Below are 283,892 nucleotides of genomic sequence, written 5' to 3' on the forward strand. Positions count from 1 at the left end.
GCCACCAAAAAACTGCAATTCCAATTTATTGTGTTGTTGACTCTGGCAGCAAAACCCTCAGCATCACTCAAGCTCTGGTAACCACCCCAAATCTGAAAATTTAACGTTAATCATTTATTTCAGGTTGGTTTGGGGTTTGTTGGAGTTGTTTTGCTGTTCTCTAATTGGTCTCTCAACTTCCAGCAGATAATGATGATTGCTTTGATGGTGACTGGTTAACCCAAGGAGTGTGAGATCAAAGGAGTGCTGTTGGCTTGTACTCTGTGCAGTTCAGAGATTTTTAGCCTGGGTTGACTCATAATTACAAGAATTCCCCACTGGCTGGAAGAAGATCTTGCACAGGAAACTTGCTGCAGAGCACTGGGATAAAGAACAGTGTGTAAAGTCCTGCCTGGACAACGAGACACTAAAGCAGGAGCAGTAAAGGGTAGAGCAGAGCAGCAAGGAATTCACAGAGCTGCCCACTTTTAGCCAGTTGTCCTGATTTCCCTCTCATCATAATTTCTGTGTTCAACTCCCTTGTCTTGGGTAAATCTGCCACTCATTTGACAGGCTGAGAGAGCTGCCTGGAGAAGAGAAGGCTCCAGGGAGACCTTTGAGCCCCTTCCAGTGCCTAAAGAGGCTCCAAGAGAGCTGGAGAGGGACTTTGAATAAGGGCAGGACAAAAGAAAATGTCTCTAAGCTGAAGGAGGACAGATTTAAATTGGATATCAGGAAGAAATTCCTCTCTGTGAGGGTGGGGAGGCCCTGGCACAGGTTGGGCAGAGAAGCTGTGATGATGTTTCACTTCTCTGCCAATGCACGGAGCAGGTGATGCCTCTGTCCCCCTGTTCCTGACCAGCCTTGCATCCTCCAGCTCCACTTCCAACTTCGTCTTTCCCTACCTGCCCTGTGCAACATGCCCTGTCTCATCCATAATTGGGAATTGCTGCTGTTTGGATGCTGAAAACATGGAATCCTGGCCGGATAAGCACCATTCCCAATGAGCTGTTGCAAACCAGGAGAGTTGTTTTACTCCCCATGTGAAACAAGACTGGGAGAGAAAGTCCTGGAATGCATCAGGAAGGGAGAGAGAACAATCAATCAAAGCCTTGATTCAGTTCCACTCCTGCCCTTTAAGGGTCTTTTCCCTCTACTATCATGTGTGATCCTTTCTTGATTCATTAACGTCAGCTGAGCAGAAAATGTTGCAGCTGTTGGCTCGCTCTGAGCTGCTGGACCCCAGCCATGGCTCTTTCCTCTTCCCTTTTAGGAAGAAGTGGCAGAATGCAGCTGCTTGGGAGGCTTTATTTTGGGTTGGAAAAACTCCAGAGAGGGGGAAAAAATCTGAACATGCTGTAAATCAGAGATGGCCTTGAACCAACCCCACCCTAGTTCCCAAATATCAACAGACAGGGAAATATTGCAGAGCAAGGAGGGATGTGGATTTTCCATCCTACACCTAAATCTCAGACACATGGGTGGGTCTGAGAACCACCCAAAGATGGGAATACCACCCCTTTAAATTCTGCATTGTTCCCCAAAGTGGAGCTAATACACTCTCCAACCACCCTAAAGAGTTCCCCCAAGGCTTAACATCTCCCTCTATGGATCCTGCTTCAAAAGGGGCTTGAAAACGAGACACTTTTCCCTTTGGGATATTTTTAAGTCAATAACAAGGTCCCCAAGAAAACTCTCCAGGGATGCTGAGAGGATTCATTTTAACTTTTTACAAATCTCAATAAAACATTTCCAATATTGGTCTTGCAAAAATAATGAAGGCAGAACTGTATTATTAAAGTCAATTTTTTATGGACACTTTCCCAGCTATTTTCCTTATAGGAAGGCCTGCCAATTTTTTGATCCAAATCCAATTCTGGCAGTTTTTTTCTGACTCAAAGAAAATTTAGATTGGTCCTAGTGAAGACCATTTCCACCCCTAAAGCAGATGCTGCAGTTTCCAGGGATAAAACAAACACATGAGATGGACACAGGAGTGAGAAAGATGCTGGAACTCCTGATTTTGCCAGGTCTGTGGCATGAAGACATCTGACTTCAAGGATAGGGCAGATATTTTTTATTGGATTTCTAGGATGGGATAAAAAGTGCCTTATCCCTTCATTCATAAATTCATTTTTAGGACCACCTGTTCTGTTCTCTTTATGTACCTTTTATGTCCTTCACGAAGTTTGCAGCCACTTATTCACACATTCTGATAACTTACTTTTTGTCAGTAGAGATTGTTCTATTCTTCCTTTAGATGGAGACAGGCTGGATGGGTGTGCTGGTTTAAAGATAAACCGGCAGGAGAAATGGACCCACCACAAGAGAGATGATAAGTCAGAGTTACAATTTAGTGAAAGATGTTACCATAAATACACTGACACAAAGAGAAATTGCTTTCAGCTCACAAACCCCAGCAGTATAACCCAGTGTCCTGGGGCACAAACCCAAAGGGGTTTGTTTGCCCTTGTGCTGAGACCCGCGTGGTTCCCCCAAGTCCAAAAGAAGTGAGAAACCTGTTGGTGCAGGTGATGGCCATAGTCTGGTCGAGAGTGGTGGTCTCCTCCTGTTGAGGTCCTGCTACTCCTCTGGATCCAACAAACCCCTCCCAAGGTCTCACCCACCACTTATGTACCCTCAGGGAGCACCCAGTCCCTCCCCCATGGTGGGGACTCACACAATGGGTGATTAACTCTGGAGCCAGAGGGTATTGTTGAACCGTTGATGGCCCATTGGCAGCTCCACCCTCCCCAGGCTGGGTGTGAAGGTGCCATGACTCCCTGGGCAGCTGCTGCAAATGGTCCATTGTCCTTGGGGAATGATTAGAGGGGGTAGAACACACAGCTTTGATCACCCCCACACAGTGATAGCTGGTCCCACCTGCTGAACTAGGACACTGGGGCTCTGAGCAAGCTGGTCTGGGGGAAGGTGTCCCTTCCCATGGCTGGGGAGTGGAGTGAGATGACTTTTAAGATTCCAACTCAAACTGTTCTGGGATTTTATGATTTATGAACACAGAGATGAAGAATCTCAGCCAGGGTCTGAGAGAGCTTTCCAAGCAGCAGAGATCCACTCCAGCAGCTGTGCTTTCCAGGCTGCTTCAATCACTGAACCACAGATATAATTTTAAGGTTACAAAGACTGACTCTCACATAATCACATTAATGATCTTTCTTTAATCTGTGCAGGCATTTTCACAAGCTTGGATCCAAAGCAAGGCAACTGTTGGCACAATCTACAGGCCATAATCAGACTACAAAGCTCCAGTGTTGTGCAAGCTGTAATTTCAAGCAACCAAGATGTATCCATGCAACTGTCATTGCAGAATGTTCTGCAGCACAGCCACAAAGTCAACAGGATACTTAAATACAGAATTTATGCAGGATAGCACTCAATCCAAAGAACAAACACAGTAAATAAAATACACTGGAGAAACATAGGACATAAATACAAAAAATTTAAAGGGAAAAAAATCAAGTTAACTATATTTAACACTGATATTTAGCCATGCATAGTTTATTCCAGATGTTTCTCTTGGCATGTGGCTTGTTTTAACACCAGCTGGTTCTACTTTTCAGTCGTAGAATGGGAAAAAGTTGTTCCAAAAGTTTTAATAAAAGCTTTAATTGTTGCAGGAGTTATTCCCAGAAAGAGAAAGAAAGGGAAAAGCAGAATGTGAGAGGAAAAGGGAAAGAGGGAAAGAAGAGAAAGTTAAGGAGAGAAAAGAGAGAAAGAAACAGAGAAAAAGATTGAGAGAAGAAGAAATATTTTCAGAGCAGAGTATCTGCAGCGAGCTCACTTTTGACTTTCACACTCTATTTAAAAATACAAAATTGGGAGCATTGAAAAAGAGTTCCCAAATTAGCTTTTTAATAGAGATTGGAAGTTAAAAGGGGCCGAGTCATGGGGGAAAAACGATTTGGAATCACAGGCAGGGCAGCACCAGCAGAGAGTGAGGCCAGAGCGTGCCCCAGTGAGAGAAGAGTCAGGGAGTTTTATGAAGTGATGACACCAGAAATCACAGAAAAATCTCTTAGACCAGCAAAAGCCAAATGACATTTCTGATTTTGCTTTCTTCTGAGCATCTGCAAGAGGGAAAGAGCAAGTGGAGATATAGGGAGGGTTTAGAAGTGGAAAGCAGTTCTGAAGACGTCTAATAAAGATGGATTCAGGGTGCTTTGATATGTTTAAATTCTTACAGCTACTGAAAGTTTCTCATAGAAGTTTTAGGATTCACTTTGCACACAACTCTTCATGTGTCCAGCACACAACTCTTCATATCCATAATCTGAAGATAACACATTGCATTTGCATAACCTCATTAACTAGTCTGCAGACACTGTAATGCAGCTTACAAATATTATTGGGGAAGATTGGTTTGGGAAAGGATTACCCAGGATCTGACACTCAAATTAGTATTGTTTTATAATAATTGCATTGAATTAGAAATTAGACAACACTGAGATCCTGAATTGGACTGATCAAGTCAAGCTTCTTTTGGATACCAGGAAAATTTTTTCACTGAGAGAGTAGTCAAGCTTTGGAATGGTCTCCCCGTGGAAGTGGTGGAGTCACCATCCCTGGAAGTGTTCAAAAAATGAGTTGATGAGGCACTTGATGATTTGGTTTAGTGGGCATGGTGGGATTCAGTCAAAGTTTGGACTTGATGATCTTGGAGGCCTTTTCCAATCTTAATGTTTCTATGATTCTGTAATGGTATCAGAGTTTTCCAGATCACACTTTCCAAACCAGTCAATTTGAGTGTTCAAATGTTGAGGATTTTAAGGGGGTTTTCTTAGGTTTTTTTCTCTCAGAGAAGGTCTTGGGTTAAGAGCTCTGGGAAGAAAGGCATAGTATAACAGAGGCACACAAATCACAGGGAAAATGACCCCTGCTAAGCACTGGCTGTGCCAAGTCCCTGTTTCTCTATTTTAAATCACCACAGGCACACCAGAGCCCCCCACCACACACCCCTCACCAGCAGTGATGTAGCTGGAGAAGCATCTGCACCCTCATCCCCCCTGCCCAGCACACCCCTTAGCCTGGGGGTTTCATACCCACCAACACCCCTGCCCAGCTCACCTTTCCATTTCAAGTGGTCCCTCACCTACCGACACCCTGCCCAAGGCATCCTTCTTGCCCAGGGACCCCACACTGCTGCCCACCCTGCCCAGCTCATCCCTCAGCCCCGTGGGTCCGGCACTCCTGACCCCTCCACCAAGCTCATCCCTTCACCCTGGGGGTCCCATACCCACCAAACCACCTTCCAGGGCACTTCTTCACCTCGGGTCAGGTCGGCAGGTGCGGAACTCCTGTTTTCAGGGGTGCTGCACGGGCCCTGCACCCACAACCCTGCCCCTCCACCCCGGGTGTCCCGCAGGCGCGACCCCCCTGTCCAGCACATCCCTCCGCACGAAGGTCCCGAACCCATCGACCCTCTGGCTCAGCGCATCACTCCACCCCGGGAATCCCGCACTCCCGACCCCCCTGGCCAGCGCACCCCTCCATCCTGGGAATCCCGCACCCCCGACCCCCTTGCCCTGCACACCCCTCCGCTCGGGGAACCTGCACCCTCACCCCCACCCCTGCCCAGCGCACCCCTCCATCCCTGGTGTCCCGCATCCTCAAGCCCCGTGCCCAGCGCATCCCTCCGCCCCTTGGTGTGCCGCGCACGGGCCGCGAGCTCGCTCCGGGTGACACCTGCCGGCGGCTCTGCGGGCGGGCGGGCGGGGACGCGGCCGTGTGCGGGAGAGCCCCCGCCGCCCCGCGCCCCCGCGCCGCGCTCCGGAGCTCCCCCCGCACACCCCTGGCCGCCGCCCCTCCGCCCGGAGCTCTCCGCGGGCGCGGTGCTGATCGCCGCTCTCCGGCGCTCTCCGCCCCGCGCCCGCGCATTCCGCGCATCCCCGCGCTCCGCTCCCGGCAGCCGCATGGCCGCGGAGGTTCTGGGCGGGCGGCCGCGGCCGGGAGCGCCCTGCGGAGGTGAGGAGGGTCCGCAGGGAGGGCGGCGGGGGAGAAAGGCACCGTCCCCGGGGGATGCGAGGGACATCAGTCCGGAGGGATGCGGGGGGCACCATTCCCGGGGGATGCAGGGAGCAGCGGCTCCGAGGGATGTGGGGACATCGTTCCCGAGGGATGCGGGGCACCGGTTCGGAGGGATGCGGGGGACATCGGCCCCGGGGCGGGGGCGCGGCGGCAGCCGGCGGAGGGGAGCGAGGGGCAGGCGCGGTGCCCCCGGCTGGCTCCCACCCCCGCGCCCCTCTCTGCCTCCCGCCCCTCGCCTCTGCCGCGATCCCGCCGCGTGGCCGCACCGCTCGCTCCAGCCCCTCGCTGCCGGCGATAAAGTGCGGTGTTGGGCTATGGGAGGAGGCGAGGCAATGGCGAGGCAGCAGAGCTCCGCTCGCTCGTGTATGTATTTGTCTTACTTTATGGAAGTCACCAACTATCGCTGCGGTGCATCAGTCAGCGCCGGGAGCTGCCCGGCAGAGCAGGGCAAGGCTGGCTCGCTCTGATTCGGGCTTAGAGTTATTTACTTAATGGAGAGTCGCCGGCAAACAGATAAATGAGAGAGGCTGCCAGGTGTCTGAGCGTGCCGAGTCCAACTTCTGACCGTGGATGAAAGAGGGATGCTGAGGTGGTGTGGAGACAGGACTGGTAAGAGCTGCCAAGGAGCAGGGCAAGCCAGAACAGCAGGACGAGGGGGAAAGGGGAAGGTGGTGGGAAGGCAGAGGGGACAAGCAGGAAAGGAGAGATCGGTTTAAATCTGAATTATTTCTTTTTGTTCCCGGATCTCCTGCCCTGGCTAGGGTGTTGGTTGTAGGTTTGTGATGCTGGAGGAATAGCTCATTTTCTTGTCCTGAAGGAACCTCTCCTGCATTGTCCGAGAGCCAGGGACACACAGGATGCTCCGGGAGGGACCCGTGAAGTTCATGCCATACTTTTCCCCCTTCATGCCCCCCTTGCCACTGCTGGCACATTAGCATGCAGGGTAGGCTCTGGTGTGTATTTAATGACTCCATTTGCCAGTGACTCTGTTAGCTCACACCGCCCTTCTCCAGCCGCGCTCCACAACCTGCCTCCCTGGACCAGCGGGTCCATTTCCCTGCCGCCGCCACCCCGGCGGACTCTCCGGGACCCGAGTGCCATTCCCAGCTGGATCAGGCAGCGAGGGCAAAGCTCCGAGAGGTCCTGGAAGGGGAGGGCGCAAAGCGAAGCGAGCTCAGGCGAGAGAGGCAGGGAGAGCCTCCGTCTCGGCAGTAATGAGGGAGAAGCTGTTTAGTCATCTCTCTATATATACTTTCACAATGATGATCACATTTACTGATTGCTTCTGACTGCATTTAGAGAGGGAGTCAAGAGGCAGGCAGCACAGTTCACCTTTTCTCCTGAGGAGTGACTGCTCCCCCTTCCTTCCAGTTCCCCAGATTTAGCCCTACTTTTGGGCGTCGAGTGGCTCTCCTTGCCAGGTAAGGCAGCGCTGCGAGCCGGCAAGATGGGGCTCTCCGGGCTCACGGGGAGGGAGGGAGGGGAGAAGTTTGCATGCATTTCTCCTAAGCCTGTTGCTTTTGCTCCTAAATCTCTCCGACAGGCTGAGGGAGTGAGTGTTTTGCAGAAAGTTTTATTTTCTGATGTGGTTGCAAAGAGAGAGGATGTGGGACTGACTGAGGATATCGAGTCTTGGCTGACATATTTTGCTTTAAAGCAAATGTCTCTTTGCTGCCTGAGCCTGACCCAGCAAGGACGGGAGAGGGAAGAAGGAATGATGTCAAGGCTCCTCACTCCCATTAGCAGTGTCTCATCAAAAAACTCACAGTATGTTTATAGGGCAGATTTCAAATCATCCCTGTTTGCTTCTAGAAAGGGAAACACTGAGATTTTTGGTTTGTTTCTGCTTTCCTGAGATGATAAAGAGAAAATTATTGCGTGGCATTTCCGTGGGAGCTACTGGGGTAAGAATCCACCCTCGATTTCTTGACCCTTTAGGTGAACAGACATAGCTGTTCTCTGAAGTTTTTCTCCAGAGCTTTCCTGACCTGCCATGCCTGTCAGGTTTTTGTTTCAATCTGGGATGAAGCCACAGTGCCCACCGAGTGGCTGCAGCACGGACGAACCGCAGGAGCCAGCGGTGCTCGGGAGGGACCCAGATGAGGTTGGAAGTCCTGGGAGGGGGACAGTTGGCTCAAACCTCAGCCTTTTCTATCAAATTGACTTGACCATTTCACTGTCCTCATAATTATCTCTAAAGAAAACAGATTCTTTCCCCTACAAATGCTGACTTGTTTAAATCAGGAGGCAAATTATTTTATTTCATCTACCCGGTCTTCTAAATGTCATCAGCAGGGTGCCAGTCTGCTGTTAACTAGTTCCTTTCAAATTACATGCAGAAATCATGGTAATTAAAATTAGAAATATGGGTAATAGCTAAATATAGGCTTGTTAGAATTAAAGTGTGTCTGTTTTCTATGTTAGCTGAAGAGACTCTGTGGACAGTAGAGTAGATTTTGAGTCCAGCCAATTTCTTTCCAGCCTAAACAGACAGGAGAGCAGTTACAAAACCCAGGCAGGCAGAAAAGGAGGATTCTTCCAACATTCTGTAGGTAAACTTGTTTCATCTTTTTTTTTTTAATTTAACTTAGAATGACAAATCCAGTCCTATCTCTCTCCTAGTTTTCTGTCTCACATTTTGGGGATGGGTGAAGTTCCAAGGACTCACAGACAAGGAAAAGGAAAATGTTTGTGATAGGAGATTTCATTACTGTCCTCCTTCTCACTCTTCAGAAAACTTACAGCCAAATAAGACTCTTTTTATTTTGGGGATTTTTTTTCATTTTATGGATTTAATGGGACTAATTCACTGCAACTTAGAAAACTAAGCTGTGTGTGCTCTGTTTTCCTAAGCAGCTGCATCTCTTGGTCCCAGAGAAATGGGAATTAAACCTTCACAGAAGAATTCCTTTCTCTTTGGCTTTAATATCCCCTCCATTTCATAGCCCAGATATTTATAGCTCCCCTACACATACTTCCAGCATAGAAGGACCCATTTTATCTTTAAAAATTGATTTAAAAATGTGTAAGTCACTTATGAGTTGCCATTGCTTTATTAGAACAATTATATGTGAAGTATTTATAGTGCCTGAGCAGCTAATGTAGGTAACCTGGAATCTACTACCAAAGTTATAAAAGTACAGGAGAGGTTTCTAATGCAGTTCCCTGGAGAAATCCAGGGAGATGAGGAGCCAGTGTGATGAAGCTGGTCAGGTCAGGTCACCCTACACCACCAAACAGTCTTGGTAGAAGGACTCTGTTGGTGTTAATTGAAATTAAAGAGCAGAAAAGACAAATTACCAGCAGGGAAAGGAGGAACAAGATACTTTATCTTGGTTTCTTGGTTATTTACCTGTATCTGGTGATAAATGAACAAAATAGCTCTTATTTTGCTGCCTCCTATTCTCAAGTGTTTCATAAGATTAAAAGATCCACCACTTCTGATAGAAGGCACCGGTCTGAGCCCACTGAGCCCTTGGGGATGCCCTTTCAGCTGAGGATGGGGCATCTTTTCAAAGTCAAGCAGAGAAAGTTTGTGGTGCTGTAAGAACCTGGTCCCCAGGGCTGCCAGTCTGGCACTGTTAATGCACTAAATTCCCTCTTTAGAGGAAAAGCAGTGCTTTGTAACACTGAACAATTCTTTAGGGGGAAATACTGTGGGATTCTTGCTCCAGTGCCACGTAGATAAGCAAAGTGTCTCCTCAGGATAAGAATCACTCTGGATTATTGTATGTTCCATAATTACAAAACCTCTTGCTCACACGAGGGATTGCAATTGTCCTTTAGACAGTAAAATTGCACAGAAAGATGCTCCCCATTAAGGTGATGAATGTTAATTTGCCCTAAAGAGGACGAGCATTTCTGTGAGCAGTTCAGTCATTTTCACCACAGATTGGTTCCATCATTTTTTATTCAGGGTTCTGATGGCCTGTTGAAATCAATAATGCTGCAGCCTTAGTGGCTGGAGTGGCAGCTTTCATATGATTTAAAAACTTTAGAGTAAAACTGTCTACAAAGATACAATTAAGCTTTGAGGGCCTGAGTCAGTGGAATCAATGGAATTTCCATTGATAAATTGACTTTTGATGGGCCTCCTAATGCATCTTACATGATAATGGCACCTTTCTTCAGACAATTTCATGGTAGAAATAGGAAAACATTAGGGAAATGAAAGTAAATGCAAGTTAAAACAAAAGTTAAAGACTGTTAAGAACTCTGACCAAAGATCAAAAAGGTAAAGAAAATACCTGGCCAGATCAGAACCACAAAAACCACTTGAACTTCAAAGGGATATTGGTTTCCAATGGCTGAGGGTCTGGACCACCTGGGGTATATTTCAGCTAAAAATCCAAGAGATCAGTGAGCATATTTAGTTTTAAACTAATAGTCATTCAGTTCTTCAGCTGAAGGATTTCTACCTCCATTAATCAGGAAAAAAGGAGGAGTTCCTGCTGGAAGGAAATTCTCCAGCTCTGGAGGCTTTCCTCGTTCCCATGTTCTTGTTACTCAGTGGCTTAATCCAGTTTTCACACCTGGGACTGCTGTTTGCTGTTGCTCAGGTGTTCTGAGCGATGTTTACCACAGAGCCAGAATTTTCCTCTTAGTGGAGGGTTCCAAACTCCCCAAGAGCAAAACCCCCCTCTAAATCAAAGAGAGCATCACAAAACTGCTGCTGAGGCCAGGCCTTGCATTAAAGGTGGAAGAAAAACCAGTGAAAAGGAGAGATTTTTCCCATTTCTTTTGACTGGAGGTGTTCTTAGTGCAAGATTCAGAACATTCTGAACTTGTTTGAGACAGGAAACACAGCTGAGCCCAGTCGAGGGTTTTCGTGGCACACAATTTCACGGGGTGAGCTGCAAGCTGATTCCACTGGAGTTCCCAGCTCTTTCTTGACAGCTGTAGTTAAACTGATGAGCACATGAGTCTTACACCTGGGGAATTATGGATTAGTCTTGTTTGTGAGGAAGCAAATATAAATTACCGTGTTTATGCTACTTTTAAAATGCTTTTAATGAGGAATCATTTGCTATTCAAAATTTCAGTCTGTAATAATGCCATAACCTCGCTGAGCTGATTATCATGTGCCTTGTTTAACATCCTTCTTCAACTGGGAGGTGAAGGGGAGCCAGTTATTTTCAATTCCTGTGTCTGTGCTGATACCAAACTCTTGAATACAACAGGGCAAGACACCCCCTGCTTGACTGTGTGCTGTGTTCTGTTTTGCTCTGTGTTTTAGATGGGACTGATCTGACTTCCAGCAGGTCTCAGGAGCATCCTAATTACCCTCTCCAGTGACAAGGCCTGGGGTCATCATGGCAGCAGGAGTAGCAGCGTGGTTGCCCTTTGCCAGGGCGGCTGCCATAGGATGGATGCCAGTGGCCAACTGCCCTATGCCACTGGCTCCAACAGAGAAAAACAAGAGGCAGGATGAGCTGATCATTCTCAATGTGAGTGGCAGGCGATTCCAGACCTGGAGGACTACACTGGAGAGATACCCGGACACTCTCCTGGGCAGCACCGAGAAGGAGTTCTTCTTCAACGAGGACACCAAGGAGTACTTCTTTGACCGGGACCCCGAGGTCTTCAGGTGCATCTTAAATTTTTATAGAACTGGCAAGCTGCACTACCCCAGGTATGAGTGCATCTCTGCCTACGACGAAGAGCTCGCCTTCTACGGGATCCTGCCTGAAATCATCGGGGACTGCTGCTACGAAGAGTACAAGGACAGGAAGCGGGAAAACGCCGAGCGGCTGATGGACGACAATGACTCGGAGAACAACCAGGAAGGCTCCATGCCATCCCTGAGCTTCCGGCAGACCATGTGGCGAGCCTTCGAGAACCCCCACACCAGCACCTTAGCCTTAGTCTTTTACTACGTCACCGGTTTCTTTATCGCCGTCTCTGTGATCACCAACGTGGTGGAAACTGTCCCCTGTGGCACAGTGCCCGGGAACAAGGAGCTCCCGTGTGGGGAGAGATATGCCGTGGCTTTCTTTTGCCTGGACACGGCTTGTGTGATGATTTTCACCGTCGAGTACCTGTTGAGACTCTTTGCCGCGCCGAGTCGCTACAGGTTCATCCGCAGCGTCATGAGCATCATCGACGTGGTGGCCATCATGCCCTACTACATCGGCCTGGTGATGACCAACAACGAGGATGTCAGCGGGGCCTTCGTGACGCTGAGGGTTTTTAGGGTTTTCAGGATTTTCAAGTTCTCCCGCCATTCCCAAGGCCTGAGAATCTTGGGCTACACTTTGAAGAGCTGTGCCTCCGAGCTTGGCTTTCTCCTCTTTTCCCTCACTATGGCAATCATCATCTTTGCAACTGTGATGTTTTATGCAGAGAAAGGGTCCTCGGCGAGCAAATTCACCAGTATTCCTGCTTCCTTTTGGTACACTATTGTAACCATGACAACACTGGGGTGAGTAGTACTTTTCCTTTCCCTGAGCAGCAGGCGGGCATGTACGGGGAGCTCGACTTCAGCTACTCCTCAGCATTTTCCTGGGTGCCTGTTTGCAAAGAGGATGGAAGTGTTGAGGGCTTGATTGTTCTTTGCCTTACAACTTCTGCAATTTCTGTGAAGTTGTACAAAACAGAAAAAGCGCTTCCACCCACCTGACAAATGCTTGGCACGACAGTAAATGAGTGCAGGAGGAGCAAGGCGGTGGAGTAGCAGGTCCTGATTGGCACTCCTTCTGCAGGAGAGAAAAGTTGACTCGAGTGCAAGGGAGCTGGCAGAGAGAGCTGCTGGTTGTTTCCTGACACTCACTCGAGCCATAGGTTTGGTTTTACACAAAGCTGCTGATGTGTATGTTGTGTCTCTCTGCGATGCTGGTCGATGTGTCTTCTCTTGGCATGTCAGGAACTCCAGATCTGCTGAATTCAAGTGGAGGTTGTGGGTCAGAGTGCTGAAAACATGCAGAGAGTGCCAGGGCATGATCTGTTTTCTGCTTCATTGAGCAGGATGTGGGTTTCTTGTGTTGTGTGTGCAGTTGTGAGTTTGAAAACTGGGTGTGCTGTGGTTGTTGCAGGAGGATTCCAAACATTCCCATGGGCAGGTACAAAGATAATGAAATCAAAGCAAGGGGAATGTAGCCTGGAGGGCACATTTCCCCCTTATATTTCATTTCTGTCTTACAGATGTTTCTACTGAGATTATAGATTTGTGCTTCTGCTGCTCTGAACTAAAACCTTTGTAAGCAGAAAGGCCAAGCCTTCACCCTGGCCACGTTATGTAAAAAAAAGTGGGCATTGCAGGCTGCTGCTTTGGGCAGTCACAAAGCTGTGATCAAGTGCAGTCTCTTCAATATACTCACTTTAGAGTTACTTTGCAAAGAGTTTTCCCACTGGAGGGTTCACACAGTTTTAATATTCAGATGTAGACAATTCTTGTTCTTGTAATACAGTGACCACTTTTTCTCTAAACTGCTTTTGATTTTAAACACTTCTCTGTGCCTATTACACATGAGCAGGCTCACTGTAGCACTTTTAAATTATTAAAATCATAATTCAGCTGTCAGAAAGGCACCAAATCTGGGCATGTGACAACTGAAAGTCTGAATCTGTTCATTAAGTGCAAATGTAGAACCTGTTTGTCATAGTCACCTAAAAACCTCTTATTTCTCCTTTTTAATATCCAAGCAAAATTTGCAAGTTTATGGCAAAAGCTGCTCTTCATTCTGGGAAATTCAGCACTTAGAAATCAAAGATGGGCTTTGCAGCCCAGCACTCCCCACCCTCTGGTTCGGCTTTCCATATTCTCACTGGTCCATACTGGTCAGTTCTCACCCCTTTGAGCAGCTTCAGAGGGACACCTGCCCTGGATGGTTTCTTCATGAGTCCTCTGCACAAGGGGAAATGCATGAAAATACAGTTCTATTCTTGGGTTTCTATTTAATAATGATCACACCCACCTTTCTATCCACACATGCCTGTGCCCATTCACACTTTTCCTGTTATATCTTTGTGACAGGAGGGCTGAGGTCAAGGGGACACTCTGTGTTGGTTGGGAACAAACCCAACACATGCAGAATGTGCTGGACTGCAGCTGAATCTCTGCTCCTGTCAGGGCAGTGGCTCAGTTTTGTTCTCTTTCCCTCCCTTTCTGAATGTGCAGATAGACAAACCAAAGTGCTCCCAAGGACCTTAAAGTGCTCTCAATCTGTTGTAATCACAGAAATTATAGATAAATGAGTGCTTTAAATGAGTTGACATGGATTTAAGAAATCAGACATTCAAACACAGCTTGGTAAAAATTCATTGGGAAGGGACTTATAAGATGCTGTCGAAGTCTTACAGCTTAATTCTCTGGTATTTGAGATTTTTTTTCAGGATTTTAATTCAAATATGTGTCTGTAGCAAATAGTCCATTAGCTGAACTTAGTGTTGTATCACAGATTTACAAGAAACTGAGAAACCTCCTTAAGAGCAGCCCCTGAGGAGCCTCTGTGCACATGGACAACACCCATCTGCCCACGACCACACTCAGCAGCCCCCTGTGCTTCTTTATCCAGGCACCCAAAGCAAAATACCCTCCCAAAACCTGGGCTAGAAAGAGGATTTGAAACTATGAGCCACAGAAACCTGATTGCTGCCAGACCAGCTCCACAGAGCCCCATCTGGACCTCCCTGAAGAGGCATTTTTGGAGCTGGTCAGGACTACGGTGGGGTCCCAGCACTGGTGGAACGAGGCACTGGCTGTGCCACAACTCTCACCCACCGTTGGGTATCGCAGGACTGAAATTCATGACCTCTGGAAGCAAAACCTTTGTCATTTCCACCTCCCTTAGTCCCACCATGTGGGGTGGGTGGTTGACCCTCCTGAAGGAATTAACCCCCCACCAGGGTTAACCCTCCTGACCCCTTCATTTCCCCAAAAATCCTTTCAGTTTCAAAACCTTTGTCATTTCCACCTCCCTTAGTCCCACCATGTGGGGTGGGTGGTTGACTCTCCTGAAGGAATTAACCCCCCACCAGGGTTAACCCTCCTGACCCCTTCATTTCCCCCAAAATCCTTTCAGTTTCAACAAACTGGCACTTTTAGGCAATATTTCATATACATCTCTCTTCAGAAGTCATTTCAATATGTTTGGAAGGATCTTGTTACTAATGAGAGTCCTGGCAATTCCTATTGCACAGATGTTGCCAAAAATGCAGCCAAGGTCTCTAACGTGTTCCTAATCCTTCAGACTTTGCCTGCTTAGTGCTTGTCAGTTCAGTGCTTGCATTTCAGCAACACTCAGAGCTTTTATCACTATCTTAAATATCTTCTGCCTTTTGCCTTTAATAATTCAACCAGCATTTGAAACAAGATATTATAAAGCACAAAGGTTTTTAACTCAAAACTCTGCATACATATATTTATTTTTTATTGTCAACACAGATACATTTAAGCCCAAATAGGTGAATATTTCCCTGACAGTGGAATCCAACCATTCCTTTGACAAAGTGATTTGGAATATACAGGATATCTTTTCCTATGCTATTAAGACATTTAAAAATTAGCTGCATTTATGTAAAATGGAAAGTTTAGTTGCAACAAATACACAAGGTTAGGAGGAGGAAACCAATAACTCTCCCACTCTGCACCAGCTACTGCTCCAGTTTCCTAAGTATCTTTAGGATACAATCGAATTTCCAGACTGACCCATAAATAAGGAGCAATAACAATGCATTTCTTCTGGGAGGTGAAGCACTGCATCAATAAATAACTGCTGGTTTGGGTGGAGTCACTATGCAAATCAGTTTAGAGAAATCCAGGGTGTTGTGCAAGCTCCTTAGGAAGTTAACAACCCAAGGAGACAGGTACAAGGCTCTTTCTGGAATGGGAAACAAAGCAGAGGAATTAAATTATACTGACCCTGCATCTCTGATCCCTCTGCTGTGCTCATGCTTTAACAGAGGCTGGTTTTAATTTAGCACGATTTAAATTTTGCTCAGGAGGTTTTATAATGAAAGCCTTATTCTTGGGTGCATCTTAAATCAATCTGAATTACTGAAACAACTATTCGAAATTAATTCAAAACCAGCTCTCCAATTCATGCAGAAACATTTCCCTCAAGAGGCCAACAGCTGTCCATCCTCTCCAAAGCACCAGGACAATAACAGCACTGGCTTTGCCAGGTCCCCACTGTGTCCTGCAGGAGGGTTTGACCCCCAGGATCCCCATCTCAGGGGGAAGGGCACAGTGCTGGTCCCATCCCTCCATTCATGGCCCTGCCCTGGGTTTTAGTCAACTTGATAGTTTTACATCTGTATAGAAATGGTTTAATTATAGTAAATCTGGTTACCTTGTTACCAGCATGTTGGTTTTCATAGAATCACAGAATGGTTTGGGTTGGAAGGGATCTTAAAGATGACCTTGTTCCAGCCTCTGCCGTGGGCAGAGACACATTCCACTAGCCCAGGTTGCTCAAATCCCCATTCAATATTCAGTTTTATTGACTTTTAAAGAGTGACATGGATGGGGCAGCCTCGTGTCCCACTGCTGCCCCTCTGTGTGCCCCCAAACACAGCGGTGGGACAAGACCTCTCCCACACCACTAAGCCCCGTGCCAGTTTTGCCCAGAACACATGTTTTTCTAAGCTTTTTATAGCTGTTTTCATTTCACCTGACAGGAGCAGTACGTTTCAGACTCCTGGGCAGTGTCTGTGCAGCATAGGCAGCAAATTGTAGCTGTGAAAACCTGAGTGCCACGTCTACCTGCACATCCCTGGGCATGGAGAGGCTCCTGGGGGCCCCTCTGGGCATCACAGCCTGGGCATCACTGTGCCCCAGGCAGGGGTGTAGAAGCCCAGAAGGGTTTGGGTTGGAAGGGACATTAAAACTCATCCCATTCCATGGGCAGGGGCACCTTCCACCAGCCCAGGTTGCTCCAAGCTCTGTCCAGCCCGGCCTTGGACACTTCCAGGGATGGGGCAGCCACAGCTTCTCTGGGAAAACTGTGCCAGGGCCTGCCCACCCTCGCAGGGAAGAATTTCTTCCTAATATCTCACCTAAATCTACTCTCTGTCAGTTTGAAGCCATCCCCCCTTGTCCTGTCTCTCCAGGCCCTGGTAAAAAGTCCCTCTCCAGCTCTCTGGGAGCCTCTTTGGCTACTGAAAGGTGGTATAAGGAGGGAATATCCATGGAGGGAATCATTACTGAGATCTTTTTGATCATTTGTGTCAAGAAACCAGCAAAAATGCAGAGCAAGAGACAGAGATTGATGATGGATTTTGTTCTGGTTTGAGCTTTGGGATACACTGTGTGGTTTTCTGTTGCCTATTGAAGGCTGAGCTCCCACAGCTCAGCGCCCTCAGGGTGGTCCTTGGAGAATCCATCTCTGTCTCCCTCACCATTTGCAAGAACACAATGGTTTGGAGAACACCACCCCCCTTTCAGAGCCAGCTGCACTGGTCAATGAGTTTGAAAGACACACATCAGTGCACTTGGACAACACAGTCCTATCTGTATAATTCATTTAAGGAACCAGGTTAATGGTAGAAAGTCAATAAAACAGCCATGCTGGCCTGGTTCTGTCAACAGCCTGATCTGGAGCAAGAGCTGAAATTTCTTAGAGGTTTCATTAGCTGAGTGTGTAGAGCAGGGATTTGGGGGTAGGGTCTGGTTTGGTTTGTCTTGGCTCAATCTCCTTCTGTAAAATGCATATCAGAGAGAACACGAGCCTGAGCAACCCCTCTGAGAGAAACCCTGTGCTCTGTTTGGCTTATTTCTGGGCTTTTTTTTTTTTTCTTGGTGTTCAGTCACAAACAAGGGGATGAAATTTAAGCAGCAAAACAGCACGTGAGAGCCTCTCTGGCAAAGTGCTGACAGCTGGGCTGGCACCAACGCGCCCAACCCTGGGCACGTTTCAGCAAACGCTGCCAGGTGCTGTGCCAACAGAGCCGATTCCTCCACAGCAGAACCACTCAGGCTGGTAGTAACCTTCATTCACCCTCCTCCATGCAAACTCAGAGGAGCTTGGAGAGTAAGGAACATCATAAATCATCTCTGGAGCGCTGCCATTCCCAGCTCCTGTGGAAAGATTGTTGTTTGGCCCTGGAATCATATTGTGCTCGTCAGTACTTCTGTTACTGGTACTAAAGTGAATCAGGAAAACTGCTGGAGGAGAAAGGCTGCTTTGCATATTTAACTTGGATGGGAAGGAAGATGGATGAGAGGTGGGATGTTTCCTTTGTGGAGCAGGGAGCTGGGATTTCATCACTCTCACCATTTCCCACACAGTCAACAATTCTCATATCCACAGGCCAAGGAACTGCTTGAGTTCAATACACAGAAAGTCCAATCAAACAAGGAATTGATGGAGCTCCACAAAGAAACCATTTCCTTGAGCTTTCACTCTCTTGACTCCAGCTTCATCTTGTATGGAACGTGTATCAATTTTCTTCTCTAATGGATTTACAGATATTGTGTGCAAAATGTCTTTGTATCAGAAACTACAGATGGAACCTTTTCCCTTCACAATCTCGATATAAATCTCAGACAAGCATCTCATTTTGGAGCTATTTGTATTCACCAGAATCCCAGATGTATTAAAATACCTTTATTCATTCTCAGAGCAAGTTGAATTTACTGTTTAGGTTTTTTTTTATTCTCTTTAAAAAAAAAATAATCCATCCTTATGCTTTTTGTGGCTTTGGGTATTTGCAACGATTGCACGTATGTGCAAACACACCATTTTTAATGTGCAAGACAAAATAAGTTGCCTTTAGGGTAACTCGTTGTGTGAGGAGTGAATGATTTTGAATAAGGCCAAGAAATGGTGCTGACTAAAATTGTAACGTGACTGCTAAATTTACCAGTGGAATTCTTGGCAGAGACACATCTATAGCAACTGATGTACAGATTTTTTCCGAGCTCCTCTTTCTTTTTTTTCCCCCTTTTCTTTCTAGCCTGCAACACAGTAAGTGCCTGAGCAATACAGATTAAAGATAACATTGTATTTTCATTGGAGATGAAGGGAAGTGATTGGCGTGCTGGATCTGAGCTATTTTTAGGCTCATAAAATGATAATTTCATAACAGTGCTGACCCAGTAAAAGTAATCAGTTTACAGACATCAGCTGAAAATAAGGGACAGAGTAGCCACTGCCAGTCGGAAAGCAGGGATGGAAGAAGAGAAGTTAAAGGCCCTGCAACAAATTAGGCAAAACTAATTACATCTCTTAGCTGATTACAGCCCAGCAGTGGTAAAGGGAGAGGAGCATGGGGAGTTTCTGAGGGATCTGAGTCTCTGCAGCCCCTCTGGCCAGAGCTTCATCCTGCCAACACCCATCCTCATCCTCACAGTGACATCTGTGCATCACATCCAGATCTGCTCACTTGGATTTAGCTCGGGGCACCCACCATGACATCAAACTCCCACTCCATTGTGATATTAGGGAAATAACAGGAGACATTTTTATTGCCATTTCTTAAGGGATCTGTGCATTCAGGAGCGTGTAGTGACAGGACAAGGGCGACTGACTTCAGAATGCAGGACAGACAGTTTAGATTGGATATTGGGAAGAAATCCTTCCCTGTGCTGGTGGGCAGGCACTGGCATGGGTTGCCCAGAGAAGCTGTGGCTGCCCCATCCCTGGGAGTGTCCGTGGTCAGGTTGGACAGGGCTCTGAACAACCTGGGCTGGTGGGAGGTGTCCCTGCCCACGGCAGGGGGTGGAAGGGGATGAGCTTTAAGGTCCCTTCCAATCCAAACCATCCTGAGCAGCTGAGGCCAGAATGTCAGAACACCAGTGACCAAACCCAGGCTGTGTCCCAGGCACGGTAATGCAAACACCTTATTGAGAATAAAAGCTACAAAACAGTGTTAGATAAGCAGAGAAACTTTATCTCAGCACCAACCAGCGTTTTCCCTGCCACCCACCACACTCTGCCCTCGGGTACCAAAGCACCCCTGAGCCTGTGCTTCCAGGGGAAGTGATGCCCAGTCTGTGTTTAACACAGGGAGTGCCTCCCTGCCCTTCACCCCTGTCCTGCAGAGCTCACAGGGATGGCACTGCCAGGGGGAGTTACCAGAGGAGCAGCAGATTTATGTATTTTTAATGCAGCACAAGTCTCAGCAACGGCGATATCTGGATGAGCAGCTGGTTTTTGCACTGCTCATGGACTTGCCCTGGCAAAGTGCAGGCAGAGGACCTGTGGTCACCCCCAAGCACCTCTCAAGGCTCACCCAAGGGTGCTGGCAGAGATACCCCCAGTGAGCATCACGACTCAGTGAAGTCAAAAAAGAAAAGAGCTGCAATTCGGTCATTTACCCGTCGCCTCCCACTCTCTCTGCTTCAACACCCAGCACAGACATTCTTTTCTGTCAAATTCCATCACAACTACTGTGAAGTTCTTAATATTTTCCTTCAGAGATGGCAGATTAATGACTGTTTTTCCTGCAGACCAGAAGACAGGCAGGTTTCAGCTGAGCTCTGCCTTCTCCTGGACAGGCAGCGCCTGCAGAAACAGATTGTGCCCATTTAACTATTTACCACTGCTACATTAGAACACATTCAAGGGCTGTAATTCACCCCTTAAAATTACAAGTAAAGTGTGGAAGAGTTATTTTAAAATCAATATCTAACAGAATGCCATTGTTCCAACATTAAAACCTGCTGGGAAATTACTAGGAGGCATGTGGCAAGTCAAATCACTGCCTGCCAGAGGAGGAAACAATTCATTACTCCTTTAAAAGGTGCAAGTCTTTGCTGGCTTTTCATTCCTCTTTACAGCCTCAGAAATGACGCTGGAGCATCTGGCTCTTTCTTTCCCTCATTCTTTCATGATTTCACCCTTTTGTTCTGCTTTTACATTGTGGACTTTTTCTCCCTTCCCACACGGGGCCGTGAGGGGTGTTTGGGGCTGGGGGCAAGCGAGGGCATTGCCAGTGCTGTCACTCCTGATGCAGAGTGGCAATGGCGTGGATGAATTCTCTCTCACCTCTAAAAGCATCTGCAGCCACCAAGAGCCAGAGAAGAGCGATGGGCAGCCCCTCAAAGCCCCTTCCCCGCCCGGCTCCGAGAGCCACGGCCCGGGGCAGCCCTGCTGCTTTCATCTCAGCCTGCCATCTGCAGCAAAATTAAAACACAGAGCAGCTTTAGCTTTTTGCCTCCAGGACTCGGTGAAATTTGGCTGATGTGCATCCCCAGAAAGCCCTTGAGGAGGGTTTCTAAAGAGAATAGTCCTGTGCAGTGAGGCTGCGAGCCCCTGAAAGCTGAGCTTGCAGAGGTCTCAGTGGATCTGTACTGTGGAGCCTCCTAATAAAAAGGCCAAATAATTCAAATAATAAAGGCCAAATAAAAATAACAAAGGCCAAATAATTCAAGGCCAAATACTCATGTAGGGAAGCAGCTGCTTGTACTGAATATGCACCACCCTGGGGTTTGCTGAACCCCCCTATGGCAGCAGGAACACCCTGGCACTCCCAAACCTCCCCAGCCCACCCCATCAAATCTGCTGGGTTCACTTTTGACAGCTCCTGTTAATCCAGTAACATATTCACAACCCTGTCAAGCACTCTGAGCTTTTTAATATGGGTAATTATTTGTCATGTAGTCATTGCTTTATTCTTTCTGTCCATGTGACTCCACTTTGCCATCTAAAAGTCACAAACTGCTGCTGGTTTTCTCATCTTGCCTGTAGAACCCAGGGTTTCACATCAGATGTGAAAACAGCAGATGATAAAATCTTGAGTCACTTTCAGCCTTTAATATGCAAATGCAAATCCTTGATAACAACATTTCACCCCACACCAACACAGCCTCTTTTCTTCTCTGTACTAAGGAGAACAATCCTTACTATTATTTAATTCTGCTTATTTTCTCACGTAGGTAGAATCCTAGAATTACAGAAAGGTTTGGGTTGGAAGGGAGCTTAAAGATCACACAATGCCACCCCCTGCCATGGGCAGGGACAACTCCCACCAGCCCAGGTTGCTCCAAGCCCTGTCCAACCTGGCCTGGGACACTTCCAGGGATGGGGCCACAATCCTCAATTCCATGTCTGTGTGCTCCACACACATTTTGGGGTGTAATTTGGAGACATGTGCACACTCTTCTCTTTATTTGTATGATCAGGAGCACAAGGGAACCATCCTCCTTAAACATTAATTACAGTCACTATGGTAAGAACAAAAATAGCACTTTATTTTTCAATGGAAAAGGATAATACAAGCCAGCTCTTCCCACAGCCTAATGCTGGGCAGAAGTAAGCTGTCTTCAAAAGGAAAGCTAAAGGCAGAGAAAGCTGCTCTGAGCTGCTTTCTCCTGCAGTCCATCGACTTAGGTGGGAGCAGGAATGCTCTGTGGAAGCAAACTCAGCCATCCTGTCCCTGCTGCAGTTTGCCTCACAGTGCAGAGAGGCTGCAGAGCATGTGGGCTGAATCCCTCCTGCCTCAAACACCACTTCAGGAATACATTTCAATACATTTCCAATCACTGTCCAGACCAGGACCAGTCTGAAATGAGCCCCTCCAAGGTTTGTGCAGTGGGTGCCTGTCCTCTGCTCCAGCTGAGCTGCACCACCTGCCAGTGCAGACACAAACTTCTCCTTTCCCTGTGACTGATTTCAAAACCCATTCTCAATTATAACCCTGGCTTAGTGGATTTTTGATGTTTACATCATTTCTTGAGCTCTGTCATCAATATTAATCTGAGGAAAGCTCCAGTTGTTTCTCTCTGCCTCTTCTGAGGGAAGATGAGAACAGGCTGTTGTCAACGTAACAGGCTCTGACACCTCCGTTACTCCACTGCATGAGAGCCTTTTTCTAGTAATCAGTGTCTGAAATGAGTAGAAACAAGGCTTAAATTTACCACTTTGAGCATGAATCAATGAAGCATTATTGCCAACACACATCCTTCACTGTCACACATCTCAGTTGTGCTCTTGGTTCAGGAAGATTTAAAACCCCGTCTCCCACCCCGTCTTTGCACCTGAGACACCCTTTTCATCAACCTCACTCTCTGATCTCTGCATAATTAACCAAAATACCAAATTCCCAGCTTCTGCCATGCCTGTGTGTGCTTTAAACCTTCCCCCAAGACCCCACTAGATTGTGTACAGATGGGCAATCACGGTCAGCTCGCAGGAGGCAATCACAACTTCTACTTGGTGCCTCTTTCGTTTTCCTGCCTACTTACATCTGCCCAACCGTCTGTTCATCAATCCAGGGAGCATCCAGCACGGAATGGGAGGAGCCCTACTGAGTCAGACACTCTGCTTCAGTTCATGAAATGAGCTGGCATGATATTCAAGCCTTGGCAAGCTCAATGCAAAAGACTTCAGCATTTTGGGGGGTATTTTTCTGCTCCAGAGGAATAGCAGGGTAGATTAAAGAACAGAAACAGCCATTCAGCAGAACAGCTGTTGAATGAAAACATGTAAAATAGATGAAATTAGGGAGAAGTCATCCCTCTTGCTGAGGGTCAGAACGAGCAGTAAGCTGGGCTGGAGGGATACAAGATTCTGGGCTGCAGAGGGCTGAGCAGGATGAATTCCACAACTAATGAGCTTAGTGAATAAGCTCATTACCTAATGAGCTCTATTGAACAAGCTTGAATTTCTGCCTAGGGAGAGCCCTTGGAGTAGATCAAACACAGGTAAACAGCCCCATCAGTTTACACACAGAAGAGACAGCTGAAGCTTAGGAGAGACCTCAGGGTCATGGACAGATGCTTTCCCCAAGGTGTGGATGTCAGGATGGAGCAGGAGAGCAACAAAGAGCAGAGGCTCTTCTCCAGTTTTGTCCTTTCTTCACAAATTCTGATTCAAAGGAAGATGCACCAACATGACTTGTCAACACAGACATGTCCTGATAACTTTCCTTTACCATTAACAACTGACTGTTCTCCACCTACAACACCACAGAGCTGGAGCAGGAAACCTCCAGAGGCCCTTTCTGACCACAATTATTCTCTGATTGTATCAACAAATGCTCCTGAAATGGTTCCTCTCTGTGAATCTCCATCTGAAACCCCAACCTTGCGTTGGTGCCTGGGAAGGTTTGTCAGAGCAGATGCCAAGTTAGAGGGTTTGGAAAAGTCCCAAAGGAAATCTCACATCCACACTTTCTTGTGGATCATTTATTACCCAGAAAGGTGGGAGTCTTGAAGAAAGTCCACAAGGAATGGTCCATCATACCCACGTGCTGTTTAGCCCAGTTTCCAATTCTCTTGGCTTGGAAGTGAAAGGAGAAAATGAGATTTCAGAAGAGGAGAATAGATCTACAGATAAAGTCTTAATTTTGACTCCTACATAGCAACATTTGCATTTATTTTTACCATTTTTTTTCTTGGATTTTCAGCAGATACTGAAGTATTTTCTTAAACTATTCAGTTCCTATAGTTGTACCCCTCTAAAACACTGGCAGTGTCCATGATTTGTCTCTTATCTAAGCAGAGCTAAAAAGCACTGGAAGAAGAAAAGAGAAGGAAAATATCTGAACTTTATGGTAAAATAGAACAGCTAATTTGGTGAGAGATAAAGACTCTCAGTAGCAAACTGGTGTTCAGCCTTTAAAAATATATAGATTGAAACCTCAAGTGCACATCCCAGGGTAAACAAACACGCAGGCAGCTCTCTTGTATGTGTCAGGATATATTCACATGATTGCAGCAGGAAAGTCTGGCACCAAATGTACTGTGAACTGAAACTGAATTTCAGCAGCTTTTATGATTCATTTTTTTGTCAGAAACAAAGGCTGCACTGGAGCTGCCTCGTTAGTCCTGTCCTGGGGTGGGGGCAGTAAACCCCTCTGCTCAGGCAAGGCTGTGGCTGTGGATGCCCTTCCAGGATGGATTTACTGGCAGCTTGGGCACCCCCCCTTGCAATTTCATTATGTAAATAATTTTTAATGGTTCTGCCCACTCTGATCACAGTGTGGATGGGGAGTAACTCCATTACAGCCAGTGAGTCACACCAGTGAAAAACAAGTGTTGCTGGCAGCTAAACTGGGCTCTGTGGGATGGAAGAGGTCGGGGTGGAATTTGGGAGACTCATTATGCACTATTTGTACGGGAAAGTTGTTGTGGCAAGAGATGCCTCCTGGTGTGAGGTCCTCCACAGAGCCCATCTCACCATTCCTGGGTACCCTTGGACCCCTGGGGGGACTGTTGATCTCCAGCTCTCTGGATCAGCTGCACTGTAGTTAAGGCACTGAAGCAAAGTGTTGGATGGAATTTCTGTGCCATTGATAACTGCTTCCCTGGCAATATCCAAACAGAGTGGGCAGGCAGCACTGAACTGTACAATAAATGAAATCCACCCATTAAATCATCACAAAGGGAGGGAAATGGCATTTATCTGAACATCCCTGGATGTCAGGGTGCTTTGTTTGCAAGGTGGAATGCTCATGATGAAAACAAGGGGTGACTAAAAGCGAGTCAGACAAGGGGTTTAGAGAATCACAGAATCCTGAGTTGGAGGAGACCCACAAGGATCATCAAGTTCAACTCCTAGCCCTGTACAGGACACCCCAAGAATCCCCCCATGTGTGATTTCTGGGATTTGGTAGGAAATGAGCAGAGATAATGCACCCTGCACTTGGAGCAGCGATTTCAGAGGATGTGCAAGCAAAGAGACAAATGAAACCAGCCCCGTGGAGACAGACACATGGACACTGCACAGCTGCTGGGCAGCAACAGCACCTTGGCTGAGCTTGGGTTACAGCATCAGACAGCTACACACAAGTGAGTGCCAACAGTATTAGTGCAGCCGAGGAAGAAAAAGGAGCTATCTGACAGTGCTAGTGGAGGATCTCCAAAAAGCAGTGGGCAGGCAGCTTCCCTATGCCTTGATGTGTCCCATTTGACTGATTGCTCTCAGCCTGTGCTCCAGCTTATTGCTGGATTGCACAGAGAGATCCACCTCTTTCTCCAAAGGTTGGCATCACATTTGACAGAGAATACCATAAAACATGTTGTAGAAGAAGGATGTCTTGTGTCCTGCATTTCTGGACAGAGTTTCTCCCTCATGAGCTGTCACAGTGGCTTAGTGTAATGGGCTTCTGAAGGCCAGCCCTGACTGCCAAGGTGAAGGGGTTTCACACAGCTCTGACCATTTCCCTCACCCAGTCTTACCATCTAGGAAAGAGATAAATTCAGATGCAACAACATCTTTGCTTCTGTGCCAGCTCTGGCTGTGACTCAGGACACAGAAACTCCATGTGAACAAGGCAGAGTGATGAGAACTTTGTGCTTCCCACAGCAACCTTTGGCAGGGGTTTGGGAAGGGCCTGAAGAACATTTAGGAAGAAATTCTTCTCTGTGAGACCCTGGCACAGGTTGCCCAGAGAAGCTGTGGCTGCTCCATCCCTGGAAGTGTCCAAGGCCAGGCTGGACAGGGCTTGGAGCAACCCGGGCTAGGGGAAGGTGTCCCTGCCTGTGGCAGAAGAATCAGAATGAGATGATGTTTAAGGCCACTTCCAACCAAAACCATTCTATGAATCTCCAGCTCTCTGGAATTTAATCAAGTAAATATGCACAGATATCCCTCCCATCCCACCCTTGGATTGCTCCAGTGCTGCCAGACAGACACTGTGTCCACCAACCAGGTCAAAGAGAGGTCCAGAGAGAGGTGACCTGACAGTGCTCACAGGCTGAGTGTACCATCTCAAATGGTTTCCTTCCAAATGTGCCATACAATCTAAATAACACATCAGAGAACTCCCTCTCCTCTCACAGATAAAAGGAGAGAGTAGTGACAAAAATCACACAGCATTTCAGATGGCAAAATCAAAGACATTCCTCAGGTCTGAGTTTTCCTGTTTCCCAGGGAAAGACCCAACATGATTTAGCAAAACGCAAATGGGAGTCGTTTCCTTCCCAGACGCTGATTTATTATTTAATACTAAAACACTATAAATAACCAATCTGCAGAATCATCTAGCCAAGAAACGTAGGGATGCATGTAAAGAGCCCCACACACTCTCAGCAGGCTCTGCCAGAAGGTTGTCATCCAGCACAGCCTGTGATGGGCTGTTGCTGTCACTGCTGGGACTCAGCAAAGTGCTTTTGTCTGTTCCACACCTTCCCATTATTCCTGTCATTGCACTTCCCTCTCCTCGTATTAAACTTTGCCTATAAATTATCAGTTTTAATACATCCCATCCAGGAGAAAAACAAGTGCACCAGACCCTATTTTGAATTAAAGTCAGCCCAGGCAGTTAGACATTCCTCAAAATTTTATCCAGCAACTTACTAAAGTGGAATTTATGTCCTTGGTGACCAGTGCTGCCACACAGTATGGAAAATGTTAAATAACAGCAAAATCACCTTGTTTAAGTTACAATGTAATGTATGGTTGGAGCTTTTACTGTATAATCCATTTTAAAGTACTCTTGGATATGCTGTTGTGTGGTAAAATTGGATTTTTAGCAAAAATATAGCCCGAATACTCAGCATAACAGAATGTAATCACAGCAGTCAGTTTGCCATCCAAGATGTGATGCATCCTGTAGATCTTTTTTTGCCACTTATCTTTTAAATGCAATTTTCAGTCCCACTCTGTTGAAGACACAGTTAAATCAATGGAATAAAAATAAGCTTCTAATATTATATCCTGTGGCAAAAGAGTAACGTTGCTTCTACTCAGTGGCTGTGAAAGTGAGAAACCCAAAGCAGATTTCATGTAACCAGGTAGGTCTTTGATTGTCTTTATTCGTGTCTCTGCTTGTCTGTGGAACAAGGCACTGAACCCCCCTGACACCACACCCCAACTTTCAGTGGTTCCAGATCTCACACACCTTCTTTCCACAGAGAAAAATCCCTTTATCAAGAGCAATCACGTCTCCCAGCACAGAATAATGTTTTCAAGCCTTTTAAATTGCATTTTAATCCATTTCAGAAGAGTTTCTTGGTTTTCTTAAATAATTTGACCTTTCACAGAACAGACCATCTGTCTCCCCTTCAGCTGCAAACCAGAGTTCACACACATGGCAAGGTGTTCCCACTCACAGGTGAGCAGAGAAAAGCCACTTCAAACCAGGGATAAATAGGAATTATTAATATGCAGTTCTGAAGCCCCACAAACACAGGGAGGGTACCCTTAGCCACAACCACACATGCATCCAGCTGAGAGTAAATCAGATTGAGTGGGTATGAAAAAGCTTCTGGAGGATTATGTGTAAGATGTGAAAAGCAATCACATAGCCATAAAATAAACACCTGAAAGTCTCAATGATTTGGCATTGATGTAAAGTGGTTTTTTAATGTATGGTAGAAAATTATATCTCTCTTGAAAAAAACAAAACAAAAAAAAACAAGTACTGAGTGGCAGGATAAAAACACTGTGGGAAAAACAGCCCTGAGGAAAGACATGGCAGGGACATGGATCTCTCTCCTCTGCCTAGCCCATAATTTCCAAATTATTTCCCTTTCTTCATATTCCAACTTGTACATAATTCAGGAGGAGCTCATTATGTGCTGTTAGCAGAGGGGATACAACAGGACTCACATATTTTGCTCCTCATTCATTTTTCAAAAGTGGACTTTCCAATCATAGAATCACAGAATCATAGAATGGATTGGGTTGGAAAAGACCTCCAAGATCATCAAGTCCAACCCTTGGGCCAACTCCAGTCCCTTTACCGGATCATGGCACTCAGTGCCACGGCCAATCCGCGTTTAAAAGCCTCCAGGGATGGGGAATCCACCCCCTCTCTGGGCAGCCCATTCCAATGCCTGAGCACTCTCTCTGGAGAGAATTTCTTTCTGATCTCCAACTTCAATTTCCCCTGGCAGAGCTTGAGCCCATCGTGCCCCCTTGTCCTATTGCTGAGTGCCTGGGAGAAGAGACCAACCCCCACCTGGCCAGAACTTCCCTTCAGGGAGTTCCAGACAGTGCTGAGGTCACCTCTGAGCCTCCTCTTCTCCAGGCTGAACACCCCCAGCTCCCTCAGCCTGTCCTCACAGCACTTGTGCTCCAGATCAAATCACAATTCTTTTAGGGCATAGACAAAAAAATGATCTTCATCTGCCGATATGCCCAGAGCTGCCCTGAGACTCACCAACTTGTGACACCCTTTTGGACTCACTTGTGTTCTGGTCTGTGTATGGCCTGATGTGAACTGAACATTCTGAATTCCTGTCTAACAACACACATGAAACACATCGACCCTCGCAGAAAGCGGTGGGAAATGAAGTGTAGCTTTTCAGAGGTTTGGTTGATGAAGAGATTACCTGAAGCTGTCAATAAACAGCCTTTTCCTTCTCACCACGTGCCCCCGTGGTCACAGATCGCTCACAGCAGCGTGGCAGGGAGGATTCTCTGAGCAGAAGGGATATTGGCTTTATGCCCACTGTGAATAATGGGCTTTGTCAGGAATGATCTATTTGAAAACTAAGCACTGCTCAGGGTTGTCTCTCAGACAGGCACAGCCACTTATGAGGCATCACATTAGCAGGGCTGAGGGCTGGAGATCCCAGCGAGGTTGTGGTCCCACTCAGGGCCAGTTGGGTCTGCCCTTGGCTTGTGTCCCTGGCCAGCCTGGGGACAGCGACAGAGCCAGGGCCAGGACATGCCAGCCCAGCCATGGATCTTCATGGCCAAACCTGCACATGGGGGCAGGACATGCCAGCCCAGCCATGGATCTTCATGGCCAAACCTGCACATGGGGGCAGGACATGCCAGCCCAGCCATGGATCTTCATGGCCAAACCTGCACATGGGGGCAGGACATGCCAGCCCAGCCATGGATCTTCATGGTCAAACCTGCACATGGGGGCAGGACATGCCAGCCCAGCCATGGATCTTCATGGTCAAACCTGCACATGGGGGCAGGACATGCCAGCCCAGCCATGGATCTTCATGGCCAAACCTGCACATGGGGGCAGGACATGCCAGCCCAGCCATGGATCTTCATGGCCAAACCTGCACATGCCCATACTGTCACCAGCTTTCCCATGGACACAGAGAAAGAGGACACAGTAAGTGGTTAAATTGCTTATTTCCTTCCCCAAATCTTTTCTCTACGGGGAGAACAACTCCCATTCTCAGTCCTCATCCATCCTGTCCTTGAGCTGCCCAGCAGGGAGGGCAGAAGAGCATAGTTTAATCCCACTTGTCTTCTGCCCCACTTAGGTGTTGGTTCGTGCCAGTGCAAGCTCAGGGGGTTAATTACTCAGCTTAAAAGACTCTTTTGTAGGGGCTAAAGGAAAAAAAGAGCTTCTTAAGGAAGAAAAGAGCTGCTAAGGGAAGAAAAGAGCTTCCAAGGGGCTCTTAGTCCTGCTGCCTGTCCTGCTGCTTTTTGTCATAATACACATCCTCCCAGCTCCACCTCAGTCACACACTCCTTCAGCCACAGGGATGCTGTGGTTGTTTAGGGGCTGGTTCAGGAGTCGGGAACATGCCCGTGCTGAGCCACAGGGGGTGCCCCGAGCCTGGAGCCTCCTCCCCACAGCTCCTGAATGCCAACCCCGTGCCAGCTCTGCAGAGCCAACAGCTGGTGTCTGGGACGAGGTCAGGGACGTGTGATGATTGCAGAGACTGATGTTCTCCCAGCTCGCTATTGACACATGGGATGGGGAAATGAGATTTACTTTGGCATCTCATTCACTTCTCCATCCATCTTCCCCAGTGCTTTTCTGCCCTCCAGCCTGTACATGCAAAGGTCAATCAGTTTAATTACAGATGTTAGACACACACATGCCATTTGCAGCTCAAATTACGTTCACACAACTGAACTCTGTTGCACACTCCTATGGCTTTTGCACCAAATGTAACAGCAACAGGCTTCTTTTGCAGTAAAGAAATCTCCCTACATCTCAATGGACTGATAACAAAAGGAATAAATAGCTCAGGAGAAGTGAATTCGGTGATATTTCTGTACCAAGACTGTCAGACTATGCTATAACTATTGTTCAAGTTCACTGCCTTCCTAGATGAACACTGACATCTCTATTTTGCAGATGTAAAACCCAAGAAAGAGAAAACTGAACCTCTCCTACACAAACTATACAATAAAATTCCCTGCTCCTGTTTTGGGGCAGAAACACATTTCTCAGGGGAACCTGTGCAATCCTTCAGCCCATCACCTGTACCAGAACCTGAATCTGAGGCAGCTTTGATCAAATCCTTCTCTCTTGCTATAAAAACTTGACATCCACAGGAGGTGACCAGAATGGGTCATCTCCTGCAAGGGCTGGCACTGAGATTTTCTGCTGGTCAGAGAGTCTGCCTGACACTTTTCCACTAGCAGTTTTCTTGTTAATCACTGTAATATCATCCCAGGATAAAATTCTGCTGATGGCACAGGTAGTTTTGATGCTGCTCATTTCAGTTCCGTTCAGTTTTCCCACACTGAAGACCATTTGAAAAGCACAAATTCGAGGCACAAATCCATCAAGGAACTAGAAATGGTCAACTGAGACTGGCATGTTGTTTCCATCCCTTTGGAGAAACCCACAGAATCCTACAGGGGTCAAACCAAACACACAAGTGCACAAACAGCAGCTGCCTCAGCCTTTGGAAAAGGTTCTGTAGCGTGTTCCAGGAACTCTCACTGCAGTATAAACTTCACTTTGAAATAAAGGACACTTTGTAATTTTTAATTGCCTCCTAACCTTTCATTAATTGGGCTTTATGCAGTGAGCAACATCACAATAATAGGTCTGCAACCTCTGTGCAGAATGTAAATGGGCCACAATCAGGGGAAGGCACCTGAGCATGCCAGTCCAGGAGCTCATGGTTCATCCACCACAGGAGAGACTTCCCAATTATCCAGTGGCCTTTATTTCACTGGAATTACTTTCAAAACAAGCAACATCTGAAAAGCATTCCCCACACACCACAAACTTTGGCATTTGCTCCTCAGAGAGGCACAGAATAGCTCTACAAAGTGATGGCTTTCACAGCCCTGAAAAGTCACATTTTAAATTTATTTCCATAATAACGAGTCCAGTGAACAGTTTTGTCAGAGAGATTTATTTGCATGCCTCACATTTATGTTTTCATGTTTCTGAACTTCCCATAAGCAACGGACTTTATGGTTAATAAAAGTAATAATCCCAAGGGCAGGAACTTTGTTTATGGTCTTGGCTGTATTTGTGGCACGACACTCCAGGGACTGGGCAGGATGCTCAGCATGGCCCTGGCCATGGCTGGAGCTCACCCATCTCCACCTGCAATGCCCAGAACCAGCAGGATGAGGCCATAACATGTGAATTAAGGGCTTAAAAATCACAGGTTCTATTTTGGGTGAGAGAAGGGAGAGTCCAGAGCACAGGGATGAGGGGGCTGTGTCTCAGAAGGGCCTTTGCAGCTAAGAGAAACAGCTAAGCACAGTCTCAAAGCCAGAACTCATCTCTTTTGCTTCTCTTTTGCTCTGTTTTGCTTCTCAACCCCAGGGGAGGTTTTGGTTGGATCTCAGGAGAAGGTTCTTCCCCCAGAGGGTGGTGGGCACTGAACAGGCTCCCCAGGGCAGTGGGCACAGCCCCAAAGCTGCCAGAGCTCAAGGAGAGTTTGGACAACACTCTCAGGGACAGGGTGGGATTTTGGGTTTGTCCTGTGAGGGGCCAGGAGTTGGACTGGATGATCCTGTGGGTCCCTTCCAGCTCAGGACATTCTATGACTCTCTTCTAAAATTCCATGAGCCACGTGTGGCTTTAGGAGCAAAATTTCTCTCTTCCATCTCAGTTCTGTTTCTCCTGCCTCCCTATTTGCAGCCCCACCACAAACGCCAATGCTGCACTGGAGCAGCTGTTTTCTGGATCCAAGCACAGCTGCAGGAGTCACTCGGGGCCCAGGAGCCCCTGGCACAGCCCCTGGCACAGCCAGAGCACAGGACCCTGCCCGCTGCCAGAGCCCCCACCACCCACCTGCTCTGCAGCACCACGAGGGGTGGCAGAAAATCCAGCCCCTCTGAGCGTGTCCTGTGCACAGCAATGGGCTTGGCTCCCAAATTTTAAAGGTGAGGTGTCATGAGGACTGATCTCCACAGGCACAGCTCTCAGTTGAGCCTCTTAGGGCCTTTCCAGGGGCTTCAACCCCTGTCATTAAATAAATCACTTGACTGCATCTGATTTTATGAGGTTTTACTCTTTTTGGTGTTTTATTTCTCAGTCCTCTTCATCATGGGTTACAGTAGCTGTGGAGAGAAGGGGAGAGGAGCAGAAGGGAAAAGGGGAAAAGGACTCAACTACATTTACATTAACAATATTTAAACTATTCTTGTGCAAGAATATTTAAGTTTCAGGAGGGACTATATTCAGAACTACTTTTTCACACAGTTACAATCTTAAAACTTATACACACTATCTGACATCACACAGCTATAGCTAATTATTAATATATATTTCCTAAAAATTGCTAGATCTAAACAGTCTTAATGCAACTTTATAAAAGATCTCTATTAATGTTACTCTGTGGGGCTCCTGGAGGCTTCTTTTCTTGCTTCTGCACAAGTTCAAGGGCTCTAGACAAGTTCTATTCTTATCTTAGAAGCTGACACCTGCAAATTTGTCTTTGGTTTGCCAGCCTGAAAATGGGTGAATTCTCACAGTGAGGGTCTCAAAGCTTCCAGGAGAGCCCAGCTGGAACTTCCCAAAGTGGGGCTCCAGATTGGTGAGGGCTCTGGCACTGACCCTGCCCAGAGGAGGCAGCAGCACCTGAGCCCTCTCCCTGCTCTGCCCACACTGGAAACACTTCCCAGCACAAACTTGTTGTCTCTTGGGGCTTGCAGTGCCATTTGTTCTAATTCCTGTTGACATTTCATTTCACACGCTATTAAATGACCCCCTTCAGAAGGATGAAACACAGATTTGCTTTAGAAGAGGGAAGAAGGAAAAAAAAATAGCATGTGCTTTAGGACAAAACAAGCTCCTGATTTATTTTTCTGATAAAGTTACCATAGCTGGTGGAGAGCAGCCAGTCAGCCTTAACCAGAGCTGCTGTGTTGGCCATAATTCTGTATTTAGTGACTGTGGCAGCAAAGTCACTGATGTCACACCACACACTCCTGTGATTATTGCCATTTTTAAAGCAGCCCTGCTGTTTCCACCTAAACTAATCTCTCCTTTTGTTTGGAAGTGGAGTTGAAAAGCAGCCTGTAAACAGCCTGCTTGGGACCTGCAATTAGACCTTACTGGATAATGGAAGGACAAGTGTAAGGGGACTGAAATGAATCATTTTTTATGTGAGCAATTTAGCAATGACATATTCTATCAATCACTTCTGTACTGGGGCTGTGGAGTTCAGGAGAGCTCCTGACACACTTTATGCCTTTCTTTGAGCAGTAGAAAATGACCTCAGGAGGTGGAACAAGGTTCTAAAGGAGGCTGAGAATCAATCCCTGGGGCAAGGACAGAGAGGGAGGTCCTGGTGTATTCCAGTTTGGGGTGAAGGACACGAGGGGACAGTGGCTCCCAGAGCTCCACAGGCAGAGAAAACCCCACAAATTGATGTGCCCAGAGCTGGAAAACACAGTGAGAAGGGCAGCTATAAAAACACAACTTCCTCAGCCTTTCCATGGGCTTTAACTCCCAACGTGTATATTTATCTTTTATGGTGATTAAAGCTCAGCAAAGTCATTAATACTGAGACTTCCCTCCCTCTATCACGTCAAGGAAAAGAGTTTTTTACTTGTTTAAAGAAAAATAACCCCCTTTTCCCCTTCTAAACCTGGTTTCATAGGGGAAATGCAATACTGAAAATGCTGTGAAGGAGTCCATTTGTCTCTGGCTAATCAAGAGTTTAATGAGTACTGTAAAAATACCCTTCATGGGGATGAACAGAGGCAGAAACCCCACAAGTTCATGCTGGAAGGATGGAAGTGGCTGGAAGGGGGTGTCCCACAGCATCATCCTGGGGTCTGCAAGTGTGGGCATGAAGGGAGTGGTATTTTCCCCATCCACACCTGGGCAAAGGCAGGGACAGAGGGACACAGGACAGCCTGACTGGCTGAGCCCATTTCCTGACCCCAGCTGCCAAAAACACCCTAAAAACTGCCCTGGGGAAAAATTCTTTTGAAACCCTGAAGTATTTTGAGGATGATGTGAACTTCTACTTTCTCAATTTTTAAACTAGGATTATGTCATATAATATCCTTAAAGATATTCCCCAGGGCCAGTCACTTTTGCAGTGAATAATATCTAATCACCCATTTCTTCTCATATAATATACTACTGCCTTCTAAATTTGTCCATCTAATTAGCTCTTTCCCCTAACACTCAGTATGATTAAATCTGTATTAAAACTTTCTGTGCAGCACAAGAGCAGACACACCTGAGCATTTTCTAAATTTAGCAGAGGACAATATTTAATGGGTTATTTTTAATGGATGCTGGAACTGCTGCATAAATGAATTCTGATTTGAAGTTCCTCAGCCTCCTTATTTCTTCCTCAACTCCCTCAAATTGTATATCAAGCAGATTAGAAAGAATAATGGGGAAACCTACCTGGTACCATCCATCAAGGATCTTTCAGAACTAAATTAACAATGAGCACTTTATGCAAAAAGAGGAGGAGGAAACTGGGTCTCTTTATACTTCAGCTTCATCATTTTACCAGACGTGTCAGACTGGAGACATTTGGACTCATCTCACAGTTTCCATGTGCTTTAAACAGGGCAAACATAAGGACTGGGAGCAATTCCTGAGGATTCTCCTGACTTACACATAACTCTGCTCTGAATTTTAGGGAGATTTGCATGTCTTTGGGGTAGTTCAGCTGCCTGGTTGTGTGTTGTGGAGCAGTGACCCGATCCCAGGAGATGCTGCAGTTTCCTCCAGGCTCAGGAAGCAGAACTCAGGAGTACCAGAGTGGTGGAGAAGCACAGCAGATGTTCCCCACGAGGAGATCTCCTGTTAAAGCCACAGCTGGGCTGTCTCAGCCCCAGAGAGCAGCAGTGACTCAGGGCTGGTTCCTGAGCTCAGCAGGGAATTTCAATTGCTCAGCACAACTGGCTGCTAAAGAGGCGAAGCAGGAAGGATGGGAGACCCAACAACATCAGCTCCAAGTTAAAAAGAAGGCTGAAAATCTGTAATGGGATCTCTTCCAAATCCTTTCACTGTCATTCATGAATTAGGTAGCTGGGAAACCATCAGGTGCTGCTGGGGGCTCTGACTGCCTTCAGAAAGCCCCACCAAAGCTTTTGTGTGCCTCTAATCTGAATATTTGCTGCTGCCACTGCAGGAATTGATCTGAATTGTGTTGGGAGGATTGAAAGTTGGTTCTTGGCCCATTTAACTCTGCAGCCACCTCTTCCATTAGAGTCCACTGGCAGAAAGATAACTAATGTATCTCCATAATGACAGAGGCAGCCACAGCAGGAGACAATGAGGTTGTTTCTTATGGAGGATTTGAATTACTTCAATTATTGTGTCTGAAGCCTCCCATTCAGGGGAGGGTGAGAGTTGGGATTACTTTAGAGCAATCAATTGTGCCTGATTGGTTATATTCAATAAAACTAGATGGGAAAATCTCTTTTTTTTGTTCCCTTCAGGCTATACAAGCTCAAAGACTTGTAAAATCTCCATGCCCCCTTCAGGGCTGTCACTTGAACAAAACAAAGGCACAAGCTGGAAAAAAAAGAAACTAATATTCTTGGGTGTATTTAGGCTGCCTGTTCCTGAAAGAACAGTTTATCCTCCCGTGTCAGCTGCTGATTCAAGGAGCAGTGCAAGGGAGGTCACTGCTCTCAGCCTCCCTTTGCAGGAGAAGGAATTGAGGCTCAGGATCCAGGAGAGGGAATCACTTCTGCTCATGTTATAAAGGCAAAAGAAAGGATGCTCAAGGCCAGGCTGGAGGGGGGAATCACTTCTGCTCATGTCACAAAAGCAGAAGAAAAGCTGTTCAGGGCCAGGCTGGATGGGCTTGGAGCAACCTGGGCTGGTGGGAGGTGTCCCTGCCCATGGCAGAGGTGGAATGGGATGAGCTTTAAGGTCCCTTCCCACCCAAACCACCCCATGATTTTATGATTCTGTTGCTGTACAAGACCAAGTCAGGCTCCCAGTCAAGTGCAGAAGTGCAGCAGGAAGATGCCATGAGCCCACCCCTGAGCAAGGGACAGATCCATTCCCAGGGGGGATTCACTCTGCAAGCAAAACCCAGCCAAGCTGAGGTTTGACCTCCAAACGAATGGAGTTCCATCACTAATTAAAATGCACTTTTTCAGTCTCTTCTCTCTGCTAGTCAATAAGATAAACAAGGCCAGTGGAACACAAAGAATGGGCTTTGTGCATTGTGGAGCCCCAAAGATGCTTTACAGCATTAGATAGAAAACACAAAAGCTGAGCTGAGGCTTTTTTATTTCTGAATAAATATGTGTCCCTCTGGTGTTACTTCTGGCATGGAAGAAAAGAAACATGTTTCTGCCTAAACAGAATGGCCAGAGGATTTAAAGCAGATCCTCATTAAAAGATTTGTAATCCTGTCCTTGGAAGGCAGGCACAAAAATGGCAATGCTTCAAAAAACTACAATACATTAATTTTTTTTACATAATCCACTCCTGTTTAGCCAGACCTCCAACTTATATTTAATTTGAAGCATAGATATGAGTTCAGACTGGTTTAAAACTCTACCTTGAATAAAAACTCTTTGGTGACTTGAGGCCACAGCTATGAGCTTACTCTCATCTCCAGGACTTGTGGCTGACATTAAGAACTCCTCCAAATCTCTGAGCCTCTTACTGGCTTCAAGCTTATTAAACTTCCTAAAAGTTTTCCCTAAGAAAATAAAATTTTTCTTTTCCTTTTCACCCCTGATCAAACTTGTAACACCTGGGGCAGAACATCCCTTTATGCTAAAACCAGACAATATTTTCAGGTGTGTTTCTTCATTATCCCTAAAATCTATTTGGGGCAGGCAGGAGAATTGTTCTTTTGGAGTGAAACATGGACTTGTGGAAGTTGTGGTTGCTCTGTTTGTGAGAACAAGGCACCAGCTCACTCCAGGCTGAATCACCAAGCACTTAAGCACATCACTTAGGTGGGTGTTTAAGTCCTGCTGCCTTTAGCACTGCTCCTCCCAAACAGGTTGTGCTGCAGGCTGGTTTCAGCAGCAGCTTTGCTGTGCTCTGCTCTCCAGCTCAGCCCTTCCCTGCTAAACTGCCTGAGACACCACCAAGGCCTCTTTCAAGAGAAAGTTGCAGAAGGTAATACTGGGGACTCCCCAAGGAAATTAAAGTGGGCATGTTGGAGGCAGTTTCTGCAATGGAGAATGAAAGATGCTGCACTGGCAGTGAAGTAGAAGATATTGTGAAATAAGGCTGTGCTTTTGCAGCTCATCCCAAGCTGAGGCTCTGTCACATCTCGGGGTAACCTCCCAACCTGTTCCTACCTTTGCTTTGCAAAGAAAAGAGGACACCAAAAAAAATAATGAAAAAAAGCCTTTTTTCCCCTCTTTACTTAAGTGTCACCTGAAGGTTTAAATTTAGTAATTAAAAGTCCCTTTATGCTTCTGCATGGATTTTTAAATATAGGCATTAAAAATAAAATAAACCCTTAGCATGATCCACCTTACATAACTTCCTCCACAATTTAAAAATAACTTGTACAACTTTCTAGTACTCCGAGTGCATCACAGCAATTAGAGAGAGGCAGGTAATGCAGAGCTCATGTCTCATCCCATCCCTCACCCACATCTCCCTTTCCAAGAGCTTTAGCCTTGGAGTACAAGATCCCCCCAGTGGAAGGGCCAACTCAGCTTTCTGTGAGACACCCAAACCTTCTGCACCCCAAAATCCTCCCCCCTCACCTCAGCTGGGCACATGGAGCTCAGGTTGCTCCTCATGCCATCCCCTGACAGCCCCCAGGGCTCTGGGCTTGGCCAGGAGGCAGCTGCAGCTGCACATCTGGATTGTGGGGATCTGCTTGTCCTCCTGCACGAGGGATTTCCCAACTTCCTGCAGCACATTCGTGTTTTAAGGAGCTGTTCATGTCTGGAGCTAAAAGAAGCAGAGCTCTGCATCACAGCCTGGCTCCTGACTAACTGCATTACTGGAGAATCCTAAAGCTTATGTTATTCTGGTCCAATAAATATTAAAGTCAGGGAAAAAGCTCATTAAAAGCCCCAAGAGTATAAATACAAAACGGAGCTTTGTGTTTGTGCTGAAATCACACCACGCATTAACAGCACTTCATAAAACCCTCTGTGTCTCCATCTCTCCAACCTTCCAATCCTCTGCTGTGAACCACCCTCTGAGTGCTCTTCTGTTCCAGATAAAGTTCCTCAGAGATTCTCAGGAGCAGCCAAAAAAACTGGAAGCCGCCAAGAGTTGCAGAGTGGAAAGAAATGACCGTGTGAGAATGATAAATGCATTGGAAAATAAGGAGAGTGAGGATATACATCAACACAGGTCCATAAATCATGGCCATGCATGATGAATTTGTTGTGCCAGCTCTGCCTGCTGGACTGGTAAAGAAATGCTAAAATATGATTGAGGCACATGTGAGAAACTCCAGGCAAGTCTCCCAGGCCTCCATCCCTGTCTGAGTAAAGGATTACAGCTGCTCTCACCTGAGTTTACATTAAATTAGGATGTAGCCAGTTTTAGCCACAGAGAGAATTATTACTGAGCATACATCAGGCAGGGCATCATTAGGGACTCAGGCATGCATTGATTCTGTTTCCCAATTGCTTTCCATCCCAACTTTACCCACTACTTCAACCTTCCTTCTTCACACACACACCCCTGCTGTGGGTGTGCAGGAAAAATCCAGGTGAACTTCATCCCAGTGAAGCAAACGGGGCAGGAGCAGGAAAGGAGGGTGGCAGGGCACAAGTAAAAGGGGCCAGGACCTTGAGATCCCCCCAGGGGTCAGGAACAGCATCCCTTGGCAACCCCACTGCCCTGCTCCAGCTGCTGGGGGATCCTCATGTTTTCCCATGAGGATCCAGGTGGGATAATTCCCCTGACCCCAATCCACCTTGAGCAGCCCCACTGCCCTACTCCAGCTGCTGGGGGATCCTCATGTTTCCCCATGAGGATCCAGGTGGGATGAGCCCCTGACCCCAATCCACCTTGAGCAGCCCCACTACCCTACTCCAGCTGCTGGGGGTGACTCCATTCATGTTTTCCCAGGAGGATCCAGGTGGGATGAATCCCCTGACCCCAATCCACCTTGAGCAGCCCCACTGCCCTACTCCAGCTGCTGGCAGTGACTCCATGTGTGCTTTCCCATGAGGATCCAGGTGGGATAAATCCCCTGACCCCAATCCACCTTGAGCAGCCCCACTACCCTACTCCAGCTGCTGGGGGTGACTCCATTCATGTTTTCCCAGGAGGATCCAGGTGGGATGAATCCCCTGACCCCAATCCACCTTGAGCAGCCCCACTGCCCTACTCCAGCTGCTGGCAGTGACTCCATGTGTGCTTTCCCATGAGGATCCAGGTGGGATGAATCCCCTCACCGCAATCCACCTTGAGCAGCCCCACTGCCCTACTCCAGCTGCTGGGGGATCCTCATGTTTCCCCATGAGGATCCAGGTGGGATGAGCCCCTGACCCCAATCCATCTTGAGCAGCCCCACTGCCCTACTCCAGCTGCTGGCAGTGACTCCATGTGTGCTTTCCCATGAGGATCCAGGTGGGATGAGCCCAGTGTTTCTGCCTCCCATCCCCATGCCAGTTTGCTGTGTCACTGCAGAGCTATTTATAGGCTCACAGTTGTATCCAGGGAACTGGAGGATGTTGACTAGTATTCATCTATGAATAAAACATGGATATTTTCCTGGCTTGAGGAGCTAAGAGCAGCTTTGGATTTAATGTTTTACTCTCTGATCAGACTCAGCTGCTGAGCCCGTTATTGGACTTCAGAAGAGAGAGAGTTGAGACTTGGACTGAGAGAAAACGTTGCAAACACTTTGTCAGTATGTCCTTTACTGTGACAAAATGGCATATTTTTAACCAATATTGTGAGGGGAAAATGATAAATCTTCAGGAAATGTACTTTTTATGCAAGTATTTTCCTTTTCTCCAGTTTTTCTCTCCCCTGAAGTCAAAAGATACTCTTCCTTCTCAACTGAGCAACAGACATTTCACTCTGAAATTTCTTTGCATGATACAGGCCATGGCAATTTTTTCCTAGCACTGTAAATGGAATTTTAACAGAAGGCCATGCCCATGTTTTTTCCACATATTAAATTGCACAAGATGAGATGTTGCTCTCTTCCTTTTCCTGATGCCCAAGCACAAGCTGGGGCTGCCCACTCTGCCCTGAGTTTGTAGCCCTTGGGTGGAATCCAACATCACCAAAAGCCCTCAGGAGCTGTGAAAGTCCAGTGGGGGCCAGATCTGAGGAACACCAAAGGCAGACAGGACATCAACCCCCTTGCACAGGCTGAGAGAGACTCCTCTTTTAGAAACATATTCCTGGGAAAAGGGCAAGACTTGCTCTTACTGATGTGTCTTTACACTCTGTAGAGGAAAGAAGGAGTCTCAAAGCACATGATTTATTCCCACCTCCCACCTTTCCCCCATCAGCTGAGTGAAGGGAAGGGAGGAAGGGGACTGGATTTTTTGCCTTAATCCCCCAAGCTCAGGCATCCAGAGCAGGGAAGGCTCTGCAGCACAGCACAGCACAGCACGTGGCTGCTCAGTGGGTTGAATGGATCTAAACTGAGCTCTGGGCTGTTGCACAGAATATTCCTGGGGCACCAAACCTGCTCAGGGATCTCTGCACTGCAAGGAATTCACCACAGGGCAGTCCACAACTCCTGTAAGGGAGAGGTCTGGAGTGTAGCCAGTTACACATGGAATGGGCCAAATATTTCACCCTCTCCTGGGTAAAACACTGAGTGGTGTTTGTCTTATGTTTAAATCACCATTTCTTGCCTCTCCTTATAGTCACATGTTAGGAAGCATCAGACCTGGCAGACACTGAGTTTTTGTAGATTTAAATCAGATATATGGAAGAAATTCTCCCCTGTGAGGGTGGGCAGGCCCTGGCACAGGTTGCCCAGAGAAGCTGTGGCTGCCCCAGCACTGGAAGTGTCCAAGGCCAGGTTGGGCAGGGCTTGGAGCAACCTGGGCTGGTGGGAGGTGTCCCTGCCCATGGCAGGGGGTGGGATGAGTTGAGCTTTAAGGTCCCTTCATACCCAAAGCACTCTGTGATTCTATAGAATTAAGGGCATTAAACCAATAGTTTATCAAGGACTTCTACACCAGCTCCATGGACAGACAGACTGAGAGAACCAGCAGGAGATTCACCACCTCTCAGGCACAACCTCTCCTTTTGCTGATCAATACAAACACTCATCCTGTTACCTGCAAATGACCATGTCTGACCCAATCCCTCTCCCTCTGCCTGTTGAAAAATTAATGCCAAGTTTTCTACAGTGACATCTGAGATGTGAAATGACAAAAGGAAGGTCAGTGTGCTGGATATATTTCTCCATACGGTTTTGAAGTAGGTCAGGTAATATAGGACTTGGCATCACTCTCAAAGTCATCATAACTGCAATTAAATTTAGATTGCAATAACGAAGGTGCTCGAAAAAGTCAAAACTCCAGGCCTGGTTTTGTGGCCCCTCTTTGCTTCCTGCAAGAGCCACCTCATGGCTCCAGAGTCCCCTCAAAGGATTGATAACACACAGATATTCACCCAAGAGAGTTTTTTACCTGCTGCCAGTACTTGTGTCAGCCTCCTTGGACAAACCACCCCGTGGCTGTGCACAAGACTTTCATGGCAACTTTCACTGTCAAATTGCAGTTTATTTATCACCAACACAACCTTCCAGCTGCCTCTGCAAGGTGAATAAACACCATCAGGCTCTGCTGTTGCAGCTGAGGATGTGCAGAATGGAAAGATGAGATGAACCACCTGGGTGTGCTCCACAGAGGCCCAACCAAGACAGGGAGAGCTCAGGTTCTCCTGATCTTTGAATGTGCATCACTCAGAAAACTCTCTTTTCAGGTTCAGAAAGGCTTGGGTTTAATGTATCCCTGTCATGGCCCACAGAATTGCTCAGTTTGAGTTGGATTCACAAGAAAAATAGCAAAACAGTGCAAGAAGTTTATTTCTCAACATTTCAACCCATCTTACATCAGAAACCCTGCAAGAAGAAAGCCTGACCTAATGAGATTACCCTGGTTACTATTTTTAAGGCCAACTACATTGAGGAAGAACAGAAAGAAAAGCCCATTACCGACTGATAAATAAAATAAAACTCATTTTCCAAAGTATTCTGTAAATCAAGACGCTAAAAGAACCTCTAAGGCTGTACTAAAGCCGAGAAAAACGTAACATGAAATCAATGTTAAAGGCCATCTCAGCATCCTTTTATCTAACCAAAATTGTAAACACACTGCTGCATTCCCAAAGCACAAAATCCATTTACACTTTGCATACTTGAAAAGAAGTCTAATGCATTTTGAAAACCGCAGACTTAACTGCCTGTTCCTCCCATTTAATACAACGTGGCTTAATAAGATTTGCAGGAGGTACAAAAGGCAAATTGAGCCCTGTAGTTGAACACACAATTTCAGGTTCCCAGCAGAGAGGCAAACCTAGTGAGGGGGAAAATGTAACCCCAGGAGGGATCAAAGCAGGATAAGGGATGACCAGAAAATACAGGGAAATTCAGACTCAGCACTCAACTTCTTGCAATACTTCTCTGAGCATTTAGCAGATGATTTGTAGCAGTGACAGAGTCAGTTTTCAAACCCAGTTCCCAGAAGGATTTTATTTCTTGTGCATTACTGAATTCCAGGGCTACCCATACTGTGTTAGATTAGGTAAGACAACTAGACAGAGAAACTCTGCAGGAAGGGAGGCTTTGGCTGCACAAATTTGTGCTGTTCTGGTCAGAAACACCAGCACAGCCCCCCTGGAGAAGCTGCTCCATCCTCAGGGAGATTTAATCTCTCCATCCTGCTCTGGTCACCATCTAAGAGCAGGTCAGCACTTCTACCTGAGAAGTGCATGTATAAATTTCTGACTACAACAAGAGAAAACTCTGAAACCACCCAGACAGGAGCTTAGAAAGATGGGTCTGAAGACATCTAAGACGTGTAGCTGTTTGAAGTCATCCCTATAACCAGCCCATCCACCAGCCATGGCCATACCCCTCCCAGTTACCCACTGGGGTTTGATCTCTTCACTGCCATCTGGGTGTCCTGCAAAGGCTGCACAGCACAGTGAGTTTGTCATCTTAAAACCCTCCTTAAACTCTCTGCCCTGGTCCCAGCACTGACACTCCCACAGCCTCCTGAAGCCCACAATGCTGAAGCATAAATTGAGATAATATTTTTCCCTCTGCTTAAAATTAGAGAGACAGACATCAAGCTTAGTTTAAAGTGGAGTGTACACAGCAGAAAGCTGAGAGCTTATCCACAAGTGGCCCAAGGCATGGCACAAACTCAAATGACTCAACACAACAGATGCTCTTTATACCTGTGTGACTTACTGCACAGCGCGTGCTTTGATCCAAAAGCTTTTATGGCAACGCTCAAGAGCCAAAGATCACTGGGGAAAACAGAGTCCTGTTGACTCCAGAAGGCCCTGGATCAGGCTGTCAGATGAAGGAAAGGAGCATCAGGTCTGGAGTCAGGAATGTAAAATGTGCACACTCAAAATTAAAAAGACTCTTCCTGAACAGTCACCCTGATAACTTCTGTTAGTTCTCCCCTCCAAAAAAAATGCCTTTGGCAATGGTGAGGGAACACAGGACCACCCTTGGGAATCCCTGCACGTGGCTTTGACCTGCTCTGGACCTCACATGTTGCCAAGACAACTCACAAGGAAGGGGAAGAGGTCAAGCAGACTGGGAGCAGATTTCCATGGAAAAATCAAACAGTGACTCTGGAGGGGTGATGAAATAACCAAGGATACTATTTATCCTTTTTTTCCATTATTGCAACATGTCAAACTCCCTGTTTCTGACACACAGTTCTGAACTGTGCAAATGAATCCAGGAAGAACTGGGTTCCCTGCTGCAAACTGCCCTGCTGAGGAGAGAAACCCGGTGGGGCTCCTGCACCTTTGCTTTCAGTTCTCTGGAGCATTTCCTCCTCTCCCTCATCTCCATCCCGTACCCAGCAGATGTTTCCATGGCAACGCCGTGTAAAGCCATCCCTTCCCTCTGACATGGGAGAAATGCTGAATGGCTGAAAAGAATTGGCTTGGGCAAACCTGGAAATTCAAATAAAAATAGGCGAGGCAATAACGGGAGGTGATGGTGGAAAGCTGCCCGAGGGCTTCAAACCCTTCTGGGGACAGCTGAGGGCAATTTGTTGTTTCTCTTTCACTCTCATGAGAGGAAAGAAAGGTCTTTGTTTTCTTGTAAGATGTGGAGCATCCCTGGCAGTGTTGTCCCTTCACTCAAGCCTACTCTTAGCAGTAATTCTCCTAATTCTCTTTTATGAGAGGATTCTGAGAGACCCAGAGAGAAGGAATGAGCAGCAGAGCCCCAGACTCTCCCCTAAGGAATGGCTTCTCTTGAAAGCAAATAACTCTTACAGTAAATCAGCGTAATTTGTGCTCTGATGTCCTGCACGACTTTACAACAAGTGACAAATCAATCATTACCCAAACATCCTTTGATAATCAGTGTGGTTCCATTAATTATGATAAATGCTTTCAGCAGCTGCAGTATGTGCACGTAATGCATAATTGCTTGGGAATCATATTACCCTACTTGCCTCTTCACTTCATCAAGTACAAAGTCTCTCCAAAACTGCCACACTCCAGCAGCTGAACGCAGAGTTTACACAATCCACTCCTCCAAGTGTTTAATTGGAGCAAATGCAGAGTCCATTAGCATTGCTGCTATTAAATATTAAGTAATATTCCTTGAAAAAAGGCCCATTACAGATCACAAACACACAGGAGGACTCTCTGAGTTCCCTGCCCCAGGGGATTAATTGGAGCAGTTGCTGCACAGCAACGAGGTGCAGGAGAGGAGGACCTCACCTAATGAGCAGCACTGCATCCAATTGGAATTCCAAGGAAATTTAGCTGGGCAGAATGCAATTACTGGATCCCACCTCTGCTTGGAGCACAGCCTTGCTGAGTTCCTTAAAAGTAAGGAGTGGTGAGGAGGAATGGGTGAGGAAAGTGTAATTCCCACTGGTCTCAAAAGCATGAGAGGGGTAGGAGCTGAGAGGCCTCGATGCAAAGGGACAAATTCAACAAACAGATCAATGGATGGACCTTCACGGGATTAACCTCAGGGATTGAGGGCCAAAACTCATCCCTGGGAGGAAGAGCTCAGCTGTCCCTTTGGAAAAAAAAAAACATTTGTACCAAACCCAGGAATTGCTGTCAAAATAAGACAACGTGAATTTAGAAAAGGTTATAATTCTTTTGAGTTCATAGAGAAATGGCCTTGGTGGCATTTTTTTCCCCCTTGTTCAGGGTCTCTGTTTTCCAGGAGCAATTCCCATTTATCACTGTGAGTGACAGGAGGCTAAACTGGATAGAGTTTTGGAGCAACTGCTCACAAGAGTGCCTGTGTTTTTATTCCCCTCATCCCAGTGATCTCCAGGAGCCAGACCTTGGGTTTATATCCATCATCACAGAGCTTTCAGGGAGTTTTCCAGGGGATTTTGGCAAAGCAAACCAGCTCCATTAATTGTGTAGGGCACCAAAAGCACATGTTTCAGTGCTTGCTGCAACTCTCGTGTCATTCCTGCAGCAATTATTTCTGGGAGAGGCATTTTAAGGTCACTTTGGGGCTGGGAAGATCTTAGTTGTTTGAAAAGTTAAAAAAGTGGGCCTGGAAACAATATCTGGGTAGATCAAAGCAGCACAAAGAGAGGAAGGAAAGGGTTCCAGCTGCCATTCCTCATCTGGCATGGCCAGGGAAGCAGAGATGATGGAGCAGCTTGACAAGAGCCTTGAAATTTTGGCATCATGGGAGACCAGGGGAAAAAAACGTGCAGGAAGCCTTGAATGAAACGAAGGGTTCAGCTGAATTGCACCCAAAAGAGGAAGGAATTGGGATGCACACCCCAAACCAGCCAGGTCTGAGCAGGAGCCTCCACAAGGAAATTCCTGTTGTGCTGAGTCCAGCTGGGAGTGAGCAAAACACCCTCCTTGGGGCATCCTGGTGTCCTGGGAGGAAGGACAGCCATGGTCACCCAAAGAGCAATATGGAAAGCATAAAGATAAGCAGAAATTCTGCTTAAAGGAATACTGAAAACCAATTTTCCTTCAGAATTTGACTTTTTTAAGACAGAATTTTCATAAAAATAATGAGGTCTGTATAAATTCTGAGTCTAGACATTCTGTTCCAAATGCTCTACACTTTGAGACATCCCTTTTACAGGTAAAGGGATCTTTGTTATTGGAAAAAAACCCTCAAACACTTCAGGATAAAGGAGACAGAGTAGGCACAAACCTGAGGAGACTCCTGAAGGACCACCATGAAATTATTTCTGCTGCTTTTTACCACATTATTCTTTAGGCTTTAACCAGAGTTGTCTCTTCTCATATACATGAGTTCTCCTGAGGAATCTGCATCCTCAGGGATCCACCAGTCCCACTGGTCTGTCCCCACCTGTCCCTTTCCTGCTTTCAGGGATGTACATCAGCCCAGGTTCAGGAGTTGTGTTGCTTTTTAGCAAAGAGGGGTTTAACCCCTGTATTTTCATCAATGTTCCCTAAACCTTTTAGCATTTAATGATCTGAAAATAAACCCTCTTTTATATTTGGTGTGGTTTTGGAGTCTAATTTAGAAATGGTTTGAGAAGAGCTTTTTTTTTTTCCTTTTTAGCCTTTATATCAGTCATTTTATCTGATATATGGTAAGCTCAGATGAGTTTAAACTGATTCATCCTATTTTGTAATGTTTAAATGTACTTTGCTGAAGCTCCATCATAATGTCACACACTTTTAAAATGAATAATTCATCCTGCCCACCTTTTCTGAAATGCCAAAAGGATACTGAGCCTTACCAGAGAGAAGCAAATACCTTTACTAAAAAGTACACAAGGAAACAATTTAATTTAAGAACAAATACCAACCCCAGCTGCACCACTGCAAATCTCCTCACTGGGACCTCACGTGGGAGGACACGTTGGAGCCCTGAAGGGAGGGAGAAGGTGCTTTTCCAAGGAAAAGCTCTGCATTAGGCACTGATGGCTCTGTGCTTTCCAAAGGGAATCAAGAAGTATCTGAAAATCAGTGACAGGCCCAGATAAGACTCTTGGAGCAAATGCCTGTCGAGGAGCTGTGTAAGAAATGACATTGATTTTATCCCCATGCTGGCACTCTTGCAGGGAGAGCTCTGTCAGTTCTATATTTAGCTGCTGGATTATGTACCTTACTAATAGTCAGGTAGAGTTTTGTCAATTTTGAACCCAGCAGGGATCAGGTTAAGACTCTGGAATGAAAGCCAGTGTGTGAAACCGGTGTTTGCCAACCAGAATAAAACTCAGGGATAAGGAAAGAAACCTGGAGAACCTCAAAGAACAGGCAGCAGAACTTCCCCCAGCTTTGGAGCACAGTGGGCTCCTGTGGCCATGGAGAAAGGGCTGGGCTCAGCAGGTGAGACCAACCTCCCACCCAGCAGCACCAGGGCAGGGGGAGGTGGTCCATGGGAGGTTCATCACTCCCAGAAACACAGCACTGAGCTCCCTGGGAACACCACCAGGAATTCCCCAGCCACAGGGATGGAGGAAGATGAAGGTGGCAGAAATCCCATGGGTCTTTGGGGAAAGAGGGTGTGCTGGAAGAACGGGCACAAAGATGCTGAGAGTGATGGAGAAACTCTCCTGTGAGGAAAGACTGGGAGAGTTGGGATTGTTCAGCCTGGAGAATGGAAGGCTCTGACATGACATCAGACCCCATTCCAGAGCCTTAAGGGGGCTGCAAGAGAGCTGGAGAGGGACTTTGGACAAGGACATGGAGTAACAGGACCAGGACAAGGGCTTCCCACTGCAGGAGAGCAGCATTAGATGGGATATTGGGAAGGAATTCTGCCCTGTGAGGGTGGTCAGGCCCTGGCACAGGTTGCCCAGAGAAGCTGTGGCTGCCCCATCCCTGGGAGTGTCCCAGGCCAGGTTGGACAGGGCTTGGAGCAACCTGGGCTGGTGGGAGGTGTCTCTGCCCATGGCAGGGGATGGACTAAGATGAACTTTAAGGTCTTTTCCAGTCAAACTGTCTGTGATTTCATGATAAGAAATAGGGGTCCTAAACCCACATTCATTTGGATTACACAATTTGCCTTAATTCCAGAGTAGAAAGAAGCATCTCTTTCCTTCCCCCCTGGCTGGAGTCACTGCAGAACCAGCCCCTGCTTTGGCCACAGCCACTCACCTGCCCAGCAGGAACCAAGGAGGAATGTTCTGAAAATGTCCAATGAATCCACTTTGCCCTGTTAGCTCTGAGGGAAAGGCAGGAGGCTGCACTCAGGGACAGGCAGGAGAGTGAGCAGGGCAGTGCCAGGACTGCCAGGCCTCCACCAGCCCCCTGTGCCTCGTACCAGCACATTTCCAGCCCAGCAGAGCCCTCCCCAGTGCCCACAAACCCATCGTTACACAGCCCGATATCTCAGCGCCTAAATCTTAATTTGTGTTCCATAAATATTTGATGCAAGGGTATTTTCACTGAATCATGGGGAGGGTGTGAGATGAACCCTCCACTGGAGATACTGGAGGCATCTGAGCCCTTTTGCTGAGCGTTTGCAGCTCTACTGGGAGGGCTGGGTGCCATCACTCACCTCCTCTGGCACTGCCAGGAAGAGCAGGGCAAGGACAGGCTTGTCTCATCATCTTGCTTTCATGGAGACAGGTTTTCAGCAAGCCCAGAGCAGCTCTCCAAACACCTCGTGAGTGTGGAATAAATACAAATTAAAGCAAACTAAAAAACCCCTCTAAAACTCCACAGTCATTTTCCATCAAGAGCCCCGTGCTGCTCATCAAACATTGAAGAGCAGGCTGTGAATATCTGAAAAAATGACCTCATTGTCATTCTTCAAATCTTCCCTTCAAGCCTCAGAGCTCAGCAATTCTTGCAAAAGTGCACGAGATGAGTCTGGAGTCCTGTGGCCACATGTTTGCACATCCACCAGCAGTTTTTCACTCCCAACTATCTCCTTTTATATGGTTGAGAAACGGAGCAAATTCACTGACAGAGCCCCTGTAAATTCCCCAAGGCTCTTGGTGAATGTACCAATGGTTTTAGTAACCTGCTGCAAATCTCCCAGTTACAAATCTCCCAGAGTTTTTGGGTTTGTGATCCAGGGAGAGAAAGCAAAAAAACCATTGTGGACATGCCATGGACACTTCCCAGACAGACCTAATTGTCAGCACTTTGGGGCAGGACTAAGTGAGAAGTTCTAGACTAAGTTTAGACCCCAGCTGAGGAATCTGTCAGAAATGCCTTTGAAATTATTGAAATAAAATGACTGAACCTTCATAATTAATCTCAGAGGGACAATTGTGAGCACTTTGAACCCTGATGAGCAATTAATGGGTGTGGGCTCCCTTAAAATGTAGGGTAGAAAAAAACCAAACCATAAACCAGAAGATGTGGCCTGATACTGGGCAGGGAGAGCTGGGGAGGGTGCAGAGGCATGACCAGAAGATGCTGGTTGCAGACAGCTCTGGGCAGGGACTCCTGGGGTGACTCCCAGGGGGTTGTGTTGTTTCTGAGGTGGTACCTGTGCAGTGTTCAGCTCCTGCCCAGCCTGAGCTCAGGCTTCACACCACAGGGGAGGGGAGTGAGCTGGTTGCTGAGGATTCACCAGGTTTTATGGGGTGTGAGCACACCTGGGAGAGCTGCTGCAGAAACACATGCAGTGGTAGCACTGGCTTAAGTGAAGGCAAGTCTGGCAAACCCCTTCCTCCAGTGCCCACTGCCGTGGGCAGAGTGTGTCTCTGCTGCACAGAGGGAATTGTGGAATTTCAGAGGGGTTTGGGTTGGAAAGGACCTTAAAGATCATCTCATCCCACCCCCTGCCATGGGCAAGGACACCTTCCACTAGCCCAGGTTGCTCCAAGCCCTGTCCCACCTTGGACACCTCCAGGGGTGGGGAGTCCACAACCTCTCCAGGCAATGAAGGTGCAGGAGTGGGATCTTTCTGGGAGGCAGAAATATCTGTGCAGCAAATGAGACACTCAGAGCTCTGCATGATGCTGCTCCAGGTGGCATGTCTGGTGCCAGCCCTGCTCTAAGTGACAAACGAGCCTGTCTCATCCCTCCCAGGGCCCAGACACACCCTTGGGAGGCAAATTAAATCTCCTGCAGCTCCTTTGGGACTCAGCCCTGCCTCCTCCACAGCATCCTGTCAGCCCCATGCTCGTCTGGAGGAAGCACTGGGGACCTGACTTCGGGCCAGAAGTCAAATGCAAACACCATATGGTGTAGGTTTAAGCATTTGGCTACTGTTTGAGCTTGGGAAGAGGGTACAGCAGCTCAGGGAAAGCTCAAGGTCCAGCCACAGAAAGTCCATTCCTGGAAGATGACACTTATTTAATGTAACTTCCATGGATTCCCATTCATTGGAGGAAATTGTGTGTGATATTTATCTCTATGTCTGTCTATATGATTGCACGATGTTCTTATAAAGACTAAGCAACAGATCCATGGGGAGATGTCCCTTCCCTATAAAATCCACCCCTCACAGGCCAGCAGGGCCATTTATAGCTGGATATAAGAGAAAGTGATTCATTGCAGGTGTCTTGCCAAGGGCTGGGCACCTCAATGCCCGGTGGGAGAAGCAAGGCAGAATGCCCTGTAAACAAACAGAAGGTGGACCATGGGAGAGCAGGAATTCATTAACAGCTTTTAAGGCCAGAAGGAGAATTGTCATCACCCTGGGACTGGCTGAGCAGCAGCAAAAGGCCAAACACCCACAGACCTGTAGATATGCCATAGCTAGAACGGGCTCATGACTAATTTGCTTAGTTTTGACAATCAATTGTGTTTTCTGTCAAGTTCAGCCCCTCTTTTTACCAACATTATTTATTGGGTGACTCAATATATTCCTTTTCTCCACATCAGGCTGCTGGGGGTGTTTTAATAGTTTCCAAGAAATATTCTCTGCTCCAACCCCACCTCTGTTTAAGAGGAGAGGATTTAAAAGGAGAAGTGACCCCCTGTGCAGATGAGAACCAGGGGCACCCAGGCTGACTCCTGCACTACACTGAAATCTGTGCCCGACTCAGCAAAGCAAATCAGCATTGATTTAAGCAGAGCTTACAGTAAAGCAGGTGCTTAAGTGCTTTCCTGAATGATGACTGGGCCACTGAGGGCCTTGATGGATCCAGCCCAGCATTTCCCTGTGGCAGTTAAGTCACTTTTCTTACCTTTTGCTATAATTCTGTCACTTTATGAAGAATGTCAAGCATTGTCTCTTAGCAGCCATCTGCAAAAAGAAGCCAAATGAAACTCTGTAATGAGGTCTCACTGCAGAAATCTTTCCCACCATCCACGTTTTGGGCCCCTTTGATCTCACATCCCCATAGAAGATGACCTTTCCTGCACCTCATGGCTATGCTCTGTTACCACCACATTTTACATTGCATTTTTATTCCCTGTGACATGACTTACAGCTGAAGCAAGACAAGGGCAAAAGGTCTAAAAAAATCCAGTTAGAGCTTCTTCATGAACGATGATTCCATTTAAGGACTAGAAAGTACTATTCAAGAGAGGATAAAAGATACCTTGCACAGGAACACATAAATTTAGAAAGGGCCACATGGCTTTTGTGACTCACAGGTGGATTTACTACCTATATTGCCTCTTATCACTGCAGTTTAAACCTCATCTGTTGCAAATGATTTCAAATTAAGGTTTTGGGGTACAAATATGCAGAAAATGAGGCCCAGGGGTTTGGCTGTGTGGGCTCAAGGCTCGTGTGCTCTGGAGCCTACGTGACCACAGCCTCTCTGTGCCTCAGCAAAGGTTGTGAGTCATCCAGCTGCTGCTCAAGTAAGTTAATAAAAGAGAGAGGGCAAACATCCTGTTTTGTTCTTAATTCCTATCATTGACTAAGATGTAGCTTAATTAACCAACCTTCTCTCCCTGTAGGACAGTCTATCACCACTTTTATTCGTAAAACACTACACAGAATATCAGAATAGCCTGAGCTGGAAGGGACCCACAAGGATCATCCAGTCCAACTCCTGGCCCTGCACAGACACCCCAAAGTCCCACCATGTCCCCAAGAATGTTGTCCAAATGCTCCTTGAGCTCTGTCAGGTTTGGGGCTGTGCCCACTGCCCTGGAGAGTCTGTTCAGTGCCCACCACCCTGTGGGGGAAGAACCTTTTTCTGAGATCCAACCTGACCCTCCCTGACACCACTTCAGGCCATTCCCTGGGTCCTGTCCCTGCTCACACAGAGCAGAGCTCAGTGCCTGCCTCTCCTCTTCCTCAGTGTCATTAAATACTGTTCTTTATAGTAAAAAGCCACATCACAGCATCACCACAGTAACTGAACCAGCTGCCAGTGGTGCAGATAGAAATGCCAGAGATGTAACGGGGCAGAGAGGCTGAAATACCCTCTCAGCTCTGGACTTGATGTCTTTCTCCCTCATAAGTGGTATCAAAACCGTGTGTGGAGCAGAGCTAATTCTTGCTGAATCATTCCAAGGCCTTTTTCCTGCTTCTAAATTATCCTTAACCCAGTTGCTCTCCTGCCACACTCATTGACACACCACATTTCTCAACTCAAACATAAAGCAGGCAACTGCTCAGCTGTGAACTGCTGTCAGGCTCTTCCCTGGTAATATTCCTCTTGTCTGTCAGCCTGTGGCTCTGGTGGGATGCCTGGCACCCCCAGCTGCAGGGGAACAGCTCTGCCTGCTGGGATTCTGAGCACCCACTTGCCTTCCAACAGACTGCTGGCAGATGTTTTATAGAACCCCAGAGTGGTTTGGGTTGGAAGGGACCTGAAAAATCACCCAGCTCCACATGGCAAGGACACTGTTCACTAGAGCAAGACCTGTCCAACCAGAGCTGTCCAACCTGGCCCTGGACACTTCCAAGGATGGGGAGTCCACAATTTACAGAATTTATCTCTAACACTCCTCTCAGCACCTGGGTACAAGTGGAAGCACCTCAAAAGATGTTGTAAGTCAAGGAGAACATCTCAGCTGTCACTGCAGAGTGTCAAATGCTTCATCTGCTTCCCTCATCCTCCTGTTCCCAGTGGGAAGTGGGTGATGGGAGCCAGGGCTGGGCACTTGGGCTGGGCACCCACCAGACCCACCCTGCCAGTCACACAAGGGAAAGCAGGGAGGGGAGGCAAAGCCTCCCAGCAACCAAAGTAATAGAGAACAGGAGATTTTTGTGATAACAACGAGATGAATAATCATCCCAAATTCCCTGCTTGGCCCTAATCCCCCACTGAGTCACTGGGTCCCTGTTGGTACCCTGGGCTGGGTGACTCCTCTCTCAGAGGCTGCCAGGGAATTTTGCCATATGGCAACAAGGAGATTTGATTAGTTGACTGTTTCCTATTTATTTTAATTAGTAGTTTATTAGCCATATGTTAAATTGCACATTTCAACCACTCAGCAGTGTTATTGGAAGTCAGAAAGTATCTGGATGGGGCTTCTGTTGTCTCCTGAGCCACGTGGGGATTTGCTTTGGGGGTAGTGTCACCTGGTGGGAGGGCAGGAGTGCTGTCCCCTGTCTCACACTGTCCCATCTCATCTCATTTCATCTCTTCTTGTTGTGTTTAATCTCATCTGCCAGCTCTGCCAGCAGCAGGCATGGGAGCAGGTCAGACCTCTGGCTGCCTCCCAGAGCCACTTGTCACACTGGAGGATGCCCATGGCATTCCCAGGGACCTCCAGGGAGAACCTCTCTCCCAGATGAGTGATTTGGTGCTTCTTTATCTGAATAGCACATTAACAGGAGCTTGCTAATCACACTGCAGTGTTTGCACCTCTTTGTTTCTGCATTCCCATCAATCAGCCATATAAAAGTTAATGGGAAATAGATAAAGAAGGTCATAAACAGCAACAGCAGAGATTCATTTTAAACCTCACTACAATATCCACAAGGGCCTGAGAGCAGTTTTCCCTCAGCACAGGCTTTTATTGCAGATGGATTCTGGCACCAAGGGCTGCTGCTGCCACGGATTTCAGCAGCTCTCCTAAGAGCAGCTACCCAGCTATTAAACAAGCCCCAAACACCATCCCACCTCTTGTCAGGAAACCACCGGGAAGGTACTTGCAGCAGGTGACTGAAAACACCACTGGAAAGTACTATTGCCTTTCACCACTCTCACACTGGATGTCAAAGCATTGCACAGAATGAAACACCAAATTCTGCTTTACAGGCCAGGCTAATTTCTTTAAGTTTGTTTTCTTTATTTTTCTTTTTTTTTTCTCTGACAGAACTGTGAACATCACTTTATATGATGCTTTCAGAGGGCTCTCCTTGACTCGTTCCCTCCTCCACAGAAACATTAAACATTTTGTTTCACATTTGCACTGTCTCTTGGAAAACATCTTTACATGAGGTTTTCTTGATTCCCATGCAGCTTAGAAATTCAGATTCCTCAATGATGGGGTTGATTTTATATCCCATTTCCCCCTAACAGTTCAGGGACTAAAATGCAGTAACTTCACTCTTTCAAATACTGTCTTTAATCAACACGTTGCTCTGCTCTGCTCTCCTGCACTTGCTCCTTGTGTGGGCTCAGATCAATTTTTAGATTCCAGTGACTGACACATTTTTAAAATACATTTCAGTTGCAGGTTTACAATAGATCCAGGTACAGATTTGCAAGTGCAGGGGGTGACAGCCCCAAACCATTGTCACTGGTGCTGTGGAGGCCACGCAGTGGGTGGGAGTGAAGTGCTCACCCCCATGCTGTGATGGGAGCAGGGAGGACACTCCACCACCCCTGCAGCAGCTCCTGCTCCTGGCCAGTGCAGCTGCCTCTTCACCAGCAAGTCTTAGGATCATAGAACAGAATCATTCAGGTTGGAAAAGTCCTCCAAGATCATCAAGAGCACCCTTTGCCCACCAAACCACGTGGCAAAGAAACCACACCACTCCCTCCAGCCCATCAGATCCACAGGTGCTTTCCAAGAGCTCAGCGTTGAGAACAGAGCCCTGACTTTACTAAATAACCCTGAGCAAAGCAGTAATGCTGCTTTTCATAGCTCAATAAGAGGGTTTCTTGAGGAATCATGGACCACTGGACTCAGAGCAATTAGTACCTCAGCCTGTTAGTGCTCCACACCCTCTCCCCAGCCTGGGGAGCTCTGCTCCCCCTAATATTGTCCCCAGGAGGGAGCAGGTGGAAATGGAGGCTCCTCAGCTCTCCAGGTAATCAAAGCCAGCAGCAGCAGCAGCAGCAGCAGCAGCAGCAGCAGCAGCAGCAGCAGCAGCAGCAGCAGCAGCAGCAGCAGCAGCAGCAGCAGCAGCAGCAGCAGCAGCAGCAGCAGCAGCAGCAGCAGCAGCAGCAGCAGCAGCAGCAACATCCTCCCCCCACCTCGTGCCAAGCCCTGGAACACTTTGCCATCTCTGCTGTGACAAACCATAGGTGTGCACCACAGAAGTGTTACAAAGCATTGCTAATGGAAGGAGATTTTGATTAGCACGCCCTGGAGAGGGAATTACACCCAACAGTGAACCCTGGAGCTTGTTCCCACTGCTCTTGCCTTGCTCACACCAATCCAGCAAGCCCAAGCCTGGCTGCACTGACACACAGGCAGCTCCTTTTCTCCGGGAACCAGCTCCCTGCTGGCCTTCAAACATGGCTCAGCTCAGGCACATCCCTGACCCCTTCCCAGCTCCCCTGTTCTCCCAGGCTGCACTGAGGCACTGGAAAAGCAGACCTTGAATGTGCCACCAGGGGCAGTGAGCAGTGCCAGGCTGGGGTGGGAGGGTGACTCCAGTGACTGTGCCACACTGCACAGCACAACACGCCTCTGGCTGCTGAAATGCTCAGTGTTTGGAGGAGGAGGCTCCCCCAAACCCCACTCTGCTTATGGGCTTTTCCCCCAGAATGAATCCCACCCATCCCACTCATCTGCTCTGTGATGCAGAGGAAGCAGCAACACTCCTCCTGCAGCACAAGATGCTCAGTTGTGTACAGAGGCAGTGAGAGAAAACTCCCTCCAAGAAGGGATGAGGAGCTCCATGTTTACTCAGCCTGGTATATGAGATGATAATGTCACTGGTCATGTTTGTAAACACTGGCAAATGTGACAGAACGTGGAGTTAATCCTCGGGGCCTGCTGAAACCAAATATTCTGTCTGATCTGGTAGCAAGTACAGATGGAAACCTGCTCTGTGGCCTCTGTGTAGTCATATTAAATATTTAAAGTTACTTACTGAGTACACACAGGCTCTGCACTTCCAGCTGATCACTGGAACATGCAGGGTCTGGGGGAGAATATGGGAAGGAGCCATGCCAGCAGCTCCAACTGGGTGGGAACCACTGGAAGCTGTCCTTCAGCTAGAAAGTAAGACAAATGAGCCTGTATTAAAGCATCAGATAAGAAAAGATGTTCCCTTTATTAAAAAATAGCAGTACATTCTTTACATTTAGCATAAAATCTGCTGTAATTACCTAGCAGTTGGAAAGCAATTTGCAACAGGCTTTATTGTTCAGCATCTGTACCGAATTCTCAGGGAAACATCCACCAGGGAATAAAGGAAAATGAGATGTGCCACAGTAACTACAACATTTAAACACTTGCACAATGGAAATTTCAGGGAGCCTTAAACGAGCTCCAATGCAATTCTACTTCTGTGTTGCTGTTTTTGTTTTGTTACTTAAAGGGCTCTGGGTTTGACTCCAGCTTCTTTTTCTCCTGTGTACACACACCCACCAGGAATGCCACAATCCACACACAACTAGTAGGGTTGTGTTACAAAAGAAATATAATTGTCAAAAGAAAAATTGAGTCTATTGAAGCCACAGAATAAGAAACATTCGGGCAGGTGCCACCACCAGGACTTCACTATTGATCAAGCCTGTACCTCTTTGGGTTTAATCACTACAATAAAGGGGAAATGTAATTACTAATGGCTTGGAAATTCCCCACAGCATCCCAGAGCAACTGTTTCAACCAGTGGAGAAAACTGGGGCTCACATAAGGCTTTGTGGGTGAAGGCAGGTACATTTTACTCCTGCTTAGCCTGGTATAAATCTGTTCTCACTTCACCACGAGCGAGACAGGCAGTAGAGCTGTGATGGGAATAAATCACTTCAAATTTGTACCAGGTTTGGGGGTTTTTTAAAAGACAGAAAGAGTTCTAGTTCAGGAGGGCACACAGGAGGCCATTCAGGAATTCTGTCTCAGGAGGTGAAACCTGTGCCATGCAGGGAGAGAACTCAGCCCTGATGCTCTCCAAGCCGTTCCCACCTTCCCAGGGGACCTCACACACTGAGAACCAGGAATTTATCGGATGCCTGTTTATTCCTCTCTTCTTTCTTTGTTCCTCTGATTAAATAACATTCCTCCTGATTTAATTTCAGACCATCAAATAAAATAGGGATGCATCCTTGCAAGGAAACACATCTTCCATTCTGTTCCAGCCCGAAGCCAAGCAGCACAAACAAACCCATCCCTTTTGGCAGTGAGGACGTGTCTGCCCGAGTGCTTGGAATTCAGGAACATGAACGAATTCCTTATGTTTTCCTCCCAGTGCAGAATGAAGTTGCAGAACTCTGCGCCTTGGCTCCCCTGCCCAACGAGGCCGTGTGCCCTCGAGCCTGCAGGCAGATGATTAGTCTGACAAGATGCACAGGATTAGGAGCACGTCTTTAAGCTCCACGGGCTGAGTCGTGCCCAGTGTGATTGTGGGATAAAATGAGAGCAGAGCCTGAGTCGGGGTGTTTACAGCCCCATGCAATCTGCCTGAACACGCTGCCCTCTGATGGGAGGCGAGTTCCACGCTGAGGAAGGTGATGGCTGTGTCCTCTCTCAGCTCAGAGCAAGGCACTCTCCAAGAGGGAAAATCAAAGCTGTATTATCAGGCAAAATAATTCCCTCGTTTGAGAGGAAAAGGCAAAATTCAACCAATGTTTAAAGAAAGGGAATGATCTGCGAGTGAAAGGAGGTGATGGAGCTGAGATGACAAGAGGGATGGGACTGTGCTTGGTAGGGAAGGCAGGAATAATAGAGAGCAAGGAGAATCAGACAGACATTTACAAAAATCCTAGACTTTATTCAATGAATTATTTAAAGTCTATTTCTGATCTGGCACAGGAGGTCACTCGATCTCCAGACAGGAGCAATGGGAGCCCCATCACTGCTGCTGCTCCAGACTCCAGAGAACAAAGGGATGGGAAACACACAGCCCAACCCCATCACCCTGTGGCTCCAGGGAAAGGGCTATTCGACCTCAGGAGACTTCTTTTCTTTCTAGGATCACAGAATCAGAGAATCACAGAATGGTTTGGGTTGGAAGGGACCTTAACATCATCTTGTTCCATTTCCTGCCATGGGCAGGGACACCTTCCACCAGCCCAGGTTGCTCCAAGCCCTGTCCAACCTGGCCTTGGACACTCCCAGGGATGGGGCAACCTGTGCCAGGGCCTGCCCACCCTCACAGGGAAGAATTTCTTTCTAATGGCCAATCTGAACCCACTCTGTGTCACTTTGAAGCCAATCTCCCTTGTCCTGTCACTCCAGGTCCTTGTAAATAGTCTCTCTCCATCTTCCTTGCAGGCTCGCTTCAGATACTGGCAGGCCAAAATTAGGTTACCCTGAAGCTTTCTCCTCTCCAGGCTGAACAATCCCAGTTCTTTGTCTTAGCTGTGCCAGGACCAACTGAAAGCATCGAGCTGGATGAGGCTCTTCAGACTCACCAAAATAACCACTTGGTCTTGAAAGACTCATTTTAAAATGGCAACACTAAATATTGCAGTGGAAGGTGAGATGTTATCCAAAACCTTGGGAGTTTATCCCCAGCATATGAACATTGGGACAGACAAACTTTGTCTTTATTACAGCCTTGTCAAAGAGTTGCATAAAAGGATGGAAATGGGAGCTAAAAGTGATGTACTAAATCACATGAAGGTTAATGGCTTTAATGACTTAGCCAAGGACTCACACAGTGTAGCACAGCAGTAATTTGGGAAAGCTGGTGTCCCAACCCAGTTCTCCAGTCATAAGATCATCCTTCCTACTTTGCTTCACCGAGCACAGACAGATTAATGGAAGACACATCTCCCCCCACACACACCCTGAGAGCTCCTGCAGACCTGACAGCTCCAGCAGGAGCCTCGTTCCCAGGGTCTGAGGGAGTGCACTTGTAGGAAATGGAAAACATATTTTAGGACCAAGGTTAATGCCAACAGCCCAGTTTGCCAGGTCTGCTGGTTGAGGAGGGGCTGAAGTCGTTCCTCATTGGCCAAACAGCCTCTCTAGTCCCCCACCCTTCTCAAAGTCATGGAGGTGTTTATTCATTCTCTCTCCAGACTCTTCTTGCTTTCCTGTCCTCCAAACATCCTTGACCATGGAGCTTGTTGTCAGAGAGGAATCTAAAAACATCCCCTTGGTTTACCTTGTTCAGCACATTCTCAGGGACTGGGTCTGCCCATAAATAACCAAAGTGCTAAAGGTGCACATGGACAACCTGAGATGGGAGACACACAGAGAAACAACCAGTCCTGGGCAAAGCTGAGGCACAGCTGCTCTCACTCGTATTCAATCACAGCAATTTTACCTCTCTGGGAAGAAGGGGAAAAGCTTCAAGCATGAGATTATTACATTTTGTACATTACACCCTGATAGAAGCTAAAAATAGGCTCTGACGGTTGCTAAGTGCGTTTCAAATGGCTTTCCTTAGAGGTAAAAATGGGATTTTGCTTGAAAAAGCAGAAGGTGGGATTTATAACGTCTTGGGAAAGAGCTGAACAGAAAATCTCCAGTTGTCAGAATGGAAGGTCAGGGAGTTTGCTGTTTCTTTTCTTCTCGGGAGAGAAGGCAAGAGGTGTTTACTGAGAGACTTCCAGTGCACCAGGTGAGGAACACACGTGCAAACTCATGGCACTTCTCAGCCCCTTCCTTTACACAGACCCAGTGTTCCTGCAGGTCCTACCACACCATGGGGCACATCTTGAGGAACAGAACAAAAATACCTGTACAGCCTCCAGGAATTTCACTTAGGAAAGTGAAAGGGAAGCAGAGAGCCCCACATGAGGTGATTTCACTTCTTCACAGGGATAGTCCTTGGCTCTGGGACGAGAAAACCTTCAATCTAAGCCCAGTAATCATGGTGGGAGCTCAGGTGAGGCTGAACCCTCTGCTCCACTGCCAGGAAACCTTCAACACCCCAAGGTGTGAACAGCCCTGAGGCTTCCACACAGACTAACTCCACTTTGGAATTGCTTTCTGTTCAACCACTTGCCATCACAAGAGGGGCACATGGAAAACAAACCCACTGAACTGGGACAGCTTGCTCGAGGTGAAGCCTCCATGCCTTTCTTCAGGGGTCTGAAATACTCAAGTGTTTCAGAACACTGCCATTCTCATTAGGAGCACCGTGGTTATCATTCCATAATTAAGAAAATGAACTGTTATTATAAAGATTAAGAGTCGTAATTGAACAACCTCTGATGTCAGAACAATTTTTGAGACACACTCCAGGTATTAGGAGAGCATTTCCTGCAGTAGGCACTTGTTAACAAACATACTTGGAGGAAAATAGCCTGGAGATAATCAGGATTATGGCCATTCAAATAGCATGAACACGCTCCTCAAAGTGTTCAGGTGCTGTTTAAGCTCATGTAGGAACAGTCACGAGCAGACAGGGGGAGATGAGGTGGGGAAGGAGAGGAACCAGGAGCTGGAGCATCCCAGGCACCCTTTGGAGCATCAGCTTTCTCTGAGACCTCACAGCTCTCCAGAAATGACAATTACTATCCAAGGGGGACATTAAAATGAGGAGAAAAGTCAAATAATGGTTTAAAGAAGACAGGTGTTAATGCACTGGTGTGGAAGCACATGTACTGAAAGGGGAAAATAAAAGATTAGGAACCTCATTTATTTCCTTGAATAACTTTTTCATTATAAACTCACTGTGTCTTTATCAAGACGACATGAAAAAAAAATCATTATCCTGCCTGAGAAAGAAAGGCTATTTTTTAACAATTCTGTACAGGGAGATAAACTTAGATTCATTTTTTGAATGCATTGTCAGGCCACAGGTCTGGACTGGACTCCCCTGGTTGTATCATGATAGATCAGGGTCCTGGACTGACTCAAACACTCAGTTTGCTTTCTCTGTTCCACCTTTCAAACTGTGTCTGTTGGTGGAGTGTTGATATTCAGAGTGGCACCTGTGTCTGATAGGAAAGTATTTTAGACTTTGTAAGAATTTTATAGAAAAACAATGTACATGTGTGGTAGTTTTGGCACTGAGTTCCCTTTTCAGTGCCCAACATGCTCACTGTGAGTTCAGCTCAATCCCCTCCTGCTGGATCCATAACACAATGGAAAAAGATAAAGAAAAATCTACCACAACAAAATGAATTTGCCTCTAAATCTTCCATTATCAGATCAGGTTTGTAAAAGCAAAGCAGGCAATTAAACCCAACTGAATATTTCACAAACAAAATCACCCACAGGTTCAGAATCTGCATTAAAATGACAAAACCCAGGAAATTATGAACTTCTGACTGATGATTTATCCCGACCACCTCTGCACAAAGGCCTCAGAATGTCGTTAATGACCCACTTTGTCTGCAACTTCCTTAACTTTAACACACTTTTCCTCTTTCACTGTAGAATTTGGGACATTTTTTATCAAGTACTTGATAAGTCTTAATCGTGATGAAGGTTATAACGTTTAACATGAGTCTGGTGTGCTGGTTAATAACCTGCTGACAGGTCCTTCTCCACTGTGCTCAAAAGACACAATGAAAACCTCATTACAGCAGAGCCCAGGTAGCTGGAGAAATGTCTGCTTTTATTTTTTTTTTTTTATTTAAAAGGAAAAGCACTGTTCCTTTTCACTCCTGACAGAATCTTCCATTTCCTATGCAAGTCAGCCTATGATAAAATAGCAGAATATTCACCAGTGTCAAAGAGAGAGTTTCAGCAAGAAGCTTCAGTGCAATGTGAAATATTGTAACAATTACTCCTCGTGATCAGGATGTTAGTCTTCCTTTTTCAAATAAAATCAGAGGTTATCTGTAGGATCTTGCTAGAGCTTCTCAAAAAAAATCCTATTTTGTATTTTCCTGGGTTCACTAAAATCAAAAATCACTGATGTGATTTAACTCAGAGCTCCCATTTCCACTCTGTGCAGCTTTTTGACTGAACAAAATCTGAATTTGTGGGTGTTTAAAGATACTCTCAGTAACATATATATGGCTGGGCACAGAGTGGCTGGAGAGCAGCCAGGCAGAGGGACCTGGGGGGACTGAGGGACAGGAAGCTCAACATGAGCCAACAGTGTGCCCAGGTGGCCAAGAAGGCCAATGGGATCCTGGCCTGGATCCAAACTAGCATGGCCAGCAGGCCCAGGGCAGTGACCCTTCCCCTGGACTCTGCCTTGGGGAGGCCACAACTTGAGTGTTGTGTTCAGTTCTGGGCCCCTCAGTTCAGGAAAGAGATTGAGGTCCTGGAGCAAGTCCAGAGAAGAGCAACGAGGCTGGAGAAGGGACTGGATGTGGCACTGAGTGTCCTCTGAAACACCTCCAGGGGCAGAGAATCCACCACATCTTGATCCAACCTCACTGTGATCACCAGCCCAGGGCACGGAGTGCCCTGGGCTGGTGATCACAGTGAGGTTGGATCAAGGGTTGGACTTGATGATCTCAGAGGTCTCTTTCAACCCAACTGAGAAGAGAAAAGCAACGAGGCTGGAGAAGGGACTGGAGCACAAGTGCTGTGGGGAGAGGCTGAAGGAGCTGGGGGTGTTTAGCCTGGAGAAGAGGAGGCTCAGAGGTGACCTCAGCACTGTCTGGAACTCCCTGAAGGGAAGTTCTGGCCAGGTGGGGGTTGGTGTCTTCTCCCAGGCACTCAGCAATAGGACAAGGGGGCACAATGGGCTCAAGCTCTGCCAGGGGAAACTGAAGTTGGAGATCAGGTAGAAATTCTTTTCAGAGAGAGTGCTCAGGCATTGGAATGGGATGCCCAGAGAGGGGGTGGATTCCCCATCCCTGGAGGTTTTTCAGCTGAGCTTGGCCGTGGCACTGAGTGCCATGATCTGGTAAAGGGACTGGAGTTGGCCCAAGGGTTGGACTCGATGATCTTGGAGGTCTTTTCCAACCCAATCCATTCTATGATTCTGTGATTCTATGTATATGTATTTATGGCTGCATGAATATGTACATTCTTACATATAGAATGGTTTGGGTTGGAAGGCACTTTAAAATCCATCTCATTCCACACCCTGCCATGGGCAGGGACACCTCCCACTGGACCATATATATGTGAACTTCATTTAAAAGTATGGAAAACATCCCCAGCTCTAGTTACTTACACTGCAGATACAGGAGAGACAATGAAAAGCCTCCTGAGGATGCCCAAAGCAGTAAGAAGAATCAAAATGTTTAAAACATGTCCAGAAATAAGCACAGATGAAGAACATTTTTGCTGATAACACCCTGTGTATCTGGATTTAAGAGTCTGAATAATGTGATGAATTATTAACACGGATGTAAATGTAATCAAATCTCATGACTCAAGTGTACAGGGATCACCACAGGGAAATAAATAATGAAATATTTCATTTTCCCTGCTCTCAAGTACCCATTCTGCTGATGGCAGAGTGGATCAGGTGGGACGGGCACGAGACGTTTCTGCCACGGCACAGGGTGGGATATGAAGAAACATAAGGAGAAATCAGTGTGGGTTTCCACACTAAATACATTTTTCAGCCCTGTGCAGAGGAAGGAAAACAATAGGGTGTCATCAGCCCCTGGACCCACCCTACTACACACATCAGATCTCACCATCCCTTCAGAATGTGATGAGCTGATTTGTGTTTCATCTCCACCTGATAACAACCTGCCCTGACTTTCTGCCAATAACTCCTTCCAATGGCTAAAAAACCCCCCTGGCCAAAGATTTGATTTGTGGAGCCTTTTACAATCCCTTTCACTCCACTTCAAATGTTTTGGTGCAGAAATAGCATCAAGGAGCTAAACAGAACTTGTTACTCATAATAAGCCTTTAATCTTATAAACAGCGTTCAGCAGATCCCCATCTCGGCAGCACTGGAAGATTAATGGCCAGGGAAAACTGTGCTGGGGGAGCAGCTCTGTGGAGCACAGCACATTCCTCAAGGTGACATGACCCCACAGGAACACTTGTCAGTGCATGCTGTGCATATTGAGAGCTAGAGAGACACCCTGAGCACAGAAACACTGCTCAGTGCAGCAAAGGCAAGGAAAACTGTGCTGGTGGAAAAACCATGGGGGTGTTTTTTCCCTGAACTTTGAGCACTGCCAGACATGGGTGACTGTGGTGCATTGTGGGGCTACAGAGGACTCATGTCATGGTCCTGACCTCAGAAAGATTTATTCATGTGTTCTGTTTTGTATCAGAGCACTGGGTCTGTCCTCATCACCCAGACAATGGATTGGGGAAGGAGGGAGTTGGAGGAAACCCAAGAGATTTCACATCTCTCAGTAAATCCCTGCATGAAGCAGCAACATCCATCCAGCTCCTGTGTCTTTCTCCATCCTGTCAGCAGTTTGTGGTGCTTGCCAGGCATGGGAGGGAGCAAGCCCAGAGCAGCTGAGCTTCCCCCAGCCCCACCAGTCCAGAGTTAACTGGTGACCACCATTCCTGACCACAGGAAGCACCAGGCAAGGAGTGGGAAGCAGAGACTCAACCCCCAGCCCTCACACAGGGCACTGGAGTGTTTTTCTGTACCCCCTTCCAAGCAGAAGCTTTCTCAGCCATATGATGCTGATCAGAGCCAGCATTTTCTCACCTCAGACAGGGACTATGAGACTAATGTGACTAATGTCTGCAAAGAGCTTTGAGGCAGCTGGATGGGAGTGCTGGCATTATGATTAATTCCATAGACTCATGTGGATTATAATAAGCATGAAACTAAACTATAGCACAGAGGACATATGATATTATACTGCAGTTATCTTGGTGGAGTGTGAGCCTTTCAGCTCATAACCAGCCAGACAGGGCTACATTTCACCTGTCTGGGACACTCAGCAGCTCTTCCATGGGAAATGTATTAACAGGAGCTAATAGGAAACATCAGAGAAGCCAAAAGTGCAACTCCCTACAAAGCCTGACCAGGGCAAGAGTCCAAATCACATTAGGGGGACTGTAACAGCATTCACAGGGAAATAACTCCTCTTGCTGGGATGAGAAGTGTCCCACAAGTGAGAAACCCTCCCCACATGCACCAGCTCACCTGTGCTCTGCTGGGTTCAGGCTCCTCCTGCCATGGCCAGGAGGGTTCAGGCTCCTGCTTCCATGGCCAGGAGAGTTCAGGCTCCTTCTCCCATGGCCAGGAGGGTTCAGGCTCCTTCTCCCGTGACCAGGAGGGTTCAGGCTCCTTCTCCCATGGCCAGGATGGTTCAGGCTCCTGCTCCCGTGGCCAGGAGGGTTCAGGCTCCTGCTTCCATGGCCAGGAGAGTTCAGGCTCCTTCTCCCGTGGCCAGGAGGGTTCAGGCTCCTTCTCCCATGGCCGGGAGGGTTCAGGCTCCTTCTCCCATGGCCAGGAGGGTTCAGGCTCCTTCTCCCATGGCCAGGATGGTTCAGGCTCCTTCTCCTGTGGCCAGGAGGGTTCAGGCTCCAGCTGCCAGGCTGCTGGCAGGGGCCAAGTGGGAATTCTTCCTTCCCTAAGCCCACATTTCTGCTGGGACAACCTCTATGTCTTCCAGCTACAGCCAGACCACACAGCATCCTTAGGCAGAAAGGGTCACCAGCTCCATCCCACCAGGACAAAAACACAGGAAAGTCTCTTCTGCCCTGTTGCTTGGCAGAGAAAGATATGGATTTGCCCAAGGTCACACAACAAGTAAGAGTTTCCAGTAAAATGCAAGAAACACAGGCACCAACCTCACTCCCCATCAGGGCTGACTCTCCCAAGCAGCACTTGAGAGCATCAAAAGGATGGCACAACACACAGTGTGAATCAGGGAAGGGAATCTCAGGCAGGATGATCTCAGTCTGGGCTGTTTCTATCACAGAGGGATCTCCAGGACCTGGGAAACTGTTCTTTGAAAAGAATATGTTACAGTGAGCTGTCAGCTTTCCTCTGACATGGAGCAAAACATGTTTCTTCTGCTCACATCTAACCCTCCTCATGGAAGGACACAATAAGAGTTCACTAAGAAATTTGGGGTTGTTTTTTCATGAAAAAAGAATGTTCAGAGACAGGTTGGATGGGGCTTGGAGCAACCTGAGCTAGTGCAAGGTGTCCCTACCCATGGCAGGGGTGGAATGAGATGAGATTGAAGGTTCCTTCCAGCCCAAACCATTCTGTGATTCTGTTATGTGAGATTATTTTCATATACAATCAAACTCTGACTGAGAAACAGTTTGTCTACAACCACCCTCATGGTCACAGGTACTGCTGCAAAATCAAATTGCAACGATCATAAAGATTAGAAGATTATGAAAACACACACAGAGAGACAAAAATACAGTATTTTCAACCTCCCCAAGTAATCCCACACTCCTGCCTGGCTACAAACTCAGTGAGACGTAGCCAGAACACACATTCTCCTCAGAATTGCTTCCTCCCTGGGAAGGACAGAGATTTGGTACACCTCACAAGGGAGGTGCAACAGAGCCTTAAATAACCACTTACAAACTCTCCTTCCAAAGAAAATTACAAGTCACTTAATGCCAAGAAATCCCAGGCTAAGACTGAGAAAATAGGACTGCCTTCTGCATTTGTGTGAAAAGAATTGAGGAGTCATGGGAAAGTTTTTGGCACAGCAACCAGGAGAGGGAATTCTCACTTCTGCCTTTACTGAGACTGTGTCTAAAGCAAGAGATGGGGTTGGCTCCTAAGATAACACATGCATGGCTTGCTTAGGGTCAAAGGAGCTGCAGCCATGTGCAACAGGAGGAATTTAGCACAGAAACTTTAGTGCTAAAGGCTTCGCCTGAAGTCCTGCATGAAGTAATTTCTCCTGCTGGATTCCAGCAAGGCTGGAGGCAGCAGGACATCAGGGTTCAACTCAGGTATCCACAGGCTGGTAAGACATTTCACCTCTCTTTGGCCAGTTAATTTAAAACAGGATTAATAATTCCTGCATGATGAGAATTTTATGAAGCTTAATTAATTAAAGGTCATAAAATGCAATGAGACCCAAGAATGACAGAGCCCGGATAAATTCAGACCCTTGGCATGGAAGTCACTCAGTGTTTGAGATGTACAAGCAGCTGTTCAGGGCTGGGATGAGGTGTGGGGCTCAACCAGAGGCACAGAACCCCCAAAATAATCAAGAGAGGTGTGGGGCTCAACCAGAGGCACAGAACCCCCAAAATAATCAAGAAACCCCTAAAGGCAAAATGTGAATTCCCAGTGGGAATGAGCACAAAGCTCCCAGTGACCACTCTGACTCCTGAGGACTCGCCCAGTGTACACAGCACTTGGGGACAGGATTTAGGGTGAACATTGCACTGCTGGGTTAATGGTTGGATTTGATGATCTTAGAGGGCTTTTCCAACCTTAATGAATCCATGATTCTCTGAGTGTTTGGGCACAAAGAGCTGTGCACACCCAGGCCAGATCGTGGGCACATATTCTGTTCAAAAGAGCTCACTGTTCTCCAGGACCTTTAATTGCTAAAAATGCAGCAAATCCCCTTAAATATGCCAAATTGGGGTGGGCAGAAGGGGCTGTTGGGGATTGAAGGAGGATAAAGAGAATAAAATGCAAATCTCCCTGCAGTTTATACTTATGACTAATACCTATCACAACAGATTCATTTGGAAACACGCTTGTGACGTTCAACTTGTCAATCCTCCCCACCTCGCAAAGCCTCTGCTGGTGACGTGGCTGTGCAGCCTCTCCAGGTCTGCCCAGCTCAGAAAGTGCTGCATCTCCCAACAGCTTTGGGTCCAGCTGTTGGGAGTCATAGAATCAGAATAGAATCGTTCAGGTTGGAAAAGGCCTTGAAGAGCAACAAATCCAACCATCAACCACCATGGTGGCCACTAAACCACGTCCTCAAGTGCCACATCCACGTGTTTTATGAGCACTTGCAGGGCTGGTGACTCCACCTCTGCCCAAGGCAGCCTGTCCCAATGCTTTGCAACCCTTTCTGTCAAGAAATTTTTCCTGATATCCAATTCAAACTTCTCCCAGTGCAGCTTGAGGCCTTTTCCTCTTGTCCATCACTTAAAAAGCAGCACCTACAGCCAGAGACCAGTTTTTGGTGTTGGAGTTGGTGACATCCTGAGAAACAAAAATCCAAGCCATGCAAGGGTTTATGGATAAGCACAAGGCACCTGAAAACTGCAAGGTACATTCAGGAATCTGAGGGAACCACATTGGAGCTCCCACCACCAGGGCTGTGGGACATCAGTGCTGCACAAAGCACTGGATGTCCACCCTGGCACTATGTCAGTCCTGCTGGTAGGAATGAACACTTGGAAATGGCTCCAAAATGGCCAAAAATAGAGAAGAAACTGTCTGAAACTGGTCTGATGGGCCATGGCACAGAGCTGGATAACCCCAGAGCATGGGGAACTGGGGAAACCAACCCCCTGGAGAAGGTGGATTATTCACAGAGAAAGGTTAAAGCTGCAGACATGAACAGAGGAGCTGTCCATTTGCAGTTCTTAAAGAATGAGGCAAGCAAATGAAAAAAGAAAGTGCTCTACAAGGAGCTGAAGGACCTCAGCATCGTCCCAAACTGCCCTCAGAGGCTGCTCATTTGGTTGAGCTTTTAGGAGACCCTGCACCTTCCTCTGAACATCCAACAGTGGGAGGCAGGTGATAGCCTGGTTAGGGCTGTGCAAGACACTTGAGTTAAATTAAGCTCCTTTGAGGAGAAATTACAATGACCTAAGAAAACTTTCTGCCCTGAAGGAGCAGCCAGAAGATCCTTCTCCCATTTTGGGGTCAGGATGGTGAATGGCTCTCCTGGGGTCAAGGGAACTGGCTGGAGCCAGGGAGTGCTAATCTGTCCTTCCTTCTCTGAGGATCCAGCCCACGATTCCCAGCAGTCACACTAAATGACTGAGATCTGCCAGCCTATGGATTTTTCACTGGGAATTAGAATCCTAAACCCAGTGTGTAACACCAGCAGCCATCCCACCTGGTGATGGACACACAACAGCACGAGGTCCTGCTCTGCCTCCGCCTCCACCTCCACAGAGGAGCTCCAACTCTGGCTCTGCTTGTATCCTCTTTAAAGAAGCTGGTTGGTTGGGAAAGGCTCCAAACCTCTTAACAGACCACTTCTGAAATTATCAGGAAGGTTTAGAGTGCAATTTATAACTATAAAAAACCCCTGGCCTGTGTTTGAGTAAAGCCAAGCCAAATCCCTGGATGTCTGGATTCACATCCCCAGGCTGGGTAGCAATGGGCATTTAGGCATCCTGCTGCACTAAGAACCCCCTCCAAAAAAGCTTAGATCCTTTGAATCTATATAAATGCATTAGACAGAGAATGAAAACCGCATTGAGATTAGATTTCCATCTCTTAACATCAATGTACACGACAGATGGGATTAGTAAATGAACAGACCACTGAAGGAAGGAGGGAGGATTAACAATGGGAAATAAAAAAGGTCGATAATCAGTGGCAGCTCTTTGGGAGAGAGACTTAGGACAAATGGCACAGGCAGCTTCAATTTATTTACTTGGGCAAATGAGAGCTGCAGAATATGAAAATGGAAGAACAATCTTCCCTTAATCTGGGGGGGAAGGGACAGCCCAGGCAGGACATCATCGCCACTAACGAGGAGAGAGTTCTCCGGGAACATGCTCTGACAACTCTAATCATCCCATGGCCCAGGAAGCTTAGAATGCAATTTCAGCTCCAGCTATTATTGCAGAAGTTTTAATCTCCATTCTTATGCAAACAATTGGAGGGAATGATGGATAGATAAATAAACGAACAAATGAATAAAAATCAGGCTGGGCCCCTGACGCAAAGGAACAGTTTCTCATTGAGATGAGCATCACATGCCTGTGTGAGGCAGGGAGTGACAGTCATATGGAGAGCAACATGACAGGCAGAGGTTGTCCTCCTGCTCCTGCTGGCTGCAGATCAACTCCACATTTCATATTCCAGACACAGCCACACAGAAGAAGTGACTGCTGTAACGCTGAGCACAAATGCAAAAAAATCCACCCCAAAGAGCTCTTCATTTATGGGCAGACAAAGAAGAGCTGAGCTATGAACTCAAAATTGATGAGTGAAAGAGAGGAGCTGGTGGAGGCTGATTCGACTAGACCAGGCAATGTACAATAAACCCCCACTTGCTGTGGAGAATTACATGATCATTGAGGTTGGAAAAGCCCTACAAAATCATTGAGCCCAACCTGTGGCCCATCCCCACCTTGTCACCCAGCCCAGGGCACTGAGTGTTGGACACCTCCAGGGGTGGGCACTCCAAACCTCCCTAGGCAGCCCCTTCCAATGCTTGACCACGTTTTCCAGGAAGAAATTCTTTCAGAACTTCACCCAAGCACCTGTCTGGGCTCCAGCACTAGAATAGGAGTTACTTGGTTTGCAAAGCCACAAGGAAGGTGCTTCCAAGGCTGTCACACTGGTGCCTTTCCTGATATTAAATCATTTAACTGCACCTAAAGGAATTTAAAGATTATTTTATGCTATTAGCTTGTAGTCCATTTACAACTTTCTGCATTAATATTAAGATATACAATGTCATTTTTGTGCAGGCTGTAAAACCCACATGAATACAAGATACTTGAAAATTATTTAAGACTTGTGCCCTCTGAGCAGCTCCCTCAGAAGGTGAACCAGGAGGTCGTGGCCTCCCATTTGGATCCTACTCTAAAACATATTTGCTGCTTGTTAGCAGATTAACAGATGAGGCAGAGGGGAGTTAAACCCAGCCAAGGTGTGAAAACTAATTATAGGCTGGGAATAAGAAAAGCCAGTGTTAAGTGTGTGCCCTGAGAGGTGATTATCTATCTTTGCTGGAAGTAGAACATGGTGTAGCTGAACCTGTTTTGTTTCCAAAGGAGCTGATCTGAATCTCGTGGTGTATCTCCAAGCCAGCAGTGCTCAGACTGTCTGCACTCAGATAAACTTCACTGTCCTTAAAATCTCTCTTTTTGGAGTCAGAATCCACTGCTGGCTCCAGCAAGAGGCACTGCTGGACACGAGGGCTGCATCCCAAGTCTGGGAAAAGCAGCAGGAAGGGAATGGAACCTTCATGGAGGAAATCAGGGGGTGGTTTAGGTTCTTTGTTTTTTTAAATAGTGAACAAACATGCACAGTTGCTTTGCTTGGGAAGGACCAATATTCTCCCAAATTTGTGTCTGTGACAGTCAGCTGATGTGTTCAACTTGACAATATATATAACAAATATGAACTATTTGATATATAGTTGGTATAGAAATATAATTTTATTATATAAGTTGATATGATAAATAACGAACCCCTTCCAATTTTCAATCCAAGAATGTTTCCCCACTCTCTAAGTGATAGGAAGCCAAAAATCATATTAATCTGAAGCTTTGAAGCTTTAGAGCAGTTATTAAAGAGGAGGGAGCCCTTGGCTGTTGCACATTCAAGAACAGGCCAGCAGGATTTTATTGTTAATCTTGAAAAAATCCCTTGTAGGAATCAGGCTCAGCCCACCCTGAGCCATATTTTAATCCCAACTGTCCCAGTGCTGTTTCTTCCTTCTCATATTGTATCCCTGGTTCTATTTTGCTTATACTGTGGTTGTAAACTCTTTGAGGTGGCATTTATAGACCTGTATGAGTGAAATCCAGGTGTCATCACAGTCAGGGCTGATTTGTCACTTCCATCAACAGAGGCAGCTTTTCATCCCCTGTGATTGTACAGTGTCCATCACACCCAAGCCAGAGCACCCAACTCTGCTCTGTCACAAATAACAGGCAGAGATGGAATATTATGTGTCCTCGTGCTGTTATTGTCTCTATTACTCACTGATTGGGTCCAAATTTTGTTGTTGTGATCCTTATACATCTTGGTGCAAATTCATGTCTAGAGTGGGAGCGAGGCTGTATCAGAAAGTAACATTTTACACACATTTTCCATCTATTTTAAACCTGTATAAATAACTGCACAAATTGCAGGGTAATGGAATATCATTCCCTCTGTGGTTGTGTTTCTCTAAGCCACTCCTCGGGTCCCTCAGAGGCAAAGCTCTAAAGTGGGAACTGTATAGCAAAGATTAGAAACACAAGAAAATGATCCTTTTTAACATCCAAACCTCAGCAGCCTCCCAATGACCAGATACCAACTCCTGCAATGGCAGTGAGTAGTTTAGCACCAGGCAGAGGGTTTGACTCTTGCATTTTTGGAGTTCCTGGCTGATTCTTTATGCATGCACAGGAGCTAATTGTATCCAGGAGAGCTCTGTGCCTGTTGGTCTGGAGGTGTATTGCCATATGTTTGGCATATACTTAATTAACACGGTGCAGCTGCACTGCTTTCCATCTGGATTATAGATTAGATTTCTATTACACATCTAGGCAGGAGTCCCACAATTCATATTTATTAAAATAATTACCCCAAGATTTAGATGGTTGGAAGTATTCAGTGAGGCAGCCCAGCATGGGGAATATCACCCAGCCTGGCAGCAAACCTGAGTAGCACGAGGAGTTCAGAGGCAGAACATCAGCCTTGAAGGCAGAGGTTAAACCAGAGCCTGCTGAGCATTTCTTCCAGGGACTGGTTCTTAAGCTCTGAAGTTTATTGAAGCTCTGAAGCTCATTGAAGTGTGACTTGCCACTTTATTCGTATTCACCATCAGATCCAGAGCTTTTTTTTTTAGCTTCCTGCAATTTTTTTTCTCCAGGCATGGGGAATTTAATTGTGAAATTCGCTTTGTGTGAGGCGCCCATTGGTCTTTAGTACCTGTTTCTGAAGCACCTGTGGTTTCAAACTCAAGTGCCTGTGCAAATTGCTACAGGTGTAGAGGCTGAGTAAAGGTGCAAACATGTGGATTTCAGGCAGGTTTCACTGGCAGTGTCTCTTTTCCTGCTGCACAAACCCAACTTGCACACAAATACACTGAGGTACAAGAACAGAACAACTGCAGAACACAAACACACAAATTAAGGGTGACTTAATTGCAATCCAGGATCTAATTCCAACCTCAAAGACCATTCATGAGACAAATACAGGGACCCAGAGCCGTGCTTTGGGTTTGATAAGAAGAGGACATTGAGCTTTTTATGTGAATGTTATTGTCTTGTCCTCCTCTGCAGCGAGGAAGCAACGTGGCTAATTAAAGTCCAAATCTGTGCAATTATAGGCAGCAACGCATGGCTGAGAAATAATCAAATTTACTTTTCTCAGCCATTCATAAAGTCACCAATATAATTTTGTAAGCTGGTTAAGACCTGCACGTAGGAAAGTGAAGATTTCCAATTACCTGGAGAGCACAGAGGGCACTGCCCAGCAGCTGAAGCTGCTCCCACACCACCCCCCCTCGAGGTCCTGTGTGCCCCAAAACAGTGTCCCCACCCCATGGCTGTGCTCTGGTGAAGCAGAACAGAGATTTCCAACCCCTTCAGCCAGGCTGATGACCAGAAATCAGCTGGCACCTGGCAAGTATTGTGGCAAAAGGCACTAATGGGAAAGACCTTATGGGTTAAGTTGCTCAGTGATCTTTATGCATTTGCTTTATTCAAGAAAGCTGGATTTTCAGGTCACTTAAATTTTGGACTTCAAAAGTGCTCTGTACAGGCTTTTGGACACAAAAAAATGTGAATCATAGAAAGGGGATCATAGAATACCCTGAGTTGGAAGGGATCTCCAGGGATCACTGAGTCCAACTCCTGGCAATGAAAAAGCCAGAGATAAAGGGGTAAGAGAGTGGTGAGGCCCTGGCACAGGTGCCCAGAGAAGCTGTGGCTGCCCCATCCCTGGGAGTGTCCAAGGCCAGGTTGGACAGGGCTTGGAGCAGCCTGGGCTGGTGGGAGGTGTCCCTGCCCGTGAGGTTGGAACATGATGAGGTTAAAGCCCCTCCCAACCCAAATAATTCTGTACTCTGTGATTCCAAGGATTTTAATGGCATGATTTAGGGTAAGTGCAGGGTTTCTGTTGTTAGTCAGGGTATTGATTCCCCAACAAAGAACAGGCAGCAGAAAATGACCATTTCTAGTTTTCCTGTGCACCATCCGTGATGCCCCTGCAATGTTAAAAGAATGCCAAGATCTTGAGGTCTCTGAATATTGCAACAGGTCCCCAAAGGGGAAAGTGTTGACATGTCTAGACAGTCTCCAAACAAGATCAATAACATCCATTGCCATTCCTGTGTTCAGAACAGACAAGTGACCTCCTTGGCTTGGCACTCCTCGTGTGGCTGTACCTGCCTGGGAAACAGGGAGAGATAAAACACAGGCTGGGGGGATTTGCTTTGGGGTTTGTCTTAACCAAGAACACACTTTGGGGGGAGACAAACTCGTGTGTCACTTGAGCAGCACATGATATGTTAGAACAAAAGTTAATAGGGCTGTAAATCTGGGAAACTGGGGGGGGGGGAATAATGGGTCACTTTGAATCAGCTGCTGCCACAGCCCTTCTGTTGGGCTTATTAGCATAGAAATTTCCAACTTTCCAGCTGAAGAATTTTGGCTGGTTTATGTTTAGATTTGAATTATAATAGACTTGCTGTAACTGGAGGGCAGAGATAGGGAGAGGTCTAGGAAATGTGCTTAAAGAGCTTGGTGCTTCTTTGTCTTACGGATTTTTGCCCCCTTTATGGGGACTGTTGTCTGAAAACAACAGTGAGAGCAACAAGAGTATTATTAAATATTAAATAGAAATTCCAAGAGAGGATGCAAGAAAGGGAACATGGCAGATTTTGCTGGAGAAGTTAAATGCAGTTTCATTGATCCATCCAGCAGCTCAGAGGCTGCTTTGTGCATTTGAGCTTTCCAAAAATCTCCAAATCCTGCAGAGGAGGCTTAAGGGACTTGATCCATGTGTCAAATCCCCAAACTGAAGCGACACACTGATAGGCCTCAGTTACCCTAAACAGCACAGAGGGTGGTAACTGGCACCCCAGAGGGTAAAAACACTTTCAAGGAATAACTTTAAAGTTTTTCTCCTGCTTTGCCTGCCCTCCATAACAACATCTGCCCCAGCAGCACCATGATTTTGGGGTGCCTGAGTGACTGCTGCTCTCCAGACAGTGGTGTGGCCAAGGCTGTGCTGCTGGGCACATCCAGAGCAGCTCATCCCTCAGTGCTGGGCAGCACATCAGTCCAAATCAAGCTCTGAAATCTCTCCAGGAGATCATCTCATACACTCCAGCAGCCAGAGTGCTTTTAGGCTCCCTGTCACTAAGCCTCTTGGTCCTTTGAAGTGCCTGTCTGGGGGTGTTTTGGGGGGGTTTTATTTTGTTTTCACCAAAGGCCACATCCCTGAGTGCACAGCAGCAGCAGCAGCAGAGCAGGAGAGGCCACGAGTGGGGTGTGCCAAAGCAACCTGAGTAATTTAAAGTGCCAAGTTAAACCCTCCCCTTTGGTGCAAATCTCTGCTCTCAGGTGTCCCACAGACAAGCAAACAGCACAGGCTGTTTTACACTTGTCTTTTCCCTCCTTAACTTCCCATTTTAATTAACTTTTCCATCTTCAGCCACAGTAGTGCCTGTGACTTGTGGATGAGCAGAAGTGGAATCACAGCTCATAGAAGCAAAGAGTGTTTTGCAAATGAACTCAATCCTTTCAGGGCTTTCACATGAACACACATTTCCTTGCTGGTTCATTTTTATACCTGAATTCTCAGAATTTCACGCTGCACAAAGCTGCTTATCAGCATCAAAAGAAATGAATTGAGATGGTTGGGAGAAGGGGGGGGGGGAAAAAGAGATTTTTCAAGCAATGCTTATGTTCCACTAAAAAAGCACAGAAGGTGGGTTTGCTTTTTAATTCCAGGAGAAACTGTTCCCCATTTTCTTGTCCCTTTGAAGTGCATCTGACTCTCAAAAGCTGTTCAAGAATCACTGGGTGTTTGTACATAAAGAACTGACAGGGAAACTTTATAGCAGTAATCACCAGCTCTCCATCCTGCAGCCTCCTCAGCAAAGGAACATTAATAAACATTAAAGAGGAGTGTAAGCTTGGCATCTTTCTAATTAAGAGTGGAACAGGCTGCCAGATGAGGTCAGTCCCCAGATGGGGTTGAAGGGCAGTGTAAGCATGAGAGAATAAATTCAACGTAAAGGTCATCTATATGGATTAAATGATCTGAACAGTCAATTCCAGAGCCATCTCCTGCAATTAATATTTAATTAAAAATAGAAACACTATAAAGTTTAGCTTTTAACCAGCAAAATTATTTCATGTCCCATAAAACCTTTAAATACAAGCCCATGCATCCTTTCTCTCTCCCTGTACAAAGCAGGCTCGTGTGGTTGTGAGTCACCCAAGAAAGGGCATTTCAAGGGCAGGAAGCCTTTGCCCCTTAAAAACCCACTTGAAATCTGTTTCCAGTGACCAGAGGCAGCATTTAACAGCTGAAGAGGCTTTTTTCCTTTTCATTCAATTGGGAATTAAATGCAATTTCTAGTCAAATATTCATCCAAATACATAATGACTTTAAAGAACTGCTTTAACCCTCGGTCAGCAGTAACGCCAGAGTAGAAGGTGATGGAGAAAAGGTCCTTGAGGATGATTCAAGTGCAACCTGCTGCTCTCCAGACCCAGAGTGAGCCTTCCTGGCACATCCTGACCCTGCTGCCCTCAGCTCCTCTGCTCCAGGGACCTGTTAAACCCTTCAGAACCAGCAGTTCCTACAGAACTAATAGCAGCCTTTCACTTTTCTTTGCACATCTCCCTGGACCTCTCCTAAAAGTGCCTCCAGCATTTGTTTGGTGTGATTTGCAATGTTCTGTCTCCTCTGACTTTGCTGCCCAAGAACTAGGCCACCAGCAAGTCACCAGAGGAATATTTGCTCTTCAGAACTCGAGTCCTTTGTAACCTACTTCCAAGTTTTTAACCTGCACCATCAGGAAGAAGTTGGAAAAGGAGGTTCAGACTCATCGTGTCAGTTCTCATGTTTGGAAAATGCAACAAAAAGTCACTTTGTTTCTACAATGTGGGCTGGAGTTTGAGAAATGTAGGTCTGGTTCCCAACCCCTTTACTCTCTGACTTCCCCAAGGCTCACACTCTCCAAGCTTCAGTGCTCTGGGAGTGAGGATAATACTCCCGTGTTTTCATAGGAGCTGGAGTTATTTTCCACAGTGCTGTGAAAATGGGAAGGAATCTTAGTTCAAAGACTTGTTTTTGCTTCCCTCAAAGTCAATCATAAAATTCCCTTCCCTTCAAGAGTGCAGGACCAAGATTTCTTTCTTGAAATGCTTGATAGAACTTCCTCACTCTCTTCTTGGAACTTGGGGTCTTACTGTTTGTTTTTACTTATCACATGAGATTTGTCATTGTTTTCAAGGTTAGGAGATATTTAAGTCAAAATCTCTGTCTGATTTCTTGGAGCTGTTTGCTTTTCTCCTTGGTTTTAAACAGCATTTTGGGGAGTCATGACCTCCCCCAATCAGTTTTTCTGCTTCTCCCATATCTTTGCTGAGGGAAATTTCTCAGGAGAGTCTTTCCCACTCCACTAGTTATCTCCTTGCTGTGGAAAGATGCTGTTCAGCCTCCCTAAACCTGCAGCAGAGCTTGCAGGAACAGCCTGGCTAATCCTCCATGGAAAGAGGTGGAATTCTCAACGTTCACCAGGGCATTCATCCATCAGGAAGTGAGGACAGGCAAGGAAAGACAATCAGCTTTTCCAGGATTGTAATAAGGAGGCACAATTAATCTCTTCACTTCTTACTCAACTGCTGCTGCATATATAAATTAAATTAGCAGCCATATATATATTTATATATATACACACATATACACACACACACATATATGTACACATACATATATATATATATTTATATATGCACACAAAAATATGGAACATCCTCTGATTTAAATGGCATTTCTAACTTGGAAGTAGAAGGCAGGAGGTAAAACTGTTGAAGATATCAAAAGGCAACCCATGCACCATCATTTCTCCCATGCCCCACGAGGCCCAGGGATGATTCTCATATAATTACATATGCAAAAAAACCACCTCTTTCGAAGTATCTCACATTATTTGTTACTAATTCTGCTTTGCAAACAGCTGCCTGGTGTTACTGTTGAAATATGTCAGAGCTGTTAAATGCTTGTATAAATAATAAATGAGAAGGGCATGTACTAAGACTAAGGTCTCTCTGCATCAAGACATAGACAGTGTTATGTTTTATTAATAACAATTTGAAAACCACAATGAAGTAGGAAAATGGCTCTTGTGCCAAGACTTTAAATCCCTAATTCACAACCAAGCACAGCCCAGGGGGTACCAGTTCTAATTCCACCCTCGTGACTTAAACAGAACCTTTGGAGTGGTACATGTGGATTTGAGAGCTGGAATTGTCTTTGGCAGTGCAGGTTCTTGTTCAGTTCCACGTGTGTATTGAACAGGCCTGGGGGGCAATGCAACATTGCTGAGGGGAGCAGAGCCATTTGCTCTCTCTAACCACTGGCTGTAACACCCAGAACACCTTCTAATGCATTTCTAGACATGAAAATAATATTTCTATGAACCAGAGAAGCAAAGGATTGTTGAGGTTGGAAAAGACTTCCCAGAACATCATCGAGCCCACCCTCTGCCCAATGCCCACCCTGTCCCCCAGTCCAGAGCACTGAGTTCCTTAGACAACTCCAGGAGTGGGGACTCCAAACTTCCCTCAGCAGCCCCTTCCAAAGCCTGACCACCCTTTCCATGAGGAAACTCCTCCTGATGTCCAACCTGACCCTCTCCTGGCACAATTTGAGGCTGTTTCCACTTGTTCCCTGGGAGCAGAACCTGAACCCCACCTGGCTCCACCTCCCTGTCAGGTGTTTGTAGAGAGAGATAAAGTCTCCCCTGAGGTGCTATCACAGTTTACTGGCCCCTTAAAAAAGGAAAAGGGGAAAAGGTTTCTTGACAACACCTTTTCCATGTCTAACTTTGTTCCTTTGCTTTGTGTTCTCTGTCATACCTTGAAACCCCTTCCCTGGGGTCCTCTCCTTCAGCAGATGGTGTGACCCCTACCTGGGAAGCATCATTGTGCCAATGGCCACTCTACTTTGCTGGGCTTTTGCCACCTTGACCATGTCATTGCCCAGAGCTGGCATGTTCATTGCCAAGTTCATACTCTATGTGAAGTTAAACACTTCAGAACTGCCTTTAAAATACAAACCATTCCGGGATACCTTTGGGACAGCTGTAAAAATCTTCCTCTGATTTCCATCCACGAGTGATTGTGCAACAATTACGGAAAAAAAAACCATGTCAGGGATGTGCTTACGCCAGTTATTTCAGCAGAAATAGCCTCGTGCATCCCTAAAAAAGCCCATTTTCCAACCCCCTTTACGTACAATAGGCAGTGACAGACGGAGCCCAATTTACATAAAATGACACAAGCCTCGAGTTCTTTTCAAGTCACTCAAAGCTTCCAAAATAGCATTCCGAGCTGCTCCCCGCCTCGGGATGCCTGTGCTTCACACTTGCCAAATCTCTGCCGATGCTTGGGATTCTTTCTGCTTTTTGCACTTCAAAAGTGGCTTGTTGTTAGAGCAGAAAGCCCCTTGCAGATGGTTTGGAAGAACAATCAAGTTCTTTAAAATAAGAAGTGGGGGATAATGAGTTAAAACACCAGGACTTGAGTAGAGACCTTGTGGGGTTTGTTTTGCAGCTTCACAATTCAAAGATTCCCTCGGATATAACGAGAATCTGCAGCACAGCAGCTGAAAGAACAGATTTTACAGCTCCTTTATTTCATGGAATTGTTCTCTGTTTTCATATATGAAGAGTTCCAGAAGGGTTTATCTCCTGCTTGGAAGCCCAAACAATGCCTGGAACAGGGATTGGGAGAGTGCAACCAAAGGGTGGGTTTCACCTCCCTGTGCTGCCCACACCAGTGTCCATGGCAGACAAAGCAAAAAAAAAAGCACAGTATTAAGGAGAAAATCCTTGATCTGACAGAGGAATTTTCCCCACTAACTGCTCATTTCTTCACCTACAACTGTCTCATCCTGATCCTGTTCCCATAAAAGAGAAAGAAACACAACCTGTTGTCTGTGCTGAGCAACAGACACGCAGCATGAATTTGCATTTCAGTATCTCACACACAGAAATTCCCCTCTGTGAGGGTAGGGAGACACTGGCACAGGTTGCCCAGAGAAGATGCCCCTGCCCATGTCAGGGGGTGGAACTGGGTGAGCTTTAAGGTCCCTTCCAACCCAAACCATTCTGTGAAAGTTCAGTCAACATACAGGCCAAGAACTTCAAATGTTTAGTGGAAAAGCTTTTGGGAAGGTGTGGGATCTGCTGGGCACAGCACTGGGTTCAACACAGCACAGCTGACTGCAAAGGGAAAATGGGGAACTCTCCATTTTAACTAATTAATATCTTAAATCTGTAGTAATTGAGGTTAACTTTATAGATGCCAAAAGAAAAAAACAACCTACCTTACAACTGGAAAGGGCATTTTAGCTGGGAAATTATACTTTTGAAAAGAAAAGCTGCTCCTAAAATCACCTTTATGACATGAGGCCAAATCCCAGTTTGGGGGCAGCTTTCAGAAGTCTCAAGCACTGCCCTTCCATCCTGCACTGCACACGCTGAGGTTCTGCCCAGAAGTGCCTCTTCCCATTCCATGCCCAAAGTGCTGGAAAGCCACAAGGATGGAGCTGTAGCAGAGTGAGCTCCAGAGTGTTCACAGCCAGGCACAACAACTCAACAAGTAACTCCAAGGCACAAAACACCCCAAGGATTCACTGCACAGAAATATGACTTATAAGAACACTGAGGCCAGAAACTTGAGCACAGCTCCAGATAAGTTCCTTCTTTTTATAAATCTAAACACCAGCCTGTGGTTTTGAAATAGTGACTGCTGGATAACTCATGAATATAAATGCATTTTTAAAATTACCCAGCTGAAGGCCAACCTTTACTTATCTACAGGGTTTGTTATGTATGAAAAATCACTGAAAGTCAAACTAGTCCATTTGCTTGCCCAGAGGACCTTAAAGGAACCTACATCTGGAACAGCAGTGAACTAATACCTTATGAATATTAAAGAATTCCCCAAGCAACTTTTTCTGCCCCTGGTGTAAATTGGAGAAGTGAAACATCAAAGCAGTCTCCAAGGAATGAAATCTGTTGACATTTTCCCTGGATGAAAAACTGATCTTTGTTAAGCCACACCTAATGTTGAAATACCAGCAAGTCCAGAGGCAGAGAATGTGACACTGGCATGCAAAAAAAAAAAAAAAGTTACTGGGAAAGTATCACAGAGCTTTAAGCTTGATTTAGCATCCCACCACACTGCCCTGCACTGGAGCTCACTCTCAGGAAGGCCACACTCCTCCAAGGCAGGAAGCAGAGCCTGAAACATGGAAGACACAAGGGAAGGGTTTATTTCATGACAGGGCAGTGAGGTTGGTGTTAGCCCTCTCCATATGATAGTGCAGGAAAATTCCCACATCCCAGCTCAGGAGTCCTTGGCATCTGCAAAGAGGAGTCCCTGACTGAGGGAGGAGGAATCCCAGTGCTCCTGCTTTGTTTGGCTCTCCCACTCAAATCATAGAATCTCAGAATGGTTTGGGTTGGAGGGGACCTTAAAGATTATCCAGTGCCACCCCCTGCCATGGGGGCTGTAGAAAACATGAAGGTTAAAAATCTTACTTTGGGTCACAGCAAGAAATTCAAGATGAAGGACTCGCTGGGCTGCAAAGCTGTTATTTCATAGAGTCACTGAATGGTTTGGGTTGGAAGGACCTTAAAGCTCATCTTGATCCACCCTTGCCATGGGCAGGGACACCTCCCACCAGCCCAGGGTGCTCCAAGCCCTGTCCAGTCTGGCCTGGGACACTCCCAGGGATGGGGCAGCCACAACTTCTCTGCCCAACCTGTGCCAGGGCCTGCCCACCCTCCCAGGGAAGACCCTTTCCCTTATATCCAATCTAATTCTACTCTCTTTCAAACTCAGCAGGTGCCTCCAACAATCTCAGGAGGAAATACTTTGCATGAGTAGGAACCCCAGACCCCTGAGGAGTCGAGGTCAGTCTCTCTCTGGCTCCAGCAGCTGCCGAGCTCAGTCACTGAGCCACCGAGGTGTTGACAAGCTCATCATTCAACACAGACTTTTCCTGCCTCTCTGGATTATCCAAAGGGCCTTCCAGGGAAGCCAATAACAGATTTTTGCTGTGGGGTGAAGGACTTTTTTTAGGCTCCAGCTGCCCCGTGGGGTCACAGGGCAAACTGGTGTGCTCTGAGCTCTTGGCACCTCCAAAGCTTCCACAATAAATCCACCAAAGGTACACATTTGTTTTGCATCTCAGCCAAACAGATGGCTCGGGGCAACTGAGGGGATATTACATTAGGCTGAGGTGAACCTTCTGGGGAAATTCAAAGGAACTTAATTGTGTAGTATTAACTTTTACCTATTCCTACCTTTTTATTTGGCAAATACTTGCAAGCAAACTCCGTGTTTAATGAGAAAGAAAGCTCTGATGAAAGGATAGATTTTTAAAAAAAATCTTTAATCTGAATTCCTGCTGCTGCTGCATATTTCCCCACTACATTTCTTACAGGTGATAAGGTTACCCTGCAATTTTTTGCTGATTACACCTCAGACTAGATTATATACAAGATATATATATTATAGAATCACAGAATCACAGAATCATAGAATGGATTGGGTTGGAAAAGACCTCCGAGATCATCAAGTCCAACCCTTGGGCCAACTCCAGTCCCTTTACCAGATCATGGCACTCAGTGCCATGGCCAAGCTCAGTTGAAAAACCTCCAGGGATGGGGAATCCACCCCCTCTCTGGGCAGCCCATTCCAATGCCTGAGCACTCTCTCTGCAAAGGATTTTTTCCTGTTCTCCAACTTCAATTTCCCCTGGCAGAGCTTGAGCCCATCGTGCCCCCTTGTCCTATTGCTGAGTGCCTGGGAGAAGAGACCAACCCCCACCTGGCCAGAACTTCCCTTCAGGCAGTTCCAGACAGTGCTGAGGTCACCTCTGAGCCTCCTCTTCTCCAGGCTGAACACCCCCAGCTCCCTCAGCCTCTCCCCACAGCACTTGTGCTCCAGTCCCTTCTCCAGCCTTGTTGCTCTTCTCTTCTCAGTTGGGTTGGAAGAGACCTCTGAGATCATCAAGTCCAACCCTTGATCCAACCTCACTGTGATCACCAGCCCAGGGCACTCTGTGCCCTGGGCTGGTGATCACAGTGAGGTTGGATCAAGACATAGTGGATTCTCTGTCCCTGGAGGTGTTTCAGAGGACACTCAGTGCCACATCCAGTCCCTTCTCCAGCCTCGTTGCTCTTCTCTGGCCCTGCTCCAGCCCCTCAATCTCTTTCCTGAACTGAGGGGCCCAGAACTGAACACAACATTCAAGGTGTGGCCTCCCCCAGGCAGGGTCCAGGGGAAGGGTCACTGCCCTGGGCCTGCTGGCCACGCTATTCTTGATACAGGACATATGTATGTATAAAAACTTCAAGATAAACACAGTATTTTAAGTTCAGCAAACAGAGCCTTAACCCCTCTGCAGTTTCAAAGGGCAAATTTTATGCATCATATGTAACATACACAGATTTATTCCAGGACAAAGAGAGATGCACAGAGAGCTTTGTTTCCCATGGCATCGATCCCTTGACATCTGAGCTCCGGCTCTAAATTTGTCCAGGATACACTGAGGTGTCATTTCCAGCAGGAGAAGTCACCTCAGCACTGGGAATAGAATCCAGGCTCTCTCCCTGACCCAGCTCTGGCTAACAGATCAGTTATATTCTGAACAGACCCAGTCCAGCAGGGAATTGCTCAGTCACCTTGAGCCGTGTTGGACTGAGGAGGAACAACCCCTTCTGGTTACCAGAGTGTCCTGTGCAGGGGCTGAAGGTGAATGACAAAGAAATTCTGTTTGTGGGAGATGGAGCCTTTCATCTCTTCTGTTTTATATCTCCATAGAAATTCATTTAAATCTTGGGGCAGACTAAAAGTCACCCACTCCTGACAGGTAACTGGTTGCCCCTGAGAAACACATCCCACAATTCTGTCCAAGCCATGAACAGACAGGTAACCACAGCTTGTATCAGCATTGATAAATATAGATATTCTTATATAAGAAGGGACGTTCCGGTCACTGATTTTTTGGGAAGATGTTCTCATTGATTTCCAATAGAAAATTCTGATCTTAAATAGTGTATAAAATGGCATTTTGATATTATTAATGCCATCCACTGAATAATATGAATGCTCAATCTAAGTGTAAATAATGATTATGAAAATACCTACTGGACACTGTCAGTGCAAAGGGCAAAGCTCCTTATATAAAGAGCAAGAGAAAACAGTGGGGATTAGAAGGAAGGAAATAGTAGTTCCTCACTTTTAGGAGGAGAAAAGGCTCTCCAGGGTCACACAAAGAGCCAAAAGTCACATTCCTTAGAGCCTCTTGCTTTAACATCCTGCAGGTGACACCTCTGGGTCTCCTGCACCACCAAATCTCCAGGCTAAAGGAAACTTGGAGAGGCAGAAGGAATGGGAAGCTGGCTTTGGGCTAAATCTCTTGTTAGAAATGACAACTGAAGGACAAACATGTGAAGTTTATCATCTAAATAAATCTTAAAATAAAAGGATTTGGGAGCACTGTCATGATCTCTGTGCTTACATCAAGCACAAGCTGTGCATCTCTTCGTACCGGAGTCACTGTTACGAAAACAGAAAGTGGATTACAAGGCTTAGTGCCTAAGCAGTCTGTGCCTCCAGGAAGGCAAGGAGCTGCTGGGGTAGTGCAGATGAGGTTTAGACAGGACAGAGAAAAGACAAGGACCTGGAAGTTTCCCTGCTCAAAGCACAACGATTATACTAAACAAATAAAATTAAAATCACAAAGCCTTAGCAGCTCGTGCACATCAGAACTGAGCAGGCTCATCCCTGAAGGTGTGTGTGAGCTCTGGGAAGTCATTTAGGGTTTTAACATCATTTTTCTGACGTGACAAAAAGCCTGCCACACTCTCAGTGATGTGAAGGGAAGTTTCACCACTGTTTTCAGGGCACGGTGTTACTATGTGAGGTACAATTATTAAGTGTCATGATGGAGAATAAAGCTCATCTTACCAGAAAAACTCTGGTTCCACTGAAATCTAAAACCCTCCATTCTTTTCAACAGCAAAATGGTTTAATTTTGAAAATAAAAAACCAAAAAATAGCAAGAAAAATTGCCTTCCACCAGAGCAGCAAGCGGGGGCAGTTGGGATGCACTGGGGGCACCTGCACAGCCAGAACTGAGCACAGAGAATCATAAAAGCTGGAAAAGATCTCAGAGATCATCAAATCCAGCCTTGTCAGAACAAACAGCTGTAGCTGCTCAAACTCTTGGTCCAGCCCACCTCTAGAGTTGAGGTGACATCAAACAAGGGCAGGATAAATGCCACTGTCCCCCTCCCAGGACACAGAGGCTGCACCCAGAGACCAAACCCACCCAGAGCTGGCACCAGCAAAGCTCTCCAAGGAAAGGTGAACACTGGGAGTCCCTCCAGGTTGAAAACACAAGTGCTGGGGACTCAAGGACTTAGAGTGGAAGGCTCTGCAGCAGTGCACAAATGCAAAACTTAAACACTGATTCCTTCAGATTTATACCCAGATTTACTCCTTATTAGGCTGATCCCACCCACATCTCCTCTCAGCCAGGCTGTGCAGCCCCACTTTATTTGCAGAGCTTTAGCTCAGCTGCTCTTCTGTTTCCTCCCCTGGATCTAAAGCATTGCTAAGAATCACATGCCATGTGCCTCAGCTATGGCTGGATGGGGCTTGCAGCAACCTGGGATGGTGGGAGGTGTCCCTGCCATGGAAGGCTGGAATGAGATGGCCTTTTAGGTCCCTTCCCACCCAAACCATTCTGTGATTCCATGATTGTATCCTGAACTTCTTTAGCTCCACAGTGTGAAGGATGCTTTCCATTCCTCTTGCCTGTCTTCCCCAACACAAAGCAAAGTGATGCCCCTTAAGAGCTGCTCAAATGCAAGATATTTTTAGAAAGTATTTTGCATCTAGCACTGGATAGAAGAAGGGTGAAATCTCACTGCTGCTGGTTTGGATTTGCAGGGGCTTAACTGCCCTGGACACACAAAAGGAGCAAAATGTGCAGAAGCCAAAGGAAATCCATGTGCTGAATCCAGCCAGCTTAAAGGTCAGCCACTGATTTTCCCACAGCAGGAGCACTGAGAAATCTGAGTTGTTTCCTGTTTATTCCCATTAATTTCTTCTCCCAGGTAACAAGTAATAAGGCAAGAGGAAATTACCTCAAGTTGCACCAGGGGAGAGTGAGGTTGGATTTTAGGGCAGATTTTATCACAGAAAGGGTTATAAAGCACTGGCACAGCTGCCCAGGGCAGTGGTTGGGTCACCATCCCTGGAGGGATTTGAAACATGTGCAGAGGTGGCACTTGGGGACATGTTTAGTGCTGAGCAGGGTAGTGGATGACAGTTGGACTTGAGCTTAGATCTCTTTTCGAACTTTAATGATTCCATGATTCTATTCAAGATCTAGAATAATAATTTAAAAAAAATCTGAAGAAACAAAGATGTGGCACAAAGCTCTCCCTCACCTGGTTCCCTGCCCAGCCTGTAGGGACTGTCTGTGCCTTGCTCCATCTTTAGGGCTCCTCCAGCTGCTCCTCTAATCTGCAGGGAGAAGGGCCAGGAGCCTCCAAGCCCATCACAACATAAATCCTTGAGAGATCCAAATGCTGAAGCTGCCCAGGCATCTGAATCCTGACATCCCTCCTTTCTCCAAGGGAAAGACAAGAATAAAACCTCCTGCTGCAGGCCTGGTTGGTGTTTGAGGGGGTTTTATGTTTTGTTTTGGCTGGGGTTTTGTTGGCTTGTTTATTCCAAACTCACCTTGGGAAACGAGGCTGCTGCACTTCACTCCCAGAGATAAATTCCAATATAATGTTATTTATCTGTGGTGGTTGGGACCTGGAGGATGGATTGGGAATCAGGAATGGCAAGAGAATGAATTTGTAGCCAGGTGTTTTATGAAGTCAGACTCAGCATTCCAAGTGTTGTATCTACAGGGAAAACTCAGCTTTTCAAGGTGCATAAATAGCAACAGGAAGGAAAAAATATCACAGGAATTCTCAGCTTTTCTCCTGTGAGATCTGAGAGAAAATAAAGAGTGAGGGGAGAAAGGGGAAATTCTTCACAGCAGACATGGGAATGAAGTAAGAGATGATGGTTTAAACCTCAGATCATGCAAGTAATGATGAAAAATCTTCTCAGACAGAAAGGGAATTAGAAAATAAGATCTGCTGACAGGGAAGCTGTGAATTCCCCAACTGTACCAACAGTGATGGGAAGGGCTAGAAAGAGGATTTAGGGCTAGACAAAAGATTTACTGGTGGAAACTGTGAAAGGGTAATTTCACTGTGTAGTTGTGATCCCAGAAAATACACCAGATAACCAAGGGGTTTGGGTTTTTTCTGAAGTGCTTGTGAATGTGTATAAAGATCTGGCTGCTCAAATGCAAAGATAGAAGGAGCTCAGGTATCCAGAGACAAGAACCATCATTCAGCTTGGCCTCGAGGTGCAGATCACAAGTGATTTATTCTTATAATCTGTTCCTATCCATGCAATACTTAAACACACTTTGGGAAACAAAGCAGGGTTTGATTTTGGTGATTGTCCCTTTGTGTGCTAATTATTTTTATTAGCAAGTTAATTTTCATCACAAGCTGTCTGCTTTCTCATCTGGGAGAAACACATTTGTGAGGCCAAAAGTTCAAACCCAACTTTCTGAGTGTTACCAGAGAAAAGGAATATTGGGCACATGATATAAACCTGCAGTGAATACATTAGAACACAACTCTGGAGCTCAAAGCTGAACCAGATCAGCCAAATCAGACCATGAGATGCTCCAGGACTGGAGCTCCTCTGCTCTGGAGCCAGGCTGGGAGAGCTGGGAGGGGTCACCTGGAGGAGAGGAGGCTCCAGGGACACCTGAGAGCCCATTCCTGTGCCTAAAGGGGCTCCAGGAGAGCTGCAGAGGGACTTGGGACAAGGGATGGAGGGACAGGACAAGAAGAATGGCTTCACACTGACAGAGGCAGGGTTGGATGGGATGTTGGGAAGGAATTCCTCCCTGCTGGGAGAGCTGGGACTGTTCAGCCAGAGAAGGCTTTGGGATGGCCTCATTGTGACCCCCCAGGACCTGCAGGGATCCTTCAGGAAAGATGGAGAGAGACGTTTTACAAGGGCCTGGAGGAAGAGGACAAGGGAAATGGCTTCCCACTGACATAGGGCAGGGTTGGATGGGATATTGGGAAGGAATTCCCCCCTGTGAGGGTGGTGAGACCCTGGCACAGGTGCCCAGGGAAGCTGTGGCTGCCCCATCCCTGGGAGTGTCCAAGGCCAGGCTGGAGAGGGCTTGGAGCAACCTGGGCTGGTGGGAGGTGTCCCTGCCCATGGCAGGGGATGGGATGAGATGAGCTTTAAGGTCCCTTCCAACCCAAACCATTCTGAGATTGTCTCTCCACCACTGACCAGAGCTGTCCTGCAGCTCCAGGCACACATGGCCAGTGGTTCTGGCTGACCAACATCCTTCAGCACCTTCACAGGGAAACAGAGGAGATTTTATTCCCTTCTCTGTCCCTCACCCCAGCCCCTGCCCTGCCCTCCCCTGCCCTGCTCCCCTGCCCTGCCCTGCCCTGCCCTGCCCAGCCCTGCCCTCCCCTGCCCAGCCCTGCCCTGCCCTGCCCAGCCCTGCCCTGCCCAGCCCTGCCCTGTCCTGCCCTGCCCTGCCCTGCTCCCCTGCCCTGCCCTGCCCTGCCCAGCCCTGCCCTCCCCTGCCCTGCCCTGCCCTGCCCTGCCCTGCCCTGCCCAGCCCTGCCTTGCCCTGCCCAGCCCTGCCCTGCCCTGCCCTGCCCAGCCCTGCCCTGCCCAGCCCTGCCTTGCCCTGCCCAGCCCTGCCCTGACCTGCCCAGCCCTGCCCTGCCCTGCCCTGCCCTGCCCTGCCCTGCCTTGCCCTGCCCAGCCCTGCCCTGCCCTGCCCAGCCCTGCCCTGCCCTGCCCAGCCCTGCCCTGCCCTGCCCTGCCCTGCCCTGCCCTGCTCCCCTGCCCTGCCCTGCCCTGCCCAGCCCTGCCCTGCCCTGCCCTGCTCCTCTGCCCTGCCCAGCCCTGCCCTGCCCTGCCCTGCTCCTCTGCCCTGCCCTGCCCTGCCCAGCCCTGCCCTGCCCTGCTCCTCTGCCCTGCCCAGCCCTGCCCTGCCCTGCCCTGCCCAGCCCTGCCCTGCCCTGCCCTGCCCTGCCCTGCCCTGCTCCCCTGCCCTGCCCTGCCCAGCCCTGCCCTGCCCTGCTCTGCCCAGCCCTGCCCTGCCCTGCTCCCCTGCCCTGCCCTGCCCTGCCCTGCCCAGCCCTGCCTTGCCCTGCTCCCCTGCCCTGCCCTGCCCTGCCCTGCCCTGCCCTGCCCTGCCCTGCCCTGCCCAGCCCTGCCCAGCCCTGCCCTGCCCTGCCCTGCCAGGACACTCTCAGAGCTCTGGGACTCAGTTCCTGGGCTGGGACACTCGTCCCTGTTCCCTGCCCTGGTGTTTGCAGGGAGAGCACAGCCAGTGCTGCTGACTTTTCAAATTGCACCAGAGGGAATTTTACACTCTGGCAAACTGCCTACCTGAGTTGTGGAGGAGTGAAAAAAGGAGAAAATAAGTTTTGACTCCTAACATTTAAGGTGACACAATCAATCACTGGCAAACTTCGACAACTCTGGTTAATTTTTGCTGGGAATGATAAAATACTCCACTGGAGAAGAAAATAACAGGGACTTTCATGCAGGGCTATTTTTCTTCTTGTTTTTCTTTCTATTTGAAAAAAAAAATCATGTTAAATCCGCAGTGGCTTTAATCAAATTCAGACAAAGCAAATTGAACTGTGCACAAACCGGCCTAAATTTTCAATTGGCTTTTGTTCCTTTCACTTTAAAAGTTTGTGGTTCAGATTATTTTGTTTCCTAATAAAAATCCAAAGCATTTCCAGAGAAAATGGGACTCGTGAGCATGCTCCTTTAGTCCATCTTGGAAGAAAAAGAAGTCTGAAATAGAATATTCAAGCAGCTCCAGGCTCAGAGCACTTCCCTGGAGGCGTCGATCTGGCAGCGTGTAGGTGAATTTGATTTCTTACTCAGAAAAATTATCTGTGTGTTATTAATATTAACTCAGGCTTAGAAGAACAAATGGAGAAGGTATTCTAAAATATAGATAAAAGTGGGTCCCAGAGCCTGAACTCCAGGCACTGCAAGGAGAAAGGGCCAAGCCTCAGGGGGCAATGAAGGGTAGAGTGGTCAGAGAGTTTGTGACTTCCAGGAGGTCACTTTGAAGCTCCTGGTGATTTCCATGGGAAGGGATGGATGTGGCATTTCCTCACATCCCACCTGGGCCCTGGAAAGTACCTGAGTCTGCTCCATCCTGTGACCACACAGAGAGTTCCAGAATGGTTTAGGTTGGAAGGGACCTTAAAGCTCATCCCATCCCACCCCCTGCCATGGGCAGGGACACCTCCCACCAGCCCAGGTTGCTCCAAGCCCTGTCCAACCTGGCCTGGGACACTCCCAGAGATGGGGCAGCCACAGCTTCTCTGCCCATCCTGTGCCAGGGCCTGCCCACCCTCACAGGGAGCAAATTTAACCTGATCCATGATCCATAAGGTGCTTTGGAACCTTCAACAGACACATCCACACGTGTGTGACACAATCCACAACACAATCCCTGTCCACAATCCTCTGAACCCCCTCAGATGGTGTGAAAGAAGCTTTTTGTGCCTTTGTGCTGCTGTTCTCAAGGGAAACAGAATAAAATCAAGAAACCAGTCAGAGCAGGAAAAATAACCATGTAAGAAATAAAGATCCTCTGATTTGTCTGCCGTGCAATTATTAGAATAAATTTTGCATGGCAGGGTGGTGTTTAAAGCTCACCTTTTTTTTTTAATGAAGCACTGTTAAAAAAGAGAGAAGATAAAAGAGCAGAAAGCAGAAGAAAAAGCTATTTGTTTTCACTGTCATCTGTGACAACTTTGCTGCCCTGCACTAAGCAGGTTCCCAGAGGGGCACATGTATTTCTTGGGGGTTATTATTTATTTTTATATTCTGCTACACATGAATTGGGAGGGGGGAGGATTCATTTCAAGGCTTCCAAAACCTCGAATTTTATTCATAGAAAAGAAAGAAGAAGGAGCACAGCTCTGAACAAGGAATGCTGAAGTCATCCAGCTTGGAATAAAGTCCATAGCTGAGTAGCCACAGGTGCTCCTTCCATCCCAGGAGCACATGGGAATGAGATTTATAGGGCTGGTATAATGGCTCTGTGATAACACAGCCTTCCTGGAGCACAGCTTTGCATCTGCTCAAAGACAAGGCATTAATATTCATTTAAACAAGACCATTAAAAAGCAGGGGGGCCCAGAGAAGGAATCCTTAAGGATCTAACCCAAGGTAGAACAAAGCAAGCCCACGCCACCAGAGGCTTCTGCATTGCAGAGGGAACAGCCTGGGCTGGGGAGCAGAGTTTGACACCTCCTGGGGGTTTAACACCTCTTGGGGGTTTAACACCTCCTGGGTGCCACCTCCCAGTTTTTCAGGGTGTCAGATGCTCAGCCTGTGCCTCTGCTGCCGCAGAAACCTGTGTCTGCTGGCTGGGCTGGCTCAGCTACACCCTGAGTGCATTTTGGAGTTCTATGTAGTGCCTGTGGCCGGATTTGCAAAATTATTTAGGTGTGGAGAGATGTAAATAGCATTAGACCTGCACCAGTGCTCCAGTGATCCCTCTGAGGAGCTCAATTAACCTGGTAAATCGAAGCCTGAGTCAGTTCTAATTCTGCTCACACACAAGGGGAGAGCTGAGCCATGAGGAGCTGGGCAGTGCCAGGCTGGGAAGGCAGAACCCAGCACTGTGTACCTGAGGGAAGACAAGGAGGATGGAGAGAGACTTCTTAAAACACCACGGAGTGACAGGACAAGAGGGAAGGGCTTCACACTGACAGTGGGTTTGAATTGGATGTAAGGAAGAAATTCTTCCCTGTGAGGGTGGGCAGGCCCTGGCACAGGTTGCCCAGAGAAGCTGTGGCTGCCCCATCCCTGGGAGTGTCCAAGGCCAGGTTGGACAGGGCTTGGAGCAACCTGGGCTGGTGGGAGGTGTCCCTGCCCATGGCAGGGGGTGGGATGAGCTGAGGTTTAAGGTCCCACCCAAACCATTCTGGGATTCTGCCCATGAATTCACTGACACACATTGACCAGTCCAAGGTTCTGCTTTGCTCCAAGTAAAGGCTGAAACTCTGCACACAAACCCTCTCCTCCCAGTTCAGAGGTTCCCATCAGAGCTCCTGCTCTCCAGGTGAGGGATCCAGAAGCCTGTGCTGCTTTCCCACATCCCAACAGCCCCCAGAACATTTGCAATATTATTTGTGATTTTACTGAAGGGCAAAGCTGCAAACTCTTTTCAAATCTTTCTGCTTTCAGTAACATCCTGTGTGCACAAAGTCATCCCTCAAGGACTGACTCCACATTTGAATTTCCAAATTGCCTTTCAACCCATTATTAGAAGGACTTGGGCTTTACATTTCCAGGACTTGAGTAGTCTGCACTCAAATAGTTCTGCAGAGCCTGTAAGTACCCTCTGCAACTCGAGCACTTGGATGCTCATGCAATTCCTCCTGTCACTGGATTATCTTTCATTTACAATCTATGCCTGATCCAAGTAAATCCTCAATTCCTTTCAAGGCACTCTTTGATGTCAAATGTCACATTATTAGATCACTTGCCCTTGGAAGGGAGAGAAATACATATTTAGGGAATATCAAGCCCTGAAATTTCAGGAAAGGGAAGCTTTGGTCAGATCTGCCCCAAACTAACTGAAATTTGCTTGCAACTGTTCATTGCCTTGAATGAAGTGAGTTTCCAACATCATCTATAACTCCCTGAAGGGAAGTTCTGGCCAGGTGGGGGTTGGTCTCTTCTCCCAGGCACTCAGCAATAGGACAAGGGGGCACGATGGGCTCAAGCTCTGACAGGGGAAACTGAAGTTGGAGATCAGAAAAAACTTCTTTGCAGAGAGAGTGCTCAGGCATTGGAATGGGCTGCCCAGAGAGGGGGTGGATTCCCCATCCCTGGAGGTTTTTCAACTGAGCTTGGCCGTGGCACTGAGTGCCATGATCTGGTAAAGGGACTGGAGTTGGCCCAAGGGTTGGACTTGATGATCTTGGAGGTCTTTTCCAACCCAATCAATTCTATGATTCTATTCTATGATTATTTAAAATAATTCTGGTGGAGGGAACTGATCAGGGACAGAGAGATGATTTTTGTCCCTCAGAAAGGCTACAGAAACCTGACACAGGATTCAGGGACTGCAGGGCATGGCATTCTGCATAACAATGGCATTTATTCCATATATACCCACATTTCTGACCAGTACAGAGATGCCTGGGGTGTGTAATTCTCCATCACAACTCACTCCCTTTCCCTCTACTCACTCACTTCTTCAACTTCTTTGGAACTGCTTCCAACCTCTCCAGAACTTGAGACTTTCAAAAAGCCAATTCTTAAAAAGCTAATTAGTTCCCCATAGGCTGGGTTGTTTTTTTTTTTGTCCTTTTTTTTTTTTTTTGACTCAGTAAATATTTCTGAGATTGCTTTTTGTATAATCAGTGTTAGCAGCTCATTAAAATGCACAGTGTGGGGATCATTTGGAATGTGACATGGCTCAGCATGGACACTCAAGCTGCTTAAAAAGACAGAAAAGAAAAAGCTGAGGATAAAATGAAAGCGAAAACCCAGCACTTCCTTTAAGCTGACACCACAGTTAAGGATTTAAGACAGGGCAGGGAGCCTTCAACCCTGCTATTAGATGAAAAGTCTAATTGCTCAATGCACTCACTGCCCTCTCCAGCCTGTATGTTTTCCAAAAAGATTCCTTTTACAGAGAACTTTAAGATGCTCAAAAAAAAAAATGGACTATGAGCAGGTAATTGTGTAAGGTTTTCACTCTGAGTAATATGAGGATTCTTCTTGAATTAATAATGAATGAAGTAATTTAAAAGGCCTTTAGTGTATGCAGCCAGAAATAAATAATACCTTAATCTGGGACATTTTATTTTCCATTAAAACAAACACTTTTTAAAAAGTGAGTATTACTGAGGAGAGCAGCACTCAGCTGCTCCCATGCCAGATGCCTCTATCAGATGATAGTCAAATGGGCAATAACACTCAGGACTTCTTCCTAATGTTCCCTGAATATTCTTCACATTTAATGGCTGTAGAAAACATGAAGGTTAAAAATCCTACTTTGGGTCACAGCAAGAAATTCAAGATGAAGAACTCGCTGGGCTGCAAAGCTGTTATTTCATAGAGTCACTGAATGGTTTGGGTTGGAAGGACCTTAAAGCTCATCTTGATCCACCCTTGCCATGGGCAGGGACATCTTTCACCAGCCCAGGTTGCTCCAAGCCCTGTCCAACCTGGCCTTGGACACTGCCAGGGATGGGGCAGCCACAGCTTCTCTGGGCAACCTGTGCCAGGGCCTGCCCACCCTCACAGCCAAGAATTCCTTCCCAATATCCCATCCAACCCTTCCCTGTGTCAGTGAGAAGCCATTTCCCTTGTCCTGTCCCTCCTGGCCCTTGTTAAAAGTTTCTCCCCATCTTTCCTGCAGGATCCCTGCAGGTCTTGGGGGATCACAATGAGGTCACCCCAAAGCCTTCTCTGGCTGAGCAGTCCCAATTCTCTCAGCCTTTCCTCCCAGCAGAGCTGCTCCATCCTCTGATCATCTTGGTGCCTCCTCTGGACTCTCTCCAGCAGCTCCATGTCCTTCCTGTGCTGTTGGACCCAGAGCTGGAGCAGCCCTGCAGGTGGGGTCTCACCTGGGGTGGCAGAGGGGCAGAATCCTCTCCCTTTCCCCTGTCATTGCTGAGTGTTCTGCCTTGGATAAAACGCCCACAGACAAACGAGGAGGGCTGACATCCTGGCAAAATGATCACAATGCTAAATCATAAATGAATTAAAAACTGTGTGTACAGTAACTTCTTCAGGCGTGTTCTCCTCACAAGCTGTTGGGCAGGACACCTCCGAGCAGCAGAGCTCTCTCTGTGGGCTTGGCCTCACTCAGCTGAAATAAAACAGATAAATAAACACCAAGATCAGCCCCTGATGCCTCATTAGAGCTCCTGCTCGTGCCACAACTCTGCTCTGAAGGCCAAAGAGGAGCCACAGGTGGTGACTGCCCTGAACCACCACCAGGGCTAATTCTTCTAAAAGGATTTGAGCCTCAGTGCCCACAGCAGAATTTAAATGAAATTAAATATTGACTGAGAAGGACTTGCTGTCGGGTTCAGGGTGCAAAGCTTCAGTTACCAAGGAAGCAGGAGGCCTTGAAAATAATATCCCACTTTCACCTTTATGGGGGAAAAAAACATCATCTGGAGAGACTCAGCCAGGGTGGGCTTTTTGTCAGCAGAGAGAGAAAGAAGCAAATAGATTTTTTTGCTGCTTTCTGACAATAACTCCCCACTGTTATGGTAAAGCAGTGAGATTTTTCTCAAGGGATAATGGTGGGTTGAAGGGCTAAACAGGAACTTGTTGGGAACATTTATGCATTTTTTAATTCTGCTGACAATAATTTCCCTTTGAGCAAGAGGCTGCCACAGAGAGCCCCAGGGCCCCACGCTGCCAGCAGCAGAAATCTGGGAATTAACAGCTTAGAATAAGAAAAAAAAAGTAAATTTTCCTCATTCAGGGAACCAAAGACCTTTACAATTTGCCAAGTTTAAGCGTCTAGAGAAGTTCAAGGCCACGTTGGAGCAACTTGGTCCAGCAGGAGCTGTCCCTGCCATGGCAGAGGGTGGAATGAGATGAGCTTTAAGGTCTCTCCCGACACAAAATATTCTGGGATTCTCAGTGCAGGAAATGGATTCTGCCTCTTTTCTTGCTCTGCATTATTCTGCAACACACACAGAATTCCAGCAGGTGATCACTGGTGCTGGAGGTCTGAGGAGCATCCTCGTGGAGCAGCTGCTCTTCCCTTGAAATTCTGCAGTGCAGAGAACTCAGAATGGCTTGAAATTTTCCCCCTCCTACTTGTCCTGGAGTCCATTGAAATGCTTCCTCTTCACAGTCATCTTCTGGTCAGAAAAATCACAGCCCAGAGAGCAGGAAACACCAAAAACGTGAAGTTTCCTCAACAAAGTTCAAATCACATCTAATCCAAACTGCCGTCAAGTTCAGCAGGAAACCAAAACAAACACCAAGACTTAAAGTGCTTTTTCTGATACATCTATCACAGCCAAAGCTGAGATCTGAGGCTCAAAATCTTAGATGGCATGAAGCAAAACCCCCCCTGAGATTAGTTTTTGCTGGATGTATCAGCTTTGCAAGAACTAAAAGGAATAGAACTTCCTCTGAGGGGCTGAATGAATAAACAACAGGAATAAAAGGTTGAGACTGGAGGTATTTCCTCCAAAGTGAAATAAATATTTTCTTATATTGATTCTACATCGAACTAAATTCCACTTTTTCTCTGAAAAACTGTTAAAACAACAGTTTAGATTTTCCTATTTTTTTTCCCCCAATAAAAAAGCAGTCAATGCTTTAATGAGTAGTCATGGAAAAACCTGAGATCTCATAAAAGAAAGACACCATCTATTTCCCTTTTGTGAGATGTGTGTGACACAGTAAACTGCTATTTCTGGTGAGCAGCAAATTGCCCTGAGTTATTCAAATCAATGGGATGTTCCAGCTCCCAGTGCCTGCTTTTGTTACCTGCCACAGTGACAGTGATGGCTGAGCATCAAGGCAGATGGTCAACATCTCCCATTAAGGGAGAGCAAGCAGGACATCTCTGACATTATCTCTGAAAATGCATTTGCTGGCAGGGCTGAAATGGCAGCAATTCTCCCTTCAGAGCAGTGTCATTTCTAGCAGTTGTTGGAGGGGAAAGGGGGAGGAATAATGACAGTGCATCAGTTTGGCTTTGCCAAATGCAAAGAATAAACAGTCACCTTGGTACCATTTGAAAAAAATCTTTCAATAAGCACGTTCTGCTCTTGCCAGGGAGCAGGAATTAGGAATGTGCTGCTAATCAAGGGCTGAAACAATGAGCTGGTACAGGTTCCCCATTTGCTTTGAACAATTCCTGTCACCTCCAAGGAAGAAAGCCTTTAGCAGCTGGCACACGTTGGAAAATGATGGAGAGCAAAGAAAGCACTGCCTGAAAGCCCCAGCTCTGGGGCAAGGCACAATTTGCAGAGGCAACAAAATGCCAGAACCTGAGTCAGGGGTTTGACAGCAGCAGCGTGGAAGGGATGATTAGTGGGAGAGTATTAATAGATGTGCAAAGAGCCTCCTCTCAGCACTCCTGTGACTGAAGCAGAAGAGAAAGTTGCTTGTGGTTCCTGTGAAGAAAACCATCCCCATCCTGCTGGGGCTCCAGCCCAGCCTGGAGGACTTGAGGAATTCAACATTGCTGTGGTCTCCCACCACACCAGGTCTGGGAGAGCACAGAGCTCCTTGCAGGAAGGAGGATGCTCCTCATCCCACCGTAATCCCTTTTGCAAAGGGCTCTAATAGCATTTCTTCCCCTGCTCTGTTTAATGAATGGTAATAGGGGAGACTTGATTAGAAGCCTTTCATCATTTTAGGACTAGGGGCTTTAGCTTTCTGACCTACTTTCCTTGCCAATGAAATTCCGTTTTTAGCTCCAACTCAAGGTCTGAATGTTACCCAAATTCAGACCATCTGTTTTAACTGCCTACAGGCTGAGAAGTTTATCCAAGCCAGGAAGAATAAATGGAACCAGTGTGTTCATTTATTAAGTATTCTCCACCCTCTGTGTATTAAATAACCTACTCAGTTTATTCCCAAGTCTACATAAACATTCCTATTTCTTTGGGCAGTACCTGCTGTTGTTGTAAGGAATATTTATGCTACCAGTTGCTCTCAGAGACCTTCAGAGACCTTTTCTGTTCAAGCTGCAGCTGACCCCAAACCCATCTCATCCCTTGATGTGCTTTGGTGAGGGTTGGTACAGGTTATGCAGTTCACATCCACCCTGGGAAGGTCTTTAGGGAATAATCTGCCTCTCAAATCTCTCTGTTAGAGAAGCAACAGAATTTGCATCTCCTCAGAAGAGGACAATTTTAGATACATCTCTCAGTCCTTTTGTTACACAACACTCAATAATAAAGATGGATTTATAAACCAAAACAAAATCAAAAAGGCATCTTTACCTGGAAAATCCCTACTAAGTAACTGCTTGGTCACAGCTTTACAAAAATCAAAATGAATCCAAGTACTGAAGATAAGCTGCTGCTGCTGCTAAAGCTGATCTGCATCTCCAGCCCTCATCCCTCCCAGCTTGGCTGATGGATGGAATTTCAGCTGAATATCCAGAGCATCCATGAAAACATTACCAAACAAAATATGCCAGGGAAAAAAAAAGAAAACAGTAGTGTGAAAAGGAGCCAGATCTGGCTGAAGTTGAATCCCCAGCTGGGGAGCTGCCCAGCTCAAAACAAGGCAGAAAATAAGTATATTTAATGTAAAAGAATCCTAGCATGAAATAGGCTCTGTGCTTCCCCAGCCACAGCTGATTTGCTGTTCAGGGCTGTCATTTGACAGCCTGTTTATAGATTCTCCTGCCTCAAAGCCATCATGGCTCTGTTTGCAGCTCGTGCTTGGAGGAGGCACCACGAGCCTCCTCACGTGTTGGGCTCCTCACATCCTGCTCCTTCTGGGATTAGCTGATTCCACAAGCTGACATTCACATCCCAGACCATCCTTATGGACATGGATTACAGAGGCTGGGCTGCAAAACACTGCCAAAAAAGCCTCTCTGCATTTTCAAAATACTGAGCCAGTGTTGACTGATTCACCCTCACAACACTCATCCAGGACAGCTCTGGAAATATCTTGATCTCTTGTGGACAAGAAAAAAAGCAGAGAGTGGATCTGTCTTTCCTGAGGCCATGGCAAGGTTTGTTTCAGACTGCAGAAGTGCCCTATCACTGATTCTGTGTCACCTGCAATCCATCAGATGGTGTCACTGCCCAAGCAGCTCCAGAGCCTTCTCCCACCTCCCCAGTGCAGAGGAATTCATGACATCACACCTGAATGTTTGCACTATTCTGCTGAAAAAGGCAACAGCAGCTTTGCACACTTGGAGGAGTGAGCAGGTGACAGGATTAGGTGATTTGGATTAGATACTACAAAGAAATCCTTCCCTGTGAGGGTGGGCAGGCCCTGGCACAGGTGCCCAGAGAAGCTGTGGCTGCTCCATCCCTGGAGTGTCCCAGGCCAGGTTGGACGGGGCTTGGAGCAACCTGGGACAGTGGAAGGTGTCCCTGCCCATGGATGAGCTTTAAGGTCCCTTCCAACCCAAACCATTCAATGATTCCATGGACAGGACAGCAGGTGAGCAGCAGTTCCCTGAGCTTCAGAGAGCTGTGGGGTTTGAGGGCTGATTCCAGCAAGGAGGATGTCACAGGAAATGTGACAGTGATGAATTCAACCCTAAACAAAAGATCTAAGCACCTCCAGCCCTCTGACCATAGCTGGGAATTCCCTGCTCATTCCTCATGTGCAAAGCCAAGAAAGGAAGGAGTAATACTTGGGTTTGTTTCCACTGGACCATTACAAGTGATACAATCATTATCTCATTAAGGGTTCAAAGCACCATTAGCAAGATTGCATTGGACTTGCCCATATGAAATGGAGGGACAGGAGCTCCTCTGAGCTGTCAAATGCAACATGCACAGTCTGCCAATACAACTGAAACATTCCTGAGGAATTTCAGCCTCTTTTTCCTCTCCTTTGTGCAAATCTCAACATTGCCCAGTGAATTACTTACAGGATAAAAAAGGCTCTTTGCACCTGGAAAGCTACATGCTAATTCCATGCTTTATTCCAGCCCTTTCATGCAAAAGGCTTTCAAAATCACCATCTATTGTACAGCACATTATGTTAATACTCTGTCCTTTATTGTCCTAAAAGCAGAATTTACAGGCTGGAGTGAAATCTTCTTTTGACTCCCCTGTGCTGGGCAAAAGGTTAGAGAGATAAGGGGGCTCTCCCAGAGCTGGCAATGGCAGAGTGAGGCAGAAATACTGAATCAGGGGAAGCAGCACTGGTTGTGTTTGCAGCTCCATGAGCCATTTCAGCTTTCACAGGCTGGGTGTGAAAACCACACAGGCTGGCACTGCTGGGCAGGTGATGATCTTGGAGCAGTTAAACAGAGTGACAAGGAAAGCACAGCCCTGGCACAGGGTACCCAGAGAAGTTGTGGCTGCCCCATCCCTGGCAGTGTCCAAGACCAGGCTGGACAAGGCTTGGAGCAACCTGGGCTGGTGGGAGGTGTCCCTGCCCATGGCAGGGGGTGGGATGGGATGAGCTTTAAGGTCCTTTCCAACCCAGATTAATCTAGATTTTTATACAGGCTTAGCCATTTTCAGTTGCACTGTTGTCTCCTCTGCATCCAGTGAACCCCATGGAGATAAGGGGTCATTTATGGTCCAGAAGCCCCTGCCCAGCTCTGTGCCTTAGCCAGGCTGAAAGGTTGGTACATTAAAAGGCTGCTGGCAAAGAGTATCCTCTCTAAAGCTGTTTGTCATTGCCATTCCACCTTCCAGTGTCCCTGTACCACGGGATATTCCAGCTTTTTTCCTACAGTTCCCAGTTTCTGGGGCTGTGAATGTTGCACAGAGACACAGGATCATCAGAGATGCTGCGAGAGGCTATTTTTAGAGTGAGTCATTTGATGAGCTGTTCAGCACCTTATTTATTGCTGTCTCCAGCTGGGGACCTAAGCAGTGGCCAGACACCTCTGTGGCTAAAACCAGGACTCACAAGCAGTGACCTCTATTTGATAACACTTTCTCCACTGACAGAGAGAAAAACAACAGCACATTATGTTGTCAAGACTAATAGCTGCTAATTGGGGTGAGTGACATATGACCCCCTTTTCTATCCAAAGGACATAGAAGGCAAACTACAAATAAAATAAAAAAATGCTGAAGTTCTGCATCCAGTGTTTTCCAGTCCAAAGACTGAACACTGAAAAGTGGTTTCTTTTTTTGACACCTTCCAACAGCCCAGTGCTGTCTGGCAGCAGGTGCATCTCACCTGGCCCAGCCAGAGAGCAGAGCTAAGAATCCTGAGATGGTTTGGGTTGCAAAGGACCTTAAAGATCATCTCATTCCACCCCCTGCCATGGGCAAGGAACCTTCCACTAGATGAACCTGCCACCGAATCCAGCAACTGAGAACCAGCTCAGTGTGTTGCCATCTAAGTGGATTCCTGGCACAATAAACAGTGAATATGTTTGTCTCCAGGCACGTTGCACATCTGAGCTGCTGCTCAGCTCCAGCTGATGCTCTGGACCCTCAGCCTGTCCAGAAGAACAGGCCACGTGTGTTTACCCCAGATTTCTGTCCAACTGCTTTGCATTGTTAATATTTGCAAAGCAGCAGCACTGAGGACTCACTCTGGGTACATTCAGATTATGGGGCAGCTCCTGCTCTGGAAAGCCCAGCACCTACTTAACCAAGCAGGCAAAGAATAACTAATTAATTGCCATTTCTTAATGGGGAACCAAGGTGCAGAAAGTTGAAATGATTTACTAGAGGTCACGTAAAAAGTCTACTGAATTTGCAGCCTCCTGTTGTTTTCTTGTGGGCTCAAACATCCCTTTAGACCCTCTGAATGTTAATCATTACCCAGCTCTTCTATCTTCTGGCTGCTCTAATGAGATTATTGATGAATTACTTAAAATGCACTTTCTGCAGAAGTTTTTTAGATGACAAGTTGCCTTTTACTAAACAAATTAACTGGAAAGTTGAGTTCTCTCGTTCCAGTCTGGGGGAAAGAAGTTTGGGGTTTGAAATGCCTAATTAGTACTAACTGAAATCCAATATTTGAGTTTATTTGGCACTGTACCTGTTATAAATATGCCATTAGTAGCTTGTGGTGCCATCAGGATAAAAATAGTCACTCCAGGAACTAATATTGCAGGAGCTCTGTGTGTCAGGAGAGGAGCAGGACAATTGCAGCTTTAGAGGTTCATTCCAGACCTTGTCAAAGTCAAAGGGATTCCTCTCATGAAGTGCAAGGGGTTACAGATCAAGCTCCAGCTGGGTTTTCCTGGGATATCCCTAAACATTCCAGCTCACCAGGTCAGCCCAGTAAGAGCAGAGAATAAACCCCAAGTGCCTGGTGTGCCACTCCAGCCCAGGGGGAAGGATCCTGCAGAGTCCTCTCCATGGAGAACTCTGTGGTAAATCCACAAGTCAGTGCCACAGATTTTAGGCCTTGTTTTTGGGCAGTCTGCTCCAGACAGAGCCAAGTTCCTCATTCTGGTATCTCTCATAACAGTTTTGCAAATGAAGTTCTCCATCCCCCCAGCAAAACCCTCCCTTCTCCAAGACTTTCTCTCTCCTGGTGGTGTTTGAAAGCTCCTTCCCTGAAGTCCCAAGTAATGAGATAACTCTCAGTCTGCATGTAAGAACAAAACTCCCTGAGACAGACTGTGAGCCAGACACTTATTATTATCCTTTCTCCAAATGCACAGAAGGGCTTTCTCTCAGTGCTCTGGGTCACTGAGCTCATGTTTGAGGCATATGATTAATTTTCAGCCTTATTGTGTTAAGGGCCGGCAGGAGAAAAGTAGGACTTTTTTTTTTCAGGCCACTGTTAAATGAGGTAGAAGACCTTGTCACTTAGCAAGAGCTTTGGAACTATCTCTGTATAAAGCAGCAGCTAAAAAGTTAATGGACATGAAGAGCAATTATTGATTTGAGGGATTCTGAAGGGTGAAGGTGGAGCAGGATTTTGCTTGGGCTAAAGAAGCCTTAGTTAATGAAGCCTGGAGCACTTAACATGTAATGATTTCTGCTTTTATTCAGACCATCATACCAACAAGTTCTTGGAGGAGGGCAAGAAGTTCAGCTGATAAGAAAAGGTATTTTGAAATACTTGGGTTTCCCCTTGGATGTAAATTACTCTCAGCTGAACTCTGTTCCCATCAAAGCTCTTTGTTGGCCATATGCTGACATCAAAGGTAAAGATAAAGCCTTAACTGTAAAAAATCATTTTGCTTTTCAATATTTGCTGTATTAAACACTGGAACATCTCAGACAAGACCACAGAAATCCCAAACATCATCTGACAGCAACAAGGGGCTTCTCCAGATTTCAGTTTTCAGACTTTCTCCATAGCAGAGGGGCTCCAGCCCCCTGAGCATCTCTGTGGCCTCCTCTGGTCCTGCTTCAGCAGGTCCAGGTCCTCCCCATGGAATACAAATTACAGTTGAATATTTTGGGGTCAAACCCAGTGCAGAGGGTTTTTCTGAGTGTTTATCAGCTGGTCTCATAGCCCTGAGAATTCCCCTTTTACTCGACACAGACTCAGCAACCCCTAAATTTCTGACTGTGCAGATGGCCAGGAAACTGCTGGGCTTTGAAATGGGAGTGTAGATCAGTCTTCATTTGCACCTGGATATGAGGGAATGAAAATATATGAACCTGCTCCCAAGCAGACAGAGTTTGAAGTTTGCTAGAGCTCATCTAAGAGGTGGGTACAGAATGAGTGAGGAATTCAAATACTCAGCAGCTGCCTGAACAGGCAACAAAAGTGCTTTTCTTGAGTTCAGCTCAATCCACAGCCCAAGAGTGGTGTCAGTGGTCACTCAGCTTCATTCCCAGCCCAGGTGTGGTGTCAGTGGTCACCTCAGGATGCCACCACCACCAACTGGCACTTGGCATGGTGGATGTCCAAGCTGAGGTGTCCAAGCTGGACACACAGGTCTCTGTGGGCTCAGGGCAACCTGGCAAGGTGCTTTGTCTCAAGGAGGGGCTTCCCTTTGTGTTTCTCCCTGTAGTTATGGTGACATGGTGCCCAAGACAATCGCTGGGAAGATCTTTGGCTCCATTTGCTCTCTCAGTGGGGTGCTGGTCATTGCTCTGCCGGTTCCAGTCATTGTGTCCAACTTCAGCCGCATTTACCACCAGAACCAGCGAGCCGACAAGAGGAGGGCACAGAAGGTAAGTCCTCCCTGGAGAGCTCAGCCCCTGAGTGTCCCCACGGGCTGGGGGGTCACAGGGAACAGTCCTGGGCACTGCATGCACCCCCCACACCCCGAGGGCTCACCTTCCCACCCTCCTGTACAGACACAACCTCCCTCCTGGTGTTTTCCAGCTTCCAAAGCGCTGGGGTTATTATTGCTCACCTTTCCTACATACCTGTCTGAAATGAATATATATAATTATGTACACATAAAGCCTTAAATCATCACCAGGAGCTGTTTGTCCTTCTGGCTGCTTTGTTCCTGTGGTTTTGAAAACACCCATCCAACAACATGCAAACATGGACTTATCAGTGCACACACCCCTCAAAGCTGCAACTGTGACACTGAGAATACACAAAAGCCTCTGGAAGTGTGAGGGGATTACTGAATATTCCAAAATCTGAACAGTTTCTATCAGTATAAGCTTCTGAGTCGCTTAGAGATTTATTATATCTCTATTTCAATCTGCTAAATTACACCCAAACCAGAATCAGGGTTTTTACAACAACTGCAAACTAAAAGCCTGAGGTTCTTTTTCTCCCCATGGAATGATCTCTGCCAGAAATCCACGACTCAGGGGACCTGCTGGGGAACAGTAGTAGAAAGATGTGCTATTTCTGCTCCAGGCAAAGCATCTGGGCCATGCCTACTCCTCACATCTCAGGGAGTTGACAGCAAAGAGCTGAGATACAAGACCTACAAAACCACAAAATTTGGCAGTCAAAACACAACAGGAGAGTAGCAGAGAGACAGAGTCGTGCAGGAATCAGATGCAGCCTCTGGAAGTCACTGCTGGGTTTTACACATCCCTGCCTGAGGTTTGTCATCAAGCCTGTGAAACATGGGAGGTGTTTTTGAGGGGGAATTTGCTTTTTTGATCAGTCATACAATGTAACAGATTAAAAAAATGTAAAGATATCACCATGAAAGTCCACTCTGTGCCAGTGGGAAACCAATATGGGTCATTACATTCATTTAATGAATTGATTTGCAGAGTGAGCTGCCCAATGGGAGGCTGCACTCAGGCATAAGGAATTGAGATTCAACTTGAAACAGGAACATGGGACTTGTCAAGGCGTGGGAAGGACTGGGGAGCTCAGGCAGAGGTTCAAGGGGACGCTGTGCAATAGCCCATTTCAAGAACTGGAGACAGAGAAAGCACTTGTTCTACTGAAGCAGCACAGAGAGAGAAGCTGCTCCACAGCCCAGGCAGCAAAGAAGGGGGCAAGACTCCAACAAGGTTTGTGCCTGACCACGGAGCACATCAAAGAAGCTCCAGAAGTGACTCCAGGTCTGTGATTGTGGGTGAGGAAGTCTCTCTCCCTCTCCAGGCAGCAAACCAACCTTTCTTCTCCTGATTAACCTTTTTCTTTATTCACTGGCCTGTGATCCACTTGGTGACAGGGAAAAGTACCAGCACCTTTGATGCCAATGTGATTGATTGCAGCTTTTATAAGGTTTGCTGTATTGACACACACAGTGTATAATTTCTCCCCCATTTGAATTTCTAATTCCTTTGATATTGGTTGAATTTCTCAGCTGAGAAAGTTTTCTCAAGTCAGAAGTGTGAGTAATTTTCACATGATCATCACTGCATGAATACTAAAGAGAAGGAAAGAGAGAAGCACATTAATGACAGTCCCTCTGAGGATGGTCAGGACCTACACAGGGATCAGGGATCTCCTTGGACAGCAGACTTGTTCCAGCATCATCCCCAGTGAATCCCATCCTCAAAACCAGTTAAAACTCTGTCACCATCTAATTAAAGACACAAAGACTTCTCCAGGGCTTTTTCAAGCAGGTTTGGAAAAAGCTCTTTGCACTCTGAGTCCTTAAGTATAAAGAATCCACCAGTAGAAGCTCCTTGTGGACAGAATTTAGGAGACACAGCTCTGAAATAACACAGATGTCTCTCTAGAACTTAGTAAATGATTTTTCTTGTTTAACTGGAGAGTAGTTTGTTGGGTGTGTATTAGGACAAATGCTTTAGAATTTCTGTAACTCTTATAATGCCCTAACTTTGTCTCTTGACTGTTGAGGAGACTTCCTGGTCTGGCAGGAAGAGGTATTTAAATAGCAAAAATAAAGTACTGGGAGGTGGCTGTTACTCATCAGCATCTATTCTTCATCTAACTGAGAGGAAATGTTCCTCAAAAAGGAAAAGAAAGAACCCAAACCAAACTACCAGTGATTTAATAACTTTGTAGATAAATTATTCTTTGCCAAACCTGCACTGCAAGACAATTAATTACAAGAAGATCTGGCAATCTTAATTTATTGTGCCATGTCAACAGATTCTGTCCTCTGGCATGTAGCAAGGACCAGGCCAATCTGAATGGAAGATGAATTGATCATTTCTGACAAGGTTCATTCTGGTGAAGTTGTTATAGGTTTTTTTCTTCCAAAGACCTTTTTTTCCCCTTTTTTGACTGATGTGCTAAGAATAGACCTTCCTGACTTTGAAATGATGCTGTTCTTTAGTGAATGTCACAGCCTTGGTGTTTGAAAGAGAATGTGACACTTCAAGGCTTGACAATAGAATGATTTTGTAATTCAGATGATGCTGGAGCCTCTTTCACTGTGTTCAGTTTATAGCAAAGCTGCAAAGGAGAAGGAGAAAAGTGTGTGGTGCTGCTCTGGGGGCTCCACCTCCCACACCCACCTTTCCACCCTGGCAAGAAAGAGCAGAGGCAGCTGCTGACAGCTACTGAAATGCTGCTGTCCAAGCTGGCCTTGGGCACTGCCAGGGATGGGGCAGCCACAGCATCTCTGGGCAACCTGTGCCAGGATCTCCCCACCCTCACAGGGAAGTTTCTTCCCAACATCCAGTCTAAAACTGCTTTTTCACTTTGAGTCCCTCCCCCCTGTCCTGTCTCTGCAGTTCCTGATGAAATCACAGGTTAAGCCCCTGTGACTCTCAGCCCCAACTCCCTCCCATGTGAACACACATGTGCAGGTGAAGACACCAAGTCCTCCAAAGCACATTTAAAGCAGTTTTGGGCAGGCTCAGAAAGCACTCAGAGATAGAGGGGCTGCTGAAGTGCCTGGAAATACCAACAACAGTCTAAAGTCTCTAGAGCAGCCCCACAATGGGCTGGAATTTTGTCCAGTTGTTCTGGATCTGAGTTTGGAGGAAAACAAATGTTCAAAGAGGGGCCCCTTACAAAATGAGGTATGGACAGCAGGAGGAGAGTGTAAATGCTCAGATGCTGCAAGGAAAAAAGAAAAGCCCTGTTTGAAGTGCTGTTTATCCTTTAAGAGCTAGATTTGCTAAATGAGCTGAGATCCTGGGCTGGCTGACAGTCTCAGGAGGATTGGCACTGGTTTCAGTGGTGCATTTCACAAGGACTAAACTGGATCTGTCTGCAAATACCAAACTTCAGCCATCACAGCACTTGGGTTCATGTCTGCAGTAAATATACTTTTGACAACTGCAGCCTCTTAGTCTGTTCAATTCATTTCATTTATTATCTGGTGGCCTTTGACTCTCTGAGAACGAGCAATGTGCTGCAAAAGCCTTGAGACACTTCTCATTTCATCCTTCAGGCTGTAAGTTTCCAGAAAAGAACCAAACACAGATTTAGGTAAGGACTACACAGGACAAAATCATTTTGTAGAGCTGCTCTCACTCAGAACTGTAATATTGAAGTGAAAACTGTATCACAGGCTCTCAAAAAGCAGATGGTATAAATCAGGTGAGGCAGAGAAGTGGCCACATTGGCTGGGGGCTGATTAAAGCACTCAATCACAGAGCCAATCCCAGCAGAGGAGAGGGAGGATGGATGAGGGAGAAACTGGATCTATTCAGATGGAAGTGGATAAGAAGTAGACGGAGGGAGGTTATTGCAGACAACGAGAGCTCCTCGTGAGATGGTTCCACACAGGCAGCTCTGACTCTGCAGCCTGAGCAAGAGGTAACTATGGAGATGCTTAAAAGGGGCTTAAGCCAAAAGGAAGGACACAAATGTGTGATTGTTCTGAATGAGACATGTTAGAAACAGGCTGTTCCAGACCCATCCATCCCTCCTGGAGGCACAGAGAGCAGGGCTGGAGTGAGCAGGGGGGATGCAGAGGGGAGATGGGGCCAGGAGGACACTCAGCTTGGGGCTGTGTCATTTCCCATTCCCAGGAGAAGGGCAGCCCACACACCTGCCAATAACCAATAATTGATTTGCTGCAGAGCAGGGGAGTCAGCTTGGAAATGCTGTTTTCCAGCTGACACCTGAAATTTGGGAGGTGGGTTAGTGAACTCTAGAGCGTGGAGAACAGAAGGGCCAGAAAAAGCGAGAGGAGCAGAGCTGTGAGCTGTCTAAGGAGAGCTCACAGCAGAACATGACTCAGTTCCCAGCAGGGGATGGGGTTGGGAACTTAAGGAGAGGCAGAAACAATAAGGTTAAAACTGGAGCTGGCTGACATTTAAAAAACATGGTTTTTTCAACCACAATGAATCTGAGTGGAATATGTTGTTGTTGTTGTTGTTGTTGTTGTTGATATTTAACAGTCTTTGACAGGGGGAAAAAAGGTTTTTATCTTTTTTTTTAAAGCTATTTCATTTTTGCTGGGGTAGGTACCTCTTTCTCTTCCTCCTCTGTTTGCTGTTTGTCACATCCCTTACTAGAATTCAGGGGAGAGGGAAAGAAACCCAAAGAGACAAATAAGGCAACCAGGAATCCTGCCTCTTTTCTTTCATATCATCGAGGAAAGCAAAATGACATTTTCCATCAGTTCAACTAGTTCAAATTCCCAAAATCTCAAACTGCCTATGACAAGTAGATGTCTCCTCTGAAAGGAAGGGCTGCAATCAGTGTGCTCCAGCTTAGAGGTTCAGCCTCCAAAGCCAGCCCATATCTCCAAACATCAAAGCCTGTTGTCAACAGTGGCCCAGTGCCCAGCTGAAATTATTTCCACACATACCCAAAAGCTGCTCTACATTTATTTCACGCCTTGAGGCATCACATCTCTGTCATAACAAGGTTACAGCCCACAACGTACAAGAACTCAACTAATCCACCCTCAGGGTCTGCCCGTGGTCACCTGAGCAAGAGGGTGGCCCTTTCCCCAGCAGTTGGAAGGCCAGGTTTATGTGGCAGCCTCTGTCCAGATGGCTCCATTATGTAGCACAGTTGGTAGGATTTGTTATGGATAATGTTGCCCACTCCATCCCAGATGTCTAAATAAATGCAAGCTGAAATCGCCTCATCAAGGAGACCTGGATGCAAAACATGCAGCCAAAAAACCTTGGGAAGCCCTATCCTGCTTTGGAATTGGCTTCTGGTGATCAGATTCTCTGCTGTTACCTTTATTATCTACTTAACACTTTACCACTCTGCCTCAATAACCAGAATTGAGTGGGCTGGGCACAGTTTAGCCCCCAAGAGTTCCCAGGCTCCATAATGAACAGAGCTCACACCCCTGTCTGGATTGATGGATATGGATATACCCACTGGGTCAGGAAAAATCATAACTGAAGTGGGTGTAAATGGTAGTAGAGCTTGTTGTGGTTACTAATTTGTTCCATGGCAGTGATAAGCAAACATAGGATGACATTTGGGGCTGACATGAGTGTCTCAGACCTTTAATCTCCTGCCAGGTCGATGGGAACACTCTGCAGTCACCCAGCACATCTGCAAGGGCCACTGCAGACCTTTCCTGCTCACACACTGCCCACCTCGAGGAGTTCTGGGCTCCCAGTCCTGCACTCCTCCCACTCCACCCAGCAGCAAAGGCTGACTCAGAACAAGCCTTTGTAGTCTGAAGGTCCTGAAAACCCATCAAACAGTAACTGCTGGTAACTTCTGCAGCGCACCAGGCTTTACTCCAGCACTAGACAGGTGCTCTCCAGGCATAAGCAGGAGCCTGCCCTTCTCTTTCATCTCCCCATTGTCAAACTCTGACACCACAGCAGCCTTACCCTCCCATATTTCCCTCTGTGACTCCTTTATTCATGCCTTAAACTGGGATAAATCCACTTCTTTCCCTGGCTCGGTGGATTCTTGCAGAGTAAAGCCACAGACACACAGAAGGCCATAAAGTGAAACCATCTTATGTCAATAATTGTCCTACCCAGGGTTTTTAATTTGTCCAGCAGAGCTTTCTGTGCTCGCAATTCTCATTCCCTCACCTCACAAGGCAGCAGAAGCCACAGCACGAGCCCAGTCACAGAGAACAGCAAAGGCTGTCAGACAGTGGTTAATGAGCAGGCAAGGGAATCAAGAGTGTGCATAAAACGTACAGATAATATCCCAAAAAATATCTGTATGGGGAAATCAGAGCCTGCCTGTGAGCACTGCAGGAAAAGGGAGAGCAGTTCAACCCACGGGACAAACTGCTCCATAGGAAACATTCCTCATTCCTCCTCTGCCTCAGCCCAGCAGAACTCCTGTTTAGGATGTAAACCAAAGAATTCCAGCCGCCTGTTCCCCATGGAAGTGCAGCCCTTCGGCCCCAACTCAGCCCCATCTCCAGCAAAGACAATAACAAAGAGCGACTCCCGGCGCGTTCGTGTCCCACGCGGAGCATCCCCCGAGTGAGGACCACCAGGAGCCGCTCCAGCAGGAGCGGGCAGGGATGCTGGAATGCCGGAATGCCCACACCCGGGCCAGGACAGCGTGGAGCCGGGACGGCCCCGGCAGAGCTTCAGCACCCAGGACAGAGCCAGCCGGGCTCCTCCCGCCGCATCTGCCAGGGCGGGCACACGGCCAGCGCCTTGGCACTGCCAGCCTGAGGATGTGAGCCCAGACACGCGTTCTCCCAGAGCCTTCACTCCAACAGCAACCACGGCATGGCTTTGGGATGGGTTTCGGATGGGTTTGGAATGGGTATTTTCCCTGCTAATGTACGAGATTTGTGCCCAGAACCTCCAGGAGCAGCTTCAGTAAGAAAGGAATTGCACCACGAGTTTGTTGGTGTGTGATGAGTTCTGGGCAGTTTTGGTTGCCAGCAGGAGGCACTTTTCTCATTAATGCTGGAAACTCGTAGCACAGGGAAGAGGGATGGAGGACAGAACCCCCTGACTCCTGTCAGGTACCTGTCCCACAGAGGTGGCACACACTGTAACCAAGTGCTGGAGCATGTCCAGAGAAGGGAATGGAGCTGGGAAGGAGCTGGAGCAGCAGGAGCAGCTGAGGGAGCTGGGGGAGATCATTCTGGAGAAAAGGAGGCTCAGGGGGACCTTCTTGCTTTCTGCAACTCCTTGAAGTAGGATGTAGCCAGGGAGGATCTGCTAGCAGGGAGCAGGGACAGGATGAGAGGGAATAGCCTCAAGCTGTGACAGGGGTTAGGCTGGACATCAGGAGGAATTTCCTGATGGAAAGAGTGGTCAGGCTTTGGAAGGGGCTGCCCAGGGAGGTTTGGAGTCCTCATCTCTGGAGGTGTCCAAGGAACGACTGGATCTGGCATTCAGTGCTGTGGGCTGGGGGACAAGGTGGGCATCAGGTACAAGTTGGACTCAGATCTTGGAGATCTTTTCCAACCTCAATAACTCTTTGACTGCCAGGGAGCAAGACAAGAGCCCCACCATTATCTCTTCCCTAGACTTCATTCCATGGGGGAGAATGAAGGGCAGAGATTTTACAGACTTATTTTTTTCTCACATTTCAAGCCCTTGTGGTCACTGTCCCCATCCCACCCACCCACGTTTTCACCACCTTCCAGGGCAGGTGTGAGCAGCACTGTGTGAGCAATTCCCTTCCTTTCCTGTAGCTACCCCAGGCCTCCACATCATTAATTAGCTCCATCTATCAGAGCGAGTGAGTTGACATGTGACACCAGATCAAATTCTGTTAATTCTTCCATCCCCTGAATACTTTATAGCCTTTAATTAGGGGTGTGAGCTCCGTGAAAGATGTTACAAGTGTGAGATCTGGAAACACAGATAAAAAAAGACAGACAGATAAATCACAGGCAGACAGATGCTCATCACACTTGGCTTGCAGTGAAACACAGAACCTTAGTTCAGGCTAATGGAGAGCAGCAACATCTCTGGTAATGATGCAGAAAAACATGAGGGAGTTTTCTTGAGATTTGTATTAAGTAACACAATTCTACACGGATTTCAACACCCTGAACAACTCAAACTACACCAGATTATTCCCACCAGATCTGAGCACCTATTTAACCACCCATCCTTGGAGCAATTTTCACCCAAGCTCTAAAATCTGTTATAGCACTAAAAATGTAAGACATCTAAGTAGGAAATTCTTGTGTTATTGTTTCAGGAAGGGAAAGAGTAGGGAAGAGAGCTGGCTTTGGCAGTCAGCTGGACTGGTGGAGTGGGAACTTCAGCACAGAGGAAGCTTTGACTTTCAGCCAAGGTGCAGCAACTGTGTAAAAGATAATTCAGTCAAGGAAAAACTGTCCATCGGGTCAGTTCTTACAGAGATCAAGGTCTGACTGTAGCTCTTGTTGGGTGGATGAATACGGAGATAACTTGGAAAAGGTATTAAAAATAAGCAGGGCATCTTCAGGGGATAAAAATATGAAAAGGCCTCCAAAAAATGTCAAGCAAAGGGATAAAGTGAGAATTGTCAAGCTCTACACACACACACACACAAAGTGAAGTTTAGTTTAGTTTAGTTTTCTTTATTTTTCTCAGGAGAATGCAGGAAACACCAGAAATGGGATAGTCTGTGTGGAAAAAAAATGACAATACAATGGCAGCCAAATAAAATGGCAATGAATAAACAGAGGCTGGGAATCAAAAGAGGTTTTGTAAACAGAAAAATTAAATTTTAAAATAAATGCCCTGTAGGAGGAAGAGCTTCACTAAGTTTGAGCCAGAGCTTGTAAATCTCAAGATGAAAATGTACAAAAAGAAGTTTACAATAGGAAGGGACCAGTCCAAGTGCTCTAAGGGCTTCCTGCCCATCCTGCTTTTCTCTGTGAATTTTGCATATAATGATAATTTCAAAATTCTGTGTTTAATCAGCCAGGATATCTGTGACTGGTAGAGAAACCCAGGTCCATTAAACTCCATATTCTGTGCATTGTTCTATAAATAGGTTGAACATCATGTTCTTCAGTGTTGGAAAAGATTAAACGATAAAGTTCATTGGAAATGATGTTCTGTTGCTTTAATGGTGCCAAGGGTAAGGTAGGATTAAAAGGAAAGGCACAGAGGAGGAGAGGGGAATCTTTCATCTCTGGAAAGTAATGAAGAGGCCCAAAATAAGATCAAGGTCTGACTGTAAGTGGTTCTATCAAATTATATAGGAATATAATGAGTTTTACACTATCTAATTTCCATATGCAGCTCTATAACATCTCCCCCAAAGCAAAAGTGACAGAATATTTAAACTTGGCTCAAAAGCTGTTTAATGTAAAGATTGGAGAGGAAGGAAAATTTAAATGTGCATACTTTGTTTCTTAGGGGGAAAATGTTAAAAAGAGAAAAAAAAGAGGTAGTTTGTAGATCATGTAGTGCTGCTGCCCCTCCAGTGCCTGCCCATTCCACAGCCAGATGGGCCATGGATAGCAGGATAACAACTGGTACTTATTATATGGACCATTTGCTTTTTAAACAGCCGTGATTTCACTCGCCATCCAAACCCGTGTAACAACCCCCAGCCCTGATCTGGCTCTCCAGCCTGCTCTGTCAGGGATGGCAAAGCTGCTTCCCAGTGTCCTAATCAGGACAGATGAGCAGTGGCACCTCATTATACTGAGCAAAGCACTCCACGGACAGTAGATCCATTCAATGTCTTGTCCACAGCATTATTTTCCAATGCTTTTTAAAAATGAAGGATTTTCCATGTTCTGCTTGGCCAGGAGGAAGGACCACGACAGCCTGAGGAGCTGGGCTGGGTTCCACCAGATGGAGGTTCCATCCACTCCCTCTCCAGGTTACATTTGTGCACTGAGTTCCCACTCAGAAGTACAAACTGAAGCCTCTGCTGAATTCCTTTCTGAGTTTTATGCTAAAAATGAGTCAAAGGTACCACAGACAAGACCATTTTAGGGAGGTGAGAACACAACTACGAGAAGATGCTTTTTTTGCCATTCCACACTCCAAGCCTTGGTGTTAAGGCTGCACAAACTCCTGTTTAACTCTACAATCTGCTTGTTACCTTTTCCATAGCCTAAAATCAACCACGTTCTTTCCATCAGGAATTTAAGCCCCAACCCCAAACTAGCAACAGATACAGACAAAAGCAAGAAAATCAAGATTTGCTGAATGGCTGCAGTATTTCACCTTGAGAATAAAATTCAGATATTCTGGTGATCACTTTTGAAAGCAGCTTCATTTCAGCCTTAAAGGACCAGTGGGGGACTTGAACTGCAGCAGTCACCGATAGGTCTATTCAAATTCAAACTACTAATTGTTTAGGAATTAGCACTGTTAATTATCTTGTGTAGCTGCACTTTCTGCCAGGAATCCTCTTAGTGTGGGTTTAAGGATAAATGTAGATGGGATATGGATGGAGCACCTCTGACATGAGGAAAGGCTGAGGGAGCTGGGACTTCTTAGATTACAAAAGGAAGGCTCAGGGGGATCTCATTGATGTATATAAATATATTCGGGTTTCCATCTTTGGAGATATTCAAAAGCCACCCCTGGGCAACTGGGTGTAGGTGGACCTGTTTGAGCAGGGAAGCTGGACCAGATGAGCCATGATATGACTTCCAGAGGTCCCTCCCAAGCTCAACCATCCTGTGAAGGTTAATGCTGACAACAGCTCCACTCCCAAAAGGGAGAAGTGGATGCAGGACCTGTGCACGTAGCACTGACACACTCCAGCCACTCCTTGCTCAAGTACAGAAGGACTGGAGGGCTGAAGTTGTCTGGCAAACACAAAACTGTGTCATAGGCTGTAGCTTAATAGTTTATTAGACCACATAAATCAAGAGTGAGCGTTATTTCCATAAGAACTAGATGAAAATCATTAATAAATAATAATTAGCTGTTTCCTGAGCCTGCCATCTGGTAAGCAGTTTCCCCAGCCAGCAGCTCCTGCTCCTTGCACTTCTCCAAAAAGCTAAAAGATGAACCCAGGCTAGTTTTCCTCCTGGGCCAGTCCCTTTGGAAAGTGCAGACACCAAGATGCTAACATGCTCCCCACTGCACCTCAGCTCTCCTCCTGGACAGGTCTTTTCTGCTTATTCCAAGTCTCCAGTCTCTTGAAAAACAGTAAAACCCAGAAGTTCTCGAGCCCTGCCTTCCATCCTGCCCTCAGAAACACGTGGGCTCCGAGATAACCAAATTAATCATTCTAACCTGTAAGTGGCTGTCATTAGTATTATTATTTTCATCATATAAATTATCTTCCAGATTAGGTCATATGCATTTTGAGATCCTGTGGTTTCCTAGCAACTCCTCTCCCCACTCTCCATGCAGACACCGTGTGCTGCTTTCTTTTCCTTTTTTAGACTCTGTGCAGGGGTTATATTCAGTAACAGTGATCTCAGGCCTGGCCCTGATGACCTTTAGTCTGTCACATTTGGGGGGATAAGATGAGGAAGACAGCTATGCCCCCCTCTCCAAAAAAGACATTTGCAGTAGTAAAAGAGAAAGCCACAATCCTCCACTTGTCCATCTTCTGTCCTCAGAACAGAAGCACTGAGCTCTGCAGGACAGGGATGGCAAAAACATCCCCACCTGTGGTGAAAACAGGCAGAAATTGGAAGATCTTAAATCCCTTTGTTACTGTCAGGCTCGATCAAAGCATCACATCCCACACAAACAGACGACAGGTACTTAAATATCACACAGAGCTTGTGGCACCTGGGAGAGACGCTTTCCAAATAATTCCCATTTCCACACAGACTCTCCCAGAAAAACCTGAACTGTTGCTTTAGAGTTGTTTCCAGCCCAATGTAGGAAACTGTCTGGAGGGCCAAACCAATTTTAGGCACCAATTTTAATTAACTTCCCTAGCTGAGTTAATCAAGATATCTACCAAATTTAATCACGATGGGGACACGGCGTTGGGCGACGTGATGATCCAGACAGTCTTTTGTGTAAGAATGGGATTAACTTCTGTCCTGCCCCACTGACATTTTTTAAAATAACAACGTCTGCTCTAAACTACAAAAGCTGTGGGGCTTAATTATTTAGATAACTGGTGGCCCTGTTTCAAAAAGAAAAGGGAACAGACCTCAGAAATGAACCATCTCCAGTCCACATGGAGTACAGCTATTAATATTTGATCCCCTCCTAGCCTGGAGGCAAAGGGAATAATGTTCATTACAACAGCCTGAGACTGAAGCCACTTGAACAATTGACTGAACTGGGGGTGAGGAGGAAACCTTTCCTGCTACAGGTGAGCTGAGTCGGGGCACTCTGGCAATTGCTGCAGCAAGGGAGGAATTTTGGGAAGCACAGAAAGAAATGGGAGTCCTCAGTGGTGGAGCCTCCCTGCAAAGACCATCCCTGCACCCCAAATCCAGCCCTGATGACAGAAGATAAGATCACTGGGAAAAGGAACAGAGGCACAAAGGCATATATTTGCATATAGAAGAAATAATTTAATGGCAGTGTAATTATCAGGAACAGAGGAACAATGGAACTGGAAAAGGGAATATCCTTTAGTCCCGTGTTCCCTGCTCACCCCCTGACTCATATTCACTAGCAGGAGTCCCTGTGGATTTTTGGATTACAGCCTCAGGTCCTAAAACAACAGAGCAGTTTGGGAAAGTTTTCAGAAAAAACTGAAGATCCAATTTCACTATTTTTTCTTGTCTTCTCAGTCTAATTCTTGCAAATCCAACTCGTGCCCCTTTCTCAGGGTGACCAGATTGGACCTTGGCCCCAGCACAGGGATTTCACTCTCATATGCTGATTAGGAGCCCCAGCACTAAAATGGGACAGTGAAATTTAGGTGAAGTATAGAAAATAAAGTCAATTTTGGATGTCCCCATTTTGGGGGGGTGTCCAAAGACGACCTATTTTTCAGCCTGGTCATAGTCTAAGTCACCCAGTTAAAGCTGCAAACTTGTACCTTGTCCATGTCTTTGCCTGGGAAATGGTCTGTTTGAGCAGAAGGTCTTGAGGTTAAACAAATCTTTCAAACACTGAAGGCCAGAGTCACTCACACCCTTCCAGAACTCCTGGAGTGACTCTTCTCCTGGACCCACTGCAGATACTTTATTCTTCCTACAGTGTCTACCCATTAGCACCTCTAATTAGAAGGGAAAATCACGAGCTCCATGTTATTTAAAGGATTATGCAGCATTTTAAACTACACCACAATGTAATTATTTTTTAATAGCCGCAGCTATTTCATGTATTTACTTTTAATGGTGTTTGAGTCATAAATTAACTGTAGAAAAAGGCAAATCAGCTCTTGACAGAGGAGCAGGCAGCAAATGAAAAGAAAAACTAAAATGCTAAAAGGAACCATCCAAAACTATCAGAAAGGAAGAGGGCATTACTTTTTCTTGTTTGCTTTCTTCTGGACTGCTTTTTATCATCTAACTTGTCCCCCTGGAGATCCAGAAGGCCAGGGATGAATAAACATGAGAAGACTTGAATGCCTGTGTTGTTGCACAGAGTGACTTCTGCCAGTTGTTAAGAGATGTGGATTTTGGGGCAGTCTTATATTATCAGGTCCCAAAGTTAATAAACTAAACACTGAGGGCCAACCATTCCTGTACTGCAGCAGCACAAGCAGAGCAAGTGACAACAGAGAGGTAAGAGCACAGAGCTGAAAGAAAGAGGATTAAACAACCAAGCCCATCAGAGGGAAGGTGAGCCATGACAGCAACCCAAGTGCAGAGCACACAACACCAAATCACACAAAGTCATCCTGGGCCAAGAGCAGCCTCTCATTGCTGTGCATCTCTCCCCAGAAAATTCCTATAACTTCTGAAGGCCCAAAGAGATCTGCAGCACCCTGGTTGTTGTCTCTGGAAAGGTTTTTAATGCTTTGTGGGTCCTGCAGACAAAACTGTGCTGGCTGCTCTCGGCAGCACCTCATCCCCCCTGCCCACCCCTTGCATTTCACCCTCAGGGCAGAGCGAGAACCTGAAATTTCCTTGCTCCTGGTATTGTCAGGCAGGATTGGTCCCTCAGCATTCCCATTCCTAACCACATTTGTTTCCCTGCTGCACAGAAAGCTCGACTCGCCAGGATCCGCGTGGCCAAGACGGGCAGCTCCAACGCGTACCTGCACAGCAAGCGCAACGGCCTCCTCAACGAAGCCCTGGAGCTCACGGTGAGTGGGGGGACCCCACGCCCTGCCACAGCCTTCCCCCAGCTCCCCACTCCCACTCCTTCCCCTGGGCTCCCTCCCTTTCTCTCTGGCTGCCACTTCATTGCTTGTTATGCAGCGTGGCAAGGTGTTATCGCGGTGTGGAGGCACAGCTGGAATCCAGCTGCACATCTGGATGGGAGCACAGAGCTCCTGGGGGCTCCTCCTTGAGCTCACCTGGAGAAGAGGAGGCTCAGGGGAGACCTTCTCACTCCCTACAACTACTGAAAGGACGTTGTAGCCAGGTGGGGATTGGTTTCTTCTCTCAGGCAACAAACAGTGGGACAAGAGGGCACAGCCTGAGCTCTGCCAGGGGAGGTTTAGGTTGGATATCAGAAAGAAATTCTTTACAGAGAGAGTGGTCAGGCACTGGAATGGGTTGCCCAGAGAGGGGGTGGATTCTCCATCCCTGGGAGGTTTTTCAGCTGAGGCTGGACATGACACTGAGTGCCATGATCTGGTAATCACAGTGGGGTTGGACCAAGGGTTGGATTTGATGATCTCAGAGGTCTCTTCCAACCCAACTGATTCCATGATTCTAGAAAAGGTTCTGGCTTTCCAGCAATGAGCACAGTTCCCTCTAATCCCTCTGTTTGGAGCTGGACTGATTTACACAGCCCAAAGTCTGCCCACACTATAAATATCCACTCCCTTCCAACACACAGTCATTTATTCTTTAAGAGCTATCTGATCATCTCCAACAGGACAGGAAAATATTCCCTAGCTCCTGATTCAGGCAGCTTGGTGGTGGGTTTATTTTTAAAGGCCTGTGGCTGTTCAGGAGGAGGGAAGTTGTGAGTGCATCACATTGCTCAGCAGAATCGGTGAACACGAGAGGAGGTTATTACATTAATCCTGGTCAACACCAGAGCAGGTATTAGCACATCTCAGGGATTTCATTTCAAATAAATCAGCCTTTCATGCACTTGGGGAGCAAAGAGGAGCTGGAGAATGTTCAACTGAGCCATCAGAGCCACCTAGCACTCCTTCAGGCATCCCTACTTGGGGTCTAATCCTTCAAATACATGATTTTTTCTTTGGACATCCTTGAATTTGTGTCCAGAGAAGGACAATGGAGCAGAGGAAGGGTCTGGTAAGTTCTATGAGGAATGGCTGAGGGGGCTCAGCCTGGAGAAAAGGAGGCTCAGGGGGGGCCTTCTCCTTCTTTGCAACTCCTGAAATAGGTTGAAGCCAAATGGGAGTTGGGCTCTGCTCCAGGGAACAGGGACAGGAGGAGAGGGAATAGCCTCGGGCTGGGCCAGGGGAGGGTCAGGTTGAACATCAGCAGGAATTTCTTCCTAGAAAGGGTGGTCAGGGAGGTTTGGAGTCCCCATCCCTGGATGTGTCCAAGGAATGACTGGACATGGCACTCAGTGCTCTGGGCTGGTGAACAAGAAGGTGATGGGTCAAATATTGGACTCAGTCTTGAAGGTCCTTTCCAGCCTTCATGATTCCATAAAATCAAAGCTGAAAACCCCTTTCAGCCCCTGGTGAAAGCTGCTGCCCAGGGCCTGAGCCCAGCCCTGCCCAGCTCAGTGGGCACAGCTCAGGGAAGTCGTGCAGCACCTTCTTTTGCCCGTGGGAAGCTGCTCAGCTCAGCCTGAGAAGGAGAAACCTGGCCCTTTACAACTGGAATAGAATTTAAATGACTTTACAGAAGCACTTCACACCAAGTACAGCTTTGGAAGGTGAGGTGCCCAGAGCAGTTTCTCTTCTCCCCTCCAAAACAAGTTTTATCCTTCTGACTACACATCCAGCTGTTGTCTTCTGCTCTGTGAATGGCAACAACACTCAAAAATCTGTTGCTTGAACCATCTGTTGCTGTTGAACAGTTCAAGAGAAGTTTCTTTATCAAGCAAAAGATCAGCCAGACTGGTCACACCTATTCCAGAACCTTCTCCCCATCCAGGACAGGCTCAGGGAAGTCAACCCTGCTGGGATTTTGCTTTTTCATTACCCAGGAACAAGCAAAAATTTGACTAAAAATTTAAAATTTCCTTCTAAGCCTTAAATTTCTGGGTTTCAAAAATGCCAGAAGAGCTTAGCAGGGACACTCAATTTGCACTTGATCTTCCAACCTGTCATCCCAACAAGAATCTCCTCACTTCTCTTGTCAACCAAAGCTCCCTGCCAGGACCACTCAGGGAAGAGCAGCTGACACACCAATGCTGAGAGTCCAAAATGCACGAGGTTGAGAGAAATATTTGGCTGAATTGGGCTCATTTCTTGGCACCTGCCCCAAAAAAAAAGTGGAAAAAGGGATCATTTTGTTGGCTCTAAAGCTACTGTAGGCACAGGAATGAAAACAAAAACGCTTTAAAGAGGTTCTAGATTTTTTTTTACCCATTAATAACTAAATTCAGATTTATAGTAACACCTAGAGCAGGTTTTTTGCAGAGTTTTCTGAGTGCAACTTGCTTTCTGGTGGGTTTATAACTGAATCATAGAATCACAGAATGGTTTGAGTTGGAAGGGACCTTAAAGATCATCTTGTTCCACTCCCCTGCACTGGGCAGGGAGCCTTTCACTAGAAGAAAGGTGGAAGTGCTGACATGACTCCCCCACAGCCCAGAAAGATGCACAAATCCCACTTGGAAAAGCACTAAATCCTGTGTGAATTTGTATTAACACTCTGTAAAAAAAAATATCCCCACTGAAGGAACTTTCTGTTGCAATAGTCAAAGAATTACCATCCACCTGTGACTTGTGGGAATATATTTATTTTAATTTGCTACATTCCTGAATTTTTAATATTTTACTAAAACAAGAAACTTGCCAAAGCCATGCCTGGCACCTGCATGAGCACCAAGAAATGATCTTGAACTACCTGAGGACCAGCCACATACCTGAACCAAGACCCAACACATTTCTCTCCATCCCCGGGTAGTGGCATTAATTAATTACAGAACTGCAGAATATTCTTTCTTTACATGACCATTTTCACTCCACGAGGCAAGATTTTATGCCCTTTCATTTTATGGCAGGAGAACAAACCATTCTGAAGGGTACAAAATGTGAATGACAGCATAGTCTAGACAGCCAAATTTTTGAAGCTGTAAAAATATGAAGGGATGTGACTTCTGCCATTGCTATATTAGGCACCAAAATATTATCCACATACTGTATTTGTCAGTCAAATTAGGCTGAAACTGCTTCAGTGGTCAGGGGCACATCCCCTTTGGACACCTTGGCCAGGATTGATGCTCAGAGGAATGGACTGCACGTGGCTGCTTTGTCACCCAGCAGTGATTCCAACTGCAATCACTCCATGGCCAGGACCAGATATTATCCCTTCCATCAGCAGCAATCCCACATGTGGTGGTGTTTGACCAGTGCCCAGCACACTGCCTGGCAGACTGGCACTGGTGGGTCACTGCCCCACAGCATATCCTGGCTGTGGCTCTGCAGTCAGAGCAATAAATTGGAAAATAAGGACTGCTCAGGATTCCAGAACGTGTGCCAGAATGTCCTTTCCTTAGCACTGACACCATCTTCCAAGGGAACAGCATGTCTTCAGCCTGCATCAAAGGGAAGGAAAAGGGAAGAGAAGGATTCATCCAAGGACAGCAGCAGGAAGGGGATCTGCTTCCAGCAAGAATACAGGCTCTTGCTTCACAAACATGTGGATTTGTGGCATTTGCCATCTAGACACCAAGTACTCAGACTGTTTTCTTCTCATTTAGAGAAATTTTTTTAGTGGGCTTTATGTCAAAAGTGCTCAAGGGTTGGTGAGCTCCTTCCCATGGCAGCAGCCTACATATCCTCTTAGCACTAATCTCCTTGTACAGCCAGCTGAAATTCCCTTTTAGCTGCAGTGCTGGGAGCTGGATATCCCAGGAACAGGAGGTTGGGAGGTCTTGTGCCTTTTCACAAGCAGAACCTGCTTAACCACAGATAAGCTTTGTAGCTGCTCCCCTGAGCTGGGACAGTCCAACCCCTGAACCAGCTCATCTTGGTTCATCAATTCAGTGAGATGCAACACTCACAAAGAGGTAAAGTGCAGATATTTTGGATTCCAGTGTGTTTCAGCCTCCCTCCAAGCAAGCAGCAGTTCACTGAATGTCTTCCAAGAACAAACTGAATGGCAGCTGGCAGCAAATCCTTGCAGAACAGGCAGCCCAGCTCAAAGAGCAAACCATGCCCTCTCTTCCCCCCACCAGCACTTCCATTACACCCAGACTCTTCTAATGAACACACAGATTTTGTTTGCCTGCAGTGCCACTAATGCACCCTCTATAGGTTCACTTCCTCAACAGGCCTGTCAAAATGCCCAGTTTCTGGGATGTTGGCACTGGCACTGTCCTAGGGCAGGACTTCCTGCAGATCTCATGCCTCATTTCCACTGAGGATGGTCTCAGTGGTTGCCTCCTCTTTGTTTCTGGAAACACTGAGCTGACTGAAAAAATCCAAAAGGAAGATAAGGTACAAGCCACAGTGCCTGATATTCCAGGTTATTCCTGGTCACTGCCATCCCTTGAGCTCTTCCCTCAGTGACAAACCCAGATTTGTGATAGAAGGTCCAGGGAGAGACTGGGCTGTGCTGCCAACACTCAACAATTGGCTTGAGTCTCCTGCCAGAGGTTTCAAAGCTCTATCTTTGCTCTCAGATCCCATTTAGATTTCCTCCCAAGCAAATCCTCATAAAAAGATACTGTTTGCAATATTTGCTCTTCCTTTCTCCTTTTCTAGTGTTTTAGTGCAGCGTCATATCTGCTTTAAGGCATCCAAGGACCTCCATGGGAATTATTCCAGCCCAGACTTCAGTGATCCCAGCAGGGACCAACAGGACCTGCTGGATGTGTCACCTCACCAGGAGGATTGTTAATAAGAAATATGGAACTGATTTGGGGTTTTTTTTAGGCCACTTCTAAAAATACTTCTGGGAATGCTCATCTTCCAAAACAACAGCAACAAAAAAAATCCATAACCTGCCTAAGATGCATTCCCACAGGAATCTATTAATTCTGGGTAAGGCAGCTTTCCTAATGCACCACTTCAGCTGCGTTTTGGCATCTGTCAGGGACAGAGTTATTCCTTCACTTAAGGATCACAGCACCAGCCTGGAAATGGCATCCAGAAGAGGCATTTGCAGTGAATCACTGGGACACAGGAGTGTGTTTAAATGCAATGCTTCAACCATAGATGGATTTGACCCCCTTGAGAGCAACAGGCAATGTCTTGGCACTTCTTACAAGATGTTCTGCCGTGTCTCCCATCCCACCCATTTCCTCTTTGGAACAGTCAGATATTGCTGGTTTGTGCTTAAGCAGAGATTCAAGCCATGCACACCCATTTTTGACTTTCAGATTCAGGCATTGCACAAGACACCAGGCACCCCTTGCTTGTGGAAAGCATTTTCCAACCTCTAATTGCTATGGCATGTGATTGCCTTTGAAAATGCTCATCCTCAAAACCACACAGAGATTAAGGTGTCATGAAATCACAGTGAGGTTCAAGACTTAAGTAGCAGTAGTAAGAGAATATCCTTAAAAACCCAAATCTTAAATCTGCCACCACACAACAGAGAAAGGGTCCCCTCCAGCTCAGGATGATTCTAAGTATGTTTGAACAGGATAATTTATATATATTAACTTTTTCATTCATAGCGTCTGCCAGTCCCTCCTTTCTCCCTCCCTTTCAAAGAAGGCTTGGCCACACATTCAGGGGTTACACACACTCAGTTTGCACCAACTCTCATCCTCAGGACCTCCTATAACCCCCTAAAAAGAACCAGACAAGTTGAGGGAGGGAAAAATCGGGCTTTCAGCTCAGAGGAGGCAGCACAGCTTGTGCTTTGACTCCTAACACAGCCCAGAGTTCAGAGGACATCTGTTGGCATTCAAAGGTCACGTCAGGCTTAGAAGTCTTAATGCATTTTGGAGAAATAGGACAGCACAGGTTCTTTTTCTCTTTACATTGTGGCTCCTGAGACTTGACATCCTAAGTCAGTTCTCCCCACGTTTCCTCCCCAGCTATGAAACACCTTGAAGCACACAGGTCTGGAATCAAAGCTGAGCTCCTCACCCTGATTTAAAAGGCAAATAGTTAAGAAAATATTGATGAAACTACACATGAGCCAGGAGAAAAATGCTGAAATTGTGATCTTTACCCTGGTGAAAGCTCATGCTGGTATTGATAATTCTGTTTGTTGTCCTGATTTTACACCTCGTTTGGGTTTTGTTTCCCTCTCTCTTTTTGTGGCCGTTCAGGGATCCACCGAAGAGGAACAGCACATGACTAAAGGCACCTCCTTAATCGAAAGCCAACACCACCATCTGCTGCACTGCCTGGAAAAAACAACCGTAAGTACCAACCCAGTCCTTTGCCACCGACCAGCTCCGTGTGCCTGGCCCGGGTTTCCCATGGACAAGGGGTGCCCACGGAATGCCCTGAGGTGGCCCTTGGTCAGACACATCCAGGACACCCACACCTGTGCCAGGGGGGTGACACCAAAGCTCCTGATGCTCTGCAATGGGTGAACTCCTATTTCATTATCTTCTTAAAATAATAAAAATCACCCCTGTGCAAAGGGATAAAGATGTGATTGCTCCTCCTCAGCCACCTCCACCTGTGCAAAGGCAGCAGCAGGTGGCTCAAAGTCACCTGAAGGCAAGGAAGTTTTCAGCATGGGATTAGAGAGATCACAGAAACAACAAGTTTAATTTCTTCAGTGCTTCTGAAAGAGAATTAAATTTCATTTATCCTGTGTTGTCAGTCACACATCATCATATACACCCATCACTAATTAGCAATAAAGGACAGCTCTGCTGCCTTAAGAGGAAGAAGATGCTGGTGGTGACTCCAAGCAAAAACCTGGTCACCAGTGCCAACAGGCTGGAAAAAAAAATCACCTTTAGCCCTTGAGATGGCTCAGAGCAGACGAACTGTATCCATGGGCTTAAAGGTTGCACAAATCTTTTCTCATTTCAGTCTGGTTACAAGGGCAGGTAATTTATCTCAACGCCAGCCAAGCAGTTTCTACAGCGTGACTTTTCTGTTTGCATCGTGCAAGGTGTTGGGAGTGAGAGTTTTGTTTTTTATTATTAAGTGATTGTGTGTGCAGAAGCCTCTGGGAACATTTCAGATGTTTATTTGATACATATGTTTTGCTTCCAGGTTTCTATAAAAGGTTCTGCAGTAAAGGAACACATTATCTATACCATGATTCATTCTAGAAAGAATGAAGCGAGGTTAACACTTGAAATATTCATGCCTTTTTCTATCTGCATCCATCATCAAATGTGCTTTTGATTTCTGACTTGCAAGAGTTTTCTTTTAGACAAATCACCTTCACTTCCATAGTTTGGTTCATGCTGGAGTAACACCCCTTAGCCCTCAGCGACACACTGGAAGAAGATGCTGATTAATTAGTGACCTCTGAGCCCAATGAGCTCTGAAGGTCACCAGGCCAAGGACAGTGAAATGATTCTTCCTGTATCAATGACAATTGAATTTGTTCTATAAGAGTCATCTTGTGTTTATTTCAGCCAGTTTTGGATGTTACATAATCAGCAGATATTTCACAACCTGACTCTTCAGTTTAGAACTTTGTGCTTAAAACCTTCACTAGTACAACCCATATTGCACAAAAATACTTCCATTGGAGAGCTTGCCCAGAGTGGGTGAAGCAAAGCAAAGCTGACAGCCCTGCCTGCAGGCTCTGCCCTTGCAAGGCCTGATTTTAGAGAGGTTTACAGAAATTGTGACCTCTGTCCAGGGCAGGTGAACATCTCCAGGCTGCTCCTTACTAATGAGCTGCTGAAGCACCTTGGCCAAAGTGGGCCCTACTTTGTGGGTGTAGTACCCTCATACCTGGCTAAATCAGCCCACCAAAGGTTGATTGCCTCCAGCACACAAACCTGCTCACACAGTGAGCCTCAGGCATTGAAAATGTTCCAAATGTTGCTCTTTGCAGCAGAGAATGGCACTAACAGTGATACTTGGATTTTCATTAAAACCCAGAGAGAGAATCTGCACAATATTTAATGTGTTTTCCCCTGCCATTTTTCAGCCAGTTATTACTGTGATGTGGCACCAAATCACACAGCAGGTTTGGATTCTGGCCTGGAATTAGCAATGCAAATAGTCCAATGGGTTTGTGTGGAAGTTCTGTAGTTCACATGATCTGTTAAAATGCTGTGCAACAGTTCTCCTCCCCAAAATTTACATCGTAGCAACAGCATTTTTAAACACTGAAGAGTCATTTTGTGAGCAAGTCGCAGGAATGGAATGAGGAATGTACCATGGTTGCAAACTTGTTTCAATGGGCAATTCACCTTTCCTTAAACCAGAGAGGACTCTCCAAGTGGATTATTTATGGACATGGTGTCTGGGTTGTCACTGGCACAGACTTACAGCCCAATGGCTGTGAATGGCTCACAAATCTGCTGTGTCAGATGACAAAGTGACCCTGGAGTACTTGTAGCTGCCACAACAGAGATTACTTTGTCATATTAGCACAACAGATGGAGTTTTGTTCAAACAAGAGGAGGTTTTTCCTCTCATTCCAACTCTCAGATTGAGTATGAACATTCACATGCCATGTTTTCTCCAAGTGCTGAGTGCATCAAATCCAGCCCATCAACCCAAACCTTTCTTCTGTGTTTTCACAGAGGATGATCAAACCCCACACCCACTGGCAAAACAATCCCAATCTGTGGCTTGTGAAACAGCAGCTGAAACTTTGGCTCTCAAAAGATCAAAGTTATAAAGTTCTGATGGGTCTTGTTCTGTTTCCAAGAAAATAACATTCAGAAGCTTAAGAAGGAAGGAACAAAGGGGTCTGATTCAGGCAAGGTTTGGTGAAGAGAAGGTCCTGTTGCCCATTCAAACTTGAGTGAGCTGGAATGCTGAGGCAAGAGATGCAGTGCTGAGACTAAAGATCTGAATGCTGGAATGGACAATCAATTGTGTTTTTATCTTCTGTTGGCATGTTGTCCCGTAGGGATTGTCCTATCTTGTGGATGATCCCCTGTTATCTGTACGAACTTCCACCATCAAGGTATTTCCTTTTTAATTCGATCTGTTTTCTCTATGGTCTCTGTGACATGTCTGGAGAGTGTTTGCTGATTTTCTCGTTCTTGGTCTTGTACTTGGGAGTTTGTGCACGTGGCTCCCTTTGGTTATCCAGTGCTCTTGTTTCCTGTGAGACTTGTTGGTTGTTCTGATGGAATCTGATGGCTGCCTTCAGCATGGTTGCTTTTGTTTCCCATCCTTTTTAGGGACTGGATAAAGTCTGTTCATTAGAACTACCTGGGTGTTCTTTCTTTCAGGATTTCTTGTTTCTTAGCAAAATAACTCTTTCCAGATTCAGCTTTCTGAATTTCCTTGCCCTACACACTTGCCACTCTCACCTGCCATGTTTCTTCCATTCATCTAAGGCACTGCAGGGATGCTTTGAACCCAACAGCCAATGCAAGACACATCCTGCAATTAAGTTTTATGTCCAGGTGGGCATCCAAATAAAATACAATCCTGTCCCTAGGCCGAGAGGAAAAGGAGCATAAGCTTCTCTTGGGGATTCATAACCATGTGGCATTCCAGACTTTTTGAAGCCACTTCTGGAATCCACACACAAAAATGAAAGGAAATTTGACCAAAAGAGATCAATCACCTCAGTGAGCAAGGCAGCATGAACAGACTCTCCTGCTTTTCTCACTGCTCCCCTACTGACACAGGAGAGCAAAATCTCCTCATAGTTGTAGTGAGGGCAGACTCACTTCTTTTTAGGGTATTTAGGACAAGTGCAGATATTTTCAGGCACAGGGGAGAGAGCATCTCACACAGAGCAGGGGCTGCCACTCCCCACCAGCCCAGCCAAAGGTGCCGCTGAACACAAACTGCTGCTGGGCCAAAGCTGTCGGTGCCACCAGAGAGTGACATCCCTGTTTTGTCCCCTGGCAGAACCACGAGTTCATAGACGAGCAGCTGTTCGAGCAGAACTGCATGGAGAGCTCTCTGCAGAACTACCCCTCGTCCAGGAGCCCCTCCCTGTCCAGCCACCACGGGCTCAGCACCTCGTGCTGCTCCCGCCGCAGCAAGAAGACCACACACCTGCCCAACTCCAGCGTCCCTGCCACCCGGCTCCGGAGCATGCAGGAGCTCAGCACCATCCACATCCAGTGCAGTGAGCAGCCCTCCCTCACCACAAGGTACAGTGCCAGCCTCTGAGGTGCATTGTGCCACTGGTGGGGTCCTGAAGGGCTCTTCTCCCAGCAGGGAGAGGGGTCTGGTGATGGAAGAATCTTTGCTTCCCTCCTTCTAGGGATAACCCAAGGATAAAGGCTGCAAGCTCTTCCTGGGAGAACCAGGTCAAAGCCAGACTCTAGTGCAGCTCTTAGGTTGGATCTCAGGAGAAGGTTCTTTCCCCAGAGGGTGGTGGGCACTGAACAGGCTCACCAGGGCAGTGGGCACGGCCCCAAGACTGCCAGAGCTCAAGGAGTGTTTGGACAAGACTCTCAAGGACAGGGTGGGATTTTGGGGTGTCTGTGCAGAGCCAGGAGTTGGGCTGGATGGTCCTTGTGGGTCCCTTCTAGCTTAGGATATTCTGTGATTCTTCCCTGGCCAGACTGGATTTAGAAGTAAGAATTCCAAGTGACACCTGCCTGGGAAGTGCTCACCAAACAGGCAGGAGCCAGCAACTGTGTGCCACTCCCAAAGCTGGCACAGGACCAGTTCACAGCCCAGCTCCCAGACAGCCCAGCACTTCCAAACCTTTCCTGTCAGCAAATGCTGTTACAGAGGTGCACACACTGACATGGTCCCCCAGGGACACTCACTCCACTGATTTTCATTGTCCAAACATCTAAATTGCAACTCCAAGCATCACTGGGAAACGAGGAATTTCTTAGTAGCCCCCACCTACAAAGCCATAAATGGCACAGGTGAATTGTCCCTGAATAGAGAACTTTGAAAATTTCATTTTATGCATAACTTGCTGGGAAAAAATCATTTATTCACTGTATCATTCTTGCAAGTATTAAATTACTTTGCAAATCCCCCTCAGCCCATTAAGTTTCTCATGCACCAGGGCTGGTTTTGAACTTCCCATTCTTCTTCTCCCCACTCCTATCAAAGGGATGTAGAAACTGAAACAAAGCTGCCTTTAGGGCAGCAAGCGATTACTTTGTGCCAGAAGGGCATTTCAGAGCATGAATTATGAATGAATAAGCACAAAACAAGTCTCCAGCTATTTCACTTTCAATATGACAATATTTTAAACCAGCACCTGAAGCAGTAATTTAGTGGAATGTCAACTATTCTGCCTATTTCAGTCGGTGCTAAATCAGATGCCTGTGATATTTTAAATGTCAACACTTATTTCACTTGCTTACCAAACTGTGGAAGAATGGAGAGAGAAAAAAAGCTTTTCAGTTGTTTTTTTCATGTGGAATTCAACTACCTGGGTGTGCTGGTTATCACTGGCAGAACCACCCGGGCCCTAAGACTGCCCCACTCTCTGCTTGTGCCCAGGGAGCAGGATGGGTTCTGCTGTTCTTGGGATGCTTGAGAGATCAAAAACCATCCTCTTGGTGAGTCAGGCTGAGGTAACCACAGCAATGGCTTTCCAGCTGGGAGCTTTACATTGTGAGAGACCTTGTGTTTCAAATGAACATGTTGGGCTGGTAATAGCAGAGTCCTGCAGCTGTGCAGATGCACAGAAATCAACCTATCATTTTCCCTCTGTAATTAATTATAGGGTGCAATTGATGCAGATCTAATAAGAATGCTCCCAGCTGCCAGATCCTTGAAACTGCTGCAGAGAGAGAGGAAAAAAAAATAGAAAAGATCAAGGGATAGTGAATTTGAAAGAGGTATTTGAAATGCAAGGAAGGCAACATCTTCCTCGGAAAGAACTACCTGTGCTCTGAAAAGATGCAGTACACAGGACAGTCTATTTAGATGTCCTTTTAAATAAGCTACAATTATGCCAGAATGGAATGGAAACACAACAATTTGCCCTGTGAAAAGCTGTATCCTAACCAGGGGGAGTATTAGCAAAGCTTAGTGTAATCTGGGTAGACATAAATGATGCCTTGCAGGAACGGGGCGGGGGGACCCATTTAATCGGAGTCTTTGGAATATTTCAGAGCCCTTAATAGAGAGAAATACACTGATTAAACCCCACAACCATCCCCAGCCTTTTGCACAATCTCGCTTGGAGAAAACCCAAACCCAAGCGCTAAATTTGGTTTTTTTCTAGTCGTTCCAGCCTCAACATGAAATCAGATGATGGGCTGAGACCGAACTGCAAAGCCGCTCAGATCACCACAGCCATCATCAGCATCCCCACGCCGCCCGCGCTCACGCCCGAGGGCGAGAGCAGACCCGCGCCCGGCAGCCCCGGCCACTCCACGAACATTCCCAGCACCACCACAGCCAACATCGTCAAGGTCTCCGCCTTGTAAGACGCGTCGTGCCCAGGAGGAGGCTGGAAAAGCGGCCCCTCTCCCTCCCTCCGCACCTCCGCGTTCTTGTCTCGCCGCAACTCGTGCCTGGATGGACCAACCCGGCGTGGCGCGCTCGGCTCGGCGGCGCGGACGCGGCGGGGCAGAGCATCCTTCAGCCGAGGACTGAGCAAGGAGGAGGGAAGGAGGAGGGTGGAGGAAGGTAAAAAACCCGCATGGAGAGCGTGTTGTGCCGTGAGAAAGGGGCAAAACCCACCTGTGGAGGCTGGAGGGGAAGAAGCATCGTGGCAACAGGAGAGTCAATAAAGCAAATGGAAATATAACACTGTGTATCGCAGCACCTTTTTAAAGGTTTTTAATGGATAATATTTATTCATGAGGAAATGACTGAAAAGGTGAAAAACAATGGATTTTGTGAATTTTTCTTTTTTTTTTCTTCATGGAGCAGAACCTTTAAACCAACCAAAATTTCGCATTTTTTTTTCTTTTATAGGAAAAATTTAGACAAAAAGAAGCCACCTGTCACAGAAATCTTTCTCCATTCCTCTGTGTGTGTGTGTGTGAGTGTGTGAGTGTGCAGCAGGAAAACACTGAAATCCAAAGGGCAGAACACGTTCCCAGGATTGGGTGCACAGCAGGAAAACACAGGGATTGGCAGCACACACATGTGCACACACACACACACCCCTCTCACCCTGGATGGCATTTCTTTCTTTAGACAATTTTGTACCCACCTTTTAAGTCAATACAGTGCAATTGCAAACAGTGTGTTTGTCTGCTAATTATTGTCTGTGAAAACATATTTGTGAAGAAAAACAACAACAAAAAAAGAGAGGCTTTAGTAGAGTTTTAGTCCCACATGGGTATCTGCTTTCTATTTTTGTTATCACTTACTTGTAAGAGTGTGACTAGACTACCAGTTCTGTATTTTTAAAAAGGAAAAAAAAAAAAGGTAGGATTCTTTTTTAATACTGTACACACAAATGGCAAAGAATGAAAGCACTGAACTCAACTGCATCAAGCATTCCTAAGTCTAACAGAAGTTTCTCGTAATGTATGCCCATGCTTTTTAAGTTTTGGTTTCTATATATCAAATTCTTTGCTAGCACTGGACGTACAACCCATTGTAAATAGTAGCCAAATAATGTCTGGATTTATACTTGATAATAATTAACCCCAGAGCCAAATATCTTGCATGGACAGAGAGGTATTTGGCTTTTTCAGAGTCTTAGGGCTCCAGTTGTCTCATCAATGGCTTCTGGGTTGCATTAATTTTGGGGACAGACTAGATCAGCAATTTTAGTTCTCCAGGCCCAGCACAGGATCTGCTTGAGGAAGGGGAGCAGTTCTGGAGTGTGGGGAACATTGGATAACATGTGGTACAGACAGCAATTTCATTTTCACAGTCCTACACTTAGTTTGGGAAAAGCCTGATCTTGTACTTGTAAATCAACCAAAAACTGCAGGACACTGGGTGGTACTGCCAAGTAGCTCATACTTCTAACCAAGCTGTGATCAGGCCTAGCACCTCTTCCTGAGATCTTTCTAGGAATGATTTATTGTGAGGAAACACATGGACCTGAAGCATAACTGATTTCCCCCCGTATGAGTAACTTTTCTCTCCCATTTCCAGAAGGATCCCCTTTTACAGGTGTGATCCATGAAGGGCAGAGTGAGGAATATCATCACCCACCTTCCCCCTTGTCACACCGTGTTTGATTACTGTGGTCATGCACAAACCTCTTCTATGACCCCATGAAGGGGGATGCACCACCTCCCACCAGCTTGGAGATAAGGAGAGACATCAAGTGTCCTGTCCTGATCAGTGATTTTACCAACATCACAGTTAAAAGAACGACTCAAAGCACGTCTGAGGCTGATTCAGCAAAGGGATGACTTTTTTTTAGCATCTGTCATAACCTCTCCTGATGTAATATTTATATCCACGTATACACACACATATAAATACCTACAGACACAGACATGTATAGATAATTAATAGACCTACATGCTGACTTACACATAGGAGCTGACAACCTGCTTTGGTAGCACTGCTGCTTGTCTGTAGAGTGGACTTGATGGCTGATGCATTAACCCAATACCCTCCTTAGAATCCTACAACATCCTAGGAAATATCAGAACTATGGCTAAGCCTCCAGTAGCTGCACCAGCTTCTACTCATTTATCCCAGTGCTGCAATATGTTCCCCAAAACTATGGTTAGCCCTGTTTTAAATGATTAAAATGCTCTGCCTTTTGCTGCTTCCTGTAGGAGGTTATACTGCAGTTAATCTTGCCATTATTGAGTTTTTTCTTGATGTTTTAATTTAATCTTTGCTTTCATTTCATTAACTGTCATTATCTGCTCCTCATCTGAGCACCCTCACCCCTGTAGATCAGAGGCCTTGCTCTCCACCACCTCCCACCTTGCAGCCTCATTGCCACTGGCACAGAGTGAGGGTGAAATGCCACTGTGCTGACAGGGGGCAGGAACAAAAACCCACAAAGAATCAGGGATTCAACAGGGATTCTTGGTGCTGCCTTTCTTATTCCTGATTCACCAGGGAGTGCAAACAAGCCACTTCATCTCTTTACACCCGTTTCTTTATCTGTAAATAGCAATTGTAGCAGCCCTTGCCCAAAGCACTATTGGTGCTTTTAATTGCTATCAATCAAAAGGCTTTTTGAAAAAAAAAAAAAAAGAAATAAAAATTCAGCATTTTTAAGAGGGAAAGGTAAAGTAAGGAGGAAAGGCAGCCCTAAGGGCTCTGGGTGGCTGCTTGGGCTGTTTGTGAAGGAAGCCACAGCCTCTGCTTGTTCCATGGAAGAGGAATGGTTATCTTTGCTCAGAAATACGTGGTTTGCCCCTTCTGCCATTCCCTGAGCAGGTGCTGCCCCACACAGTCAGTTCCTCAGCACAGACCCTCAGAGGATAAAACCAGACAAAATTAAGGGAGTCTGAGCCCAGAGGGACAGGGCTAAAAGTATTTTTAATGGAGGCATTAGCTGCCTTTATCCCCCAAACTGAAGCTGCCCCAGTAATGCTTCCCAAAGCACCAGGAAATGTTTTCATGGACTTTCAGCATATTCTGTTCACAGATTTCCTCTCTTCTCACCTGGCATTGGGCTGCAAACAGGAGTCACACCCAGCTGGCAGAGAATGATGAGAAATCCCTTTCACATGAAGGCTTTGACTTCCATCTACTCTTTCCAAAATCCACCCTTTACTTTCAGTTTCCTTGAAAATCTTAAGGACACCCATAAAGGCCACAGAAAACACATCTGGGTACACAAAAGTTAAAGAATTGTAAAATTTAATCTATCCTCTGTTAGCACAGGATCCTTCACTGATATGTGGCACTATTCTAGATTCAGAATAGATTTCAAATTCTCCAAGGACTTCCTCTACTTCCCTGGAGAGCCTATTCCAGAGTGACAGACCTCAGTGTCAAGGATTATTCTCCAGCTGTTCACCCATAATTCTCTCCTTATTTTTCTCTCTTGCTGCCATTTCTGCTCTGTTGCACCATTTAAATTATTCTCCTTTCCATAAGAGGAATGTAAAACTTTCTACAACAAATTCTTATCCCAGAGACTACTTTTATCTGTTAAAGAATTTTCAGTTAGAAGTGAACAGCTAAAAGATAACCTAAATAACACACGTGGCTTCAGTGTGGGATAAATTTAATGGATAATTCAAAATACAAATCCTTCTTTATTTGGCCAGAAAGACTAAATTTAATCAATGCCACTTGTTTAACCAAAAACTATTGATGATACACGTGTACTGCAACCCAGAATTTATCTAGACATGAAAATCAGATTAATACCAGCTAAAGAAAGTGAAGTTTCTTCTAATATTTTGCTTTTTTAAGTAAAGAGGTTGCAAATGTGTTGTATCTTACCTGTATTATAAAGAAAATTCAGTCAATTTAAACCCACATTTATTTTATGTGTTGCAACATCCCTTGGATCCTGTAATGTTTTTTTATGTTGGACTAATGCAGTTATAAAATCAGCACTCATGGATGGCTGTGAATATCAGCAGCTTTGAACTGAAAACTTAATTCTACTTTTGAAGTCAGATGAATAATACATTTTTCCCACATAATTTGCCCATCTGGTGTATCTTAATTGATTTTGTTTTCAATCACTTATTTCTCTCCAACACTCCAAGCCAACTGCAGTAGATACAAGGCTTTAAAGGCCAAGTTTTTAGGCTTCAGATTTGCCTTAAACACTCTCTATAATGATTTTATCCTTCAAAAAAAGCAAGAGGAAAGGGAAGGCAGTGAGCACGTGGGTCAGAGCCAGGAGACTGAGCATCAGGACCTGGGTCCTGCTCCTGGTGGGCCTGAGGAATCTCGAAGAAGTCATTTCACCTCTCTGCCAATTATATAACCTGTAGGGCAATTAACACCTCCCCCTGTGATGAGTGGAGCTCAACTCATGACACCCACAAAAATCCCCCAGGGAATTCTGGAGCCGGTGCACCAGAACTGCTGCTTGTGTTCAGACAGCAAAACCTGTGCCAGAAACGCTTCGGGTGGAACAGGCAAAAGACCAGGTGACAAAAGAGCTTGTGGAAACCCCTTCTTCTGTTCTCAGTCAACTCTGTTCCTTTGTGTGTATCCGTGTGCACGTGTTTCCTTCCATTTTGGGTTAAATTAGTGCTAGTCCAGGGGTCTCAGCTGTCTGGGGGGAAGGTACCAAGCACACCGAAGGCTCCTCTCCACTCTGTGGCAGCAACGACTGGGAGCAACCACAGGCTCCTTGGGCCACTGGAGTACCCTCCACACTGGTGTGATGGTCTATTTTTGATAAACCAGTAGGGCATTCCAATGCAATGGTGTTTTCTTTAGGAGTTTTATGTCATAAAAAGCTCTCAACCTTATTATTTTCTATTTTCGTACTCTAAATGGGCTTTGCTTACAGACACCAGAGGACAGACACGAACTGGACTGTGCACAACTGCAGGTAGCTTCATTTGAGAACAACTTTCTAGAAGAACCAAGTTTCCTGTTGTCTTCTTTTGGAATTGTAGTGCATATGTTGAAACTTGTATATCATTTACAGTATTGAGTCTTGTGCCACTGCTGTACCTGATGTATCCAATCCGGATTAAACAGAGTATGTGCCACAAATACCAAGATGATGCTGGAGATTTCTTCTAAAAGAGAATTCTGAGAGGGTCTTTTGGAGAACTTTGGGTGTTGAACTAAGCCACTCAAGCCGCATTTAAACACTAATAACCTTTATTTAAGAAGCATTAATTAAGAGTGAGGTGTCACAGGAGAGCAATAATGCAGGTCCTGAAGTGCATCTCCTGTGGTATCCTCTTTTTGAATGTTTAGATTTGCAAAATTCATCTTGGAGACAAAATCATCAAACTCTGCAGACAAAGTTGAGGTGAAACCCCTCCCTGGAGTAATTTGTGACACAAGGGGAGTAAGGCAGAGAAAAAGCAGAGAAAGAAAAACACTTCTAACAAGATACAGCACTATTTAAAGAGCATGTTATGCTTTTCTTTTAAAAGGCAATCTCAGCTGTTTAGGCCACTCTTGCATTTTGTGTTGCAGATGTGGGCAAAACAAGGAGAGCTGCTCTCAACTGTGACAGAAAGAATCACTTGGAGGCATCATTTAAAATCTACAAAATTATTTAGGCAGAAATTAAAATCACTTACCAGGTGACTCCAAAGAGCTTACACACCCTTTCCTCTCTTGTAGTAAGGGCTGAGTCCCACTAGGAGCCCTCACTGCCCCAGCTGCAGGGGAACCTCACCCAGCAGAGCCAGTCCTGGGAGACATTCCCACACCACCCCTGAGCTCCAGCAGTGCTGGAATCCTCCTGCACACTGAGAGGATAAAGTTTAGACCCACCACTCCATAAAAAGACCAGGGACACCACAGGATTTGCAGGGGGAATTTTGTAAGAATGTTAGGAATGCTCAGGTGAGTGATTTGTGTAAGCTGAGGGAAAACTGTGTTTCTCAAAATTAAAGTGGCTGAAGGTGGGCCATCAAACACCCCTGAAGACACACAGTGCACCAAATTAAAGCAGCAAATGTCCAGTTTATAGCAGGTGGGATGCACTGCTTTTACTCAGAAAATTCCAGCTTAATTCTGCATAAGGGAAATAAAACAACCAAAATCAGACACTGTATCTGCTTTAGGGAACCTTGGAACAGTGAGAAATCAAGGAAAGTCACTGAAGAAATGTGTCTCTATGATCCCAAACACACTACAAGCTGGAGGATGAAGTTTCAAAATCAGTGCAGTTAGCCCAGGGTCAGCACCCTAAGCCAGCCAGCATTCCCAACTTTTCCTGCTTCAGGACAGCTCCATACAAAGCAGTGCAAGCCAAACAGGAAGTATCAATTAGTTTTAGCACTAATAGGTAATTTCATTGCTAATTACAGCTTTCCTGTAAGCGTGGCAGGTCTGACACTGTTGCACCCAGAGGGACAGACCAATTATGATTGCTGCACGTTTTCTCCATAATTACACCATCCTCTCCCACACAGCTTGCTGTACACCTTGCTATAGAATGTTATTTATACAGTGTTAATTAACTGGTTTTCAATTAGCAATACAGGCATTGAGATGCATGTTTCACTGTGCCACTTAACCAGGATATAAGCAGTGCTTGGTGTTTATTAAGAGAATTATGGAACATGGAATGATCACCAACTATACAGACCATGGAGTCTGACAGGGAATTCATCTTCACCCACAGTCACAGGGAAGGTAAATCAAGCCCAAGGTGGGCAGGCCCTGGCACAGGTTGCCCAGAGAAGCTGTGGCTGTCCCATCCCTGGGAGTGTCCAAGGTCAGGCTGGACAGGGCTTGGAGCAACCTGGGCTGGTGGGAGGTGTCCCTGCCCATGGCAGGGGGTGGGATGGGATGAGCTTTAACGTCTCTTCCAACCCAAACCAGTCTGGGATTCTGTGAAATACAACTGGGATTAGTTTATATTTTCTCCTTAGTGACATTTCTTACATGTACATGGCTGCCTTTTACCATCCTTTGTTTACTTTGGGTTGTAAAGATTCCACCTGAGCATCCAGCTGTCTTTCTTCTGCTTTTATTAACAACTTGTAACACCATCAGTGAACTCGTGTAAAACATTTATCAAGACACAGCTGCTTACAAAAAAAGACATTTTATTTCAACCCCCAACCATGTCTGTCTGGTTGTCAGTGACATTTAGACCAGCACTGTTTGCACACATCATGTCCATGGCTGACACCAACCAGCCCGTCCCCAACAGCAGCATCAGGGCATCAATCCCCACTTTTCAGCAGCTCCTGGAGATAGACTGAGTTGACATGGTAGGCCTTCATCCAGCTGAACTGCCTGCAGCTTTGCCTGTAGTGAGACACTGCTGCATAGTAGCTTTGCCAAGCTTCATAGTAACACTTCCAATAGTCTTCATAACTCCAATCCTCATATGGAGCATCATCCCAGGAGCTGCAGGTCCAGTCCTCTTCAGTTTTCCTTGTGGAAGGACTAGAAAATTGATGGTTGTGGCTTTTCTTTTGTTTAGCATTTTGCTTCAGAACTTTCTTTTTCACTTCCTTTTGCTTTGAGACATGTGATGGCTCTTGAGGCTTCTCTGGTGGAGGACAGAAGCCTGAACGACCCTGATGCCTTATGGGGACAGCATTTTTCTCCTGTGTGTCTGAAAATCCCTCAAAACATGAGTTGTTCTCCTTATTATTAGAAGAAGCCCTGGAAAGTGCTTCAAAGCATGAGTTATTCTCCCTGCTACTAAAGGAATCCCTGGAACTGTCTGAACCATCACTGTCACCAGACATGTCACCGTTTGCTACTGTCTCTGGGTGATGTTCCATCTCCTCCCACTCCACATCACCATTTCTGGGGAGCTCACGTGGCTCTCCTGGGCCTGAATAGCTCCTTAAAATTTCCACCTCTCTCTCTGACCCTTCCTTGATGAAATACTCATAGTCTTTAACAAAATCTGAGAAGCTCCAGGGACTGTTGAGTTGCTTTTTGAAGGAAGACAAGCATGGAATTTTGGGAAGGTTTTTTTTCAAGGCCTCCTCATCTGGAGCCTGAGTGTTGTGATGCCCATCTGTTCTGGAGACAGATTTGATTTGATTCCTCTCTTCTGTGTGACAACTGGAAGTTTGGGAGGTTCTACTATTTTTCTCTTTATTTGCAGAATTTGTGCACTTTTTAAACTGCTTTTGCTTCACAGACTTTTTTGGCCTTTCTGCAGAAGAATTACCCCTTGGAAGATTACAGGGAGGCTGAGGTGCCTCTGGAAAACCATTCTGGACAGGCTGCAGTGCTGGTTCCTCTGCTTTAGGACACACAGTGTCACAATTCACCAAAGGTCCTGGAAGTACAGCAGGTTTCACTTCTACCTCCCCATCTCCAAACTGATCCATCATTCCAGGAGGTATTGGCTCTGCACAGAAGGGAAACAAGCAGGCACTTAATAAGTGTATCCTTCCTCCTACAACTCAAATGAGTAACCAAGCAAAGCATCACAAAATTGCATGCTAAGACATTGAATTAGGGCTACAAACCAACCCCTTCAATTCTTGGAAGAGCTCAAAGAGCCAGAACATTTCCTTCAGGGAAGAGGCTGATGAGGACAAACAGCACTGCATTACCTGTCATCTATTTCTCATATCCTACTTGACCAGACCAAGTCAGAACTTAGACAAGAAGGCAAATGCCACCTTTCAGCAGAACAGCTTCTGGCAAAGCAAGGGAAGCAGATCTGCTGTTTCAATTATTCCTTCCTTCCCCTGCTGTATCTTACAGCTTGAGAAAGGTTTTATATTAGAATTCTGGAAGTCCAAGTAGAGTCACAGAGTCACAGACTATTCTGGGTTGGAAGGGACCCACAAGGATCATCGAGTCCAACTCTTAAGTCAATGGCTCACACAGGGGATTGAACCCAGGACCTTGGCATTATTACAACCAAGTTTTAACCAACTGAGCTAGTCTCAGTTGTAGTTGTAGTTGCTCAAAAACCAGCTGGATGCAGAGTTCCTCTCCTTATGCACTCAGTTCATTTTTTACTGCTCCACAAAACTGCAGCAGCTACACAAGAACTCATTAGCAGAGAGTATGAAGCACCTGGCCTAAAAGTAATGCAGCTCCAGCAGAGAAGCCACATATCAGCTCCCTGTGGACTTGTCTGGAGCTCTGAATACCAGAAAACAACCAAAGCCCAGCTGTATTCCAAGCACAGAGCACACCTGGCAGAGGAAGAAGCTGGAGATTACACTTCTGAGCAATCTTCATCATCATGTTCTCCTCCTCCCCACGGCAGCAGAAGGTCACAGCCAAACCCAGAGTGCCTGTGACACACACAGAATTAATTATCAGCCAAGAGAGCCAGCAGAGCAAGGGAAAGCTCCAACAAGCCATGGATTTGGCCCTCACCAAAGCGCCCAGCTCTGCCAATGCGATGCATGTAGGTCTCCCAGTCCACAGGAACATCCAGGTTGACAACCAGGTTCACTTTCTCAGCATCAATTCCACGAGAGGTCTTGAGAAAATGAGAGAGAGAAGGAAGGGGAGTGACAACTGAATGTGCTGAACAGAGCTTTAAACAAATGCAGAACCACAGGATGGGTGAGCTTGGAAGGGATCACAGTGGGGTCATCTGGTCCAACCTCCCTGGAGTTACTCCCACCCCATTTAGAACTCACAACACACTCATGTGGTAACTTTTAGTTGTTGTAACACACCATAAAGGAGCTACAATTTTCCAGCCATTTTACAGTATTACAAGGAAAACAGGCATATTGCTTTGGGATATGAAAACTAGGGATCATTTTTCCTATACCTGCTACACCACAAATGGGTGTAGCCCAGATGGGTTTTTTCCCCCCCAACATCAAAAGGTCCTGTCAGCACAGAGCCATTTCCTCATGACAGCACCTCAAACCACCAACCAAATAATTCAGCAACAGTGAAAAAGCTGAGTATCTCACACATAACCACTGCTCTGGTCAGCTGTTTGCAATGTCACTACTGGGAGCATTTACTGGAGAAACAAACCATTCCTCCCCACAGCTCCTACACAAAACAAACCACTCCCAAGTCCCTTGAACTTTTAAGCATCAACAAAGCAACAGATAAATTAAAAACTTATTTTTGAAGCAATCACAGAATAGTTTGTGTTGGATGGGACCTTAAAGATCATCTCATTCCAACCCCCTGCAATGAGCAGCCAGATGAGGGATGGGAGACAATTTCTAATCTCCACAGTGAAAAGAAGTCACTCAGTCTCAGGGTGTTTTATCAGCACATTTATATTCAATTCCCAAACAAAGCTAATTCTCTGACATAACTTTTTGTGCCATACTCCTGTATGCTGTAAAATTTGCATAGCAGGTAATAAATTTGAAATAAAATCTGTCAAAAGCTCATTTGAAAGCAGCAAAAACTCACCAAGTCTGTGGAAATCAGGACTCGACAGTGGAACTGCTTTAACTTGGCCATAGCATCAAGTCGTTGGTTTTGGTTCATGTTGCCTGGAAAGATAAAAATTAGGAACAGATTTCATCCTTCAGCTTTATACCCCTCAAAACCTGGAAAACACTGGTTTGTAAAACTGTGGATGAGATCAAAAATAAGGTGGAGAAAAACTTCTCCAAACATCAGTTCTAAACGAGTAAAGGAGAGGAAACAAAACTTGAAAAATAAGGTAATTCACTACAAAAATAATTCTATTGTTTTTAAATATAAACCCATTATGCAGATACTTAACCCACTTAACAGTGACTTGAGATGTATTTTAAGCACATAATCCACTGAAGTTTAAGTAAAAATTCAAGGTTTCTAATAAACACCAGGTGCCAGTTTTCAGCTTTTGTAGAGAACCCAAAAATAAGATTTCAGTTCAACACCTGCACCCCAAAGGAACTACAAAGCTACAACCTGCAAATGGGAGTCGACTTTCTCTCTGCAGAAAAGCCAATGCATTCATAAGAATGACTCTCAAACAAATGTGAAAACAGGGAAGTTAAATATTAATTAATTTTTACATTGATTAAGTCTCAAAGAGACTTAAGAAGATTCAAATGCTGTTCTCAGCTATTTAACCAGAGGCCATGCAAACCAAGATTTGAGATGAATTTTCCTATTTTAGGTCACATTTATGCACAATTTCAACAGAACAGACTCAGGAGAAGTTCTGAATGGCCTCACCTGAAATGCACTCAGCAGGAAAGCCTCTGGATGTCAGGATTTCAGCCAGATGTTGAGCCCTGATGGAAAACACACAGGGAAAACTGGAAATAAAACCCACAAGCCTGACAACCTCTGTGCATTCCTTAACAACAGGTTATTCTCTCCAGCCAAGGACTGCATTCCAAAACTGCATTCCTTCATTTTCAGTATTTTCACACTGCATTCCTCAGGCTGTATTTCAGATCTGAAATTTGCAGACTGCTCTGAGACCTTACAGGTCCCATAAATTTATCTATATCCATAAATTTATCCCTGACTGGACATTACACTCATTGCTTTCAAACAAGTTTTTACAGATTTCATGTCTAACTGATTACCTGCTGTGCAAATTTGAGAAGACCAAGGCTTGGTTGAATGGAATCTTGCTGAACAACTCCTGTAAGTGCTGGGTTTTTTCCTCAAATGTTTTATGTGGCAGTGGATGGGAATTCACAATTTTGTAGTATTGCTTCAGCCCTGAGAAAGGAACCAAAAAACCAGAGTAAGGGTTGCCACAAAAACATGTCCAGTGCTATGTAAACATGTCACTGAAGGAAAAAAAATCACATTCAAACACCCACATGTGCCAAATAAGAACCTCCAGGAGGGGTTTTTCATAAAAAGCTGAAATATTTTCAGAATGGGTAGAAAAAACAGTAACATTTATCACTGATGTTTTAAATACACAGAATCACAGGATGGTTTGGGTGGGAAAGGACCTTAAAGACCATCTCATTCCACCCCCTTCCATGGGCAGGGGCACCTTCCACTAGAAGGTTCACTGAAACACTGGGAATCAGTATTTCATAAACTGAACAACTCAGCTGTGGAGTGAAATGATGAAAAATCATGAATTTCAGAAGTACCTCTCTCACAGGTTTGGCCTGGCTGTTGCCAACCCTGGACTGGTCCCTCTTCCCCCTCCCAGAACTTTCCCAGCAAAGGAAAGGGAAAAGAACTGAAAAGAAACGCACTCAAAAGAAACTGAACGGAATAAAAAGAATAAATTATATTTTCTAACATTTACAACCACACTGTATACACAGTATGTAGGATCCCACCCCCAGGGGAAAGGGAAAAGGGAAAAGGGGACTGATCACCCAGAAAATTGAGAAGAAAACAAAACCAAACCAAAAGAAACAAATGAATCAGACAAACACAATTAAAAACCTCAAGGAAAGGGAACAAGCATGAAACAATCTCACCCAGGACAGGAGAACCACCAACAACCGGAGGGGTCAGGCTCCAACCCACTCCCACGAGCTCCCCGGCCAAGGAAGGGAAAACCTAAACCACTTCCCCCCCTGCTACGTGGAAGACACGTGTGGAATACTTGTAACTTCCTTAGATACAAGGGTTACTGAGGAAGCCACAGGTCAAACCATTACAACCTATTTCGGGTTTAGTATCCCCCTCTTGTATGTATGGCCAAACTTCCCGAATGAAGATTTGGGCAGGGCTGTCCCCAGGCGGGGGTGTGCCCTTCCAGATTTGGGCAGGGCTCTCCCCAGGCGGGGGTGTGCCCTTCCAGATTTGGGCAGGGGTCTCGTGGGGGTGTGCCCTTCCAGATTTGGGCAGGGCTCTCGTGGGGGTGTGCCCTTCCAGATTTGGGCAGGGCTCTCGTGGGGGTGTGCCCTTCGAGCCTGCGAGTGGATTTTTTAGGGGAGGCTCAGCGTGTGCAGAACTGGCCCCACCGTTTCAGTCCCAAGGTCCATCTGCCACGGCCAAGTGAGCTTGGACAGTGACAGTGAAGTCCTCAGGACTGTCACAGCACCTGGTACTGACCGGGGCTGACCCTGCTGAGCATCCAAGATCTGACGGGATGGGATGGCAGGGAGGCTTGAACTGCCCGGTACGGTCTCCACTGAGACTCCAACTCACGACCCTGTGATCAGAGTTGGGAGTGCTCACCATTACACCACAGGACTGCCCCTATCCCCCTCCTAATGTCTTGCTAACAGCATCCCTATAAGTGATGTTCACTCACCAACGAGGCTTGGGTCAGTGGGGTTCAGCCTCACAAAGGTTGGCTCCCTCATGTACCTGGTCAGGGCCTGAGCCAAGGACTCGGGGTACGTGGCTGACACCGCCAACATCTGCTTATTGGCTGGGAGGGAGGAGTAAATCCAGCTGCAACACAAAACCGTGGGAATGATTAACAAAAATGTGTCTAGTCTATTGAAAAATGCAGGAGGGAAGGGGTTTTCCTTACTTGACTTGCTCCTGAAAGCTGCCTTCCTCCAGGAGCTTGTCTGCCTCATCGAGGATGAAGAGCCGGATACTGGCTGTGTTCAGGTAGTCCAACTCTATGAGCTGTTTGATTCGACCTACACATGAGGGAAAGGGTCATAAGAACCTCAAAAATAGGAATTGAGAAGTTCTAATGATGAACTTTCAAAGTGGTTTTTTTAATTATTATTTTAGTAAGCCTTTTAAAAAGTACAATAAGCACAGAGATACAGAATAAAATGGTTTGGGTTGGAAGGGACCTTAAAGCTCATCCAGTCCCACCCCCTGCCATGGGAAGGGACACCTCCCACTATCCCAGGTTGCTCCAAGCCCTGTCCAACCTGACCTTGGACACTTGCAGGGATGGGGCAGCCACAGCTTCTCTGGGCAACCTGTGCCAGGGCCTGCCCACCCTCACTGAGAACAATTTCCCCTCTTTCAGTTTGAACCCACCACTCCTTGTCCTGTAACTCCAGTTCCTGATGCAGAGTCCCCTCTCCAGGTTCCTTGTAGCCCCTTCAGATCCTGGAAGGTGCCCTGGGGTCTCCACACAACCTTTTCTTCTCCAGGCTGGACAGCCCCAGCTCCCTCAGCCTGTCAGATCTCTCATTAATCTCTCACTAAAAAGAGCTGGTGTCAATGCCTCTGGCACTGGCCTTTGAGCCTGTGCACTATTAATAACAACAAAAGAACCCAACTCAGATTGCCCAAGCCCCAATTATTGTCCTGTGAAGGGTCACACCAAACCTGAACCACAAGGAATCTCACCCCTACCTGGGGAGCCAACAGCTATGTGGCACTTCTTCAGCCTGCTCTTGTCCTGGTTCAGAGGAGTCCCCCCGATGAACACGTGGCATTCCAAGCCTTCCATTTTTATCCCGATAGTCGTGATCACGGCGTGGATCTGCACCGCGATCTCCCTGGTGGGAGCCAAGACCAGGATCTGCGAGGGGCGAGGACTGAACGTGAGTGGCTCTGCGAGCAAACCCCCAGCGCCGAGAGCATTTAAACCGCTCTGTCTGGGGACACTCAGTGCCCTTTTTCCCACAAAAACAGGGATTTTCCGGCGCCCACCTGCGTGGCGGGGCTCTCCAGCAGCAGCGCGTCCAGGGCGATGGTGGCGAACACGCAGGTTTTCCCGGTGCCGGACTTGGCCTGGACGATGAGATCTGCACAAAGAGCAGCCACACGTGTCAGGGGAGCGCCCCGGGGGTGTCCCGGGGGTGTCCCAGGGGTGTCCCCACAGCCCCGCGCCCGCCCCGCCCGCTCACCCAGCCCGCAGCGCCCCAGCGGGATGGCCTTCAGCTGCACCGGTGACGGCCGGAGGAAGCCGGCGGCCTCCAGCCCCGCCAGCACCGGCGGAGACAGCAGCAGAGACCCGAAGTCGGAGGGGCCGCCGGGCACCAGCACGTCCCGAGTGCGGAACCGGCCCGGGGGCCGCGGCGGCTCCGTGGGCGCCGCCATGTTGGGGGGGGAGAGGTGGGTGAAGTCTCGCGAGATGTGTGCAGATCCCGCGCTGGGTGAATACGAGGCGCGCCCCTCAGCGCCGCCGGGGGGCGCCAGCGGGCCCGTGAGGGGAGGGCGGGCCAAGATGGCGGCGGGGCCCGGACTGGGCACGGAGAGACCCACACGGTGTCACAGAGTGTGCCATCAGTGTCCTACAGTGTCCCACACGGTGTCACAGAGTGTGCCATCAGTGTCCTACAGTGTCCCACACGGTGTCACAGAGTGTGCCATCAGTGTCCTACAGTGTCCCACACGGTGTCCCACAATGTCCCACACAGTGTCCCATCAGTGTCCCACAATGTCCCATCAGTGTCCCACTCAGTGTCCCACAATGTCCCACTCAGTGTCCTACAGTGTCCCACACGGTGTCCCACAATGTCCCATCAGTGTCCTACAGTGTCCCACACGGTGTCCCACAATGTCCCACACAGTGTCCCATCAGTGTCCTACAGTGTCCCACACAGTGTCCCATCAATGTCCCATCACTGCCCCACTCAATGTCCTATCAGCATCCCACAATGTCCCACAGAGTGTCCCACTCAATGTCCCACACGGTGTCCCACAATGTCCCACACAGTGTCCCATCAGTGTCCCACAATGTCCCATCAGTGTCCCACTCAGTGTCCCACAATGTCCCACTCAGTGTCCCACTCAATGTCCCACTCAGTGTCCCACAGTGTCCTATCAATGTCCCACAGTGTCCTATCAATGTCCCACAGTGTCCTATCAATGTCCCACACAGTGTCCATCAGTGTCCCACACAGTGTCCCATCAGTGTGTTGGATCAAGGTGGTGTTGGATCAAGGGTTGGACTGGATGATCTCAGAGGTCTTTTCCAACCCAGCTGATTCTGTGAAACTCTCCTGCCCAAACACATCCAGAACCACTGAATGTCCTGAGCTGGGAGGCCCCACAAGCATCACCCACTCCAGCTCATGCCCCACACAGGACACCTCCCAAAATCCCACCTTGTGCCTCAGAGCATTGTCCAAACACTCCTTGAGCCCCGAGGAGAGAATCCAGCTGTACCTAAAGGTTTAAAGGTCCAAAAATTACTAGTATGGTACTCACTGGGGTGGTGGCAAATCACTCCCCTCCCTCTTGAGCTTAAAACACTTGTAAATCTGCATGTGAGTTACTTACTACCCTCTGCAGACCACTTATTTTAAATCGTGGGTGGTTTTATGAATATCAGCTTTCATTAGGATGAATATCAACTTTTATTGTAGCAGTTCAGAGGCTCTGGACATGCAGCTTCCATTCATTGCAACAGGGTTTGTTTGAAAAACCTCCTCTGCTGTACCACCACATACACTGTGTCATTCTTCTAAATGAATTTTAATGGCTTTTGGTGTATCACAGGCTTGGTCATGCCTTTGAAATTCCTCATCTTTATATTCCTGATGCGGAAGAAAAGTCTGTCAGATTCTATTCAGTTGTTAATTTTTAGTATTATGATGTTTTCCTGAGTACCAAGCAAGAGTGGGGCCCCACAGGACAAAGAACTGTGCCAGTTTGGAGAGTTCACCACCAAGTGGGGACAAACCAGAAAAGAAGGGATCTTCTCTTCATTCCAATTATTTTTTACTTTTTCAGTGGATATTTTCATTAGTCCTCAAGGGGATCTGAGAATCCAACACGAGATAATTACCTCTGGATAAATCTGGGAAAGGGGACAGACAAAGGCACCTGGACGTCACAAACATCTGATCAAACACAGCCTCTCATAACCCTTTTAAATTGATGTGATTTGAACAGACAAGGAAGAGCACTCAGAAGTGACTGTTCCCAGGGGGGAAGGGCAGCAAAGAGGTGGCAAAACAGCCCCCAAGAGCCACGGCCAGGAACTGCTTCCCCTCTCTCTTTTTCTCACTTCTCTCCCCGGAGGTTTCACACACGTGTCAATAGGACTGGGGGTGATTTGGAGACACTCATTACTCTCTGCAGTGCATTAATGAGACATTCAGACGCTTCACCTTCATTCAGAAAGATGCTGCTGTTTGTAGTTATTTATTTTCCTTCCGATGTTCAGTTGGGACAGATTCCAAACCATCTCACTGTCTGTACCCTGAGACAGCCTTTGCCACCACGACTGACACATTTATTGTCCCTGTCCCTTTGGTTTTGGCCCTGACTGGGGGGGGGCTGTGTCAGATTTGGGTCAGGCTCCTGCAGCTCTATCAGTTGATCTCATGAAAGGTTTTGTTTTAACCCTTATTCCTGTAGTAGGTCTTAATATCTACTGCCCCTAACTTTGTTGTGAGCTCTGTGTGAGTTGTGTCTCTGCCATGAGTCACTGTATAAATAGCAATCCTCACCCTTCAGGCCTTGCTTTACCTCAGTGACTCTCAAATACTGAATTCCTGTTGTCAGCCCAGCCAAGAGGAATCTGCAGTTTTGCTGTGACAGTGCTTTGCTTTTGCCTGCAGGAAGATCCAAAGGAAGCATTCCTGCTCAGAGCAGCCTTTGGAAATCTTGACATTTAATCTGAATACTCTGCAGGTAGAACAGATCCTGGGAGAGGATTTAGGTTAGTAAAAGAAGGAGATGAGACATCCTTTGGAGGTGGAGTATTATAAAAATAACAGGTTCTTATGAAGGGATATAAACTCCCTAGCTTGGGGTCATAAAAAAACCTCAAAGTTTTGGAACCTAGAAAAGACTTGCTAGGGAAAACTCTTCCTCCCATGCACACTGAGAGATGTTTTATTCCTCCAAGACAGCGCTCACCTCCTTTTTCTCCCTGTTACAAAGTGCACATCACATATTTGATTTTAATTCCACCCCAGACTCATTTCCTCCAAATCTGGATTATCAATTTATCAGCAGTGGATAAATGACATTCTGAGGACACTTGTGAGGTGATGCTGCTGATACTCAAGGTCAGGTTCTCACTATTTCAGACTATTTCAAGCAACACCAGGACTTAGTACCAGTACTAAGAAAGCCTCACAGATTTATCCATCTCTTCCTTTTGTTACGAACTTTCTGTTTATTTACAACAGTTAAATTCTCCTCGAAGGACTGAGATAAACTGCTCATGGAGAATTTGTATCAGCTTCCAGAGCTGTCAGGTTGTGTCTAAATTTAAGAATACAATCATTATAGATTTGAACATTGCTACTGAAAACAGGCACTGGCCTTGTCTTATCCCTTTACCTTCAAAGGATTTGTCTTTCAGATCTGCCAAGGCATGGAATTATTCAGAGCAAATCTTGGTTTTACATAATATTTATAGAATACTTTTAAAGTGAGATAATCTCATCCTTCTCTCCCAGATGTGTTCGGATTAAGACAGGGAAGTTTCTCTCTGCTCTGCAGCACGTGTGAGTCACTCCTTGGAGTGTGGGATGTATTTGTGTTTACACTGCCATGGAAACTCTGTTTGTTCTCTGTACAGTAAAGCCCAGGACAGTGAAAGGGCCATTGATACCAGCAGAGACAGTGACTGCATATTCACCACCAAAAACTGACTCCAAGCACTCTGCACATTCATTTTCCCTTTGGAAAAAAGAGCTGGATGGCAAGTTATCAACAAGTAGCAAGTCTTTGGAGCAGCAGAATCCTCTTTGTTGCTTTATTAACTGGCCAAGTCTTAGATTTTTCCCAGCAAGTCTGGTGCATGCAGTTGTCATAAATAATGATGATGAGGATGGGGTCTTACATCCATCTAAGGCTCATTTCAGTACCCTCCTGCTGAATGGATTTGGTTCCTTGTTCTTCAGAAGGATCAAGGAGGACTCCACAAAGCTCAGGTGGAATCTGAATTACACAGGGGGGGTCACCACAGGCACACAGAGGGATGCAGCTGCAGATAAAAGAAAACAGATATCAGGGATCAGGGCAGAGCAGCTATTTCTGTGAGAACTGCCAGTATTTTACTGCTGCTGTTTTCCTCCAGATAAATAAACATCATCCCATTTTAATCTAGATCCCAAGATTTGCTAAATTATATTTTTCAGCTCACATGAAGAGGATCTAGGTCACGAAAGCGCAGCGAGCTGAGATCAAATCCAATAGTTCTTTACCACAAACCAGCACAGGGAGTGCACGAGGGGCTCACCTGGTTCTCACTCCTGGCACTCCAGTGCAAGCAGAGGAATGTCAGGAGCTGGAATTTGGCTGGAGCAGAGTTAAAAGTTCTAGTTTTGGGGATGGGGCACAGTGAGGCAGGGACATGTCAGGAACTTTAAGGGCTGTAAGTGCAGAGACTCCATTGCACTAAATTAGGCTTAATGGAAGAAAGGGTCATATTTTCAGGGGTGTTTTATCTCTTTATGCACAAATATAAAACCAGAATTGAAGTTTTGACATTATATCCTTACCTATTTTGACTTGGATGTTTATGCCCCAGTGGGTTTAAACAAAGATGGAAGCAATTCAGGTCATGCTGCAGCTGAAGTGGGAAGAAATTCTGAAAGGTTTGTCGTCAGTGTGCAAGAAAGTCGAAACGAGAGAAAATTCAGGGATAATCACGCTTGTTAGTTCAGCAAAGAGCAGTCACGTGGGAGCCTGGAGAAACCAGATCAATGAACTGAAAGACAACAAATGAGATGAGCCTTCAGCTGTGAAGGGATGAATGTTTCCTCATTGGGAAGGAACCAGGCAGTTCACAGAAGTGGAATACTCCACTCTGAAGGAGTATTCTAATTTTTGCCCAAGGAGCTCAGTTTTTCGGTTTATCCTGAAATAAACCATGCAGCTTTCTCCTCGAGGGTGTTTTATTCTCAGCTCTGTCTTTTCTTGGAGATCTGATTTTCCACTGCACTGCACCATCTGCTCACGGTTTGCACCACGGCAGAGCGGAAGGAGAGCAGGGCCTGGCATGAGGTGTCGGTGCTGCTTTGAACCAGTTGTCTACACGCAGGAGAAAAATGTTGCTTCGTAAGGAAATCCTACGGAGAAAATAGTTCAGATTTTTCTCTTCTCCTGCAAGTTCCCAGGAGTTTGGAGCACATGAATATTCCTGGCTTTGCTTTACTCTATGCTCACGAACTCCTTTATCAGTCTCCTGGGACAGGAGCAGCCCTGGAGGCTGGAAAATGGATCAAAAAGATGTCCTTAACAGAAGCCAAAGAGCCTGAAAACTTCCTGTTCATCTGCCAGCAGATCGCAGTGTTTGGTGTCTTGCAAGTGGCACAGGAGCTTTCTGGGACACAGCATCTGCCACTTGCCAAGTACACCTGCAGTTGGCCTCTCCTGCATGCTCAAAGTGCTGCAAAATATAATATTGATTAACTTAGATTTGATGTTTCCAATAAACACATGTATTATTTGCATCTATTCCGTGCTGCAATAGTCAAAGTGCTGAAAAAAGTATCAGTTAAATTCAGGAATGACACAGTTTAAAAAATTCTATGGTATGGTAAAGAAAACATTGCAGGCAGCAATCCTGTGCTTGGGATAATCCCTGCTCTGATTTCGTGGAGTTTTCCAAGATGCCAGAGCCATAGTGCTCGTCAGCAGTCTGGTAACCCTGGAAGAACAGAAGCATGAAATCATAGAATGAATTCCAGAATGGTTTGGGTTGGAGGGACTTTAAAGTTCATCTCGTTCCACCCCTGCCATGGGCAGGGACACCTTCCACTAGCCCAGGTTGCTCCAAGGCCCATCCAGCCTGGCCTTAAACACTTCCAGGGGCAGGGAGTCCATAACCTCATGATTGTACTGACATTGAAGTCATTCCCTCTTGATGCTTGTTCAGTCTATTCCCAAATACAAACCAATACCTGAAAATACCACTGCTCAAAGCTGGCTTGGAGAAATAAAGCCCACGGTCAGTTTTCAGCTCAGACCAGCTGAATCCAGGTCCGTGTATGATAAATATGAAGAGAAAATGCTGTTGTGTTTCAGACTTGCTGCTGTGCCACAGGGAGGGGTTGTGTCTAAATATTACTTGATAGGACTGAGATAATAAAATAAACCATAAAAACATGATTCCACTAGAAAACAAAAGGTCCTGAGCCACTCAAGCAACACAGAAACCTGGATGCCGAGACTGTGTCTGTCCTTGCACGTGGATCCTTCTCTGGGGCAGTGAGAGAGGAGAGGACAGTTGGGTCATTCCCTGTTCCACCAGTAACTGCTGGGGCAGGCATTTCATCTCGTGTTCTCCACACGGTGCCATCGTTCTGATTTTTCACCCCTGCCTGGCTGTTCAACCTGCCATATGCTTGGGTGGGCTGGGGACACCCACACCCGGCCCTGGCCTGTGGGGAACAACCAGCTGGCCACCAAATCCTGCCAGATTTCCAGGAAAAAATCATAGCTGGGCTAGTTGGCTTAGACTTTAAGATACACTTGAGACTGGCAAGTATCCTGCCCAAATCACGACATACCCTGTTGGAAGTGATTAACTTTTCAATAAGGTCATTTCTTTAATACATTAATATGTTTATTGCCCCACGTTCTGCAGAGCCTCACAGACAGATGCTGTTTTCATGCTTATGAGATGGGAAATGGGAATCTTGATATGAGTAAAGAGAAAAGAAATTTTGGCCCATAATGAAAGAGATGCTGGAAGGATCAATAAATGTTAACTCTGGAGTGTTTCCCAAACATACGTGAAAGGGCACATCACATATTTTTTATTTTAATTGGATTTTGACACAAAGGTCAGCTTTCAAAAACACCAAGGCCGGTTTCTACAAACAAACAAGAGAACAAACAAAATCCTATTACCATCTATCAAAGATGTTTTCCTTCAAAAATTAAAGACCTGGAAAGGCAAAACTTTTAGCCAGTCTTTGTCAAATTTATGGGAAAAAGCAGGTAATTAATTACCTTTTTAATCCCCAATTTGAAAACACAAAATAGTATTTCTCTTCCTGTCAAGTTCTTTAGATTGCAAAGAGATTCAGAGAAACCTTGTTAAATTATTGCAGGGGACTCAGCATTCATCATCTAAACAACATATGTGTCATATAAACTGATAATAATACTTAAATATTTGTGAGAAACACTGAAAAACTCAAACCCTTTTGAATTCAATGCAGCTATGAAGTCTGACGATCCAAAAGCGTTTGTATTTTCTCCTGTCCATCTGTTTGATGTCCTGTGGTGACAAACAATATCAGAGGTTGTTGATCTGAGAAAAAATCCTGGTCTTGGAAGAGCTCATCTGTAGCACCGACATCATCCCTCGCAGCCAGTTTATCAGACTCCTGCCGGACAAAAACACTGCGTGTAAAACACAGGGAGGGGGAAAACTGTTCTGAAAATAAACCCACGCTAAAGGATTTTCAACACCTGTTTCCCGCAGCTCTCTGAACATGTGCTATTCCTGACAAAGGGCATTCGGATAACGGGCACGGTCATGTGCGAGGTTCAGTGATTGTGCTCCTGTCACCTTCCCAGGGGACCTGTCACATCCCCCGGGGACCTGTCACATCCCCCACAGTGGCCAAGCGCAGGATGCGCAACCCAGCCCCGCAGTGAGGACAAAACGGGGACACCACAACTGGGTGGCTTTGCAATTTCTCGTGATTAAGGCCATGTAGGTTAATCCGCGCTTTTGGAGGGGTGGTCCCATCTCCGCCGAGCAACGCGCACAACCCGCACAGCCACAAACTACACCACCCAAACTTTCCGCCGGGGTGGGCAAAGAAGCGACGGCGAGGAGGCTCTGAGAGCCTTTCCGCAGAGCTGGAGCCTCTCACCGCCTTTCCACAGGGCTGGAGGCTCTCGGCGCCTCCCGCAGCGCGGCGGGTCCGGACCGGGCGGGGGGATGCGCTGCCCCCGCCCCGCGCTCTGCCCCGCGCTCTGCCCCGTCGGGGCCGCCCCCCGGAGCCGCCCCCGCGCATCCCCCTCCCCTCCCGCGGCGCGGCCGCGCCGAGCCGGGCCATGGAGCAGCACCTGCGGCGCCTGCGGCAGGAGCTGGTGAGCTGGGGAGGGAAGGGGGCGCCGGGAGAGGGGGCTCAGAGGGAGCGGGGCTCGGCCCGTGGTGGGCAGCGGCACCGCGAGGGGTCGGGGGTCCTGCTGGTCCCGTCGCTGTGAAACCGGAGGCAGGTCCCGGTTGGGAGTCCCGCTGCTGGTCCCGGTCGGGGGTCTTGCCGCTCCCATTGCTGGGAGGGGGGAAGGAGGTCCGGGACAAATACTGGGTCCCGCCGCTCCCCGTTGCTGGGAGTGGAGAGCGAGGTCCTGCCCAAATATTGGGGTCCCGCCGCTCCCATTGCTGGGAGTGGAGAGGGAGGTCCCGGTCAAACATTGGGGGTCCCGCCTCTCCCGTTGATGTGAGTTGGGAGGCAGGTCCTGGCCAGATATTGGGGTCCCACCGCTCCCCATTGCGGGGAGTGGGGAGACAAGTCCTGGCCACGGGTCGGGGGTCCCGTCGCTCCCATTGCTGGGAATGGGGAGGCAGGTCGCGGGCAGTGACGGCTGCTCGGGGGTCTGGCTGTGTGTCTGTCTGTCTGTCCGTCGGAGAGAACCCGCGCGCGGGGGCTTTGGGGACAAGGCGCCAGCACAGGTCAGAAATCACAGAGACATCCACGGAGATCTCGGCTAAGTTGACGGGAATCAAAAGGATGTAGAGAGAGAAGAGAGCGCTCGGCGCTCCCGATCCTCGCTGAAAATACTTGTTTAATAGGAAACCCTTTGTCAGAGCTCAGCGCTGGTTTCTCCCTCCTCCCGCTCGTGCTCAGGTGGTAACCCCAATCCCGGGACTTGCTCGGGCTTGTGCACAAACCCCAGGGTGGTGTTGGTGCCCTGGGGCTTGCAGGGGGTGGGTTGGTCGGAAGAACTGATCCCTCCCAAAATAGGGTTCCCAGCGGGTCTGGCTCGGTCGGAGTCGTGCCATGTCCTGATAAATAGATAATGAGAACAAAAGGGGAAGACAAGGCAGAGCAAAAAGCGGGTGGGTGAAGTTTCTGAATGCACAAAAGCTCCCGGGTTGGAGTGGGAAGGATGTTGATTTCAGCAGGTTTTTGTGCTCGCTGGAGTGCCTGCCTGGATTGCAGGAAGCATTCCCTGTGTGACAACATCGGAGCCCATACAGAGCCAGGCACAGTTCCAGCTGTGCCCAGGGCAGCACCAGGGCTGCAGATCCTTGTGCTCCTCGAGATCTTGTGAAACACGGGCTGGGGCAGTGGCCTTTCACTCTGAATAAATGTGGCAGCAGTGACATTTAACCCGCTGGCATGCCCAGTGTTTCCCCAGCAAACACAGGGGCTGGAAGACAAACTAAAACAAAGGAAAATGGGAGTCACTGGTGTGCTGTACTCTGGGTGTGATGAATGAAATGCAAACTGCAAACCAGGACGTGTACAGGATAATCTGAAAATTCTTTAAAATCTGAGTGAGTTGGAAGGTGAGGTGGGTAAAAAGGAGTAACTTCCAAAAGATCATCCTAAGAATAAGGTTCCTAAACCAGTGTTTTGTCTTCTAAATAAATCAGTTCCTTTATCTGAGCATTATTTTTGTAGAGAAGACCAAACATTGCACCTTTATGTGAGTCTAAAACACACCTATTTGTAGTGCACAAAGTAACTTCTGAAGAGTCAGGGTATTCAAAAGGAAAGCAGATCCCTCACACTTAATGTGAAAATTAAAAAAAAATACTTAGAAAATTCTGGGTTTGCTCACACCTTTGCTATAATAATGCAGTAATAGATTTTTTCAATTCTAAAAGTGCAACAATTTTTATTATATTGAGAAACCAAGACCTAACCTGGCATAAATTTATGTATATATTGGGTTAAAAACTTGGGAAGGGACAGTTGCCACCTGCAGCAGGGTGGTTTGTGACTTGAGTGAAAGCAACCTGGATATTCATAGGCTTGATTTTCACTAGTCACATTCTTTACCCCTGCCCAGTTTTTGTTTTTCAGGCTTTAAAACTTTGACACAAATTCTCAGGGTGTCAGAGTGCAGTTGTGAGCACTCACAATTCCAGCTCACCCTTGGAATCACTTCCCTCCCCTACCCCAGCAGCTTGAGCGAGCTGCAGGTTGCAATTAGTGAAGGCAGAAGCAACTATATTAATTAAAACAACCATAAATGGTATCCTGAGCTTTTCAAAATCAATACTGTCATGATAGCCTGGAATTAAAATAGATTAATGTTTCTTTAAAGAGCAGCACGATGGACAGCTGGGCCCATCTGCCCCGATGGGGAGTGGGAACTGAGCTGCTGATCCTGCTGCTGTGCCACTTTCTTCATTACTGGGCAGGTCATGCCTCAGACATTAAATGCACCATAACCAGGAGTCACAGGGCAGGAATGGTGGGAATGACTTGGCCAGATGGAGACAATGAGCCACCTCACTGGAGCAAACAGGAGTCCAGCTCCGGGGCATCCCTGTGGATTTGGGAACACAGTGGTTTGTGTTGTGTCCAAGGAGCAGCTCCGTTGTGCAGGGAGATTCTGCAGGACTTCCCTGTTTGAGGAACCAAGCTGCAGTGTCACATGGCAAACTTAGAGGCTGTCCTCCTACCAGGAGTTTAGTTTGTCTCAGTGCTAACAGCCTTTGGTTTGGTAAACCAGACTTTGGGCTGGGTTTGAGGAGGGGTTTTTCCCAAAAAGCAGTGGATCTTGGCACAGCTCCCGGTTCCCAAGGAAGGGTTTATCTTCAAGAGCAACTCAATCCCCCACCAGTGTGAGATTTGAGGATTCCAGCTGTGATTTTGCTTTCTCTTGCTTAGTTTATTGAAAGCATATTCAAATACCTGTGCTTGCTTTGGGCTGCTGGTGTGCCCCCAGATCTCACCCAAGCACTGAGATCACACTGTGCTGTGCCAGAGAAGCCACAGATGAGCCTGGTCCAGGTGTGCTTACCCTGCTCTTCCCATTTCCTATGGTAAAGCTCTGCCAGGGCTGCCAGGGGTGGACCTGACCCCTTTCAGTCAATGAGAGGGAGATCTCCTATTCCAGCTGCATGTTTTCCATTGTAAGCTGATCGTTTCTGGCATGTGTGGTGTCCCTTTGATTGGAATTCATTCAGAAGCTTCCACATGCAAATGCTTCAGAGCCAGGAGAGCCTCAGCTGACACAGCCATTCATCCCAACCCGTGGTGGGATCAAGATCCTCATCCCAGACTGCCACCAGCCTGTGGAGCTGTTTTTGACAAGCAGTGCCAGCTCTCTGTGTGTTGAAAATACATCAGACCTTGTTCTCCTCTGGGAAGAAGCCCCTGGAGATTTATGGACAGTGGCTTGTGAGAATGTGCAGCGCTGGTTTCTGGGTCTGGTGGTGGAATAAGCTGTGCTTCTCCACCCCTGTCATCTGTCCTTCCTGTGGCAGTTGTGAATGTGCCACAGAGCTTGTGAATCTTCCATTCATGCAATTAATCCTGATGCTGAAAGCCCTTTTGACTTCATGGGCTGCATTTGGCCTCTGCAAACACCATCCTGAGGCACAGCAGAGTCGTGTCTGCTCTCAGAGTCCCAGAACGTTATCTCAGCTGAGAGATCAGATTTAACAAGAATTGTCTTGCTGAGGGATTAGCAGAGAGGAATTTCATTTCCGTGCCTCTCGCTGCACATGGTGTTACCTCTGTCTGCTCCCAGCCACGGGCATGGTTGGCATTTACATGGAGCCACAGCAGGGCACCCACTGTGGGGTTTGGGGCTTGGGGCTCATCTACAGTGAGAATAAATCACTTATTTTCAGCAGGGACTGGTGAGTCCATGGGGCACATTTATCTGTGGCTGTAACAGGCAAAGGGTCACAGTCATGTTAACTTTGGTTGTGACTTCACTCTGCATGTTTTGGTCTTTCTTCAGGAATCCAGGATATTTTCTGTGGGTTTTGTTGCTTTTTTCAAGGAGGAAAAGTATTAAAGTAGCTGTTTAAAATAACCACTCTGACTTGAACTTTTCAATGTTCTCCCTGCACATTTGTCATAAATGCATGGAATTAATGAGTTTGATGGAGTCTGACTCCCTTCTTACATTAATTTATGTCCTGGTAGACAATGTTTCTTGCTATGAATATCCTGCAGGAATGGAACATTTGGTCTAAGTGAAAAATACAGCCAATTATTTTTACTGTCTATCTCACCCTGGGTCCTATTCCAGTAACTGTGTCCCACTCCAAGAGGATCTGCTGTGTTTTCATTCCTGCTCCTTCTAAAGGGGCAGCTGGTGTGGTTTGCAGTTGTGTGAGGTACAAATGACAGACCTCAGGGTCCACTGTCACCGCCCCCACCTCCAGCAGGTGGGGACAGGCAGCTCCATTTGTGTCTCTGCTGATAGAATGGTCGCTTTGAAGGTGACTTTATCCATCAGTGCTGGAGGCACCGTCAGGAACTTGGGTGGTTATCGCAGGATCTTGTTCCCTGGTGTTCCTTAAGGGAAGGTGTGACTTGACAGCAGATGTCCTGTCACATACAACCTGGGGAGGAAAAGCAGTCACACACTTTGCCTGCTTGGTTATTTCCAGAGCAGACTCCTAAAGATGATGATGGATTATTTTAGACTCCCAGTTTCATGTATTCAGGAATTTACGGACCAGATTTCCAGGGAATCAGACCTGGGGTGAAAACCAACACTTTAACTGTCATCTTCAGTTGTACATCGAGCCTTGTGGTCTTTCTTACCCCTGGGTTGTGAGTAAAAGTGTGAAGGAGTCTGCTGGAGCTCTTTTTAGTCCATTTATTTCCTGGTGGTAGAGAATTGATTTTTTCAGTTTGCCTTTAAACACAGCAAGTGTGGTTGGGAAGCAAGAACAATATCATCACAGTGGGAAGGAAGGCAGTTGAGTAAGGAAGGTGGTGATGGAGTCATGTGAACCACTTTCATGGGTAACATCTGTTGGACATCTATTTAAACTGGGGTGGGGGAGAGTCTTTGGTATAGTTTCAGCATCCTTCCTCTTTCAGATGTTGTGAACTCACAGTTAACATCCTTATTTACACCTAAAATGCCCTGGAAAAACAAGAGGTAAAAAAGAGACTTGAAATTATTGTGATAAAATGCAAGGACTAAAAGAAGTGTGTGCCCTTGGCATCCACCAAGGGAAGAAGAAAGGTGGAACATGGAGCTGGAGAGAAGCTCTCTGAGCTGTGCAGCAGGGGCTCTGCCCAGACACAACTGCAGGCTTGTTGAAGATTAATCCAGTTAGTGACCCAGAGGAAAACACAGAAACAATATGATCAGCTCAGCAGTTCTAAAATAATTTTGGTCTCTATTATGTCACCCGCTTTAAATACCAATTGTTTGTTGCTGGGTCTGCTGCCCATCAGAACTATTATTAAGAACTATTTGCCACTGGCTCTTTCCTGTCCTCTTAGCAATAACTTCCTCTCTTTGCAGTTCTCTTCCCAAAGAGCTGGACATCTGTCTTCCTCCTCGTTGTGACAAACACACTCAGGGCTCTTCTTCCCAGCTGAAAGCCAAGGGTTGTTGCTGGGTCTTTGCTTTCCTCCCATCAGCATCCCAAAGCTGCTGCAGCCCTGGGCAGGCCAGATGTGGGGGTTGGCTGGGAATACAGACAGCTGGGGCTCAAGGGGATTGATGGGAAGTGGATTCTGAGAGCTGGGTGAAGGTAGATGCTAATAGAAAAACATTAGTTCCCAAAGTGGGTTAAAAAAGTTACTTATTTACCTGGGAAGTGGGAAGTGAGGAGGAAAATCTCCCTTGTTTGCAGTCTCAGGTATTTGGGGTTGAGTTTGATGAAATGCCAGTAACTGCTGGAGGATGTTCCTTGGAGCAAGCTCTGCTCCTGCTGTGTTAATCAGTGGTGGGAGGTCACTGATTTACAAACTGTAAACCAATTGTTGTAGTTCTGGGAATAAGTATTTTGAGGACATAATTGAAAAGGTGGCTTAGAAAGCAATTGGTGCCTTTGCTTCTCAGAATGGAACGTTTCCAATGCAAAACCCCTCCATGTCTGAACTCTGACATTTTTTCTGTTTGGTTCCCCCCTGTGTTGGATATTCCTTGATGATCATTTGCAAGTGGAATTTTGAATTTTGCTCTTCAATTTTCAATGCTTAGGGTGTCTGTGCTTTAAATGAGCTTTGCTTTGGAGAAGCATTTAGCCAGAGCTGCCTGGGTCACGTCTGCACAGGAGGAGAGATCCAGGTTTGCTGCTGGAGAAAGGAACCTTTCAGATCACACACCAAATCCAGGCACTGAAATGGAACACGCACGTCACCCTCAGCCCTGTGTGTACTTGTCTTGCTCTCAGAGACAGGAGTTGGCTTGTGCAGAATTAGACATAAAATTTTTCATGCCAGCTTTTAGGGATTGCAAAAGTTTCAGGAATAATTAGATCCAGTTTGAGGCATCTGATTTTTAACTGGTTTGCAGAGATGGATTTGGATTATCTGCAGGTTGTCCTAGTTCTAACAGGGCTTTTCTTGGAAGCAGAGGTGCCAAACAACCACTTATTCTGAAGCACAAAGTGCCTCAAATTAGACACCCAGGTCCTTTGAAATGCTGATGTGTTTGTGCACCTTGAGCAGAGAGCAGCAGGTACAGGAGGGGAGGGTGTTGATGAGCAGGAGCTGTGCCTGACCCAGCCTGGCAGTGAGTGCTGCTGCCCCTGCACTCTGCTCTGAGCCCAACTGACCCAACCACAGGGGTGGGATTTGCAGCTCACAAAGAGGCACCAGCCAGAACATCTCCTGATGCCCCGTGGTGCCCAGCTTACATAAGGGCACTTGCATAACCCCAGCAAGCTCTGTCAGGGTCTCTCTCCATTCCAAATTAAGGCTCTCTGGGGTTTTGTGTCACATTCACGCTCTGTTTGGAATTGCACTTCAGTTCATCACAAATTCAAGTTCCTCCTATATGAAGTGTGTGACCAAGAGCCAGCGAGGCTACAAGGGTTGTCCCTTCAGCCTGGAGTTCCCATCACCTTCCTGAGTGCATCTGTTTGATTTCCAGCACACTCTGCTGAACTATTTCCAGAATCCATTGTTATTTGCAGCCCAGGTAGTTCAGTCCTGACTCTATGCCAAGGTGATGGTCTCTTTTCTCTGGGACATTGTTCCTCTGCTGGAGAGCTTCAGGGAAGTCAGTCTGGTCCTAGGAGAAACAAGATCTTCTTGGCAAAGAGGAGAGGGTGGCAGTTAGACACTGGGGATGAAGGTTTTTTTCCCTCCAGAATTTTCTTTCCTAGGTGAATGCTCTTAATTACCACAGGATAATTATAGGTGGATGGAATCCAAGCCCTGCAGGCTGTTTGGTCACCAAGCAGTGACTTCACTTTGGGTTGGGTTTCCCTCACTCTCCAGGTCTGTAAAAGACTGAACAGATACCACAAAGAGCAAGAGATAAAGCAGAGGGGGGTTGGTTTGCTTTGTTTTTTTATCTTGCACAATCCCAAATTTCAGCAGCTCTTGCAAGCAGAGTTAAAAGCCTCAGGATGTTTAAAGCTCTTGCTGATGGTGGGATTCGCTCTTCCAGAGGGACCACGAGGCTGGAGGGCAGGTCAGTGGCACAGGAGAGAGGAGTCACATCCCCAAGGCCCTCTTTCCTCCCTCCCCTGCTGCAAGGTGGGCAGCTCAGTCCAGGCATCAGCAGAGGGGTTTAAATCTCAGCCCCTTGCAGGAAAGGATGAAAACATCTCCTGATAAAGGCATCTCCTGATAAAAACATCTCCTGATAAAAACATCTCCAGCCCTTTTCCGGTGGCTCAGACTCCCCAGGCTGGTGCTGGCACCGGGTTTGGCAGATCCACCTCCTTTGTTCAGAAAGAAAAGTGCTGGATTTTTGAAGCACAGGTTTTTTCTTGTCCAGGGGGTGACTGGATCTGCCTGTGAGAGACAAACCCAACGCTAAACTCCACCTGTGACACTTTAATGCTTCCCAGAGCCTGGCTGAGGCTTTGCAAGGATCCCACCCAGCGTGGGGCAGTTAATCGAGGCAATGAGGTGAACAGGAGCCGCCCAGCAGATGCCACAGGCTCTGAGCAGCCCAGACCCTCGTCCCTCCCCACGGCGCGATTACAGCCCTGCACCAGCCAGGGGATTTGGTGGGAAGTGGCCAATGAGGGGCCAAGCTGGCTCCAAATCCAGCTTTTTGCAAAGCCCCAGATAAAACAGCCTGCCATTAATAAGGCGAGAAAGGTTAGGACGAGCAGCATTGCAGCAAAGCTGGAGAGGTAAGGTGATAGTTCTGTCTGAGGCTGGGAGAGCATATGGGCCCAGCTTGGGATGGTGGCTGGAAGTGGGACATCATTTGCATGGCTGCAGAAGTAGTTTATTTGCTGATCTTAAAAAATGAGGTAGCTGGAGGCACTCGGTGGTGTGATCAGGGAGCTGAGCACAGATTGTCGGTATCTTCATGCCTTGTGTGCTCGTTCTGGGTGATAAATAAGTTCCTTGAGAGCAAAGCTATGAAAAATCATCATAAACTGTTGGTTAGTTTTAGGTTCTGGGGTTTGAAAGGGAGATTTGTGGTCAGAAATTGGTGAGCAGTTACAGAGCTGGGTTGTTACAGAGGTCCCAGTTTTCTGGTGTCTGCTCTTTCCCACTGCTCACATCCATGTACAGAGATGGAAATAGAGCAAGTAATTAAACTAACTTAGTTAAAATGAAGGAGGTGTAGAAAACAGAGCTTTATAACATAAAGCTGAACATAAGAATAAAAAAATCTGGGCTTTTTCCACTTTAATCTTGAGATCTCTTGCTGTGCAAAAATGGTGCTGAGCCTTTGAAACTGTTTGTGGCAGCGTAGGCTGAAGCTTTCCCAGACAGGTAATCTCTTCTGCAAACCACCTTACACCAGTGTGAGTGACTTGGCTTCACCTCCAGCCCTGCTGTCCTGGCCCCTGCTGCTCCTCCCCTCTCCTGCCCCTTCCCCACTCTCCCTCCAAGCTGAAAAAAAGAATAAGTGGCAGCTGTTGGAAAGTAGAGCCCATTTGTTTTATGGTGCCGCTTTGGGAATATGATCCAGATCCTACATGAGAGAGAGAGAGAGGGAGAAAGAGAGAGAGCAACAGAGCGAAAGGGGAGGGGGGGAGTTGAGAAGCTCTGGAGAATAACTTGCTTTTTTAAGTCTAGTGTAGAAAGTTCAGTCTTGTAGTGAGGTTCAGGGATAAAGCAGAGCTGCTACTAAAGGTCCTAGCCTGGGAATCAAAGAATTCCTAGTTAAATGTAAGTAATTCTAGTTTGTTGGTTGTTTTGTATAAAATTTCCAGTGTGTTGACATGTCTTTGATTGTCCTCCACTGAGAGGTGTCTGCAAGGAGGGTGTTCAGATCTAAAGATGAGTTAAGTAGTAATAATGGGATTCTTACTGGGGTTTATTTTTAATTTACTTTAGCACTTCAGATAAAGGAACCAGGTTCTCCATGGAAGGCATCTCTTATCATTATTCTGGCTCCTGATTTCAACTGGTGACAAGGCACAAAAGGCACAAAAGCAGAAGAATATGCTAAAACTGGCAGCAGCCAAACCCATTCATAGTTCTACACCTTGGGTTTCTGCCAAGCAATTAATGCAAACTCAAACTATTTATTTTTGTTGTCAGGTCAAACAATCCACTTCTGTCAGCTCCTCTTATTCCTAGAGGGAAACTCCTAGAAAATCCAAGGCAGATCCAGTGGGATGGATGTAGCACAGGGGGGGTGCTTGGAGAATGCAGTGAGTAGGAAGAGGTGATGTCTCACAGAGCTGCTCAGCCCTGCTGTCCTGGGGCCACTGATGCAGTGTGTGCTTCCTTCCCTCCACAGCTCTCCATGAAGGAGGTCGGGGACGGGCTGCACGAGCAGATGAACTGCATGATGGGGGCCCTGCAGGAGCTGAAGCTGCTCCAGGTGCAGACGGCGCTGGAGCAGTTGGACATCTCCGGGAGCCGCAGCCCTGGACACGGCACGGAGCAGCACCGGTGCCACCGCAGCCCTGGGGACGCTCCCAGGGCCTGGCACAGGGAGGAGGCTGCAGGGGAAGGGCACAGCCCCATGTCCTTCCTGTGTGCTGGGCCACATCCAGCGGGATTGTCCCATCTCGCGGAGAGCACCCACCTCAGGGACACCCCGTCCTCCTCCAGGAGCCTCCGTGGGGAGGAGGGTTACCCCCCAAAGGGACCTTCCTGTGTGTCCAGCAGAGTGGAGCATGTCCAGCCCAGGACATTTGAGGGCAGCATCCAGGGCACAGCTGGGGGGTGGCTGGAATGCCGGGAGTGCCCGGGCTGTGACGACGGCCACGACTGGACGTCCTCCCTGATGTCCCAGAGCAGGAACCGGCAGCCGCTGGTGCTGGGGGACAACATCTTTGCAGACTTGGTTGGGAACTGGTTGGACCTGCCAGAGCTGGATAAGAAGGGGGAGAAGAGCGAGGCGTCCCTGTCCATGAGCAGGTCCCAAGAGCTCTGCAGGAAGTTCTCCCTCACAGCAAACATCTTCAAGAAGTTCCTGAGGAGCGTCCGGCCAGACCGAGACAGGCTTCTCAAGGAGAAACCTTGCTGGCTTCCTCCTGAAGACAAACAGCCTGAGATTTCCAAGAGGTCCAAAAAGATGAACAAACTCAAGGGAACATTTTACTTCCCACTCCATGGGAGCCATCACAGCAAGACAGAGAGGTGCCCAAAGGCAGAAAGCCATAGTGAGCATCCCAAAATCGGCGCCAAGAAAGTCCACGATTCCATAGACTACACCCAGTCTGGGTTTGACATCAATACAGCTGTTTGGGTCTGAGTTTGTCCATGTTCTCTGCCCTCCCCAGCATTTTCCACATCAGAGAGGAGCTGGAGGCCACACTTGTCTTTTCAGGAGACCCCTGAGCTCTCCACATGGATTGAGATGAGTCCTCTGAAAACGTACCCTGGGCTTCACTTGCCTGCAAAGGGAATTTTCTGGAGAATTCCATCTTTGAGGACAGCCTGAGCAGCAGCTGACACAGCCCCACATGGGGAGAGTTTTGGGGACTGACATTTGCAGAAATAATCTGAATCTTTAGCAGCTTTAGGATGAGTGGTGCCATGGCTGACCAGCTCCTGGGACAGCCACTCCAGGCCCATTCCATCAGCTCCAGTTAAATGGCTGCAGCACAAGATCCCCTGTGTGCATGTGTGTGTATGAGTGTGCAAATATATATATAGTTTTTTAAAAAGAATCTATTCCTGCTTGTGTGCACTTGAAACTGGGTTCTAAACCAGGCCACCCAAGCCTTGTACCTGAAGCACTTGTAATTTAAATGGAAAGGAATAAGTTTGAATTTATAAAACTTGAACAGTTGCTGAATAGGAAGGGAACCCCCAATTTAGGGGTGTTTTCCCCTTAAACCAGTGTGCTCCCAGCACCAATCCTTCTCCTGCCAGTTAAACCAGTAGGGCACAAGGCTCCTTGCAGGGGGGTTTGTGACCTTGAGGGTATTGGTGGGGTTTGCCCCTCTCCTCTCCCCTCATCCCCACAGGTTGCACCAGATACAACATTGCAAGAGTTAATTGTTGAGTTTTCACATACCAAGTTAAAAACTTCGTTTATTGTTGTGTTTCCTGTTGCTGTTGTGTACAAACGTTGTCTTGACAGAACCAAGTTCTTCAGTGTCCAACTCTCCAAGAGTTTCCAATAAAGTGGAGTCAGTCTTGTCTCTGGTGTGGGCACCTTGGTCCTGCTTCTCTCCTGTTGATGGAATCACACAGGGCTCATCTGGGGGGGTTGGCACAGGGAGCCTGTGCTCTGTGTCAGGCTGTTCCCAGCTGGGATCAGGGAGTTTGGGGAGCAGCCAGGAGAGTCTCCATTCAAGGAGAGGTTGTAAATGGCAGCAAAGAGAAGAGCTGCAGGCAGAGAGGTCCCTGCCAGGGCTGCTCCAGAGGCAAATCCCTCTGCAGCCCGTGCACAAGCCTGGGAGCCTGCAGGTAACACTCCAACATCCATCTTCCTCCCCCAGCACTGGGAAAGGCAGAGGGAGAAAAGTTTGGGGGAGGAACTGCTGCCAAGGAAAGAGCCTCAGAGCCCTCGTGGAGGGGGACAGGGCAATGGGGGTCCTGCCACAGCCTCCTGTCCCCCACTCTGCTCAAGAATTAAACCTGAGGTGAACCCCTGGCAGCTCCCTGAGCCACAGGGGTGTGCAGACAGCACAGAGCCTGTAGTTGCCCTGCAGTCCCCCCTTCCCATTAGCCCCCCGTTTCCATCACCAGATGCTTCATGTGTGCCACAGTGTTATGTTCCAAAAACCTGTTCCACTCACTCCAAGTTCAGGAAGGGCTTATGTGCAAGCTGTAGCATTATTTTTTTTTTCAACATGCAATTCTATTCCTGTTGTAACTTCCCCAGGCAGAGAGGCCAGTGGAGCAGAGACATGGAGGGAGAATTTTTTTCACCCTTGCAAATTAAATATAGGCACAAGACAGGCCCTGTTTGTGCCCATACAAGGAGAGGAGCAGGGCAGCATCTGAAGGCTGTGCTCAGCACTTTTTCAGGAACCTGAGTTGCAAGCAAGCTTTTGTTTGTCCTCACAGGCTCTAGGGCTGATTGTTTCCCCCCTTCCTAATTTCTCTGAATGCTGAAAGGCTGTTTTTAAAGCATTTTGTTTTCCTTTTATCAGTAGCTCATCCTGTTTGTTACAAATATACCCTCCCTGCCCCTTTCCAGAGGGTCAGCAAAGAGAAGAAGGAGTTTTCTAGAAGGAGCAAGAGCTTTTGCTGCACCAGCCTTGGTTGGTCCCAGAGAGTGTGGCCTCACCCCTGGGCTTCCCTTCAGCCCAGCCCTGGGGCACCCCCATCCCAGGAGCACATTCCTGGCTGGCACCAAAGCCTGAGCCCAATGGAGAGAGGAACACTGTGCTGGATGGGGAGATGCTCAGGGAAACATCCACACCAGGGGCTGTTTGAGCTTGTCATTGGCATTGTCCTCAGCTGTGATGGGTGTGGTGGGCACCAGGGGCAGGGGCACAGTGACACCTGGGTGACAGGTGATGGGTTCAGCTCTGCAGGGGGCTACCTCTGCAAGGCCATGTGTTATCCAAGGAACAGGATGTGTTTATGCAGGACACAGGGAAATCTGGAGCTTAAAATGCACCCTGGGAACCTGCTGTCGTCAGGGATTTCCCCCCTTGTTCCCTGCCAGGGGTGCCAGCCCTGCACCCTGCTCTAGAAACTCAGACCCCTTTCCCAGCACAAGGGGTCCCTCATGAGGGCTGATCTCCCTCCCCAGCAGCTGTTGTGGGGCCGCTGCCCCATGGACAGGGGCTTGTGAGGAACCACCAGGAGGTTTCTCTTGAGAAAAAGCCCTTGTGGCCCCACGTGCTGCCAACAGCTGTCCAGCCCACGGGGCAGTGCTGGGTGCTCCTGCCAGGGAGCTGCTCAGGGTCAGCTGCCAGACCCAGCCCCGCTCTCAGCAAAGACTATTGTTTGTAGTTCACGTGGAAAGGGCAGTTCTTGGCCCCAGCTGCCACCCACGTGTTCCTTTCCCACCCAAAATGATTGCTCCTGCTGTGCTGCCCAGTCTGTGCCCACTGCCACCCATGTCCCTGTGAGCAGGGACAGGTGCCATCAGCACCCACTGCTGCTCCCTCCCTTCAGCTCTGGGCACCACAAGGGGTGAACACCTGAAGATAAAGGTTATGGGGTTTCCTTAATTTCTTCCTAGTAGATCAGAACTCTCCTGGGGCACTTTGCATGGACAGCTGACCAAATGGCCAACATAAATGTATTTATTTATGTTCTCTCTGCCTGTTGAGTGTATCTTCAAAGGATGTTTTGCATCCAAACAGGGTTTTCCAGGGTGTTTGCAGTGACAAATTCAGTGTGGTCTGGGCTGCAGACAGGCACTTGGAAATGGTGAGTAAATGTAGCTGCGTTTCAAAGTTCTGCAGAGAAAAAATATTTAATAAATATTCTTTATAGACATTCAAATAATAAAGAGTATCAGCCAAGCCAGACATCCTCCCTAATTTAGTCTCCAGAGTGAATAGATCAGAGTTGGATTTGTGAATTACCATTTCACTTCTCCAGGGACTTTTCCTCAAATTATAATGGCTTTTTCTCCTCTTTTTTTTTTTCATAAAAGTGCCATGAAATAGTTCCCCATTATTAAGTATGAAACCTACCTAATTAGCACAATGACAGTCTCTAACGAGGCCCTGGCTGTGTTCTGCCTCATTGATAGGAGTGGTTAATCCCAAACCCAGGACAATAATTACAGAAACAGGTTCCCCATGAACTTGTCCCAGGAAATGCAGCTTAGGCATTCGGATTTATTAGAACTCTCTGTCCAATCTCATCCAGGGGCTGGATGAGCAGCACATCCCAGCACTCCCATGGCACCCAGCACTGCTCTGGCACCACTGGAATGGAGAGGAGTTGGATCTGGCCCATATGGCTTAATGTATAGAGAGGATTTAGCTCTTAACTTTAATCGAGTGCTTTTGCAGGAGCTGCTCCTGCTCGACCTCCCTGGGCTTTCCCTGCCACCCTGCTCTCCCAGCCAGATGGCCTCCAGAAGGCTCACAAATGGGCCTCTAATTAAAAAGCCTTTATTTTCAAAACCATTTCACAGCTTATTCTTCTGACAATGAGATGGAGCTCCTTAGGCTGCTGCTGGGCAAGAGGGAAGGGAAACACGGGCTAGAATCCCGTGGAGTTTTCCTTTGCCATTGACACAGGTTGGGTGTGCTGTTTATGCAGTGACAGGATGAGGGGGAATGGCTTTAAACTGGAACAGAGTAGGGTTAGATGGGAAATTGGGAAGGAATCCTGGCACAGGTTGCCCAGAGAAGTTGTGGCTGTCCCATACCTGGAAGTGTACCTGGACAAGGCTTGGAGCAACCTGGGCTGGTGAAAGGTGTCCCTGCCCAAGGCAGGGGGTGGGAATTGTGTGATCTTTAATGTCCCTTCCAACCCAAACCACTCAGAGATTTTGTGATTTACCTGCTGAAACTGTGCCCTGCAAACCTGCACTGCTGCTGAGGCTTCCCAGAGCTCCTGTTCCCAAAGGATGCTCAGCCCTGGCCCTGTTAACCATCCATGCTGATGTGCCCAACTGACCTGAAAAGCTTCCTGACTGCAGACTGAGCAAATGCAACAATTTTCCCTCAGTTCCCGTCCTACTGAATCCAGAAGAAAAGAAACCCGTTGCCACATCCTGGCTGAACTAAGATCCCTTTGAGTCGAAGTCCAGCACTGGTTTATTCCCTCCAGCCCATTCCCCATCACTGTCATCATCTCCTCTCCTCCTCCAAGCAGCATTTCTGCAGCACGGACCACACGTCCCCGCAGAGGAGGCTCCGTTTTATTTCCCTTCCCTTTTGTTCAAGTTCATTTGTATCCACGTGGCATTTCTAATCAGGGAATTGCCCCCCTTCCAGCTGGCAGGCAATCTCCTGTGCTGGTGTTAGAGCAGAAACAAAAAGGAGTTTACTGCAACAATTTGCCTCAGTGAGGCTGAGCTGTGGCAGCTTTGGGGGAGCCCCATCACCCCCCAGCTGGACAGGGCTGATCTCCCCAAACTCCTCACTGGCCCTTCTGCAACCAGAGGGGTTGTTCCTGGTGGCGACCAGCAACTCCTCATCTGTGTTTTTGGGAGCATTTCCTGCAAAAACAGTCTCTGAGCTGGCTCAGATTTCCTGTCTTTCGCTGAACAGGAAAGCGAAAGGGGGGAAATCAATATCCCAGAAAGAAGAAACGCCTGATCCCGTGTCAGTCCTCACCTTGGGCAGGCTGGAGGTTAAGTCAGAAAGCACTTTCCAACATGCTATAAATGCACATTTAAATCCCACTGGAGCTGGAAGAACATGAGCTCCAGGATCTGGAGGGGAGGCTGTGGGGTCCCAGCTCATGGTCACTCCATCCTTAGCACCAAAGCCCACCCAGGGGAAGGGGCTGTGGGGTGGAGGCAGAGTGGGTTTGTGCTGCCCCTGCTCCTCCTCACTTGGCATCCCTGGGCAGGCAGAGGAGCATCCCTGGCAGGGAGCAGAGAGCTCGTGTCACAGAGGGGGCTCACAAGGGCTTCCCCCCGTGGCTCCTGTGCTGGCTCAGCCCCTCACACTGCCCGTGGGGCTCCCACTGCTCTGGCAATGTGGGGGCAGAGCTGCTCCTCATGGAGAGCCTACGCCAGCAATCCAGGCTGGACCTTCCCAGAGGGCTCCTCCACATCCCTGACATCAGGCTGCAGTTGGTGAGGTGACATTTCGGGCCCGGAGATAATGAACGTGACGTCCTGTCAGGGTTAATTAGTCCCTGTGCTCTGCCACGACAGCGGCTGTGGGGGCAGAGCCTGGCCAGGGGCTGGCAGGGACAGGGCACTGTCACCTTTGAGGGCTCCATGGGCAGAGGAGACTCTGGGTCTGAGATAGCAGTAGATTTATCCTTAAATGTATGTGCTAAGAGCAACCAGCAACCTCCCTTTGCCTGGCTGGGATGGCTGAAGGGTCACTGCAGGCCCCAGCGTGTATTTTCTGTACTCTCTTTTCTCTATTCTCTGTATTGTCTGTGTCTTCTGGGGCTGAAGGAGTCCCTCAGAGGACTGGCTGGGTGTTTCCAGAGAGCAGGAACATGGGATTGTTCAACTCTGACCCAGACTGAGGGCACTGCAGCACCAGTTCCCTGCCAAGGGCAGCACAAAATGGGGTGCCAGTTTGACTTGGTGGCAGGGGCTGTGACAGGCAGAGGTGTTAGCATGGCAAGGAACACACTCTGAGCACATCCACGTGTCCAGTGACTCTGCTGACCATGTCCAGCACAACAGCTCTGCTGCCAGACAGCACAGATGGCCAAGGCAGCAGGAAGAGTGTCCTGGGAACCTGGGGGGCTGCTCTGTCCCTCTCGGGTCCCAGGAGCCACCACCATCCACATTCCCCATCTCAGAGACACAGTCTGAGGGTGTTGCTCAGTGTGAGGGTGTTGCTCCTGTTTCAGCCCCATGCTGGGGTCACTCAGCCTTCCCCAACTACCTGCTCACACCTTCCCCCTCCTCCTCCTCCTCCTCCTTTCCTTCTGTTCCTGCCCAATTACTGGGAGTTTGCACCCAAAGGCAGCCAGCCAGGCGTTTCTGCTGCAGCTGCCTGATCTGCATGCGCTCATGCTAATGGTGTGGAAACGATTCAGGGGCGGCTTTGTGCTCAGCTTCCTGTGCCCTGAATTGAGCTCTGCTTGGAAAAAGGAGAGACCAGATCCTCTGGATTTGAAACAAATCAAGAGGGGGACTTTCTGTGCACTTCTTGTCTGGTTTTCAAATGTGTCACTGATGACGGCGATGCTGTTAGCAAGGTCTGAGCTTTTCTCAGAATATATGTGTTATTTGCCTTGTTAAGGTAAATAACATATATATTCCTAAGAGGAATTCTTATTTATTCTCAAGAGGAATGGGAGAAACATTCTATTTGCAGCTACAAGCAGAATATTGGGAAATTCACTGGGGATGGGATGTATTGCCAGGAAAGCCGAGCAAAAGTCCTCCTTCCCCAGAGGTTTTATGGCACCTCTAAATCACTCAGAGATGGACAGGATAAGACACCCTGCCCAAAATCCTGTGGTTTCTTCCCAACACCCAGCAGGCAATTCCTCCTCCTACCTCCTCTTCCTCTGCTCAGGAAGACGGGTGCAGCCCTGCCTGCTGCATGCTAGGGCTGGCATCACCTCTGGCAGCCCAGCCCCAGGGCAGCACAGCACTGGTGGCTCCAGCATCCCACCAGAGCCATCCCACCCAGGCAGGAGTGCCAGGCTCCATGAGGGTGAGCTCCTGCCTTTTTTTGTGTGTTTATATCCCTCTGGAACAACCTGTCACTCCTGCAGCTCGTCAAAGGTGGGTTTCCTGTGTCCCTACCGGAGGGGATTACGTCCCCAGCAGGGGTTCAGGTCTATTGCCATAATATGATTTAAGGTGACAAGTCTAATTAGATGTGGCACATCTTTGCAACAATTCACTACCTTGGAAAAATCGCAAACAAGCTTAAAATCCAGCAGGATGCAGAGACTCTCATCTCTCTGTTCGTCGCAGCTGGAAAAAATAAGCACCAAGTTAAGGACTTTTCAGAGCTTCCTTTGGGAGACAGCGAAGTCCTGAACACGATACTATAAATTAATTATTTAGATTCCAGCCCTGCAATGAGAGCCATCTGGCCAGATGCCTTCACCCTTACCACAGCCCCCTCAGAGCTCACAGCACTCCATGCTGAAGGATTGAGCTGTCCACGTGTGTCTTAATGGACTGAGGCTTCTCCCTGCCCTGGCACTGGCAGAAAGAGAACCAAAATGACTCTCAGCACTTGGGTTCCTCAGCCATTTAGTTTCCTCTGGAATTAAGGCAACACATCAAACCTTTGTGCCTTAGTAAAACACAAACCTTCATGTTCCTGGAGACCTGGAGTTTGGCTGCTCCATCCTTGCCAGCCTCACATCCTGGTTTGTGCAGTGGAAAAACGCCCAGGCTGGGACTTTGCCCCCAGGACAGGGACCTGGGGGTGGAAGGCTCAGCCAATTCATTATACCCATCAAGATAATTACCATTTCCACTCCGTGAGGCCTCCCTTTAGAGCTCTGTTGCAGGAGTGCAGCTTTCCAGCACTGCAGGAAAACGCTGCATTTTTCTCTGCCACAGTCATATTAAAGTGGATTTAAAGTCAGTTCCATTTCCTCAGAGTTTCAGGTGTTTGCAGCCCTCAGGCTGCAGCATTGCCAGTGTCCCCCACATAACACAGGGCTGGGGACTGCAGGGCAAGAAGATCCTGGTGTGGCAAAGCACTGAAGGAAGCAGGTAGAGGTTTATTCCTGGGAAAACAGTGCTGAGAGGAGGAGAGGGCACAGAGGGGTAGGACCCCCAGGAGTCCTCCCTGCTCTTGCCAAGGAAGAGACAAGAGGGAAAGAGTTAAAAGCTGTCTCCAGGCAGGAGAACAAAAACGCTGTTGCACTCATCTCCCTCGATGTGCTCATCTAATTATGTTATTTAACAGGATACCCTCTCATTGATTTTAATTACTCACATAATTTGGGAGGTAATTCACAGTACATCCCTGCAGGGTGCAGAGGCTGAGTTGGGAACAATGTGCTCGAGTCTTGCCGGCCCCATGGAAGGAAAGGATGGGGAGGATGAGCCCAGACAGGGAAATGGGGCTTTGGCCCTTGGGAAGGTTTCTCCACCAGCCCCAGGTACAACATCGGGGGGATCGTGCTCAGCCAAACACGTGGGCACATCCTCGTGGGCAGTGGGATTCCAGGATTGCTCCCTTGCCCAGTGGGATTCCAGGATTGCTGCCTTGCCCACTGGGATTTCCAGGATTGCTCCCTTGCCTAGTGGGATGTCCAGGATTGTCCCCTTGCCCAGTGGGATTCCAGGATTGCTCCCTTGCCCACTGGGATTTCCAGGATTGCTCCCTTGCCCAGTGGGATTCCAGGATTGCTCCCTTGCCCACTGGGATTTCCAGGATTGCTCCCTTGCCCACTGGGATTTCCAGGATTTCTCCCTTGCCCACTGGGATTTCCAGGATTGCTGCCTTACCCACTGGGATTTCCAGGATTGCTCCCTTGCCTAGTGGGATGTCCAGGATTGTCCCCTTGCCCAGTGGGATTCCAGGGTTGCTCCCTTGCCCAGTGGGATTCCAGGATTGCTCCCTTGCCCAGTGGGATTTCCAGGATAGCTCCCTTGCCCAGTGGGATTTCCAGGATAGCTCCCTTGCCCAGTGGGATGTCCAGGATTTTCCCCTTGCCCAGTGGGATTTCCAGGATTTCCCCCTTGCCCAGTGGGATTTCCAGGATTTTCCCCTTGCCCAGTGGGATTCCAGGACTGCCCCCTTGACCAGTGGGATGTCCAGGATTCCTCGTGGCCCTGGCTCCCAGCTGCCAGTGGGATTCAAGCAGGTCCTTGTCTCTCTCTGTGCAGAGCAGCTGTGGATTAATTGGCCCTTTGATATCAGTGGGCTCCTGCCAGGGATGATTCGCTCCTGTCACACTGATGGGGGGGACACTCCTCCCTTCTAGTGCCCCCAGACCCCCCTCCAAACACTCCTGGAGCAACCAGCCACTCCTGACCCCCCAGAACCATTAATCAAACAGCCCCCATCATTGGGGATTATTAAAAATGCTTTTAACCACAGTTCTGCAATTTTAACTCTTTTTTTTTTCTTAACCCCACTTTAGCAAAATTGGGTTGTGCACCCCCAGCACACACTTGTTTGGTTTCTTCGCTGCCTTTTGTAAGTTCCCCGCTTAATTAGGATGCAAACAATCCCAGAGGAATGTTTAATTAATATTATCAAGCAACAATGGGATGATTAAGCAAGTCTGGGCAGCTGCTATTTATACACAGGACATGTGGCACTTGTTGGGGGTGAGCGTGTCGAGGAAAAATCATTCCATGGACCTCTCCGTGCAATTTTATTGCTTGTTTTAATTGTCTCATTCAGGCCTTTTCTCCTCTTTGTGTTCGCTCAGGCAGAGCAGAGGACCAGAGATTTAACTCAGTCTCTTGTTCAGCTTAATTACAGAGTGAAAGCTTTCAAGAGGAGCCTCCCTGGCACCCCTTCTCTGCCCCAGCCACCAGATCTCCAGGAACAGCCCAGCGGAAGCTTCAGGCAATGAATGCCCTAAAACTGGGCCAGGAATAGCATCTGGGAGGCCCCTTCAAGCAGAAAAACATCCCAGAGGATAGAGGCAGGCTGGCAGAGCTGGCAGAGCTGGAGGGGCTTTGCCAGGAGCAGCAGCACCCACTCGGCTCCCCTGGGCAAGGGGATGGGTGGGATGGGGCCACTGTGGCCAGGGGGATGGGAGGCAGCAGTGGGGTGTCCAGAGCAGGCAGTGGGACCACCTTCCACCCCTTGGAATCCATGGAATCACAGAATGATTCAGGTTAGAAGGGACTTTCAAGATCATCTCATTCCACCTCCCTGCCATGGGCAGGGGCACCTTCCACTAGGATTAAAAGTGCTCCTCAAATGGGTTAGTGATGCTCTCATTGCACTGGGTTTTAGGGCATTTCCCATTTGGAAAATATTTCTCCTTCGCTTCTCAGAAAAGCCTGTGCTCAACCTGAAGTAATTGTATTTGCCTTGGGTTGAACTCTTTTGGCAGCATCTAAAAATAAACACTCGATTTCTTCTGCTTCCCATAGAGCTGCCTCTGCTGAGAGCAGCAACCAAACTGATGAAAAATTTAAAGGAAGTGGGAAATCCAACGGAAGGGAAGTGAGATGGCAACAAGTCTGTCAGGACTGTACAACTCACCTCAGACAGTGGCAAGAAAATTCACGTTTTCCAGGGAAAGACAGGCATTTTCCAGGGGTGGGAGCACAGCTGACCTCGGGATCCAGCTCCATGTGCTGGAGGTTGTCCCTCCCTCACTGCCCCTGGCATGGCCCTGGCACCCCAAACCTCAGCAGGGCTGAGGGGAAGAGACAGAATCCCAACCCTGAGGGCAGCAGGAGCTCAGCCCTATGGCCAAGCACCCTGAGCTGCAGAAACCAACACTCCCTCCCTGGCCTTTCCACCCCAAAAACCCTCTTCCAGCAGCTCCAGGAGCTCAGTCCCACCACGGGCAGGCAGCAGAGGAGACACCAAGGAGCCTTTTCCCTCCTTCCCAAGGGCAGCTTTTGCTCTGACTCATCCTTACGTGTGTCATTCACCACCTCACACTTACTCAATTATTACTTCACTCCTGGCCCCACTCTGGGAAGTTTATCTCACACCAAATCCTTCTCAGTCAAGCCCTAAACACTGATTGTTTCAGAAGGAAAGGGCCCAAAGCTGCCTGTTGGCTGCTGATCAGCCTCTGCAGTGCATTGAATAGATGGGAACACCCTGAGCTCAGCAGGGCAGCAAATCCAGGCCTTGCTCCTGCAGAAAGTGGTGGGAAATGTGCACCCAGCTGTGACACAGTTAGAAAGCCACTTTTAACACACCAAAATAGCAGCCTGGCAGGGCACACAGAGCCTGAGCAGCAGGAGCACCAACAGGAGAGACGTTTCCTCACTTCCTCCTTGAGCCTCAGTCCATCTGGGATGCTCAATGAGTCTGAAATCTTGGGGAGGGAGGCAGAATAGCTCTGAGAGTTCCTTGGCAAGGAGGAAACCCTTTAAACAGCCCCTAACAAACAGGACATTGAGAGTTTCTGGGAGAAAACCTCTCCTGGGGTAGTTTTCAGCTGAGAGGGGCACTGAAAGAGTTAACCCTGTAAGTCCCAAATTATACCAACACTGTACTTTCACCACAGTTTCTTTTAAACCTGAACTCCCTGTTTTTGTGCATTTATCCTCTCTGTGCATCAGGGGCATTCATGGATGTTCATGTCAGGACTAAATCAATACATTCAGATGAGAAAATTTCACTGTGAGGCCAGAAAAAGGTGTGTTATCCTTGGCTCAAACACAGCCTGTGAGACACTGGCAGGACAAATAAGTGTCTCCCTGTGCTGAATCCTGCAGAAAACTGATGTTTTCCTTGTTTCCATTGAAATCCATGTACATTTCCAAGGGGATTTCAGAAAACAAGAGGCTTTTGTTTGCCACTGAGGTTTCTTGGCAGATTTCTGGTTTCTTCTGTACTAGACAACATGGAGAGTTGACCAAGGTGGAGGTTTAGGAGAGAAATGCTCTGTGTTGGCTTTGTCATAAAATCACAGAATCCCTGAGGTTGGAAAAGAGCTCCAAGACCATCAAGTCCAACCATTCCCTCAGCACTGCCAAGGCCACCACTAACCTGTCCCCAGGTGCCACATCCACACAGTTTTGGAGCCCTTCCAGGGATGTTTTACAGAAAGATGCTCCCGTTTGTTCTGTCTCTGCTGTAGCACCGAAGGGGCTGCAGGTTTTGCTGCTGGTTTGTCCACATCCAGCCCCTGCCCTTTGCTCCCTGTGCCTTTCCTTGTTGCTGCAGATTAGCTGTGACTGGAAGCCTGAGCTGGCCTGGATCGGGTCTCCCTCATTTCAAACATCATTTATCATGAAGGATTATCCCACAGGGGCTCCCGTGCAGTCATATTTAATAACGTAAATGGCTTCAAATCAAATGAGTTCTCCTGTGAATTTAAGCCAAACTGACACAGCAGCTTGACACTGCTTATTTCCAAAGCTAAATGAAAAATGGGAGTAGGATGCTGGGTGTCTGCAGCCCTCAAAATGTTACATTCACATTACAACCACGGGGAGGGGGAGTGAAGGTGTAAGGGAGCTGAAGTCACTTTATCCAATGATTTGTAACAATATGGGTAGGAAAGGGCAGCAGAGCTGCAGCACTTGCTTCCTTCCTCTCAGCTCCACCATCCTCACTCAAAACTTGATTTATATGGAAAACACCTGCAGGGGGAAAAAAAGGCAGGATTATGGTAAACTTCCATGTTGCAGAGGAGCTCGGCTGGCAGGGGCTGCTGCTCTCCATGGGGTCCTGCTGGAGGAGACCCAGGGCTTTCTCAGGTTTCTTGGCTGTAAAACAGCACTCCATGGAAATGAATCCCAGGAGGCTCTGGCAGCATCCTGTGAGCAGAGGTGGTCCCGAGCAGGACACAGTGGTCCTGTGGGCTGAGGGGCTGCCTCCTCTCTCTGCTCCAAAATGCTGCAGTGTGCTCAGCCCACGGAGCCACTCCCAGCCCCATCAATCTGTCCTTTGTTCCTGGGTTGGGGCTGTGGCAGGAGGAGCAGCTGCCACCGCCTGCGCTGCCATCCAAGCCCACGTGGGCACCGAGCGCTCCAACCTCCTCCCTCGGCATCCTCCCTGGGCAGCACAACGGGCTCCTTGTGCACCCCCAGACGGGACAGAACGGGGGGGGGGAGGGCTGGCTCTTGGGCTGGCTTTTGGCCTGGAACAGCGGTGCCACCCAAGGGAAATGCCAGGGATGTTTGAACTCAGCCAGTGCTGGGGGGAATGGGCTCGGCTGAGCAATCCTTGTGTCCCCAAAGTCCACGGGGCAATTGAGGTCGTGTCCAGAGCTGGCAGAACCAAGCCAGGATGGGCATCTCCAACTCCAGCACGGGGATGCACTTCCAGCTCCACCACGGACTTGTCCAAGATCTCTGACACAGGATTTCATCTTCCTCTAGTGCTCCCTCTGAAGTGCATCCTGCTGGAGATGGGGCACAGAGGATCCAGGAGAGCATGGACAGCAGGTGTCACTCACTGCTCTGGCCTGTGACACCAGGAATGAGTTGAGTTTACTTGTGTGCAAATTCCCTGCAAAGTGAGGGGAATAAAGGCTCGTTTCAGTCCCAGGATAACACAGAAATTTTCCCAACCCTGGATTAGCAAGTAACTGAGTTAAAGAGCCCAGCCTCAGCCAGGAGCAGCTCTGAGGCTGCACTGGGGCTAATTAGCCCTGCCTTGGGGCTGCTGAGTTTGGAGCCCCCCACTCCAGGGGCACTCAGTGGCCAGAACTGCCCCTGCCCAGCTTCCACCAGGCAGGAGTTTCCTGCACATCCCAGGAGCAGGAACCCCTCAGAGGCACAGGCAGGGGCAGTCCCTTTCCCTGCTCATAGCAACCCCCCTCCTGGAAGGGAAACTGGTTTTCCAGGTGAGTCCTGGGTGGGTGGCACCATCACAGAACACCCCACAGTACCTTGGCTGCTGGAGGCCTTTGCTGGGAACAATCCAAGACAAAACTCCAGGAAACTCCACAGGCACTGAGCTCAGCTGAGCGCTGTTTTCACTGCTGAGCACGTTCCTTTTTTTGTGCTTTCTGAGGCTGCTGGGGATCTTCCAGAGCAGCTCCTCTCCCTCCTCATGCACAGGGTTTCTCTCTGAATTTGGGGATTTTCTTTGCAGGAGGAGAGGCAAGGCTGTGGCTGAAAGCCAGAGCACTGACCAGCTGCTGCAGAGGAACCAGGGCCAGATCCCAGCCCAAGACAGGAGGATGGGAAGGGCATTTAGCCCCAGCCAGGAGAGCCAGCACATGCCAGCAACTCACCAAATGGCACCTGGGCCTCTGGAGAATCCAATTTCATTTCCTCAGTGCCTGGTCCTGGCAAAATAAATAAAACATTCATTAGTTTTGGTGATTTTGCCAAGGTCCATGCTGAATTTAATGTGAATTATGTTTCTTGCATGGCTGCTGGATGGGAGACCTTCCACATCAGCTCACTGGATGGGAACAACCTGGGAAGGTGTCCCTGCCCATGGCAAGGGGTGGAACTGGACGAGCTTTAAGGTCCTTTCCAACACAAAATATTCCATTTTATGGAGCCACAGGACCACCAGCATCCCCACTCTCTAAAGATGACACATTTTCCCCCTGCTTTTGCTTGTGCATTTGGGTCAACATCCAAATGTGCAGTTCCATCTGCCCAGTGAAGCAGCACAGGTGGGACTGGGCTGTTCCCATCCAACCCAACCCACACTGGGTGACAAAACATGATTTAAAACAACCTTTAGGTAACACCAAAAATAGACCAACACAGGCTGAGAAGTTTTGAGAGCAGCATATTTGTACAGAGGGCAGGGAATCACTTTGGTGGAGTTTGTGCACACTCCAACAGCACAAAGAGGAGCTCGATGGCTCTGGGGCTTCAGGGAAGTTTTAAATGTGCTCTTTGCTCGCAGCAAAATGTTGCTTTGCTCCACTGGATGTTGGTCAAAGGCAGCAGCGTGTGACTCCTCCTGGGAGGTTTCTCTTCTACCCTTTCTTCAGGACATTCTTCAGTGAAGTCATTCTTAACCCAGTGAAACATTAACCACCAAGTGCTTCGGGACATTTCTGTTTGACACGAAACTCCGCAGCGGCTCAAGTGTGTCCAAGGGCAGAATTCAGGCTATTGTGCTGAAATCCATTAGATGAGGGTTTTTTTTATCCAATGAAAGAACTTAACGCATTGCAGGAGGCAGAGGAGAACGCACTGAAAGTCCCGGGGCCTGGAGGGTGGTGGGAATGAGGATTTCACCCTGCAAATAACCTCAATTCCGGTGTAAAGACATTCTGAGGCTCCACCGGCCCCTCCGGTCCCTGAGCCTCTCCAACACCACCATCTAGTGGCAAAGCCAACAGGCTCGGGAAGCGTTCCCACCTCTCCCTCCATCCGTCCCTTACACCCAATTTACTCATTTCGCACCCCAGGAAGCGTCCCAGGCTCAGCCTGACCTTCCTGCCCCTCCAGGGAGTCACCATCGACTGCCAACCTCTCCAGGTTCCGCAGGTGATGGAGCAGACACGTCTCCCTTTTGGACACCCACACTGGGATTGGGGATTGGGAGCAAGTCCTGATGTGCTCCAGTAAAATCCTGTGACAAAAGTGCCGCTCAGGAGGCTGGACTTGCCTTCCCCAGCCCGACCAGTTAAACTGTGTGAGGATCCAAACTGGGAGACACAAAGTTGAGAAGTGATGTGAAGAACTGCTGGAAGGCTGAGCAGCCCCAGCTCTGCTGGCAGCTGGTTCTGCCACAGAGAACACACTGGAAATTCTATGAAATGAAGTTTCACAGTTTTGAAATGAGGCTTCACATTTCTGAAATGAGATTTCACATTTAAGAAATGAGGGTTTCACGTGAAAATGAAATTATGTTGATGACCTTTCATACTATCCCTGCATCTAAAAAAATTAAGGCTAAATTTCTGGGTTTATAGAAGAGACATCTAGCAATCAGCATGTTCATTAAAATTACTTTATTACTAAAATATTTTTACATTTAGTAAAGATACCCAACCTGCACACACGATGCTTCTGCTCCTCCTGAAAAAGGAAGCACAGAGGAAGGTTGAAGATCACCAGCTAAAAGTAACTAAGTTTGTCCTAGTAGCTTGTTAAGTAGGCAGATGTTTTCACATTATCCAGATGTTTTCATCCAGTCTTGTCTGGGCTGCATTTAGAAACTGGGATCTTGGTATAATTCAACAGCTGCATCAGGAACACAGTTTTAAAAAAAACTACTTATAGAAATTTCTCCTCCCTGATTTCCAATAAAACTCTACAGGGGGTCCAGGAATGGTACACTTTGATTTCCCATTTAAACCACCAGGACAAGACCTGCCCTGAGTTTTCTCCACTCTGAAGATTCATTTCTCTTCTCACTCAGAAGTGAAGCAGGAGCAAGTTCTCCAGCACTGTGGGAATTCCAGCAGCATCACCCAAGGGAGGGATTTGGGCCCCACAGGTGGCTCTTTGACTTGCACACAGACAGGAGGATGGAGCACCCATAGTCTCTTCATGTCCTGCTCTTTGAATTTTTATGAAACCAACAGGTATTAAAAAAAATACAAGAAACAAACCCAAAATGAAATAAAAAACCCCTTTTAGCTGATCAGGGACCATCAGCCAAAACAAATGTCCCCAAACAGAAGATCATCACCGAAGTCAAATCTTGGTACAGCAGGAAATTTGTACACATCAAAACAGGCACACAGAGGAAATAATTCCAGCAGAAATACAATCTTTGAACAACCAAAGAACAGACAAGAGTGACTCAGAGCTGCCTGCTGTACTTTTTGTGTGGACATCAAACACAGCCAAGCAGAGGGTGCGTGGAGATGTCGCGATCCTGGTGGGATCTGTCGTGACAAAAACCTCGATCCACCAACATGGGAGAGGAACTCACAAAACATGGACAAACCCAGAGTCTGGAAACCATAACAAAAACACAGAAACAAAAATGAAAATGTACTAAAATTTAATCATTCATAAAAGCTGTAATTTAATCTGTGATAGGAAAACACAAGAAGCAATATTAGAGTTGGTTTAGTATATTATATATTTTTGCTTTTAAAGCCATAGAAATCAGTTATCCCAGTTTGTTTCCTATAAAAGACCCATTTTTTCCAAAGCATTATGCACAAACATTTTTAATTAGAATATAATGGCAGAATGAAAATAATGATACTCCGTAACTTTTAAATATAAAATGAAGTCAATGACTCAAAAAGTTATTTGTTGTGGTGAGTTCAAAGGGAAATTTTGCATAATATATATATCTATAGTTATAGATATAAAATATAACAGTGGAACATTTTTAGTGCTTGATGGGGAGGAATGATGATAAAATGGTCAATATGAAATTTTAATTATAGTAGCAATCTCTAACATCAGAAATGCATCCATGCTCCTTGGGATAATCATAGACTAGAGTCAATTATATTTATTTTCACATCTGTTAATTGCTATTGCAAAGGAGGAGGAATATTGGCTTAAATTTCCAAGAGATATACACAGAGCAATTGCTTTTTTTTTTTCCAGGGACTGTGTGCAAACCATTTTTAAGATCTAAACTCTTCTCGTAGTATATAAAAAACAGGAGAAGCTTCTTCCGATATGTTCTTAATTTCCATAAGGTATTGAAGTTGGGAATGCTGGCACTTTCCATTTAGGCAACAGTTCTTCATTCCTGCAATCTGGAGAAAGTAAAAAAAAAAATTAAAAACAAAACCTGGTGGAGGGATATTTTTTATTTTATTGATGAGATGAATGATCTCAAAGGCCTGAAAGCTCCCCCAGCCAATTGTCTGTGCCCACACAAACCATTTCATCAGAAGAGCTTGTTTTTCCCAGAACTGGGGTTTGTTCTTAAGCACAGACAGCAAAGAGCTTTTGGAAACTGCAGCTCTAAGGAAGATATTCTTGTTTTATCACAGCCACAGAGCAGTGACAACCAACTGTCCCCTGCCTGTCACTGCTGTGATAGTGACAGTGCCCCTGAAGCACCCACCCCACGAGACAGAGACAGCCAAGGGCAATGCACCAATGGAGGGATTTCATCTCTGTATTTCTGGGATGCTCTTAAAGCCTCGTGAGTCACAGACCTGAGCCCTAATCCAGCTGTAACCACCAGCCAGGGAATTGGGAAGAGATTTGGGAAGAGTGAAGGAGACACTGTGGAATTCTGGCCATCCAGAGCAGACTTGGGGGCACAGGTTGAAGTCAATGCTATGACAGGCTGGGGGGAGCTGGGGGTGTCCACCCTGGAGAAGAGAAGGAGACCTCAGAGCCCCTTCCAGTGCCTAAAGGGCCTTCTAAAAAGGAGGGAGAGTGACTTTTTATATGGGCAGATGGTGACAGGACAAGCAGAAATGGGTTCAAACCAGAAGAGGGGAAATTTAGGTTGGACGTTAAGAAGAAATTGTTCTCTGTGAGGGTGGGCAGGCCCTGGCACAGGTTGGGCAGAGAAGCTGTGGCTGCCCCATCCCTGGGAGTGTCCCAGGCCAGGTTTGATAAACTTGGAGCAACCTGGGACAGTGGAAGGTGTCCCTGCCCATGGCAGTGCATGGAATGAGATGATCTTTAAGGTCCTTCCAACCCAAACCATTCAGTAATTCTGTGATTCTAACTGACTGAATGCAGGAGTTCCTTTAGCAGTTCCCACTATCCCAGTGCTAAGCAGCTGCTGGGCTTGGCTTTGTGTGCAGGATCCTGGGCACAGCTGTGCCAGTCCAGCATGGGGCATGTCCCATCCTGGGCTGGGGAAGGTGATACCACACCAGCTAAATTCAGATGATCACCTGAGCAATAGGAAAAGCCACTTAAGACTCCTCAATTTCTTCTCCTAAAGCCATTGACTCCCTCCAACCCTGAGCTGTTCCCTCCTGGCACCCAAGGGGCAGGGTAAGAGCTTCATCCACAGTGAAGCCCATCAGCAGCCAGGCCAACTGCACAGCCTGGCTGCTCACTCACACCTACTCTGCCTAAATGACAATCTCCAGCGTGGATTTGGGGGGAATTCATCCCTGAAATCCTTCTAAGACCATGAGTTTGTCTTAAATGCTGCAGGACAAGGGCAGTGGAGCTGCTTCACCAGCTCACTGTGCCTCTTGATTAACCACAGGACAGAGCACAGAGGTACTGGTGGCTCACAGAAACCCTCAGAAGGTGCAGCCCAGGATGACAAAGGCACGTGGCAGAGATGGGCCATTACCCAGAGCCCTTCTCTGCCTCCAAACAGGGATATTTGTGTCCAAAACCTGGGGCTACAGAGCTGCTGTTTCCTTTCAGGAGCACGACAGAACAGCTGTAAGCACACAGAGTTCCCTGCCAAGATACACAGGAAGATTATTTATAGCTGTGTCCAACCTTGGGGTGTTTTTGGGTTGGTTTTTTTTTTAGTTTGTTTTTTTTTTTTATTCTGGTGGGCAGCTTTTTATTTCTGTGCCATTGAAACCCATGTCCCACCCAAACCCATCTGTCATTGTCCCCAAAGCACCCAGGGCTGAGACAGCAGTGACACAAGTCACACAGATGCTACCAGAAGTCATCAGAGGATAAAAAGGAAGCAAAACTGGACTGGGGGGGCTCAGGGCTCAGTGTCACAAACCAGAGGGAGAACCTGCAGGAGCCAAAAGGAAGTTCCTGCTCTGCCACACTCATCAACCCAAAAAAAAAGAGAAAGGGAGAGAAGCAGGAATTCCTCTGCCAGGTCAGTGTACAACTGACCTTTGAATTTCCTCTCTGGGAGCAGACAGAAAGAAGAGGAGCAGAGGCAAGGGGAGAGAGTGCTCTCTGTTAGGGGCAGCTCACAAATCACCTGAGCCACAGATCCAGACCCCTCTTACCTGGCTCAGAGCTGCTGCATGATGGGAGTCTAAAGCAGCAGACATGATTTCTTTTTAGGCTTCTTCTTTTCCACTGGTGTTTTTCTATTTATCTGTCTGACCAGGTCATAAAAGATCTGAAAATGAAAAACACAAACTGAAAAATCCAAGTGATAGAACACCAAGTGTCCAAACTGAGGCAGGCTGGGGAGCTGAAACTCTTTCCCGGTGGCTGCAGTTGCATAAATTCAATTAAAGTGCTTGAATTTACTAAAACATGTTTCTCAAGCAGCTGCTCATGGAACAAGAGACAGAGCTCACACCAGAGTGCAGAACATAAGGGAGCTGGAAACTCAGTTTATCATGACCAAAGGCTTCAGAAGAGCATGGCAATGAAGTGGCAACAACTTCTCTGCTTCCCTTGGAAAAACTGGAGATTAACAAAAGAGTTTTTAAGACAGGCATAATATCCTTAAGGATCATCCTCTCACTGGTACCCCTGGGCTGGGGAGTGTGTGCAGAGCCCTGCTCCAGCAGCAGCAGTGCATTCCCACTGTAGGGAAAGCAAAGGCAGCCTTTTCCTTGGCTTTCTCCCTCAAAACATCTGCCCTGAACTCCGACATTTCCAGAAGGGGACGATTACAGGGCCCTCTTTCAGCTGCAGAGACGAGTTTCTTGTGAAGGCTGTGGCTGGGAGTTGTTTTCCCAGCAATACTCAACCCATTTATAGCAAACTGAGCTTTGCAAAAATGCTTGGAGCTGGGTCACAGCATTGAGGAGAAATATTTCAACCTTCAGAAGGCTCCACCCTTGTCCTTGTTTACTTTTTTTCCCTTCCTGGAGTGGCTGACAGCTCACAAATTCTTGTTGATTCCAAGGAAATTCAGAAGACAAAGAAACAGTTTATAGCATAATGTAACAACTGGAAATTTGAGATTTTCCTTTGTAATAACTTAGATTATTTAAGAGCTAGTACTGACTGTGAGTACAGGAGGCTGCAACAAGGTTTCAGGACTGCCACCATCCCTGAAAAAATCAGTGTGGTGCAAGAGCATCTCAGAGGTCACCAGAAGGACACTTGATGTGCTGCTACTGAGACTCACTCTGGATTAAAAGCTTATTATCTGGAGGAGAGGTTTGATTCACATTCAGCAAATGCCCATAGAAATTTAGCACCTTTACCCAGCTTTTAACAAAGTTAGGAAGTTCAAAAGTAGTGAGAAAGCAAAAAAAACCCCAAATAATGCAAACAGTCCCGCAGCCCACGAGCCAGCAGGACACAAACAACCAGAGCAGGGAGTTGGTTCATTCACACTGTTTTTCCTCTTTCATTTCCTCAGCTTTACACAACCAGACAATATAAATGGGCAGGAATCCAGAAAATTAAGATCACAACAAAACCAGAAACTGATCTTCCAGATAATAATTTTCTTCTCTACGATCTGATCTCACTGGAGGCTGCAGGGAAACAGGGAGAGTCAGGATTCACATGGGATGAGAGTCTGGAAACCTGGGACAGCTCAGGGCTCTACCCACCACAGAATCCCCCCTCCCACACAAGGCTGAGGCACCTTTGGCTAAGGAGAGGTCAGTCTGGCACCACGAACTGCAGAAATACAAATGAACCAGGACTTGTCACACTCTGTGGTGATGTTTGACCACCGAGCCACTTGTTCCTTCTTTAACACTCCCAGTTTTACTACAGCTCAGCCACACAACACAAATAAATCCGTCCTGGCAGCACTGTGGCTCAGCTCTGTTTCCTGGGCTGGATCAGGGCTCTCCAGCCAGGCTAATCCCAACCACAGAAGCTGCAATTCATGCAGCCTGGAGCTCCCTTCGCTTCGAAGCAACTCGATGCAGTGCAGGGCACGTCCCTCTGGCTGCCAAACCAACCCTGGGCCCAGGCCAAGATCCTGCTGCTCCTGCTTATCTCCCAGCCTCCTAAACGGTCCCAGTTATCTGCTGGCACCAAACCAGCCTCACTCCATGGGGTCACCTTAGCTTTTGTGCCTGCAAACCTGGCCTCTGTCACAGGCAGATAATTCACAGCACAGAACTCAAACTGATGGAGCAGAACTCCCTCAGCACCACTCCAGGGCCCCAGGCAGCAGGAAAAGGCACCCCAGGGCAAAAGCCAAGCTCATTTGAAGCTGGGGAACTGCTTAGACCTGTGTTTGGGCACAGTCTTAGCAAGTTGGTGGCTGTGATAGGGCCAGGAATGTGAAATGCAAACAGCTCAAAAACAGCCAGCAGGACACAACAGGACAAGGGATACAATGGGGCATAACCCACGTTAGGAATAGCAGCAGTTATCTTGAAAAAATACACTTTCCAGATAAAGCTTCTCGGAGCTCAGAGTCACCCAACACACTGGGCTTGCTCAGAACCCTCTGCTATTCACAGGCTATAGAAAACACTCACCTGGGAAATCACCCACCCTCTACAGAGAAAAAGGAGCACATCTTAAAACAAACAGAAAGTAACTTAATACACTGCATGGCTGACAATTCAGAATCACCCTGACTCTTCCCAATTAAGTGGTTTCATGCCACATTCATGCTGGAGCTGGGAAGGCAAGGGAGCAGCTGAGAGTTACCTCATTTACGTTGATTTTAGACTTTGCAGACGATTCTAGAAAGGCACAGTTGCACCACTGTCGTGCTAAGTTCTGCCCCTGCTCTTTGCCGACGACTCGCTCTTCCTCCAGGTCACATTTATTGCCAACCAGAATCATGGGAACCTGCAGGGGAACAGCAGGAGGCAGAGATGCATCAGCAAGTTGTGGGCTGCACAACTGGCTCACAGAGTGAGGGGTGGGGGACAAAGAATGAAAAGTACAGTGTGGAGGATGAAATCCACTCAAAAGCAGCAGTTGGGCAGAGCTGACAGAGCAGGCTGGAATTGAGGTGCCTGCTGGGAACGGGCTGAACAAAGTCCACACCACAGACACCCTGGTGCACTGAATTAAGCACATATAAACCCCAGTGATAAGAGTTCAGCACAGTTTCAAGCCAGTGAAGTTTTGTTTTCTGGTCTCTACATGCAACACCACTTTAGTCAAAAAGTTAATTTACTCCTGAAATGCATCTCAGCTTTCCTGTGACAGCAGGATGAACTGCTGCCAACAGCCCAGCTCAGACAACTTCAGTCTGTGCAGCACACACAGCACGTGCTTTCATACATAGATTCCATGTCAGCCCCTTTGACCTGCCTTGTCAAGCCACAAAATAATAAATGGAAACACCTTGGTAAAAAAAACACTGCCCTGGACATGGAATAAAAAGGAATAGTCCTCTACACAGCCAAGTATTTCCCCAGCCCTGAGCACAAGCCCACCTGCCTTTCCCACCCCAGTACAATCTCATCCTACTGATGTGTTTTGCACACACAGAGAGGACGTTCACTACAAAGGGCACAAACACTGCTTGATATTTATTAGCTTAGAATAATTAAAATGTCCAGCTAGTGACCACCCACCAGCTCAGTTCCTGAAAGCACATCACTTCCCAAAAATAATCTCATGCAGCATCAAAACAAACACTTGATATAACTTCAAAAGACTCATCCTCCACTCATCATGCAAATACAGGCACATCAGCTGTTCAAGACAATGATGAAATGGCATCTGCCCCTCTCCTTAAGCCACTGGCTTTCTAAAGAGTTTGGGTGAGTCACCTTCTTGCTCCTTCAGGAGGAAAAAAGTGCCTTGGGGAAACCATATTCCTTGTGACACATCCTATAGAAAAACAGAAATTTAATACTGTAGGAAAATGACCTTGGCTGGAGTAAATGTTTATTCCCAATGTGTTTGCAGCAGGGAAAGGAGTAACAGAATCATAAAATATCCTGAGCTGGAAGGGACACACAAGGATCATCCAGTCCAACTCCTGGCCCTGCACAGACACCCCAAAATCCCACCCTGTTCCTGAGAGTGTTGTCCAAACACTCCTGGAGCTCTGGCAGCCTCGGGGCTGTGCCCACTGCTCTGGGGAGCCTGTTCAGTGCCCACCACCCTCTGGGGAAAGAACCTTTTCCTGCTATCCAGCCTAAATCCTCACTGACACATCTCCCTCAGGTCCCTCCATTTGCCCAGCCCTCTCACAAATGGCACAAAGGGCAATAGAAAGGACAGGGGATCCTTTTTAGACTTGCTCTCCTCAGTTATGTTTAGATACTGAGGTAAAATCCTCTCAGCAGAAAGAGATCAGGCAAAAAGATGGTTAAAAGCAGCACCACGACACCTTAGAGATAATGTGTTGATAAATCATTTCAGAAGGTGTTCTCTCTTTCCCAGGCAGTCTCCACCATGGTTTGCAGCCCCCCAACAAGTCACAAATAGGTAGAAAAGGAACTGTCCAAGGCCAGGTTGGACAGGGCCTGGAGCAACCTGGTCTAGTGGAAGGTGTCCCTGCCCATGGCACTGGATGAGCTTTGAAGTTCCTTCCAACCCAAACCAGTCTGAGATTCTATAAAACCTTAACAAACCAACAAAAAACACCCAAAATCGCTCCATAACAACTAAAACTACCAACCCTCAGGTGCCATTTCCACACCTACATGATGACAAGTGTGGTCCCTGTCACTGCAGGTCCCTGCCCTGAGATGCCTCCAGCTCCAGCCCCACCTGAGGGACAGGTACACAGAGCTGAGGGTTTTGAACACCTGAGAACTCTGGTTCAAGTGTAATGCTGAATTTGCTTTTACATCCTGCCCCTCACAGATCTTGGGGGATGATACAGCCCGAGCTGAGGTGGGTTTGGAGGTGAGACCATGGCAGGTCGTGCCCTGAGCAGCAGCAGCAGCAGCAGCAGCAGCAGCAGTATCCTGTTTCCCTTCCACTGGGTAGAAGCAGAAAAAAACCCCCAAAGAACTGCTGCTGAGGGTGTGCACCCACTCCACTTCCTCAAACATTTCATTCTTTGAACAGAAAATGAGCACTTTCCAGCTGGAAAATAAATCATTATCCACTTCCTTTAGTAATTCACAACATGCTGTGTGGTTTTAATCTACTTCAGGGTTAGTACTTGTAGACTCTTCCTCACACAACTACACTCAAATCTAATTTTTGTATTTAAAACTCACAGCCATCCATACCCACTAGAAAATGATCATATTTTTATTTCTGAGCAGTAAGTTTTATTTATTACATCCAAAACCTGAAGTCACAGCACAGATGAAGCAAATTCAAAAAAGCTCATTTTGGATCAGAGATCTACAGGATATTTACAACTGTATCACCTTAATCTCATTCCTTACAGTTTTCTCATACCAAAACATGAAAATGTGTTTTAAAGATGTTCAGCAAAAAATAAAGTATAAGAAACTGTGAAATAATAGGGCAAAAATGATGGGTAAGCAGAACAGGTTTGAAAGACATGAAACTCTGTATAAGGTCATTTCAAAAGGTATTAATTGTTTATCATAGAGACAAAAATGGAGTTTGATGGACAACTACCCTCTGATCATTTACTATTTCATGTAGAAGACTGGAATTTAAACTTTGCCAGACACAGATAATTTAAAGGTTTATGTGGCTGGGACTTTCAAAGACACATTCTGAAACTACCTACAGGAAGGAGCACATTTATTTCCCTAACTCAGCAGATCACAGCTTAAACCTGCACAAGCTCCTCAAGCTTGGATTCAACAAGTAACACCCCCCTCACACAAAATAAATAAATGCATTTTAATAATTCAATCAAACCACTGAGGTAAAAAGGAAAGGCAGAGTGTCTGTTGTGTGATGAACCTGCCCAGCTGCAGGGAGGCAGCAGGGCCAATCCAGGACTCCTGTTACCAGGGATTTACCCTGCCATAATCCCTCCCTAAATGAAAAGCAGTTTGGCATAAATAGAAGTTCAGCTTGTTAAACCAAGGAGGGAACCAAAGCCCTACAAAGCCAGGTAATCAGGATACAGGCCCATGAGGCTCCAAGGGAAGGAGCTGCCCTGGGGGGTTGCCCTTGGCCCCCAGAGCTCTGCTCCTGGCTCCAGCTGCATTTCCCTGGATGGATGTTTGAATAAAACACACATGGCTCAGCCAGCATCCAGCACTGGCCCCGTGTGCTGAGCCCTGCAGGGAGGGATCCTTCCCCTCTGGGCAAGAGTTCTGGCAGCCAAAACCATCCCAGAGGAACCCACAGCAAAGGCAGAGGCTACTTTTGAGCTGTCAGTGGCAAAAAATGGGCAATATTGTTCATATTCCTCAGGGCAAACCCTTGAATACAATTAGCAGCTTCTTTTGGAGGAGGTCTACACAGACAGAGGGTTCCCACATGGCATTCCATGGCAAAAGTCACCTGGAACTTCACCTCCACCACCCCTTTAGGAATTAAAGGCCCACAAGGAGTTCCAGTTACAGGAGCTGTGGCCTGGATTGGAATTGTGGCACGTGGTTTTCTCCTGTCAAACAGCACAGAATCCAAACTATCTACATGTCATTTTCCCTTATTTTAAAAAGGGTTTTAAACAACCAAAATTACAACCTTGCATCAAGACTTCAGGAGAGTCTTAATGATTTACTTTATGCAAATGTGTGACCTCCTTTGAAGAAAACCATGGAGAGCTGAAGAGCCTCAGGCTGGGAGGGTGCTCTGCACAGTCCCACTGCCATTCCCAGGGCCAGGCAGACCTGCAGTGCAGAGCTGGCCCATTCCTGCTCACACACACACGTCATGGGAGTCTCAGAGCCTTCAACACCCTCCTTGCCTGCAGAAAGGGATCAGCACATTTGCACACAATAACAAAGCCCCCTGAAAGTGGAACTCACACACCAAGAGATTGCACAGCTACAATGAGAGGGCAGTCAGTGTGATGGTGGTGATGGGTTGACTGGACTTGATGATCTTAGAGGTCTTTTCCAACCTTTAACAGCTCCATGATTCTATGGGAACCTCTGCTTCTTGCCACAAGACCCATGGCCACTTCATCTGGAGAGCTCAGTGCTGGACAGGCTCCCACCCACCTCCCCAGCCCCTTCTGACAGTGCCCCTCATATGGAGACATGAAAACAAAGCAACACTCCAGGACTTCCCAAAAAAAAGACTATTAATCCTAATGACACTTCACTGTCACAGCACAGTCCGGGCACTCAGTTGGCCACATCATTTCTAGTTGTAGTTCATGAACTCGTGACCAGCACTGAGGGCACAGGGAAGGGCACTGCCCAGCTCCAGGGAATGCCCAGCTGACCTCTGGGAAACATCAGAGCTTTGGACTTCAGTATCCCCTTCATACATTTGAGAAATCAGTGTTAGTGTCCACTGCAAGACAGCTGCAGATCTACCAAAAGCATCATCAACTTTGACTGTTACTTTTCCTGAACTTTGCTAAGGCACAGAGAGGAAAGAAAATGCAAATACTGGACAGGAGTTAAAAGGAGAAAAAGAAGTGATGTTGTTTTCAATCAACCCCCATCAGTTCCAAACACTGTCAGACTTCCAGGACATGGTTTCCTTACGCCCCTCAAACAACAACACTGAAAACAACAACGCTAAAGGGAACTTACTCAACACAAATCAAGATTATTCCTTGAATGAAACTTTGCTCTCAAATTTCTCTATGTACTTACAAACACTTTTGAACCCTCTGCAGAAGGAAAAAAATATTCTACTTACATCTTCAGTGTCCTTAACCCGTAGAATCTGTTCCCGCAGGTCCTGTAGGTCGTTAAACGTGGACTGTGCTGTTATAGAATATACTAGTGCAAACCCTTGCCCATTCTTCATGTAGAGATCCCTCATGGCTGTAAACTGCTCCTGTAATCAAATAGTTTTGAAAGTAATTAGCTAGTGAATGCAGCTAATGAGGAGTTACAAAGGAACACTTCTGTTATACTGGAGGCAAGAATACAGTGCCACACAACGTGGATTTACATATTTTCCCCTCTCAGAAATCCACTGAAGCGTGGAAGTTTAATAAAAGCATCCACATATCTCATTCCCTTTGTGGGTTTTTTTCCCCTTAATAGAGAAAAGACCCCCTTGAAAAAATGGGAAAGGATGAAGAGTAGCAATAAACATCTCTGCAGATGGGCTGTTTTATGTCCCAGCCACAAGACAAGGTGTTCAGGTTTGGGTGACACATTCTGCAGCCATCCTGCATTTATTTGCTGATAAGCTGTTAAGCACCAATCTGTCATCTGACCAACTCCCCAGACAACACACAGGGACTGGAAATTCAACTTCTCCTCTCACACAATACTGACCCAGTGCCACACACTCAGGATTTATTGTGAGCACAACTGTGGGAAGGCACTGCCTGCTCGGCTCTGAGCATGCACAGTTTTATACCACCCATCTCTAGCATGACAATGGCTTAGAGAGTCAATGCAATGAAATGCCAGAGCAGGCTGGACAATGTGCCCCTGCTCAGAGCTGCCTTTGTCCCAGCCTCTGAAAGGCATTTCACCAGACCCACGTGACAGTGATTTCTGCTTCTGCTGTTGATAATTTTCAAAGCTTTCCAAGTAAAATCAACTTTTAGGGAGCACGACCTCCCCCTGTGATGTTCACTTGAGCATCACAAGGTTTGTTGGTTCACTGACAGGACTTTCCACAGTGGCAGGTGACACTGGCACAGCACAGGGTGTCACCCCAGCTGCTGCAGGGGCAACATGGGCCTCCCAAAGCAGCACGAGGCAGTGCCAGGGAGGTGCCAGCTGGGTGAAGGAAGATTCCTTGGCAGGTACAAGATTTGCTGAGGAAATCCTCCCTGTGCAGGTTGATGTGACACGTGGGAAGCAACCCCTGTGCCTGGGACTGGCTTCAGTCTCTGTCTGTGTGTTCTGGCCACTTGCAAAATAATGTTTAAAATAAAATTGTACCAGGGTGTTGATAATGAGACCACAGTGGATGGCAGAGAAAAGGTGAGTGGCAAAGGAGGCACCAACCTTTGTGTCCCAGCACCAGCTGGGTGAGGGGCTCCTGAAGCCACTGGAGGGGCTGCAGGGGCTCGTGGGTTATTCAACAAAATCCTTCCATTTAAATTACTGCAGCTGATTTATTGTTTTTCCTTGGGCAGGATTATCATTCTTTACAAAGAAACTCCACAGCAATTAGGAAAAGAAATGAGACTTACTGTCCCTGCTGTGTCGAGGATCTCGAGCATACACTGTTGACAATCTACTTCCACTTGCTGTGGAAAAAAAGGCAAGAGACAAACAGTTCAAACTGAAACATCTGAAATGGGACACACAGGGGGAATCTCAGCTTCATTTTTACTCCTGCCACAAAGCCAGGCACCTGCACTTGCCCAAGGCTGGGCAGCACTGCTATTAGAGGATTAATTATGCCCCAAGCCAGGCATTTGGGTCAGCTCACATGCTCCAGGACTCCTTCATTATAAAGGCTTAAATGAGCAGCTCACTGTAAACATCTCAACTTAAGTGAGATTGTAAATATCCAGACTTAATCCACTCTTACAAATCAAGGGACCTTAAAACCTTCATTTTCCTTTTCTCCTGGAGGAGAAAAGAAAAACCAAAATATTTCAGGATCCTCAGTTAGACTTTTCAAGTTTCCATTCACTGAGAAATGTCAGAGCTCCAAAGGAGGGTAATTCCAGGAAAGTCAAGTACATTTAACAGCAGAACTGATCCCACAATTTACACATGGGCACAAATGTCCCAAGTTTTTGTTTGATGTTTTGGTGCCTTTAATGATGGTGACATTTATGCTAATCCCTCAAACAAAGGGTCACTTGACATCAGTGCAGTGAAGAAAGCAGCTCTGTGGATGGAATTACGTAACAGGGACCCTGACAAGGACTTTTGCTCAGCAATTCCCACCCTGCATCCAAAACAGTCCTAAAGACTTTCATATCCTTCAAACCAAGCAGAACATGTTTGAGTTAAATGGCAAAACAACTCAGGGCAAGTGCTGTGCTCCAGCTACACAACCTGCTGTGAGGAAGGGGGATGTATCCTGTATAACAACTTCCACGGAGCACACACAGAGCAAATATTGACATATTTATGTCTTGAAGTAATAACTATAAATCAAATTACAGCAAACAGAGCTGAGCAACAGCGTGACCCTGCTTGGGCTGAGCTCTTCCTATTCCCAGGCATCACCCAGAAGCTCTGGCAGGAGGATGGGCAGTGCCAGCCAGCACAGTTCATAGCCCAGTACAGGTGGAAATTATTGATGGCTCAAGAAAATACACCAAATTTCTCTCTGGGCAGGTGTAGTAACCTCAAAGGAAGACACAGGCAACCAGGGCAGAGCTGCAGTCTCAAAGTGCCTCCAGCCATCAGAGAACATAAAAGCTCCTGGTTATGTGGACTGATGGAGGTTCAACCCTCCAGGTTAGGAAACAGCCCAAGTCACAGCATCACCATTCCCTGATAATTCAGTTTAGAGCAGCTGGTACAATTTGTCTGATTGCATTCAGAGGCACTAAGCCAGTAAAGTACTCTGGGAAGCCAAAGAATCCTGCAAGAAACCCTTCCCAAGACTGAAGCTTTTCCATGCATCCCTTCCCTGCTGCTGTTCTGAGCACCCACAGTGTCTTCTCAGAAAAGACCCTTCTCATTCTGATAAGCTTTTGTTACATTATTAAAAACAAAGCTCTGTGAGACTTGGCAGAAACAAAAATGATGATATTTTACCTTTCTGTATGAATCTTCTATTGTTGGGTCATATTTTTCAACAAAAATTCCCTGAACAAACTGTACAGTCTGGGGAGAAAGGAAAGAATAAAAGAATTAAGTGAACTGAACACAACCAGAAACATTTACCAAGAAGCAGTTTAGGGAAAAGTATCAACAGAAAAACTACTCAACTCTGCTGTTATAATTCAATACAGGGGACAAAGAAAAAGACAAAAAAATTTCAAATTTTAAAATAAAATTTATGTATTTTATATGGTATTAAGATCACTTTATTCAAGCATGGTTTCTAAACCCTTCTGCACATGAACTGCTTTCCTTTCTCATAAAAGGTGACACCCTCAAAAATGCCTTTACTGCAGTGCCTGTGACTTTAGAAGAATAAAAACCCCCAAATATGGAAGACTTGAAATTTCATCAGAAGAACTGGCAACCTGTACAGTGTGGAAAATCCACATTTCACTCCAAATCATCCCAGGAAAACAGTGGAGCTGCTCTGGATCACACCCCCAGAGCACAGATACGCTGCAGAGCAGCAAAAGAAACCTGGAGAGTCTCCAGCCACTCAATCTCCACTAAGCCATTACAGCAGGAGACATCACTCAGATCAAAGGCAAATTTTTTTCTTCCCTATATAATGATTTAAAGCAAATCTACCCTCACCAACAATAATTTGCAGTAAAACAGCACTGCAGCACAGAAGAGTCTGAATATTTCGCTGGTATTTGTAAAACAAGGTGCTGTTTGTTTGTAAAATTAAATTCCAGGATCCCAGCGCTTCATTTTGCCTCTTGAAAAATCAACAAACACAAATATCTTTTGCCAACTGAACTTTCCACATGTCGAGAAACCCTATTTTGTTTGGGCAGAAGGCAGATACACTGAGAACAAAGAATCCCAGAATAGTTTGGGTTGGAAGGAACCTTAAAGCTCATCTCATCCCACCCCCTGCCATGGGCAGGGACACCTCCCACCAGTCCAGGTTGCTCCAAGCCCTGTCCAGCCTGGCCTTGGACACTTCCAGGGATGGGGCAGCCACAGCTTCTCTGCCCAACCTGTGCCAGGACCTGCCCACCCTCACAGGGAACAATTTCTTCCTAAAATCTCATCTAAACCTACTTCTCTTTAAAGCCATTCCCCCTGTCCTACCCCTCCTCTCGCTGGAAACTGAGCAGTTTCTCATTGTCTGCTTTCTTTTAACATAAAAATAAAACACTTTAGTACTACCTACCCCATTTACAAATCATTCTGTATCACTAAATAAACACATTTAACACTCTAATGATCAAAGCCTCATCTTCTCCCGTATTTTCTTGTCACACTGAATGGTTGTCCCAGTCTGCCTGAGATAACAGATCTCAGCAAAAGCATCACAGTAAGATACTGAACGTGGATGACAGGGTTCCATCAACAATAAAAACCAACATAAGAATTGCAGGTTACAGATTATATTTTAGGATTGTTACTGGGTATTTTTGGATATTTAGGTCAGCCCAGCTGCTAACCAGGAGGTTTGCCAGGAGGCTCACACATGAGCACTGAAGTTGGTCACATCTGTACCACTTTATTTTGGGCACTCTGTGAACCAGCCTTGAGTGTGACAATCTGACAAACCACTCAGAACATTTTATTCTTTCTTCCATAACACTCACAAGACTTACTTTATATCTGCAATTACAGCACTATTCTGAAGGAAAATTAACTGAACTCATGTGTTCTCAAAATGTGTTATTCCCAATAAATCACTGCTCTAACTTCTGTTCTCTCAATTTGTGCTTGTGTGTTCACACAGACACCAATCAGAATCATAATTATGATTATATTAATCTTCATTCATATTTTGCTATATAATATTCCTAATCTCTGATGCACTTTTATTGATTATAGGTGAAAAGAGAGGCCGAGGAGGAAGACACAGATCTGGGGTTGGGTTTGGGTTATGTGCAGCTCCAAGACTTACATAACCTTCCCTTACTTTGGGGTTGTGCATCCACACTTTAGTTTCCAGTTCTATGGAAGACTGTGCACAAATGCACACTCTGGTAATGCTGTCACCACCCACTGCCACTCCAGAGGATTTTTAGGCTCAGAAATGGGGATAAAACTGCTGTACAAGAAACAAAAGTTGCCAAATAACTGTGCCTTAATAGTTTTCTGCTATTCCATCATCGTTACCAAAAGCACAATCAGCATCACATTGGCACAATCAGCATCACATTGGCACAGAAGAGTTAAAACAACAAGGAGGATTTGCAGTGAAACAACACCATATTGTCACCCACACTCCAATGAAAACACAGAACTGAAAAGGAACACCAACCTCTTTGTTGGACAGTTCAGTTTATACAGTTGGAAGAACGAAATTTAAAGTGACCTCCAGGTTATTTTAAATCCCACCTGGTCCCCTCCTCTCCTTGCTAATGCTTGTAAATAAGAACACAGACACCTTGAAAGCTAAATATTCCCCACTCCCAGCTGCTAATTGGCACTTATTCTGTGCTGTTATAAACATAATGCATCTATGTTGCATATGAATTACAAAACATGCTGACAGCACCCAGGCTGTCAAAAAGAATTTAACTTTTGTTTACCACACTGAGTATTTGCATTTCAGCTGTTAAAAAGGCCAGTGATGGTGCTGACTCAGACTTCAAATTGCAAATAAGGAAATTCAAGTATGTCAGATGCTGAGTAATAATTATGTACAGCATATTAAGTGTCCTGTTTTACCTAGTGAGTCTTTCAATGTTACATAACAAAAGTAAGATTATCAAGGAGGTGGTGGTGGAAAAGTAACAGAGATTGCTTAAATTGCTGTGGCAGAACAGAGCTCATTAGAAAATTACACCTACACCTTGTAAAGATCAGGATGAGATCCCTGAGAGACTTTGACACACAATTGGGAATCTCTCCTACTGTTCATCTGGGTTCTGCAGGTGATTTACCAGGATTATTACCTGGGTATATCAGCAGAATAAACAAGGGTGCAGGACATGAAAGGCTGCTCAGCCATTATCATCCCCTGTGACAAGGAACACAGGGCAGTTCCTTGTTGGAGATAACTTTACACTTGACCAGTTCTTTGCCTTTCTTCTTGGAGGGAGTTGCTTGACTGATTAGTGATAAATTGGTGACAGGAATCTCTCTCACAATGTTTTCCTATCAACTCTGCTATGTAAACCTCTTCTGAGAAACCACACAAATACTTCAGGAGAGCAAAGTGTCATCACTCTGCTTGTCCCTCTGCACATGCCCGAGGTGGGTTCTCATTCTGCCCTGTGTTTTGAGCCCAGGCTGCTCAGTCAGGATGGAAACCACGCAGCCTTCAAGGTGTGCAGGGCTGAAACCACCCCTAATTCCATCATTCCGACTCACTGCACAGCCAGACTTCACTTGCTGTTCCAGTGTGGGTTGGGTTTCTAATACTTACAGATATTTTTACAACACCCATACAGGAAGTGCACATGAAATGCTATTCAACAGCAATTAATCACCTCTCCAAAGCCATGATGCTCCTCCACAGCAATCCCAGCAGTGCAACAGTGGCTACATGGAGGCCATGGCATGTGTTCCCAGTCATACCAACACCCCAATGCATTTATAACATTGTCTGAAATGAGCCAGTTGCAAGTTTGTGCATCACTTTCAGAAGAGCTCCCCAAAACTCACCAAAGCAGACTTGCCCACACCTCCTGAACCAAGGACCACCAGCTTGTACTCACGCATGGTGTGGCCTGTTCAGACAGCAACAATCTGCAAAGCAGGGAAAAAAACAGTTAAAAACACAGCCAGATTTATGACTGTCCCCTGAAAGCAGTAACATGCTCTGTTCACCAAACAACATGAATATACGTCTTTATTATTGCTATCATTTTTATTTTTCCTCCTGGACACTCAGGTTGAGGTGGCCACTCTGACAGCCCCAGTTTGCATGAGATGCCCAAAGCCTGATGGTGCTCAGAGAGGCAGAAGGTGAACACACCATGGTCACAGAATCATAGAATCATAGAATGGACTGGGTTGGAAAAGACCTCCCAGATCATCAAGTCCAACCCTTGGGCCAACTCCAGTCCCTTTACCAGATCATGGCACTCAGTGCCACGGCCAAGCTCAGTTGAAAAACCTCCAGGGATGGGGAACCCACCCCCTCTCTGGGCAGCCCATTCCAATGCCTGAGCACTCTCTCTGCAAAGAATTTCTTTCTGCTCTCCAGCTTCAATTTCCCCTGGCACAGCTTGAGCCCATCGTGCCCCCTTGTCCTATTGCTGAGTGCCTGGGAGAAGAGACCAACCAGGGCACAGCCACACATGCCCTGCTGGGCAGCACAAGCTCTCGCTGCCTGTTCTCTGCTGCCTCAGCATTTCATAGCACAAAGCAGCGAGTACTGGATAAGAAAATGAGATCAGAAAGATGCAACTGAGAGGTATCTTCTCTCCTCCACCCCCAGCAGGGGAGGATTTAGGTCAGTGTTTTCTCTCTGGAGAAGGTCAGCCCCAACACAGGCTGCCAAGGCAGAACTCTCTGCTCGCCCAAGCACCGACTCTGCCTTTTTATGGAAATCTTGCAACTCACTACGCAGCACCAGAAAACTTCTCCTTCTCCTCGAGAGTCCCTGACAAATAAGGCAAATGACAAAGCTGGTGATAAACATTTTACACTATGTTTACATTAGGAGCCAGGCTGGGCTGTCCTGAGCCACGGAGCTCAGGCAAACAATGACCTCAGCAGCGAATTCCCCCTGCCCAGCAAGACGGAGCTTCCTTCCCAAGTAAGGCTTCAGAGACACGAGTGCAATGAGCCTGGGCAAGCTCTGCTTCTCACAGGCATCTCACACTAACGTTGCCACAGGATTTATGGGTTCACTGGCTGCAGCTTGTAAAAATAAAAACATTACAAGGAGTTTGACAGAGAAATGTATCACCTTGTCGACAGCCTGAGGAGAACAGGGATTGTATTTTTAGCTTTGCAATGTGGACACTTCCCTGACAATCTGTGTCTCAGGTTTATATAATCATTAAATCGGGACAGGTTCCCTTCTATCATTCAATTCCCAAGGGAAGCTGTAAAACAGAGAATGAAGAGGAAAGCCACGTGCTGCTGCTCACCCATCTCCAGTCCCTGCAGGAGCTGAACATCCCAGTGGAGACCTTCCCCAAACATCCTACTTTAACCCTCACCCCTCAGCCACAGCCTGTTTCATGTGCTAAATGTGACAAGAATACAGGTTTAAATAAAAACTAAGAAACCCCTCATGCAGTTGGAGAGAGACATACAAATTCTGTGTTCTGCTTAGGACAACTTTTAAGCTCAACCCAAGACACAGAATAACAGGAAGAAAGGACCTGCCCGTGCTGAGGCTCTCCAGCCATGCAGCCAAGCTGCCCTTCACTCACCCAAGCCTCAGAGAGGGAATAAAGCTGGAGCTCTCAGTGCAGCCCACCATTTTAAGCACCTTGAGGAGGTTTTTCCTCAACCCTTGAAGCCCATGTGAGCTGCAGCTGCTTAACTTCATGAAAATTGTGAAACAAGCCAAAGTGAAAGGGGTTTTCCAGGCAGTGTTGCAGAACTAGCAAGGTCTGTGCACTCGAGGACATTTACAGAGGTTTTGGCTAAAATTCTGGGAACTGTGAGCTCTTCTGCTTGAACATTTCCCTGAGAAGTAACACTCACTTCCTTTCTTTCAAAAATCATGATTTCGGATGGGAAGGAGAGGGGAATTCCAATCAACAATGCTTTTCCTCTTGATAATCCCCAGAAATTAAAAGGCAATGCATTTTTATAAAGCATAACTGCAACTTATTGATCCAGTTTATCTTCCTCTTCCTACAGTTCCACAGTCAGTTCCAGCAAGGAATACCCAGAAAGCAATCAAGGTAAGGGTTAAATTTAGCTGTGAACTCTTTCACTTCTTATTTATAGTAAAAAATACTTGTGGGAAAGTTTCAGCTGGGAGCAGTACAAGACTAACTTCTCATTTCTTGTCTACAGTATTTGATGACTTTTTTTTTTTCAGGTGCAACAGGAAACCAAGACACACACGAGCCTCATTACTGTGAAGCCCACATGTCTTAATTAACTCGTAGCACTTTCACAAGTATGTTAATGTTATCTGTTTATACAACATGAATAGAGTGCTGAAGAAATTACTATGCTGCATCCCAGCCAACTTTTCTTTTGGCAGCTGCTGAAGCCCACCTAAATACAGTCAGACACAGCAGCATTCATGTCCCTCCAGAGCTCCCTGGAGTGGAGTCACATGCTGTGAAGCAACGGCTCCATTTCAAAATGGAATTAAATTATGGGTGCTAAGAGTTTCTTTTGAGTCAAAAAAAAAAAAAAAGAGTGTCATCACTAAGGAGCGTAAAATGTAACAGTAAATGTTGTGAAACTGCTCTCAGGAGTTCTGAATGCTGTGGTGCAGAAATAAAGCAAAAGCTGAGAGTGTCTCCTTGCTCAGGCTCCCTGTTCCCAGACACACAGAGCCACCAAGCTACAGCAGGACACCCACAGGACACAGAGCTCGTGTCACACAGGCCACCCCTGCCCTGAGGAGCAGCTCCCTCCTGCCTTCTCTGCCAGACCCTCCAAAGCACCTGCACCACCTACAGAGCAATGAATCAGCAGGGTTCTATCAGCTAGAATCATGAAAAAACTTTGCTTCCACACTGTGCAACAGCTGATACATCAAAATCAATCTTTCTTCTTTTTTCTTTAGCAGCAGCATTTCTTTTCTGCTGCTACTGTCACCAACCCTGCCAAAGAAGCAACAGAAATGGATGTAATCTATGCACAGCATCAGCCCCAAGATGTTCAGCTCCTTCCTGAGGGAAAAATGAGGGGCTTTGTTCTGGTAACAGATGCAGAAGTAAAGAAAAGATGCAGGATATCTGTTTTAATATACAAAACTGAAAGGCAGAGGATCTCTGAGAAGGACCAGAGGATGGAAGCAAACACAGATGGAGGTGTAACCTGAAACATGACTGAGCCCCTGCTGACCTGCATCTTTATTCAGCCAAACTCTGGGGCACTCTCCTAACTGCACAAGGCATCTCTCACCCTCCTGCAGCCCAGGGGCTGAATCAAAAGCAAAACCTTCAGGGTATTTCCAAGCAGCAGAAGAAGCTGGAGGAGGGTGGTGGGGAGAAGGGCTGGGGCCCTTCATGGACACAAACCTGATGCAAAAATTACCTGATTCTCTTACCACCACTTCATCAAGAAGTTTATAATTTGAGTGGTGAGGAGAAGGAAGCATGAACAAAGAAGTGAACACAGCACTGAAGGACAGTGGGTGCAATAACTTTACTTATCAACTTCAATGTTCACAGGAATTTAATTTAAAATACACTGAGAACACTAAAAATCTCCTACCTTGGCATAAAAGATCTCTCATCAGTGTTAGCAGCTCTACTGAAGGTTCTCCAGGCTCCCCACGAAGGACTGAAAAAACAAAAAAATAATTAATCACATTTCAAAGACAACATTTGCAATTCATCACTGAAGGGTTTGAGTCAAGTCACCATTTTCCCCTGGACTTCTCCTCCCTAATAAACTCTACAGGAGGCTTCACTTACAAAAGATAAACTGAGGTTAAACTATCCCTGTTGAAGGTTCTATCAAGTCTGAAATGCATTTGAGGAGATGAAAACTACAGACAGCACTGTCAGAATCAAAAGCAGAAAGCTGGTTAAAGCAGCCCAACAACTGAGTGATGTTAAAGCAGAAACCATCCCTTGCTGCTCCTGATCAACACTGCCATGGTAAAACCCAGTGAAACACCTACAAAGTAGTATTGTTTTGTGGAATCCACCAGGTTTCTTTCTTGTAAGGAGCACACACAGCCTGTGTGTCTCCCCTGCAGCAGGAGAGCAGCACCACACGCCAGTGCCGGGCACAGAACCAGCACACAGGAAGCACAAGCACCTGATGGTATCGTGGTTCCTCTGAAACAACGTGGCATCCTGTGCCACAGCCCCAGCCCTGCCGTGCCCTCCAGGCCTCCCCCAGCCACCTGGCAGCAGAGGGGTGGAGGGGACAGGCTGGGCAGAGCAGGTGGCACAACTCAAAGAGCATCAACAAGCTGTGGGACAAGCTGAGGGCAGAGGGGAGGGCACAGAGGTGATCCCAGGCAGGGGGTGCAGCATCTCCACAGAATTTAAAATGCCAGAGGGCAAGGTCAGATTAGAGATTGTGAAGAAATTCTACCCTGTGAGGGTGGGGAGCCCTGGCACAGGTGCCCAGAGAAGCTGTGCCTGCCCCATCCCTGGAAGTGTCCCAGGCCAGGCTGAACAGGGCTTGGAGCAACCTGGGCTGGTGGAAGGTGTCCCTGCCCATGGCAGGGGGTGGAATTGATGGGTTTTAAGGTCCCTTCAGATTAAACTTGTCTGTGATTTTGTGACAGTCCTCGAGAGCAGGACAACTCCCAGCACCACCATCCTCCAGCCCCAGTAACCTGCTGGCTCCTTGAGCAAGTGTTTTAGAAGGCTGTGCCACCTGGAGAATCCCAATCCTTTGTTCAGTAACAGCAGTGGCACTTCAGAGAGTCATCACAGCACTGGCTACAGCCCACTGCTATGACAGGCAAAGGCTCCTCTGTCTCTTGTAGGTTCAGCACTCTATCCTTTCTTTTCAAGGGATAAAAGAATCAATTGTTCCTCTAGAATCACGGGAAGTTTAAATGAAAACCTACTAAGTTGTTTTTTTGAAAATATTTCCATTTAGCAGCTCTACGTCCTGCAATCCAGAGCCACCTGGGAGCCACAGAGATCACAACTGTTTAGAAACAGGTAATCAATGTCATAATCCTTGTCCAATATTTTTCCAAATATAACAGGAAGTGAGTCTCCAGCAAAGCAGAGTTCATTCAGGCAGCTCCTGCTGCAGGTTATTTGCTTGGATCCAATGTGTACACACCTGAAAACAGGGATTTCTCCCATGGAGACAGGCTGGAGAGAGGGGCATGTTCACCTGGAGGAGAGAAAGCTCTGGGGAGACCTCAGAGCCCCTTCCAGTGCCTAAGGGGGCTCCAGGAGAGCTGGAGAGGGGCTTTGGACAAGAGAGGGAGGGACAGGATAAGGGGGAATGGCTTCCCACTGAGAGAGGGATGGGTTAGATGGGATATTGGGAAGAAATTGTTTGCTGTGAGGGTGTGCAGGCCCTGGCACAGGTGCCCAGAGAAGCTGTGGCTACCCCATCCCTGGGAGTGTCCAAGGCCAGGCTGGACAGGGCCAGGCTTGGAGCAACCTGGTTCTAAAGGAAGGTGTCCCTGCCCATGGCAGAGGGGTGGGATGAGATGGGCTTTAAGGTCCCTTCCAACCCAAACCAGTCTGGGATTCCATGATTTTTAGTGAAAGCACCGCCAGTCCCAGCCACAGGAGTGAGGACACACAACATCTCGGCAGCACTGACTGCAATCACCCTCCAAAAGCACAAGGCACAGCCCAGGTTTATAAAAAGGGTGAGAGAAAAGGAACAGAAAGAAGTGAGGCAAGAAGGAAGCACAGAAACCACAGCAGCAGTTCCTAGAGACAACGTGAAACAGCCTCTCAAGGTACAGCTTCTCCAGCCATGTGCACCCAAACTGAGCAGTGTTTTGCCTTCTGCTCTTCCCCAGGAAGATGCACTGGAACAGAGAAAGACAGGGAAAGGCATCCCTGGGATAGAGGGGAGAGGAGCAGGAAGCAAGGACCACTCACCTGGCTTTAAGGAACAGAGAAGGGAGTAACTCCTTGCTTGCTCATCACCCCCACCTCCCTTTTTCTGATTTTCACCAGCAGAAACCCAAAGAGTGAACATTTCCAGGGGAAATGTGGCATCAGCATTTTGCAGATTTGGGAGAGGAGCACAGATGTCTGTGTGAACTCCAGCACCAAGGGCTGTTTGTGCCACCCCTGTGGCCGTGCCCTGCCCATTTCCCAGCTGAGAGGCAGATTCTTGGGATGTTGCAGCCACATGTCCTGGTTATTTTTATCCTGGCAGTTAAATACTGGATCGTGGCTACTATAAACAAACCTGTTTAATTTTGAACTTGTAAATGTTCTCCATGCCAGTTTTTTTTTTCAGTTACTATAAACTAGGCCATGGAAAGGGCTGGATTTTCTTTTTTTAAAAGTGTCAGCTAAACATTGCTCAGTACTCTACCAAAATCCCTTCATTACTCAGAGCCATGTTGGCAAAACAAACCCAAATCCAGCACTTCTGCAAAGGGAAGATTTACAGCAATCAAAATCACGCTTGAACTGACAGATTCCCTCCTCAACAAAAGAAAATCCAAACAAACAGAGAGGATGATCCAGCAGAGAAGGCTGGAAACACAAGACCAGGGCTCTCCCCTTTGGCTTCAAGCAGCTCCTGCACTGCCCAGCGACAGCTCCACTCACCACCTGCTCCCTGATTTGTTCTACACCATGTTCTTAGATATTAAATTACTCAATGGAGTCGAAAACACATTAAATACTTCCCTGACATTCATCAAAGCTGTCAGCAATTACGCAACTGTGAGCGATGGAAACGCACCGGGAAGAGGGTGGTGGATCCCAAAAAAGGGTGTTTGTCTGGAATACTCACAATTGATCAGCAGAATCCTCCCCTAAAGGGCAGCAAGGCAAACACTGCCATGGATGACCCTGTTAGTTAGCATGGAATTTAGTTAATTGATAAAAATCAATGCCATGGACTCAGTTGCCAAGCCCCTTCCCCAAGGCAGTCAAACTCCTTGGCTTTAGGGTACATGGAAAACCTGCTCCACCTTTCCTGAGATCAGCAACACCAGAAAAATGAGAGGGAAGAGGTAAAAAAAAAAGAAAAAAAAAAGACAGAAAGACCAGACTAAGCAGAAAGCAGAGTTTCAATTTTAAAGTACAATTTGACAAGCACAGACTCTGCATTTATTTTATTACTCATTATCACTGTGGTATCTGACACCAAAGTAATTGTGTTTCATATATTAACGTTGCATAAGAGGAAACATATTTTATATATCATGGCAGGAATCTCAGCCTCAATTTTTTAATTTTAAGAGTAAAAATCATTATCATTTCCACTGACTGCTTCCACAATCAAATCAAATACCAATCAAGGCAACAAATGTGTAATTAACTGTATCCCCAAGCCTGGTGTAGGATGAGTCATGACCCCACTGCAGAGCATTCCTGATGCTGGGACATGTACTCTGTCTCTCTCAGTTTAGCAGCTTTTATTCTCCTGGTGTCAGTGCAGGCCAAAACCTGAGTTATTTCTTGCCAAAACAAGGAAAACATTTTGGTTCCAGGCAGGAATTCACATTGCCTAATCAAACTATTTTACACTTCAGCAGCTTCAGCATTAGAAAACAGGTATTTTGGATCAGGAACTTCCAAGGACACGGAAGAACTAAAGCAACTCTTAAGTTCCCATTCCCTACAATAAGTCCTGGGAATTGCATCGAATCCTGTGCTAAAAAGCATTTTACTGAAGTAACTATAAACTGAATTCACTGTGATTATGAAAAGTATAACAATATTTTAGTATTTCTAAAAGAGAACGTTCACCAATAAAATTACAACAAAAAGGCAGCCACGTTTTGTGGCTCTGGGTTGTGAACTCCCCATCCCTGGAGTGTCCCAGGCCAGGCTGGACAGGGCTTGGAGCAACCTGGGACAGGGACAGGTGTCCCTGCCCATGGCAGGGGGTGGAATGAGATGAGCTTTAAGGTCCCTTCCCACCCAAACCATTCTGGGGTTCTATTATCCTTGGATTTTAATGACATATTTTGTCCAACTACTCAGTAATTTAAGTCTAAATAGATTTGTTTGTTTTTGAAGGAACAAATAAACCCAAAGAAGCACACACACAAAACAAAGCTGGTGCCAGGCCAAATAAGCAAACAGGTACCTGAGAACACAAAAGAACACCGGTCAGGGCTGTTATTTGAGGTGTTTAACCAGGAGAGGCACCACAGCAGCCCTCAAATCCTGCACCCCTTCCCAGGAACCCCTGCCACGTGCTCCCAGAGCCACAGCCAAACCAGCAGTTTCCGCCTCGCTCCGTGTTCCGTTGGGTTCCTGAGCCAGAGCCAAGGCCATAAAAGCCTGGGGCGAAGAGTAAAGTCCTCCAGCAACAGAGTCCTTCCCACTCCACTGTTGTGCTGAGCTGCAGCTTTGAGCAAATTAACTGCAGCCCACACAAACAAGGCAGAGGAACAAACCTGGGGGGAAACAGCAATAATTCTGTCGTTGGAAATAGTCATTTCAGGCACAAACACTCTGAGATTGATCCTCCTCAGCCTCTAATCTTTTGTGCAATCAGCCTCACGCTGAACCTGCAATTTTAAACAGCATAATGGTAACTTTTATGGAAGTGACTGCCTAATTATTCACTGGGAATTGCTTGGCCACAGAAGCTCTCCAGGCAGGGAACAAGGGCTCTGGGCAGCTGAACCTCGCCATGCTGAAACGGCTAATTTATTTTTTGTCCTATTGGTCTGCACTTGCAGAAAGTTGCTAGGGCCATGTGCCAGGCAGACAAAGAGAGGGGAAAGGAAGCCAGCAGCAAAACTCAAAGGCCAACACACACTGCATCCCCAAATTAGAACAAGCCACTACGTCACTGGGGAGTTGGCAGCCTCCCCTCCGGCCCGACTGCGGCACTGCTGCAAACTTAATACTGATGAGCACTGAGCTGCAAACAGGACAGACATCCACCCAAACTGTGCAAAACAGGCTTTGCCCAATTATATAGAGATATAAAAACCAGTTTAATAGGCAGCACTGTGTGGCCACAGGTCGTCCCAACCAACACCACAGTTGCACTCGGCCATTTCTCTTCTCATCTAGCCCTACTTGAGTATTTCAGCAGAGGCATTCACACCATTCAGAGGAGTTCTCAACAGCTTCTTATGGAAGAAAAAGAAGAAAAAATACTTCCTTTCCCCCCTCCTCATCAGCCAAACATGTTAATGTTAAAAGGCATCACCATTAAACACAGCAGCCGTTTATGGGACTTCCTCCATCTGTTGTCTACCACATCCCCAACTTGCCACAGACTTTTAAGTCCTATAAAGTTGTTTTGGGAGGTTTTTTTCCCTCCATTTTCTTTAGTGGAAAAAATATCCTGACCTTTCATAATACAGATTAAATTCCAGACAGACTCAAGGAGGCTCAATCATAGCAAAAGACCAACTCCATTATACTGGGTAAGAACAGTTTGTTGTGCTGATAGTAGCTTGGCAACATTCCTCACTATTCTTCCTGGTTTATATAATTAAGAGTAAGTAAGTGACATGAGGTAGGTAGATTGTCACTGCCTGTTCAGGTTGCACTTTAATTATTTTATTTCTGCAGAAATAGTGACCACACACTGGTCATAAAGCCCAGTTTACCTTTATTTGGGCTCCAGCATTGAATCTTTGATGGAGAGAACAAGCTTCCCCCTGAGTAAAAGTTCTTTGAAATTTCTCAGGCTGTAGAGGTTTAAACTGCTCTTCCAAAGTATTTCAAACTGAAAGAAGGCAGGTTTAGACTGACAAAAACGACAGAATATTCTGAGTTGCAAGGGACCCACAAGGATCCCACTCAAGTCCAACTCTTGAATGGCCCACACAGGGACTGAACCCACAACTTGGTGTTGCAGGCACCACACTGACCAACTGAGCTAAGTGGATATTAGGCAGAAATTCTTCCCTGTGAGGGTGGGCAGGCCCTGCACAGGTTTCCAGAGCAGCTGTGGCTGCCCCATCCCTGGGAGTGTCCCAGGCCAGACTGGACAGGGCTTGGAGCAACCTGGGCTGGTGGGAGGTGTCCCTGCCCATGGCAGGGATGGAACAAGATGAGCTTTATGGTCCTTCCCACCCAAACCATTCCATGAGTCTATGATTTCTACCCACCAGTGATAAACCTTAAGACCAATATTAACCCTCCAAACCCACAGTGTCTGTTTGCATGGGCCACTTCCCAGCTTTTGAGGAGACTGGGCTCATTTACAAATTCCAGAAAATACTAAGATTCTTTAAATCTTCCTGGCAGAGCTGCAATAATCAGTGTGGTTTTGCCCACGGGGGCTGATCCAAAGGTCAGGTTTGCATATGCAGCCAGAGGTTGTCAGTGCTGGGGTGGGGGGTGTGTGAGCCACGAGCAACCCAAGCCCGGCCGTTCCCACGCAACCAACGCTAATTAAACGCCTCTTTTAACAAGGATTTTTTTTGAATGAAAAGCCCCACTGGACCATATGGCCACTTATTAATACTACATTTGTTTATCAGTTTAAATAACCCCCCTACAGCAGAGAGCAGCCGTGTAATGAGGGCTCAAACACAGTTAAGAGCGGATGTTTCAGCACTGGGAAGCAAAACTGCACCTCTTGAAAGGGTTTCATGGCAGATTTTAAGGCTTGATAGCAGTAAAAGCACAGAATTACCTTAAAACAGAGGGAAAAGTAACAGTTTCATTGCATTTCATAAAGCAATTAAGCTGTTTAATGTGGTGCTTAATCCTTCAGTATTTAGCTCAGCCCCTTAATGCTGTTTCCTGGAACCTGCAGGCAGAGGGGGGTGGAAACTGAGGGTTTTTTCACAACAAAAATGAAACTTTCTTCTCTGTGAAGATTTAACTGAAGGAATATTCAAAATATGTTATTAACACTTCGGTGCCAGAGTGAGAACTTTGAGGTCAGGAGGGTTATACCCAAACCACTGGCAGATCTGGCCTCTGCACTGGGGGGTTCTCCCAAATTGGTTAAAAGGGCAAAACTACTTTGACAATTCATCCCGGAATTTCCTTTATGGAAAATAAAAGGTGGCACTAAAGGAAATAGCTCTGATGGTTTAATCAGTTTTATATGAGCCATTTCAGTATTTATAGGTCAAGCTTGATTAGAACCAAAATAGATTATTTTAGAGCTGCATTTAAACAGCAACAAAAACAAACCCCCCCAGGCTCCTGGTCCCAGGAGAAGAGAGGCTGTGTTTGACTCACACGGAAGGGAGGACACATCCTACAAGATGAGCACCACTGGCATCAGCCAGTCCTTCCCCTCCACCTCACCAGCAGTATCTAAACAGGAACAAAAAAGTCTTATTTTTAGAATATGTCTTTGAAATGATAAGATGGAGGGCAACAGGGGAAAAAAAAATCTCTCCCATGTTGAGTATGTAAATTTGTTAAACACATGGCCTGGAGACAGTTGGTTCTGCACTCTGAGCAAGACCTGAGAACACATCACACAGTTAATTTGAGTGTTAATTGCCATTACCCAGGATTTCTGTGCTTGTCCTGTTGGGGAGGACACCTTCCCACAGAAGTTAAAACTGCCAGTGAACTGTTTTTTCTACAGCAAATCTACAAATACATCAGCCAAACTCGTGCCCTCAGCAGGGGAACTGTCACCAGTGGTTTTCACAAGATCCGAAATGTATTTTAACTTCTGCCCATACAGGTGCAGTGGGTATGAACTTGGCATGAAAAGGACAACAGAAGAAGCTACAGCATCTCAGCTCTACAGAAATAACTGAATTCCTCTGACACCTGCTGAGCCACCCCATGGCCCTGCTCAAGTTTGCTTTGCTGCTGAAATGCATTTGTTGTGTTTATGACGAGGGTTTAGAGCAAACAGTTCGTTTAACAGAGGCTACAAAGTACTGAAATCACAGAATAAAGGAAAAGACCCACTTTCTCACAATCACACCACTGAGGAAAGTGCCCTGGAGCATTAAAACATCTGTTTGATCATTTTAAATGAGATTCCTGAAAGAGCTTTACTCTAAATTTGATTGTATTCTAGTGATCAATATGCCAATGTAGTGTATTCACAAAACAAGGCAAAGCCATAATAGTATTGTAATATCTATGACTTTATAAGTGATGTGATGAGTTAAAAGCCCTAAATCCATAAATATTTCATGACAAAGGCTGTCTGGAACCACTTCAGTCTGTATCTTTAATCTTAATGTTATTTTCAACTACAATTACTGTTATAATCCAAAGCAGAAAGCAGCAATTGGCTGAATTTACTTTATCTTCACCTGCTATTTATTTCATAAATCCATGATTTCTGTTCTTCAGGCCTGATACCCAGTAACTGTTACCCAGCACAAGTCCCAGAGTAAAGCAAGATGTGCTGGAATGAGACTCTTACACAAAAATCTGGGAATTGCACCAGAAATAGCCTTACCCAGTGAACTATGAGTTACTTTCAACTATCACGTGGTGAGTGGCACATAAAAAGATATTATTCTGCATGTCAGCTGTCTGTAATGAAAGTTTTCCTCTTCTCAGCAGCCCCTCCCAACAACCTCAAGTTTATTTGCATGAGAGAAAAGAATATTACATAAAAATACAACATAAAAGGCACTGCAACCAACACATCCAGCCCAACTGCTCCTCCCACACTCTCCAGGCTTTCCAGAGGAAGGGTCTATTTCCAACTAAAACTGTGAGAAATGCCTGATTCCATACAGATTCTTCACTTGGAGGAAAAATAACAGAGTTTTCCTTCCAGAGGCACGGAGCAGTCCCAGCCCCAGCTGCAGCCAGAGATGCTCAGATCCTTCACAGAGCAGATTTCACTGCCATGACTTCACACGCAATACCCCGATTTAAACATGACAAGTTCACATTTTTTCAGTATTAGAACACCACAGAGCACAACATCATTACATCCAACAAATATTTCAGCTGGGAAAAAAAAAACCCAAACCCAAACATTCCAGCCAGCCTTGAATTTGCAGTTGTAGCCACTGACAAGTGAAATGCAAGTGTCTGTTTTTCTGTAATGCTCCAGCAAGCAGCAGTTATGCAACACTGACAAACACGTTACTAGTTGCAGTGTATTTCCAAAAAGCAGGTTTTTTGCAATAACTCCTGACAAGGCAACAATCACCTATCACAGAAATACTCATCCTGCTCATCACAAGTGTATTTTTGATTGCCTCACTTAATTATTAATAAAGATCTCTTTCAGCCACTGCTGTGGGCATATCCAGACCTCTTGCTTCAGTGCCTCAGATGGATTTAAATATTTTCCATCTTCTCAATATTCAAAATAAATAACAGACCATAATGACTCAAAGCACTTGCTCAACAGCACTATTGGCTATTTCCTGGCTCCCCATATTTTAAGTGAAATAGGTAAGAAAGCCAAGGCACCACCTGCAGCCCTGAAGACTCCTCCTTTTTGCTCTTTGTCCTGTTACCTGTTTCTTCCCTGTTATAAAAGCCCTGGGGAGGGTCAGACTTTCCCCTCAGATAAATGATTTTTTTCATCAACTGAAAACAACGAGCAGTTTTCAAAACACACCAAGTCTGCTTTTCATAGAATCATAGAATGGATTGGGTTGGAAAAGACCTCTGAGATCATCAAGTCCAACAGCATTGTCAGCATTTGGATTTGTCAATCCACAGAAAACTCCAATACGTGCCTGCCTTCCCCTGGGTTCAGGTCAAGCCACTGCAGCTGCACTGAGGAGGTGCCTGTTCAGGTAGAGCAGGTATTTCCCAACCCCCAGTACCTGCTGGACCACTCACAGCAACACACATCAAAACACCATCTTCATGTGGCCACATTGAGATTCAGGCAGGGCCACCCGACCTGCTTCGGCACCGACACGGTGAGAAAGAGCCTGGGCTGTGCCCTGGGCTCTGCTCACACACAAACACACAGTTTTCAAGCTCTCCTTTAACCAGATGCTCTGGTTACTACAGGGGTGTGAGTGCAACCTGCCAGTATCAAAGTTATCCACCCCAAAATGATTGGTGGTCCCAGTCAGGGCTGGTTTCTGGTGTCCCGTTTCTTCTTCCCACAGCACATCAATGCAATTTAAGTTTAAACACACCATTACTGATTAGGAATGTAACACTCAGTGGTTCCTCCCTTCTTCCCACAGCCTCCTCATCTTAATGTTGTTAAATGGATTACTTGAAACAAGCTTAATTATTGCAGTATTTGCAAGGGAAGAAGGGATCTCTCAGCAACCAGTTTCTGTCCCTTTGCAGATCAAAACTTGTTTTATAGCAAACCTGAGAGTGAAATGGCATCAGAGGTTCAGTCCCAAAGTGCTTCACTCTAAACACCAACAGCTCAACAGGTACAGGTGTGTCCTGACTGATGCTCTGCTGTCACTGGGCCCATACAGCTCCCCCTGCACCCTCTTTCTTCAGAAAGGAGCTCAGAAAATAGGCATTAATTAACAAAATTATGCTATCACAGGAAAGAACAGGAAGCTCCTAATAATGAGCCATTTAGCTCTGAAGGGTTTCAGTCAGACATGTCAAACCAGCTCATAGAGCACATCAACAGCCACCACCAACGAGCAAAGCCAACTGAAAAACAAACAGTGAAGACCCCCAACTTGTTGCAGCAGAAAAGCAGCTCGATGTAACTCCCATAAATGCAGGCTGGTTCTTGCAAAGAACAACCTGTTACCACTGAGGACAGAGAGCAAACAGACACCTATTTATCCACCATCCAGAACAAGCCACAGGTCATGTTCTTTCCAGTTGCCACAGGCCAAGCTGAGCCCCCACGTTGTTCCCTGCCCTACGCAGGAGCAAAGGACACTGCCCTCCGTCAGATGTGCTCAGGAACTGCAGTTCTCAGCTCCTTCCCTCCATCAGCAGTGGGACCTGCACAACTGCACAGTGAGTCAGAGCAAGAATTGATCTGGTTGAAAATGACACCTGCATTTTGGGGACCAGCTCAGTTTTCAGCTTGCTGAGCTTCCTGAGCACCTCCAAGTGCAGGAATCAGAGCAAGGGGCACCCTGTGGTGTGTGACTGAACCCACAGCCTGCAGCTCTGGCTGTGCTGGAGCTCCCACTGCATCTCGCCCACTCTCCCACAGGACAACCATTCCATGCAAATCCCATGAAACAGAGGCTCATTCAGACTGAGATGGGTCTCCAAAGGCCTCTGCTACAACCCCCTGCTCCAGATGGGGCTTTGAAGTCAGACCAGTCACCCACTACCTTGCCCAGTCAAGTTTTGAGTCTCTCCAATGACACAGACCCCAAAAGGTCCCTGGGCAGCCACATAATCATTTGAAAAAAAACCTCCTTTTTTTCTGCACATGAAACACGTTAACTGCAGAAACCCAAGTTACCTACTCTGCCCTCCCAGGCAAAGCACACCCACAGCAAACCCACTCTGACCTTGGAGGATGCTCTGACACCTGAGCAAAAGTAAATCAACTCAAAGTACACTCAGAGCTCACATTAAAGCCATTTAATCTTGTAGGTACTTTTAATCCTGGTGATACTCCATAAAATACAACTAAATCATCATTTTTTTAATATACTATAACAAGGATTCTCCTAAAAGTCTTAGATTATTGGAACAAATGCTGTGCTGACTATCAGGTTCACTTAGTCAAACATCAACCTTAGAAAGGAAGGTATGGCTAAAAAGCCAACATTTTAAAATCTTGTATATTTTATAAAACAAGAGATTCTGGAGAGCTTGTTCACATATGGATCAAGAACTCTTAAGGAGAGAGATGGACACAAAAACAGGCAGCAAAACAACAGAGAAGAGCAAAGCTGGTCATCAAACTAAATCCAGGACACAACATCCTCAGTTATTGAGAGCACTGACTTGTCTCACACACAAATTTAAACTGTATTTGGGTTGAGCTATCAAAGAATATTTAAGTAAGTTCTTCCTGTAATAGCATTCCTAGGCAGTGCAGGACTTTTAGGGAAGGCAGGTAAAAGCCACACTGAAATTCCTGTCATATGCCTGGATGCTGTTTTTAAAACATGTAATGTGAGGTACATATTCAGGCCAACCAAGATTATTTCTATTTCAACATATTTATATAAAAAGTGTACCCACAGACAGTTTGGATTAGATAATTTTTTATATCCTTCTTACACACAAGCCATTAATGAAAGTACATCTTTTCCACACTTATTTTAATCCTTTTCTGCAATAACAGTTCAACAGCTCTTGATTTAACCAACACACGTGGTTTTTTCATTCTGATATTAGTGTTGGAGACACCAAACTGGATCACTTGGACTCTACTGAGTTCTTGTTCCTGAATGCTTGACTATAAAAATTCAACAATGGGAAAGCAAAGGAGTTAAATCTCTGAGCTGCCTTACAAACCTCACTGTGCAGCTGTAGAGGGTCAGTAACTTACTGCTCCTTCTACCTGCAGAACCCAACCATCCTGGGGAGTGTTTTACCCATTGAAATCGTGCCTCTCTCCTTGGCCTGATTAATGCCATCTATCACCTGTACAGGGAGGAGTGGAATAGATTCATCTTCATACCTTTATGCTCTATTTCACCATTCCCATTAACTGAAACACACTGAAGTGGATTCCACCTTCCAGTGGCTGCAGGGATCCTGCAGGAAAGGTGGAGAGACTTTTCACAAGGGCCTGGAGGGACAGGACAAGGGGGAATGGCTTCAAACTGACACAGGGTAGATTCAGATTGGATATTAGGAAGAAATTCTTCCCTGTGAGGGTGGGCAGGCCCTGGCACAGGTTGGGCAGAGAAGCTGTGGCTGCCCCATCCCTGCAAGTGTCAAAGGCCAGGCTGGACAGGGCTTGGAGCAACCTGGGATAGCAGTCTGGGGTTTTCTGCCATGTGCAATCCCAGCAGGAGGAAGCACATTGTATTTTGAGTCTGCTGAGTAACAGCCATGAGGTGATCCAGCTCTAGTGTTGATCCAACCTGTGCCTTAGGAATGAAAAGCCAAGTCCTCCTTTATCCTCTTTGTACTTCTGATGAGGGATTTAATCCAAGGAGAAACCTGTTTGGGAGGTGAACTTTTCAGGACATTAACTTCTACCCAGAGAGCAGTCTAGGAACACAAATAAATCCTGGCTGCCACCAGACTCCTCTACTGCAGCAAATACACCCCACACAATTTTAGCACCTGAACAAGACTGACTGGACCAAGCAAGAGAGTTCAAAAGGATTAACTTTGCTTTCACAAAACTTGGGAACATCCTTACTTATCTCTGCCTTTAGGTGTCATGTTTCCAGCAGCAGAAGTTTTTGCAAAATGCAAACCCAAATGTCTAAGTAAAAATTTGTCACTGGGATTTATGAGCACCCTATTAAGATGTTTCCATTAAAATTCTGTTTAATTTCCTACTAACTATTAAATAAAATAGTAAAGGCAAATCAATAACTATTTAAGAGCACAGCATAAAATTAATTCAGGCTGTACTTCAACCACTATCCTCACTACCTCCTCTTCAAAAAAATAACCAAAAACTCACTCCCAAATCAAGGCCAAAAAAATTCCAAATACAACCCCAGGACTTGACTGAGTTTTAAAAGTTGTGTTTCTCTTTAATCTGCTTCTACAGATATAAATACACAAAGTTACAATTTGATTGATATTCAGCATTAATGTGGCTCATCAGAAATTAGTGATGAAAAAGGAAGTCTCCCATATTATCCTAAAAAACAAAAAGTTTTGATCAAGACCCACAGCCAGGGCCAGCTGAGCTTCTGAAGGCTTGAAAATAACACCAGACCAAGGACAATTCTGAATTTCAAACAGCTACAAGGAAAAAACATTTCAAACAGAAATGACTAAAGATTTAAACTTATGGATGTTCAAAGGAGTCACTTCCTTTTCTCTGGGAAAACAGATAACACGTTCCTGCTCTTGGAATATCAAGATTCCTCTTTCAGATGATTTTTGAACCCTGTGAAGTTCCACAGGGGCAATCTGTTCTCTAAATACTCAGCACAAGTTCAAAGTGCCACTGAGTGCACTGTGCACGTGCACAGCACAAGAAAAAACACTGCAATATATAGTACAAAGAAATGTTTACAGTTGTTTATGCCCCAGACGATGATTCAATACACAATTAAAACTTTTATGTTCGAGTATATCCACATGTTACACTCCTGCTATTTAATTACTTTTCAGCTTTTTTAAGAACAGCCCTCAGACTGGATGAACAGCCACGAAATGTATCACCAATGACCTATGTCTGTATATTTGCAGCTTATGGTTTCAAATATAAACTGTTTTGCTACACTGTGTAAACACGAGGCTCCAAATAAAAGCATTAACGTGTCACTGGACTTATGCAGTGCTGGTAATTCAGCCCCTTTGGCACACAGATCCTCTCAGAACCTCCAGCAAAGCTACTTACCCTAAAAACAGCCAGGCCAGAGCCAGGACACGTGATGGTGACAGACACCACTCGGCTCCCTGTGATCCTTCAGAGTGACAACTCCAGGCTCTGACACCGCTGGGCCTCGAAATGTCACCACATCGCACCCGGTCCCTTCATCAGCCCTCCAACACCCTTCTGGGCACCTCTCCTACCTTTACAAAGGCTGGAAGAAGTATTTGCTTTTAAGGATAACTCTCTGTGGCTGAGCTGGTGGCACACAAACACTGTGCAAGAAAACAGATTATTTTTAGCAGCGGTGCCTGCGAGCGCAGCACTTCCTGCCGGCTCCACCTTGGAGAACCACTCACACACACACACACACACAGACACACAGACACACACACACACAGACAGACACACAGACACACACAGACAGACACACACAGACAGACACACACAGACAGACACACACACACAAACACACACACAGACACACACACACAGACACACACAGACACACACACACAGACACAAACACACAGACACACACACAGACACAAACACACAGACACACACACACACACACAGACACAAACACACACACACACACACACAGACACACACACACACACAGACACACACACACACACACAGACACACACACACACAGACACACACACACACACATAGACACACACACAGACACACACACACAGACACACACACACACACACACACATAGACACACACACAGACACACACACACACAGACACACACACACACACACACAGACACAAACACACACACACAGACACAGACACACACACACACACACAGACACAGACACAAACACACACACACAGACACAGACACACACACAGAGACACACACACACACACAGAGACACACACACACACACATAGACACAGACACACACACACACACAGAGACACACACACACACACATAGACACACACACACACACATAGACACAGACACACACACACACACAGAGACACACACACACACACATAGACACACACACACACACATAGACACAGACACACACACACACAGACACACACACACTGCCACTCCAAACCCAGCATTTCACAACTTCTGCTACCTGCCACAACACGGGGAGGCAAGGGACAATCTGCTGAGAACTCCAAGTGACAATCTGCCCGTTCCTAACTTGGCACGCAGAACTTCTGTTGGAATATGTTGCCAGTCTTCACTCGCGTCAATAAATCGATGCCTTTTTTCCTGCCACGCTGATGAACAGAACATTAAATGTTTTTATTTATTACACTGATTTTTTCCATAGCAACAGGATGTGAACATGGCATTCCCAGCGTAATGAAGTCACTATAGCAACGTGATAATGATGTCAGAATAATCAGCATTTCATCCCTGGCGAACTACATCACTTCTATGAATTCAGAAAGTTGCAGACAGCACAAAAGTAAGTGTGTTCCATCTGAAACTTCCCTTTAACTTGCCTAATTCTGGATAACTTCCCGTTAAAGGCACAGAGCTTTGCTAACACTCCACTTTCTCCAAGCCTCATCCATCACTTCCTGAAAGTCTCACAGATTCTCACATTAAAGCCCTCTCAGACCTGAGGGATCTGTCACAACACTGAGAGTTACTGACACACCACTCCAGCAGGAGAAAAGCAAGGACACAAATCCCCAGAGTGACACATTTCATGGCAGACAGACACTGTCAACTGAGCAGCCTCTTCCCTCAACTCCTCAAATAAATCTGGTGTCTCTACGTGGAGTAACACAACTGCTCAGAGAGAATCACAACACAAATTACAGAGAGCTGATCCCATACTCGGAGGCAGACAGGCGTTTTCAAGTCAAACAACTATTTTAAGAAATAGCATCTCTCCTGTCAGGCTACTGAAAGGAGAAAAAGCCAGTTTTTATGGTTTGCCCTTCCTGTTTGCAGCTCTTTCCAACTTTGCAGAGCAAAATCCAGGCACTCATTCCAGCTCTGTGTCGGTCAAAACTGCCTCGGTGTGTCCAAACCCCAACACTCCTGCCGAGAAAGCTCTGCAGGAATCCTCACACCAAACCCACACGTTCTGCACCTCTAATATCACAAGCAAAGGCACCCAATAAACAAGAAGTATCAAAACACCAAAATTTCCCTGTGCAGCCAATAGTTTCTCTTTAAAGTGAGCAAAGGAAGTGCAAGAAACCTTTTCAGAGCTGACGTGGTCTGAGACAACTGGTCCTTGGGCTGGGAGGATGAGGCTGGCCGGGATGATGAGGATGGGCCACGAGGATGAGGATGGGCCGCAAGGATGAGGATGGGCCGCAAGGATGAGGATGGGCCGCAAGGATGAGGATGGGCCGCAAGGATGAGGATGGAGCACATGTCTTATAAGGCTGCCCCTTTGACTTGTCCCACCTGCCCAAACCTCCTGCTGCCCATCTAGGGTGGAGAAGTGAGGTGGCTGGTGAACTCTATCTCTCATCCTGCCATCCCCATCCCTTGTTCTGCCATCTCCCTGTCCCTCATCCTGTCATCCTCACCCCTAGTTCTGCCATCCTCCCATCCTGCCATTTCCAACCCTTGTCCTGTCATTCTCCCATCCCTTATCCTGCAATCCCCTGTCCCTTATCCTGCCATCCCCATCCCATCCCACCTTCTCAGCCCCTCTCCCCGTTTCCCTGCGCCGTTCCTGGGGTGGGCACCGCACACCGCTCCGGCCGGGCCGGCCCGCCCTGCCCTGCCCTGCCCGCCGGTCACTGCCGGGGCCGCCGCAGGGCCGGGGCCGCCCAAGATGGATGTCCAGCCTTGGCTGGGACGGGCCGGGCCGGGGCAGGGCAGGTCGGAGCCGGGACCGGAGCAGAGCCGCCTCCCACCGCAGCTCCGGGAGCGTCCTCGCTGCCCCCGCCCGGACCGTGCCGGACCGGCCCCTGCCGTGCCGTGCCCTGCCGTGCCCTGCCCGCTCCGCCCGCCCCGCCGCGGCCTCGCCAGGCCCGAGCGGGGCCCCCTGTGCGGCCGCGGCCTCGCCGCGCTCCCCCCGCCCCTCCCGGCGCCCCCGGCCCCGCTCACCGCCCCAGCCCGGCCGGCCCCGGCGCCGCTCGGCTCGGGCGCTCCGCGCTCCGGGCTCCGCTCCGGCTCCTGCTGCTGCTGCTGCTCCTGCTCTGCGCGGCGGCGGCGCCGCGTCCGCCCCGCCCTCCGCAGCCGCGGCCCGGGGAGGAGCCAGAGCGGGGCGGCCGGGCCGGGCCGGGCCGGGCCGGAGGGAGCGCGGCGGGGCCGGGGCCGGGGCAGGTGCGGGGTGGCCGCGCCTTCCCCGCGGGGTTGGGGCACTGTCGGGGTCGGGCGGCGGCGGGAGCGGGGTTTGAACCCCCGTGTCCAGGCTGGGCCCCTGCGGCCGGGAGGGACGGGCTGGAGCGGCTGGAGCTTGTCCAAGGAAGGGAATGGAGCTGAGAAGGGGCTGGAGCGTGTCCAGGGAAGGGAATGGAGCTGGGAAGGGAATGGAGCTGAGAAGGGGCTGGAGCGTGTCCAGGGAAGGGAATGGAGCTGGGAAGGGAATGGAGCTGAGAAGGGGCTGGAGCAGCCGGAGTGGCCCAGGGAGCTGGGGGGGCTCAGCCTGGAGAAAAGGAGGCTCAGGTGGGACCTTCTCACTCTCTGCAACTCCCTGAAATAGGTTGTAGCCAGGAGGGTCTGGTTCTGCTCCCAGGAACCAAGGGACACGACAACAGGGCACAGTCTTAAGCTGCACCAGTGGAGGTTTAGGTTGGACACCAGTAAGGATTTCTTCACAGCAAAGTGTGATTAGACATTGGAAGGGGCTACCCAGGGAGGTTTGGAGTCCCCATTCCTGGAGGTGTCCAAGGAGTGACTGGAGGTGGCACTCAGTGCTCTGGTTTGGGGGACAAGGGGGGCAATGGGCACAGGGTGGACTTGATCTCAGAGGTCTTTTCCAGCCTAAATGATTTTGTGATACCACCTGGTGTCCCCGTCCTCCCAGGTGAAGGTGACCCACGAGGAGGGCCCTGCTGCTGGAACCTCCTGGCTGTGACACCTCCCGGCTGTGGCCTCTCCTTGCCCTTCGCCATCCAACCAAGGGACAGATGGAGACAGGCCACGAGTGGCACTGGGTGGTGACAAACACAGCAGGGAGCGAGCGGATCACTGGGCTGAGGGTGTTTCCATGTGAAGGGGAAGATGCCATGATCTGGTAAACGGACTGGAGTTGGACCAAGGGTTGGACTTGATGATCTCAGAGGTCTTTTCCAACCCAATCCATTCTATGATTCTATGCTGCACAAGGCACATGAGGGACAGGACAAGAGCAGCAACAGCTTTGAGGTCACCCAGCACGAACACATCACTGCTGTGGGGCTCAGGCCCAGCATCCCATCACCTTCACCCCTTACAAAGTGTTTCTTGAAAAAACAGCACTTAATAGTGTGGTTGTTTTTAATTTATTTTAAGTGTAGAGAATAAAGAACTGTAACACTGAAGTGTAACATCTCTAACAATGAAGAAACAGGCAAAAGGCAGGAGGAGGAAGTAGCACGTGTTTGTCCTGGTGGTGGTTCTGTGTGGCTGAGGGTTTGTGAGTGACAGCAGCCACACAGAGAGGAGCAGGTCAGAAGTTCAGCGCCGTCACTGCACAAGGTCTCGTGGGCTGGTAGATGGCCCCCACTCCAACTATAATTCAGCTGTAAAATACACACTCAAGAAAAGCTAATGTCAACAGTTAATAAATTTCAGGGGGGGTGTTTCTGGTTAAAAATGTATAAATTTTTATACAGGAAGAGCTCAGGATTTTAATGCCCAGCTCTCCATGAATGTTACCTGAAATGCAGGGGGATATCTCAGGTCTCCAAGCACCTCCTTACATAACCAGGGCCAGGATGGGCACTGCAGCCACCACCCCAAGGACTCTCCTGGTGAGGCTGCAGAGGACTGTGCCAGAAGCAGCAGCAATGCACCCTCTGCCCTGCCCACACTCCTCTGTCACCACTTGCAAAACTTCAGGGACATGAGCATTGTAGCAGTCACACTTCCATCCAGAACTCTGACAAAAATGCTAAATATTACATGTGTGAGTGTACAATGAGGAAACTAAGACAGAGATTAAATGACACATCCAAAATCCCCAGGAAGTGAGTGGCCAGGGGACACATAAAGCTCCGAGTCCCCACTCATCCTGTGTAATTGAGAGGGAACTGCTCTAGTTCTCCCTCTCACAGCTTGGTGAGTGCAGCAGAAATAAATACCCAGCACAGAGAATTTCGCTTCCAGGTACAACTCGTGGCTGCTGATAGTGATCTGTAAATCCCTGTTTTTATGGCTTAAGTCCTTGCAAGGTGTCTCCTTCCCCGGGGACCACCGTGCTGGGAGCGAGCAGGTGAATCACTGTTTAATTGTATCGCTGGAGGCAGGGCGGTGTCAGCAAAGGGATTTCCACATTTTCTGTCTCTGCAGGACTTGGCAGCCTCAGCAGAGGCTCCTCTCACAGAGGGACACTCGGTGTGGCAAAATCATCTGCCTTGAAAGATGCTCAGTGGTTGAGCAACGCGTTTCCTCTGAGTACAAACGTTATCATGAAATCTGCGAATTTAGGAAGTTACAAGCTCGATGTTTAAAAACACGAGGTTGTTGTTGGAAAACATGCAGAGACAAAATATCAGCAATTATTTACCTTTTCGAAGCTGTGGCTCAGGAAAAGCATCATTCCTATGGACAGAAACTGCACAAGGACACTCAATTCCTTTAAGGGGCTCAGTGTATATGAAAATATTTGAGCATTCTGCAAAGATTTAAATTTCCTTTAAAATTAAATCTTTAATAAGCTTTGCCCCAAATATCAACACATTTGCAGTTTTCCTGCTCAGCACTGACTGAGGAGTTTTATTGTATCCGAGGAACCACACACTTATCTATTGCCTGACTTGTGGACCATCCTCGGAGTTTCAAAACAATGAGGGTCCAGCCACACCCAGGGCCTGACTCAGCAAGACAAGGCTCCTCTTTGCTGTCTGTTGTGGGAAGGTTGACTTTTTTCCCCATTTTCTGCAGGTTTGAGTGGAAGCTGATAACATTTATTGCTGAGTCAGTCTTTGCAAGTACATGAAATTAGATCTGGATGAGTCTGAATCTGGTTATGAAATGATTAAAGAGAAGGAGAAAGAGGTCCAAGTTCAGCTGCAATCAGAGGCACTTTTCTTAATGAGTCCAATAGGGAATAAAGCTGGACCTTAATTTCTCCCAGCCCCAGATTTTGCCCTCCTTCAGCAGGATGCTGCAGCCCCACAGACAGACCCTGTGTCACTCCTGTGCTGCTGCACTTTATCTCTTGTACAACAGTGGGTTGCCCGTCAGCAAATCCAGCCTGTCAACAGGGTGTTCAATCCCGTGTCCACACCTTGTCTCTCCCTCAGTGCATTTCCCAGTTTATGACAAATCCCATTATTTCAGAGACATCCACTCTGTTCCTGACATCACCTGAACCTGCCTGGAGTGGCTGAAACCTTCTGACATCCCCAAACTGTGGATTTCTTCTCCACACCACCTTAACAACAACACAGGGTTATAAGCCAAAGAGAATTGATTCTCTGCATCCTGTCACATTCAGGATACAACCTGTAACGTCCTGGACACAGCCCAACAAATCCAGTGACCCTTCACACTGCAGTTTAAAAAAAAATACTCTAGTTTAGCACAACCATTATATTTATACAAACAGGAGTTGCCACAGTAATGTCTTTTCTAAGCTTTCCAATCTAAATCCAATGATATTGATATTGAATTAAATTATATTGAATTATACCAGCATTTCACTCTCCTTTTCCTGCAGTGTAGCGACAGTGAAAGACTGGAGGAAAAATGTTGTTATTTATCCCCAAAACCTGCAGCAGGATTGCAGTTTTTCACCTGGTTTTGCAGCCAAGTTGCAGTGGTTTCACTGAGGCTTCTGCAGACAAATTAAAAGGGAGCATAATCCCTCAGGACTTCTTTAACTCCAAAATAATAATTGCCCAATTGGATAAATTATCACCAGTTAGTTCAGCTGATGTAAATATCTAGCTAAGGCCCATTTGCTGATTTAGTGAAATTCAGAAATAATTTGTGATTGCATAATGACCTTGGATTCCTGGCTGATAGAATCAGAGGGCTGGAGACTAAATGAGAGTGTATTTGACACCATGCAGGCTAATAACACATTATTTTATTGCTCTAGTTGTTAGAATAAAGGTCCTGACTGCGTGATGGTCCTGTCCTGTCTGGACTTCAGCTGCACAACTTACAATGGTAGTTTTATTAACTATAGTCATGGAAGAATCAGGGAAAGCAAAAAAAAAAGCTCAACACAAGCTTTTGAAGTACAAACATAATATTTTCTTTACAGATGAGATTGCAGGGTATCATTAGAAGCAATGACTTAATGGTGTAATTAATGAGTGCCCACATCACTCCAGCAGCTCCCTGGCTGAGGCTGTGGGTGCAGGGTCAGTGAGCACACAGCTCCCCTCCCTCCTCCAGCCCTGATCCCACAGCTCCCCTCCCTCCTCCAGCCCTGATCCCACAGCTCCCCTCCCTCCTCCAGCCCTGATCCCACAGCTCCCCTCCCTCCTCCAGCCCTGATCCCACACTCCAGAGGGTGCCGTGTCCTTGCCACGATCCGACCGTGGGGGATCAGGTAACACACACCTGCATGGCAGGGTGGAGGCAGGGGAGCTCCAGAGCCTGTTCTCAGAGCAAACAGCACCAGACTCCCCTGCTGAAAGCCCCAGCCCTGCTCAGACTGCAGCAGACCTGTTTTCTCCATGCCCGCTGTCTGCTGGGTGAAGCTACCAGATAATTAGGCAGATGAGGTGGGAGGTGTGGAATCTGGGGAGGTATGGCTGGTCCCAAGGCAGTTCTCCACGAAAAGGTCTAACAGGTTTCCAAAGGGAAAGCCTGGAATGGCTTTTCCATGAGCTCCAGCCCTGGGGCAGCAGTGCTGGGGCTGTTCTCCTCTCCCAGCTCATCCAGTATCATTAAAGTTGCCTGAAAACACAGGGACAGCTGAATCCCAACTAGGAGCTGCAAACACTGAGATACTTTCCAAATTTGAGCCCTGAGGATGTCCCAATTGGGAGCACAGGGACTGCAGGAAGGATGAGGAGGCAGGATCAGGGCTCCCTTTATCAAAAACACCTGGGCTTTCCTCCTTTGTGACTGTCACTCTGAAAGGGACACAGGATGGAGGCTTCTTATGCAACTTCCCAAACCTTTCCCTACCCTGCAAGGATGCCAGAAAAGCCCAGAGTCAGTCTGGTGTCTGCAATCCTGCAGAGTCAGGAGAAAAGCAGATACTCATAGGGGTTTCTGGTTCAAGGATTTTATAAATATCATAGGAGGCTGTGAAACTCGCTGGGGAAGGAAGCACAAATCCCACTTCCCTCTGCTCAGCTATGGCAGGGAACTGCTTATTATCATACACAGGGATTCCCATTTTTCAGTCTAATAGCAACATAATGGGCTGGTTTTAATAAATGCTTTCTGGAAGCAAGAATTAACTTGTCCAAAGCAGTAGCAACCTGGCATTTACTACCAGAGGAGCCTGTTGGAAAGGAAATGACCCTTGGAGAGCTAAATCAGGAGCAGAGACAGGAGCCTGTGCACCTCTCCTGGCTTTAATCACAGGTGTTAGTGGTGGGACTATATTTGAATTAGTCTTCCCAGCAATCTGTTATCCATGCACCTCCTCACTGCACAGCCAGCCTGCTCATGGCAGGGAGCTGCTATTTTGCTGTGCTTATTTTTGGATGGGAGAGGTGATTTTGTCTTTCAAAAGCTGAGACACACCATGGGAGATGGTCCCAGCAGCAGAAGCTCCTACCTGCATGAAACATCTGACCAAGTGGAAATGCAGAGGAGTATTGGAGAGAGTGATGGGAGGTTTGTATCATTTTTATGGAAGCAACCTTTCAGTTGGAAGGAAAACTTGTCTTTTCTCTGGTGAGGAAGCTGGAGGATGTACTGCCTGCACAACCTTTGCCCTGGGACTTTCTACAGGTACTGATCATAGAATGGTTTGGGTGGAATGAGACTGTGAAGCTCATCCCCTGCCATGGGCAGGGACACCTTCCACTAGCCCAGCTTGCTCCAAGCCACATCCAACCTGGCCTTGAACATTTCCAGGGTGTTTTATTCCTCCTCCCAGTCCACTTGAGAACATGGTTACCTGCGAGAGGGAAACATCAGAACAGTCCTACCCCACGGCCAAGCAGAAGGTCACCTGCCTCTTGCTTGTGCCAGCAGCCAAAGTGAGAGAGAAAACAACAGGAAAATATTTTACTCCTCCATGAAAAGGAGAGTGAGTTGCCCCAGGCAAGGGCCCTACAAGGCCATGCAGCACAATCCAGGATTCACACACATCACAGTAGCTGGTGGGAATGGAGCATATTGGGACATGTTTGTAGGATATTTGACAAAATCTCCAACAAAGGTGCCTTGGTGGGTCTGGGTGGCATCACCACAGAGATCCACATAACAGAGCCCAGCCCAGGGCCTGATTCTGCCCTCACTTATCCCATCCACAGTTTGCAAAGTGACTTGATCAAAGCTGCTGTATTTGCAGGAGACCAAGAGAAATGAGAGGAGACTGAAGTTCCCTGATCCCCACACAGCCACTGCCAGGAGAGGCGCAGCATCAAGCAGGAAAAACTGGGGCAACAGAGCTCAATGTGAGCAATAACAAGTGTTATTCTTTCAGCTGACAAACTGTGCTCTCTGCTCAAAGGCAGCTGCAACCACCTATTTTCTGCTATTACCCAACTTCTTCCTGTAGAGCACTCTGGAGTCAGGCACTGGCTGGGTGGTGCCTCAGTGTGTCACCCGGGTACCAAACCTCACCCTCCACTGCCAGATGAGTTCACCCATTTCTGGGGCAGACGCACCTTCCCTTTTGCTGCTTTTATTTTGTAAAATTCAGGCAACATATTGTAGGGAAGTATGAGTGGAAAAAAACCCCAAAACATAAAATAAAACCTAATTTTAACTAGTAGAGAAAGTCAGAGACCCTCTCGCTTTGACAGTGTAGGTTTGCTTGAAGCCACACAATGAGACAAACTTTGCCTTGAAATTATCATATATATTGAAATGAGGGAATATTTAATTCAATAAGCACTTGCTCCCATGTTTCCTTTCATGAGGTTGACACACTTGTTTTCTTTAAACATCATACAATGACTGTGTTGTAGCCAAGGGGTAATTTTTAATAAGCAGGTAAAAGCAGCAATCCAGCTATTTGTATATTAGCTGCTGGAAACCCCTTAAAATCCATGGAATTCCTTCATTACTGATCTTCCCAGTGGATAGCTGCTCCTATCCAGGGTCAGACCTGGTGGTTGCCAGTATCCAGGGATTAGACATGGTAGGAAATCTCCAGACACTCCTCGTGCCCTCAGCCAAGCCCCAGGCCAGCAGCACAGCCAGGGAGAAGGCTGCAGGACAGGCTTTATAGGGACATCAGTGAGGTAATAATGAACCCACTTGCACCTGGATGAGAGATGTGTGCTTCCAATTAGTGCTGCTCTGCTGTCCTAAGTGGACTTAATCATCCCCATGGCCTTGGAGACCCTCCAGCATCTCTTATTCCTCCTCCTTTCAGGGGTTAGCGGGAGCTTGTCTTAAACCAGTTGTTTCAGGAGAGGCTGCTCCTCAGCTCTTTTATTAGTTGCTCCACTATAATTACAATTACAATAACACTTAGGCTTTTGAAAGCACCCTTTGTTTTCTGCTTGCTCCCTGAACACGAGGGAATAATCCCAGCTTTGCGCTACTGCCTCGGGAAGAGCAGATATTTTCCTGCAGGAAGGCTGTTCCTTCATGGTAACAGGAAAGCAAACACTAAAGAAGAGGGAGCACGAGGCAGTGTCTGCTCCCAGCCTGTGCTGAGATGTTCCCCTCCCAGTACAGTCATGCTTGGTACTCTTGGGCAGAGACAGCGTGTCACAGTCCCCATCCAACCAGTGAATTCATCCCTGGAGTCAGCTGTTGCCTCCTCAGCGGATCATGAGTCACTTCCACTCCAGTTATTACTCAGTTGACTGGAAACTGCCTGAGTGAAGGCTGAATGTCCTGCTCGTGTTTCTCCAGCCCTCCTGAGGTTTCTCCCCATGGAGCCCCCGGGAAGGGGGTCAGTGCTGCCACTGGCTCAGGAGGGCTGGGCAGGTCATCCAGTGGTGCTCAGACACCCACAGCAGCACAGACTGATCTGCCTTTCTGAGCTAAAGATCATGGGAAGTGGTAAACTCCTCAAAAGGTGAGCCATGGTGTCTGTGGCTCATGAGCAGCATCCCCAGTGGAAAATCCCAATTACATCCTCCAAACATTTGGGGGTCCTTTGCTTTTCAACACTTTCCTCTGTTGCCCTTTGGAGAGAAAGTGTTTGCATAAATAACAGCAGATGCATTTGAAAATAGCTCGTCTCCCAGCCCGTGTTTAGCAATAGAAATGAGCAAAGATAAAACAGTTGCATCTGATGTGAGAAATCCAGCAGATGGTTTGCAGGGAGCTGCAGCCCGGCTGGCACTGCCAGTGCCGGCGCTCGCTGCCCGCACAGAACATGGCACCCAGGGCAGCCCCAGCTCCCTCCTGGGACTCTGCACCAGCAGCAACAGCCTTGAAGTGCTGTTGGTTTGTTTACCTGCCTGTTTTCAGCATTAATGAGTGTCCATTCTTGAGGTGCTGACTCCATGTGGCTCCATCCAGCTCCATGCAGCTCCATCCAGCCCCTTTGCTGGGGCTCTGCTGGCACTGCCACCCCGGGCCAGCCCCAGGGACCTCTTTGTCCCACTGCCTGGTGAGTCTGTTTTCCACCCTGAGCTCTCTGAGCAAAGCACAGCCAGGCCAGGGAGCTGCAGCCTCCCCTTGCCCCTCACTGCTCACCTGGGCTTGAGTTTGCAGGACTAATAACTGAGCCCAGAAGGTGGGAAATGGATTATTGCCCACAAGCAGTTTGGTAACAATTTCCATATTACAAGGAAGGCTGTAATGAGTCTGAACTCCCACTGAAGCAGGAGTGGCTCACTGTCAGTCTGAGAAGGAAGATTTACCCTGGGACAGGCTACAGCTGGCACTGCTTTGTGACCAACTGCACAGAACAGCAGTTCCTCTCCCCACATTAACACGCAAAACCTTCAAGACAAGCCTTCAAAACACATGCAGCCATTTGTTCTCACACACAGCACTCCAGTTCCTTCTCCATTTGTCACCAAACCCTCCAGTTTCCCAAAGGCGTGTCCACTTGGAAATGACAAACTCCTGTACGTGACTGAGGATGGTGTGGGTGTAGCCCTGACGGGGAGATTCAGATGTCGTGGACCGAAGCTGGATCAGCATTTAACCAGGTATTGGGAAAAAACCTGAACCACTGACCCCACAGCACACAGCCCAGCAATGTGTGGACAGGACAGAGCAGGGTTTTAGGTCACCAAATTTCTTGACTTCCCACAAAACCAGGAGGGCAGATGTTGGATTGAGCCCTGCTCCAGCCATCAGGCAGAGCCAGCCAGGAGAAGGACCCTGGGATTGTCCCTGCCTGGTGGGGAGGTGTGGGATGAAGCTGTGCTGCCAGGGCTGTTTTCTCAAGGAACAAACATGCTGGGGATGGGGGTGTTTATCTGCCACATCTTTTACTCAAAGAAGCCAAAAGGTCTGCCGAGAGCTGCAGATCTGTTTGATACAGCAGGATGTGTGCTGAGCTCGTGGGGCGATGGGGGCCAGTTCTTGGGGTTACCGTAACAACAGAAAACTGCACTTGCTTTTCCAGAGTTACAGAAACCGCAGCGATATCAGAGCATTTGATCGCTTGTTTCGCTGCCTGTGCCGTGTGTTGTGGTGAGGAGCTGCATTCCAGACTGACGGGTTCTCGCTGATGGCTCCTGTCACCGCCGTGTGCTGCCGATGGGCACGTCCCTGGCAGGGACTGAGGCTCCCCAGCCCTGCCAGCACCTCCTTTGCTCATCCTCTCCTCTCCATTCCGTGATTCTGTGGCTCTAAAAATGAGCTAATTGAATCGTAGAGTCATATAACACCCTGAGTTGGAAAGGACCCACAAGGATCACTGAGTCCAACTCCTGTTGCAGCTTTGTCACATCCACCTGGGAAAGTGGCACCGTGTGGACAAGATGGATTTTGGGTGGCACAACAGGGTGGCTGTTCTGAGAGCTGGTTGCAGTGTTTGCCCTGGGTGTTTATCTGCCAGGGACCCTTGGCCATGTGCTCATCAGGCTGGTGGTAACGGGGCAGCCCTGGAGATCCTTCCTGCCCTAATGACAGCAGACATGGCATGAGGCCGTGCCCATGCCAGGCAGGCACGAGGAGACAGGATTTCCTCCACAAATTCAACATCCAGGAGATAAGGAAAGCAAACACTGTTGGTGTGAGGCAGGGCAGTGCCTGGAGATGGGTCTGTGTGCTCTGGGTGCTGCCCTTCTCCCTGCCCTGCGCCACAACCCAGCACGAGGGGTGGGGAGGAGGAGCTGCCCCAGGGATGGGCACCTGTCCCTCCTGGAGCTGGCACGGGCTCACAGCTGGGGCTGGGGGATGCCAGGCCCACACTGCTGTATGAATGTAATTATAATATAATTTAATTTAATTGCATGAGATATTATGATATAGTGAATTATGTATATTCTATAATAATATATAGGATAGTATATTATTATATTATACATTAGCATATGTTATATAATAAATTATATCATAATATAATAATATAGTTACAGAATCACAGACTGCTCTGAATTGGAAGGGACCCACAAGGATCATCGAGTCCAACTCTTAAATCAGGGGATTGAATCCATGACCTTGGCGTTATTATAATATATAGAAACATTTTTATATAAATATCTATAAAATATATCTGTTTATACATTTGAATCATAGAAAGGCATGGGTTGGAAGGGACCTTTTTTGTCTTTTATATATATATATATATATATATATATATATATATATATATATATTTATCTACTATATAAAAGATATATATGTCTTCCTATATCTGTCTGGGTCCCACTCAGCTCTTGGCTCCTGTGCCCCCTGCACTGCCTGCTCCTCATGCTGTCACAGGAGCTCTCCCTGCTCCATCCCTGCACAGAAACCTCAAGGGAGCAGAGTTTCCATGTTCCCTCTGCCAAAGGAGCAAAGCCCAGCTCAGCAGTTTCCCCCCCACGCCTTTGCAGTGAGGAGGAGCTGAGGAGATGGAAACAGGGACACTCCATCTCCTCCTGCAGCAGAAACTGAAAGGGCTGTGCCATCCCATTTCCCAGAAACACAGCCAGCCATCCCCTCCAGCTCCTGCTGGGGCTCTGAGGTGCTGTAAACTGCACAAAACAGGTACTAAATCTCATTCTCACACCAGGAACGAGTGTTGTGATATTATTTAGCCAATTTAAGTTCCCTTCCACTGTAGAGTAAATGTGTTTTGAGTCCTCCAGCACTGACAAATCTTATGGGGCAGACTCCAGATGCATCATTATGAGGCTCCAAAACTTAGAGCAAGTGTTTAGGAGTAATTTATTTTCCCCCAAATCTTGGCAATGAGTGTCATTAACAAAACTGAGTTTTCTGCTGCAATGAGAGATGTGTGTGTTTTGCTGTAAAGAAAAACAAATCCCTTTTTTTACTAAGGAACCAAATAACATCTCTGAGTTAATTGTAGAACAAAAGAGGCCTCAAATTCTGTCATCCATCATGCAAAAGGTTGGATCAAAATATCCATATATTAAAAATAAAAGGTATAAATAATGCTTCCTTCCTAGAGAGCTTCCCTGGTAAACCTGGACCTTTCCAGGGCCCAGCTGCCTCCAGCTCACCTTCCTGTTGGTGGAGCTGAGCCCCCAGGGAGACTCCACGCACCTCTCAGGACCATTTCCCTGGAAAATGGTTTGTTTTCAGCAGCATCTTTGATCAAATAAAGACCCAAAACCTTTAATTCCTTCATTCTGTGTCCCAGGAGGTTGTTGCTGTGTGATGGTGTGAGATGGGCACTGAGCTGCCCTTGTTCCTTCTCTGCCCCCAGACCCAACAACATGTTGTATTATCAAACAGGACTGAATTTCCCTGCAGAGCTCAAGCTGAAGGGACCAGCAAGGTGTGGGAGCCTGAATGGCATCATTGGAGTACCAGCCCCGTGGATGCCCCACTCACCTCTCTGGTTTGGAGCCACCAGCTCCTTCCTCTCCAAAAGGGCCTTTGGGGCTTCATTTGTTCATTTGGAATTCCTGTTCCTCAGGGGAAAGCCTCTGCTTCCACCTCCAAGAGGATTACTGGGGCCACAGGGCCAAATCCCTCTGTTCACTACACCCATGTAAATCTGGAGTAAGTAAATCCTGTTAAGCCATTGGGGCCACTCTGGGCTTACCCAGACAGAAATGGCAATACTATAAATAAGATCTTGGTTTGATTAGGGAAATAAAGGCAGGAAAAGAGCACTTGAAAGATATCCAGAGGAAATATAAGCTCCCCCCACTACAAGTAGTTGTGCTGACAATGATGAATTTGTCCATGAATGCCAGTCAGAGAGTGAGTCATGTTTCATAAATAAATTACAGCAAGATATTCATAGAATCATAGAATATCTTGAGCTGGAAGGGACCCACAAGGATCATCAGGTTCCAACTCCTGTCCCTGCACTGGACAGCCCCAAAATCTTACGAAATGTTCTTAGGAATCTTAGGAAATGCCATGGTAATATTCATTTAATCCAGGACATTTGTAGTCTGAGATGCCACTAAACATTCAAAATTCTGAGTAATTCAGTGACCTCATATCAACACATATAGTTCCTGTGGTTGATGTTAGAGCCACTCATTTCAGGCAGTGTCCACTCAACCCCTGTTGGAGAAAAACTGATCTGGAGAAGCTGCTAAATGGGGTTTACCCCCCGTGTCCTCAACCCCTGAGGTCAGGGAGGGCAGTGGCAGCAGTGGGTGCTGCCTGTGCCAGGTGGCTGCTCACCAGAGGGGCAACAGCACTTTCCTCCCTTTCTCTTTTCACAGAAAGGCTGCTTGTGCAGTCCATTGCAGTTAAATAACTTGCTGGTGATCAAAAATAAGAGCTGGGAAGAGAGTTCAGGGCCTTGGCTTTGGTGTTTCACCCCATCCTGCCTCCCCCAGCCTTGCCATACTTAGATGCAAAATTATCAGCAGAAGAGTTTATAAAATGTCAAAACAGTTTCTCCCCTGTCAGCCAGAGAATTTGTGTAAACAGAGCCTCTTTAAAGAACCTCTTGCCAGCCCAGAACTCCCTTTCATCTCCCCAGGATTTATTTTATGCTATTTTCATGGGATTTTAAAACCAACTCTAATGAAGAGTGAGGATGGAAAGTTCTGTGCTGTGCAGGAGAGCCCTTGGAGGTGGTGGGGGTGCAGCACCACAGAGCTCTGGTGGGATCCTGGGGCTGCTGTCACCTGCCAGGGGTGGCAAAGCCAAGCAGAAAGGCTGTGAAACACAAACTGAGGGGTGATTTCCTCTCATCATACAGGGGAGGTGACTGCTCAAAACTGCCACCTCCTGCTGGGTAATATATCTGTGTGCTCTGCAACAACTTGGAAAAGCAGCTCTGGGAATAAAATATTCCAAAAAGCTGCATTTCCCAAGTCAGCAGAGAAAACACAGAATGACACAGTTCATTCACAGCCCCAGGTACTTTGAGAGAGATGACCAGTCTGGGTCAAGGAGAGCTGGATAACCAAGGGGAATGCTGCTCCCATGGGCTGGCAAAGGTCACTGCCATATGTGGGAGCAGGGCTGGCATCACACAGGGCCAACTGCTGTGCCCTGGCTGCAGCTTCACCCACTCCACAGCCACACCCGAAGAAAACTGGAATAAACTCCAATTATACCACAATTAATGTTAAGACACACAAAAATCTCATTTGTCCAAGCTGCTGTCCCTGCATTCCTGCCCCGTTGGTACTTGGAATTCCAGGGGCTGACGAGCAGGAGCTGTTGCAGAGCTGCACCCCAGCCTGTGCCAGCCATCTGCTGGGCAAACCCACCGAGCCATACTGGTTTGACAGCCCCATCTCCCTCCTACACGGGCGCTGCACTCCCTAACGAGCTGAGCCAGAAGAGCAAACACATCCACTCGCTCCCAGGTTTCGGGAGGTGTAAAATCCAAAGCCACACAATCAATCCAGCCGAGCAAAACCGCGTCGGGAGTGTAAGTGTCGCAGCGGCCCTTGCTGTTCTCTGAGTGCAGGTTTCAGCTCTGCAGCAGCATCTTGGGGCAGTGGAAATGTCTGGCTGTGCCTACAGGGAGCAGCCACAGGGGAAGGGATGCCATCCCGGGCAGGGATGCCATCCCCATACATGGAGACAGCTGCTGCTGGGAGCTTTACCGGGCCCTTGGACTTAAAAGGAGCAAAGCTCTTCCAAAGGCAGCTGCGGGGCAGGAGCTGAGAGCCTGCTCTGGAGAGGTGAAACCCCCTCCTGGCAGTCCCTCTGCTCAGCTAGAAGAGAGTTTGGGGCCATGTTTCCTGCCATCCTCGGTGTGTGCTCAGTGCCCTGCAGAGCCCTGGGCTGTCCCACTCCCACTCACAGCCAAGAGGAGGGCTGGGCTGTCCCTGCCGGGAATGCCGAGGTCACCACGCGTGCTGCTTGAGAAATTAGGCAAAGCCAGAGATTGCTGTCTCGAAGGGATTAAAATCCTGAGGGAATGCCAGCCATGCAGTTTATCCGTGGTTCTTGTGGCATTAACACTTTATCTCCACCCTGATCTCTCTCACTGTGAGACTGTGGGCTCAGGCTGTCCCAGGGGCTGTGGTCACACGTGCTGCACGTGCTGGTGGTGTAGGGTTTGGAGCAGAGATGCTGAGGCTCAGGGGTCCATGGGAGCAGAGTCTGGGGGCTCCATCCACCACCAGACACTGTCACATCTCACAGCACCATCTGCCAGCTCTGGCCCCCGCAGTGCTGACCCAGCTCAGGGCTTCACACACTCCCTGCTCTGCTTTAAATAACATTCAGGACCAGCCAAGGCTGAGACTCTGCCCTGCTGCTGTCAGAGCAGTCAGCAGCAAACAGGCATTTGCACCTTCTCTGGCTGTTCCAAACACGCTGGTGAGTCACCAGGAGAATCCGATTTCCAGCACAGTTCAAGCGCAGGGAACGGGATGTGGAAGGGAAGAAGAGCTTTCCAGATCTGATTCTCTGCTGACAATTTGCTCTTGACAGTGGTTGAAATCATCTTTGGAACCAAATCTGCATTCTAAGGGCAGTGAACTTTGCCTTTCAGCACAGCTGTGTGTGTGCCAGGGGAGAGGTTTCTTCAGGTTTTCACATCTGTGAGAAGTACTGACAGCAGTTTTCTAACATCTCTGGACCTCCACGTGCAGGGGCAGGTGAAACAATCCCAAATGGGGAGTTTCAGAGGGAGATCAAAAGGGCCCTGCTCCTGTCCAGCCCTTCCCAGCTCCGTCAAGACCAGATTGACCCTCCTCTTACCATGGATGGGGAAACTGAGGCACAAAGTCATGTAACATTGGTCACCCATGCCAGGCTCCAGCCTCTCTCTGGCTCGATATTCACCACACCACAATCACTCTGTCACACCAGATGTGATCCTGCTCCACATTCACATCCTCTCTCTGATTTGCTTTTACTTCCTTCCCAGGCAGGGAAGAGCCAGGACAGTCCTCGCCACTCACAACCTCTTTGTTTATGAGCTGCTTTTTTTCCCCTATAAAGATTAAATTCTGAAGTCCCAGAAAAAACCCTCCTCCACACCTCCTGGCAGAAGAGCAGGAGTGCTGGGATGTAAGGAACAAGGAATGAGGTGTGGGATGTTGACGTCTCAAGGCAGTGAGAGCATCTGTGGCCTGGGTACCCTGACACTGTGTGAGCACAGGCTTGGGGGGCAACCAGGACCCCCAAACCCTGACTGGGGTCCCAGACAGGGCACTCCAAGGAAGGTGCCTTCAAGAAGGCTGCCTTCTCTTCCCTGCAAGTGTTATACAGCCCCACCAGAACAAAGGCTGTTGTTGACTCACATGATAAGGTCATTGTTGTAGATTTTTTTTTCTGTGTGTCACTTAGAAATAATTTTTTTCTAGCAAGTTTGTTCTCCTCCCCTCCACCCCCAAAGTGAAAAGGGAATCTGTGCTCAAAGCCGCAGCTGAGATTGCAGAGACCTTCCCTTCCTGATCCTTATCTCACCAGGATGTAGGAGGATCCTCGGGGAATAGTTGGAAGCCTTTCGCTGGAGCCATCCAAGAATTCAGCAAGCCGAGTACGGCCTTTAAATGGCAAAACCATCAAGTGCTCAGGGATCAGGATGGGAAATGCTGTTTAACCCTATCTCACTATGACATCCCTGGGCTGTAGCACACAGGAATCACCCAGCTCTCATCCCAACCTGCCTGGCACAGGCTCCCCCTTGAGCCTCCTTGTCCACAGGCACCGCCACCTCAGCTACGTAACATGATCTAAAAATATACCTTTGAATCCTAATCTAAACCAAAGCCTTAAATTGCTGGCTCACACCCTTACTCCAGCTGCTGCCCTGCTCACAGCCAGGCAGGTTTGGGTGGCAACAAACCCAGGGCTGAGTTTCTCTGGGGATGCAGCCTGGGCAGGCAGAGCAGGGCACGGGAGAGCCGGTTGGATGCCACACAGCAGGAACAGGAGTAAAAGCTGTTGGCGAACAAAGTCCCTTCTATCTGGTCCTTTCCTACACCTCAGGGTGGGTCACACCTGCACATCTGGACACAGCTCTGAGCTACAGCTTTTGATATCAGTGCAGCCATGGGGGAAGGTCTGAGCTGTTCTGGGTGACAGGAACAGGCTGGGACAAAGTGGATCCTGGAGTTCTCAGCCATCAACCCAGGGGCTGATGAACAACTGTATCATCCACCTCAGCATCATCCTCCCTCTTGTCCAGAGCAGACCCTCTGCCTTTGCTCGATGGCTGATGCCCACCTGATACCATGGAGGAATGGAGAAATGAATCCTGGACCTGCAGGCAGCTAAGCCTGATCCTTCTTACCCACAGCCCCTCCTGCTGCCAGCTTTACTGGCATATGCTTCCCTAAGCCTCCCAGCAGGAGCACAGTGCATGCTTATGGAGAGCTATTGGGCAGGGAAGTGGAGGAGGAAGCCTTCCAGTCGGGATCTGGGGTTGGATGCCTGTAAGTAAAGAGCAAGAAGGGCAGGGCAGAGCTGATTTCCACAGCAAAACGCTCCCTGATCCCACGCTCCAGCCCCATTTGGCTCCTCTGGGCAGGGAGTGCTTAATCACTTTGCAAGCTGTAAAAACCTCCAGCCCAGTGTTTCCTGAGAGTGGGGCTGAAGGAGGGAACTGGGAGAAGAGCTGAGTGCCCATGGAAGGAAGGATGCAGCACTGACAGCACCCTAGGGCTGAGGGAAAGCTGTGCTAATGTGGAGCAGGGAGAGGAGAAGGACACAGGGTTGTCCTTTGGTGACAGAGGAATCACAGCAGCCCAGCACCCTGGTTCTGTCATATTTAGGACAGGAAACAGATGCTCCCTGGTGGAGGAAACATCTGAAGAGTATCAGTGCACCTTGTGCTGTTCCCAGCAGTAACCTGGGAACAGAACAGGGGGTGCTGGGTGGAAACAGCCCGATTTGGCCCCAGCCAGGCGGGTGCAGCTCAGCTGGGTATGGTGGCATTGCCCTCGGTGTCCTCATGGGAAAGCACCTGCCCCTGAAGGAAAAGGGAGGAGCAGATCCAGGGCTATTAAACTCCTGGGCTGGTGAAAACACCACCTGGCACAGAGGCCACTCGATTCCTCCCATCCCAAAGTTCCTTTCCACCGGTGGGTGCTGCTGCCCCGTCAAGCTGTGTCAGAGCACTCTCAGATGGTGAACACTCTCCTGCCAGGAGCCAGCCTCTGCCTTGACAGTTTGGTTTGATTTCTCATTATCCTGCTCTGATCTGATCAGTAATTAATTTTTCCCCAAGTGAGTCTGTTTTGCCTGTCCTGGTAATGGCCAAGTGACCTCTCCCTGTCCTTACACCTTGACCCACAAGCCTTTCCTGATAGTTTCTCTCCCCTATCCAGCACTCAATCCCTTTGTCTGTCATCAGTGAAGGCACTAAAGGACATTGGTCCCATACAGACCCCTGAGGGACACCATTTGTCACTGATGTCCATCAGGACACTGACCCATTAAGAAATAATACACTGAATTGTGTTTTTAGCTCCACGAGGCAGGTCAAAAACTGGCTTCTCCCTCCTCTGCCTCAATATGTCAGGTTCCTCATTCTGATTTTTGCCAGCAGTGCAAAGGTCAGTTAAAGGCTGGGACTGTCCATACACAGCTTCCCATATTCCCAGCAGTTATTCCACCAAAACATCCTTCTGGCCCAAGAACCAGGTCACTCTGCAGCTCATGGCAGTGAGCTCCTGTTTGCCCCTTTCCTCAGTTCCATCTGGAATGGGAGCAGCTCTTTCACTGCAGACCCAAATCAAGGAGTGGGGCACCACAACTGCCAGGCTGCCTGCACATCACAGCTTTCACTCCCTCTCCCTGCTACTTCCCATCACTTCCCACACCTTCCCTCAGTTTCTTCATCTTCCACAAACCAGGCACAGGAAAGTATGGCACTCTCTGAACACGACAAGCTTGGCTGTCATACTGATTTCCAGCAGAAATGAGGGCTCTCACTGAAAACATCACTGTGTTATGAGTGTTCTTGTCAGGCTGAGACAGGTCCAAATAAAAGTGTTTTTCAGCCACCTCAGGGCCTTAACTGGACTGGTACACTCGAATGACATCAGGTATTGGAGTTCAGTGCATTGCTCTTGAACATCCCCTGAGCTGTCTCATTTGCCACAGTGACTGCAGAGAGATTATCTCAAGTGATAAGTGGCAGTTTTGCAGTCAACTGTGGTTTACGTCGTCTGACTTCTAAAACTGTGGCTTGAAAGAGGAAGCAGTTACAATATTTGCTTATTAATCCTTGGTAAGTAGGAGAGTGGAAGCTTTTTCCTTTTTTTCCTCCAAAATAGCCTTCCAAATCACTTCACTGACACAAGGCTGCTGAAGGGATGCTGTGGCTTCAGGAGGTGTCTCCAGAGGAGGGAACAGTTCCTGGATGCTGAGGTGTTTGTTGCTCTGTGTGAAGGCAACACCTGATTCACTGCCCGAGTGCAGAGGACGTGAAATTCCCAAAGAAGTTTGCACATTGAAGTCACTGGAACAACTGAGCACCAGAAACTGAAGGCAAATCCCACACAGGGTCATCGATGCCCGTGTCTCCTCCTGCAGCTCGAGCCAGGGCAGAAGGATCATCATGCCAAACAACAGCCTGGCACAGAGCAGCCTGCACGGCATTTACATCGGCACCGAGTGCTTGGTGGCTTTGTTTGCCACTTTGGGCAACATCCTGGTGATCTGGGTGGTGAAGCTGAGCTCGACCTTCCACAATGTGACACTCTACTTCATCGTGTCGCTGGCGCTGGCCGATATCGCTGTGGGGGTCCTCGTGGTGCCCCTGGCCATCGTGGTGAGTCTGGACATCACCGTGCACTTCTACAGCTGCCTCTTCATGTGCTGCCTGATGGTGGTTTTCAGCAACGCCTCCATCCTCTCCCTCCTGGCCATTGCCATCGACAGGTACCTGCGAGTGAAGCTGCGCACCAGGTGAGCGCTGCACCCCCATGGGGGCCTCTGCTCCTGCCCAGCCTGTGCCCCACGGTGCCACCTCCTCCCTCCTCCTCAACTCGGCCCTTCTCTAACAAATAAGTACTTGCAGTGGGTATTTGTGCCTAAAATCCCTGCTGAGATGAGCTTTGTAGAGCAGGAGCCCCTTTCTGCAGCTGCTGCAGCACAGGGAGACCCTCAGGGTGCTCATGAAGGGCCAACAGCTCAGTGCTGTCACTGATCAGAGTTTTGCCACAGGATGAGTCTGTGGCCAAACTGTTAAACTCTTCAGCTGTTTTGTTAACTGGGAAGGATGCTGAGTGTACCATAAATTTCTTTGGGTTTCTGAGGCAGGTCTTTTAAATAAAACTCCTTTTAGTGTTTGCTGAAAACACAAAATTCGTAACAAACTTACTAAGGGTTAACTTAAGTCACTCACTGTTTATATTTAAATGGAAAAGTACTAAAATAAAAATGTAAAACATAATCTCAAGCATCAAAGAAATGTTTTTATGTGAAAGGACGTATGAAATTAAAGAACAAAAGCACATTTTAGTCCTACAAATGGCATAAGCCAAATATAAAGAGGAAGGTACACTCCAGAAAGGACTGCAATATCTTGGCAAGAGGAACACTAAGATCATATTGAAACAAAAAATATGGACAAAAAGATCCAATTATAAACAGGGGAAGTTAAGCACAATTCTCACTGTCACTGCAAAGTAACTTATAAATGTAGAGTTGTGTCTTGTCTCAAGATAGGATTCGGTTTCCCCATTAAAAAAAAGCTAATGCTCCATTTTCTGATAATGAACTTATATTACCTGAACAAGTGAGTTCTTGAAACCACCCCTAACTGTTTTAAACACTTCTCTTTAACACAGCCTGGGTTTTCTTCCCCAACAGGTATAAAAGAATCACTTCGGAGAGAAGAGTTTGGTGGGCACTGGGGCTGTGCTGGTCTGTGTCCCTGCTGGTGGGGCTCATCCCCATGTTTGGCTGGAACAAGTCAAGAAACTCTGACTTCCTCAAGTGTCAGTTCATGTCTGTGATGAGGATGGATTACATGGTATATTTTGGCTTCTTCACGTGGACTCTCTTCCCCCTGCTCATCATGTGTGCTCTGTATGCTGAAATCTTCCACATCATCAGGACAAAGCTGGGTCGTGGCACTACCAGTATAAGAGGGGCTGGAGCTTTTTATGGGCAGGAGTTCAAGACAGCCAAGTCTCTTGCACTTGTTCTCTTCCTGTTTGCAATATCCTGGTTGCCCCTGTGCATTATGAACTGCATTTTCTATTTTTACCCCAAGGCTCAGATCCCTGACTATTTGATGTACTTGGGAATCCTGTTATCCCATGCCAATTCTGCCATGAACCCCATTGTCTACGCTTGCAAGATAAAGAAGTTCAAAACCACATACCTTTTAATTTTAAGGACTTACATCCTGTGCAAAAAACCAGACCCAGCTCTCGCGGAGCAAACGACAGACCCACAGTCATAAATAAAGACTGAGCCTGCCACTCTATTCCAGATCATTGATGAACCACTTGGCTTTGCTAAGAAACTCATGGGGAAATGTAGCATCATGTAGATGTGAAGGTGACTCTAAAGCTTCATGTGAATATATGTGTTATTTCAAAATACAGAAAGAAGTATTGTCTAGTGTTGGCCTTTGTTTGTTTTTTTTTTACATGAGGATTGGTTGAGTCCACTGAAAAATAAGATAAATGTGTTCTTTGCTGTTTGTAACCAGCAGCTCACAACCTCACTGACTGTTCTCCCAGCCTTTGTCTTCTCTGTCCATTTAGACTAAACTTGAGTCTGGTCAACTTATGCTGTAGCCAGTGTTATCACATTTTCATGAATAATAAAAAATATTAGATGGATTTTGTATTGATTCAGCCTAGTGAATTCTCCCATGACAGTCAAAAACCAGCCTGTACAGTTTCACTTGGTGTCCTGCCTAGGATGGCAGAGAAATTGCACTAATTGTTACAGCAGAGCTGACACAGCCCATTTTTAGGGAACATGGGTTGAACTGTAAATAGGTCATTAAAGGCCAGGCTACTTTTTTCTCCATCTTTAAATAATAAAAGTAGTCCAGAAAAGGCAGAAAAGGGAGTGCATAATTCTGTTACTTATCTTAGAGAGTGTTGGCATCTGTTCCTTTAGCTGAGATCAGTCATCTCATTTTTTTATCTGATGTAACCTTTGTCCCAGGCCAAAGCTCTGTCTTGTTACACAATTCAACTCGATAGATAAACAAGCCAAAGGAAGCCACTGCACAAGTAGATCAGAATTTGGTACATGGTCCCTAATGAACACTGATGGAACAGATTGCTTTCAGCAGAAAAACAGGTCCCACCTAAAGAGCAGGAAATTATTCGTTAGAACGATGCACAGGGAACTTTGCCAATGTGTTTTTGATAAATTGAGGAAAGAGGGAGCAACACTGCACCAAATTCCTGCAGACTCCAAGGGCACAAGGATTTGGAGGAAGAAGAGAGGGGACTGAGGGCAGGGGAAGCCATCCTGCCCTTCTGAGAACAAGCTGACTGGGCCTGCTCTTCCTTCCAACATTGCAACCAGATGTCAACTCCAAAATGCCAGGGAATACCACGGACCAGTGTTGTCCATGCATCCTTCACAGCACCATGTAACCCAGGAGCTATTTCCACTCACCCTCAAAGAGCTGGACAATTTATACTGGACTTCCCCATGCTCAGACACATTCCTGTTGTGAGAGCTTGTCCTTAGGGAGCAAAAAGCACAAACACCTTGAGCAGAAACCTCCTGGAACAGTGAAAATGGGAGAGCCAAAGACAGAGGACACACAATCCCTCCTCTATTCTGATTAGCAGATGCAGCTGTCCCAAATTCCTGCAGCTACAGGAATTTGTAAGAGTTGGCTGATGGCTGCCACTAAAAGCTGTGTATGCCCCTACAGAGCTCTTGGCATGGGAAAGGGAGAGACAGATGGATGCTCTGGGATGAGTTTGGGACTCAGCAGCAGCCACACCACAAACAGATTCTCTGTCACTTCCAAGGGCTGTACCACACTCAGCCCTCCAGGTACACACGATTGCTGTGCTGTGGTTGGCAGTGTTTCACAATGTATATGAGGTGGTTGTGCTGAGTCTCAGCACAGCTCATGGTGAGGAAACATCTGCATGAAAACCCACCATCCCAGAGTTGGTTTGAGGAGGGGGAAGCCTGTGGTGAGCCACCCTCCCTGGCATTTCTAACTTACTGGTATGGGGAAGTCACATTTGTTCAAGCCAGGTAAATCTTCAGACCTTATTTCTCAGTTGTTGCCAGGCAGCAGAGTAACACTGCTTGTAATTTTAAACAAAAATTAAACTAAATTTAAAAATATCATGCATAAACCACAACCACCCCCTTCTGAATCTCTTCACAGCTAAAAATGCTAACTGGTATGGCATCTTCTCTATCAAACACGACTTGAAGAAACTGCCATGACTGAAATGAGAGCAGATAATTGCAAAGCAAAGACAACAAGTTATAGTGTGGAACAGTCTGTGGCCTCACCCACACCACCACACAGCAAATTTCAGAACAGAAAAGTGTTTAGACACATTTTTCAGCGGTCCCCTGGACTTCCAGCAGCTGTTTGGAGGAGGAGACAGGACAACCCACGGGCAGAGGTGGAGCCCCTGTTCTGCTGATGGGTCAGCAGCAAAGCACCAGTTTAAGGGGAATTAAACCCAGTGCCCATCCACGGCTTGGTGCTGCCATCAGGTGGCACATCCGGCCTCGCTCCTCTGGAGCCTCTCAGATATTTCAGCAGCAGCACATGGGAGTTTGCAGGACACGAGGCACTTGTCCTGCTCCAGACGTCCCTCTAGAGAGGTGTTTGAACAGCAAATATCAGCGTTTTCAGGGAAGAGAAATACTTGCAAGAATCTGGCACTCTCTGAGGACCACAAACAAGGTTTCTGAGAGCTGAGCCAGCAGGAAACTTTGCTCCCATTCAGCCTTGAGCAGTTGGAGATTCTTGCACTCCCTGGGACAACAAACTTTCCATCCATGGGAATGTGCAGAGAAGCTTCTCTATGGCTGTTAAAACAGAGTCACTCGTGGTAATTTATTCCCTAGTTTATGACCAAAGGATGATTCTTAACTTTTTACAATGCATGTAGAACATTGTGGGCAATAACACATCCATGAGCATTTCCAGAGGTTTTTGACTGCCACACTGTGATTGTGCATTTCTTTTACAGGACCCAATCAGGAAACAGACATTTGCACACAAACATTTCATTATCATCCCTTCAATAACAGAAAATAACTAACCAGAGCACTTGGCAATCAAAAAAAATATGCCAAGTGCTATAGTGGTGACAGAAAAGGGAAACACAATGGCAGAGAGATGGATAGATGTAGAGAAACATTTTCATTTCTCAATTCTCTTTGGTAGTTCACACAAACGGAAACTTTACAAGTGCAGGGAGATTTCTACAGATGAGGAAATAATGTATAAAAACCCCTCAATTTACCCACAACCTTTGGCAATCAGCTTGGAACAGGAGACCTTAATTTCCCCTCATAAAAATAGCTGATGTTACAGATGGCAGTGCTGGCCTTCTGAGAGCACTGCAGGCCATGGTGTAACGTTCTGGTGGTTTTGGATGTTCAGAAAGTGGAAACATTTTTATTTCACTTGGAACTTCACCATCACACAGCCAGTGGTGTCTGAGTCCGCTGGAAGACCAGAGTGCTGTAGGTAATCTCATTCTGAGGATGTGAAAAAAGCCACAAACATTACAGTGTTAAGCACTGCACGTCAACAGGAATTTAGCACTTTTAATTTGTCCTCAGCACCACATACCATGAAGAGTCTATCCTTGCACGTGGGAAATTAGTAAACACTATGCTAGTTTACCCCAGTGATAGTCTAGCTCAGGATTCTGGGTCAAGTCTCTTCCAGGGGCTTCCACAGAATTAATATCACAAAGGCAAACCACAGAAATGCTTGCCTTTTAAAAAGATTTCTCCTAACTTGCCTAATCAGAGGTTTAGTTACGCTCCAGAACCCTTGAAATATGCAGGGGCATTTCAGCTGAGTGGTAATAGAGGAGCATCATCCCTCCTGTTGTCCAAGTACCTCCTCAAGTAACTCCCTGGACTACTATAACCACAAGCTGAAGCCTTAGGTGTCCAAAGAAAGCCCTTTTCCTTAGTCAAAAGAACCACTGACTAACACTCAAGTCTCCCTAGCAAGTGACTTTTCCCTCCTACCCCCAAATGAATATTTACCACCCTGCCAAGACTGTGAAATCTCTGCATCAAGTGTTAGAAATAACAGTTGTGATGTTTACCTGGGTGTTCCTGGCAAATTCCTCAGGTGCTTCCTCTTGTAAGTTTTGGTGGGATTTCTTGTACTCTGGGAAGGAGAGGGAGAGCAGCCTCAGCTGTGTGCACTGTGTGTGGAGAGGCTCAGTGGTGGGTGACAGACACCTGCTTTGTAAAGCCTGTTACAGGCCTGCACTGCAAAGTGGGCAGAGGTTGGGCTACCAAGTCCCTGCCCACCTGTTGGAAGTGGCCAGGATGAAAGTTAGGATGAGAAAAACCCACATCCAAAAAAACCCTCAACTCATCTGTGGTCAAGTTAATTCTCCCATGAAAGCAACCCCTGGAAGGAATGACCTGTTCACCAATACATGAGTTTTTCAAGGCAGATACAATTTGAAATTTCAAAGTAACTTCTGTGGTTATCATCACTCTGCTGTTATTCCCTCAACTGTGCCACTTACTTTTCCTGCAGAGGTAGATGATTGCAAAGACCAGGACAGTCAGGAGAATCCCAGAGACGAAGGCCAGTGACAAGTACAGTATTTCATGGCTGTTGATACACAGAAAATAGTCAGAATTCTCAGTTTTAACAGAGGTGTTGGAGCATCAGCAGTGCTCAAATTCACCAAACTTTATGGAGTGTAAGACTTTTATCCCCAAACTTATGAGGTTAATGTGTGTATCTGCATTAAGCATCACTAGTGCACAGATTAAGAAATTCCAATGAACTTTTTAAAACCCCAGGATATTAAATAAATGACATATAAACCCTCCCTTGCAGAAGGAGGCTGCAGTCTCAGGCAACTCTGGGTTTGGAGTCAGGAAATAAAGGTGAAGCATTTACTTTTCAATGGAGCATTTAACTTCTGGAGCTTGTAAGTCAGATGCAGTGGTGGGGACGGTGGTACGGACAGTGGTGGGGACAGTGGGAGTAGTGGAAGTTGGTCTAACTGGAATAGAAAAAAAATAATCAAAAAACTTGTTTGAAAACATATAAATTTCTCCAGTAGCATTACAAGCAACAAGAACTACATTCAGCCATGTGGCTGTACAAGGCAGTGTTATTTTATGCATAATACTTGTCTAGCAGAGGGCTGAAAGTGGAACCACCAGACAGGAAAATTGAGTTGTTCATATCATGACTGTCTCAAGGCAGCCTTTGGCAGCCATGCAGCTCTTCCACACATCTGCCAAGCCACCTCCACAGCAGCCCTTGGGGCAGCACAACAGCTTGGTCAAAAACTCTGCAGCTAAGAAAATTGCTTTTAAAATAAAATACCTGTAGTTTCTTTTGAGTAACTGCCTCCCATTCTCTCCAAGCACTAATGGACATGAAGAGAAACTGCAAGAAGGGGACAGAAAAAAGTTTATACATTTATATACATTTATATACATATATATTTGTACATGAGCAAAACCAACCTGTCACCCTCTTTTCACTTTAAGATATAGTTTTTACCCATTTTTTAGGAATCTTATAAAACTGGCACAAAGCCACACAAACCCAGCAGCTTCTCAGCATCAGTCCTGCTTCTCAGTGTCTTGTTCCTGCCCATGTGGTCACTCAGCCTTCATGGGCACATTGCCTACTTCCCAAAAAAAATGAGGACATTTAAGAATTAAAAAGCACCCACAGGATTATTTTTGCAACAGCTAAAACCCAGTGCACTTTATGAACATTTTCATAATAAGCAGCTTTGAAAAATTCCCCCCTGGATGTTTTCATTTCTGAAGTTAAATTGACTTTTCCCACCAAGGCAGGAACAGTTAACTTTCTTCTCAAATTTGGGGGCAGAATCTTAAGGACAGGGATAAAAGACAGGGATTCTTAGTCTACTATAAAATCCCTACCCTGGTATTTCTCACCACATGGTTTGCAAAACACATGTTGAGAATAATGTGAAAATACCACAACATGAAAATATCAACACCCTGTTCTTTGCTGCTGCCACTTTTCCTACAGCACCCCATTGTTGCCCACCTTCCAGAAACCACAAAGAACTCCCAGTTTCCTACCCCAAGCCTCACAGTGAGTTGTGTTTGCAGTAATAAAAGGAACAAGAAATGGTACAGCTCCATCTTACCTCCCACCATGGAAGTGCTGGTGGAAAACACCCAGGGAGTGTCAGCACACAAGTTTAACTACTTGCTTTTTGAGAAGAATCTGTCACACCAGTTAAAAGCCCCAATGTCATTGAGATGCAGGGTTACAAAAATGGGGAAGTTGAGCAACTTCACTTTTCTTATTTAAATTATCACAAAACAGGAAACTCAGCACCTGCATTCTCTAGAACTGTTGGATCTAAAAAAAATGTAAGGCAGGTTCAGCTTAGGCTGGCTCACAGAAAGGTTCTTAAACACCTTTTTTTGTGGTGGTGTATTGAAAAGTGTAAAGTGCACTGCAAATTGCACCAATTCATAAAGCAGTGGGTATTAGACACACCCCACTCTGCTCTCTTCAGTTCATGTACTAAATAAATCACTTCCCAGCACACAAAGGATGAATTGGTGCAGGTCAGTGCTTTGCTCAGCTGGGATATTTGAATTATAACACAATCTTGCAGGGAAAAGTTTCCTATGAAAAGAAAACGGAGAGGCTGACTCTGTGTATTATCATAATACACATGAAATTATTTTTCTTCACACACAGGAAAAAAAGAGTGTTTTTTTTCTCTGTGAAAATCCAGAAAAATCCAATCCTCTGGAATGAGTTTACCCATTGCCCTGTTTTAAACTTAATATTGACAAGCTCAGCTGTTTTCTGGTAGCTTCTGACGTGTTTCCTGCCAGATGATTCTTTTCCCAGAACCAAGACACTTGCATCACTAAAGCTTTGTTGTGAAAGGGGCATTTTCAGCTCATTTTGAACACAAGGACATTCATTCAGAGCTCCTCCAACTCCAGGACCAGGTCCATGGCAGCACAAGTCACTCTGATTTTACAACGTGTCTGCAATGACAGCAGGTAACTGTGGGTTGTTATGGCAGAGTTTAACCCAAGTGATCAGTTTTAGCACCAGAATTTTTCTCTGAATTTCTGTATCTTATCTCTGGAAGTGTTCATGACCAAACAAGGAATCCAACAAGATCACACACGCTGCAGTTGCAACTAATCCCCCACTACAAACCAACTGCAGGTTGGTGTGACCCATGCAGTGACTCCAAACACAAAGAGGCAATGACTGTTGCAAGTGAAACACTGAAACACAGCAGAGGGGTTGTTTTTTGTTTGTTTAATGACAGTTTAGAACCATACAGTTTCCACCAGTAAGGATTGAGACATGTCAGTGGGATCAGACAAGGTCACACCGCGGCGTGTGCGCCCTTCGAGAGCGCCTTCAGGTCCAAGATGCACTTGGCAATGCTCTCCTTCTGCTGCAAGAGAGAGGAAAACAGCCTTCAGAAGATATTCCAACAAGCAAAAAACGCTTCTTAGTGCATTTAGATAATCCTTTTTAGACCCATGAGTTACAGATTAAAGGGGGTATAATTATAGCTAATGAAGTCAGAGATTACATCCAAAGACCTGCATTAAAGCAGGAATGGAAATCATGGAATCCCAGAATGGTTTGGATTCAGAGGGACCTTAAAGCTCATCCCATTCCAGCCCCTGCCATGGGCAGGGACACCTCCCACCAGCCCAGGTTGCTCCAAGCTCTGTCCAGCCTGGCCTGGGACACTTCCAGGGATGGGGCAGCCACAGCTTCTCTGGGCAACAAAAGCACACAGAGCTGGGGACATGTTTTCGTTCTTTTTTTTGTTCTGTTTCATTCCTTAAGAGCAAGGACATCCAGAGCCCATCTGCAGACCTTGATCTGCCGTGGTATCACGCAGAGAACTCTATGAGTGAGTCCCCTGCCCTGTTAGCTACACATCTCATCACAGCTCAGCTCTGTGCTGCTGCAACAAATGCTACACACAATTCTAGTAAATCACCAGCAACACAAGGAGCTGGTACCCAGAAATGGGTTGTTGGCTCTTACTCAGCAGGAGGAATGTTCTGCAACCACATTTGGAAGTTGCCCAAGGACATCCACCATCTTCTGGCTTAAAGCAGAATGCCTGAACAGCAAATCTTTGTACAGACTAAAATGTAAAGCAGATAAAAACCAGCAAGTACCTGTTGGGGTGTGATGCTCTGAACAACGTTCTTCTCCACCCACTGAATCATGTGATCCTGTTCCTTCTGCCGCTTTAGGGCCTGCATGGCCACCTGGTAGTCCAGCCTCTTCTTCACCTCGCTGTACACCATCATGAGCCTCTCCCGATAGTTGGCTTCCAGCAGCATCGCAACGTTGTTCTGCACACACAAGATGAAGTCAGAAGGTTAATTAATGTCTGGCAAGAACGCAAAGCAGAAGCAGAATATGTTCTATATCCAAACTGACACAATCATGGAATGGTTTGAGCTGGATGAAATCTTGAAGACTATTCACTTCCACGCCCTGCCATGGGCAGGGACACCTCCCACTAGCCCAGGTAGCTCCAAGCCCCATCCAAAGTGGCCTTGGACACTTCCAGGGATGGGGCAGCCACAGCTCCTCTGGGAAACCTGTGCCAGGGCCTGCCCACCCTCTGAGTAAAAAACTCCTTCTTAATCTCTAATCTAACCCTGCCCTGTTTGAAGCCATTCCCCCTTGTCCTGTCATTATCTGCCCATACAAAAAGTCCCTCTCCCTCTTTTTGGGTCTCTGGATTAGGTGTTCAAAGTGGCCCTGCCTGCAACACACAGACAGCAAATAGTTTGTAACTTGTTTGGAGTTCAGGAGGCCCTTGGACTGGGCAGGGCAGGCTGCAGGGGGGTGAGCAGCAGAGCTGGCACCGCGTACCCGCTTGGCATCAAAGAGGTAGGAGCGGCCTTCGACCCGCCACTGCTCCTTCTTCTCCTCCTCAATGGCAGTCTGGAGACTCTCGATGGCCTCGTTCTTCACAGCTAAAGCTTTAGCCAGTTTCTCCTGAAAGAAGAAACAAAGCACATGCTTCAGAATGCCAGGCACTCAAGAAAAGCAAGTGATGTGCAATGAACTTCTGAAATGGTGCAGTAACATTTGAGAAATGTCTGTGTGAACTGCCCCATGCCAGGGCTGAGGTTAAAGGATGGCAAGGCAGAAGAGTTATGGTTCACCATCACAGAATCACAGAACTGTTTGGTTTGGAAAGGATCTTAAAGATCATCTTGTTCCAACCCCCTGCCATGGGCAGGGACACCTCCCACCAGCCCAGGTTGCTTCAAGCCCTGTCCAGCCTAGCCTTGGACACTCCCAGGGATGGAGCAGCCACAGCTTCTCTGGGCAACCTGTGCCAGGGCCTGCCCACCCTCACAGTGAGGAATTTCTCCCTAATATCCACCCATCCCTGCCCTCTGCCAGTTTGAAGCCATGTATACTTTAAAAAACATTCCTCATTAACTACTACAAAGCCAAGTTATGGTTTGTTACCTCGTTAAGTTTGTCAGCAAAAGCTGCTACATCAGGCCCAAACCTCTTGACAGCATAAATGATGACTGACAATATACAGAGAGCTGCCACCGTCTCGTGGTTGACTACGTAGATTTCCTTGGAAAGAAGGTAAAGCACGAGGCCAGTTCCCAACATGTAGGGCCCTAAAGAACAAATAGATCAGCATTATTTGTACAAAGCATGAAGAGGCTCAATAAATTCAAATACCTAAGAGGGAGCGAGTTTAAGGCTTAGAAGAAGATCAGGAAGTGTTCTCTTTTCCCAGGACAAAGAGCAGAGTCAGTTCCACCCAGGGAAAGGTGCCATGAGGAATCTCACCAGAAATGGAAGCAACTTGCACGTGGCACTGTTGCTTGTGCTCATTCAGAAACTGGCAAAAATCCCTGTTCAGGTGTTTTGAGCACCAACAGGTAATTAAATTTTCTTACAAAACCAAGCTCATGGCATTCTTTTAGCCTTTATTTGAAGCACGGGTGTGTAACCTCAGAGCCAGCAGTGCTGCACTGGCTTGTTCTTCACAACTTGCAAAAAAACCTGATTTTCACTAGTTTACTTTTTCAGCACCCAGAACTGCTGGACAGAACTACATAAGCACAACAAAAAATGGTAAAAGTAATGTCAAAAAGTAAAAGCCTGTCTTAGTAAATATTAAAGTAGTCTGTATTAACCTGTTACTCCTGTTTTAGGGTAGAGAAACTGGAAAAATTCCTCAGGGATCAAACCATGACGAACTTCTCCTCCTTTCTCAGGCAGAGGTGGCAAAGGAGCCAAACTCTGCTGAGTTGTGTGCAGTTGTCTTGTGGTGTGCAACACACTGTAAACAGAAAAAGCTTCCATTAGGATTTTTATTAAAAAAATAGACAGGAATTATCCCCCAAACCACCCTCAAATGAGGCACAAACACATTTCCAATTAAGGAAGTAGGTAATGGGTGAGGCACAGGAATAAACTGTGCAGAGAAGCTGTGGCTGCCCCATCCCTGGAAGTGTCCAAGGCCAGGCTGGACAGGGCTTGGAGCAACCTGGGCTATGGAAGGTGTCCTTGCCCATGGCAGGAAGTGAGACTGGATGAGATTTAAGGTTCCTTCCAACCCAAACCATCCTGCGATTCCATGAAGTTGCCATTTATTGGACGCACCTCCTTCCAGGAAGTGGGTGGGACTAAATAACCTCCAGAGGTCCCTTCCCACCGTCCCTGTTTTATCCTCACACAGCGTTATTGAAGAAAATAAAGCCAAAACCCCACAACAACGTCGTTTAAGCACCGACAGGGGCCGGTTTCCCCCAGTACTCACCCCACGGCCACGGGCGGCGGCGGCAGCGCCCTCAGCGCGGCGGGGGCTGAGGGGACAAGAGGGCAGAGAGCGCGTCAGGGCAGAGCGCGGCCAGCACAGCGCAACCCCCCGCCCGCCACCCCCCGGGGGGCTCACCGGCGCGGAGGACGAGGCGGGAGAGCATGGTGGGCGCGGGAATCACCGGGAATCCCAAGGAAAGCAGCGGGGAGAGCGGCGGGACGCGACCCCTCGTCCCGGTGACCGCCCGGCCGCCTCAGCGCTGAGATGGCGGCGGAGCTCTCGCGAGAGTTGCGCGGGGAGGCCGGGCTGGGAGGCGGGCGCTCTCGCGAGATCGGGCGGCGGCGGGAGGGAGACACGTGTGGGGCGCCGCCGGCCGCGCTCCCGCCGCTCCAGCCATGGAGGAGCCGCCGCCGCTGCCGCAGCTCCCCGCGGGCCCCGCGGGGGACACGCCGGCCCCCGTGGACGGCGAGCCCCCTGCCGCGGCCGGCCCCGAGTGGAACATCCCGCCCAACGCGCCCGCCTGCATGGAGCGGCACCTGGAGCGCGTGCGGTACCGCGCAGGTAGCGGGGTGGGGTGAGGGGGATGTGTGTGAGGGGGCTCGGCAGCCCTGGGGCGATCGGCGAGGCGTTCCCCTCACGGCTCTGTCGTGTCTCTCCCGCAGACGGGGCCCTGCTGCTGGGCGCCTCTGGGCTGAACGGGCGCTGCTGGGCCGGGTCGCTGTGGGTGTTCGCGGACCCCCGGCGCGCCCCCAGCGAGGGGTTCTGCACGGCCGGTGTGCAGACCGAGGCGGGGGTCGCTGACCTGTGCTGGGTGGCGGACAGGGGCATCCTGGTGGCCTCCGACTCCGGTAAGCAACAGAGATCCCTCCCCAGAGCCTCCCCCACCCCGGACCCTTCCTCCCGCTGAGGGGGTGGCACCTTCTCCTCCTCTGAGCTGCGTATCCCCTGGGTGGGTGATCCTGTCGCCTCCTCTGGGGTTGGGTGACCACCTGCCCCTGCCCTGAGGTGCGTGACATCCCCCCTCCCCTGAGCTGTGTTCCCCCCTTCTCCTTCACCGAGGTGGGTGTCACCTTCCCCTCCGCTGAGGTGGGTGACATCCCCACTTCACTGAGGTGTGTGACCCTCTCCCCTCCTCTGAGAGGAGTATCCCTTTCACTGCAATGGCTGTCCCCCCTTCCCCTCCTCTGAGTTGTGTCACTGCCCACCCCTAACTTATGGGTGACATCTCTCCTCCACTGAGCTGACTTTCCCCTTCATTGACTTCCATTTCACCTTCCCCTCCACAGAGGTGGGTGATCCCCTCCCGTTTTCTGAGGGGGTGTCCCTGTCCCATTCATTGATGTGAATGTTCTACCCTTCCCCTTTACAGAGGTGGGTGTTTCTTACCCTTTTCACTGAGCTGGGTGTTTCCCCTCCTTTCCCCTTCTCTGAAGTGGGTGACCCCCTTACGGTCCCATAGGTGGATGTCCCTTCCCCTGTCACTGAGCTGGGTGTCCCCCCACACCCCCAGGTGCTGTGGAGCTGTGGGAGCTGGAGGAGAACGAAACCCTCATCGTCAACAAGTTCTGTAAATACGAGCACGACGACATCACGACGTCGGTGTCGGTCCTGGCTGGCAGCACCCAGGCTGTCAGTGGGGGCAGAGACTTCTGGTGAGTGTCCCCAGCCTGGTGAGTGTCCCCCAGCCTGTGGTCCGTGTGGCAGGGCTGGTGCTGGGTGCTGACTGCTTGCTCTTGTCCACAGTGTGAAGGTCTGGGACATCCCAGAGCAGACAGTGCTGCATTCCTACAGAGGTGAGTTCCAAACCATCCCCTTTCCTTACTCCTCCTGGTCCCTCACCACGTGCTGCAGGCTGAGCTTTCTCCTGCAGCATCACCAGTGACCTCCCATTTGCCAAACCACACTCAGGTCTCTGGTCAAATGTTTGCCAGTCTCTGAAGTTTCTACCACAGCTTTATTTCTTAGTCTGTTGCTCATTTCTCCCCACAGAATGAATGCTCTAAGGCTTACCTTGCCTTGCATCCCTGAATTGGCATTTAGAGTATTTCTTCTGTACTGAAATCTTTCTTCTGCCTACATATGATCCTGTCATGTCCTGACCCATATTTGTTTTGAACAACAGCCCATCTGAGAGGGTGATCTCTGGAGATGTGGTCTCATCATCAGAGGCCATACTTTAGAATCAGAGAATGGTTTGGGGGAAGGGACATTAAAGATCATCCAGTTCCACACCTTCCACTGTCCCAGGTTGCTCCAAGCCCTGTCCAACCTGGCCTTGGACACTTCCAGCGATGGGGCAGCCACAGCTTCTCTGGCCAACCTGTGCCAGGGCCTGCCCACCCTCACAGCCAAGAATTTCTTCCATGTATCCATCTAACGTTTCCCTCAGTTTGAAACCATTGCCTCTTGTCCTGTCACTGTCTGCTCATAGAAAAAGTTCTCTTCCTTGTTTTTATGAGCCTCCTTCCATCACACTTTGTTTGGTCCCTCCAGCCCAGGTGTCGCAGGGACCTGTGGCTCTGGTTGGATTTGGCAGCCCATCCCTTTGGTAGGATGCAGTTGGCTGTTTCTGAGTAGAAGTTACTGTGTGTCTGGGCATAAACTGCTCTTTGTTACGCTGCTGTGTCTTCAATGATTTCTTGGGAATACACAGGAAAGTTGGATACAGTCCTTGAGGCTCTTTATCCTTTTGTGCTTTTGGTAGCTCACTCCGCAGCAGTGACATGTGTGGCTTCCTGTCCTGGTAAGGACACTGTGTTCCTGTCCTGTGCTGAGGTAAAGCTCATTCTGTTGTCTAAATCTACTCCATAAAATTGAGATTTTAGTTACTTAGAGTTTAATGCACTTAGAAACCGCCTTGTGTTACAATCTGCATATGTGGGTTATGTCAGTGTTCCAGTTTGGTAAGTTGATAATCAGCTTACCAAGCTGATTCCTACAGGTCTGTATCAAATTTTGGGAGCTCCTGGGCATGATTGAAGGCTGCAGTTAAGGCATCATTTCAACCCAAGGGGAAGAGGAGGGGGTGGTGTTGACTGAAGGTCAGCAGCAGTTGTGCAGAGAATCTGAGTTTATGCCACAAAGACATTGTAAAACCTTTTTTCATTCCCTTTGGATTTATAGGACAACAGAACTTTACTCTGGGACACCAGATGCCCTAAACCAGCTACCCGAATTGGTATGTCTGTACACAGTCAGTGTTGGAAGAAATAAATTATTTTATGCCTGACTTCTGTGTTAAACTCCAAAGTAGTGATTTGATCATAGAAAAACCTGTTAAAATCTAAGGAGGTTCAACACTTCACAGAAGTATAATAAGCTTAAAATACTTGTCTTGATGCACTACCAGTGCTAAATGAGGTGGAGCAGGAATGTCTTTGTACTGGCTCTTTCCACACTCATCCCAATTTTTTTCCTTGCAGTTTGCAGTGCCTGTAATTACCTCCCTACCTCAGTCATGTGGCATCCACAGAAAAGTGACATCTTTGTTTTGGGTAAGAATCTTCACTTTCACCAGGCAAGTCAAGGCCTTTTGTTTTCACAGTGACAATTTTGCTAATAACTTCATTCTCCCTTTCCTCAAGGCGATGAAAGTGGAACAGTTGCACTAGTAGACACAAAGAATCCTGACTCTGCCCTCAGTGCTGCTGTGCACACCCGGAGCATCACAGGGTTTGCATTCTCTGCACACAGGTACAGTCTGGTACACTGGCATAGAATATATGACTGCATCTCCTTGAAAGCCTTACTATTTTGGGGGGGTAAACCCAAAAAAAACCCCATTAGTTGTGGTCTTTTTATCAAGATTATAGCAAAGAACAGAGTAAACCAAACAATGTCTCACTTTCGCCGTGTGAATATCCATGAGAACACTTTGCAGTTTCAGAATTACTGACCCGCCTGCTGTGGAGGTTTTTCTAATTAATCAGGCACCTCTGATTAAAGAAAGAAGAATCACTCACTTTCTAACTAATAAAATACTCTTGCTTAGTGTGCTGGCAGCCTGCCAGATGATGAAGATTTTGTGTCTGTTAAATTTGCTGTTCCTGGGTCAGGATCACCAAGAATTCCTAATTTAATCACGAGTTTGTCCCTAAAAATTCATGTATTTGATTGTTCTAACCATGGTTTCGTCTCTGTCTTGTAGTTCACCCTTACTGGCTTCCATCAGTGAAGACTGTTCAGTTGCTGTTCTTGACTCAGACCTCTCAGAGGTGTAAGTACAGCCAGAACATACTCACTCTTGCTGCTGTTTGTCTTATACAGAGTGGTTTGGGTTGGAAGGACCTTAAAGATCATCTCATTCCATCCCCTGCCATGGGCAGGGACACCTTCCACTGTCCCAGGTTGTGCCAAGCCCCATCCAACCTGGCCTTGGACACTTCCAGGGAGGATGGGGAGTCCACAACCTCTCTGGGCAACCTGGAGGTGAAAATACTCCTAAATGGGAGAGCATCATCCAAAATAACTGCCAGTTAGGAATTGCACAAGCCCATAAACTTTTTGGGTTTCGTGGCTAATGGAGTGTTGGTGTTTTCCAGGTTCAGAGACCGTTCTCATCGAGACTTTGTAAAAGGCTTATCCTGGTCTCCTTCAGATGATGCCTTGCTCACTACAGTTGGATGGGATCATCAGGTTTTACATCACACTGTCCCCATACCAGGTGGTGAAGCTTCTGGAGTCAACTGTGTAAAAGAATAGTTTTATAAACTCATGGTCCAAGTTCCTTCCTGGCATCACTTTGATTCTGCTGAAGTCACAGGCATGTGTGAACTGGAGCAGGGATGGTCTGTTGTCTGCCTTGAAGCTTGTGGCTAAGAAGGTTCCTGTAGTAATTTTGAATTAGGCCTAAGTTAGTTACAAACCAAGCTTTGCCCTCTCCTCAGAAGTGCTTCTGTAATACGACTTCAGTTTTACCCAGAAAAAAAAATTGGCTTCAGGTACAGAGGAGACTTGGAGAGGTGGGGAATTAGGTGTAATGAAAAATAAAATAAGTAAAACAGACTTGATTCCTCCCTCAGTTCTCCAAACTACTCATGGAACTGATAGAAACATTTTCTGTGGAGGTTAACAACACCTCCTGTGAGAGCCTTGCCCTTGAGGCAAAGTTCTTTGCTCTGTAAATTAATTCTTCCAATGGAATGGGAAGACATGTTCTAATTCAAAGACTAGAAGGGTTCCAGTGTTGTCCTTAATGCAGCACTTGGTTTAGATCATTGGGCTTCAGTACCAGAGTGGCTCCTCTGGTGAGGACACCAGTGCTTGGTGTGAGGAGTCTTGTAAACTGTAAAATGAGGCTCCCAGCTGCAGCCCTGTAATTAAACACCTTTGAGATGATGCTGAAATCCTGAGACCTGTGATGCTCAGCACGTGCTTGGCCCCAAGGCCAGTTAAAGGGAGTGAAAGCCAGAAGTGAGCAGTTGCTGTGCTGTTTGACACCATATTTCATCTCCTCTGTGCTGAAGGCAACTTACTCGAGACCTGTGAACAAACGGTTTATGTAAGGCTAAAACTGGACTAAGGACTTCAGTTGTCATTTGCTTGCTCCTGTAACAGACTCTGCTTAGTGATAAACCAGACTCCTCGTGCACTTGTGATGAGTGACTTTTGTGCTGGTGACTGAGGGGACAGGATATTCCCATAATACCCAAAACAGACTCCACATAATCCTTAGAGGTGTTTTTTTGTCATATACCACATGCATTTCTAACTGAATTGTTTCCCTGGAACATATTTAACTGAAAAAAGTTGTTGCTCTGCATGAACTGCTGCTGCTCTAGATATGGCTTGGTCTGGCCTTGTATTTCCTAGACCGAATTAAACAAGTCCTGACTAATGAAACAAAAATACTGTTGAAATGAATGTTACCACTGGTTTTTAGCATGATAGCAACAGTTAAATGTACACTGCTTCCAGTCTTTATCCCTGCACACACACAGGTTTAGTTGTGCAAAGCCCACACTTGATTTTTAGGCAGACTAAGCTTTCCCATGATCTGTACTTTTCTCATACTCTTTGTAAACCTCACTTGCTGCTTAATTCCCGTGTCCTACAGGTGTTTACAGAGCAAACCTCCTGTTCTAGAGCAGTGTATGGCAAGAAAAAGGTAAATTATGATAAAAACTGACACGTTTCCTCAAAAACACCCCTTGATCCACAGAGTTCCCTGTTAAGGACCTCTGATGCTGTACTGAAACAGGTCCTGTGCTGGTTTTGAAGCAATTGTCTTGGAAGATGGTTTTTAAATAAATCATAGTTTTTATTTGTAACTGGGCTTAAGTTTCACTGGGCCAGTTCTGTAGCACTGAAGAGCCAGCTGAGATCATTCACACTGTTAAAGTTGTGATTTCAGTCCCTGATATTAAAACTGTTCTTAAATAAATGATCACTGCATTCCTGTTTAATGCCAGGGATTACAATTGTTCAGCACTAAGGGAGGGCAGGCTCTGTCCTTGTTTTCAGGAAGCTTTTCTTCCCAAGACTGTGTTGGGTTTCCACTGTGTGTAGCTAAAAACAAAAGTTGAAGTGTCAAAACAAACCCACATCAAGTTCCTCATATTGTCACACCTGAGCTGAACACAGCAGTCCATGGTGGCTGGTGAAGCCTACATGGACAGCAAGCCATTACTGATATATTAATTATGTTTCTAGAATTAAAGACTAAAAGACTGTAAATGCTTCTAGCAGCTGGCAGATGTTTGTTGTGCCACAGGATGGCAGCAGCTGCCCTTGACAATGGGCAAGGCAGCACCTCCCCAACTCTATGTTAAAGAGTATCTACTTTTATGTTCTTCTACCACTTATATGTGTTTTTTCACTATCATAAGAAAAACAACAGTTTAGGAGTCCCTCATGTTGTGCAGCTTGGCTTGTAGCTGATTGCACTACTGCAGGGAAGGCTGTTGTAAACAGTCACATGGACACGTAGGCAGCGTGGCACAAACACCAGCAATCCCACATCAATCCTTGTAGACTCTGCAGCTTTCTGCAAAAGAAGGGGTAGGAATTCTCTGGGTTTTGTGGTTTGCTCAGCTGTCCCTGCACTACACACCCTTCAGGTTTGGGGATACTCATGTAAATACATTGTGGCTCAAGTAAAAGCTTCAGTGTACACATTGCACAGTTCATGGAGAGCCTGGTTCTGGAGCCAGAGCTGGATGAAAGAGGTGAGAATGCAAATAAGTTTAATTCTGAGGAGTGGAGAGAGTAAGCCACTCTGAAGACAAGCCTTTTATGTTGCTGCTTGCATTGCTCACTGTGATTTCAATTTTAGGCACAACATTCCAGTTGGGACTTGTAACAAGTATGTGAGTTTCGTTCCTAATGAAAAGCTCAAGCCCAGGCACTATTTATAGAAGCAGCACAGGCTGAGCTGCACAAGCTCCTCTCTGCCAGCCTGCCCAACCAGCTGGATGTGAGTGACAGGGCACTTGGGGTTTAGCTGCCCATTCATGCCTTGACTGGGCTTCTAAAACACTAAAACAGCCACAGGGCTTATATCGACTGCTCAGTAGAAACCAAACCAAGCCCACAGACAGAGCACTTAAGAACACTAAAAAAGTCAGACCACACATGTAATAAAACAATATGTCCAGAAATATTTAATGCAAGAAGGTTGGTGTTCAGTGGCACTCATAAATAAGATACTTTGTTCAACACTTTACAACTAAAGCTCTGTTACACTCCATTAGCAGGTACTTTTCAGGAAGAGGCAGCTGCAGGGAATAATTTAACTTGTATCGTGACTTGAATGACTGAACTACATCAGAGAGGGTTGAAGTGAGAATAATTCTGTCAGTCTTCAGGATTTCTCCCAGCACTGCCTGGACTATGAAGCAGGCAGGTTTGCTCCATTGATACTCCTTAGATTCATTTCTTCATCTCCTATTGCTAAATTTATACATTGAAACAGCTGGGGAGGAGCAGAAAGAAGAGTCAAAGTACAATTCATGCACATACCTGACAAAGTTACCTGCTCAAGGAAGAGGAAGCTCTTCCCCATCCCTGCACTCCTCTCTTCATCAGAGATTACCTTTGTCCCCAAGTGCTTTGGCTGCCAAGAGCTCTGACAGTGGCTCCTTTGTCACACAGTTCCCAATGGCCTCGACATAAATGTCTAGTTGTTACTGAAATACTAGAATTGGCTGAATACATTCAAAAGAAGCAGGGATAGCCCAAAGTGTTCAAAGAATAGAAGAGTTCTACATGTGTGCTAACCAGTTTTACAACTGGGAGCAGAGTCCAGCCTGGTTTAGTGACAGCTCAGTCTGCTGTGCATTCCCAGAATGGGTGTTCTTGAATGAATAATGGCTGTTTTACAAGGCTGACTTACATTATCATGCTTCTAATAGTTAATTTAAACAAATATATCTGCCAGAAGCAAGACACTCCATGCTCTGTGACATCATCTAAGAACTATATATGAATTGTATGTCTGGGTGAAATAGTAAATAGGACATTCAAAGCAAGTGACACCACTGGAGTGTCACATTTTGCTCTTAAAACTTGAGGACATGCTCAAATTTGGGATTCTGCAGGTGGAAAAGTGCACACACTCCCCCCACCTTTAGTGGGCAAAATCTTTAGGCTGAAATTTCCAAACAAGCCTTTAAATTTAAAGCTGCTTTTGACAACTAATTTGCAGTTATACTTTTTTCAAAATAAGTTATCAGGAAGAAAAAAACCCCAATATTATTGCAATATTATCAGAAAGAGTTCTTTGGTTTTTTTCAAGTTAAACTGGTGAAACTTCAGCCATTACTAAAACATGACCCTGAAGCCACTCAAAAGCAGGATCACAGCTTTATTTCTACAGATCAATAAGAATCCTCAAGATGCTCCTCGCATGGAGAAACTTCCATGTTTTGGGGTGGGGGGTATTCCACATGACACTTGGCACACTTCAATATCCATACAGTTACTCCACAGTCACTTTTCTCCATAAACATTTCTGTAAAACCAACACCCTGATATTTAAAGCCAGTTATTTCAGTATTAGCTGGGGTGAGCATTGGACATCTTCCAAGTCACTGCAACTTACTGGCATAAAAATGCCCTTTGAATTAGCTATTAGAGTGATTATGGTATTTGCATTTTCATTTTTGCAGCAAAGTAAAGTTCAGAATACTTTTAAGCTGCTGCAGTATCTGAAAGGGCTGTGAAATTATTGGTTTAAGCTGGAAATAACATAGAATGTCAATGATGTGACAAGAACATCAAGATAACTTTTGAAAATTCCACCATAAAGGAATATTTATCACTGAATTTGAGTTGAATTGTAGAGCACAATCTGCTTACAGGCACATGCACGAGTGTGTGTAAGGCAGGATAGGCTGCAATGGAACTAATGGTATTTATAGCATTGAAAATAGAAAGTGCTTTCCATAAAAACAGACTAATGTCTCAAAGTGCTTTTAGTTTGTCAGTGACTAGAAAACATTCTCTACAAGTTTTTACAGTTATCTTACAGTGATTTTCAGCAAGTTTACCTAGGAGGAAGATTCTTGTTTCAGGATGCTGGCTATTCAAAGCTTTGGTCAGTTACTGTGACACAGAGACTGCTCTCTCTGGAGTACAAAATAACCTCTTTAAGGCTTCTTGGATCTGCCACCCACTGCACAGCCCCCAGCAGCTCCTGCAGAGGCACCAGCAGGACCAGGCACACCCAGCACCTATGGAAGCAGTGCCTCCCTCAGGGATCCACTGCAGACACTCCATGATCTATAATCACACCGGAATTGAGCTTCTTAGTCCCCAAATCAGACAAACTAAAGCCAAAGTCTCAGCAAACACTTTATAAGGATGCTGTGGCTTAGCTTTTAGAGGTGGGGGCTATGGGTATGAAGTGGCAAGAGACCCCTCAGGGAAAGCACCACGAGCACAGCACCTTGGCACGTTGCTGGCACCCACCAGCTAAAGGAAAAAAAGCATTGTTCCATGTGCTAAGTCTCCAAAATGCTTTACAGCTGTTCATCCAGGCCTCACAGCCTCGTTACACGAGGAGTAATTGCCAACAGAAACATTTCCAGTGACCAAAAGGCACAGCAAAGCAAGGCCCCTGCTCCCAAAGCTGCTCCCTGGAAGAGGAGGACAGGCATGGACAGCCAGGAGCTGTTTAAGGCATCAGCATAATTGCTTTGGTCCAGGCTGCTGAAGGAGGTGGGGACAGAAGAGGTCAGGATTTAGACATCCCAAACTCTCTATCCCATTGGCCTCACACTGTTAATTTAATCCCCCTACACTGAGCTATACACTGGCTTGCTTCCATTGCACCATCTCCCAGTTGGTTTCTCCCTACATTGGAGTTAAAAGCAAAAAAACAATCCAAAACCAATCTTTCCAGTGGTGATGCTCTTCAAAGAGAACTAGGGATGCTCTTTGGCTTTCTTAGAAAACCTATCAGGCTGCAATTTTGAGAAACAATCCAAGGGGAAAATGTGAAAAAGGAAAACCACAATTGCTCACGTAACAAGGCAGCATCCTGTTTGCAGTAACTACTCTCCATGAAAGTCTTTTGATTAAAGTCCAAGACCCAGGGTCATTCCCCACCTTCTCCATCAGTTGTTCCAAGCAGTGTGTTTGCTGGCTGGGTTGGGACCGTCCCTGGTGCCCGTGGAGAAGGAAATGACCAAGCCAGGCACCTCCTGATCCCTTCCCAGCCAGGTGTAGGTGGCAGAGCAGCCCTGGGGATGAGCCTACCGGTGGCTGCTCTGGTAGGCATAGGAGATGGGCTGGCGTGTGCCGGGTCTGACCGTGAAGGTGTTGGTTGGTCCACCGTACTGGGGGCTGCCATGGGCAGGTCTGCAGGAAAAACATAGGGAAAGTCACTGAAAGCCAAGGAAAAATGTACTACTGATTAAACCCAAAGGTTAAGTATTTTATTCTTGCTCTAGGGGAGCAGAGTGACTTTTGCTGCTTTGTGTCTCCATTCAGTGATGTGAGGAGGAGAGGGAGGTGGGCACCATCTGGGACCAGCTGGGAGCAGGATCACAGCTGGGAGCAGAGAGGAACCATGGAAATCATGGCCCTGGACTGAGGTGGTGAGAGGTGACCCCAACGAGAAGCGAGCACATAAGCCAAGGGACAATGATATTCCTGGAGCCTCAGTGCTGCTCTGGGGCCAAATCCACAGCACAACATGGACAGGGAAGGGTCAGCTCAGGGTGGCACCATACCTGCTGGCTGTCAGCACGCTGGCGGGTGAGAAATCCCCATTCTGCCCCTTGTACTTGGTGTCAGCCCCAGCACTGCCGTATGCCGCAGCTTTCCCAGCAGCATCCATGGATGGCCGCCGGCCCTGCATGCCCGTGGGGCCGTTCCTGAGGGCAGAGCCCAGGCGGCGGGACCCCTCTGTGCCCGTGGAGCTGAACCCCCCGGTGCCATAGGACAGGGTGCCCGTGCCCCGGGGGGCTGCGGCTGCCCGCGGGTAGGAGCTGTCGGGCTCGGAGACGTACAGGCGCTTCTTGATCAGGGGGCGAGGGTTGGGGTCACGGCTGGAGTAGCTGCTGGAGCTGCTGTAATCCGGGTAGTGGGGTGTGAAGTCACCGTTCCTCTGGCTCTTCTCCGAGGGCAGTGGTGCTGGCGGCTCATGGTTGCCCCCATAGCTGCGGCTATAGCCAGACCACCTGAAGTACCGCGGCTCTGCCGAGCCCCGGCTGCAGTCAGGGAAGCTGGGACACTTGCGGTTCTCCTCCCGGCTCGGGACGGGACCCTCGTCCGCCTCGTTGCTGAATTCAGGGGGTGGGGGGATAATCCCATAATCCAGCGTTGTCTCCCCGTTCTCCTCCTCCCTGGGCACACCGTGGTGGGCTGGGATGGGCTGGGTTGGCTGTCCGGAGTCAAGGAGGCCCCGGAGCAGGCTGGAGGCAGCGGCTCGTCGGTTCCCGGGCAGGCTGGTGGGGGGCTGTGCCTCGCCCACTGCCCGCACATCCCGGCCCTTGTCCGAGGAGCTGGAGAAGGATGGAGGCTTGATCCACCCTGCCGACCCTGCCGCAGGCGGCCGGGGCACCACGGTGAAGGAGTAGGGCTTGGACTCGTGGCGGAAGAAGCTGGTGGAGGTGGTGTCTGATGAGGCACTGCTGAGTTTCAGGGGTGGCTTCACCCGTGGCGCAGCCCCCACGTCCCCACCCTGCCGGCCCCGCTGGGCACGCTGCCGGGCTGCCAGGAGCAGTGCCATGGGGGACCCTCGTTCTACCCGCTCGCCCGTCACTGGGTGGATCAGCACCTCCTCCTGCCCCGCTCCCGAGGTGCCCGGGAGGCTCCTGGCCAAGCTCCCAGGGCCGGGTGGTTCAGCTGAGTCTGGGGCGTGGGGAGGCTCAGCTGAGCTGGCCCCAGCCCGGTGCACTTTGTACTGGAAAACAGCCATGTTGGGCTTCGGTGCTGGGCTCTGAGCGGGGGAAATGGGGGGCGAGGGGCGGGTGGGAGCAGGGGCCTTCTCTGCTGGTCCCTGAGGTGGGTCTGGGGGGCTCACACTGCTGTCGAGGGACACAGGAGTAGGGGTCAAGTCCTCTGGGGCTTTGCCAACAGCAGGGGTGGGATGGTCCTTGTGATCTGTCTCATCCTTCTCCACAGCAGCCACGGGTGCTAGAAGTGAGCTGGGGACTGGTTTTGGCAACACCGAGTCAGCAGTTTCAGGAGGGCTTTTCCTCAGGTCAGGGGGACTCCTCCTGACACGTGGGGTGCTGATGCCATTCTCAGTACTCTGCTTCTGGCCCCCAGCCCCCTGGGTAGGTTTCCCCTCTTTCTTCATGGTCAGCACAGCCTCCAGCTCGTTCCTGATTGTCATCACGCTGCGGGTGTGCGTGGCAGGGCTGCTCTCTGAAGTGGTGACCGCTGTGCTGGGAGAGCCCCCGTTGGTGCTGGGGGTGCTGCTGGGCACCTCTTTCTTTTCATTCTCCCCTCCTTTGGACAACCCTGTGTCCTTCCCAACAGGATGGGGCTCGCTGAGCCTGGGCTCGTGGCTGCCAGCACGGCTGGTCCTGCTGTCCACGTGGGGCTTCTCCAGGGGTCTCTCCTCCCTGCGTGGGGAGCGCAGGAGGGCCGACAGCTCATCCCGCAGCTTGTTCAGGTTGTTGGCATCCTTCCAGTCATCCTCACAGGTCGGGTAGTCCGGAGGGGGCAGATCCAGGTCATTTGCAGATACAGGCTCAGGGTTTGGAGAGGAGTCTCTCTCGGCTGTTTTCAGCTGGGGAATCTTCTCCCCCTCAGAGCCTGGCAACGGAGACCGTTGGCCAGTGGGATTCCCTGAGGCCGAGCCCGGCTTGGGGCTCAGGGGTGGGGGTGTCAGCACAGGCTTTGTGACAGGCTGTCTGAGCGCGGGACTCCTCTGCTCGGCTTGTCCCGCACGAGCCTTGGCCGCGGGTCGGATGGTGAAGCAGGGCGGCAGCGGGGGCCGGGCGTGGGGCTGCCTGGGCACGGGCTCCTGCCGCACCGGCTGGTTCTCCTGCACCGGGATGGAGGAGGAGCGGGCAGGCGCCGGTGGGGGCACCTTGAAGGATCTGGGGAAGGTGAGGTGGGGCTCGGGGCAGTGCTTGGGCTGCAGGCTCTCCTTGGGGCTGGGGGCAGCAGGCACCTCAGCAGGGCAGACAGGCCCCTCGGCATCCGCCTGCCTCGTGTTCAGCACCGTCTCGGACTTCCACTTGGAGATGCCGGTGGTGAGGGGTGCCGGGTCCTGGTTGAGCAGCAAGGCACCTGGCGGGGCTGGTGGGATGAAGTCTGGAGGAGCTGGTGTGCTGGGGGAGGACAGGGCAGAGGCTGGAGGTGGCGGAGCTGCCATGGCAGGAGGTGGTGGCACAATCTCGGGTGGCGGTGGTGCCAGCACTTCGGGTGGCGGAGGGACCAGCAAGGCTGGAGGTGGTGGCACAGGCGCCGGTGCTGTTGGAGGGGGTGGTGGGGGTATGGATGGTGGTGGAGGAATGTCTTCATCCAGGTCATCTCCCTCGAGAGCCTGTGGGCGCAGGTCCCCCACCGAGCTGTACATTCGGTAGTTGCCATTGATGTGGGAGCCAGAGCCTGGAAGAAGAGCAAGAACACAGCAGTGTGAGCACCTTCTCCACCAGCACTGCCACAGCCAGTGGTCCTCCCTGCAGCCAGCCAGCCTCTTGCTCAGCTTGTCTAAAGTTGGCTGAGCTGTAACAGCCACTATGCCTCACCCCTTAGAAACTAATTCATTTTCAATTACTTCAAAAAATCATTAATAGTAGACTATTTTAAGCAGACTGTCTGCTCCAGAGCTCAGTACACACACCCTGAGGGCACAGCACTGCTGAGCACTTTGTGCTGGACAGGGCTCTGCAGAGAAGATCCCTTACCAAGAGCAGCTTTTTCCTCAAAGTCTTCTGGCACTGATGGTGTTGGCACAGCCACCCCATGGGATTCTTGGGCATTCTGTAAGAATTAAAAAAACCAGAGCTGTTAGTTTTACAGCCAGGGTATCAGAGAGAAGGGCTGACAAGCAGCTGGTAATTTGTCCACACAAACAGGAGCCTGATGGGCTCCAGGGCTCTTTCCAAGACGTGGAGTTCCTTGCAGAAGCTGCTGTTGACAGGGTTCAAAGGGATGGGTGAAGTGATCAAAGCTGCACAGGCCATGGACACAACTCCCCATGCAGGCAGGTGCTGAGGGGCTAGAGAAGAGCATGGCTATTTCACATCCCACCTCGGGGCTCCCCAGCCCACCAGCAGCAGCACTGGCTTCTCATCATTCACATCCCAAGCACAGAGTAGTTCCCATGGCTTGGTTTGTGGGCACTGCTCTCCAGCAAGCACTGCCAGCTCACATCACAGTCACACACACACCATGCTGGAGTCACAGCCAGACCTCCAGCCTTTTGGGAAACTGGCACCAGCATATCTGAACACTCTGGGGAAAACTGCTACTTGTGTGGTTTGTGATCCACTCTCAATTACTCCCTTCACAGTCATGCTGAAAACTCAGCAGTGCCTTTGGCTGGTGAAGGACTGTGCAATTCAGCAGCCCACACATCTGTGAGGACACCTGGGGTAATTTACAGCCACCCAGAGTGAGAGATTCAGCCAGGCTGACTCACCTGCATTGCTGAGCAGGGTTCCTGCCTCTGCTCCTCTGCCAGGAGCAGAAAGCCTCTCCTTGCCCCAGTGACTCACTGCTGGGATTGCTCTGAGGGGCCCAGAGTGCCCAGGGGTGTACACTAAAGCACCCATGTGCAAATCCAAACTGGTGCCGGGTCAGGCACTGCCACACCTGAGGCAGTGGCTGGACTGTCACATACCAGCTCTGGGAGAGTCCTGGGGCGGTTTGGGGTGAACAATGTAAGTGTCCAAAGGAGGGATATGAAGATGGTTCAGGGTCTGGAGGGGCCATACGAGGAGTGGCTGAGGGCACTTGGTTTGTTCAGCCCAGATAGGAGGAGACTGAGGTCAAACCTCATTGGGGTCTGCAGCTTCCTTGTATCAGGGCAGCTCCAATCTCTGCTCTGTGTGATAAGTGACAGGACCCAGGGAATGGCTGGAGCTGTGTCAGGGAGGGTTAGGTTGGATTTCAGGAAAAGGTTCTTCCCCCAGAGGGTGGTGGGCACTGACCAGGTTCCCCAGGGCAGTGGGCACAGCCCCAAGGCTGCTAGAGCTCCAGGAGTGTTTGGACAACACTCTCAGGGACAGGGTGGGATTTTGGGGTGTCTGTGCAGGGCCAGGAGTTGGACTGGGTGATCCCTGGGGGTTCCTTCCAGCCCAGGATATTCTGTGATTCCATGTGATGACCAAACACAGACGCCACGGGCAGTGGTCAGGGACATCCTTTGCCATTCCCAGGTCCACCCTGTCGCCTCCTGCTCACCCCAGGCAGCTGTTTGCAGTGTTCACAGCCCTTGACAAAGGAAACATTATCCTGCCATCAGCCTTGTACCTCTCCCTGAGTGGTTTCCTGCACACAAAAGCCTGGATAATGATTGAGCCCCTGCCCTTTGCCTTTCACTGTCACTATCACCATTTTGACACCAGACTGCTTTGGAATTCCAAAGTCTCCCTGATCAAGGGTCAAGTTGGCTTTATTCATTCAGACTCATCCAGGCTCAGACAGCACTTCAAGGTTTCATACTGCCCTGGTCTGGGAAGCTCAGGAGATGCTGGGGCAGAGCTGATTTACCAGCAGCAACCCAGGTTCCTGCAGAAAAGTCCTGGAATGCCCCAGCTTTGGGCAAAGTAATAGGAAAATACACATATTTCACTTGCTACATCCATCACCCTGCAGATGAGCAAAGATCCTCTATAACCACAAGGGAAGGAGGCAGTTACTGATGAGCCAGGAGTGAGTGGGAACTCGCATTCCTGGGACTGCAGGACAGATCAGACAACTCTGTGTTGATGGAGAAGCCAAAGTCTGCTCAGGCATCAGGACAGATCTCCAGTGGCAAAACATGTGGCTAGGTGGGCCTAGTATCTTTTACATATATCTCTATATATCTTATATCTATAGATAGATCCCTCTCTCTTTTATATATAGATATTTACACATCTATATCTCTACATATTTCTATATATATTTCATCTAAGACCTCTTTACTGCTCCTAAAGGTACAGGACAAGGTAGAAAAAAAAGATCCTTCACTTCAACCAAGGCCAACAGAGGCATTTCAAGAGCCAATAATGAAATATTCCTGAGCAATGAGACATCAAACCCCACAAAATAAACCCTCCAGCAACTCCCATTTGCTATGGAAATCCATGGCTGCCACTTTCCAGAGCACATAGAGGATACCTGCTCATTTACAGGGAAACAAAGATGTCTGAGCACTCAATTAAAACCAGCATATGCATCACATGTTTGGATAAGAGTGCAAAGGGAATGACAGAAGAGAGCTATGCAAAGCTGGAGAAACAGTCTGCACTTCATAAATGAGTAGTAATTTTGGACATGTCATTTTGAACTGGGCAAGCCTGTTTCACACCAAAAATTTCTGTTGCAGTTGCTAATGCTCAGCATCTCTCTCAAAAGCCACCCATGCCCACGTCATCAGCTGGCTTCTAAAATGGAAAGCATCTCCAGTACACTGCCAGTCTCCAGAGATCACTGGAAAGATTGTTCCCTGTGTTTGCTCCGGGTGTGACCAGCCCAGCAAACCTCCAGCTGATTCAGAGCAGGCTCAGGGTGCTGTGCCAGGAACCTGCATTTCCAGTTTGTGGTACCTGAATCAGATTTCTGCATGCTGAGGATCCCGTGGGGGGAAGCTTTCACTGTAACCACCAGGAATCACTTTTCATCCTTGGAACAAAGTGAGATGTCCCCAGTGAAGGGAACCTGCCTGTCCTCATGGTCCCTGGTCCCTCAGGAGAGACTCTTTCCACCCATTAAATGAACAAGGTTTGGGGTTGCCTGTTACAAAGACCACCCCAAAATAGAACTGCTGAGCATCCTGGAGTCTCAGAGGGGCCAAGGATTACTCCAGAAATGAACTCCTTGTTTTTGAGCCAGCAAAGTTTAGTGGTTAGCTAAAGGAATTTGTTCCCCCAGGATGCCAAAGCCCTGCCTGCACCCGCAGCGCTGGGGCAGCCAGGTGGGCAGGGGCACGTGGTGGGACCCTTGTCCTGCAATGCCTGGTATGGGACAGGCAAGGGCCAGGCAAGCCAGGGGGAAGGAAGGTGCTCCATGTGGGAAGAGCTGCCAGGTGCAGAGGCACCAGGAGCTGCAGGGCAGGGTGTGTTCATCCTCCTGACTCACTGAGCTGCTCCTCAGCAGGTGGGTGGCAGGAAAGGGTTAAGGCAGGAGCTGCAGAACAGCCCAGTGCAGGTATGTACGTGGCAGCAGAAGCGTCTGTGCCAGATCAAATCATAATCAAACCTCATCAAAATACTGCAGACACCCAACACAGGCTGGTCCTTAAAAATGCTGCTTTTTCCTACTAATTTCTTCAGTTAAACTTGTCACTGTCAGAGGAGAAGCTCAGGTTTGTGAGGGACCCTCACAAGGGTAAAAAAGGGTTGCCTAAGCCTCTGTGGGCAGCAGGAGAGCAACCACAGCTTGGGTGACAGTCCTGAGGATTTATCCCAGGATTCCAGCTGTTAATTCCTCCACTAGCAAAGCACATGAAAGCTCTAAAAAGATGCAAAGGCCAGCTGCACCCTAACACCCTGATGATATGGTCACACACCCAAAGCTGTGCTGCTGGAGAGGTGTTTTCAGGCACCAGCCCTACAGTTCCTTGTCCTGGATCCCAGATGAGCTTTCTCACAGGCTGTGATCTTTTGTAAGGTACCACAGAGGGAACAACCTCTTTGTAGCCCCATAACTTCCTAATTGTGCTTTCAAAGAGATAAATTAACTCCCCTCCTGCTTTGGCCTTCAAATAACACCAGCACAACCCCATCAACACCCAACTGTACCAGGATGCCACCAGGCCAGTCCATTTTCTGCTGAAGGTGATGGCTGCTCTAAAGGGCAGGGATGCAAAGGCAAAACCATCCCTTGCTCTCTGAGATAATCTCCTTGTCAAGACCAAAGGCTTCTAAGTGTTATATTGTCTTCATTGACTTGCATGTATCAATTCAGCTACAGCCACCTCTAGAATCTCTCTGAGCAACCTGGTCTAGTGGAAGGTGTCCCTGCCCCTGGCAGGGCGGTGGAATGAGATGAGTTTGAAGGTCCATTCCAACCTAAACCATTCTGTGATTGTATAAATCCTGCTCCCCCACTGTGCTTTTCTGGGAGTAAGACCTCTGGAAAGGTGTGGTGTATGGGGGAGGAAAGCTTGCTCAGCACACACAGTAATGTGGCTCAAAGACAGCCAGGAACAAGTGTGGTTTCTGGAGTTAAAGCCACCCCCAGGCCCTCTGGTCCAGCTTTGTTGGCCCTTGCAGCTCCAGTCCCTGCATCCAGCTGCTGCTGGAGCACTGGAAGCTCTGCAGGGAATGTGTTTTTTCATACAGAGTTGGAAAAATCACCCCTTGCACACGTGCAGTGTCACCTCCTTGTTCCTCTGCTGCAACAGGACCCAGCTCTGCTATTGCTGTCTCCAGCAACATGCCTGATCCCAGGAGAGATACTGACAGCAGTGGTTGGATAAAGTGCAGTGCAAGCCTGATCTATCATCTCCATGCTCAGCAATTCTTTTTTAATTGAAAATGCAAGTCTGATGATGCTCACGCCTCTCCCCCGAGTGCCTTGTCTGTGTCCAACACAAGCCTTGAACTCAGATCACCTCCTAATCCCTCCTATCCAGTCATTACAGAGTGGTTTTGCTCTTCATTTCTCTTCCCCCCTGGGGTAGAGGAGGAGAGCAGCAGCCAGCCCAGCTGGTTCTGGGCACCAGTTACACACAGTGTTGCAATGAATCCCAGCAGGGAGCTGGGCACTCACCAGGGGGAGGAAAGTCAGCAGCGGCCGGACCCTCGGACGAGGTTTGAGTGTTGCTGTGCCAGAGTCTGTCACTGTCCCAAAGCGATTGTCACCGTAATACACCTCAATCACATCACCTGAGGGGAAGAGAGGACTGTTAGGAGCCAGCATTGTGTTTGGGAAACAGGCAAAACAACACTGGACAGCATCAAATTTTGGAAAGCGCCACGAAGAATTGGCTGCATCGGCTTCCAGGAATGGGCAAAACTCTCCAGATTCTGACAAGAACCCGAGTGTTTATTTGGAGGTGAGTGCAGGACAGGCACTGACAGCCCTGTCACACACTGCAAGGCACAGAGAGCCTTCTCAGAGCTCCACAGGATGGAATTGAAGGAGTCCAGGTGCCAAAATATGAAGGGCTGATTTCTAATTCCAGCTAACTTAAATTTACCCCAGGGGACTCAAAAGTTAGCACAAGCTCTCAACTCACTCCCCTCCCAGATTGCACTTAGGGAAGGAAAACATTTCAGGAGCAACTGGACTATCTCTTTGCAGTGCTGGGAGGATCCAGCTTCTAAGAGAGCAGGGCAGGTGTGCCACAAACCAGCTCAGAAGCAGGGGCAGGATCCAACCCTGGCTGATCCATCGGCAGCTGGAATTGAGGCAGGAGGCAGAATAGGAGGCAGGAGAGCTGAACAAAAGGAGGGAGAACTCCTGCCCTTCCTCACCTGTGGGCAGAGCACTTCCATTCAGGCACAGAGGGTGCTTCACTCAGCCCTGCCACTTAGGCAGCAGAGAGGGACAGCAGAGGTGCCCCTGAGCACTGTCTGCCCCAGCCTGCGCCAAGCAGGGTCAGGGTGGGTGGAGGGGAACACCTTCCTGCACCACTTGGACACAGTGATGGCAACGGGACACAAAGGGGCTTCCCAAGGAGGTTTGTCCCTCCACATGTCCCTGCCATCAGCTGAGGACAGCACAAGGGAGGTGCCACAGGGACTGTCCCCACTGTGGACAACCACCAGCAGTTGCATCCCTGTGGATGCTGTGGAGCAATTTGTTTCTGATCCTGATGTAACTGGCACTGGGGGACAGATGGTGCTCATCACACTTCCACATTCCAGCCTGCCCGACAGGGAATTGCTCCAAATGACTTCCCACAAAATACTACTGTGGATGGAGCAGAAAGTCACAGGGCCCCAGTGTTCCAAGGAGAAGCTGTCAGGTATTCCTGGTTCCCAGCCCTGTGCTTTCACCCTGAACCACACCTTTTGGGCCAGTTTATTTCTGACAGTGAATAAAGCTCATAAAATTAATTTAATTACATTCTTTGTGTCTGATTAACAGCATGAATTAACAAGCAGAAATACTGAGGCATGTAAACCCCACCTTGGCTGGAAGGAGATACACAAATAACTCGTAGCCAAGGAGACAGACATTAAAGAAAATACAAGAGTTTGAGGAAGGAAGGGGAAAGGAACAAAATGGCTGTGATTGGAGAGGAAACTTTGCAGGAGTGTGTGCCCTCCCAACAGATTTTGATAGTGAAGAAGGAATAAGGGAGGTGAAGGAGAAAGAAGAAACCAAATTCCCCCTCCACCCCAAAATGCAGACACCAACAAGTAAACAGCTTTCCTTTTTTCCTCCTCAAAAAAGTCTTGGAGCAGAGTCCTCAAAGCTGACCCTCTGCCTAAAAGTGTGAGGCACTGAAAGAGTTTCTGTCAAGAGACTGAGGTCCCCACCCCACCACAGACTGCCATGGCAGGTAGCTGTGCTTGTCACCAAGGCTCTGCTCTCCTTGCATGGGCAGACATCAAGAAGAAGCTGCCAAAGAAACAGCTTTACACCAAGTTTAGTGAAAAGAGAGAGTAAATGGTTCTCTGTGCATCCCACAGAAGGAAAGCACTTGCATGAACACCTGGAATGAAGAACCTGACCACACCAGGGACTGGGCATGAGCAAGCACAGCCTCTGCTGAACCTTCAGGTTTGGAGGCACATGGATTCCACACAACCTTGAAATGTGCCACTGAGTCCAGCAAGCACATAAAGCTTTTCCTTTCTCCCACCCACTACACCACAAGTTAGCCTGGGATACACCCAGGAATATCCACTGTGCTATCACTGTCCTTACACTCAGTCACAACTTCCTTATCCCAAACTTCTCCCACTACAAGGGATTCTTTACAACAGCTTTCCAACTACTAATCAGCCTGCACTTCAGTCAGTGTGGTTCCACCAAGAGTTTAACACTTCCTTGCCTGGGAGGGGCCCAAGCACACGGGAGGTGCTGCTAGAGTCCCAAGGAGGGCAAAGGTGCCAGCAATTTGCTTGCAAGTGTTCAAGGCCAGGTTGGACAGGGCTTGGAGCAACCTGGGCTAGTGGAAGGTGTCCCTGCCCATGGTAGGGAGGTGGAACAAGTTGATCTCTAAGGCCACTTCCCACCCAAACCACTCTGTGATGATTAATTTTATGGGTAACCCCACATTCAGTGAGTAAGTAGGAAAAATTAAGGCCAATGCAACACGAGAGTTTGGACTCAGACAGCTTTGTGGAGCAGTGATAGAGCAATTCCAAGACTTGAAACGATGAGCATTTTATATTAAACAAGTCACTGGATAAACTCAGTGAGAAACTGGATTAAAGATCACAAGGACTTTGATCCTAGATTACTAAGCATCCCTAACCTGAATACTTTTAATTAAAGTAAAATGAAGTGCTTGTAGTTGTGTTTTCTTTGCTAGATAAACAGGACTTGCCTGCTGAGAGTCTGTCACCAGTAAGACCTGTGCTCTGCCAGCTTCGTTTCCTGGAAGGAAGGAGCACGAAACGCACCCTTGGAGAACGTCGGAAGTGGCTGCCTCAAATGACTGGCCCTGCTTTGGCCACTTTTTGACATCCAGCCTGTCCTGGAGACATTTGTGCCCGCTCAGCCATGGGAAATTCAATAAACAATTAGCAAAGCATGTCATGGAACCTCTTCCTCCTTGGGGGTTGCATCACCTGGAGTAGGCGCGGCAGGTTTGACGCTGGGGTATCCACAGCTCCCAGCGAGGAGGAGGAGGAGGAGGAGGAGGTGGCATCAGTCACTATATTCAGGAATCTCTGAGTCAGGGACATGCAAACCTACACCCATTCCACATTGCTTAACTTGTGTTTACTTTGTATGAGAAACTAAGGTGGGGATTAGCATGAGCAGTGGACTCCTTTTGGCAGCAGCAGTGGTGGTGTGAAGCTGTGCAGTAAATATTCCAGAAACAGGGCCAGGGATTGGGTCTTCCCTGTGGTGCTGTGGACATCCAGGCACAGTAAAACCTGCCCCTTGGACTGAGCTGGGACCTCACCAATCCTCACACCGACCCACACCACGGCACACGCTGCTCCCACCGCGGTCACTCAGCTTTGGGGTGTCACACCACCCTCCTCAAACCAAACTAACCACAGAAATGCCAAGAGGATGCTAAGGAGCAATTCAGCAGCTCTCATTTAGGCTCAGATTTCAGGACTCCTGGCTTTTCCTTTGCAATCTGACCCACACCTGAACGGAATGCTTTTGTACTGCCATTGCAGAATTGTAGCCACGGAAATCAGGCTTGTAATAAGCAGACACAGCAATTTTTTTTTTTTAATCCAAACCACATCAGAGAGAAGCTTGAACCCTCCTCAGATTTACGACAGTTAGAAATCAGCAATTTTCCTTCTGCGTTGCAGAGTTGCATGAAACTCCCTGTCACATTTTCATTTTATCTTGGTTTCAGCAGCCTGGCCTTTGGGGTGTAACCACCTCGCAGTTGCTTTCACAGACAATACTTCACCCTGCACAGCTCAGCAGGCAGCGCTTCCATTTCTTTTCATCTTGGAAGAGTTTGTTGGACTCTTCCAGCCACCAAACTTCATCCACAAACTGCTATCTTTTATCTACCTGGCTCCATTACTATTAATTTGGCTCCCTCCTACATGAGCCTCCAGGGCACCGTATTGCAATTAAAACCACAAAGAAATACAAATAAATCCCGAGGAATATGCAACCCTCAGCTCCCCCATCGCTCACAGCGCTGCAAGAAACAGGTTTGTGAGTAAATAACTAAAACCCGGGACGGCGCAGATCAAACATGGCGTGGGAAAGAGCGACAGGAAGCAATCAAATAGATTCCCAACTACTTCGCAGTTTGTTTTGACCAAGTTTAACTTCCCGCAGAGCAGCGAGCCCGGTGCTCCGGACCCTCCTCGCCTGCGCATCCCGGTCCCACCGAGCGCGTCCCGGAGCTCCCCAAGCGGGCGGTGGATGAGCCCCCGTCCCTCCCCGTGCCCATCCCACCCGTTCCTGGTCCGCCCCACGGGTGGCCGCGCACAGCGCTGCCCCCAAACCCCGGGGCACGCGGGCTGGGGACACTGACCGGTGCCACCCGCGCTGTCCGAGGTCACCTCCTGCGTGAAGATCCAGGACGGGTTGGTGGCGAAAAGCGACGCGGCGGTGGCGCTGGAGTGGCGCTTGCCGAAGAGGCGGCTGAAGGTGCCCTGCACCGAGTGGTGATGGTGGTGGTGCTTCTTCATCCTGCCGGAGCCCAGCGCTCCCAGTTGCGCATCCCCGCGCCGAGCGCTCCCAGCCAGCCCGGCAAGCGGGAACACGGCGACGGGAGGGGCGGGGATGGTCCCACCCACCGACCCGCCCTCGCCAGGTGCCCCTGGAGTGTTTTCAGATCAGTCAAACACGGAGCAGCTGCGTTGGAGACTCATGGAATATCCTCAGCTGGAAGGGACACACGGGGATCATCAGGAATCATCAAAGTGCCTGCACGGGACAGCCCCAAAATCCCACCGTGTGCTTGAGAAACGTGTTCCTTGTGGCACATACTATAGAAAAACAGAGATTTAATCATAGGAAAACGGTCTTGGCTGTAGTAAATGCTTATTACCAATGTGTTTGCAGCAGGGAAAGGAGTAACAGAATCATAAAATATCCTGAGCTGGACGGGACACACAAGGATCATCCAGTCCAATTCCTGGCCCTGCACAGGACACCTAAAAATCCCACCATGTCCCTGAGAGTGTTGTCCAAACACTCCTGAAGCTCTGGCAGCTTTGGGGCTGTGCCCACTGCCCTGGGGAGCCTGTTCAGTGCCCACCACCTTCTGGGGGAAGAACCTTTTCCTGAGATCCAGCCATTCCATCAGTCCTAACCTTGGAGGGGTCTGACTTTTCTCTCACTCTCCCCTGTGTTTCTCTGTCTATTCTGCTGCTGCTGAGACCTGTCCCAAGGGCTGGGCTCTCCCTTCAAGCCTTTCCACAACCCCTGTGTGCAGTGCACTGGATCTGGAGTCCCTGTCTGAGACCTGCAGGTGTCAGAAAAATAAGGAATTATCCTCCAGAGTCAGGGAAAGCTGCCAGGTAATCCCTTCCCTCTGCCCTGGGTATGATAGTGAGCAAATTAATGCTGAGTTTTTAGGGAACTGAGAGTTTAGGAAGCATTCCAGAGCCCCTCTGCTCATCCCTCCTGGCTCCTGTGGGATTGTGCAGCCCCAGAAACACCCCGTGTGACCTGAGTGCTGTTTGGGTTTGGGCGTTTCTGATGCTAAAGCTTAGAGGCAGAGGGACTTGAGCCCAAATCATTTCTTGTTTCAGGTATAAAAGCGAATTTCTAGCTATGCTCATGATTTTTTTGTGTTATGCAAGTCAAAATTGAGAGTTAATGAGTAACGTTGGCTATTAATAAATGCAGGGAATTCTGGAGAACTTTAAACCCAAAATAACTGTCGAAACATTAACTCTGAAACTCAGTTCCCAGCTTCAGGCTCAGGTCAGGCTGTCTTACATCTATTTCTATTTCCACTGCATTTGGAGAGTCAAAACAATATGGATTTCTTCTTTTGAGTAATAAATATAATTTATTTAATCACTTCAAAATTATGCTTTCTTGTGAAAAGCATCCTTTTTTTTGCCTTAAGGTACAAATTAAGGCAGCATATTAAATCCTCCCCAAACAACAAAAAATGAGCACTGTTATGATATTCTAAAAAGAAAATCAAGGCACAAATTGCCAGGCAGCACTTAAATAAAGTGAATTAACATGAATGGCAAATGAGGAAGGAAAAGGAGAGTTAAAAAGTTAAAATTCAATACTACGCTTGTGGCATAGGGGCCATAATAATGAAAGGCATTTTCCCAGAGAATTTTCCCAGGGCTGCAGATGTGCAGCTCCATGCAGGTGCTCAGAGAGATTTTCCTGGCTGGGAGGGGGCAGCCTGTCCAGGCTCCCACTGCTGCTCCCGGAATCCGCTGGAGGAGCAGCGGGCGATGCCGAAGGGTGGCTTTGTGCCGAGCACCAGGCCTGCAATTAGTGGGACTGGCACCCTTTGTGACAGTTATCTTAACTGCTCTGAGTGTGAGACAGGGCAGGGCAAAGCTCCTCCAACAGCTGCCCGAGCTCACTGTCCTGGAACACACCACAGGGACCTGTTGGAGCCAGGATGGCAGGAAAGGGGTGGTCCTGCCTGCAGGGAAAAGGAGTAATAGGGTAGAAACTGGGAAACAGCAGTGCTGGAGCCACCTCCTCATGGGAACCCAGCTGAGCTCCAGACAGGATGACAGAATCATTTAGGTTGGAAAAGACCTGAGAGATCATCAATTCCAACGTTTGGTATTGAAAGAAAATTCACTGGCACTTCTCAACAGCAGAAGTGAGGTGAAATGAAGGACCCAAAAACCCCAAAGGATTTGATATCTCTGCAAGGTAGGCAAGACATAAGTGCTCACTGATATCCAGAGTCCTCAAGTGAACAAATCAAACAAGATATACAGAGACACAGTCATGGCAAAGGGGAAGGAGAAGAGGGACTGTTTTAAGAACTGAAGCCAATAAAATTCCATGGACTGAAAAAGCCTGGGCTCGTGCACAAAGGTGTCCCACAAAATCTCATTACACCAGAGAGACTTCAAAGGGGCTGCAGGGCTGCAGAGGTGCTCTGGGGGAGCAGGAACATGTGATTCAGCTCCCTGACCCTGCTCTGAGGTGTTCCTGAGCCCCAGGGGTGGGGGGATGCCAGAGCCCTGCCTGTGCCACCCAACCAATGATGCTTTTGCCTCACCCTGGGTGGTGAGCGTAGGAAAAAAATCACCCTCACAACATGAAGGGATGTGTGTTTTGAGGTGAATTTATTATCCCAGGGAGCACAAGCTGCTAAAGAATTCTGCCAGGATTCATATGCACACTCCCATTTATTTGTTCCAGATGAAAGATGTTTGTTCTTTACCTTCCACCTCCCAGAATTGCACAGACCTCCCCTCAGAAGCCCAGAAAAAGTCCAGGACCAGCACAAAGAGCGTGCTGGGTGTGCTGCTGGGCAGGGGGAATTCTGTGAAGTGCAAACTCCAGAGACATGGAAAAATAGCCCAGTTTGGTGGCTTGGCTGTATTTTTAAGGAAGAACAACTGCCACTCTGAGGCCACACAGCTAAAGGGACTGGTGGGCTGGGCTGGGCACAAAGCTCAGGAAAGCACTTGGAAGATCTCCAGCAGATTTTATAGCATAGAAATAGCCATGTGAGCTCTGCTCTGATGTAACATGCCATGGTGTGAGGCTGCCTTTGATCCTAACTTAGGTAAACACCCCAGAACAATCTGCTTTTGCATCAAGGTGAGGAGCTGCACCCTGCAGATGTGGATCGTTCCCTGCCACGCTCGCAGGTGTGTGAGGGGATTGTGCAGCTCGTGCAGCTCCAGATGGACCTGGAGGAGGGAGGGAGGGCAGGAGGGATGGGAAGGGAAACTCTCATGTGTGGCTGCAGAGCAGCAAACTGCACCTATGGCAAGAGAACCAACTTATGTCAATATGGGGAGTATGTCCACACTGCCAAGGTCACATTCCAGGGTGGGTGGCAGGGCCAGTAGAGCATCCTGCAAAGCCCCAGCTGTGCTCTGACTGGGTGGTGCCCACTGGGTGTAAATCCTAATCCCTATGGCTGTGCCCCTCCTGTGCACCCTCTGCCCAAGCACCCCTATGACATCCACCACCCTGGTGACACCCCTGGGTCACAATGGCTCCTGTGCTCACAGTGGCCCTGAGGGCCCTGACAACCAGCACTGCCCACCCTGGCAGTGCTGCCTCCTGCGTCCACCCCAGACAGCACCACATTCCAGAGTCCCCACCAGGGAGAGAACTTCACAGGTGTGTGCCCCAAGCTCATAGTTTGGCAGGAGAGACACCCTTTCACCATGTCCCCATCCTTGTGGGCAGGGGTCTGGAAGGTCCTTGCCCTGAGGGTGGCCAGGACCAAAAGGTCCTGGTGATGTCAATGTGATGCATCAGCCCTTCCCTGCTGCGCAAATCCCGCTGCTGCCGTCAGACGGCTTTGCCCCCGTGGTGCTGAGAGCTCAGAGCAAACCACAGGGGGTAATCCTGGGATGGCTCCTGGGCTGGCTCCAGGGGGACAAGAGAGGAACTTCAGGACACAGGCAGTGCTGGCAGACAGGCAGTGCTCCAGCAGCAGCCCAGGGGACGCTTCACCTGCACGGCTGAACCCTTGGAGCTTTCTTGGTTACTGAACCAGTCTTCTCCCTGTGACCCCTCCTGGGGGATTTTCTTTGATGGACAGCAGGCAGTTTGGGAGGGATTAATTGTATGAATGGGTGCAACAGGATTACGTGGGACTCTTAATTTAGGCACAGAGCACTGGCAGTGCCATAAATAGTGCTGTGGGCATTAAGCTGGTGCTTCCCCTCCAACACTGTGAGCACGTAAGCAGGTGCGTTCACACAGGCAGGGAGGATATTCTGCAAAGCTTCGGGTGCCCCAGAGGATAGGCAGGAACCTCCAGGCCAGACAAGCCCCATCACAGGAGCAAAGCCCAAAGCTCAGCACTCCCAGTATCTCCTGTCACTGGAAATGACTGTCAGGTCTCTATTGCCGAGCAAGGCTTGCACATCCTGAAGGCATCTACATGACTTAGCAATTGGGTTGTCAAGGTAGCTCCAGCCTCCCCTCCACACCCCAAATTGATGGGATTAAGGACATTAGTGCTCCCCACTGGGTGGGAGCAGCAGTAACAGCACAGTCGTGTGTGTACTTGTGTCTTCCAAAGCAAGAATGGCCGTGAGCTATCAGTGTGCATGTGTGTGAATATAATAATTTCTGAACAAATCTAAATTTGTTCAGAGCAGGGATGCACAAACCACACCAAAATTACTGTAGTGGTATAAAATACACTCTCCAGGAGTTAAAATCCCCTGTAGGAAAAAAATGGACTGAGGTTTCCTTGTGGCAGTAACTGCTGAAATAACCCATGCCCTGAGCTCCAGCCTTTCAGGCATCTGGCAGGTGGCTGCCCTGGAGAAATGAATGACAAGAAGAGGTGGTGAACCTGCAGGGATTTGGTGATTCCCCTCAAAGACTTTAAGGAGATTTCTGACCAATTTGCGGGCATTCCCCTGCTAATAGGCTTAGGAGCCAGGGAACAGAAATAGAGCACCAAGTACGTCACGGAAACTGGGAAACCTCTTTACAAGGTTAAAAATAAGCAAGAAAGCAAAGTGTTTATTTAGAACACCCAGAAGTAAAGTGGCTAATTGCTGGGGGAAGAGCCAGTTTCCATTTGCACAGAGGTGTCGTCAACGAAAACAAGATAACTGAGTCATGCTTAGGTAACAGCAGCACAAATACCTTTGCAGTCAAGCACAGCCTTGGAGCAGCTGTGGGTCACAAGTCAGCCCCATGTGTGTTTTGGGGCACATATCCACACCCCACCCCTGCAAAGGGTTCTGTTCTTACAGATGTGTGGGCAAAACAGGCTGTTCCTGCAGTCCTTGTCCCCTGTGCTGTGTCTTCACCTTTCTGGGGGAAAAACTCACTTAGAGATTTGGCAAGAGCAAAAATTCACCCAGCAGGATGAGGCACCTGCAGAGGCACCCAGAGCTGCTGAGCTGATGCTCAGGCTCTAAAGGACCATGTCAGGTTTCTGTCATCACTGCTGTGTCCTCTTTCCTCGTGGGTCAGATTGTGTTGAACCATTTCCATGCCTCGTTTGCTGTGGTTGGGTGAAGGCTCTACAAGGAGTGTGTGTTGCTGTCGTTTATAGCTGTTCTACCTGAGGCTCTGCCCTGGGACTGGGGCTCTGCTGGGCCAAACACAGGAGGAAAATACAGTGTCCCCCCAAAAGTGGTGAAGGGGTAAGCCAGGTCAGACTGACAGCAGGAACATCAGAAACTGGGTAGCACCTTATATTCACTCTGCACAGTTACAAATAACCAGCTGAAATGCAAGTCAAGAGAGGATTGAGTCCTTCGAGTCTCATCATGTGTGTTCCCTCAGCATTTGTTTTATTTTCTGTATGTCACTTCTGTGTTTCCAGAATATCACAGCATTTTACCTTCCCTTTCTTTTTAAGCAACACCACCTTAGATTTTTAGCTAAAGAAATGTAAATACTTCTCATCATTTACACTGTGTCCTGACTGCCCTTGCAGGAGCTTCCCAAGCCCTCCTTGCTTGTTTAACTCGTTGTTTTACACAACTCTTGCATCAGGGCCTTAAGCACTGATGAGGATGGCAAAGCAAGGGGACAATATTGCAATACCTTTGTCTGACTCTTTTGCTCCACAGAAGGGATGTTTCTACAAAGCTTTAGGTGACCCAGAGGATAAGCAGGAACCTCCAGGGTTCAGCCACAGGTGGCTGAAACACCACAAGCCCCTGACAAAGGCCACAGGAGACCCAAGGGAATGGAGAAGACCAAAGCAAAGCAGGAGTTCTCCAGCACACAGCCCATCCCAACAAGCCAACCATCTGCATCACCTCCCCACAGCAACCAGCCTGTGGCCACTCGCTTCATTCCTGTGGTTGTCCATTCTGGGGGCCTTCCCCTCAGCTCCTCTGACTTTGTCTTCTACCGACGAGCTTTCTCCAACTCGTTGTCCCCCTTCTACACCGTGCAGAGGCCGTACTGTGGGTACCAGTTCCGAGAGGACACCAACCACAGCAGGACAAAAACAGACCTGGAAAATGCAGACCTTATGAAATGGAGACCCATTCGGAGCAGAAGGCTGTAAAGCCCAAGCAATAAAGCCCAACCAGTGAAACCAGCACCTGCTGTGACTTCAGTTTTCCATCAGTGTCTGAGTGACGACCAGCAGCGAACACGTGAGGCGAGGGATGGGTGCTGAGGCTGTGCCGCTGCTCCCCAGAGAAATATGCAGTGTGGATTTTGCTCTAAAAACCTGGTTCAACTTGTCCTGTCATTTATTGGCAGCTGCCTGTGCAGAGGCACCGGGTGTCAGCAGCACAGGGCACTGAGTGAGTGTCCACCCAGCCAGGCTTGTCTGCACCAGCCTGGCCCCAGCACACGCTGCAAAACCTGGGAAGGTTTCCCAGGATCACAGAGTGGTTTGGGTTCAAAGGGACATTAAAGCTCATCTTGTCCCCACCCCCTGCTGTATGCAGGGACACCTTCCACTAGACCAGGTTGGACCAGGTCCAGCCAGGCCTTGAACACTCCCAGGGATGGGGCAGCCAGAGCCTCTCTGGGCAGCCTGTGCCAGGGCCTCAACACCCTCACAGGGAAGAATTTCTTCCTAATATCTAATAGAAATTTCCCCTCTTCCAGTTTGAACTCATTACTCCTCATTCTATCACTACAGTTCCTGATCAACAGTCTCTCTCCAGCTTCCTTGTAGCCCATTCAGACCCTGGAAGGCTGTTCTGTCTCCACACAACCTTCTCTTCTCCAGGCTGGACAGCCCCAGCTCTCTCAGACTGAATCCAGCTTCTCAATTTCACCAGCTTCTCTGCCTGAGTCTCATTTCTGCTTTTTCTTTGGAAGGCCATTTTCTTTCCCTAGGCATTCCTGGACACAGGCAAAGTGTTGTTCTCAGTGAATGGAAAAGAACATCTCAGTTGTGGCACTCAGGGTTTGGAGCTGAAATCCAGGTGGCACATTCCAGAAGGCAGCAAAAACAGTTCAGCTTTTGCACTGCCCACTCTGGAGAAGTGGACACACCATTATCAAGTGCTTCTTGGAGCACTGGGTGAGCCTCTATCCACAGCTAATACACACCTCAAAACTGCAAGCCCTGTCTGTGCTCCAGGATGGGCTATTCCAGCCACATCCCCTCTGGTGATGGGTCAAAGCCCAGGTTCATCTTCCATGACAGGGACCTGGTGGCAAGTGCAGAATTAGCACATCCAATTAGTGTTCCTCAGCCTAATTCCTTTTTCATAACTGTTTGATGCTTGTGTAATGCTGCTTGTTTTAGCAGAGTGATTCCTAATTTGCTGCTGTGCATACGCAATATTGAGCTCTCAAACACACAAGAGTTGGGCTCTTTCAATCTTTGGA

General features: G+C 47.5%; 9 protein-coding genes and 1 long non-coding RNA gene across 19 annotated transcripts; 4 read left to right on the forward strand and 6 right to left on the reverse strand.

Moving 5' to 3' along the window:
• Positions 1-5,730: 5,730 nt before the first annotated feature.
• On the forward strand, positions 5,731-136,825 carry KCND3 (potassium voltage-gated channel subfamily D member 3). Of its 6 annotated transcripts, XM_071578535.1 has the most exons (9): positions 6,356-6,387; positions 7,396-7,445; positions 11,261-12,445; positions 104,912-105,074; positions 119,146-119,247; positions 125,493-125,585; positions 128,228-128,284; positions 129,187-129,434; positions 131,486-136,825. In XM_071578535.1, the coding sequence occupies exons 3-9, from the start codon at positions 11,337-11,339 to the stop codon at positions 131,688-131,690; spliced, it is 1,977 nt and encodes a 658-aa protein (XP_071434636.1). In that variant the 5' UTR covers positions 6,356-6,387; positions 7,396-7,445; positions 11,261-11,336; the 3' UTR covers positions 131,691-136,825. The 6 variants fall into 6 exon arrangements, with proteins under 6 accessions (XP_071434637.1, XP_071434638.1, XP_071434636.1 ...); XM_071578536.1 differs by lacking the exons at positions 6,356-6,387; positions 7,396-7,445 and adding an exon at positions 5,731-5,961; XM_071578537.1 differs by lacking the exon at positions 7,396-7,445 and having other exon boundaries at positions 6,330-6,387.
• Positions 136,826-138,759: 1,934 nt separating this feature from the next.
• Positions 138,760-146,602, reverse strand: DDX20 (DEAD-box helicase 20). Its single transcript, XM_071578498.1, has 11 exons — positions 146,409-146,602; positions 146,212-146,306; positions 145,912-146,080; positions 145,121-145,235; positions 144,896-145,038; positions 143,247-143,385; positions 142,888-142,946; positions 142,129-142,211; positions 141,115-141,220; positions 140,928-141,029; positions 138,760-140,125 (listed from the first exon to the last, which is right to left on the reverse strand). The coding sequence occupies exons 1-11, from the start codon at positions 146,599-146,601 to the stop codon at positions 138,975-138,977; spliced, it is 2,355 nt and encodes a 784-aa protein (XP_071434599.1). The 5' UTR covers position 146,602; the 3' UTR covers positions 138,760-138,974.
• A 3,106-nt stretch (positions 146,603-149,708) lies between these two features.
• Positions 149,709-153,798, reverse strand: LOC139683595 (uncharacterized). The gene is made up of 3 exons (XR_011699798.1): positions 153,620-153,798; positions 150,969-151,858; positions 149,709-150,451 (listed from the first exon to the last, which is right to left on the reverse strand). It is a non-coding gene; the product is annotated as an uncharacterized lncRNA (long non-coding RNA).
• Positions 153,799-154,379: 581 nt separating this feature from the next.
• INKA2 (inka box actin regulator 2) lies at positions 154,380-166,115 on the forward strand. Of its 4 annotated transcripts, none has more exons than XM_071578894.1 (2): positions 154,380-154,521; positions 164,260-166,115. In XM_071578894.1, exons 1-2 carry the CDS (start codon positions 154,486-154,488, stop codon positions 165,220-165,222), a joined length of 999 nt encoding a protein of 332 aa, XP_071434995.1. In that variant the 5' UTR covers positions 154,380-154,485; the 3' UTR covers positions 165,223-166,115. The 4 variants fall into 4 exon arrangements, with proteins under 4 accessions (XP_071434995.1, XP_071434993.1, XP_071434992.1 ...); XM_071578892.1 differs by lacking the exon at positions 154,380-154,521 and adding an exon at positions 161,832-162,015; XM_071578891.1 differs by lacking the exon at positions 154,380-154,521 and adding an exon at positions 162,339-162,688.
• Positions 166,116-182,021: 15,906 nt separating this feature from the next.
• Positions 182,022-220,759, reverse strand: RAP1A (RAP1A, member of RAS oncogene family). 2 transcript variants are annotated; one of them, XM_071578456.1, is made up of 9 exons: positions 220,630-220,759; positions 202,866-202,934; positions 199,167-199,250; positions 195,498-195,566; positions 193,967-194,023; positions 192,505-192,645; positions 187,486-187,629; positions 184,908-185,023; positions 182,022-182,756 (listed from the first exon to the last, which is right to left on the reverse strand). In XM_071578456.1, exons 3-8 carry the CDS (start codon positions 199,221-199,223, stop codon positions 184,937-184,939), a joined length of 555 nt encoding a protein of 184 aa, XP_071434557.1. In that variant the 5' UTR covers positions 199,224-199,250; positions 202,866-202,934; positions 220,630-220,759; the 3' UTR covers positions 182,022-182,756; positions 184,908-184,936. The 2 variants fall into 2 exon arrangements, with proteins under 2 accessions (XP_071434557.1, XP_071434558.1); XM_071578457.1 differs by lacking the exon at positions 220,630-220,759 and adding an exon at positions 203,278-203,375.
• An 18,761-nt stretch (positions 220,760-239,520) lies between these two features.
• Positions 239,521-242,080, forward strand: ADORA3 (adenosine A3 receptor). Its single transcript, XM_071578667.1, has 2 exons — positions 239,521-240,198; positions 241,105-242,080. The coding sequence occupies exons 1-2, from the start codon at positions 239,849-239,851 to the stop codon at positions 241,700-241,702; spliced, it is 948 nt and encodes a 315-aa protein (XP_071434768.1). The 5' UTR covers positions 239,521-239,848; the 3' UTR covers positions 241,703-242,080.
• A 2,368-nt stretch (positions 242,081-244,448) lies between these two features.
• On the reverse strand, positions 244,449-247,702 carry C28H1orf162 (chromosome 28 C1orf162 homolog). Its single transcript, XM_071578820.1, has 6 exons — positions 247,599-247,702; positions 246,794-246,856; positions 246,359-246,464; positions 245,976-246,064; positions 245,541-245,605; positions 244,449-244,956 (listed from the first exon to the last, which is right to left on the reverse strand). The coding sequence occupies exons 2-6, from the start codon at positions 246,822-246,824 to the stop codon at positions 244,897-244,899; spliced, it is 351 nt and encodes a 116-aa protein (XP_071434921.1). The 5' UTR covers positions 246,825-246,856; positions 247,599-247,702; the 3' UTR covers positions 244,449-244,896.
• Positions 247,703-248,727: 1,025 nt separating this feature from the next.
• Positions 248,728-252,558, reverse strand: ATP5PB (ATP synthase peripheral stalk-membrane subunit b). Its single transcript, XM_071578701.1, has 7 exons — positions 252,402-252,558; positions 252,267-252,312; positions 251,641-251,786; positions 250,952-251,115; positions 250,343-250,468; positions 249,634-249,813; positions 248,728-248,888 (listed from the first exon to the last, which is right to left on the reverse strand). Exons 1-7 carry the CDS (start codon positions 252,427-252,429, stop codon positions 248,817-248,819), a joined length of 762 nt encoding a protein of 253 aa, XP_071434802.1. The 5' UTR covers positions 252,430-252,558; the 3' UTR covers positions 248,728-248,816.
• Positions 252,559-252,587: 29 nt separating this feature from the next.
• On the forward strand, positions 252,588-257,854 carry WDR77 (WD repeat domain 77). The gene is made up of 10 exons (XM_071578700.1): positions 252,588-252,827; positions 252,929-253,114; positions 253,777-253,918; positions 254,010-254,059; positions 254,971-255,041; positions 255,390-255,444; positions 255,689-255,760; positions 255,851-255,959; positions 256,414-256,482; positions 256,808-257,854. Exons 1-10 carry the CDS (start codon positions 252,662-252,664, stop codon positions 256,965-256,967), a joined length of 1,080 nt encoding a protein of 359 aa, XP_071434801.1. The 5' UTR covers positions 252,588-252,661; the 3' UTR covers positions 256,968-257,854.
• Positions 257,855-259,839: 1,985 nt separating this feature from the next.
• On the reverse strand, positions 259,840-276,185 carry C28H6orf132 (chromosome 28 C6orf132 homolog). The gene is made up of 5 exons (XM_071578773.1): positions 275,965-276,185; positions 271,593-271,708; positions 266,576-266,651; positions 263,441-266,276; positions 259,840-263,066 (listed from the first exon to the last, which is right to left on the reverse strand). The coding sequence occupies exons 1-5, from the start codon at positions 276,119-276,121 to the stop codon at positions 262,961-262,963; spliced, it is 3,291 nt and encodes a 1,096-aa protein (XP_071434874.1). The 5' UTR covers positions 276,122-276,185; the 3' UTR covers positions 259,840-262,960.
• Between the last annotated feature and the right edge of the window lie 7,707 nt (positions 276,186-283,892).

This window comes from Pithys albifrons, chromosome 28 (assembly GCF_047495875.1).
Source record: "Pithys albifrons albifrons isolate INPA30051 chromosome 28, PitAlb_v1, whole genome shotgun sequence".
Classification (NCBI taxonomy): Eukaryota; Metazoa; Chordata; class Aves; order Passeriformes; family Thamnophilidae; genus Pithys; species Pithys albifrons.

Excerpts from the sequence above, each read along its gene's own strand:
- KCND3 (XM_071578536.1), top strand. The coding sequence starts at position 11,337 with ATGGCAGCAGGAGTAGCAGCGTGGTTGCCCTTTGCCAGGGCGGCTGCC. Across the intron at positions 128,285-129,186 it reads TACGAACTTCCACCATCAAG|AACCACGAGTTCATAGACGA; the intron begins GTATTTCCTTTT and ends GTCCCCTGGCAG. Across the intron at positions 129,435-131,485 it reads CAGCCCTCCCTCACCACAAG|TCGTTCCAGCCTCAACATGA; the intron begins GTACAGTGCCAG and ends GTTTTTTTCTAG.
- DDX20 (XM_071578498.1), bottom strand. The coding sequence starts at position 146,601 with ATGGCGGCGCCCACGGAGCCGCCGCGGCCCCCGGGCCGGTTCCGCACT. Across the intron at positions 146,307-146,408 it reads GCTGGGGCGCTGCGGGCTGG|ATCTCATCGTCCAGGCCAAG; the intron begins GTGAGCGGGCGG and ends CTCTTTGTGCAG. Across the intron at positions 142,212-142,887 it reads TCCTGCTGAGTGCATTTCAG|GCAACATGAACCAAAACCAA; the intron begins GTGAGGCCATTC and ends TTATCTTTCCAG.
- INKA2 (XM_071578894.1), top strand. The coding sequence starts at position 154,486 with ATGGAGCAGCACCTGCGGCGCCTGCGGCAGGAGCTG. Across the intron at positions 154,522-164,259 it reads GGCGCCTGCGGCAGGAGCTG|CTCTCCATGAAGGAGGTCGG; the intron begins GTGAGCTGGGGA and ends TTCCCTCCACAG.
- RAP1A (XM_071578456.1), bottom strand. The coding sequence starts at position 199,223 with ATGCGTGAGTACAAGCTGGTGGTCCTTGGTTCAGGAGGTGTGGGCAAG. Across the intron at positions 194,024-195,497 it reads TAGAAGATTCATACAGAAAG|CAAGTGGAAGTAGATTGTCA; the intron begins GTAAAATATCAT and ends TTTTTTCCACAG. Across the intron at positions 192,646-193,966 it reads TCCTCGACACAGCAGGGACA|GAGCAGTTTACAGCCATGAG; the intron begins GTAAGTCTCATT and ends ATTTGATTACAG.
- ADORA3 (XM_071578667.1), top strand. The coding sequence starts at position 239,849 with ATGCCAAACAACAGCCTGGCACAGAGCAGCCTGCACGGCATTTACATC. Across the intron at positions 240,199-241,104 it reads CGAGTGAAGCTGCGCACCAG|GTATAAAAGAATCACTTCGG; the intron begins GTGAGCGCTGCA and ends CTTCCCCAACAG.
- C28H1orf162 (XM_071578820.1), bottom strand. The coding sequence starts at position 246,824 with ATGGGAGGCAGTTACTCAAAAGAAACTACAG. Across the intron at positions 246,465-246,793 it reads TTACTCAAAAGAAACTACAG|TTAGACCAACTTCCACTACT; the intron begins GTATTTTATTTT and ends TTTCTATTCCAG. Across the intron at positions 244,957-245,540 it reads AATTTGCCAGGAACACCCAG|AATGAGATTACCTACAGCAC; the intron begins GTAAACATCACA and ends TCACATCCTCAG.
- ATP5PB (XM_071578701.1), bottom strand. The coding sequence starts at position 252,429 with ATGCTCTCCCGCCTCGTCCTCCGCGCCG. Across the intron at positions 251,787-252,266 it reads CCGCCGCCCGTGGCCGTGGG|TGTGTTGCACACCACAAGAC; the intron begins GTGAGTACTGGG and ends TTCTGTTTACAG. Across the intron at positions 249,814-250,342 it reads ACCTCTTTGATGCCAAGCGG|AACAACGTTGCGATGCTGCT; the intron begins GTACGCGGTGCC and ends TTGTGTGTGCAG.
- WDR77 (XM_071578700.1), top strand. The coding sequence starts at position 252,662 with ATGGAGGAGCCGCCGCCGCTGCCGCAGCTCCCCGCGGGCCCCGCGGGG. Across the intron at positions 252,828-252,928 it reads GCGCGTGCGGTACCGCGCAG|ACGGGGCCCTGCTGCTGGGC; the intron begins GTAGCGGGGTGG and ends TCTCTCCCGCAG. Across the intron at positions 255,445-255,688 it reads TAAACCAGCTACCCGAATTG|TTTGCAGTGCCTGTAATTAC; the intron begins GTATGTCTGTAC and ends TTTTCCTTGCAG.
- C28H6orf132 (XM_071578773.1), bottom strand. The coding sequence starts at position 276,121 with ATGAAGAAGCACCACCACCATCACCACTCGGTGCAGGGCACCTTCAGC. Across the intron at positions 271,709-275,964 it reads GGACAGCGCGGGTGGCACCG|GTGATGTGATTGAGGTGTAT; the intron begins GTCAGTGTCCCC and ends TCTTCCCCTCAG. Across the intron at positions 266,277-266,575 it reads TGAGGAAAAAGCTGCTCTTG|GCTCTGGCTCCCACATCAAT; the intron begins GTAAGGGATCTT and ends CTCTTCTTCCAG.